Genomic DNA, 288,358 nt, shown 5'->3' with positions numbered 1-288,358 from the left:
AAGCCTGCCAAATGAAAATGCCAAATGCCAACATTTTATTTGATGGCTGGGTCGATTTCAAAATTTAAAAGATGAATTACATGTTTAAAAAAACAGAAAACATGGACCGTTTTCCATCTCATTTAATATCAACATGGGTTTTTGAATTGTCAAGTAGTTGATTGAGTGGTTTCCTGATTCACTGTGCCACTCACCAGTTACTGTCATAATAAGACAACTCAAGAGTTTTTTTCCCAGTGTCTTCTAAAATGTCCTGTCCTTTTACATCTGCTCATTTTCACATGTAGCTGTCACTGAAATGACAATCATGCATGTTTTGTGTACTGCCACTGCACTCCAAGAGAGAATGTTTAGGAACATCAAGATTTTTCCAGCGCCGAGAGGCTTCGAGTCATGTGATCTCTATAATTTAATAGTGTAATAACTGCGGGACAGTTGGTGCAATCACAACATCATGTTTTCTATTCTGTCACCGACAGAGAGTAAAAAACAAGCCCGTCAAGATGAAACAGAGCTGAGTTTCTAATTTTGGTGATGACATCATGTCACAGAAGAGGAGGGAAAAAAGTGACATATTGTTGGTTGTAAGAGTTATGCCTTACTGCTCTGGTGGTACAAATTCATCATGTTTGCGACAACTGGGGGGGTGATGATTTTAATTGCTACAACCTTCAGTGGCACCGAAGCCTGGCCTTGAGGGAACCAGGCAGTGTATGTCTGCAATGTGTGTGTATGTGAGGATATGTGCACTGTATGTGCATCTGAATGTGTGCACGCATGTATGTGTTCTGAATTCGCAGTGGCTCTGCTGCAATCAGGATAATTACAGAAGAGGTGTCTGTGTGTAATGTGAGCCCACAACTTCTTACTGAAGCAACGTAAAAGGGATATTACAGTGTTTAATTAATAAATACAGATTATGGGTGGGTGATTTGGCCCCCCCCCAAAAACACGTTATCGCAATCCATTTTATCTCGATCATGAGCTGCGATCTAAATTGTGTTCCTTTATCTCAGTTTTTCCCTGTAGACCTGTAGACTACAGCCAGACTTGAAATAGCCGATGAATTTCATACATAAACGTTTAAAACACAACACTGCATTAAAGATAGTTCTTGGATTTTTGATACAAGCTCCCCCCGCCACCACATAAATTAGCCGGCCATAAGTCAAGTCATGTTGAATTACTTACAATATGTCACCCAAGGAAGAGTCGCTTTTAGGAATTTGTCCAGCTAACAAAGCCATCTAGATGACTTTCACTCTCTTTGCTTGTTTCATATAAGAAGTGTGTAATAATGTGTAATAATGATAGTTGCCTTTTGGTGACCATTCCAAGATTTTCAGTGGTCTCATCTGGGGGTGCCCCTGTAACAGAGTTCTTTGGAAACTGAAGTCAGGGGACATTAAATACCGCTCTCTACAATATCTACAATTAACCTCAATCTCTACAATTAACCTGGAAAGTAGATTGTGCGGTCCTTCAACTCTACGACAGGAAGGTTTAATCTCGAAAGTCTTGGATAGAAACTGCAGTTTTACTCAAACCTTGTATACCTTGGAAAGTCAAAGGATCTGTCCATAACCTGACAAAGTATATCACATTTTCAGCGAAAGGAGCAGAACGAAACGCAGAGGAATAAAATGTACATTCTACTTTTTCGACTCGATAAAGAGACTTTACCTGCCATATTATTCTCGCTTTCACTGCACAGCTTTCCTCTCCGCACACATTAGGCCCCCTCACTAATGAAATCCACCTCGAACACACACACACACACACACACACACACACACACACACACACACACACACACACACACACACACACACACACACACACACACACACACACACATGCACACACACACATGCACTGGCCCCCTTTACTAATGAACCCAACCTCAAACACATTTGCATCTTTCTAAATTAGCTTGATTATTTCAATGTAATTAGCATAAGCGTATGGAAATTAAATTGGCTTTAGTGGCGTGGTGGCTTCAAGGTGTTTTTCTATGTGATGTGTGGGTAATGGGCTACATTTGATGATTGTGTACAAGATTTTTTGTTCGGCTTGTGTAAGGCTAAAGTGTTTTTAGATCCCAAAAGAGATATAGAAACGTCACCGTATAATATCAATTAAAATGCAAGCTAAAGTCATAGTACATTGATTAAAAGGAATTCCGGCCTTCACCCATTGAGAAGAGCTGGGAATTCTGTTTTTATCTTTGACAAGACATAAAGGCACTTTGGGGTGAAAAAGAATAAAAAGACCCAAACTGCATTTAAAGTTCCACAGTCTACTTCAAAGTCTGTGAGTTTATCAGAAAAAAAGTTTGACCATAGACTCGCTTGCATGAAACAAAGGTAGTCTTTTTGTTTTAATGTGTTTAGACTTAAGAAGCCATGTGTCCGTCCTTCATCCCTACCCATGATGCCCTCTGGTTCTCCTCATCTACAGTAATAGGGGCCTGAAATCCCTCATACACTAATAACCCAAGCCATGGATTATTAATTAATATGTTCAAAGTACTCTCTCTGATTCTAACCCCCCGACCACCGCCACGGCTAATGTGAACCGCCTGAACTTCTATTCTCTAATGTTCACAAAAGGCAGGGGGTGATGAAAGGGAAATAATGATATTTATAAGTTTCTTTTTTTAAAAAAAGAATTTAGAGTGCTCAGTGGCTGTGTTAAGTGGCCATGTAATTAGAGGTATGTTCCTGAGATGTGCACACATGTACATGTTTTAACAGGGTGATGGAAATTTAATTAAGTTAATGGTGCCATCTCGGAGGTAGGGCGTCCGGTGGCTTGCTCAAGGACACATCAACACGAATCACCAGGGTTTAAGATTTTTTTGTTGCCTGCTAGAGAGTTTGCGATGATCTTGGGTGCAAATTTGTGGGGGAAAAAAAAAATAGGAAGACTGTGTGATTATCTACTATAAAGGCCACTTAAACTATTACGTACCAGGAATAATTGCCTTAATGACAGTAAGTCCTCCAAACCAAATTATAAAATAAAGCCCCTTTTGGCAGGGTAATATGGCATTGCCTTGTTGAAGGACCACTGAAAAGGTCATAAAAATACTTGTTAACAAAGGCGAAACACCTCAAAGCAAACAAGGTTGATGGTTTGTAGGAAACAAGAAACTAAAAATAGTTTCCCAAGACCCATCCATCAACTTACATTCCCTACAGGGTTTCTTGGGCTCTACAGCAATGTTAGGCTATTTCCTTAACATTCATAGTTGTCATGGTCTAGTTAGAGTATTAAGGACTAGAGGTTCTATTAGGCACTTGAATTAATGACAAGTGCTCTCATTTTTCTTGTGTCCCCCTTCCCCTTCATGGGTGAAAGAACAACATTGACTAGTAGAATGCACATAGAATTCAACCATGTCAAAGCTACACACTCTACGCCCAGCCATCAACCCCAATGTCCTTTCTTTGTATGTGATGACATAACAATACCACTCTACTTCAGCCTTTGCAACTGTGAAAGTGGCTATAATTCGTATTTTCATCATAAAAATCTTTCAGAGCATTAAACAGCTAAGGAGCCATTTTTTTCAGGAGTTGGCGGAGACCAAAAACTGAGATAAAAGTGATTGCTATCAGAGCTACACTTTCCAGGTGGTGAGAGACATGACTGAATATTAGTCCTTCTCTGAAACTGCTCAGATGTATTTAGCTGTCAAGTGGTGAAAAAACAGTTATTGCATGTTTTTTAGTTTTTTTGAATAAACAAACAAAACCAATGCCGTCAGTTTGAACTTCTTTTAACATAGCTAAATACAATAAGAAGTTAAAGCACTGTGTTGAGTGTGGACTGTGATCACACCATCAAAACTGTCGCAGAGAAATATAATATAGAGCCTATTTGTGATGATAAAACACAAGCGTTATGTTTTTTAGTTCATATCCTAATTGGATTGAATAATCAAAAGACGCTCAGGAGAAAATGGTCACATTGACACAGTGTTATAGGAACTATATGGTCAAGAAGGTTTTAAAAGCCCTGTTCCACTGTAGGTACAATTTTCCAGTCACACTAACAAAGAAATGTACAGATTTACTCTTGGGAATGTGCACGTTTACAGGCATATGCACATGAGAATAACTTCAGTCATGGCTCAATGACTCTCTCTCTCTCTCTCTCTCTCTCTCTCTCTCTCTCTCTCACACACACACACACACACACACAAACACGCGTGCCTGCACACAGATATCACTGATATATGGTACCGTCTAGTGCTATACATTGGGGGTAATGATAACATTTATGCGCATGATGCTTTTTCACAGAGGAGTGCTGTAGGTTATTGATGAGTCTCACTGTGTACCATTACTTATGAATGAAAAGAAGGCGGAAGAGAAGAGAGAGATAGAGATGAGAGGAAGGTATGGATGTTATAGCTTCATCCCTTGAACTATATTTCATCAAAGCTCATGGCTGGAGACTCTGGTTGTCATAGACCCAGGCTCACAGGGCTTCCTTAACTCAATGTATACTTCCTTTTATAGCTCCAGGGCTATACTCACGAGCTTTCGGTTTGATTTGGTAGTCTGCAGTGGTGAGAAGTCAAAAGAGAAGAGCAGAGAGGAAGGAAATGGAATCCGACAAAACTTTCAGATCGGATCAACACACGAATAAACACAAAACAGTTTTTTCATGCACAGCATTGTAAAAATATCTACTCACCTATTGGGTTCCCAAGCGATGGCACTCGAGCACTTAACAAGACATGTCCATTTAAAATCTGCATTAAAAAAAACATGTATTTGCAGAAGATGTGCTCAACAGTTCTGCCGTTTCATCTTGAGGCTCCACAAATCACTGTTGGACAGATAAGTGGAGTATATATCTACACTTAAAAGTCTTGTTCTATCTAGCTTTTGAACCAAGAGAAATGTAATTAACCACAGCAAAGTCATGGCTAATTGGAAAAAAAAGTGGGGAATTATTTTTATGTATTTCATGTCAGCGCGGCTGCATATTACATGTGAAGTTAATCAGAATGTCTACTTGGTAATTCACTTTGATGAAAGGAGGAGGGGGGAGAGATACTGTACAGTATATGGACAAGATAGCCCAAAAAAGAGGGAACCAGAGGCAGAACGAGGAGAGCATATACAGCATATGTGAACAACAAGTAAAAGGAAAGATTTTACACACTTCTCTCTGCCTTTTAACCAAGGACGCTGATTATTTATCACCAAAATTGGTTTGTGGCCGAAAGGATTATTTCTTTCGTAGTTGGCCTACCAATAACATAACAACCAATTCACACACACTTCTATGATAGAAGTACCATCTTTGATTGGTGGAAACTAAGTGTGCAGTTATTGTTGTAATTCACAAATTAGTACAATACAATTGAATGATTCATAATTAAAAAAAGAAAATGTTTAACATCAAATGGACCATAGCAAGAAAATGACACATCATAACCTCTGCAAAGTCTGATTATCTACCTTCATAGCAAAGAATATGTCTGTCTGTCAGTCTGTCTGTCAGTCTGTCGGTATGACTCGTGAGAACTGTTCGTCCGATCTACTTCACACTTGGCAGGTTTGTTGTAGAGGACCCAAGGAAGAGCAGTGTTGAATTTGGCCACATGTTCAATATTAATAAAGGAATATAATAATGATAAAAAACACATTGCTCTGCAGGCTGAAGTTGGGCTTAAACATGATCACTCTCATGTGATCTCAAGGGAAGCAGACTTAAACAAAATGGAGAATAGCGTGGGGCAACAACCTGCCGTAGCAATTCGTAGCAGTGACAAAAATGAAAGAAGATGAAGGTCAGACAGGAGTTTTCTATTCTTCAGTGAGATGGGGAGGTGAGATTTTAAGGTTCTGTCAACAGTAGTGTGCTAGCTAACATCAGCCTCAGGGGCAAGAACACAAAATGGAGATTAGCATAGTGCAGTGAGAATAGAACAAAAACAGATGTTTAAAATGGGACAGAGTGAGTGGGGATACATTGTTAATACAGGTTTTCTTGCCTTTTGTGAGAACTGGAGGTGAGATATGACGTTTCTGTCACAAGTCATATGCTACGTAACTTTATCCTCAAGGGCTATGATGTTTACCATTGCTTGGCACCATCAGCTGCCATTGTGGTTTGGCTAGAAAAGTATGGATGTGAGTTTGTTAACAGTTCAGGTTGCTTTAGACTATAACCCTTCACATTAGTACCAAACAGCATGTTTTGAACGGGCACTGCACTACCTTAGATATGATGAAAACAGCCTCATGTTGTACATAATGAGAAAATAACGTGAAAATACCAATGAGCCTAGTACTGCAGCAGATAGATTTGAAGCTAGATTTCACGTTCCCACGCATCCAAAAGTTTTTGTGTTTCCTGCTGCAAGAAGTCACTGATTCCAGCAGTTTACAGTAAATAAGGTTGTCATGCAGTGGTGACAGCTGAGAGTATGCTTTTGGTAATAGAGGGCAAAGAGAAACATGGAAAGAAAATGCAAATGAGTCGTTGATTATGCACCAGCGTCCCCCTCCCAAGTCAAAACACAGAAAAATAGAAAATAAACTGTCAAACTGAAGTGTTTGTGCTGCCAATGTTATTGCTAGAATGTAATTTATAGTCAGATTTATGTGTTGTGATTTTGATTCGGTTTGAAAAGTAAGCCGTTTAGGAAATTCTTTTTTAAATGTGGAGATTGAAAATGTGGAAACCCTAATTATGGCTAATTCTAACATTTCTAAATAAATGAGTGGAAGAAGACAAAATTGGATAGGCAGCATTCAAGTATGTACATGTTAAATCTAACCTTCAGCCTTATGCTTGTGAATGGAATAACAAGGCTGTGCTGAACAGGCAAGACACCTCGAATAAGTGAGAAAAACAATTTTACACATGAATATGTAACACTCAGAGATGACAGAATGGAATCAGACAGGCATGAATCATATTCTGTTTCTGACAGCAGTTTCATTAAAGGTGAGAGAAAAAAACATTCCTGTTGAACTTGTGTGTTCACGCATAAACCCAGAGCCTCCGTTTAGATGTAACATATCTACATTTACAAAGTATAGCAATTGAGAACAAAGACGTTGTAGTTCAACAAAAGTTACAAATGTCAAATCTTAAAAAGCGCGCTTTACAAAATGAGATGAGATGAAGATGAGACGACTTCGGGCCGTGGCTTCATGTGGTGGTGATTTTGACTGGCATCCTGTCATTACATTTCCTCAAACACGAGATTCTTGTCGCTTTTTTACACTTTGTGAGGATTTCATCTTTAATTGCATAAACGTATTTAGTCTCACTGAAAGACTCATGCTCCTGCACCCCATAAAGAAAGTCATTAAATGGAAAGTGATTTAAATCTGTTATTTATTTATTTATTTATTTCAATGGCCACATCTTGCAGCTTTTCTTCAAGATGAATGCTTTTAGCTTCAGGAAAACCTCTCAGTGCGACGTGTTGCGCAGTGTGGTGGAGAAAAAAAAACAGCATTCATGTTTGCTCACTTTTGTAAGAGTTTGAAAGAAAAAAATAAACCTCTCATTTAGTAGACAAATCAAATGCACCCTGGTTTTGTTTACCATATGATTAGACGAAACATTAGCAAAACAACTCTCTAGCAGTTCTACTCCTCTTTCCATTAACACCAGTTAAAACCTCCTTTGATACTAAAAGAGTGTTTTTTTTTGGAAGAAGCCTGCTTCAAAATATCACAAAGCTTTACATCTCATCTCCCGTTCGCAACAGAGAGCAACACTGCCCATAGTTAAGGCCTCCAAACACGGACTTCAAACTATACGGCTGGTTTCAAAAGTTCAAGAGTATGAAATGAGAGAGAGAAAAAAAAAAGCCCTCTTAGCGTAATTGCTCTCAGTGGGAAGTAAATAGTTATTAACGTATGGCAAGAAGCAAGCAGGGATTTCAAACTGGGAGGGAGGTGGGAGGGGAAAAGTTGGAGGAAAAGGGACAAACGTGTCAGGAGAGAATGAGAGAGATGAAGGGGGAAAGAAAAGGAGGAAAAACAGAGTGGTGCGAGAGGAGAGACAAGCGGGCATCGCTCCTGAGTGACAAAGCCGCTTGCATTTTAGGATTCTCGGCTTTAAAACAATTCTTTCATGTTCTCCCTCTTCTCCTTGCATTCTTATTTATCTGCCTCTCCTATCCAGTGCACCTCCTCCCCATCAGAGGAGAGGCTCTCGCAGCCCCCCACCCATCCCCATCTCAGTTTCTCTCTCTTTTTCTTTCCTTTAATTTTTTTCTCTTCTTTGAATAATTTACTGCAGCAGGGGAGAGTGGAAGTGCGTTTATTTTGAGTGTGTTTGCGCTTTAAACAGAATGCTTAATGATTGCCGATGGGAGAGAGACTGCATTAATCCCATTTATGTTGAGACCTTTTAGATGTACTGACACCCGTGGCAGACAGGCAGTGTGTTTGTGTGTGTGTGTGTGTGTGTGTGTGTGTGTGTGTGTGTGTGCGTGCGCATGTGTGTGTGTGTGTGTGTGTGTGCGCGCGCGCTATATGTGTGTGTGTCTGTGTATGGGGCATGGGGGCTCTTTCACCCCATGCACACAAATGTGATCCCCCATCACATCTGTGGGAAGAGCCCCCATATCGCTCTGTCTGAGTGTGTGTGTGTGTGTGTGTGTGTGTGTGTGTGTGAGAGAGAGAGAGAGAGAGGACCAGAATGCCAGCTCTGTGCATATACCTCCACCCTCGATCAAGGCGAGGCCTTTGGGGCATCCCCCCTACTCACTACAGTTGATTTGAAAACCTCCACACATTTTTTTCAAAGTGTATGCATTTCATATTATTTCTGCGTTTCCACAAATGTGGAAACAGCTTTGAAAACTCTCGCATTTATATTTGTTTGAAGGGGGCACATATCATTGAATATAAGAGGGTCTATTTAAAATGTTTTTCTCAGTGCAGCGTTTTGCTTAAGGCTCAGGCAAGAGAGGGGAAGTCAAAGACGGCTGAAAAGCATCAGTAATAGTGAAAAAACTAAAACTCTTTCAGTGGCCATTTGATTTCTGTAAGTTCCTGAATAGACAATTGTTTTCTCTTTGATTAGTACACAAATCTGTTCTCCTTTTAGTGGCTGAAATAAGCTCAAATCAAACTACATGGTTTTGTATTTTGATGATAGAGCAATAAAGTGAATGGCTTAAGTACTATGTTTCAGACACATGTTGGACTGTTTTAAAAGGGCAGTGAGCAGGATCTGGGGAGACCTTTACAAAAAATGTAACATAATATCCATTAAGATATTTTCATTACTGTACAAAAACCAGAATCATTAAGCAAGAGACTGCCACCTTGCTCTGCCTTGTTTCCACAGTAGTGCTGAATGGACAAACCAAACACCAGCTCAAGCAGGGCCTTTCGCTTCTTTGCCACCACTGAAGGACAAGGTCAACGAGGGGTATTCAGTTGGCCGTCAATCTGTAACCGCACCGCCAGATGCAGCTAAATCCTACACACTGGACCTTTCACTTAAATATATGTTTGATTTCTTCTGAAAACAGAACTAGGTTGGAAATTGCATGAAGTTTTCGAGCAACAACTTGTGCATTCAAGTACTTTTGCAAGCTTGATACCACGGTTCAAAATCACACCCCCCCACCAATAACCCAAGAAGAAACCCAGGGCATCTTGTATTGAGAATGAAGGCAGACAGTTCGGTTGTTCATAAACATCATCTATTAGAGCCACTGGAAGCATCACTTAGTTAATTAATTGGGGCATCTTAAAGACCTTGCTCTTTCTTATATTTCACATATTCACCTTGACAGTTATGTACAAGGCCACATTCAAAGTTTAATCTCACCCATTAATCCTCCCCAGCCAGCTGCAGCACTTTACAGAAACTATTTCACAGCTCCGCAGCCGCGTTCACCAGCAGCGCTGTGGCACGAAGGTCTCTGGCATGAAGGTCTCTGGCAGCGCTCTTTGAATTTACTTAATATTTAGTCTCATTCAGTGTTTGCCTCCGGTATTGCTTGATACATTTCTGAGCATATGGTGCATTCCTCTGCAGGTCAGCATATGGCAGCACAGAATTTAGATTTAGTTTAGATTCATACAAAAAAGAAAAAAAAGAGAAAGAAGAAAACAATCCCCCCCCCCATCTCTCCCATCCTCCCTCCCTCCTCGCTCTCCTGCCCTCCCCTCCTCCTCTCCATCCATCTGTCGTTTCCCGTAGATGCTGGGAAAGTGAAAACAGAGGGAGAAAAAAAAAATAAGTGAAACATCTGATGAAACCCACGATGGTGTGCTGGAGCTGATGGCCCCACAGTGTGGCCACTTTGTGTGTGTGTGTGTGTGTGTACGACCATTTGCATTTGTGCACACTTCTGTTGAAGCGAGTCTGTGTGTTTGTGTACGTGCACACGTGTATGAGAAAGAAAGAAGATTTTGGGTAAGCTGTAATGTAGCTGTTCTTCCAGCTTTTAACATAATGTGGGATGCATCATTCTTCACTGCAAAATGTTGTGTTTTGGCTTTGATGAGATTTCAAGTGTATCACTTTATAAAGATTTGAAATCAGTACAAAATTCTTCGTTTTTGACTGCAGTGTGTTTGGAAGAGAGAGATCAGAATTCGCCTCCCCGTCTGCTATCAGTGTTACTATTTTGTAGGGGCACTGAGCTGCATCCAGGGCTTAGTGCTGTCCAACACATTTGTGATTGGTTTGAAGAAGTGCAAACAAGCCAGATTGTTTTTTTTTCTCCCTATACAAAGAAAATGAGAGAACAATTTTCCAGTGTTGTTTCAAGGACCCAAAAGTCATGCTTTAGTAAGCGTAAAGATATTGTGTCAAAACATTACTTACATAAAATCAAAAGTCACCCATCTGCGTATAAGTCTTGAACTAGTTGATGTGAAATGTACTTAAGTGTCAGAATGTACAAGTAAAGTAAATTAACATATATTTAGTATGTATGCATTCTATACTATGGGTTTACTGAATCCAATCCAAATTTTGCATTTTTGTGATAATTGGAATCAGTATTTCTCTTTTGTTTATTCTTTTCTTTTGCTTATGAAATAAATTAATTGAAGTGCTACTTTGGTTCTGCTGAGCATTTCATTTGCAAAGTAACTAAGCATACAGTAAAAGATGGAGATACTAAGGTAAGTACAGGTGCTTCAAGAATGTACTTTAGGTACAGTGTCATCAGTTCATCTCCTGCATTGACACAATGCTAACACAAAGTGTGGAAATAGGTCTATATATATATATATATATATATATATATATATATATATATATATATATATATATATATATATATATATATATTAAGCATTTCACCTCTATTTCAGGAAAATTGTAAATTACTTTAAGGCTGTTGTTATGCAGATAAAGTTAGGCTCATAATGTCATGATTACAGACAGTGCTTTTACATACACATCATATATGTTCTTTTTCTTTTTAACGCCTGACACCCTACACTGATTACTCATACTCAGTCTGAGGAGTGATTATTTTAAATAGCCTCGATGCCTGGGCATGTGTGTGTATGGGGCTGTGAATGTGCTTTGAAATCAACTTTATGCTAATCCTGTTCCACGCCTTGACAGTCTTAGTGAGGAGAGACATTAGCATAACTAGCAAGTGCCGAGAACAACAGGGGGTCTGTGTGGTTCACGTACAGTATGTAGGTGTGTGGTTGTGTTTGTGTGTGTTGTTCTGTTTGGTGTGTGTATGTCAGAGAAAAAAAAAGCACTTTGAGGAGACAAAATGTCAGTCTTCTCCCTCGTTTGCTCTTTCCTACTGTCTTCGTTAGAAGAAGGCCCCTGCCTGCTGCCTGAGTCTCATTTACACCTGCAGAGGTGTGGGATCTGGGAGACGGCCACACACACACACACACACACACACACACACACACACACACACACACACACACACACACACACACACACACGCACACACAAGAGACCTTTTCTCAACCATAAGCATATGGCTGAGAGAAGGTGCTTGACTTGTGACTTAAACTGACGTGAAGTCACACAAGAAGGTTCAGCCTTTATTATATTTAATCTACCCCTTTGTGTTCTGCGCAAGAGAAGCTGTGGAAGGCGGAAAGAGAGGTGGATGGATGGATCGATAGACAGAAACTAGGAGTGGATATTTGTTTCTTACTTTCTTCTGTGTATTTCTGTTCATCCCATCTCCTATTTGCTCTAGCCTGTTTGTTTATAACACGGAGCCTAACTCCCAGCAGGACACTTGAGGCGGGCAGAGCTGACACGCACACACACACAAACACATGCACACGCGCGCACACACAGAGACCTCATAGCCGCTGCTGGCACCATGCCATCCTGTCTGGCCCTGTCTATGTGTAAGGGGCGAGCTGTCTACCCTCATCAGTGCCAACATGTCGCCTATATGTACGCTGCTCCAGGGGGACCTGTGTGTGTGTGTGTGTGTGTGTGTGTGTGTGTGTGTGTGTGTGTGTGTGTGTGTGTGTGTGTCCGTCTGTTCCGCCCTTTACCAATAGGATACCCAGTGACCATGTGGGGACAACAACAAAGCTCATTACACTGCTGACCCCAATCCAATTTGATATGTGTATCTACATTTTATGGGCATGCAGACGCACTTGAACACACACACACACACACACACACACACACAGATGGGTAGATGAAGAGACAGATTTTACATACATGCAGGTGGGTGCAAATGTGTGTGGACGCAGACACACCAACATGAGCTCACTTCTGTACATTGAGCTAAAAACTTGTGTGTTGTGCAGAAAAAGCCTTGAAGAGAAATGTTACAGCGGGTATTGGATTCTTCCAGAAGCTAAGCATATGTTCTTTTGTTGTTCTGTGGAGAAGAGAACATTAATAAACTAAATATCACATACATAACATGGCTAAAAGCAGATCATATGTTCGTGTGCATCATCTGACCCGAGATGCTTCAAACAGAATGATATATGTCGTTGTTACAAGCCTTGGAGCCATGCACATGTTCATGCATAAACTACACAAACAACGCTATTAAAGGTGAACGTTGAGTTTCAAATCTGTAAATCAGCTGCATTTATAGCTGTGATAGATGCCTTTCCTGTATGTACGGGTCCTTTGTTAGATTTTCTTTCAGTTGTAGTGCAGAGCAAAGCACTTTGTGCGCCACTTATGTGCACAATAGGACAGTTTTGTGTGTTTCATGATAGGTATTCCACGAGCGTAAACATCTTTCATTACCAGGCGCGGTGACCTTCGACTGGCTGTTTGGCTATTTAAAACAGATCAGACTAAACTTCAGCTAGATTTGCATTGGATGTCCCTGTGGTGAAATGAACATAAAAGGTCCAGTCACATTTGTCACGGGGGAAATTTGATCTTAAATTTTTGCAAATGAAGGCAAATCTCCTTCAAAGCTGGACTCAAATTGGAAGCAAATTGGAGTCAATGAAATGTTTTTGAACCTTTAAGCCTAAATAGAGAAAGATATGTTTTACTTAGATTCACAATCGGAGCTCCAACAAATCCCATTCTCCCTCAGTGAGGCAGCTGCAAATTGTTGCTGCAATGTCAATAATGTCGAAAACCCCTCTTCCCAGGACTTTCATACATCAAGCTTATCTACAGACCCTGAAAGCAGAAATCATCCACTGTTCTGTTCAAGGGTGCTCCATACAGTGAAAGGTCACAGTCACTGGGGCCTGAATGCTGCCTCTCCACCAACCAGCTGGTGCACATTTCACGTGTTCTTAATTACAACATGTTTAACTTTTTATTTAAGTCATTTTTGTTCTTGCCCGAAGAGAATCTGCGATTCAAGGAGAGCTACTATGCTTTTGTGTTTGTTTTTTTCCTTTCTTTCAGTGTGTTATAAGCTTTGCATGTCAAAGGTGTTGAAAGTTAAAAAGCCCAAAGTCTGCGCCGACTGGAGCGCTTCTCTCCTACAGAAAACACTGCTTGTCAGTAGTCCCGCCTTTATTTACGTGACATCTTGGCACCACACTACATCATTCTGCCTATAGAGAGACGATGAAGGTGCTGAGTCAGGCATGTGTGAGCTGACAAATCAGAGCAGATTGGAAGGGTGGGGTGGGCTGGGGGGGCCTCAGAGAGACAGGAGCTAGACAGAAAACAAAGTGTTTGAGCATTAAAACTTGCCGTGGTGTGGAAGTAGTATTATGAACCCTTTATGAGCATATTGTCTCCTTCAATTAAAACCTAAATGTTTCTTTTAATGTGTCCAAGTCATTTCTTTGTCTCAAAAGTCAAAAGCTGTCTTAATCCAGAGCCCTGTAGTGGTAATTGCCCTTCTCCCTTATCATGACTGGCATTTGCTCATAATACTGTCACATTGGTCCTTACTGGCATTTACCGATGAGGTAAAAGGGCAGTGACACACACACACACACACACACACACAGACACACACAGACACACACACACACACACCGAAGCCGATCACAAACGCACACACAAACTTAAGTTTGAGTTTGCAGACGTGCACACTCACACACAGGTGCACACGCAAAGGCAGATTGTGCGCATACATGCACATATCTTTGTGGTTTTCCGTGTGTGTGTGTGTGTGTGTGTGCGCGTGTGTGTGTGTGTGTGAGTGCGAGAGATGGGGTCTTCATTTCCCTGAGGCAGCAGTGTCGGGAAGCGTCGGAGTCGACAGTGAGCAGGCCCCTCTGGGCCAAGGAACACTGATCTTTATGTCAGCTCAAGGAAATGGAATCACCCTTTTCTCTGTCAGCTATTGTGCGTGTGTGAGGGTGTGTGTGCACGCATGGTAAAAGCAATGAGGAGACAAGAGGAGATGGGCCTTGCTTTGAACTCTGTCACTTTGTTATAAGTCACTGCGTTATGCTGTCTGTATTCTCTTTCCGTTTGAGCTCTTGCCATCTTTGCTTCTCCCAGAAGTTCTCCCTTTATCTGCTCCTCTGGTTTCCTCACTCCAACCGTCTTCCTTTTTTATCAGTACATTTCAGTGTTCTCCTCACGCAGGATGACTACGTGCTGGATAAAACAATGCACCAAAAGAGGTGTTTCATATTCTTTAATTACAGCATAAAGGCAACAGGTGTTCACACAGACGTATGTACATATCTCCCTTAAGGTCTCTGCATGAGGTCTTGTTACAACCTGAAGCTGTAATCACCATTAAAAGATGTTTGATCTCAAAACACATGGGGGAAGATCCAAGCATTGCAGTTCCTTCCACTTCTCAGGAATCGTCTCCTTGTGATCCCGACTCTGGGTGGGGTTTTTATAGCACGCGCACTGCCTTCGGTGCTGTCAATCCATCGACAGCAACATCAAAAGAACGTGGAAAAAGATTACATCCGTGTATTCTATTAAGAAAAAAGCTGCCTGTCTGCCTGTCTGTCTATCTATCATCCCATCCAGCCATTCATCCGCCCACCCATCCATCCATCTGATCTACTTACTCACCATATAATGGGACAGTTTTCCTTGCTACAGCCCATTACCCTTTGGTCATTTAGTGGGAACTGTTTAGTTCTCCTCCAGTGAATACTGTGACAGTTCTCTTTCATTATTCAGCAAGGCGTGCTCTCATGCCACGAAGGTGTGAACTCTGACTGCATGGACGTGACCTTAAACCCACCATGTCACTGATGTAGGGTACCTTAATATTCAGCTGTCACTAAGACAGGCAATAATCAACATCCATCCTTCAACAGAGCAATTTAAACCCAGATTGGGCAAAGTGGGAATGGAATTTAACGGTGAACGGTTTAAAACAGATCGATGCTTTTATTCTTGCATCAAGTCGAAGGTCACTGCTCCCGGTATAGAAAGATGTTTGACGCTCACTGAATGTCTATTATGAAACACACAAAACTGTGCTATTGTGCGCATAAGTGGCGCAGAAAGTGCTTCACTCTGAACCACAAATGAAAGAATCGTTCAGAAAATCTTACAAAGCACCCGTACAAATAGGAAGGGCTTCTATAAATGCTAAGAATGACTGCATTTATAATTAATAGTAAATGTACATGTAAACCAGCGTGTTTTTATTTCAGTTTTCATCATTTCAGTTCAGGTTTTCAACTGTTAAACTAAATATACGAGCACTCACAGATTCCCATGTTTTTAAGCCATATGCTCACTTTGTTTTTAGTAGTTAGGTACACAAAATTAGTTTTCTGTGTCTGTTTTACCAACCCAATCGCACAATAAATATTAGCTAAATATGTTTCTGCTAAGTTAAAGCTTAACATTTATTCTTTCTCTCTTTATGTGGCAACTTTATGCTTGTGTGGGTTGAATTTCTCCTCCATCAGTACCAGTGACAGGCCAACCGGATCGGACCTTCATCGTCTAGCTGTCAGCATCATGAAACTATTGCAGTCTGGTCAGGTTTAGGCACAAAAACTACTTGGTCAGGTTTAGGAAAAGATCATAGTTTGGGTTGAAATAAGGAGGCTATGTTAGTAATGTTAGAGTCCTGTGCATGTTTACCCCGACCAACCCTGTTCTTCTCCTTGCGCAGACTTTGTTGCTATTACACCATCTGACTTCCTCCTTTGCTCCACTTGCCACCTAACAATAAACTTATATATGGGTCATACTAAGATGCTTAAACATAGGACTTATAAAGCCATGCTTCTGGTTGTGACGGGGAGCAATTTTCCCTCTCTCATGTTCATTCTCAGTTTCTGCAGCAATGATCTAATTTTCTCACGCTGATCAATAATGTTTGATCTCATCTCATGCTGCATTTTGAAGTGTTTCAGATATCTTAATAGGAATGCATATCTGCTCAGTATGATGTATGCTGCATTCTGCATGTCTGGTGTCGAATGTGTCTGGATCATCTGTCTAAACTGTGTATAAAAGCCTTTTCATTTTGCCAAATAACAATGTTTAGAATTTGATGATACAGTGATAAAAGCTGTGACTATGAAAGATTCCATCTTGATTAAGAGAAATCAGATTTTTCCATCTGATTCTGCTCTGTAACAAACCTCTTACAGAGCCAACATCATTGTCAACCGACGTGAAAAAACAAAACAAAAAAAAAACCCCACATCTCTCCCTCCTCACCAGCACATCCAGAAATGTCAATTAACAGCGCTGTCCTTCATTTGAATATTTCTGATTATTATGCAGCTCCTGCTCTTACATATTCAAAATGGGGTTCTCAATCCAATTAAATGGGCAATGTGCTGTAAAGGCGTGGGCAAACATGATTGAAGGCAGAGCTTAGGATGACAAACAAGAGCAATCTGAGGGAGATGGAAAACCGCTTGCTGCGAAGTTAATGGAAGACTGTGTGATGATCACTGATGGAGCAATGGGTGGAGATGTGCGTGTGTGTGTATGTGTGTACGTGTGAGACAGAGGGAGATAAAGAGACTAAAGGGGAAGTGTGAGTATAGGGGAATGGGAAAGCGATATGGAATTCTGGACGTGAGAATATAAGTCTTAGATCATGTTTATGCAGATGCGTATGCTTGCAGAGTCACGTCCGTGTGCTTTTGTGCGTGTGTGTCAGTCTGCATATTGCTTGTACAACATTAAATGCAGTCGCTCTGTGTGTGCGGGAAAAGACTCACACAGACAATAATTTGTTTGAAATGTAGATACACAAGGTGCGCAGAGAGCCTGGCGTTAATTAAAGCAAAGTGAAATAACATTTTATTTAACGATCAATTTTAAATCAGGGACAAAAACGCAATTAAGACAAGGTTATTTGTGGAGAATGTTAAATTGCTTGTTTAAAAAAGTCACGGGTACCCTTTTACCCCTGCAGCCAAAGCATTGTGTATGTAAAGAACGGGTACGAAAAAGATATGTATCCTTTGGAAATGTATTTCAAATAAGGGGATGTGGCTGTAATCGTGTATATATGTGTGTGTGTGTGTGTGTGTGTGTGTGTGTGTGTGTGTGTGTGTGTGTGTGTGTGCCTTCATCTTTCCCCGGTTTAAAACCCAATCAGTGTCTTTAAAATCCGTGCTCAGGAGCGGCCTGACGCTGCTCTGTCAGACTATCCTTCTGATGAATGCCTCGGCATCCCACCGGCTCGCTAAATATGCGCAGTGAAATGAGCTGAAACACGGGCCTTAATTAAAAAGTGGAGACCCACGAAGATGTGATTAAAGCAACGCTCAGCGGATTATAGTGACTAAAGCATCTCTGAAGGCATACAGAAAGAGAAGGAGAGGGGGGGCGAGAGAGTGGAGTGAGTGAGTGATTAAGGCGCCACATTACTGTCTTCTATCCTTTCATATTTTCTTTTCCTTTTCACCATACAGATGTTTTCTTTCTCCACCATTCACAGATAGCGGCTTCAGGCCTTGTGTAAATGGAACTTTCAAGAATGTTACTATAAATGAGACGCTGAACCTCCATCTGCATCTCACCTGACTGCATTTTAGTCTCATACAGTCAAAGATTTTTTTTTTTTTTTACAGTGTGGACACACAGCTACACACAAGCTGCCTGAGGCTGTGATTGTGTGAGTCCTACTGTACAGTGATTAACAATGCACTATGTAATTTCCACAGGAGTCAGACAATAATGACTCAGGCCCTTCTATGGACGCTGCATTGTTAAGCAGCCATAATGATACTCTTATTAATAATGAATCCTCTTCTCTTCTCTTCTCTTCTCTTCTCTTCTCTTCTCTTCTCTTCTCTTCTCTTCTATTCCCTTCACTTTTTGCTCCGACTAAGCGCAGTGTGAGATTTTTCATCAGAATGTTTATTATTTAGACAGAAGGACACATTTTATGCTTTAATCTCTTTCATCCGATTTGCCTACTTCTAAAATCCCTCATACACCTGAACGTCTTTAAGACTTGAGGGCTATAACCCTTCAGTAATTGTAGAAAAACCTTCACAAAACAAAAGTGAATAGAGCTGCATTATAAGTAGAGTGCTGTATGAAACCATGAAAATATGAATTCTCCATTTTCACCCCCCCGCACACAAAAAAAGCTTTTCTGTGGTAAAGAGGTTGGTTTACAACCATCTCAAAATGACACTCAAGACTAACTTATCTAATCTTCTGTCTCTCACTCTGTCTCTTCTCCTTCACCTCGTTTTCTTCTTCTTCTTCTTCTTCTTCTTCTTCTTCTTCTTCTTCTTCTTCTTCTTCTTCTTCTTCTTCTTCTTCTGCCCCAGTCCTCCATGATGACCTGCAGTATGTATGCAAATACCCTCTGTTTGTTCCAACATCAGGTCTCTTAACTTATGGATGTCAGCTCCCATATTAATCAAATCCTTCTGCGCGGCATCAGCATGCTAAGTGGGATAGCGTTAGATAACACAGAGATACATAGACGCTGCATTCTGTAGATAATCTCTTTAACATCAGGGTGATTAAAGGCTGCATCTCATATCCATAAGATCTGTGATCCAGTAGCTCTTTTATCGAATCTCTCCAGAATCAAATGAGTGTAGGATGAAAAGTAGGTGGAAAGGATGCTATGGACTGAAAGGCAGGAAATGAATACATTAATTAATTCAGATTTATTAATAACTTGCATAACATATTTCATCTTATTCCCCCACTTTTTTGAAAGGGAAGACAAAGAATTCAATGAAGGAGAGTGTTACCCTAGAGGTCATAAATGTGTCTTTGTCTGTTTTAACAACTCTCTTTTTACCTGAGTGAGTGTGTGTGTGTGATTGGCTGCAGGTGTGTCTGAGTGACTGTAGGTTGCTCCTGTGAGTTGATTGGTTCCTGCCTGGAAGCCAAGAGGTTAAGGCCCGGCTCCTCTCCTGTTCCTGGAGGCTGTCCACTGCTGTCCCAGGCTACCAGTGTTTGTGGACAAGCTATGTTTGTCAATAGAACTATGTAAAAACTCTATGCTACTGGTGGTGCTTGGGAGACGAGAAGAGGGGAGTCTCATTTCTATGCTGCGCCAGGGTTTCCCCCAGGCCCTGGTCGTAACTGAGAGGATAAACATGGAGGAAGTAACCCTAACCCTCTGCACATCAGTAAAGGCAATTTGAGATCCTAGTACCATAATTTTCACTTTTTGCCCTCCAAGGGGAAAGATTTGAGCACCCCTGGCATAGAGGGAAAGAAACTGGGAAAAAATGAGAAGGGTGGACAAATTAGTGCTGCTAGCCAGGTGGCTAAAAGATGGATAGATCTAGAAAAACAATGTAGAAACAGATTAAGGGAGGAAGAAGAGGTTCAGAGCGAAAGCAAATGAGAAAAAAAAAATGAGGACGAGAAATAAGGAGCCAGAAAAAAAAAAGCCCTCTTGCATCTGTCGTTTCTCATTCATCCACTCTCCCATACAGTGCCATCACTCACATTACCTGCTTCCCAACCCCCATGTCTTCCACTGGCTGATTAACAATCTCTGCAGGCCCTCCTCACCCCCTTCTTAACACGTCCCTGCCCCTTCACCCTCAGTCATTCCACAACCCTGTCATTCTCCTTTTAATATTTACACATTTATTCCGCTGCTCATCTGTAGAGATATTCCACTCAAACAGACAGCAAGTGCTCGGTGCTCACTGGGCCAACGTCAGACGACACAAGATCACATGAGACAAACTCATGGCGTGCGTGCATGTATTGTTTGCACGCGAGATGCCTTAATGCTGGGGATAAACGTCATCTTGACATTTCAGTCCCAAGGTGCAGTTGAGTCAAATGGCCATTGAAAAGAAGCTATGATGAGATCGTCAACTGTCAAACTGAGCTCGGCGAGAGAGAAGAAAATAGTGAGACAGGGCAAGAGTTTCACCCGCAGGTGTTTTTCTGGCTTGTTTCCCCCTCATTCTCACTCAGCGAACTGAATGAAAACATTAGCCTTGCCACACTGTGAATGACAATTCTGTTTGCTGTAATTATTAATATCAAACGTGTCTTTGAACAAAATATTTGTTAAATCTCATCACTTATCCACTTGACTCTGTGTGCTGTTGTTGTGTTTTCACTCCAGTTTGCTTGTTAATTAGCACTCTTAGAAAGAAAAATACTGATCCATGAGTTGATGAAACATGAGACCATTAGAGAAATAAGTATCCACTTCTTAACATAAAATGATTGTTCTCATACTGAAAAACAGACCTATGTCCGATAAAAAAACAAACATTTGTATTAAAGACATACATCATTAAGATGCAGACTAAATGACTAATATCAATTAATATCGGTCTTGTAACACTTTTAAATGAAATTAGAGCTGACTTAGAACTGTTGACCTTGCTTGTGTAACCATGCAGCCCTAAGTCATTTCCCTTGTGCCTTTGTGCCTCATTCTTCATTCTTATGTATTATTTCCAAATCATATCATGGCAGCCACTTTTCCAATACAGTACAACAAAAGCATAAACCTAGAAACTTATTACATTGGTGAGTTAATTTGAGTGATATAGAAACAGTACTGTTACTATCTCTCAAAAGTATTTTGGTATTAAAACCCTCCTTTTTGAATTAAACCAAGTATATTGTGTCATACATACATGTAGTCTAGAATTTGCAACAAACCAAACTGCTTAAAATAAGTTGTCAAATCATATATCATTCTCAAATGAACAACAGTGGCTGTATCTACATGTATATATCTACGAGAAATGACATTCCCTTTTCTCAGCATGTGCTCATTGTGTCTCATTTTCTCTCGCTGTCAGAACCTCAGTACAGTAGCTCACCTTAATAAAGCATTCATTAATTCTGTCATTAGACCTATATAGTGTGCTGCTTGCCTGACTTATCTCCCGACTCTCGCTGTCACCTGCACTGTCGTGAGAACATCCAACGCTGAAAAGGTCAAGGTGCCAGCGCTGCTGACGAATTGAGAGTATGCAGCTGTAATGCGCAGGCATAACTGTCACTTCCTGTCCCGGGAGCTGTCACTGCGACACACTCTCTGCCCGTTCTCTCTCTGTGACTCTGCCACAGCAAGTGTTGCCTTGACTGTAGATGTGATAGAGAGAGTGGTTCATTACACAAGTTGATAGACTATCAGGCAGTGCACTTTGGTAGATCTCAGACAAATTATTCATTGTACAATTTATGCTCCATATGACGGACGTGGCCAACGCAGATCAGAAAGTCAGCGGCCTCACCCTCATTCTCCAGGATCGCCGGAATGATTGTAGAAACTGATTGTTAACAGGAATTAATTCCTTTTGGTTCCCTCAGATGTTATTTTTCTGGGCTTGACTCCATTGTCTGACCCCTTACCTTTATTGGAACATGTTTTTTGGCAATCTCCTAAAAGGAATTGCAGGAATACATTTAATGTTTTCATTAACGCTGTCGTTGTCTAATCTTGCTTCCATTACAAACTGGATCACTATGGTCAGACAAAAGCCGCACATCTTAAAGACAGACCTGCCTGGTATTCAAGAATCTCGGAAAACATCTGCATTTCACATACTCAGTCCCAAAGTCCCAGTTTAATAAACCTTTCTCTGCACATAAAGGACCACTATAAAGTTTAAAGCAACACAAGGCCTCAACAGGCTGGATTTTAACTCAGGATGAAGGCATGTTATGTTATCTCTCTCTTCTCACTTACAGTACATACACTCACACACAATCTCCAGCGCAACTACTGTCCCCTTGCTGATTACGTCTGAAGTCAGCCTGGAGGTGGAGGAATAATGATCATAAAAATGTCATCACGCGTTCGATGCTGAGGGACTGAAAGAGAGAGGGTTTTCCATTAAGGGCGAAATGGTTTTTCATTGGTCATACCAAGGATATGAAAGACAGAGTCAATGAAGCCATGTATGTAATGTCAGTCTATGTAACTGAGTGGCCTGAGAGGCTTGGAGATGTGGAAGGGAGGTGTTGTTTTGTCTCAGTGTGAAATATTCTGTTCTTGTGTGTGTATGCGACTGAGATAGCGCAACTAAAAATACTAATAGGCAGGAAGTCAGCTGGGGCGTCAATGCAGAGCACTGTGACAACGCCACAGCTAGGTGAAACCATCTGATGAGCAATGTCGCTCCTACACACACACACACACACGTGCAGCTGTGCGAGATGCTGTCAATTATGTTTTGTTTTTCTCCTCATAATGGAAGCCTGTTTCCTCTCTTGCTGATTCTTTGACCTTGTTAAAACATGGCAGTAGCAGAGGAGATGAGATCATTTGTCTTCTCAGACATTGTTAAAGCTGGACAAATCATTGTTTAGATATATGAAATAAAAAAAGCCTTGTTCATCCTATGTAGCTGCCTGCATGATAATACCCCATGTAAAGCACTAATAGAAAGCCATGTTTAGTACACGTCCTTATTGATCAGTTGGAAGGATGGCATTCTAATAAAGCAGACTTTTTATGTTTGATGCAATGTGAGAGGCAGTTTGAGTTTGTCCTATGACTTGCACTCAGCATAGTTGCTGCCTGGCATCAAGTGTATGTTCAAAGCAATTACAGTGATATGGTGATATAGAATCTAGATGCCATAAATTTGAAAACTTGTGTGGCTGTGAACTCCATTCATAGTCGCTCCTTTTATACCAACAAAGTAGTACAACCCTGATCTGAACATCGGCAAATTGTATGTTTGCCTTGAGTTACGTTCTCCCTCTGGTAGAAGAAAGAGTAATATAATCTTCTCTTTTAACAGCACTCTAGGAGGAGCTGCAAGGAGGCCAGATGTGCTGAGCAGTGGGATCAACCTGCTAGACTCATCTGGCTGATGAAGCTCAAATAACAGAGAGCAGGAAAAAAAAAATCTGCTTTAGTGAATGGTATTGCTCTATTTCACAAGATTGGGATTTGGTCTCAAGACCACTTTCTAAAGGTCTTGATCTCAGAACAGATGGTAGTTTTACTCAGTCTTATCTCGGTCTTAGACAAGGAAGTATTTGGATTTGATCTCAAGATCAGGCTGTCGTGATTTCACTGAACTGTTTGATACGTATTGTACTGAATAATGCCTTCTACAGGGAGACAGGAGTCACCCAGAAAATTTGACCCTTGCACGAACAAAAACACAAACAAAGGATTAAGGTTAAGGTTAAGTAGATTTCAGCTCCTTCAAGTTTAGAAAACAAAGTCAAATTCCTGCACTTACAATTTACCTCCTTATTTTATAAAGACTTTTCACCATGTCTTGACTTGGTCTTGCCCTGCCTTGGTCTTTAGGCTTGACCCCTCAAGTCTTGTTCTGGTCTCTTTCTTAATGCTATAGATATACTTAACAACTGTGGTAAGAATTGGACTTTACACCTCAGATTTAAACTCAGCAACAACAACAACAAAACAACAACAACAACAACAACAACAACAACAACAACAACAACAACAACAACAACAACAACAACAACAACAAAACACTGAAAATCCCACTATTTTGCATGTTGCTGTAGCCATAGTTCTGCACATGGTGCTCTGCTATGACTTGAGATAATGAAGGAGAGAATGTGGAATGACCAGGAGGAAAACTGGGATTGGAAGGCAAGGAGGAGAGGTGGAGAGCTTTCATGTGTAAAACTACTCCTCTTTCCTTCATACATCTCACTTTCCATCTCTCTATCGCTCTTATTTCACTCCAGCTGTCCCTCCTACCCTCCTTCATCCTCGCTTCCTGCCCGGCTGGCTGGCGATGCTATAAATAAATTGAGCTAGATGTATGATCAGAAATGAATTTATCTGCCCGACGCGTTCACCGCGACAATTTCCAGGGCAATATGTAACTGTTTGAAGTCCGAGGCGGTGCAAGGTGGTGGCTAACACAATCTTATCAAACCAGAGAGGGCTGGCTGGAGAATCTAAGCAGGCCTCCCCGGTCTGTTGGATATTATTCACTCTGATGGCTTCAAGAGCTTTATCAGCGTGCCAGAAATACTGAGTAACTGAGAAAAGGCTGTTTCTGTATCTGTGTCTGCCTTTGCACACAGACGTTCTTACACTTAAACACATAAATACACATGTTTGCACGTGTTGCCCTGTTGAAATACATACATATTTAAATGGGAATACGACACCCCCCATACATATACTTTCTATTTACTTGCTTGCCTAGTAAACCTCCTACTACAGGCAGGCATAGACAGAATTGGACTGGACATACAATCACAGACACACTGCCTGTCAACCTCCTACAGCCACAGTCACACACATACACACACACACACTCTCTCTCACACACACATATTGGATTGGTCCCAGCGCCTGCCATCTGCGTGTGTTTGTATGTTGGCCTATTGTACCAGGGAATGTGTTATATTAATGTGTGAAAGTGAATGAATGGGTGTTGAAATGAGTCTTTTGATATTTGGAAAGTACAGAAGGTCAGGCTGTTACATGCTGTCAGGGCCAACGTTGTTTCTTTGAAGAAAGTTTAGACTGAAGTTTGTACTCAGAGTGCAATTTGGACTGAAATCACTGAGAGCTTTGAAAGCCAGGAAGGTTTTTTTTTGGTTTGATTTTGACATGAATTGTACACGGTTTGATTCAAAGAGGAAAGGCAGAAAATGACCCTTACCTGTGTAATACAGTCAGTCTTGTTGGCTTGATTTTGTTGTCGCTTTTTGAAAACACTTGGGTTGGAAGTATTGGCAAAGGGAGGCTGACATATTCCTGACATATACACTTATATTGTTATTACACTAGTGAATTTTCAAGCCTTTATCAAGAGAAAAAAAAACATGAAGATGTACAGGCGTTTAAAGTATTCACAGTTAAATGCTATTTAATTTAACTTAAAACCTGTAGCTTTAATGGTGGTAGCACTTGAAATAAGTCCTAGTATGCAGTGACCTTGTTACGATTACATTGTTGTCTTACTGAACTACCAGATTGACTATCTGACATCTTGTAATGGGAGTTGTGGTATAGGAAACATGTTTTCCAGGAGGTGTCATGAGAATAAAAAGTATATTTGCTATAATTCAAAGGTGAGAAATGCAGTATGTATGGAGGAAATGGCTCAGTAATTATAACAGTGTTCAATGCTTAATATTGTTATGGTTCAAAAGATCAAATGTTTGATTTGTTTGACTAAATGTTTGACTACATGCTTTTTCATGTAGTTGTCATGTCAGTTGTCATGTAAAGTCATTACCGGGTTATTGCTGGTGAAACATCACGATAAAATAATAATATGTTACAATGATGGTTCATGCAGTTTAACTAAAAATGTGAAGTTGGAATGTTTATTTTAATTTCACCTTTATCAGAATAGTGGCCCATGTCAGATGAAAATAATCAGACACACTGCTGCCAAACTGGTAATGTTTTATTCCAGGTAAAATACATTTTGGTCCAGTAAGACACATGATGAGACTTGAAGTAAAACCAGGAAATGAGAAAGTAAATAAATAAATCACACTTCACTTAAGATAAATAAAAAAGAGTACAGTGCAAACTCCTGTAGAGCGCATAGAATTTAACAAGAGAGAGAGCTTTTGATTTGCTCTTGAGGGCACCTGTCATTTAAACCATAGAAATGATAGGTTAAGGTCAGACCCTTAAATGATCATTTTAATACATTTACCTTCTCAGCTGTACCTTCTATATCTTTTCTTTATGTGAGAATGAACTCTGCCCTTGAAAGTAGTGCCATCAATGCAGTCTTTTGAATGCATTTCTCCCAGTATAAAGATGTTTTACATGTTTTAATCGTACTGTAGATAAAGCGGAACATCAAAAGGCATCCTTTCTATTTGCAATATTTTTAGGGTCACACATTTTTCTTACAAAGGAGCTATACCAGAAGCACTGAAGCACACTCTTTTTTTTTTTTTTTTTTTTATCTCTGGAGAAGAAATAACAGATTGGAATATGCAGTGGACAAAAACAGAATCATCCCACACTACACATACTCTTTGGGGTCATTTGTTTCGGCTGGGTAGATGGAACGGGTTTACATGCCTATCTATCATGGCCATGTGTTTTGAGTGTTTTCACTCATAAAAATCCATTTGATCGAGGCAGAACACAGCAAGAAAAATGCACAATATGGTGCATGACGCATTTCACGCAAGGAAAATTGATTTGATCACTTAATGCTTTTCAGAATACATACAAGTTTTTGAATGTTGGGCTTTCACATACATTCTTGACCAAAGTGATTGACTGCAAGTAAATATAGGGCACAGGTATTGTTTTCATTTAAAGAGCGGCTCAATGCTAGAAAGGCCTTACAATATAGTGCAAAATAACACAGCAACGTTACAAATTACACACATTTAAACAACAGCTCTCAAAAGTGCTGGACATAATAATCTCTTGTATTGCAGGGCACTTGGACTGGATCATGTCAGGCTGATAAACTGTCAACTTTGTATTTTATGTTAGTAATCATTTTCAATTAATGCATTTACTTGTCTCTTAAGTTATACACATTCCCAAACCTGTGGGAGCCGGCCTGTTCAGCCACATTCATTATGTTGCTAGCAACACTTTAACAATGACAATCAAATGGCTTGTTCAAGGGCACTGTAGTTACGGCGGGGAAAGGTGAAGTTGTCTTTCATTTCCCTTGTTAAGTTTTGTAATATCTCAAGGGAATTTTAAAATGACTCTCATTTCTATGTTCATTTCACCGCACCATTTTGTGGAGTGCATGGCGACGGCAGCAACTTGTCACGGCCCTCAACACTTTGTGGTAAATCTCGGTGAGGCTGCAGGGCTGCAGCTTCTAATGGCCCACCCACGCTGGTGTCAGGATGTCTTCGCTGACACAAAAGTCAAACTGTTGTTAATTAGTGAAGTTACTTCTGTATGTTCTGCATTACGTATTTCCTCACAGCACAACATCACGCTGTAAATTAACATATAAGTTGGACATATGTGAGGTTGCGATTCCATTATCTTCTACCAATAAACAACATCAATGATTACTGTTTTTTCATCTCACATCCCGGGCAACCCTTTTCCCACTAATGACATCTTTAAAAGTATGTATTAAAACATTCATATTTGTTTGTGAAAATCATCATGTCAAGTATACTTTCATAATGATAAAGCCACAAACAAACTTAAAATGTGTATAATTGCAGTGTATAATTCCCAAAACATCAGTTCCTTCCTTTTGACTTCCTATTAGATTGACTGACTCAATGTAATCCACAAGACATAGAGACAGACAAGCAACATGATGCACACCCCAAGGCAGTAACAACTACACACAAGTACAATTTTCGATAGACAGACGGACACTGTCTTTCATTTTCTTTCTCTCTCTTTCTCACACACACACACACGCATACGCACACACACACACACACACACACACACACACACACACGCATGCACGCACACACGCACACACGCACACACGCACACACGCACGCACGCACACACGCACACAGAGGTCTTATTTGAGGTTATTATGGGATATTAGTTTGGCTTGGGAAATGACAGGGCTTTGCACGGATGCTGCCGTTGCATAGCAACCGGGGTAATTTTCAGCTAGCTAGCACAGCTTCATTTTGGGTGAGAGAAATGTTTTTTTTTTCTTTTTTTTTTTTAATAAAAACTGGAGGAGTGGAGATATTTTTGTCTGCCAGTCGCAGGAAGAAAGAAATGGGGAGCAAAGAAGAAGGAACATGGAGGATAATTTAACAACAGTATTTTCACTTGTTAAGATATACAGTGGTGTTGCTTGAACTTAAATTATCTTGAATAATAAACTGAGCTAGAGATATTAAAAGATATTCAAATGGCATTGTTGGGATAGAATACAGTACAATATTTGTAAAACCTATTCCTTGTCATGGGTCCATTGTGTACAACTACACTTGCACACTTACATTTTTATCTTTCTTAGTTATTTTAATTAGTAAATAACCAAATCACTCCACACTAAAACAAATGTATTGTTAGTTCATCCATTACTTTCCTCAGTTCAAAAGAGTGACACAATTTTCCAAATCCTAAAATTCTAGTATCAAAAACAGTCCTCCTGCATTTCCTTTGCTGAAACAAAATAACCCTGAAATACTGGTGTGTCAAAAATCCACATTTTAGAGAAAACGGTGGTGTTACAACCTAAATCTTGCGAGGCAAGTCTTGCAGCAAGTTAAACATTTTGGTGATTAAAAACAAGGAGAAGACAAAAGGAATTAGCATCCCAAATGTCATACATGATCTCCACCATACTTGGAGGGAGCAAGAGAGATAAGGAATGAGGAAAGTGAAGTAAGACAGGGAAAAACAGCGAGAGATACAGAGGGAGAATGAGTCGGAGGAGGAGAGAGAGAGCTACTGTAAAACATGGTGCTGTAGTGGCAGATAAGTGTTTTTCTGGTGGGGAAGATTAAAAGACTACAATTTCCCGATGAATATATTAACATTTTATGAGGTGAATCGGGGACTGGCAATCTCTCCCCTTGCATAAATAATGAGCTGGTTTAATATGACTGCCTGGTTGGGAGTCTCCCCTGACATGTGTGAAATTGAATGGGATGTGTGTGTGTGTGTGTGTGTGTGTGTGTGTGTGTGTGTGTGTGTGTGCTTTTGCAGGATGTGTGTAAATTGGAGTAACAATGTGTGTGTTCAGTAGAGGGGGAATACGGGGTGTGCGTTGGCTGCTGGTGCATGTGTGTCCGTGTGTCTGGGTCTGCATTTGGATGTGTGTTTGGTATTGGCTGTTGATGTGTGTTGGCGTAGGCAGGATGCTAATGACTGAGTCACTGGCAGTGCACCAGGACATTACACGCATGTACGTACACACGTACACAGGGACACACAAGCACCTTGTTGATACGCGCAATTAAAAGCTTTTCAGCTGCAAATTAGACTGTACAAAGCTTTCCAGATTGTATTTGCATGAATGTTTAAAGGAGTACGCCAGCGCTGCACTAACATTTAGACTTTCTCGTGTCCAGCGGGGCAGTCCATAATGTTACGTCCAACCTTTGAAAAACACATGCAAACCAATGATTTATGACCCTTGGAGTCATATCTAAGGTCTGTACTTCTTTGTACATATTTATCATCATGCCTTTTTTTTTTTTTTCTTTTTGATCACGGTAAGCCTTTTCTTCTTCAAGCCTCCATTTGATAAATAATCTTGCAAAGATAGAAACTATTTTTATGCAGCTGCGTTGCTATTTTCCAGAGTAGCACCCCAGTTTTGTAAATGGGGCATTAAAAGGGGCATTATGTAGTGTTGGTAAAGAAATTTAAACTCAGAATAGTAATTTTGCAACATTAATGAGGTAACAATACAAACTCAGAAATATTTATCTTGTCCATAGCTGAATAAACAAGCGGTTTCAAAAGAAAAATATGGCCCGTAGAACACGTTTTGAAGCTAGAAAGGTGGCAGGGTCCGCCACATATAAACAAAGTAAAACAATATGAACTTGTGTTGTTCCTTAAGGTAACTTTGTTTTTTTGTCTGAGTCTGACTATTTGGTTTGTTTAGGCATGAACAAAATCAGAGAATGAAGACCTTTCTCTTCTGATGAAAACGTCTCTTCTATAACTCCACAGAGTTACTGAGAAAGTTGCTGAGAAAACCCGTTTTTACTGCATTTCATGATGTGAAGATGGCACTGACCTGTTGATGTTTGTGTCTCTAACATGCCTTAATACATGCAGTTCAACAGCACGTGGACAAATGAAACACGGTAAACCATTAACAGAGTTAACAACCATAGATATGAATATATTCATACTAACAGCACATAATGAATGATGTTTTTTCTTGTTGGTGTTTCGAGTTGACTCCATGTCACTGCTCTCTCCTTGACATGTGGTTCTCTGGTATAGTTGTCGTTGCTACTGTACAGCACAAGCATTGCAGTTAATGACAGGGATGCAGGGATGAGCGAAAAAAAAAAGAAAAAACACAGTAAAGGCAAAAAGACGGCAACCAAAAGCTGACTTTGAAAAGCAACAACATGTTCCAAATGGATGTTTTCAACTTGACCCATTGAAGGGAGACTTTGAGTTCAAGGATAGCAACAAGTGGTGCAAAACAAACACAACAATACGTAAAAGAGGATGGCAGCACCGCATGGAAAACGGAAGAAAAACTGAAAAGCCTAGTATCTGTCTTAAAGAGCTGAGAAGGAAAAAAAGAGAAAAAAAAAATGTTTTTTAAAAAAAAAAAAAAAAAAACCTCTCAAAGAGACATGCATCAATTTCTCTCTGTGGAAATATTCTGTGGGTCAGAAGGTGAAGCTATGCTGAATAAGATACAAAATTTAATTCATGTGACGGAAAAAGTATTTTTTTTGTCAACAGTATGTGAAGAGGAGACAGCTTTAATTTGTTTCACTCTTTGTCTCCTGACTGACTTCTGCTAATATTCTGAAATGAGAATTCAACTCAATGGAAGGCAACTTTGCAGACCTTGTGGAACCTGTAAGTGCCATTACAGTATTTGTTACTGATTCATATATATTTGTGATGAATAAAATGACTGAGAAGTCCAAGGTAGCGTGCTAATATATGTGGGAGAAAAAGCTCTGGAGATGACATGATATGTGCCAAATATAAGATCACGAAGTTATCGTATAACATGCTTTTCACTACAAAATTTTTTTCAGAAGCCTGTGAGTGAAGTGAGTTTTCACATCTTTACAAAGTAGTTCAATTGAAGTAACAGAGAATTGGATCTGTTTTCTCCGGGAACTTCTTGTCCTGTCCAAGTCTTTATTCCCATCTCTTCTCTTTGTCCCTTTCCTCTTTTTTCTTTCTGCCGCTCACTCTCTCAGTGGGGAGAGAAAGAAAAGGAGCAGAGGGAACAAGAGATGGAAAAGAAGGGGGCACGAAGTGTGCAAGGATAAAGAGAGATCATAGAGTTTTGGCATGCGTAAACTCCGGCATGTGTTTCCCCCTCTGAGGCGGAAAGACTTCTGCTGCAAAGTTGCTGAAGTTTGAGTGGAACCCTGCTGTTTATTTAAAACAGCCACTGCAAAAACCTGGAAAATGTGCCAGATTGCCGAGTGTGAAAGTACTAGGTTTAAATTGATTTTGATGCGCGAAACGTGGTGTGAACTGCGTTGCTTCCAGTCCGCTGGCTCGGTGTGGAATGGACTTTATTGGCTCAGGTGCAACCCAAAAGCCCATGAGTATGGACAAAAAGCCAACCATGGTAAACGTGTTGGATTTTTCACTTTACGAATGCCCTGTTTTAACAACTTCTACCTGGCTCTGCATTAGGGAAAGAGAGACACAAAGAGAGGAAAAGACATGAGAAGAATGGAGTCAAGTACATGGAACAAACAGGAGCAGAGTAATGAGCGGCACTGACAGAGACTGCAAAAAGTGAATGAGAACAGCTGTAGGTGAGATCAATTCAATCGTGCGCTTGTGGTGAAAATGACGAGTCCTCTTTCACCTAGAGAGGAGACGATGAAAGATGGCAGAGTCCTTTTACAGAGCATTTCACGCAGCTTGGCATTAGCTGTGCTACGAGCAGCCATCTCTTATTCCCTTTACTCTCTGTGTTATTTTAGCCCCTCAGACTCCCAGACTCTATTAAAGCCCTGAATTTTGACGCCAGCTTCCCTAGAGCATGGCAGATTAGCGGGAGAGGGTCAAGCAAAGTTCACAGATAAAGGCCAGTTCGGGGGGGCGGGGGGACACACGGAGAGAGCTGAAGCAAAAAAAGAGGGAGAAAAGTTTGAAATGAGAGAACGAGATCTTTCACCTTGCCTCAACATGATGAAATATCCCGAGACATCAGTAACTGATCCAGCATAAAGGTTAGGCTATTATTAGCGTGTGTGTGTGTGTGTGTGTGTGTGTGTGTGTGAACACACATCCGTTTGCATACGTGAATGGCTAAAGTTTTTACCTTGACAGGGATAGGAAGGTGTAACCCCGTGCAATACAGATGGGAGCAGTGTGGCTGTGACCTCCTGTGATAAAGTATGAATGCTACGGCCCCCTGAGAAGGGTGGAAATATGGAGAAACAGCTCAAAGTGGAGCATGACCTTGACAGGTCATTAACAATGTGTAACTCCTGTGCTCATGCTGTGAGCAACTTGGTTGAAGGGTCACTCTATTCTGATTGCTGCAGCTCCACAGAGTCTGCGTATTGTGCTGGAGGTCCAACAGATCTGGTATATTTCACTGCTGTGGTGTTTTAATAAGCTAGATGACAAGCAGCAAGCACAAAATTTAAAGGTCTCATTTTTTTTTTTATTCCTGAGCTTACCGTTAATTAATGGATGTAACCATTTGTCTGTGTAGTCCTTTAATCTTTCAAATGGGAAGCTAAGAATAGTTATAATTAGGGTCTTGTCCATGTTTCTTTTTTCAAGAGACATAAAAGTCAAATTAAAAAGAGGAATGTTTAAAATCCGACCACATGCCAAGAGCATTTGACGGTGACCAGTTCATCAGTGGCAGATCAGAGGCTATTTGTGGAACTTCTCATGTACTTGAGCACTAATTTTCAACTGATTATGAACATTTAGCATTGCAGTGTAAACAACTAAATGCTTTGTGTCAAAATATATATTTTTTTTTTGGGGGGGGGGGGGGTATGCTTTTTTCAGTTACATTTCTGTTCCACCACGTCAAGCAGTCTTATGTTGGAGGGAGATCATATCCCCTGTCTCAGTCCAGGATGGTCTCTGGTGTCCCTCTTTAACCGTTTTTTTTTTTTTTTTTTTTTTCTCTGTTCCTTACTGTGCCAGTTAAAATGTGTAGCAGTTTAGATTTTAGCAGGAAGTAGTCTCTCCTTTGACTGTACTGAACAGTCCCCAACACACGCGTACCACTTAAGGGAAGCAGAAAATGCACAAAAGAGGCAAAGTGGTATTATAAGTGAAAATGATAACCATCATGTTCTACAGACTATCTCCTTATTTTCGTCGAACAAAGATTGTTGATTGAGTTTGATCATTTTGTGGACTTTAGAAATGTGTCACACTGAAAGAACAAAACAGTTTTGTGTCAGTGTTCAAGTACCTGCTTCATCTTTAATACCTTTTGGTATTACTCTAAATTAAATTCCAGTTGTACTGATAGTAAATAACTTTTGTGGATACAAGAAGGTGTCTAGAGCTACGAGTTACTCGTGGTGAAATTTAATTTAAAAGATGGCTGTGGATATGTTTCTCTGGACTGTGAATGACAGACTAACTTTGAATGGAAACTTTTATTTCAGATGAAGAAGAAGTGATTGAAAGCCCAAAGCAGTATTAAGACTGGCCCCTATATTTTTTCAAATGTCTGCACTCATATTACACAGTGCAGATGTACTGAGATTAAGTGTAAATGTTCACGGCCAGACCCATTCTCATGCTGAATGCAAAAAGCTTTCTTTTTATTCAGTTGCAAATGTACTGCAATGAACTTTTAGCTGGTTTTAAGACAGTCTTGATTTAATATTAAATTCCTTTATATGACCTACATGAGTGAGACGATTGGTCATTGCTGTGTAGTTGATTTTAATGCCTACCACTGGATTGCATTCCCTGCAATAGCATAAAAAATAGCATAAGTCATACATTAAGACTATTTTTTATGGGGCAATGCTGAAGATAAATTGACGGGTGTGTCACAAAATTGTTTCAAAGTCCTCATATTACATTTACTAATCTTAGAGAGTGAAAGATGGATACTTCACCAGATTGCTAGGCAACTGGCAAATAGCTGTGTTTTAAAAAAGAAAAACAGTTTAAAAAAAACACACAGTTCCTTTCTTTTATTTGCTTTTGAAAACAGATGCATGAGCTAGCCAGATCCAGATCTTCATAAAAGGAGGCAATGGTGCTCATGCCACTTTTGTCCACAGGGACCGCCAGAATCGACACAAAACTAAGTTCCTTGTAGCAACTTTAAATGTGCTGTGTTGGCACGCCAATAATCACATTTCATTAGCAGTGAGCGTTTTTTTTTTTTTTTTTTGGTTTGATGGAAAATATATCTGATTGCACACGCTTTACGTAAAGAAAAAATCTAAATAGACCTTTGCAGCAGCAGCCATTTAAACATGAAATAGTACGTAAACATAGCTTTCACCAACTGCTAACTGTCAAGGCTTTGAAACTAAAGAGAAGAGAACGTTCATTATATCATAAGCAGCACCTGCATTTACCTGCTAGATCATATTTGTCTACATTTGTCTAGCATAAAAGGGCTATTGGTTTGGAAATAAATCTCCATTTAGCAGAGGTGGAGATGGAGTAGGAAACTGGCATGAGTTTGAAGTGCAAGGTTATAACAGCTGTGCCTCACCTGCATGGATAAAAAAAAAATGATGTTACTTGTCAATTATAGTTTATAGTGCTCTGCCTGAGCTAACGCTAGCAGTTAGTTAGAAGTTTCACATCAGGGTTGGAAAGAAACAAAAGGCCCCTTAAAACTGGGACAAAGTTGATGTGTGTACAATAAACGTGCCAGCTACTGCTTCAATACTAAACACTCTACAACACCACAGTACTGTGCTTAAAATTTACAAACTAGGACTCGTCTCCTGAACCTCAGCTATAAATCAGCGATCAGGGTGATAAGCGGCACACTATGGCAACAAGACCATCTGTTTCAGGAGAGCGGCCTGTCTTTTCTGATATGCAATACACACAAACACACACATTTACCTTACACACCTCAATTCTGTCTCCCACACTCACACACCCCTTAATGCAGGTGGATCAAGAGGAACCCTGGGAATTCCTTTTGATTCCTTTTAGATAGCGTGCCGATGGGACTATAGACACACACCAGCCTTCTACCAATTCTTCAAGAGGTGTGATTGTGTAGCACTTGTGGAGTGGGTGAGCACTTGCACACACACACACACACACACACACACACACACGCACACACAGCTACCCTCTGTGCAGGTCAATCACATCCCCTTGAAGAAAGTCTAAGGCTGTGACTGTCAAGGCTTACACACACACACACACACACACACACACACACACACACACACGTGTGGACGCAGTCAGCCACTTGTTTCACATGTATGATCATCAGGATTACGGTTTTCCCAGAGCTAGGAATCCTGGGGGATCACTGACACAACTGATTGCCTGGTACCCCTCCTGTAATGACAGGAACAGCAGTGAACCAAAGATGAAGGACTGAAACCGAATGTTCTCCTTTACATTTGCTCCCTGTTCCTTTGTTAAATTCTGTTTGTGTCCGCCATACTGTTCTTTATTCTTTTATCATCTTACGTTGCTTTTGTTCTATTCACTTTCCTTCCTGTCCTCTACCCTCTTATTAATGTCTTGCCCAAACTTTCGTCCTCTAATGTCTTTAGTTACGTGTTTTGATACAGTCCTATACAGACATGAGCAGGATTTTAAGGCTTTCTTCTGTTTATTAAGTTTTTATACACCTATCACATGTAACCACTTTAAGAATAGATGTCGAATGAAAGAGCTAAAAAGTTCAGCCACTAACTAAAGGCATGATCACCACTGGGTAAAACTTTGCTTAGGGAAAATTAATTAGACATCACTGATATTGCAACCCAATCACCAAATGTTAGCAAAGATAACTTCAAACTTAACATTTCTTTATGTTACTTCTTAACATTTCTTTCAGTTCATTTTTCAATTTTCTATCTCATCACAACTTTCGCTTATGGTTTGCTCATGTTTAGGCACAACAAGCCTTTGTTTAGGTTTTGCATAACGTCATGGTTAGGCTTAAAATAGCTTATTTTGGCCACCGCAAAGGCAGATGGAAATATCCCTAGGTCTCTAAAAAAAGAAATGTTGAACTGCCGTCAGTTGTATGGCCTGTAGTGACACCACCACCTTCCCCTGTACTTCCGATGTCAAAGTCATCTATGTGCATATAAATGTGTGTGTGTGTGTGTGTGTGTGTGTGTGTGTGTGTGTGTGTGTGTGTGTGTGTGTGTGAGTGTTTGACTTTAGAAGTCCTGGAAATGAAAGTACCTTCATCTCTGTCTGCTGGTTGCGGAACAATTTGAAGGTCCCTTCATCTAAATGTAAATGAATGGCACAACAAAAGTTATTTTTCTTGTCATGATATTAGGAATAGCTAAAATATTAATCAGCTTCTTCACTCTATTTTCTTCTTTTAATTAATTGTGGTAATAGGTTACTATATGCACAAACCTCTGTGTCTATAAGAGGGCGTGTCTGCATAAAAATCAAAGTACAAAGTCAGCATGGTCTAGCTACTCTCGCTATTGTTAGTCTCAAGCTACAGCACACAGTGTCCCTTAGCTGTCCCCGCCTGCCTCCAAGAATAGTTGTGTATCTGTCTTGTGTGTGCACATATGCTTAAGTGTCCCTGATAGCCTACACCTGCGTGTGTGAGTGTGTGTGTGTGTGTACGTGTATTCCCTGCACAGCTCCTGTCCGTTGTCAGTGTCAAAGCCAGTCCGTTGAGCCTTTCAGTGCACAGGTGGCGATAGACTGGCCCCTAATGAGTCCATATGGGACTGTCTGGGAGAGGTGTGTGCTTGTGCGCGTCTGTCTGCGTGTGTTTGAGTGTCTGTTTTCCCATGAAAGTCAGTGTGTGCTGTATATATTGATGTTCTCGTTGTGCGTGTGCGCGTTTAAGAGGCAAAACCCCGCTGTATGTGAGAAAGAACAACCCACCTTGCGAGTGCAGTAAAGACGAAATTTGCTGCAGAGGGTGAACCCGGTGAACCTGCGCCCCCCCCCGCTCGTGTGCTTGATCATGTTGTTTTCAAGGCTGTTTGTGTTGTTTTTTAATCTGTGTTTGTACTCTGCTGCAGTGTACTCTTAAGCATACAGATTTGTATCCCGTCTCACCTGTCAACACACATACTACACAGCCTCCTCGTAGGAATACGCCATTGGCATGCTCTTCCTAACCGTGCGCCCTCGCTGCGTTCACATCCGTCTTCAAGTCAGATTCCATATCATTAAGGCATGTTATACTGAATTTGTGCACGCTGTTTGCTCGCTGATTCACTGCCAGTGGCCCCTGAACACAACTTGTCAGCGTGCAGCCATATTCACACCCTATATTCTGCTAATAAGACGCGTTAAAAGAACACAGAGTCAGAGTTGGCATGTTTACAGGCAAACACACTCACACATCCCCTCAAGAGGAAAAGGAAAAGGATTCATCAACCTTTTAGCTACCAGCACACACACACACACGCACACACACACGCACACACACACACACACACACACACACACACACACACACACACACACACACACACACACACACACAAAATCACTTGCAATTGCCTTAGGATCAAAACACTGATTGTGTAACCAGGCCTATCCAAAAACAACATCATCGTGGTGGGCATAAACTTTAAATTGTCTGTGTCGCCAGAATTACAGAGGTACACATAATTTAATAGATTAGATGTCCGCAAATATGAATTTTTAATCTGGAATTGTCTGTATTTGGCCAAAATGCTTAAATAAGACAATGAATGGTTACATTATTTAGTCATTGTCCCACAAGTGTTGTTTGAATATTTACATTCTTGCCTGAGTTTCCATACCTTTCAAAGCAGATTGTGATCTAAATGTTCCTGCACACATGAACCCAGCTGTTGGATCAGTTAAACTGAAGTTCAGCAAGCAAACAGATCTGTAACGTCGCTCACACAAAAACATGATGTGTGTGTGTGTGTGTGTATGCATGCCTTCTTTTCCATTCGAATTCAAATGCGCTATCTCTTCATCTGTTGACACAACATAGCCTGCGTGAGTCAGTGTGTTGAGTCAGTGGTTTGAAGCAGGTTTGGCCTGTCTGTTGCATGAAACCGGCGTCTCACCTTCTGGAATAGATAGACGGCCGCAGGAGCAACAACAAAGACGACTTTATTATGTCTGTAGAATATGAAATCTTTCAAGTGATATTTCTTTATTTACATAAGGTGGAGAGGAGCTCCACTAAAGGTTTTGATGTGTTTGTGTAGTGTCAAAACAGTCTCACGCATTACACTTCTGCATTAAGTGTGTCAGATGTTCCATTAGAAATAGCAACATTGACAGACAAGAGAGGTGAAAAACGTGTGACGCTTTCTGCCAAATCTTGATTACAGTTGGTTCATGATACATGATGGTAAAGAGATGTTTAATCTTGTCAGATGCCGTTAAATGCTTTAAATATCGTACTGCTTTTATTCTCGTCTTGGAGTGAGGCAGAGGAGGTACACAAACATCACTGACAAGTATCAGCATGTTGTCAAATCATGTTTAATTGATAACATTTTTCACAGATCTGGAAGCAGATACTTGGTACAGTTCCTCTCATTCATCCATCAAAACATGTTACAAATTGATTAGAATTAAATGACAAAGAGAAGATTACATCTGGCTACGCTTGGTTGTCTGCAAAATAGAGCAAACAACCACTTACCTGGTTGCACTGTGCGCGTGTCTCATTGGAGGCATTGGTTGTTAATTGAAGACAGATTGGATTAAAAATCTAAATTGCTGAATGTGACAACCTGAGAGAGTTCCTCCTTGTGCTCTTGTCACTGAGCAAAGAAGGAAATGACGGGACCTTTTGAAATGATTATTATTTCCGTTCCAGATCAGATGTCACTTCATAGCTGAGGACCAAAGTGACTACAGTGGAGAAATAATCTATCACATCATCCCCCTCCCTCTCACACAACAGATGCATGTCTTTCACAAATATAATTGGGAAGAATCAGAAGACAGCAGAAGGAGATCTGTGAATAATGAAAAACACTTCCTTTTCACTGCAAATTGTTTAAGAATAACTTCTCTTATTTAGTGTGAGGAGCCTCATCACTGTCCCACATAATAAAACAATCTCCTCTCGCACATCTGAGTAGGAAGAATGAATTAAGAGGGAAATTTGCTGTATTACAAGCAGATGAGTGAGACGGGAAAGAATATTAGGATTTAATACAGCACTTGACCACCTACTGAGAACAGAGCCCTATTAGACACAGCGAGGAAACACAGACTAATGTGAGGGACGTGACTTACGAGAGAAAAGCAAATTGTTGCCTCATTGGTGTAATGTTCCACAGCCAATTCACCAGATTTGATACATAAACATTGCCGTGCCAAAGTTAACTCCCCAGGGTTGCCAATTATTACTTTAAACTCAGACAAAATGTGACCTTATGACTAACAAAAGAAGAAGACAAGACTGCTTATAAGAGTCACTTATGTCGCAGATGACAGAGCTGAGACTAATTAACGACTGTCTGTACTTAGGATGCTTGCTCAACAAGAATGAAAAACTGTTTCATGAAATGTAAACTTGTCTGACTGCAGTGATGACAGGGTTCCCTTCACACCACATGGACAGCATACCTTCGACATTGTTTAAAACTGGTACATGGCAAGTGTCAAGTCACCTTAAATGTCCCATATTATGCTAATTATCAGATGCATACTTTTTTTTCAGGTTTCCACTTGAAAAGGTTCAAAAAACATTATGATTCTCATACTGTCCGCTGCTGCAGCACCTCTATTCGCACTCGCCCTGAATGCTCTGTTTTATTGCCTGTCTCTTCAAGGCTGCCTCCAGAAAAGCCCAGCCTGCTGTAATTGGTCAGCGCTCACAGACCTGCAGGCATCTCCCTCTGTCTCTCTACTAGGGTTGGGCGGATCGATCCAAATATTGATAGTACTGACACCAAGGGCCTCTAATTACTTGGTATCAGATTGATACCAAAATTTGCAGTATTGCCCACCCCTCCTCTCTACATTCAAAGAACACATGTTTATCTCACTTTCTACCATATGGGACCTTAAAATCTTGGGAGCGTGGCTATGTCTTCCCATGTGTTTACCTTCGAATGTGATTGTTGGATCCACGAATTAGCCACACACACACACACACACACACACACACACACACACACACACACACACACACACACACACACACACACACACACACACACACACACACACTCAAACACAGGCAGGCAGCAGACAGTTTGATTACTAAGATACTACACAACAGCTACAAGAGATTCCACTTGAAATGCCTCAACCATCACTTTTTATTTGTAATGGAAGATGGTTTTCTCTCTTCTTGGGCTTGACATATACCAGTGACATCCTGCACGGAGCATGTTTAAAGCAAAGCACTGCTTCCGCATAACAGCCTTTTCAGGGGGGTGGATAGAATAGAGCCTTAAGAATTGAAGCCTTAAGATCAGCAATCATGTGTTTTGTGAAATTATGAGGTACATTTTGAAAGGGCTCCAAAGGGTAGGCAAAACCTGCATCCACTGAGAAAATGCCACATGGAAAGTGACTTGGCAAAGAACGGCGCAGCACTTTAAGGTGAGGATAATAAAAAAAAAAAAAAACAGCTCTAGAGCACCTCACTCACTCCATTCCACAAAGAGATGCCATTTCCTTTAAGAGGCACAAAGCAGAGTGCATTCTCCATCTTCTACAGAGTCCTGCAGAGAATCTCCAATTTGGCAGTTTGAGACTGTAATTGACAGCTGGCATTGTCCAACCATGCACTCTTTACAATGTGAACAAGCCCAACCACAGATAATGCACTATATAATGTAGCAGTAACGCCAGTCCTGAAGGTTTTCTTCAATTTCCTCATGATTTTAGAGACATTTACAAACCAGGCCTCAACAGGACATAAGATAAAAGTGAGAAAAACTGCTGAGGAAATGTAAGTAAATACAATAGCGGGGAATTTTGACAGACAGAAAGACAGCCAACACCATACACAAATAGATGAGATTCACAGTAAGTGGAAAGGGATGTGCTGTGTAGTTGCCATTTACAAATAATGGACCTGTCATATGATGTGGGAAGACAGTAGTACGGAAAGTGGGGGGATGCTACTTGTTCATTGGATGCATGTTTATGTAAAGGTCAACCTTATTATGTTGATATAGAAAGAGCACAGTGGCCTAAACAAGCTTGTCAACCGAGGTAAAGCAAGTATCTGTCAGGGTTACAGTGAGCGGAGGCAGAGTTAGCGATGATTTAGGCGGCCGCAGTGCTACAAAGAGCACTCCATTAAAAAACGGCACATCATTTCTCTTACAGAGATACGGGTGAAGTGTGCACTGTGCTGACCACAGAGAGCAGTAGGGAATAATTTGCTGTACTGACAAATATATATCTATCACAGATAGACATTTAATAGTTTTTCTTTTCTAATAAACCACTTCTTTTGCATCCTAGTTGCCAGAATAAATGTCTGCAAACCACGTGTAATTTTTATTTTGTCATATCAAGTTCACATAACACTATCATGTCGGGAAGTGGATGACACTGGCATGATAGGTGACATGATATTTTTAATGAGATACCGAGATAACATTTCTACAGCCAGGTGAGTGGCAGCTAAATCAGATATTTCGATGCATTCAGACTTTTTTCAGCCGTATGTGAAGCACAGCCTAGTCGCTGGGATGTAAATGTCGTCTATCAACTTTTCAGTAAACCACAGATGCATCCGAGTTTTGTGTCTACCATACTGACATCTGTACAAAAGCCTGCTATATCACGTTGACATTACATGAATGAACTGACTCCCACATCAGGAGGTCGAAACAGAGGGAGGTGGGGTTACAGATGGCGAGGCTTGCCAAATGGGGGACCGCATTTCGAGTTTGTATTGCACATTTGCAAGCCTGACAACACTTTAACGCTTTTTTAATGCTGAGGACATTTCCAGACAAGTTTATTGCGACAGAACCGGGTGTCTTTAGGGAGACTTTGGGACGTTTTCTAGCGTTGTTTATAATGACCAGCATCTGGTATTTTTTAACGAGACCCCGGGACATTTCCGACAGTGTTTGTGGCGACTAAAAAGGAATATTTTTCACAGGAAGTCGGGCCATCTCAAGCTTTTTTTTTTTTTGCGAGCATGAGAAATATTTTAAGCCAAACTGTGATGTTTTCCTAACAAATAACCAAGTAGATTTTATGCCTTAACCAAACCACAGCAAAAGCGCAGCATTGAGACGAGAGAGGAATGGAATTCTAAACAAACATTAAGTTGACACGTAGAGAAACCAAGTAAGCCAAAACAGGATCTTTTACTTAACTTTACTAGTGTTTTTCATGCCTTAACATAACCAGTACATAGGTACGGTATATTAATAGAATTATTGAATAAAATGTAAAGTTCAGCCAACTGTGGCAACATAAACATGTCTACAGTTTGCAGAAACGTAAATCCATTCTGGCGATTGGGCGATTCTAATCATTAACAGCTTTATGTGACCCTCTGTAGAAAAAAAGATATCTTTGGGAAAGCCAGAGATGTAAACAATTTGAAAATTAAACCAATAACTGTAATAATATCTCATTTGTCCTGTAACACATCTTCCTATGTTAAAAGTCAGAAATAAGGGATGCTGCAAAGACAGAAGATTCACTTTCAAAGGGAAAAACTGTGATTCTGATCAAGCTTCCAGAAGGTGAAAAGCACTGTAATTCTGCCTCATGAATAATTAATTTCCTCCCCCTCTGCACCCTTGATTTTCCCTGACAGGTGCCTGTGTGTCCTCTTCCATTACCCATGTCATTTCCTCTCCTTCAACTGCAATCCCCTCTCATGTCCTTAACGCTGATCCCTGAGGACTGACGTGCAAGCGGAGGGAATGGATGGGATGAGAGGGAGGGAGAGAGGGAGGGAGAGAGGGAGGGAGGAGGGAATTGTGAGAAAGAGTGGTGAAAAGGAAAAAAAACAAAAAACAAAAACGAGCTGTTGGAGAAAGAGCAGTTATATATTTGGACTTGTACACAAAGGTACATGCACAAGGCAGCCAGTAGTCCAAAAAAGCCAGTCTGTAACCTCGCAGCGGTCAGCAGCCGGCCATGCAAGTGACGGTACATTCGGCTACAAGCAGCTGCAAGAACCAGCTTGTAAGCCATCGGGTTTTCTACAGACAGCTCTCCATCCAGACAGCAATCATATAGATATGAAGCTAGCTCATGAGTCAGGCTCACAGACAGATAGACAGATAGAGTTGCTGATGCTGCTGCTGCTGCTGCTGCTGCTGCTTCGGTGCTGTTCTTCCCCTCCAGTGACGCTAGATAACAGCACGCAGCTAGACAAAGTAATCCACCATAAAAATACTGTTAGAGCTCGCCAGAGACAGATAAACGCTGACAGAGGAGGAGGAGGAGGGGGAGGAGAAGGAGGAGAGAGATAAGTGTGGATGGGGTCGTCGGACATGGAGGAAAGCGGGTTACAAAAAGGGGATGCAGGGAGAGAAGGGGTGGGGGGGGGGGCAATAGGAGATGAAGAGACAAAGGGAAAAGTGCTTGTAGAAGAGGATGAGCAGCATGAGCAAAAAACAACAAAAGTGTGAAAAGTGACCAGACTCAATGATTGTTTCTCCGCCTTGCCTGTTTGTGTGCCACAGACTGAGGTTGCACTACGGGCTGCTGCATTCCCCCAGACACCCCAGACAATGGGTGATTAATGATGGGAGATGGAGGGAAAAGCAGCAGAACAGCAGGGAGAAGGAGAAAGGGGATCTGGGAAGAGGAAGGGGTGTGAGTGAATGTGCAAGAGGGGAATGGCCGGATGGATGGAGTCGGAAATAGATCTCGGCCGAGGATCAGCTCCATCTTTACGCCTCTTCTCTTTGTTTCTGCGCCTCTTCTTTCTTGCCACCTCATCCTCTGGTTTTTCTGTTCCTGCTGGCTCTCTGCATCCCCTTCTCTCTTTCTCTCCATCCCTCCCTCCCTCCCTCTCACACTGACTCCAGACAGTGTTGAATGTAGGTCACCCTGTCTGGAAGCTCCCCTCTCTCTGTCTCTCCCCCTCTCCCTCAGCATTTATTCAATCCACCATTTTTCTGCCTCTCCTTCTCCTCCACTGGGGCTGCGATTTCTCTGGGCTGGGTGCCGGTTTGCTGGACAGCTCGCCTGGCTGGATACCGCTGTACTGGATATGATTTATATTGCACATGGAGAGCACAGAACGGACACAATCACAAGGCCCGGCTGCATCTATATCCTGGATCAAGAGCGGGAGCTCTCAATCGCTTCATCAGCGGTAGCACGCAGGTGGAGGCTAAGCATAGCCAGAGCCCAAGGGGTCAGCTGCTGCAAGAGTGTTTTTTTTTTCTTTTTTAAAGAAGAGCAGGCTCAAAACCTCTGGCATCGCTCCTGCCTCCTCACTCCCATCCAAAAAAAGACCACTGGAACATTGCATGTTCGCCCCGCTTCCAAAATCCACCACATAGGTCCAAATTCTCTTCTCTGTCTTCCCACTTTTTGTCTGTCTCTTTATTGGCTGGCAGGCTGAGCTGTGCATATTCCTTCTGTAATGACGATACTCCGAATCGCTTTGAAGCAACTTTGAGAACAAGGCAAGAAATCCTTGAAGTGTCAGCCGGATTTTGCAGCAGCTCTCCGCTAAAAAACACGAATACAACGACGTGCTGTCTTGCATTTGCTCGCTCCTCGTCTCTTCCCTTCCAAAAAATATGGGAGTGGAGCAGAGAAGAGTGTGTGTGTGTGTGAGAGTGTGTCTGCTTCCCCTGCCTGCCGCAGTGCAGAGCGACTGGCTTGGAGAAGTGAGGGAGGCAAAACGCAGACTGTTGCTAACTCTGTGGTGGCAGACTGGCAGAAAGTGTTTGTGTGTGTATGTGTGTGTAGCTGACTGGCTGCAGTGGTATGAACAGCAATCGGCTGAGGCCATCAATCAACTATCACTCAATGTCACCCGCAGTCTTTTGTCATAAGAAATAGATGTGCGTATTTGTGGGAGGGTGTGTGGGTGTGGACACGACAGCCATCAACACAAGACCACACACACACACACACACACGCACGCACACACACACACACACACACACACACACACACACACACACACACACACACACACACACACACGCGCATGTGCGCGGCCATACAGAAATGAGTCTTTCTACCTAAGTTTCCCCTCAAAATTTTAAATCTCTGAATTGTACAAGTGTATAAGTCAATGTTACCTCAGTGTGTCTTAATTGTTCAAAGCCATGAATGAGGAGGTTACAGTGGAGCAACCTGAAGTGTTAATTCTCAAGATGACACCAGGTGTTCATAGTGCTCCCTATTCTATAGACCCATGTTTACCTGCTTTATTAGTGTCTCTGAGGCAGATGTTGCTTTATTCCAGCAGATGCTTCTTTGTTCCTGTTCACTCATAAGCACTTAATTATTCTATAGGTGAACACATAGACACGCAGCTCGAGAGATGGAAGTGTTTGGACCTGACCAACTCGGAGCAAACGTACACACATGTAACTCCACGCGGCAGAGAGCATGTTCTTTTTTTCTTTTTTTTTTTTTATAAAGGCGATAAAGGCAACATTTGCGTTTTCTCTTTTGCTTTACAGGTATGGCATTTTTGTAGAGCTTGATCTTGCTGGCTTTCATTGGTTATTTAAAAGTAGTGATGATGAATAATGAATGCATACATCACACACAGACATAGACACAAGGACTCGGTTACAAAAAAAGAGATAAGATGGAAGATCCTTCCAGGACCATAGTGCCATGAAGGAAATCCTCACAAGCACAGGGGGAACATACAAACACAGAGGGGCCCTATCATGACCCAGGACCTTCTTACTGTGAGGCAACTGCATTTAATACTGCGCCACCGTGTTCCTCTCAGAGAAACAGTGCCCAGTCTGCCTACCTGTCTGTGTTTGGAACAACAGCAGGTTTTTTTTATTTTTTATTTCTATGTTGTCGAGGCCTGCTATTTTAAATAACACTGATGCTAATAAAGCACGTCTTAATAAGAACTAATCTGGGCTGTAACAGAACAAAACTTGATCACAGCCCCAGTCATCACTTTTCAAATACTTTTCGAGTTTATGCACACAAAGGGTTGAGTTTAACGCCGGACTGTTCCCGATCTAATGTGCACAATCTGAATTATACGTGAAGAAACAGAAAAAAGGGCTTTGCTAAATTGACGGATGCCCAGTCACTGGCAGCAACATGGGTTCATCCGCACGACAACCTCACCCATTTTAACTTATTCTATAACAATACTTATAATTCGTCACAGTTATTTTGGCTGTACAGGTGTACCATTCGTACTTATAATTAGGTGTATATAGCTCTATGCAGTATGGGGTATGCAGGATACATTTACTCCAAATGACAAAAGTTCAACTGCACAACATTTAATATTCTGTTATCAAGAACAACATCGCACTGAAACATCAGCAGATGATGAACTCGATCTATGAGATTAAAGTCCTATGGCTAAAAGACTGGGAGCTACTGGTTGGGGATTTGCATCCCTGTTGTACTCAGGAAGTCATGTAGCAAAGTCCTTGTCCAACGTGTTCACATCCTTGTTTCCCCTGTAAACCTGTTTTCATCAACCGTTTTGCTGAGATCTTTTCTGGTGAGGGATGTTATGTGCCTTTAGGCTGCGTCTTCAGTGAAAGGGAAGCCTTGTCTGAGTGTGTGCACACCTGAGTAAGGAAGAACCTCTGCAACTGTTCAGACGTTTAGGTTTGTTTGTAGGATAACTTCAACCCTACTGAACTATATGCACATATGAAGTGTGTAGTGTTTAGCCTCGAAAATACAATCCTAACTGAACAGAGAACAGAGAAGCATACAGGTAATATGGGAGAAAAAAGTATGTAGGACATGTGTGATAAAGTGCTTTCTCAGGGTAAAAGGTAAGCAGACAGATGGATGGTGCTTCACCGGTCTAAACAGCTGGTGGTTATTGAGCTTGTGCAGCCGACAGACTTCTGATAACACACAGCCTTCAGCTTTCAGACTCATTCAGCGAAAACACACAGTGGACGTGATTCTCAAGGATTTTAGCTTCCAAGCACTTCAGGCTTTTAGACGTGCTGCTCCTGCGGCATACCTGCCAACATCAGGCCAGGAAAAAGAGAGAGATTATAACACTGCAGTGCAGGTTAGTAAGAGTGAGTTAGCCTTAAAATTTGAACTCCAGGAAAATAAATAAAATAAAAATACTGTAAAGGATTTAGATGGAAGATGTTCAAAAAGGAGAAGAGGATGGAAATAAATAGAGCGATGTAGGAATAAAGTGTGCAGAGTGGAGGCAGAAGGACGGGCAAGTGAGGCTGCTTGCAAATGCCAATAAAGGATAAAGTCTCATGGCAAAGAGTTGAGTGAAATTTGGAAGCATATTTCTTCTGCTTTAGCATCTGTTCCATCCATGTTCAGCAGCAAATGGAGCAAAGCCGAAGGGCTACGGCGAGGGCAAAGACAAAAGTGATGCATGTCGGACAGGACAGGATTGCGCGTGCTCATTTCTGCCGCTGGGTTGCCAGGTACCACGACATTGGCCCCTCAGGAATCTGAAACACTCCCGTTTGATTTATTGATTACTGATCCATCCCCGCTCTAGTTGACATCCTTGCTCCACCTGTGTTTAATTTGTTTAACAGCCTTGCACTGAGGAGCAGAGTCAAGCCCTGCTGATTCTATCATATAGTACGTCGGTCCCTGTAAATGGTTCGAACAGGCGAGCAGCATGGAAAGACAACCGAGCGTTAACTACAGCGGTGTGATATCACAGAGACGCCGATATGTCATTCACCTAATGAAGACTGAGGAAACGTAAACACATGTGACAACCTCTTTAAAACCTCTCTCTGTGACTTAATCTGTCTGTGCGACTCGCTCTCGTCCTCTCCCTCTCTCTCTCTCCGTCACACACACACACACACACACACACACACACACACACACACACACACACACACACACACACATTGTCAGCTACATCCTCTGCCTGCCAGGTGTGAAGAGGGAGATGGCAGATAGTAATTGGTGAGAAAGCACTTTGTCACTTTGCTGGATGGAGGATAGATGACATCCAATATGTTTCGAATATGTCGGAGGACAGAGAAATAGAAATCGTATCCATCCTTGTTACAGAAACCCAAAGGCGAACTCCACAGTGAAATACAAAATGCAGTATCCTTTCCGATACAGACATCTGTTTCATATATTATGTAATCTTTAGAGATACATAGGTCCAGGTGGAGAGTTTATTAGTAGAAACACAGCTGCAGGAAACACTTTCACAGCTTGCATACATCCAGCCACTAGAGCATATTCATAAAGTGCCTTGAAGGTCTAGTTTGCAACAGTTGGGCCGAACCCGACCTACAGCACCAAAGCATCAGTATTTGACGAGTTGGGAATGGGGACTCGAAAATCTACTTTCTTAGACATCGGACCATCAACTCACCATCAGGAGTCTCGTAGACGGTGTTTAAAGTTCCAAGCAAGAGTTTCCTCTTAGCAGCTATCCATTAAGATGCTACATTTTTCTGAGGGATTGAGATAACTCATGCTACGCTAAGAGAAAGAACAGGGTTGATACCTCTGAATTCATTTACTCACTTTGTCTATAGTAAGTGTCGGGGACCAGTTTGTCAGTGAATGCGCAATAATATTTTCACCAATACATACAAGCGTGAAAAGGAACTAGAATGGATTTGATTGAATTAGATTTGATTATTCCTAGAACATTTTCATGTTTCTTTTTGTTTTCTGTTTGTTTTTCTGTGATAAAATGTACTCAATTTTGTTCAATGTTAAAGTATACATTTTTAATTTGGTTTTAACTAAATGAAATGTACATTTACATTTCAGGTATTTAGCTTTTGTCCAAAGCGACTTACAATAAGTACGTTTGTCACAAAAAACCACAACATATTACCATCGATGGAGGAAAAACTAAATATATATATAGTTTATTACGTGCTAAATAATTTAAATTGAATTAAATATTAAACTGATTTAAATTAATTACAAAAGTAAATACAAATTTAATTGAAGAGTTTAACTCAATTAACAGTTCAATTAACTCTGAACTGCAAAGAAATATAAAAAAACCCATAACATTTTAGTTTATGGTTTATGATTAGTTAAAATCAAAATAGATAAAACATACATTAATGTATTTTATGTGTTTATGTGAGTGTTGAACAGTCTGACATGGAGATTCGATTTTGGGTGGCTGGTGAGATGATTTCATTCTAATCAATTCTCCTGTCATCAAAATATGATTTCAAAGTTCAGCACTGTTGTGTTTAACACTGACACAATGAGGCACAATATCTGCAACATTTCATTAACTGTAAACAGGCCTTAGTGATAAGGATCCTCTGGACTGCCTCCAACGTTTTCAGTTTTTTAAAATGCTTCTTGAAATTCTCTTGAACCACAAACTTAGGAGTTGACAATACCCTCATTTTTAGAAGCGTCTCCTAACTCAGCCTACAGGGGCTACTGAGTTTTGTGAATATGGACCCTCACCATGTTACCAGAATGTCAACTACACTACATTGATGGTAGAACTTGAACACACTCATTTACAGCAATGCTATTCAGAGCTTACCTGCCTCACCAAAATATATGGTTCTGCTGTTCTACCTGTCTCGATGATCTTCCTTCTTTCTTTCTGTCTTTCTTCCTTCCTTCCTTCCTTCCTTCCCAAACCCCAACCCTTTCCTCCTCTTCCAGCTACAACTCCTCCTTTGACCCTGACCCTGATATTGACTGACTGCACCATCAAGCGCCTGAATAAGCGGAGCTCAACTTTTGTTACTTCAAAAGCATCTGTGTGTGTGTGTGCGCAAGAGGTAGTGAATCTCAAGAGATGTGAACCACACACAGATGCTGCCGCTTCATCACCCATGGTTCACTCCTGGGACCCTTCCATGTGTGTCATCCACGCAGTCTGCCTGGGGTGGGTTAGAAGGTGTCTCAAGAGATATATGACACACATACACACACACACACACACGCACCCAGGAGTAAAGGTTGGAGGCGACAAGGTGACACCACGTCTCTCTTATACCTGGTTTCTGTCAGAGCTTGGTGACAACTGGTCACCTCTGACTGGACACACATATAAACACACAGACACACATCAATAAATAAATATGTTAATACACACAGATGAGCATGCACAAACACGCAGACTTGACACATCTGTCCACCCACACACATAGAAACACACAAATGTGCTCAGATAAATGCATGCAAATACATAAATGCAGCAGTATGCACAGAGTCCCACACCTCCAGGCACACAAACCCCGCTGTTCACACATCCATCTCTGATTGGAGCCACTCCACCACCTCGGATACTGAAGCCGTCTCTGAGGTGACCGGTCACCTGTTGCAATGACAGAGGACACGGTGTCTCACACTGTGTCACTTTCCACATGAAGGTCGGATGTCAAATGTTATAAGTGCTTTAATATGCATGTGCCACATGAAGTGTGTAGTGCTGTTAACACAGTGAGTGACAGTGAGAGTAGAGACTCTTACACCCTGCCACAGCCTGTTTAATATGTCCCACTGTCACTCTTTAAGGATCAAACCTTAAATAAGAGTCTCCTCAGTTACAGTCCCTGATCTAAAGCAGTAAAATAAGGCAAACCTGCAATAAACCACATGTATAATTTCTATGCACAATTTCATCTATGGTGACTATTTTTGTATTTTAAGCTTTAATAGGTGTGCCGTAGGTTTCGCCATACTGTGTTGAATACATCGCTATGCCACCCAGGTTCCATCTCTTATTAAAGAGATAGAAATATAGATTACATGTTCAAAGTTACATCTGTCTCTAAAGCTAACAGTGTTGCTAAGCAACATAAATGTACATAAAATTATGCTGCAAGAAATGAAAACTAATTAACCGAGCACTTCAGTAATGTACAGCCACATTGGTGCTAAAACTTTCCGTCTTGGAAGAATAAAGTCATCAAATATTCCTGAGTGCCTGAACACATACTCTATCAAAGTAAAGAATCAGTTCAGCTGATATTGTGCAGCCTCATAACACTGTGCAAATACAAGAAATATTTGTGAATGCAGTGATCTAATGTATTGGTTTTTCACACACTTTGCTGCTGAATGTGTGATTGCGTGCGTGCGTGCGTGTGTGTGTGCGTATTAATCACTAACTTGGTAGCTTGCCCCTGCCTGTATTTGCTCTCCCCGACAGAAACAACCTTGAAATGCGACAGATGTTCAAATTCACCCTGCTGAACTTCACAAATCAAAGCTGGACCACTAATAATGAGCTCTTGTCAGTTGAGAAAGAGGTGAGATTGTGGGGGTAAAATAATACACACACACACACACACACACACACACACACACACACACACACACACACACACACACACACTTCCAAACACACACCACCAATCATTAACAGCTAAGCTAGGGTCATACTTTGCAGCTGCTCTTTCGGGATAAGATAAGACTTTGACTACTGAGTGTGTGTCTGTGTGTCTGTGTTCTTGTGTGCGTATTTATGTCTGCATCATTGTCTGTATCTGTGCCTGAAAACACCTGTTCAAACAAAGCTTTAGAAATACGACTGAATAAATACATTTCATATATACAGTAACCAGCCATCTGTCTGTTATGGGGTTATAAAAGACTGCGTTGTGAGCACTGACTTTGATGACGGTAAAACACAATAAATCAAAGAGCCTCAATGTGTGTCCTCACGTTTACTGATACATGCTGCAGGCTCCACCGTTGTGTGTGAGCGTGAAGTTTGAATTTGAATTTGAGTACTAAGTGAGTCACTGCTCACCACAGTGTTAGAGGCGTAGCAGAGGGGTTAGCCATTGATAATTTGGTATCAGTGTTTTCTGTCCAGCCATTCACACTGTACGTCACACACTGTACCTGTGGCTTTTCTTTTCATTGGTAGTGGCGTATCCACACACACCTCTCTGAAGTCACACGAGCCCCTTTCATTCTCGCCGTAAAATTCCAATCATGGCAGTTCATTCCATGAGGGAAGGACTTCTGATTCTAATCCGCCACAGCCCTCATCTATGAAATCTCTAGCTTCCTGCCAATGAAACCCCTTTACAGTCACTGAAGGAGGCAGGTGTGTGGTCCATCTGCAGTGGCTAATTTGAGCGAATAGCATTGTCAAAGTGTTACTATATGCATCAGATCCACTTGTTTTCTGGATAAACTATTATGCAACCGACATCAAGCTGTTGTAACAGTATACTACACAGGCTGCCAGTTCATGCAGTGTTAGAGATGGAGACATCCATGGAATGCCAACCTGGTCTCATTACGTGTACTGGTTACTGCGTACCAATAAGAAAGCTTTATTACTTCAAATTGTGCACAGCACATATGCCAAAATCCAATTTTGTGCGCAGGTGATACGCCAATCCATCCCATTTGTTGTGGTTAAAAGGGACTCAAAATGTGAGACACACAGAGTCCAACAGGTAGCCAATCAAAAAAGTGAGCTTTAATGATAAGAAGCTGTGGTCATAAAATTAAAGGCAAGCAACAAAACCGATGAATACAGGCTGCGTCCAAATCTAAAGAGAAGTACAAAACTACATGGAGTAGAACCAGGATGAAGCTCAGGGAGCACAGGCAGGACTGCTGAGCACATCAGCAGCAAACACCGTCACAGAAAAAGTGCGGGAAAGAGACTAAGACAGGAAGTGGAACGTCAAAATAAGACAAATGAGGATGAAACGTACAAAATTAAGCAAGAATCATCTAAACTGAAAACTACAAAAGCCTACGATCTGAAAGAGTCTGTATTTAATGAGTTGGGAATGAGATTTGACAAATAATCCTCTGAACCTTACTTCTTATAATCTTACCAACAGGAGCTTTAAAAACCACTTGGTTACTTTTGGGAAACGATGACATCGTGCCTGTTAACCTACGGACGTAAGTTCCAACAAGTCAATGTTGACTTTTGGTTTCACAAAAGACATGAACTCTGTTTACTGGGTGAAAATGCTGTGTTTGACCCATCAATCAACCGCAACCTCCACCCTGCTTGAACTTTGTACTCCTTCAGCTAAAAAAAAACTAAATGTGTAGTGTTTAGAACCAAGTGATTCTGTAGAAGACAGACTGAGACAAACTCAAAGTTCAAAAGTCCAACTTTTCTAACTTCTTTATTTCACTCATAACCCCTGAGGACAGTCCATTCCCACCGGTTGCTTCTCAGTATTCTCAGTACCATTTCACCGGGTCAGCCGGGGCAGCCGCTGCGTGTGTCTCTTTCTTTACAACGGCTGTGAGCAAGGTAGCGCCTGAAGCCTCACATTTTTAACTGCAAAAGAGGTCGACCTGTGGCTGTGATGAACAGCATGATATGTAGTGTTACAACTGTTAATGTATCTGTTGTTTTTTTATGATCGCTATGGATTGCATTGCTATACATATCCCATTTAATTATATTTTAAAAGCAGGTTATTTTTCATTGAGCTGGGTTTCTTTCTTTCGTTCTTTCGTTCTTTCTTTCTTTCGTTCTTTCTTTCTTTCCTTCTTAGATCTGAATATAATGCTTTGTTTTTTAACAGCGTCTTTTAATCAGTTGACTTCTTCAGGTCAACATCTTTTGTAATGCATGAGCGAGTTATTATTCAAAGTTCTAGCAGGTTAAACTCCAAGCAGGGCTTGTGACAGCCGCTCAATATAAAGCTCCATCAATATTTAATATGGGAAGATTTTAAGTTTTCATGAAACCGACTAGATGTACTCCGAGTGGGTGGCTGACCATATGGTGTCAGTGTTCTGAATAACAGATGACCTCAGATCAGATTTATCTTGAGAGGGAGACGAGTGGAGAAAAGAAACAGAGATGGAGGAGCTCTGGCAACGCTGATCATCTAACATTCATGCCAATAAAACAAACTGAGCTAAACTGAAGAGAGTGAGAGGGACGGGAAGAAGAGGGAGAAAGAAGACACAAAAAGAGAGATGGGTGAGAGCAGAGAGCACGGACTGAAAGAGGAGGGAAGATAGGCCAGGCAGCCAGGCGTCATGCTACACTGCAGCATATGAAAAGACAAAGAGGCCGAGTTCTTTACTGAAATAAAACAAAGACAAAACCAAAACCAAAATTCAACATTTACTTGACCGACATAGCCAAGGAAGCAGGAAAAGATGTCAGAGCATATCACAGCCTGAGGGAAAACCACGAGAAAACTACTGAATGGATTTCTACCAAACTTGGATGGAGGGTGGATGCAGAGAATAGACCCCATTAAGTTTTCTGTGGATCTGGATAAAGGAAGTTTTTCTCACTTTTTCTTGACATTTTGCTTTTCAGCATCTTTGTGAATGTGAGTGAGTGCAGTTTGATATGGAGAAAGGAGAGCTACTAGGATTTTCATTTATTTTCCCTTTCCTTCAGTGTGGTAAAAGGTTCTAATACATGTAAAAGATCTTGGGAGTTAAAAATCCCAAAGTCTGCACCAATGGGAGTTGCTCTCTCCTACAGAAAACACTGCTTCTGATATGCCTGAAATGCCTCGTCAGCTGTCCCACTCTTAATTTCAGGACTTGGTGACATCAAACCACGTCACCATGTCACACGTATGCTTCAATGATCCATATATTCACGGGAGAGGTTAAGCTAACTGGAACTTGAAAACAGGACAGAGCTGACATGGTGTCTGCTCAGGTGTGTGTGAGCTGACCAATCTGAGCAGACTGGGTATTTGGGGGGGGGGCTTAAAGAGACAGGAGCTCAAATGAAAATGACAAGGGAATACAGAGAAAACTGATGCATATTGTTTTTTTTTGCATTAAAAGAAAAGAACACAACTTTAGTAGTCACCCACAATAAATGTATGAACCTGAAAATGAAAATCCGCATCAAAAGTGACTGGGGTCTATTCTGGGACGATATCAGTCCCCGATCTAAGTTCCATGGAGAGTGGTTTCATGGTAGTTTTTGTGTAACACTACTGACAAACCAACCAACAAACAGACTTTTAAGATATGTTGGAGGTAAAAAAAAAACAAAAAAAAACAACTCGATGTAAATCAAGTCAAGTGACCAGTCTCAACAAACCCACTCTTTAGTCCTAAAGATTTAGTTAGTTAGTTGTGTATTATACTGTGTATATTGCTGCTATGTTCAAACCACTTGTCCACTTATTTTCTTACTCTTCTTACTTTTGATACTTGCATTGTAGGCCTTAACACAAAATGCTTTGGCATGAATGAACCTAATTATGGTCATTCTGATAAATAAAATGAAATAAATAAAGCAGCAGAGCACAGGAGAAGTACTTAGTGAAGTGAAGTACATGGGGGGGAGGGTAAAGAGCAGAGAGAGTGAGAAAGAGAGAGTGAGGACAGACAAAGAGAGGGAGGGAGGAGGGGGGGGCAGAGTGAGAGACACCCAAAAGAACACCTGTTGAGATTAGGGTTGGCACGCGACCCACTCCAACTCGCGTGGCAGCTGCACCTCACTGGAACAATGGCAGTAAAAGAGAGAGACAGAGAAAGCGAGAGCAAAGTTTGAATGCACTACTTATCCTTTCAGGTCATGTGTGTGTGCGCCCGCGTGTGTGTGTGTGTGTGTGTGTGTGTGAGTGTGTGTGTGTTTGGCATACTAATGTGTACGCTGAGAGAGAGAGAGAGAGAGAGAGGGGTGGAGGGAGAGGGAGGGTGAGACGGAGAGAAAAAGAGGGAGCGACAGAGAGTGTGGGCAGCCAGGAAAAAGACGTGCATTCAAGTTAACTATGAAGCCAAAACTGGGGGAAAGGTCTTGTTTATCTTTGGGTTGTAGAATAGAGCAGAGCGAGTGGAACAGAGAAGAATAGAGGAGAGGACACCTGCTCAAGGTACTGAATAAAGGTGTTAACCTAAAGTGGCCGCCAGCTGTCACTCCAGGTGCACTGAGTTCCCAAGACTTTGTTGGAGGAGAGAAAAGAAGAATGAAGATGTTTGAAAATATCAGAGCGATTTAAACAACCCGGATTTTCATTGTAACTCCCATTCCCATTTTAACGTTTCTGCGTCAAAACTGTAGAGCATCTTAGATTTAAAGTACTCTGCCCTCACGGCCAAGTCCTGTTCCACCTACAGCACCGACTTATACGCCATAAGGGTTTCCCCCCCGCAGTTCCTTATTAAAATGGCACCAAGGAGCGCTGCGAGTTTATGAGTTAACATTCTTATTTCCATTTCAGTTCTGCTCCATGAACACACAAATTGGAGCCCAATTACCCATTGCTTTACTTGGATGCACTGCAGATATGAGGCCATATTGAATATAATTGTACCCAGTGAAATGCATCCAGTAACGTTGGTGACGATACCTTCATACTAATTTCCCCAGCGGTGATCCGGCTCACCTCTGACTCTCCTTTCATTCAGACACAGAGCATCTGACCAGCTATTTTTCTCTTTCCATCACACACACACACAGACACACAGACACACACACACAGACACACACACACACACACACACACACACACACACACACACACACACACACACACACAGACTTTCATTTTCATCCCCAACTCATTTCCTATTTTGATGCCCTTTCTTATTCATATGCATGAATGTGCTCTCCTGCAAGCTGGAATTTTTCAATTTTTCAATTCTTTTTTTTTTTTTTTTTTTTACAAACTCCAAAGCACTTTAATTTCACTTATTTCACCGCCTGCTCTACCGCAGTAATGGCATTCACTTTACGCACACACACACACACACACACACACACACACACACACACACACACACACACACACACACACACTGCACAGCGGCATCGCTTGGATGCCTCCCTATCGCACAGAGACATTATGTAATTCACCCCTGGTAACTGCTCTGAATGCTTGGTCTGATCTGTGTTACCCTCCCTAAATTCTGCAACACAGCCGAGATGAGTCCTCTCTGGCGCTGCGACGCCATCTAGCGACCATCCGACACCGCACTGTCGACTGTACCCACTGTAGTTCTGCTTCCATCCCTCCTTATTCCTACTCATGTGTTTTGTTTTGGGTTTTTTTGACTCCGCGCTGATGTAAAAGTGTAAATAAACTGCTCGTTGTTTTGCGGGGGAAAGCGGAGGAAAGTAAAGATGGTAACGATTGATGTCTGCTGGATAATGTTTTACTATTGGCAAAAGCAAAAAACAAAACAGAAAAGCATGTAAGATTTCGAAATTATTAGAATAGTGTAAAGACCCCCTTACGATTTTACTGTGCCTTTATAAGAGCGAAAAATCACTCATTTTTTATATAGCAGGCGATACTGTGGTTAATTATGGTCATCGGTTATTTCATACACAACTATTATCTTGTTTTGTTGTGATCTAGATATAGTTTCCTCCGCGCGTAAAAGGGATACCGTCTGCGTAAAAAGCGCGGTGCCATGCGTTTTTATTTATTCAGTTTTTTCTGTCGCTCGCTCCTGTTTGTGTCCTTACACCGGAAAAGAAACTGCACCTCGGTGTCAGTTTAGGGCAAGGTGTGCGGGTATGTGTGCTCGCACAGGCAGTTTGCACACATCGCCCGCCTGCTTCTTTGCCTTCCACGCTCTTTCCCCGTCTGGTGTGTGCAGGAGAGGGGCTGGTTCGATGTGTGTTATGTGACAAAAGACCGCCCAACCCCGCCTCGGAGAGAGAGGGAGAGAGAGAGAGGAAGAGAGAGAGAGGAAGAGAGAGAGACAAGGAGAGAGAGGTGAAAGCGTGGAGCATATACAGCTTGGCTTGGAGTCTTTTCTCACACCAGCTTAACGATCATGATGTGTCCAAGAGACATTTCCCTGTTTGTGAAGCGCGCAACTGTTGAGCGTGGTCTTGTTTAACGACGTGCCGGATGATTTAAGACCTCGGTCAGCGACCACCTGTGGGCAAACAAGCCGCCAATTAAGGACAGTTAACACTTATATCAATTAGTAAAAGGTCTCCCCCTTTTTTCTATAAGCGGTCACTTTTTTAAATAAAACACTACACTGTAAACATTAGGTAACGCGTAACTACGTGAGCTGCACTGCGCTGCCAAGTGTCCTGGCTCTGTGTTCAGTAATAAAGGTGCTCACCATTCACTAACACAGTCTGCATGGGGGGGGCTACTCACTATTACCCGGGCAACTGGTACAAACTGTACTCACTGTTTAAAGTTTCCATATGGTAAAGTGCGCTGCGCTTCCTATATGGTTATATGTTAATGGCACACACATGGGCCGGTGGTGAGCGAGGAGAAAAAAGGGGGTCCCATAACATAAGCCAGTGTCTCTTTAAAAAAAATTGAAGTTTCTTGTTGTATTCTGGAATGAGGTCAGACACGAGGCTCCTCATTGCACGCGCTGATTATTATTAGATTCGATTTTCGGCCAATCAGCAGCGAGGGGGCGTGAGTCTGGCACAGAGGCAGGGTAGCGACAGCGCGCCATTGGTGGATTTTTATCGCCGTTGTATCTCCGAGAAGGAATAAATGCAAGCAAGGGGGGCCGGGTCTGGAGGGCTGCTTGAAACTCGACTGCAGGTCTGCCGATGGAAGGGCGCACAGTGTAACTCGCTCTAGGTTTTTTTTTTTTTCTATTTTTTCCCCCTCTCCTTCCCCAGCATGCATGGCTTTTGTTTCTAGGAGAGAGGACAGGGCTGATGCAGAGAAAAGCACTTACCTGACACACTGTACTTGGGAGCCCTTTGTGAGTGGCCGGGTGCTCAGTGTGGCACTCAGTCTGCGCTCTGCAGCTGCATAGACTGTGTTCAGTCACCACACGGCTGAATTGATTTCCTAACACAGAAGGAAGAGACACACAGAGAGAGATAGCAGGGTACTGAGTGGAGAGTGGGCTGTGCTGTCTGAGCTGTTTCAACACCTACAGAAACTGGAAATTAAACTTTTTTTTTTTTTTTTAAACTACTAGCCTTCTTAAGGCTACACTGGACTGAACTGTTACGAGACTTTGCCGCACATCTCAGGAGTGACTATTTCTTGCGCTTTTTCTCTGTTTATTTTTTTTTTTTCTTTTACTCGGCTCCCAACTGCGAAGAGGGAGAGAGGAGGAAAAAAGAGCTGAGTTTGCTTTAAAGTGAATCGGAGGACCAAGGAGAGAGAGAGGGAGAGAGACAGAGCAAGTACACCGCTCTCCCCCCCTCTGTAAGCGGGCAGCATGGTGCAGAAAATGAGCCACACGGAGAGCACCGCCGAGGCGCTGTCCTTTTTCGCCGGGGACTCGAGCTCCGACTCCGGGGCGTGCATGGACCTGGACCCGGCCGCCTCGCCTCTCTCACCTGGCTCCACGGCTTCCTCCACCGCCGGGGACAAGCTCGGGGAGAACCCGGCATGGTGTAAGACTCCCAGCGGCCACATCAAGAGACCCATGAACGCGTTCATGGTGTGGTCGCAGATCGAGAGGAGGAAGATCATGGAGCAGTCCCCGGACATGCACAACGCGGAGATCTCCAAGAGGCTGGGGAAGCGGTGGAAGCTGCTCAGAGACAGCGACAAGATCCCCTTCATCAGAGAGGCGGAGCGGCTCAGGCTCAAGCACATGGCGGACTACCCCGACTACAAGTACCGGCCGAGGAAGAAGGTAAAATCGAGCGCCTCTAAGCCCGGCAGCGGGGACAAGGCGGAGAAACTCAGCGGTAGCTCCAACAACACCAGCACTAAGACGTCCTCGTCTTCGAGGAAGAGTGGATCCAAATCACCCAGCAGCAGCAGACCCCACAAATCACTTTTCGGGAGCAGCAGCAGTAGCACCAAAGCATCACCGTTTGCCTCTGAGCACCCGTCAGAGCACCACCACACCTCCCTCTACAAGTCGAAGTCCGTCTCTTCAGCGGCCAAGCAGATACCGGATGGCAAGAAGCCCAAGCGGGTGTACGTCTTCGGGAGCAGCGGGGCCAACTTGAGCGTCAGCCCCGCGTCCTCCGTCGTGGTCCCGGCCAGCCCGACGCTCAGCAGCTCGGCGGACTCCAGCGACCCGCTCAGCCTGTACGATGACGCGGCCAGCGGCAGGGAGGACGGCGCAGACTCCCCCGGCAGCAGCAGCAGCCCGGCCGGGTCCTCGGCGCGCCACGGCGGGCACACATACAGCAGTCGGCGGGCTTCCTCCCCGACCCCCTCCGGCTCCCACTCCTCCGCCTCGTCCCACTCGTCCTCCTCCTCTTCCTCGGAGGACGAAGAGTTCGAGGACGACTTGCTCGACATCAACCCGAGCCCCAGCTTCGACAGCATGTCACTGGGGAGCTTCGGCTCCTCGGTGCTAGACAGGGACTTGGATTTGAACTTTGAGTCCGGCTCCGGGGGCTCCCACTTCGAGTTCCCCGACTACTGCACGCCCGAAGTCAGCGAGATGATCTCCGGGGACTGGCTGGAGTCCACCATCTCCAACCTGGTGTTCACGTACTGAGAGGGGCAAAGCGAGAAAGACGACAGGTGTCTCTGCGAGCAAAAAGAAAGAGGAAAACACACAACAACGACGACAAAAACAACAACAACACGACCACAAACACAATCAGGAGTTCCTGGTCACAGCGTGCGTAATCGTTCGTGTTTTAACTGCGCCAGACTAGCAGCCTAAAAACTCCCCCACTGAAACTACCCCCTCGCCCAGATAGGCAAGAGCTGCAAAAAATCCATGGAAAGCTAAACTTTAAAAAAGGCGAGTAAGTTTGCTTTTTGTACTTTTCTGCGGATGCGTGGACCGGCGACTCGGTTTGAGCCACAGAAGCGGAGGGAGCGCAGGGAGGAGAGGAGGAGAGGGGGTGAGGAAGGAAGGAGGAAGAAGAAGAAGGAGAAGGAGAGAGTGGCTGAGTGTCTCTCGCTCAGTCCTGAACTGTTTTCTGAACTGAACAACCTAACTGTGATTGATTTGCACGTTACGCGGTCCGCCGTTCACTTAATCAATGTTGTCGCTGATTTAAAAAAAAAAAACAAAAAAAACAAAAGGGACATTTCATAACTTTTTACCAACCGCCAAGTGAACTTCACCACTCACAAAAGGTACAGAAATCGGACTGTCGTGCGACATTTTTTATTGTGGTGTGTCACCGAGAGGGGTTTTTTAAATGGGGGGGGGGGGGGAACTGAGGTGGGTTGGTGTTTGTTGTTTTTTTTTTTTTTTTTTTAAGTCGAATATTTTTCTCGAAAAGCAAAAAAACAAAAAACAAAAACATGTTAAGCATGATAGCCTACCTTGTTCCTATCTTGTGCTGAGATTGTTTTTTTTTTTTTCTTTTTTCTTTTTTTTTCGTTTTTTTTCTGTGAGACTGTCGAGCAGTTTAAAAACTAGTATTAGGGTTATTTAAATGGATAGGTGGCGCTCGCTTTCGGTTCTTCTCTTTGGAGAAAAAAAAAAAAAACCTAAACAAAAAAAAAGGACATTGAAATAATCACCAGCTGTTGTAATTTTTTCAAACTTCAGGATTCAAACGCAACTTCAAATATGTGCTGAACTTTATACACGTGTTCTTCTATTCAGGACCAAAATGTCTTTTTTTATCATTTCAGATGATAGCTATAGAGAAATCCTCACCAGTTCTGTTCTTTTTCATCCTCTGAGCTTTGTTTTGTACATGTATCCAGATGCCATTTTATATGGGATGTTGTATTTATATACTGGGCCAAGCGTTTTTGACTTGATCATTATGTTTATGTTTTTGTTTATATCTCCTATACATGATCTAGTCCTGTTTTTTTTTTTTTTTTGTTTGTTTTTTCTTCGTCAGTATGTCTGTGTCTGTCACATTTCCTTCTCAGGCGAAGGGCTAGAGTTTTAAAAACAAACACAACTTTTTTGATTTCATTTTATATTTAAATGTACACACTTTTTGGACACTTAAAAAGAGAGGAAACAGTTTGATTATTTTCTCAGTGTATTTTTGTACAAATCTATATAGAAAATGGGGGAGTCAACAATCGGTGTGTGTAGCCTACTAATACAGCTGTGTTGGATTTCCTAATTTTTAGTACCCGGCAGGCTGGTTCTTATGCTGCCTTCAAGTGCTCATGGAAAAGCTCGTACTTATGTTTTTTTTTTTTTTTTCCTTTTTATCGCCTATTCAAATGTTTTTGGGAGGGACAGCCAGCAAAACAGACCTTATATCACTGTGGTGCCTATTGTGTAATTTTCAGAAACTAAAAGGCACCAAGCTACTTCTTAAGTGACTGTGCAGAGGAGGTAATACGACTAAAGTGTGTTATCTGTGTTTTTAAGTCACTAATTTGGCAAGCTTGTCTTTTGACTTTTTTTTACCAGCAAACACTTGACAAGACTTCTTTGATGTCCAGTCCCCAAATGCCACATTGTCAGCACAGGCATGAGGTACCCAAGCACCCAAGTTAGAAGGATGCAATTGCGATTTTCCCGACAGCACTTGAACGCAGCACCAGTCTTTGTATCAGCCTACCTTCTACGTTTACAGTGCCAGTCTGCAGGCTCCTTAAAGACACAGGAATGCATTATTTCTGGAGGCTATATATCCTGTGGACCACGTGGGTTTAACAGCTTCACTATCATGAGCAGCCACTTGCTTTTTTGTACCTTTTTCCCCGTTCAGAAATCTTTGCCTACGACAACACATGAGGAGATTGTAGCTTTAAATTTGACTTGTTTTTTTTTCCTTGATGTTTTTCATGAAATCGATGTCAAATTTTTTGCCAATCGACCACTGGATTGAACGGGCGATCGATGACAGCAAGCAGCAAACAAACAAGGACGATAACATCAAGCATATTCAAATTTCTGACTTGAGTTCCGCAAACACCTACTTGTACTGCGTTACTCATTGTATTTGAATATATAATCTTTTCTACTTGTCGGCTAACTATTAGCTAATAATTGTTTTAGTATCTTTATGGCATGGTGAATAGCATTTGTATTTCAGATTCAGGTTATTAGCTGTTGTGTTTTTCAGAAAAAAAATGAAAAAAATGAGGAAAAACGATGAAACGTGAACTCGATCTTTGTATATTTGACTGTATCATAAAGCAAAAAGATTGTGTGTTTATGTACGTTGTTGCTATCGAGGACAGGCACTGTCTAGAACTGCTATCTTTTACACATCCTTACTTACATTTAAGGTGGTCAGTTCAGGACTCTTTTTTTTATATATATATGAAAGCATTTTTAAATATATTGACTTTATTTTTCATCCATCCTGTGCAATATGCTGTGTAGAATTATCATTTTATTGTCTCTAATCATGCCATAAACAAAGGAACCACCCTTTTTTTGAGACTCAGAGAGAGGGGGGGTTGGGGGGGAGAAACTCATGCCAGCTAAATTGTGTCCATTCACTGCCTGTCAGATTGTTGATATAAAACTTGTGTACAGAACTTTTTCAAGGAAGGAAATAAATATCAGCTGGAACTGAAACTCCGCCACTCTTTTTCTTGATTCCTGAACCTCTGACCTCTCTTTCACCGTCAGCGACAAAGTTTATGAGTACTGCATTGCACACCAGAAATCAGAAAGAAGCGGCGCAATAGCAACTCCTTATCATCACGTGTGCATTGACTAGCATGTTTGCTGAGCTTTTGGCATTGCTTTGCAGGAGACATAAAAGGAGTATGAGTATTCAAAACAAGAACACACAGGCCCATCAGAGGCTGTTTACTCTTCTCACTGCTGCACCTGCTTCTTTAGTAGCCGTTTCATATTTTATGACAACACAGCTGGGTACAAACAAAACGACAAGTGATAGCGAGCATCATATGGATTGGTTCCCAAAAGTGGTGGATGTGGAACAAACATGGGCTGAGAAATCCTCTCCACTCCTGCTGACGACGAGGACATGTTTTCTATAGCTAACGTATGTAGTTACCACTTCCACCAGTCTACAGTAAGGAAAGGGCTTGGTTTAAGTTCCACATCCTGTAAGTGAGCGCTGCCCAAGTCTGCACATCCCTCTTGAGCATTTTTTAGTGCGTGCCCTCTAGATGTGGAAAGCTCATCATTGAGCTATGAAAAAGCACACTTTTCTTCCCAGTCACAGTACAATAGGCAGGACTGACTTTGAAAGAGTCTTAGCAGCCCCCCCCCAACCACCACCACCACCACCACACACACACACTTGGGATGCTCTCGATTCTGCAAAGCCATTTGGAAGCTTAAAGTGCCACCGTGCAGCCAAGAAATAAATGCATTCATATAGACTCAGACGGAGAAAATCAATAAGATTATCTTAACTCTGTGGTGACACATATTTGATATGTTTTCATGTTAAGCCCTAGTAAGGCTTAAGTCTACATCATGCATTCAAAATGTGTCTCGGCGAGGGAGAGTCTGAGACCCTGGGTGTCCCACACTGATGGTTATATGACGATATGACATAATATATAGCTTAAAAGGACTGATCCTTTAAAGGTGCAACATGTAGCTTGGGGAGGAAATTTTATCTTCACTGACTGATCTTTAATGCCTAAACAAACTAAATAAACAACTGTCTTTTTCTGACTGAATAAACAAGCTGACCTTAAAGGACAACACAGGTTCCTACTGTTTTCTTTTAGATGTATGTGGTGGACCCTGCCACCTTTCTGGCTTCAAACAGTGTTCTGGGGACCTTATTTTGCTCTGAAAAACAAAAAACAAAAAACAAAAAACAAAAAACAAAAAACAAAAAACAAAAAACAAAAAACGTGAAAGGATGACTATATCTCAGTTTGTATTATTACATCATTGATATTGTTATTATGAAAATTCTGGGTTTGCATTTCTTCTCTAAAACCACACAGTGCTCCTTTAAACTATGTTGCACAGTTTGACACATCAGGGAGTAACCAGCTGAAAAGCCAAATTTATCTATCTAAACAGCCATGCAACATTGATATGTTGCTTCAAGGGTTAAGAATCAAATGCATTATTCATGAGGTAAACCCTAATCCCCCTCACCGCAACCGTAACCTCTTTATAACCATATGAAACCCGCAAGTTTAGTTTGTCTTCCAATAAACAGTTACACAAACTGTAAGCCCATGAATCAAGCAGTGCCTCAGATTATCTTTTAGTATCTCTTTAAAAAAAGCAACAACACAAAAATCACTTGAATCCACTTGAATCTTCACAAGGATACAACATCCAATTGAATAACAAGTTGTTTTCTGCTTTGATATTTTACAAAACAATCACTGCTAAAGGGACGATGCTGGAGAGAACCTCTGCTGAGGACATAAATATGCGCTGCCCGCATCTTTTGTAACATCAGCCCCTGGATAATACCCACAGACTCATCTAAAGCCAGAAACATGAAAAGCTAACCTACTGACCAGATGAAGCCTCGCAGCGGGGGGGGCATTATTAACACATCCATGCATGTATGCACATGTAGTTTATCCATCCACCAAGAAGCCTTATTACACTGCCCATATGAGGTGATGGAGGTGCACCGTCTCACCACCATCTCCATCCCACGACAGCACTGTTTGATTGCTAATGTGCTTTCTTGAGTAGCCAATTATGTTGCCTGCTTAGGTCTGTCTAATTGCCTAAAATGTATTCCCGCTGAAGAATAAAATGCAGCCCATTTACATCATTAATAAAAGCTGCACACATACCGGGGTCACCTTAATTGGCTCAATGATAAGTGATAGGCGTAATAAAGGCTCGCAGAATACACAATTATCAGTTCAAAAAGCTAAATCTTCACGAGCTCCGTCCCAAGGAGCTGATGCTGTATTTTATTTTATTTTATTCCATTCCATCCCAGCCTGTTGTGTGTGTGTGTGTGCTGTGCTCTGCTGTGTATGCTGGCTGTCTGGTGTTCAGACAGTCATGATTTCCCTTCCCCCTCTCCCAGACAGACCCTTATTGTGGGGGAAGGGCTGGTTTAGCAGCAGTCAGCCAAGGGCCCTCCAGCGTGGCTGACAAGCATGTCTGTCTGTCTACGGGATGTGCACGTCTGCGTGTGGATGTGGGCGTGTGGCTGAAGCCCCATGCATAAAATTAAACCACATGACATGGGCATCCCCGCAGTTGGACCAGACACTGTGTGTCCACCTCACACATCGACACGTGTCTCTTTAAAAAAAAAAATGTTGCTCCTTTAATGGTGCACTGTGTAGTTTTAGGGAAAAATTTGTAATCAGAGGAGAAAGATCTTCCCTGTCTGTTTTTTTTTATACCACCCCTCTAGCTTCAAAGACTGTTCTGGGAACACTGAGTTTTTTATCATTACCCCATTCATATTGTAATTATTGAAATTCTGAGCATTTCTTCTCCAAAACCACATAGTGCACCTTTAACAATGCAACATCACCGACATCTCCTCTCCTCTCCATCAGCATGCAATATAAACCGACAAAGTACTTGTTGTGTCTGACTTCCTTGAAGCAATGCTACACTATGGCACTGTTCTATTCTGTTGCATAATAGCTTAATTAGTTGTATGAAATTACAATGACTATCTGGAGCCTTGGTGTATGGTGCTAACACGAGTGGGTGTTTGACTCCACAGTGCTGTGCATTTTTTTTAATGCTGTAATGGGATGCACAATTAGTGTATGATAGCTTCAGAATTTAAGCGTGCACACTTATAAAATAAAATAATAAACAAAAAAACACAATTATTTCTATGATACCGTGTAAGCAGCTCATTATTTTGTGTATGGTATGCATCCAAATGCCTCCTCCGTATCATTCAAATGAGCGCCGGTGTGCGTGTCACATTAGTTTAATTGTCTGTACGTAATGAGCAGGTGAGCAGCAAGATGTTTATGTGTTTCATTAAACTGTAAACTTCACTTCTTCCACCATCCACCATCCACGTTTTGTACAGGAATTAGCTCTGGCGCCACGAGCTTTGATTCACAGTGATACGACGACCTGACGGGACATGAAGAAAAGTGCAAGACACAAAGCTGGTTGTTTGTGTTTGTGTTCAACGTCCAGCAGTACCTCAGCCACATTCGCAGCTGCAGAGGGAACACAGTGGCTGTGCACTAGTGCAGTAATCCATATCTGATTTCTGCTATAAGCCCCCTGAATCGTTACACCAGCATGCAGATATGTGCATTTTGTCAGAGCTTAATTGGCCGTGTGTAACTACCGAATGTAAACACACTTACTTTTTGCAGTCTTTGCAACACCAACAGGGCATATATGCTTTACATCTTCACACCCCGCCGATAAATATGCATCATGCGAGGAGATCATATCTTCAATGTGTGCGGATGATTTTCTCAATTTTCCCCACAGCTCCGCCGGTTCTGTGTGTGTGTGTGTGCCTTAAGCCCCTGTAAGCTGTATGTAGCGTGTTCAGTGTGCAGTCTCATGCCTGCCTCAGCTGACTCCTCAGTGGGAGACATGCAGGCAGCAGCCAGGTCAGAGCAGAGCGGAGCAGAACGGGCTGACTGCTGGAGTCAGTGGCCCAGTAAAACCACAGCAGGGTGGATAAGAGCTCTGCCGGAGGGGGGTGAGAGAGGTATGACTGTATCTCCATGTCTGCCTGTCTGTGTGCGTAGCTGCTCCGCACTCAGAATAGAGGGGGTGGATGGTGCAGCCGCGTTGGATATGACTCTTTCTCCCCTCTCGCTGTTGTCTGCATTTTTTAAAAACTTCCCCTCCGTGTCCTTCCTTGTACCGACGCCATGTGCTTCTGTTGTTTTTCCTCGCACACAGGTTTCCCTGTGAGCGGTGGCGTTCTATTTCATTATTTATTTCTACCTGCATGGCATGTGAACGGAGGGACGAGGTGGCTGTAGCGTTGTCTGTTATCTTTAGTTTTTTTTTTCTTGCCTCAGCCTGACTGGCTCCATCTGTATAGCTGAGATGTTCCCGTAGGCTCGCACAGACACAAACAGAAACATCACACCCGCTGGAGCACACAGACTTGTTCTTGGTTGTTTTCGTCAGGATTGTTTTCAGGACACAGGTAGTCGTGGGTGAGAGTGGTACTTCCTGGTTTTTCCTGTCTGCTTAAAAGATGGAACACCTACCCGTCTCTCTGTTGGAAGACAGAGTGGTATAACAGGCAGGGCCACACAAACGGCATTTTTATCCACTTACGACGGAGCTTATTTTCAATAACCTCCATCGCATGCCTTTGTATGCGCATGTGTGCCATTTGTCTGGTTAATCTATTTCCTGGGGAATGGAAATATTACAATCTTGGCAACGAGGGGAGCTGCTGTTATGACTTCTTCTCTGACTCTGTTTGTCTCACTTATGTACTCTATTTTAAAGAGCACTGTAACTCCTCCAATTCCACATGTTAAATGTGGTTACATGTCTTGGGGAGTACAACTGCATAATGTGAAAAAAAGTAGTTTAGTAGTAGGAAGTAGAAGATAATCTGACAGTTGCCTCCAGTGATGTCACTCAGTGGTTAAGTTTCGCTGTAGGCAGCATGTTTTGAAAAGCTGGCCACAGGTTCAGCATTGCACTCCTTCAACACTGTTAAATAAACCATTTAACCATTTAATGTCTTTGCACCTCCTCCATTGCTTCTTGGCACCACTTGCACTCTCCCGTCATACAGAACAGTTGACTTGTACAGACTCTTTGTTAAGTCTTTGTAGTGTTGACCACTGGTGCTTTTAAATATAATGTATACACCTCCTTTCTCCGCAGACGTTAGTGTGCAGTCCTGTTCCGTACCATTCACCATTCTTCATTCCTTACTTTAGCTTATTTCTTTAGTTCTTGTTGTCCTTGTTATTAGCTGCATGTCTGTAAATCAGTGTAATCTTAAACCTGGAGTAAAATGTCTTGAATGTTTGCACGTACATATTGCAAAAAAAAAAAAAAGAAGCCAGATTTGATTCGGATTCAGATTCAGAACCAGAACCAGAGATATCCCCCCTTTTATTCCAAGCATTCTTCCTCCTTTTCAAAACAAGGTGCCTTTGGGCAATTTATCAGCTTCCTCTGTAGCCAAAAAAGGCTTTATACTCATTCCCCCCACGTATACCCGTATATACACACTTTAATGTGGGAAATTGGTGGAGTTACCTTTTAATCCCTCGCTCTCACACTCCCCTCCCCACACACACATAAGATACCCCTACTGCTGCCTCTAGCACCAGTAGCATCCTGTGTCGGCGTGTAGCTCAAAGTGATCTGGCTTAAAGGTAACGCACGGCGCTTAAAACCCACTGATGCGTGTGACAGCAGTGTGACCACCTCTGCACAGAACTGACAGATTCATCGTGCACAGAAACCTAAAGATTGTTACCTGTTGTCGTCAATTTAACCAGATTTAGGGACGTGATCAGTGTTTGTGCTTGTTATTAGCAGCAGGTGTATGCAATTAGGAGTAAGTGTAATTAATAAAGCAGGGATGATAATTAAAAGAGAGTGATAATGCAAGTGGGGTTTATGAAAGTGCCAAATTTGCACCATATGGATTTGAACAGCTGTATATAATGTAATTAAAGGGGAACAAGTCATTAAATAGTGAAAAACATTCCTGTTGCATATAAAAATATTTGATGAATCCCTCTGAATCTCACAGGCCTGCACTGACTCCAAATGATGCTTTTCAGCTGAGGTGGGTTCCCCCCTTGTTGCAGCAGCTCATTATTTATATTTACTGCTACTCTGTGCATTACAAAACAATGAGACCTTTTTCCCCCCTCCCTTCTTTTGTCTCTTCCTTTGTTCCCCCTGCTGCCGCTGTCCAGACACAATGGTATAGTCTCCAGGAAAGTTGTTGTCAGGCGGTCCATTCTGCAAATATGTGCACAAAACACAAGAGAAAGAAAGAAAGGATGAAGTGAGGGGTGTTCAGTGGGACGTGTCTGAGAGTTACTTTTGGTACAGAGAGAGAAAGAGAGAGAGAGAGGGAGGAGAGAGAGAGAGAGAGAGAGGGAGGAGAGAGAGAGAGAGAGAGAGAGAGAGAGAGGAACAGTTGTCAAAAGGGGGGAAACCTGCAAGATGCTGGCTGGTGGCAAACAAAGAGGCGCAAGTGAGTGAAATGTTAAAATAATCAATTAACTAAAATAATTTAATCAAATTTACTGATTTTTCACAAGAGATTCATTCACCGATTCCTTAAATGAGTTAAGAAAACCAAAAAGCTGATCAAGTGCAGTTGCTGAGCTTAAATAAATCAATAAATCCATAAATCCAATCTTAAAGCAAACAATTAAGCACCGAACCGTGCGCCCTGTTGGCAGCCGCGCACACGCACAGTCCGTCCATACACTGTTGTGTTGCATAGTTGTTTGACTTTGAGAGGGCGGGACTCTTTGGAGAGCGAAATGAACTAGGCGCGGCCAAAAGGAGCCCCATCCATCTATCACACGTGTAGACAAAGGGGGACTCCACAACACAAAGCTAGATGTGCCCTCTCAAACTTTTCTCCACGACGCACGGCGACGCGCACACAGCAAAAAAAACAAACAAACCCATCAGCAGGTGAGTTGTCCACCGCCGTCGCTCGCAACCCCGAGGGGGTGGGGAAGATTTTTCGAATTTATTGCCAGTGAAAAGTTGCTGCTGTAGTTTTGGTGCGTCAGCGCTCAAACTTGAGCACAAAGCAGGAGAGAGAGGCAGAGAGACATAGAGGCAGAGCGGAGAGAGGGAGAGAGAGAGGGAGGGCGAGAGAGAGAGCGAGAGGAGCGGTCCCCTTTTCCTTTGTCTGATGCGGGGCGCTTTGAGGAGAGAACTTGAGGGGATGCTCAGACACGCATCCTCAGAACGCTCAATAATACGCAAACATGTGTTACTTAGAATGGAATTGCCAGTGAGCTGCAGTGGAGGTGAGATGGAGTTTGCGCTGCAGCCGAATCTTTGTCTCTTGGGGATGTTGCGACGCACAAGACAAAGCGACTGCCTGTCAGAAGTTTGCGGAGGAAAGGAGCATTTTTACGCACGCAGGAAAACAGACAAAGTGACAAGTATTAGTTCATAACTAGTTTCTGAATAGTTTTTTTTTTTCCTCCCCGTGCAGCAGTTTTATGAAAGTGGCGTTCGCGGTCTGGTGAAGTTATCAGTGCACTGTGGGAATTCAGAACAATGCAATCAGGTGTAAAGTCTCTGAGAAACAAAAACAGTGACACAGAATTAAACTTGTTGCGCGAGTGAGGAGTAATGTTTGGAGGCGCAGGGGTGCACGTAAAGTGGGTTCGTCTCGAAAAGCTGCCCAGAAACTTGTTGTAGCTCCTTGGAAAACAGAGCAACAGGTATAAGTCGCTGCAGCTTCTTTGTTACAGTAAAGGCTCCTTTGTTCTCAGTCCATACAAAGAAAGCCAGCAGAAAGGAGCGCAAATCCACAAGGAAGCAACTTTTTTGAGCGCTTAAAATGATTTTCACCTGATGGAAAAAATATTTTGAACTCAACTGATTAATCTTCAAAGTGCTAAATAAGCTTTTATTTCGCCTTTTCTTTCCAAATACAGAAAGCCCGCCGGATCATTTCTGCATAAATAGTAACTAGTATGAGTTTTATGAGAGAGTCTCACCTTGATTTTTATAAAGTGTAAAATATATGTGTATAACAATGTAGTTTACACGATTTTTAAAAACTTTATTCATCATGTGAAGGTGTGGCCAAACAACTTGTTTGAATTTGCTGCATTCCATTGTACAGTGGCCCTTCCCTTACTGTTTTATTATGGGCAAACAGCACAGAAGAGAATTTTGAGATTGAAGATTATTGGATTTTATAAAAACAAAGTGAGTTTTGTCTTCTGTGAAATATTTTCGTTTTGTTTCCTTTTTTGTTTGAACTTTTTCAATGAATTCAACTCACAACAACTTTTGCACAGCCTAACATATTGACAAACTGAAGTTTAGATCTGATTTATCATGTTGAATATTTCTTTTTCCTCTTTTAATTATTTTCATCTTACCGAAGCAAAACTCACATTTATTGTACTGACGTAACATTTTAACTGCTCTGCCTTTAATCTACTTTTTTTCTTTTATTTCCAGTGGCCTCCGTCCTTAGGTGGATTTTAACACCAGATTAACCAGCAAAGCATTTTTTCTCCTGTGGGAGGTTAAGGAAGTAACAAAAAATGTGGATATCATGGCGAAGATGTACAGAGTCACCTATCAAGCGGCTTTTGGGACGCGGAGGAGGATTAAGAGACTCTGCAGTTTTACTTTTGGAGAAGGTGAAGACTCATCTGAGGAGGATTTAAACTACAGCAGCAGCAGCAGCAGCAGCAGCAGCAGCAGCGGTGGTGACAGGCTGGTTGCGTTTTAGGCACTCTGGAAATCTAACACTCATGGAGACACTTGGAGGATTATAGAAAATGTGCAGTGTGCCTCTTCACAAGACAACGTCAAGGCCCAAAGTCACTGGGATTGCAGGATATTGCCTTTGTGATCCTCCTCGGCCCTCTGCATGGGTAGGTGATATTACTTTGTACGGGGATGTGGAACTTGTCCAGCCTCTTGTTTGTTGGGCTGGGAGGCAAAAACCCTCAGAAACACACATTAACCACAGTTTTTCCCCCCAATATCAGTTGAACTTTGGTACAGGCAGTGTTTCCTCTATACAGGAGCCTGGCTCTTTATTGTCCACTCATCTTATCTGGGGCAAAAAAAGTACAAAGAAAAGTCAGGATGAATTGGCGCAAATCTATTTCAAGTCGCATCTTTTTAAAGGAATCATCACCCTGAGGCATTCTCAAATGATTTTTCCTCTAAGTTGCGGTAGTTTGGAGATGACCGTAATTTGGTTGTGTCACTCACCAGCTTGTTATGTCACGTCTCCACAGAAAATGTGCAGTTTGGAGGACAACTGGGGACTTTTAAAATGCTTTTAGATACAGAAACTGGGCTCTATAGGCTCTACTGGTCTCTTTGTTTTTCTAACAGTGACGCTGTGACATTCAGGGTTGACTTTTTGTACTTGCATACACTTGAAAACACAATTAGAGACCAGCCCGGTTCAGAAAAAAATTGGCAGTTAAGGTTAACATGTAAAACCACAGATACGTCCATGTCTGGCATTTGTACCAAACGCGGCACATCGCGTTCACATTTTATGCTTATTAGCCGAGTTTCACCTCAGGAGGTGGAGGGGACGGTGGTGTCGTTATTACAAGCCCCGAGAGTGCCAAACGACCGACCTCAGTTCGGCTCTGTGGCGAGATTCCTGGAGGTTTCTGTGGCAACAAAAGTGGATATTTTCTCAAGCAGACCTGGGGACATTTCCAGTTGTTCTTGTGGTGACCAAAATAAATATTTTAAGCCGAACCCTGATGTTTTCCTAACCCTAACAAGTGTTTTTTTTTGTGTGTGTGTGTGTGTCTTACACTAAGCAGACTGAAGCACAGCGTTGTCATGAGAAAGAAATGTAAAATCAAAGCCAGACGAATGTAAACTAGCAACATACAGAAACATTAATCTTGATCAGGCATGTATTTGGTTTTGCAGAAAAGCACTTGGCTAATATTTTTTTCTGGGTTGTTGTTAGGGACACATTTGGCTGAGAAAGTGCCTCAAGTGCCTGGTAGACATGGACAATTGTCAGCGTTTCTGGCGCTGCATGACCAACGGCCAGTTCACCGCGCATTTCTTAATAAGCTCGGTACAACTCTACCTCATAATCTTTTAATTAACGACAAGATCGCAGTCATTTCCCTGACTGTTTATGCAACTTCACTGTGTCATCTGCAAAGTTTCTTTTATCGTGGACCGCAGCCTACTTTGTTCTTAATCGGTTATTTCGCGCAGCATTGCTTCTTTAGGTGATGATGTCAGCGTCGGATGAGCTGCAGTTTTGGCAAATTGCCATATGATCAGCGGTGGTGCAATGCTTGTTTAGTGGACCTCAGCCTGAGAAATGTTTTCCCCGAAGTAATTCATTGAGGAGCCAGAAGAGGAGAGAGGGAGCTTTGAAATAAAGAGGCTACGTGTGTATTATGTCCGTTTTTAATGCAGCAGTTAATTGAGACGAGCCAATTAAACCTCGGAGGGGGGAAAAAAAAGTCACGAGGGATGCAAGCAGCACGCCTAACCTGCTCTTTTACTACTACATGAGAGAGAGAGGGAGGGAGAAAGAGAGAGAGAATGAGACTCACTCCTTATCAGTGATGTCATTGAGAGCCAATGGGAGCGAGCGGTGGTACTTCACAGCATCCAGAGCTCCGCCTCCGGCCTCTGTGCATGGCAGCCCACATGGTCCTGCAGCATCACATTTTCACCACGCGCCCCGCTCTGCTGCGGAGAGAGGCAGACACACAGAGATGTTGCTCTTGGCCGCGTGCGCCGATGTTAATCCGGCATGTCCGCGCGGAAATGGCTCATAAGCATATGCAAGGGACAAGTCGGGTGAGGAGCGAGGGCGGTTTTGTCATCGTGTGCGTCAACGATTTGCCACAAAATGCATCAGCCCGAGAGGAGAAATGGATTCGAAGGACAAATTGCAAGCTCGGCCTACCGATAAAGATGCTCTCTTTGCTAAACGTGGCAGGAAATTGTCACTTTAATCGGCCGAGTTGGAGAAAATAAATGACAAAAGACGACCACAATAATTTACCCTTAATCAGCTCAAAACACAGGGAAAATAATCCAAGGCAGCTTCAAAACAAGTTTACCTGCACTTGTTAGAGGCCGAGCTTTGAGACTCAGCGGGAGAAAAAAAATGGCATTTACCCACCTCCTGCTGCTTTTGTGGGGCAGGCTCCGGTCACACAGCCTTTAAATGACTGCATCAGCGGGAATGTGGGTCAGTCCACACTGTGACACACAGGTGGGACAGATATAGGTCAGTGGGAGAGTAGGGGTGTTGATGAGTCATGCATCTACAGTAAGCAGGGATAGAGGATGCAAGAGAGAGTGAGAGAGAGATGGGCTGTTCATGTGTATGCAGTGTATGTCATGTTGACCGTCCGCTGGGCACTCGAGGATCCTTACCGTTTTAATTTCCGGCTTGAGCAGCACTTGAATTTCACCCCCCTTTTGCTCCAGCGCTGTGCACATAATCGTGCGTGCCCTTTCTGTTTACCTGTGATACCTCGGATTACTCGTGCACAGATTGAGTCCAGTACCCAGTTAATGAACTTATGAGTAAAACAGAAACATCAGGTTTAGCATAACTAATCGTTGTGACAGGCCCAGCACTGAGCTCTTAATAGGCATTGCGCGGGCATGGTTTCCCGCTACAATGCAGCATGCTCCGCTGTGTGTAGCTTAATTACATTGCTTATCTGTAACGCTATTATCAAGTACAGTGCAGTTTTCATAACATCGGCCAGTTGGTGGACGCCTCGGGAGTGAATGCATTTTTTTGCGTAGACGTCCCAGTGGGAGCCGAGCTTCTAAACCTAATCCACTGAGTTACATGGGACAACATTAGCACTGCAGCAATCTGAGGCATCTTCCAGCTCTGAAGTCTCAATATCCCTCTAAGCTGGAATGCTCATTAAAAATGGGCAATGGCTTCACACCATCTCTTTTCTCCGCAAGCATATGCAACCAAATCTGTGTCACCATAATCTCTCATCCATCTGTATTTGCTGTTTCGCTCATATGAAGTGCTTCATTCTGTTACTGGTAAGGAGCATTTCAAAGCACTCAGCGCTGCGTCGTAGCAAAGAAGTACATTGGCACCGATCCTACAGGCGTATTTTAGTGTACTGCTCTCGTTCTTTTCAACTTATCCTTGGCATGTCCATGAGCCGGTCTGATGATATTGCATAGTGTAATGAGGGCAGAATGCAACATTAGGCCTAGAATAACTAATCGCTACCATAAGCCTAATTCTCTCAGACATCCTGTGGTCAGCCTCAGGAAAGCCATCAGGTTTTGTTTTGCCAGTCATCGCATGCAGCCTGGGGGCAATACAGCATGTGGTCCCTCATAGAAATCACGACCATACATTTAACCATACACAAGATATATTATCTGGTTCATTAAACAACAAGATTACTATAAATACCAGTTCCTGTAAAGGTCATATAGATAACATTTTATGTGGTCAAATCACGTTTTGAAAAATAATACATCTACAGAGCTCGTGGAAAGGTGCAGAATCACTATAACGTTAATGTTATTGTTATTGTGAGTTAATCACATTAAATATGTTGTTTGGTCAAGAATTATTGTTTTGTTTATCTCTGTGCAAGACTTCTGAAAGTTGATTCCATCATCCAACAACAGTCAATAGTACAACAGCGTTTTGCATCACGTAATGTCTGTGTTTCGTTAGTATCGAGATTCTTGGCTGTCGCCAGTTTGTGGGAAAACTGTAAAAATGGTCAGCTAAAGCTTAGGTTAGCTAGTCGATCTAGTGTATTTGTACATATCAGTTCTATTGTACTGTATATATTTATTTTATTTTATTATATTTTTTGTATTGTTTGCACACTGTTTGTTCTTGTGCCAAATTTAACTTCTCCTATGGGAAATTGAAAAAGCTACATCTTATCTTACCTTAAACATCGATGTTAGAAAGCTAGAATATTTAGCCAGTGCGACAAACTGGCAACCACATGAGCAGGGCAGACGAATCCAACAACAGCGGCGCTGTAATGCAGCGGAAGGTGGGGGAGACGGAATGGAACATTTAGCAGCTGAATGTTATCAGTAACACCTTTTTAAGGTCCAATCTGTTTTTTTGCAGCAGCTGATCCTTACAGATGAAACACTGTCGACCCACTCCTGTGTATGTTTACACGGCGGCGCTGTATTGAATTTATACTACTTTTGCACGGTGAGATGTAATGTTTGATGCTCTGATACAAGCACTGACAGATGGACAGAAACATTTCGAGCTGGATCTTCAAAGCAGAGCAGCCGTTCAAACAGATTTTGTATGCGTTGTGTGCGATGTGCCTCGACAAAAAAAAAAAAGGAAAAAAAAAAAAAGAAAGATAAATATGAGTATGTACTCTAAAGTGGCTGCATTAAAAAAAAATGTTGTTTCACTACCAGCTAAATTTGGGTTGATGTTCCCTCTTCGCATATCATTGAGTCATGCAGGAAACCTCACTATACAGTATAGTAAATTACAGCGCAGTAAAATATTAGGCCCACCATTACTAATCGTGACGACAGCCCTAATTCTCCCAGCTACAGGCATTCTGTGGTCATCCTGTTGCAAACTATCAGAGCTTAGTTTTTCCCACTCGCTGCCTGTAGCCGCGAGATAAGTTAACGTGCTCTGCTGGCATGCTAATGCATACCCGCACTGGGGGACAGGAATAAATTATTGCTTTATGACTGCGCACAAGGCAGAGCATTTGAAGGAGGGCAGGGGAGAGATAGAGAGGGAACACAGGGAGATGAAGCAAGGGAACGATGCATGGGGGTGAATGATGGAAGAAGGGAAAGAGGAAGAGGGAAGAGGGGAAAGCAAGGTAGATAGATGAAACGAGTAAGACAGCTAGTCAGCTTTATAGCGTGTTTCTATCCGTCTCTCTTCAGTTTATAGTAATTCTCTCACCACGATGGAGTGTGGAAGTTGTTTTTATTTTCTGACTGTGACTAAAAAAACCCAGTCCCGCAGAGTGTCCTTATCCGTTACGGCCAATAAGACCGGTAACTGAAAGGTGACATTTAAATGAGCTGCGGCTCTTGACACAGCACAAGGTTTTCTTTGGCAAATAAAAAAAACAAAAAACTGCACAGATTTATTCTGCTGCTTTGACCTGGAAACCATTGAGCTCGCATCTGCTACCATCTGACCTTTTGAGGGATTTTGCCCTACTTTGAATTACCTAAATCATGCAAAGAGATGTAGCTGGCGGACACTGAAATCCTACTGGAAAAAAAAAGCGGTGTTTTAGATGTCCAAGAGAAGGTGGGGACTTGCCTTTTGTGATGTAGATTTAGTTATTTATCTCCTGGTTTGAATGTTAATGCCTTTTTCTTTGTGCCACGTTGGGTGCTTATACTCCTCTGCCTACTGCACATTTGCCCTGTGGGATCTTTGAGGAGTCAAAACTGAACCACAGACAATAGCATGACAAATCAGTCGGAAAACACATAAAGGTAAGGCGCCAAATCAAAATTTCACTGGATGAGAGCTTGCGTGGTGTGTTTGCGCAGCAGGTCTAACCGCCCCTGAAGATATTGTTTTCTGCTCGTCCTTCGTCCTCGCCCGGGTATAGATACAGGGACACAATTTCCAGTCAGAGCTTTAGCCGGTTGTCTGTCTTGTCTATTACAGGTCGACTAGTTACCTCCATAAATGCACAGCATGTAGCTGTCTGGGGATGGACTGATAATCCCCCTAAAGACCGGGGTTTTATCAAAGCTAAATCTATCACAACACACACTCATGCACACATACACACTCAACGCACGCATCAGGAATACCCACACGGGAGCCCACAATCACACATATGAAGACGGACTCGTCTGGCAGACAGACAGACACGTGTAAAGACCAGGATTTTATCAGAGACAAATCTGTTATTGTCTGGTAGTTAGGAGATTAAGAGTAGTGATTTTATAGACACAAACACACACACACACCCATGTGTCATCAGGGGATGAACACTGGCTTGCATACTAAAGGCACAGTGCGGTTCATCCACGGTGATGTCAGCGTTGATGAGCTGTACTGTGGTTTAGTGCTATGATAAGGATTCAGTAAACCATTTTGGTCACAGCTTTTATTGTATGTACTTATTTCGACACCTTCTGGGGGCCATGATTGCGCTGGCTTTTATTCCCTGCCTTTTATTATTTTGATTATGAAACCAGTATCAGAAATGATTCCAGTGCTGCCCAAAATGCTGGATAGGGTCCATAGAGTCCATGCGCCGACCTGATACCACATCATTTAATTTATCAGAAGCCAACTTCCGAGTAGCATCCTGTACGCTTGTATGCAGCTAAATGATTTGTTACTGCGCTCAACCTGCAGGTATCAGATGGTACATGGCATTGGTCAATACTCAGAATTCAGGCTGGGAAGGAGCGAATGGTATTGGAACATATTTTTCTGGTGAAGAATTTATGGATGCTATATGTGGTGGCGAGTCGCTCCCACTGCTTTATGTGCCAACACTTGCACATTTCTTATTTCCTGATTAACAGTCTTTGTAAAAGTCCTACTGCCAAATATCAATTTGGCCAACCTGCGGCAAAAGTTCCAAACATCAATTTTGTGAACGTCTACATCTATATCACAATCTGAGCTTTCATGAGATTTACCGTAGGTCGAAAAGTAAGTAAGACCCAGTTCTCCAGTTAGCTGGAGAAAAGAAAATGTTGTGTCAGAGCAAAGGAAAGACTTCTCAGTCCCGCACAGTATTGTATAGCCTAATAGAAATGATGTCTGTCTCAAACAAATTGATCTTTAGCCTGTTAGAGCACAATGAGTGAAGAGAAGCTAGCCCTCGAGACTACCTTACAGAGAGCAAAATCGCCAATGATGGAGAACGGGTTTGATCATCAGCTTGGAGAGAAAGGCTGCTTTCAACTGACCTCCAACACTGAAATGGAATGGTCACCCAGGTTGGAAACTTGGGCAAGATCCACGACCCCCCTCCTGCCCCTGCCTCCTTTATAGCCCTGATCTGATAAAAAGCCGCTTGTTCATTTCACAGACTTGCAATGCAAACAACTGCTTTTTGCTGATGCTCATGTTTTCCCGAGAAAACTCACTGGGACTTAGATTTGATGGTGGGAATACCGACTGGGAAATATTGACTTCGGATTTGGAGTGGATTGTAGCACAAGGCCAAATAATTGTAAATGGCCGGACTTTCCTCTGTGCTGTGCTCAGTCTTATGTGGGAGTACTTGACCTGGCTGTGTCACTGCTTTTTTTTTCTCCGTACACAGTTGACCCTCTGACCTTTTTGTACCAAGAACAGCATCTTTGAGCAAACATTGCGATATGTTCAGCCTCCCAGAGTGGGAGGATTAGGATAACTGCTCATGGCTCAGGGTTTGTTGTGTCTGGTTGACCCTCCCCTGCCTCACACTAAAACTTTTGGCCCCACTCCTTTCTCTCCCACTGGAGCAGGACAGGATGCAGGCGTGTGGGAGGTGGTGCAGCTGATGATCGCAGCTCGACTCGCAGCTATAGTATCACTTCTGGTTATTGTTAAGATGAAATCCATGCTGTGGTCTCTGCACGATCAACCCAGTCACCTTCTACCAAGTACATTTCTTCATGTTCTAAATGTATGCTGTGGTTAGGATAAGGGCTAGGGAAAGATCATATTTGATTCACCTGGTTGGGATGCTGCAAACATGGCTGGAAACTCTCTCCCAACGGATCATGAAAGAGTATCCGGTCTTGTTTCCCACTGCCCACTCACATGCAAAGGTACTCATGTTTTTGCCGTGTCGTCGCTTTTCTTTGGGACCACTGTAGCTAGTGGGGGCTGCTGACATCATTCCGTGACCAGTACTGACATGGATGACCTTGGCCAACTGTGCGACAGTTTCATAACAGGACCTGCATTTGACCTTTGTCAGCAGGCAGCTAAAGCTCACCTTTGTAACCGGACATTTATGCCTTATGCTTGAGCGATGTTTCCCCTGTTCATCTTTCCTGGTTATGTATATTCTTTTTGGAAAGCAAGAGCTGTGATGAGACAAGACAGGAGGGGGCCGCTCTCCTCCTCCATCTCTACTTGTAAACAAATCTACGTTGTGTCACCTTTCCCCATTTCCTTCTACAAAATCATCCTGTCAGCCAGAAAGTAACGTTCCTCCGCATACCTCCCTCAACTGTCAGTCACAACCCAGTTGAGCACAAACCGGAGCCTCTGCCAGCCATAAACCGAAAAGGAAAATGAAAGCCTCCAGTTCTGTTTGTAACTGGCATCCTCTGATTTCCTGAGAACGTGTAATATTTTGACAGTAATTATTAAAAAATATTTGCCTTGCAAAACAAAACAAAAAACAGGATCACGACAAAGCAGCAAATATTTCATAAAAGGGATGAAAGCGCTGGAGAACGGCTGAGAATATACAGTGATGTAAAACCATTAGGGAATGCAGTAAATGAGCTCAGACTCCAATCCGGCTGCCCTGGAAGTGTCACTTCAGAAATCTGTTTCTGCCTTCTCCTCCTTTATTTAGATGATACAATACAATTTCATATTTTTTTTGTCCTTAATTATTTATTGGTGTCAAGCATAGTGAATTCCCTTTTCCCTCGAACAGCTCGTTCTTTTCTTGGAAACTTCATATTCAAAACTCATTATGAAACAGGTGTTTAAAGCTGATATTGTGCAGTAATGCTAATCCACAGTAATGTGGCCATTTGAGGGCTTAGAGCTATTTTCATGGAGGTAAAGCAATGAGCTCAGATATAGCTGACAGATTATCGCAAGGTGACATACCAGTATTAAACAGGAAGTGACTTGAATACCTAAAATAATATCTTTGTGTGTACTTACCTGACACTACATGATGCTATATGCTTGCCAGGGTTGGGGCAGTGATCGTTGAGCAGGATAATCCAAAATATTATCTTGTTTCATATCGTTTTTCTTTTTTTTTTTTTATTTGGTTTGCAGCACCTTGTCAAGACTGCATATTATGTCTGTCTGCTACTGAATCAGATCTGTTCTGATGGAGATATCTTTGAGCTTAGCTGGATATGGTGTCAGATTCTGTCCTGTAACATTAGCTGAGATATCAGACTTTAAACTGTCCCAGTCTCTACCTTTGTGGGTATAACACACAGCCTTTCTTCCATTGTGACTGCACACAGACAAAACTGCATTCAGAGATTTTTCGCACCGAGGATACAAGGTGGGATGAAGGTCTCTGAATCCTCCTGCTCATTTCTGTAAATGGAGAGATAATATATCATACGCAGACAGCTTGAGTAAAAGATCCCAGTCCGAAACTCTAGTTCTGACAGTTTTCCATTACATTTCTGGGATATTGATATAGACACCAGCATCCAGCAGCTGCTGTTTAGACAAGTTTCATGTTCTATGTGGTACGTACTTCAGTATACATGCTTTGTGCTGCAATGTTTGTTGTGTAGTTTGGAAAGGTTAAGTTCCTTCAAAACATACCCTTAAATATGTGCAATATGTAAGAATGTCATTAGGAACATTAAAAACACAAATTATCATTGCAGATACGTATACTGTAGTTGGCATGCTAGCCCTCACTAGCGGTCTTAATGTCAACACTACCCCGGTGCTTCAAGCAGATCACTAAATGCTCGGCTAACTGAGCTAACCACTTAAAAGCAGCTACTGTTAGCAGCAATTAGCGGTAACACTGGCAATATGCAGCCCCCCCCATTTGTTTTGATTATGAATTCTACATCTACCAACTCTTAAATACTGCATCTTTAAAGAGGTTTATTAGATATTAGAAAATCAACCGAAGCCCAGCTATGTTACAGAAAAACTGATTTATAAAGTAATTTGTCCACAAGCATCTTTATTCCTCTCTCTACCCGCTCATTTATCCATCTATCCACCCATCCATCTATGTTGCCGCATGATGGTGTCAAAACCTACTGTAAAATGACTCCAAATGCATCAGAGATTACCTAACACTTTTTTTTTTGTAAAATAATCTGTCAGAGATCAGTCATGTCTGGGAATCTCCATGCATGAGTGTTCCATTTCCCGCCATGTGATGGTAAATGTAAAAAGTTTGGCTTCCCGGCGGCAGATTATGCCTCAGACTATGAAAGCCTTCCCGCAAGGCTATCCACGCTGACACAATTTTCCAGTCCAGTGCGAGGCATAATCTGAGTGCCTGGAAATGGGCTGAATAAGCCAGAGTAAATGCCCCTCTCTCAATTATGTAGTAGTTCCATGCTGGATGCAGCCTGTGTGCTGAACACTGATGGATGCAGGCCCAGTTTCTTATAAAACATGGCACAGGACACAACAGTTAAGTAGGAGTGTGGATTTAATTTGAAAGCACTTAAAAATAACGAGAACACTTATTTGAATATATCTGTTTTAGCATGTTACGAGTAACTAAATCATTATTCTCACCTGCAGTAAACCCCCAAAGCTTGTCTCAGGTTAGAAAAGAAAAAAAAAATCCAGTTTGCAGTTTAAAGCTGAGGCTTTCACAGACAATATAAAAGATGCAGTGAAGAATAAAGGCTGACATATTTCCTTTCAGGTCTTTTCATATGAGGTCAATGCGTAATCTCTGGTGGGAATGTGGCTGAATAAGGCCAAGTCATGCCCTACTCTTATTATTATGCATCTAATTACCATGCGTCAGCCGTTAGCTACTCTGTACTATGCTGTGTTGCCAGCGCCGGTTCACAAGGTCAAATTCGTGGTACTTGTAAATGTCCTTGCTGAATAAAATTAGATCCTGACTCAAATGTGTGTGTGTATGTGTGTGTGTGTGACAGTCTGAGGCACTCAAATGATGACACACACGGACACACACGCCAAGCCCGCTCACAGTGTTTGGTACAGCCCGCGGCCATGTTCACAACACCTCATCATTAAGCCACTGCTCTGATTAAGCCTAACCATTCCAGTGCTGAATCACAGTGGACACAAATTTCGTTACAGACAAGGTCAAGGCTTCATCCTCAGCCGCGATATCAGCTGAGTAAGCATGAGTCATGCGTTCAATTATGCATTAACCTGTTAGCCTGCACACTCTGATAGACAGGCAGGGTTAGCTTTCAGATAGCTGTCAGGGGATAGACTTACAAGTCACTCTGTGATCTGTCAGCGTGTCAGCCTTGACTGGAAACCAGAAAATCATCAGTTAACTGACCAAAAAATGAAATTTACTATTCTGTAAATATTAATTGGAGCTACTCAGTCTAATTTACTCGGACACTCCTCTTGTAACTAGTCTAACTGGTTGACTAGCACTATGTTACATTCTGCCTAATGACTAGTTCACGGAACTAATTTGCTCTCTTTCCAAATTAAAGTCGCTCCACACAAACACTTTAATTGGCCTAGAGGGAATTAAGAATGTTCACATGCAACCTAATTGTCCATTAATATGACTCATTTACTTTTATTCCAAATTACCTGCCGTCACGTCACCACCTCGGGCAGGCTGCAGGAAACATGACTGGCCCCCTTTCTGGCTAAAATTAAATTCAGATTAATTTGAACATTCTTGCACACGCAAAGTTAATCCCCGCGCACCAGTCGGGCTACCTTTCCGTCGGGTTGGGTAGATAATCCACTTCCAGCCCTCGACAGTAGGCATATATGTGAGTGTTTAATGTGCATCAGTGGGCCTGTGTTCATTTGTGAGCCTCTCTTTTCCCTTCTGTTTGTGTTTGTGTGTGTGTGTGTGTGTGTGTGTGTGTGTTTGTGGGTCCCTGCGCTGCTGTTTGTATGCAGATAGAGAGAGTCTGGTTTACCAGCTACTTAGTAAGCCCTCTGATGTCCTCAGCTGTGTGTGGTAATGCTGACACAGTGAACTGCGGCCACTCAGACACACAGATGCTCGCTATGAAAGCGTGCAGACACAAGGACGCTCGCAAATGGGTGTTTACACTCTCTCTCCCTCCGTTTCACTCCCTCTCTTACTATCTGTTCACCCCCCCCACCCCCCAAATGTATTCCATCTCGCTTTCCCCCCTCCACTCTGCCTCTTTATCTCTTCCTTTGACTTAATTTTTCTGTCTGATTTTCCCTCTATCACGCGCGCTCACAGTGAGATGCCGCCGCGCCACAATAGACCGCGAGAGCGCCGAGCCAGCCTCCTCTTCAGTTCACCGCCAGTTCACCCGGCTCCACGCTGACAGAAATGATGCTAGACAGAAAAATGCAAATTTGACGATGACAGCAACTGTGCCAGCCGCAATTGTTAACAACACTCCTTACAAAAAAAAACCTTCAGGTACTAATTTGCATTCACTTGAAAGGGTAACTCCAGACTTTCAGACAAGGGTCCGTGTTATTCTTGTCTCAGAGGAGCTCAGAGTGACTGAGTCTGGTGCACTGATAATACGCTGTCATTTTGTGCTGACTCGTCTGTCCCAGGAGCTTCTGAAAGGGTCTAAAAATATTGTCAAACCATGTGAAAGCACAGAAAAAAACCCAAACATATTTGATGTAACTAAGCGGCCTCGTTATTTTTTTTTTTCAAAAAAGGAGAGCATTCTGGGACGTAGCGTCTCAGCGGAAGTTGCAGCGGTCCCTTTGTAATGTCCTTGTAAAAACTCCATTAATCCAACAAAGTTGATGGTTTGCTGCAGTCATCTTTTATAGTGTGGGTGTCTGCTAATCTGCTCGGCTGACAGACTGGTTTTACAGCCTCTTTGACAGTCCTAGAATGCGAGCTAAAGAGAGTGTGGGGAGGAAAGACAAGTTGTCCTTGTCATGTGGAGTATTTCTTTCTGTTGGACTCGGTGCCCTCAGACAGGCGTATAAGAGTCCCTGCTGAGATCTGCTCTCTCTGTGTGTTACGTCTCTCTCATCATCTCAGCCTCTCACTCATACACTCCTCTTCTGTCACTTTTTTCTCTCCTTCTCTCCCCTCTAGTTACACTTTGACTCTCTTTTCCCACTGCCTCTCTGTGTTCTCTCTCTCCTCTCCGTTTCATGCTGGTATGCATCACTGTCTTCCAGTATTTGCACTTTAAGTTTCCTTGCGCCAATGCGGTCCGCCTGTCACAGTCAGGATGCCTATCTGTCTTTCTCTCTCTTCCTCACTATTCCTCTTGATCTCTGGCTGCCTCTCTGGCTGTCTGTTTCTATTTCTCTCCCTCTGTACGTTTCTGGCTCCACCGCTCTGTCTGCCTCTTCCTCCCACTCTCCACCTCCCTCTGTCTACATTACCGCATTTGAGCATAAATATGCCCAAGTGCCTCCTCAACTCTTTGCCGTTGGTCTTCCTTGTTTACAATGGCTTCTTGATCAAACCCTCCTCCTCTCGCAGGTGTGCACCGCTTCCATCACTCCCTGACTGAGTCACTGTCTTGCCGAGCCACATGTGTTCATCTGATCCCTGTGAGAGTTTGCCACTTCAGAAGGTTTCACTCCTCAGATTACCTCTGACTTGCCTTGGGAGGATGATGATTTATTACATTTCGAGTGAGTTTTGGATTACGTCGCTCATTCCTCGGGTTACCACACTGCACCGGCATTGCCAGGGGAAGATTAAACCAGGATTCTGGAGTTGAGAAGGGTTTAGACATAATTGTTGTGTAGTCTCTGTCAGAATTTTGCAAAATTGCAGTTTGCTGACTTTTACCTGGCTCCGTGGACTAGAAAATGTCCAGCTGTTATATGGACAGTGTTTGGAGTTAAATACAGGCCTACTTTTCTGTTAAACACACAGCTAACTTTTTTTTTTTGCTTTTTTTTTTTTGCCGTAAACTTCTTTTTCATTATCTGCCTCTCAGACAGACTGTACAAGAATGCTGATGTGATGGAAACAGCAGGTCGACCTAATATTTTGCACTCGGTGGACGAGTTGCGGAGGCGGCAAAAGTACACTATTTCACTCAAGTAGAAGTACAGATGTGTGTGTGAAAAAGACTCTGGTAAAAAAGTAGAAGCACTGATTCAACTTTCTTTACTCAAGTAAAAGTAAGAAAGTAGAGACTCTGAAATGTGCTCAAGGTATAAAAGTCTAAAGTATCCCTCTGAGGACCATAGTGATTGTTGAGGGTTGGTAAAGCACCCCGAGCAGCAACAAAATGAGAAAATTAGACAATCCAGGCAGAAGGCTGCAGAATCTCTGCAGATATGAGACACTAACACACCTCTTCTTCCCATTTGATTCTCCGTCTGTTTCCGTCTTGTCCCTGTTTTTGCCCTGTTTGCATAGTTTAATCTTGAAATCAGTATTGTGATGATGGGAGGGTGGTGTGCAACTGCAATGACGCAAAAAAATGAAATCGATGCTTCTGCTCAAATGCATAAAAAATGACACCAGTCATGAACCATATTTGAAAATCAGACTGAAGTATTTCTTTACGGCATCACTTCCCACCTCTGATGAATGGTTATGGATTGTCCTGTCCTTGTGTGTGTGTGTGTGTGTGTGTGTGTGTGTGTGTGTGCGTGCGCCGGCTTGTTTGTGTCCCCTAGCGTCCATGTGTTCATGTCCATGTGTGCGATATATCTGCCTGCGCATCTGTGTCAGTGCGCGTCTGTTTGTTTATGTCTGCGCTTGCAGCATGTGTGCACACATACAGTATGTGCATGCGCCGACTGTGTACGCGTCCAAACTGTACTGCTGAGCCACTGAGTGTGTCTGCTTTTATGTTTGAGTGCAGGACATCTCCGATTGTTGACGCAGAACTTCCTCTCAGCGATCCAAACCATCGGGGCTATTGTGTCAAACTGGAGAGCCATAAAACTCAATTTCCCATGGAGGAGGAGGGGTAGGTGGTGGTGGTGGGGGCATTTTGAAGTCCAAATGTTCTTATCTCATGCACTATTAAGCGAGGCAGTGGGGTGTGTGGGTAACGTGGTTTAGAGTCCGTCTGTCACAGCCTCGGGGTGTGTTGCCGAGAAGTGCGCACACACACACACACACACACGCAGTATACATATGCATAAGCACACACAAAAACAGACTCTGCAACACACATGCACAAACACACCTCTCTTTCTCCCATTCACCCATTAACACACACATACATGCGCAGCACCCTGGGGCTCCACAGCTCGAGTCCTATACGGCCTTGGTGCAGGTCAGAGAGGTCGACTGAGACTCTCACTTCATTAATCACATCTTTTTTGATGTATATGTTTCCATATGTGTTTACCCTTTATTCAACTTTGACTTGAGGGTAACGTATGGTCCTGAAGCTGTCCGTTAAAGATTTCATTCGACTGAGAGACTGGTGTAATTGAGAGAATGGTACACGTGTTCCAACATTTGTAACCTGTAACAGGAGGAATTTCTATGGAATAGTCGCGACTAAACACAACTAAGCTGTTTATCACTTTAGTCTCTATTTTCACAAGGCGGCAGAGCTTGAAAAAACAGCAGCAGAAGTTTTGGAGCTGCACACCACTCAGAATCAATCAATGCATCGACATAACTGAGACCCTAATGTAGGGGAATGAAAACAAGCACTATAAGTTTAAGCAGACATAAACACAAACACGGCATGTGGAAAAGCAATAGCTGTCACAGACGGTGTAATTAAAAGTGATGGACTCCAAGCACTGGAGCTGGTTGCTGGTCTGGTAATCAAGATGAAGATCATTGCCTCTTTTTTGTCTCACTCTGCTCCGTGTGTGTGTGTGTGTGTGTGTGTGTGTGTGTGTGTGTGTGTAATGCTGACTGACACAGTGCTGGGGGCAGAAAGTGACGGGACTCAGTCAGCCAGTTGCTCTGTGTGTCTGTTTGAGTTGACATCACGCTCGTTGGTCATTCGGAGGGAAAAAAAAAGCAGGACAGCAGACAGAGCGATGCCCCGTGCTTAGAGCGGCCACTGTTTTGGTGAAAAAATGTTGTGACTTTTCAGCACGCAAATTTCCATGAAAGCTCGTAAGCACTTAATCTCCAGTCTAAGCTGCCTTCGGGGGGATTTGTGTTTTCTGTCACTTTGCATTGTGTTTATTGAGAATTAGTTTGTGTAACATAAACAACAACTGAGAGCTTTGATTAGAATTTTCTTCCTTCCTTTCTTTAAAAACTATGACACAAGACCCTTTTTCGGCTTTTATCAGCATTGCAATCACCATATTTTAAATGACCTCACTATCTATTAAAGGGTAACGCCACCGATTTTACAATGAAAGTGTGTTTTCAGGTCTTAGGGAGGACTACAGCATATGTGAAAAAAGTTGTATAAAGCTTTTTGTCTTTCTGGAGGAAGCCGCATACGATCTGATAAATTGTCTCCAGTGATGTCACTAAGTAGCCAAGTTGAATTGTGGGTGATGTAGGCACCAGGTTTTGAAAAGAAAGAAGACTTCTGTTGTATAATTTTTGATCATTTGTTTTTAAACCTTCCATAATGAGTTCAGCTGTGTCGCAGGAGGGTTAGTTGCTGTATCAGTGGACAGATTTTCAAAACCTGGAGCCGTACATAATCCACAGTGCTAAATCACTGAGTGACACCACTGGAGATAATTTATCAGATTACATGCAGCTTCCTCTGGAGCCATGGAAGACATTTTAATACTTTTTTCCCCCATATGCAGTAATACTCATGACATGTAAACACATGTAGATGTGTAAAGTTGGTGGAGTTACCCTTTAAAGGTGCAATAAATGTGTTTAAAGATCAGCCTCCTGTCAAATGTTTTGTCAAAGTAAACAGAGGCTATAATATCACCAAAGAAACCACTTACTGCTGGTAACTGTAGTTGCTGTAACTAGTTAGCTGAGTTAGCTGTACAGTTAGAAGTCAAGAATGGGGGCCCGGGGACGAGGGGGAATTTTTGAACTCTGAAACTGCTATTTCTTAACATTCTGCGGATAATATTAGCTGTTGTAGTTTGTCTTTTACAGCGTTTATCTGGGCTCCACAACTGTAACTTGTACAGAACGGCCACGTACAGTATACTTAAATCAGCTCTGTGTTCATTCATGTTCAGGATGCTGGTTGTGAGTTATGCTCCGATTAAAGGAGTGAATGGCGTAGAAGTGTTAACAGCATGTTAATAGTGATGGCACACACACACACACACACACACACACGCGCACACAAACACATGCTCTCATCACCCACCTCAAGCCTGAGAGAGATACCTGAGAGAGGCTTTGGCAGAGAAGCGCTTAACAGTGTGAGGTGCTATCACAATGCCTGCAGTGAAACCCGTGTCACACTGTGTGCATTGTGTTCGTGTGTGCATGTGTGCGTTTTGCCCTTGAATGTGTCGGCACTCCCACACGCTCAGAAATGGGGAAGGGCTTTGCTCTGTGTGTGAAACAGAGAGAAAAAGGGCTGGATAATTGGACTAAAGTTAAATATTAGCTATTGGAAGTGCAACCCATTTTACACCAAATGCCCAGGCACATAAATTCTCTTGCACACACACACACGTGCGCACACGATGCATGATGTCATTTTTCCTGCAGGCACCCAACTAACACCTCTCAGTAGTTGGCTCCGGTTAGCAAACATCAGGTGTTTCTTTCATACAGGAAGATGGGGAGAGAGGGAGAGAGGGGGGAAAGAGGGAGTATTTGCGTCTCTTTGTGCACATGCCAGGAGAAGTGATGTTTGATGTGTGTGTGTGTGTGTGTGTGTGTGTGTGCGCATATGTGAGGGCGACAGTGGGTGAGGGGTGTGTTTGTGTCAGCACAATCAACATGGAAGCAGAGGAGAAAGGAAGTGAAGGATGTCAGAGCATATGCGAGTTGTGCCTGTGCGCTTGCTGTGTGTGTCTTTTCCATCTATCTGTGTTACCTTTGCACTGCAGAGAAGTCAGGTGTGGGTGTCCACGCTGTATCAGCGGCCCCCTTGTGGTTAACGCCGTACAACATTTTATCCACTTTGGCAAGCAAGAATGAAATGTGCGCCTCGGCTTAAATGTCGCGCTACCTGCGGGGGTCATTCATCAGTTATCAAGCTTCCTCTCGGGGTGATTCTCCGTCCTGCTGGCTTTGGCTCCGAGGCTCACACGAAAAGCCAGCCAAGCGTTCGAAACTTCGAATCGTTTCCGCCGCTTTTTTTCTTTTACTTTCCTTCCAGGTTATCCAGGAATGTGTTTCTTGGACCGTCACTCAAAACACTTGCGCACACTTCATGCTTTTGCTGAGTGAGTAACACGGAGTATGACAGACTGTGTGTGAAGTGCTAAGTGAGCAGAAGACTCAACGACAGCCTCTCGCAGCGTTCGCCAACAGCATGTTGCCTTGGCAGAAGAACTGTCCTTTTTGCACAGCGAGTGGTAGCACTGATCAAATGTGTTTGTGTGAGTCTGCGTCTGTCTGTCTGCGTGTGTGTGTGTGTTCTCGCGCAAGAGTGTGTTTCTCAGTTTGTTCCGAGCACCAAGTCGAGTCCGAGGAGGCTGCCTGCCCCGATAATGACAGAGTAGGTGTGGTATTCTTGCATTTTTTGCAGTTATCGCCACTGTCTGTCTGCGTATTCATGCATTTTAGCTGGGAGTGATTTGCACCCTGCTGATCACAGCGACTCCGCGTCCATTAGAAAAGGCCTCCGGGAAAGAGTCAGCGTTAGAGATCTGATATCAGTTTGCCATTTAAGCTCATCTGCAGGTTCATACACACCACAACACTTATCCCCATTACTCAAATAGAGTGAGGAGGTGAGCAAAATCTTCTGACGGACCAGTGAACTCTGAAGTGGGTTTATCAACAAAGCACTTTGCAGCAGTGAGGAGGAGGAGGAGGAGATGGAACAGGAGGAGAGCAGGGAGATGAATTTGAAAGTAGCAATAGGGGTCTTTTCTAGTTGAAAGTTTACCTGCGAGTGAACTTAGGATCAAGGCCCAGCTGGCCGACTCTCAACTGACCCATGTCCAGTGGAAAAAAAAACAAAAATGAAAAAACACATCAGTTTCAAACTTAGGGGAAGTTACAATCAAAGACTCAGGGAGGGAACGAGGAGGGAGAGGGATGTTGGGAACGATGATGGTGGAAGGGAGTTTCAGTTAGGCGATGAGTCGGACTGACTTTTATCTCTGCCTTAATGTTTACACCCATCCCTTATCTCGTGTTTTTTTCCTGTCAGTCCTTGACACGCGGTACGTTTCCGAGAAAAGCAGACGAGACAAAAGGGTAGTCACCAAGGAAAACAGACATAAATTTGAGTAATCACTAGAGAAAACATTATGTTTTTGTAAAGATTGAGCACACATGTGCTGTATTCAAGATGGTAGATGACCTAACCAGCCTTGTTTCCTTCACATCATCAAGTAGATTTGAAGTAAAGTTTTGAAATGCAATAGAAAAATAAATAAATGTAGGAAATGAGTAATTTCAGTCCATTCACCAATAAGCAGAGAGAGGAATGTAGGGATTGCAAACCGGGAACAAGACGTAGAGAGAAAACAAGAGGAAACAAAGCCAGTTACCTTGACCTCGATCCTACGAGGATAGAGGAGGAAGGCTTTTTTTAAGATTGGGCACGTTTTTAATTATTTTTAAAATACTGATGCTTTAGGTTTCCCAGTTAGTCCTGACCTACCTCATCATTGTGTCGGTATTTGAAGTGCTAGGAATCAGACTGAAAAATTTGCTTTATTAAAAAATGGACCTTTTAAATCACATTACTGATCAGCAGTCAGTGAAAATAGAAAATACTGATTAACTATTACAATCTGGAGCGCAGTATCTTGCCCAAGGACACTTCAATGTATAGACTGCAGGGGCCAGCGATCGAACCAACAACCCTCCAATTGGTGGATGAGTGCGCTTCCTACTAATTGCCAGCCGCCCGAGCCATGTATGACACATCCTATACCAACAACTGATGAAGTTACACTTAGTTGCAGCTTAGTTAGTATGATGGAAATCAGCTCTCTCACTAATTGGACCTTTCAGTGTTCCCTACGTGAGTACACACATTCAAAAATTTTATTTTGAGTTTCCACCAACCTTGCCTGATGTGATACATCCAAACACGGCTACCGCCAAAGAGGTGAGACTAGGAGCCGAGCCGGCCGCCTGATACTAGATACACTGTGACTTTAATTAACCACCTTTCAGCCCCATCACAATTTTGTAACACTATCCCAAGCTATTTTCAATACGACCCCAAAAAGAACCTGACCGTTCAATTAATTAAACCCCAAAGTTGCCACCGTAGCCAAATGTTCAAGGATGTCCCGAGGCTGCTTATATCATGGAAATTTTTTTCACCACAGCCCTCTAAATTTGGATGAGCGGGGCCTAATTAGAGGTTCAATTTGGTTGCATAGCTTTGGCTGCGCCACTGACTTTTTCCTCCAACCTTAAAGCACACAAGAGGGCCGTCTGGGTGTCTCAGCAGAATTAAGCACATACCATCACAAGTGTTGATGCAGCTCGCAGCCGGGGATCGTTTTTTCCTGCCGCTCTTCATTTCATGCTATGGGAATTTTCTGATGCATTTGGGGGGACAGCAACCTTGCTTGCTTGGGTTCGAGCCAACACAATAAAAATGAAATCAAAATATGTTAAAGAGAGGCCGCCTTTACATCCATGCTTCCAAATACACATATTTAAATGACCATAAGAACAATGTCTACATCTCTTACAAGCTTTATGTCAAGTATAGGTCCTCTGGGATGTTGCTTTCCACTTACATTGCATCTGCATTGCCAAAAGCAAAAGAGCCCTGAAGTTCAGCCTATTAAATGGGTCCAAGTTTTCCCCAGGCCTCTTTTCAGTCCAGCAGGGTTTTATGAGGGTATATTTCACTGACTCACTGGCACAGCTGAGCAGGGAAATCCTTCTCTTCACGGTCTAGTTGGGATGACTGATGCAAATATGCTGCTGCTGAGTCCAGACACTGACACCATCATCGCACTGACCCAGTTAGCGACGGGGGGAGAGAGAGAGGGGGGGACAGAGAGAGATGACTTACATTTATTTTTGTGACTCCACATGTTTTTAAGCAGTTCCAGGACTATTAAAAGCTTTGATGCACTGGGAGCTCTGGAAAAAGGAAGAGGAGATATATTTCAGGTCATTCGGGATATACGCACTGAGTGACTGGACATTTTTCTGGACGCGCAAGAAAGAAGGAGGGCAGCTTCAGATCATTTGCAATATTTTTTTTTTTTTTGCGTGCAACCGCACATGATTTTTCCCTGCTGTGTTTTCCTCGATGACACATACTGTAGCTGTTAGCTTGGCATGCAAGGTCTGGTGCTGGTCATCTCTTAGGCATTAATGCAGCTGTTGGGTTTCGAAGATTGTTATTTCTAAGATGAATGTGAATTTTATCATTTTATTATGTGTGCTGAGGAGCGTGATGGAACACACGGTCAGACTCAGACTTTGCTTTAGCCCAACATGCCCTCAAAGCTAAATGTCAAAGTAGTTCATTTTCAAAACAACCCACGTGACCTCTCATACATACACAAAGAATTAATGGAACTTTAAACATAACACCCCCTAAAATCTTGTTTTTGCTGACCTCCAGTTAACTCCGGGCCCCCATGACATCACAGCACATGTACGACCACACCCAACCACAGTCATTGGTGATGCCGGGCGTGGTCAGAGAGGAGAGAGGCTTGAAACTTTCAACCAGAGGGAGCAGTGAAACACTTTAATGTTCAGCCTGGTGTCAAGTTACTTTTTACCAACATTGCGTCACACATGTTTTTTTTTGAATTTTCCCTGCTTCTGTAGCCTTGTGTTCAGAGAGTGAACGGTCTTCATAGAACAGATCCCTATGCTTGTTTACAAACTTCAAGGTAGAAAACCCCTGCATCACGCATTTGCTTACGTATAGCCTAACTGTCTTTGCTATTTTAGAGTGTATTCATCTGATTAAAATGCATGTTTGATGCTGTCATATCTATCTCATAATACCAAAACTTTCAAAAGTGTTACGTCGGAACCCTTATTTGGACGATAGACTTAAGAAAATGACAGCGTGATAAAAACGTAAACATAGATCTGCACGTGGAAAGTTTAACGAAATGAACCAAGGTCAACGGTCAGATCACTGGCTTTCAGGCTTTTTCAAGTGTAATTCACACCAAATCCATCTCTGGGCAGAGAATATTTGTGGTGTTGTGGTCATGTGATGACTTCCAAGGTCACATAATGATTTCTAAGGTCGGCTCTGTTAGCTGAAGGAAGGTCATGCGATGTGGTTGAAAGGTCTAAGGACTAATAGGATCATGTGAATTTGAATGTTTGAAGTGTTTGAGCGAAGGCTTTGACCTTAAAATAATATTGAAATATTTTTAGGCTGTATCAAAATTTATATATGTTCAAATGTTATGGGTTTTTTTGGGTTTTTTTTTTTTGCCAAATACTTTGATATCAACATTGCAAACAATATTGTAGGGATGACTAAAGGTGCTTCACAAAACATGAAAACAATGAGATTTTTGATAAAAGATGATCAGAGGTAGAGTTCAGAGAACTCGATCAGGAAAAGACAACACTTATGCCATGTCATGCTATAACTATTTCAAAATCTAAGACAGTACATAGTCTCACTTACCCGTGGTGATATGCTGTAATTCTGATATACTGCCCATCCCTAGTTTGAACCATGTGTGTATGGACATATTTATAGGGGCATCCACTGGATATGTGCATGTGTTTAGGATAACGTGCGTGTCATATCCGTGAAACAACGGTGTGTAAATGACACTACATCACATAAACAGTATGATCTGTATGATGCGGCCCCCTCCTGTCCGTCCCACGATAATGGTTTGAACCCACAACAAACGCTTGTCTTGTCTTCTCTACACCATTAACCCCGCCTGTGGCCGCTTATTAATTCCATCAAGTACATTCTTTAAAGCGCACGTGCGCTGCAATTATTACAATAATGCAAACATAAAGATCTTAAAATGTCCACTTCTATCTCTAAATGTACTAGGGGTCACGTGACCCTCTATACCAACCCACGTAGGGTTAGGCTCCTACCTCTCTTGTTTGTATTCCGTGTGAGCGGTGCCGGCCTTACTGCTTGTTAACCTTTCCTAATACGACCTGCATGTATTAATAACACTCAGTGGGAAAGGTCAATCGATGTAAGTGTGCGTGTTTGTGTGTGTGTGTGTTTGTATAATTGTTTGTCACAGGGAATGCTTATGCAGCCTATACGTGGCTGGCTATAGAAGGTATATGAGCTTGTCAGTGAGCCGCTGAGGGTAAATTGAATTTGGTCTCTCAATAATTAAGCAGGACTGATGGTATGATGTTGTGGTGTGCCTGTGCATCCTGGGCTGCAGGGGAAAACCTCGCTAATGATGACATGCAATCAAATGTATCGTGTCTCATTGTGTTTATTCTGCTCTCCCTGTAATGTCACCGCAACATTAAAATAACCCCGCTCTGCCGTTTGACTTTAAACAGTGTTTTGAGCCGGTGGCCATTCATTCCATGGATTTGTACCAGTGACTGTATGATATTAAACAGATTACAACGCCTTCATTTGCACAGAATCACCTTGACCATGGATTTAATCGCTATGTAGTGATAAATTATGTAATTGAATTCAGTTTGACCTTAGGGGTTATTATAATGAATGTAAATGCATATATCTGACCCGAGTGACCAGGTTAGGGGCTTTGAATCGATTGTCTCAGTGAGATGTTGCATGCTGAGTCCGGGTTGACCTTTTTAGTGTGACAGTGCTTGGAAACGAAGGATGAACAGCACTTTTCATGCTTAAGATGTAACTGCTTTATACTGTAAGTGTTGATCTTGAAGAAAGCATGAGGATCAAAATGTCATCAGATTAAAAGGAAAAAATGTATAATCACCCAGAGTGCCCAGGGCATTGTTATAGTAATGTTGCCAGTCTCAAGAAGGTAAAAAGCTGTACAAAAAAAAGAAACACAGTTGTTGCTGCACATATTCGCTGTTTAAACACAAATGTATACATTTTTTAAATTTTTTTTTTTACAATTCTGTTTGTGTACAGAATAAACAAAAGACATTTGTGCAGTGTAAAAGTAGGTGTATTTTTGAACCTGACACAAAGACAGGCTTCACCCCTAATGCTAAGTTAAGCTAATTGCCTTCTGGCCCTACAATAAATGCATCAACATGATAGTGGTATTTTCTCCACATCTATTTCTGGCCAAAAAAAGTGAATAGCCATGGTCCCCAAAATGTTATTTTTTAGATATAGAACAAAGGATAAGTTCACCAAAAATGAAAACTGATTGTCTACTGTCCCTCATGCTGATGTAAAGCCGGATAAATTCCAGGTGAAAAAAATCTGCTTGAGTAGCTTAGCAGAATTCCAAGATGCTGTGCAGCATGAAATGTTTTGTGGATGCGAAATTTCACCTGACTTTCCATCGCTGTGCTGGTGAGTAGATAACGACAGAATTTTTGGGCGAACTTATCCTTTAAGGTGGCCTTTAAGGTGAAAATTTGTGAAACATCTCTCCAAATAAACGTGTGTGACTTCAGTTTTTGTACCCCATCATCCCTGGTGAGCACTTCTCAGTGCACCGTGTCTCGTCAAAACACAACTGATGCCAGTCACTATATATCCAGCGAAGCATGGCTGCTGTAAAACTCGCAGGAGGTACAACGAAGAGCACTTTTGGTTACATGAAAACAAATTGTGTCATGCATATAAGCATCAGTCAAAACTGCAGCTGGCAGGTTTAAATATTCACACATGTACAGCTGTACCAAAGTGACTGAATAATTTAAAGGTATGGGAATTTCTTAAATGTGGCATGAGTGTGTTTTGGGTTTGCTGCTCTAAATTTGGTCACTTGAGTGAGTGTCTAGGTGCTCAACTTTTTTTGTTTTAACACGGTGAGAATGCGCATGATGAAATGGCTTATGAAATGTGTTGTAAGCCCTCTCTTTAATATTAAAAATGCATACCTGGGTCCTGTATTCTCCTCCAACATGTGCCATACAGCAGATATCTACATAATATGAGGACTGAGCTACCATCTCTCTCCAGTGTTATTCATTATCACCCAGAAAGAGATGAAAATAATAAACGGAGGGTTAAAGGTAGTTCACAGGCAGTGTATTTGATTGTCAGCCTGCCAGTTAAATGTGAATGACTCACTCAACCACAGCCTCACCCTCAAGGCAGCAGTACCACCCAGAAACTCCCAGCCTCTTCCAGGTTAAACTATACCCATTAACCAGCCAGTTTGTTGTGCACATCAGTGACTTTGGCGTGTCAGAACTTAGCAATGTGCATATAAAGTTCTCATTTAATTGCAGCCCACCAAAGGCCCAAATTTTGGTCCCAACCCATGTTTTAGGGAAACAGCCGACACAACCCACTGCAGATGAACATTTCATGTTTTCTCGGTGTGTGATTTCCAATCTGACTGAGGCCCGATAACGGCGACATCGCTGTTACTCATTCCCTCAGATCCCTTGCCTCCGTCTCCCCTAATCAGATTTCTCTGGTTGGGTTATTTATCATCGCCAGCTCTGACTGTGAGTGATGCTCGGCTAATGGGTTTAGCATTCAAATCTGCTGGCTTGACGAGACAGAATCCCAACAAGGGCTGTCATTCCTGTGGCGGTGGCAGCGGCTTCAGAGTAGCGTGAATAAGAGGGGAATGACACTGCTGAAACATGCATTCATGGCACATCTGTATTTACATTTGGTTGGGTTTGTATTGATTTTAAAGGTATGAAAGTGAAAAGGAGAGGAGGAAAGAAAGAAAGACAGACAGGAAGAAAGGAAGAAAGAAAGTAAGAAAGAAAGAAAGAAAGATGTCCATCCTTGCATTCATCTGTCAGTGTATCAATCTGTCATTTCTTTTTCAGGGGTGACAGGATGAAGAAGAATCATGACTCACCAGACGAGAGCCAGGAAATGAAAAAAACAAAACACCAAACGGAAAAACCTCTCCGACGGCGTGGTGAGCACATGCACACCAATGAGGCTATGTGGTGTTGAATGACAGTTATGGTTATGACGATAATTATACGCCATAAACCAACAGCTGCGAGAAACTCTGTCTTCCGTCTTCTTCTTTTTTTTTTTTTTTCACAACTGCACCTGCGCCTTGAGGTTTTTCTGGTCATTGGGCGGGTCCTCGCGCCTTATTGTTTTTGTACGATCTGCAGTGATGACAGGACCGTAAATTACAAGACAGCTGTTAGTCAGTCTTCATCCATTTTCGTTCCCTGCTTCTGTGATATGTGGTTGTCTGTCAGGTGTATCATTTTCTAATGTTTGATCTGAGGCCGTAAATTAACCGAGGGCTAAGATAACGAGACAGAGTGCACGTGCGTGCTTGCGTGCTTGCGTGTCAGACTCCTCGGTCTTCACTGCCCCGCCACCTGTTCCATGTAAATAACTCCGTATGCGTGGATGAAAGGCTTCATGTGGCCCATGGGAACCATTCTGGACACCCTCATTGGTCATCAGCATGCCAGTTACCAATACTGACATTACATCCAACAGGGTCAGAGGGAGGAAGGAGGGCTTTTCTTGCATAGATTTAAAATGTTGAAAGTAAAGGGATCTTTTTACATATTTTGTTGCTTAATCATGTAGATTTTGTCAATAGGTTGCTGAGCAACCCTGCTTCGTTCCAGACACGTCTGGACATGTTGGGAGTTTTTCTTGTCACGAGATCTTGTTTCATGATTCTGTTCAGTCCACACACAGAAACACACAAACACATCACATTTGGCACCGGTCGACCAGGATTTTGAGCGAAACAGTTAAAATTGAAAAAACAAAAAAACTGGTGTTACAGGTACGTCACAGTAAATCTGTTTGAGGTGACATGACTGTGAGGTTGAACAACCTGATGATCAGGAACAATCTGACAAACTTGTAAAGCCCTTTCGAAACAGCGCGTATATGTGGGCATGTGGGTGCACATGTGTTTGTTGCTTGTTTGTCGCCTAGGCATGTCTCAGCTGATTACATGATGAGGATCTTTATTGACAAACCGACAGGATGTGCGTGTCTAGTCCTGGTTAGAAAGTGAGTTTCACAACCTGTGTGTCTCAATACCTTCACTGATATGTACTGATTAAAACAGATTAGTGGTCACAGTTTCACTAATTTGCTGGTTTCTGATTCTTGAACCTTTTCTTTCCTCTTTTCTGACCTTAAAGGGACAGTTCACCCCAAAATCACCTGTTACCATGTCCATCTAGATTTTTTGGAGTAGATGGCCAAGATGACTTGATGTAAACATTAATGGCCACCTCCACCTCCTGAGCTGTAATACAGGCCAGCTGAGTTAGCTAGACAGTCTTTCAAATTCCATTATATTTGAGATTTGATTACTTAAAATATATGAAATAGTTTTTGCTGTTTTAGTATTTAGGCTGTTAAAAATGCTCTTAAAATGGGAGGGATCCCTAATTATTAACACTTTTTAAATGTCATGTCAGTCAATTAAAGTTAATAAAGCAATAGATATTTCTATGAAATCCCAATTCAGTCGGTTAAAGATAAAAGAAAGACAAAAAACTAATCTTGATGAAAATTAATGCTCCTTTAGTGTAAAATGATCGCATGATAAGTCATAATTAGATAGACATCAGATAAAAAATGAAGAAATGGGTTTCCGGATGTTTGCTATTGGCCTGTAGCCCACCATTAACTTTCAGTTGTGGCCCTCCAAAGGAAAAAAGGTGGGCACTACAGCTCTAGATGGATAAATAGCATAACAGGTAAGAGGTAAATATATGGTTTTTCTGACTTTGAGGTGTGATGTCCCTTTTAAATTCATCAAACTTACTCAGTTGCCAGCACTGTCTTATCTCCCTGTAATGAAATTTCATTAAAGACGTCATTCTTCTGAGTGTCTCTTTTCTCTTTTTATTAATCATGCCAACCCGTGATGATTATTGTATCACTCTATTAACAGACCACCCTACGGTATTTTTCCATACAGAATCTATTTGCATAATTCAAGAAAATGCCAGTTAATTGTCCCAGCGTGTCTATATTTTCATCCTCCTTCATATGGGTTGATGGGTTGACAGGCCCTTGTGTTCATGCATCATTTTGACTTAGAGGCGGTGTGTGTGTGTGTGTGTGTGTGTGTGTGTGTGTGTGTGTGTGTTTGTTTGTACAAATGTGTGTGTCTAAGTTATGTGTCTCAGCATGACTTCAAGTCTCCCACTTAGCTTTGTAATTACCTTTTTCCAGCTATGATGGTTAATTGGAGTACAGGAAAATCACTGCTGCACACACACACTCAGTTGAACAGTCTTGCAAAGAGAGATCGGGACTCTTAAGTGTTCTTAATTAAGTTAAAGCTCTACAGTGACATTTATTTGTATTTATCTGTTATGATTTTTCATTTAATATCCGCTAATCCTAATCCATTGTGCATGTTAAGCCACTGGGAGAGTGAGGGGACACTTTGACAACCTGTTTGTTCTGTTGTCGCTGCCGTGTGCAAATACATTAAAGAGCAATAGAGAACTCTCATTTTTCATGCAGACGCACAGGAGGTAACGCCAGCTGAGTGTGAGGAAGTCTTTAATTGATTGTAGAAAATGGTAATTCGTTGTCACTTTTACATCCTTGATTATTTGGTAAGTTGAACGGAGCTGTCAAATTTGTCACCGGGTCAAAAAGACTCAGATGTGATTTGACATAATAACCGTACAGCTTGGAAAAGTGACTGACTTTCAAACTTTAATTAAGAACTTGACATTAATGCTTTTAAAAGCCCAGCGTGCACAATTTAGGGAGATTTTAGAGGCAGAATTGTGTTCGTCATCGTGTTTTATGAGTATAATCTTCTAGAACCAAGAACTGCTGTTTTCATCACCTTGGAATGAGCCTTTTATTTCTACGGTGGGACCACAGAGTTCATCATGCTACACCGCTGCCATGTCGCTATAGACAGCAGTCCAGCACAGCCAGTTAAACACTGACTCTGGAGAGGGTCAGAGAGAGGGCTGAAACCTCACTGTTAAATCCTTCACAGTGCGCCTTTAAAGGGTATCTCCACCAATTCTGCACATCAAAGTGTGTTTACATGTCTTGGGGAGCCTTTTGTGGCTCCAGAGAAAGCTGCATGAAAATCTGTTAATTGCCTCTTGTGATGTCACTCAGTGGCTAAGTCGCATCATGGGTATGGTAAGCACCAGGTTCTAAAAAGCAAGCCCCTGGTCTGCACTGTACTCCTATAAAACTGTTGCAATCATTATGATCAGTCTGAAAACAAATCATCAAAAGATATGTATATAGCAGAACCATATATATCACCTTTCAAATTCCACGCATTCTTCACCTTTAAAAAAAAAAATAGCAGGTGCCTACATTACCCACAGTGCAACTTAGCCACACTAGAGGCTGTTTATTGCATTACATGCAGCTTCCTCTGGAACCACAAAAGGTTTTGAACCACTTTCTTCCACACACTCAGAAGTGCTCCCTAAGACCTGTGGACACACAATAATGAGTGAAATTGGTGGAGTTACCTTTTTAAGCATGAGAGTTGCAGTGAGACGCTTTGGTTTGGCCGTTTATTCAGGTCATCTCTGGAAAAGAAATGCAAACTTTCTCTCCTCTCTGCATGCCGAGCTTTCTCATTCCATTTCATCCTCTTAGCTTTATTTCCTTTCCATCTCTCGGTCCCTCGGAGGCTGTTTCCCCCTCTCATCATATGCCTGTCTCAGTTTAAAGACGCTCTTAAACTTCCAGTGAGTGAACGTACGTACACGTGGAGTGATCATCACCTGTAATCTTTAAACAACACAAAGTTGCTAAACTGAGATTTATTTATATCAAAATGTCACATGTTTCTCACTTTCATACAGATTTTGACAGGCTCGAGGATGAGCGTTCAACTGCTCATTTCACGGCGCAGACAGAATGACAGACACAGAGGGACAGAAGAGCGCGGTGAATAGGAGGAATATCAACTGACAAAAGTTATAAAACTCACATTCGATTCAGCTCGAACATCAGAGACTGTCACTTTAATACAACTCCTGACAGAAGAAAACACTCATGTGTGTCAAAGCAGAGGAAGAAAGCAATAAATGCAAAGATGGAGTTGCAAAACAGACGTTTATTTATAGGAATTGCCTCACTTTATTACTTTATGCATGTGTTCTGGTTTGGTCAACTGGTTCCTATGGTGAACCCGCGTGTTCTTTCATTTGTGTCTGTCTCTCTTGCTAGTCTCTAACTAACTTAAGTTGGTGTGTGCTTCTTTGTGTGTGTGTGTGTGTGTGTGTGTGTGTGAGCGAGAGAGAGAGAGAGAGAGAGAGAGAGAGAGAGAGAGAGAGAGAGACAAAATCAGAATGTGTGATTGTGGCCATGGTTGAGGCTATTCCTCATCTTTGTGCACACGCACATGTGTGTGTGTGTGTGTGTGTGTGTGTGTGTAATTTTGTGACAACAGAGACACAGATTATTGCACATGAAATGTTATTCATACAAAGCAGCTGTAGCGTGACTATCCCCCTGCTACAGCACTCAACAGCCTATTGGAGAAACACAACAGAACAAATCTTGGTGAAAATAACAGTCTGCAAATCTCACAAGGGAGACGCTCTCTCACCTCTCTTCATTTCGGATTTTTACTTTTTTTTCTTTTTTTTCTGAGGGTGGTGCTTGTTGTAGGTGACAAAGGAAGTGGCTTTTTTTAATTAACAGAAAGGATCAACCTGTTACGGGGGATGTGGTACAGTGCTAAACTCAATTGTGTTTCTATAAACACACTGAAAACAAAAGAACAGTGGAGCCGAGCTGTAATGTAACCTTAGAAAAAACGCTCACAAACAACGTTAGCTTTAATCATTGCTACTGTTGACATAATCGGCAAAAATTGCATTCTTGATTATAGTTATTTTTTGGATCATAATGACTTTTTTAATTGAATGATCTACGCATGTGAGTAGAGATTAAGAAAAACAAAACATGTCTGGTGCACAAAAAGCAATGCACTATAGTGAGAGCGGCAGCTATGTCCTAAAACAAGTACCAGGGTAGTTAGTAGTGATGATCTGTGTCCTATGTGGCAAATGCCTACCTTTAGTTAACTCGGAGCCTAACTTCATATTATGCATGAAGAGACAAAATATTGTCTGTGCAAATCAACAAATGTTTCAGAGCCTACTGCAAATGTCAGATGTGGGGCTAATGAACAATGAAAGCAACCGATATATATACATCAGACTATACCATAACATACCACCAGACCACAGAGCACCTTCTTTACTCAGGCTGGTAGACCCTCAATTCATCCTCAGCACTCTAACTTAGACTTTAGAATCTCACCCAATGAAGGCATCAAGAACTACTATTCTCTATGATGGTCTTGTGTAGGTCAACTACAGGCATGAGCATTAACTTGAGACTGAACTGTTTTGTATCCAGCTATAAATTCCTTGTAGTACAATTACGTAACAATGTAGAAGTCAAAGTCCCGCAATCAAAGTTTTGCCTCATTAGACAAAAGTATTGGTACTGAATTAAACTCGAAAGTACAACAAGGAGATTTTAACCGGTTATGGCGCTGTCTCAGTTTAACACTGATGCCTGCGTGGACGGACGAAGAGTGAACAGGAAATCAACTGTCAGAGAATTCAAACTGAAACACATTAAAGCGCTTTGCAGAAACGTGATTTTTTTTTTACTGGAAGATACAGAACAAAATCATGACTTCTTTACACCCAGCCAACCAACTGTAACCTAAAATTAGTGCACGGTGTCTCCTCTGTCAAGAAGAATGTGCAACTGTGAACTCACGCGGGCAGTGATTTGTGTACCTCTGGGGTCCGAATGTTTTCTCTGTAGTTCTCCTCCCCTCAGAATGACCTCCACTCACAGACTCATCTCCCACCGGATCACATATCCTTTCCCATCCTCCTCCTCCTGCCCACTCATCATCTCTCATATTTCTTTAACCACTCTCACAAGGCCCCACTGTGGCCATTCCTCTTCAATATGCAAGTCACTCTAATCATCAGTATGTCAGGATAATCTGGTCCAGAAGTGATCGAGCAGTCACAGACCGGTGCACATGCTTCTGTGGTTTTGAAAATATTCTTAATTTCATACAAGGCTGCTTTGCTGAAAAAAAGAATCCCGCCTTAACTGTTTGAATTTCCTCAACTGTGTGAGACAAAAAGGGTAGACTTGAATATTCTCTCTGACTGGGAAAGTTATGATTCATAAACGATTGAGATAGTTTAATAAACAGGCCCAGACAGGACTTATATGTTGGCAGATATTCCAGAAGTGCAGGAATGATTGGAGAGATACACAGTTGTAATTTCATCCCAGTGAGGAAACACACACAAAACAAGCTGTCCTCATTCTCAAAAATCATTTCTGTTTCTTCTCCGCTCTCTGCGAGTCTCCTTTTCTTCTCTCTGTCGACGCTTCCCTCTCGTCCTGGCTCGTATTCTCATTCCGCTTCTCTCCACTCGTCTGTTTCCTGAGCTGGGTCTTGTTGTTTCTCTCTCCTTCCCCAGTCTTTTTGTGCTCTGTGATCCCCCCCCCCCCTCCCTGTGCCATTCTGATTTTTCTCCGTGTAATCCCTGTGATCTCTACGTGTGAGTTGTTTATAACTCTTAAATGTGCTACTTCCCTACCCTGACTCATTTTCCCAGAGTAACAGTGCAGAGAGGAGAGAGATGTATTCATTTTCATGGTGCTCCGGCACACTTATCTTTTATTTCCCTCTAGATTATTTTTTTATGGCAGTTCAGCTTTGTCAGACGTTATATGGTGAGGAGTGATAGGTAGAATGGGAAACGGTTCCCTCTGTTTTTTTCCCCCCTGTGGTAATGTTTAAAGCTGTGCTTACACATCTTTTACTGTTTCTCTCCTGCTTTGAGGTGAACATGGAAAGTGTTCTCAGACTTTATATTCAAAGAGAGGCCATCGCTGTTCTTTCTATAGTATATTGAATAATTACTATTTTATTGGTTAGTGGCCTGTAACAATAGTTCTCAGCAGCCTTACAAAAAATCAGAATGGTTACACTGGTGCATTAACAAGGGCCAACAATGTGCAAGACGTATTCTTTTTAATACTCAAAGATGTACATGTTATTTTTCCTCTCAGCAAAGTCCTTGGATGGTGGCTAAACAGGTGGTGGTTGCCAGGCAACATGTGAGCGGTAACTTTTGGGCTGGCGTGTTCAGTTTAGAACCATAACCAATGTGTGTTATATCTCTGTGTTTGTGCGTTCCCAACACCTGCATCTGTAAGTCAAGAGAGTGTGCACGACAAGCTGTTTTATAACAGTAATTATTTCAACGGTGGCATGTTCGGTTCACGGGGTGGTTACAGCGCATCGGAACAATCCATTTAAAGCCCCCGTGATTGCACGCATGAATATTAAAAGGATTTTTCAAATTCAGATTTAGAAAGTGCTCGAGCTCCACAGCGGCCCCTCATTTCTCAACGCACAGAGGGGGGAGACGGTGTTATTGTACAGGAACGAGCCATATTTCAGTCCAACACTGTAGCCTTGTGTTTGAAAAGAGAAGCCAGAATAGACAGCTGAAAGAATGGCCTCCATCGTCTGCCTTTGATGCTTATGATGCCTTCGACTTTTTAACCCCAACTCTCATTGGACGGCGGTGTCCCCCTCTCGGTCTGTCTCCTCCTGCTATTCGCTCTCCTCTGTGTCTGTAACGCGTGGCAAACCCCGCCCCCTCCCCACCTTTCTCTCTCTCTCTCTCTCTCTCTCTCTCTCTCTCTCTCTCTCTCTCTCTCTCTCTCTGTCTCATTACCTCTGTAACCCCCCACCCCTGCCTCACACACTCACACACTCGCACAATGCCTTTTTTCTCTTCTCCCTCAGTGCCTGCGGTCATTTTGAGTTGGTGATTGAACCGACTCCGGAGCTCGTGTGTGTGCGCATGAAACAGGAGTAGTGGGGAAAGAGAGCAAGATCGAGTGAAGAGGACAAGGCAATAGAGAGTAACAGGATGAGGGAGGGGGAACGACAGAGAGCCGCGGAGAGTGAGAAAGATGTGACGGGGAAGGAGAAGGAGAAGTGTACAGCTAGATATTGCCTTGATGTTGATGCTGCCCCCGCTGACCTTCCATCTCTCTCTCTCTTTCTCTCTGCCTCTTTTTTTTAGCCTCCCAGTCTCCATGAACTCCCTTTTTTCTATGAATTAAAACCAATTAGTCTTTCACAGTGCCATGCTCCACGTAGCACTGTTGCCTTATTAACCTTAAGATTTTGCAAAAGTCAACACATCTTGCAGCAAACAGAACACACGGACCGTCATAAAAATGTAACTTTTTTCAAGCCGAGCTCTCTTTGTCTCTACCTGTGCCTCTCTCTAAATATATCCATCTTACCCTCTGTGCCTCATCTGTCTGGTATCACCCCCTTTCCCCTCCTTATATTCCTATCGTCTACCATGTAATTTGAGAGGGAACACAGTGAAAAAAATCCCCCCGTAGTCTGACCCAGCGTTGAACCTTTGCTAGCTTTGACAGATCGCTGCAATGCCAGCCTTTCATCTCCCCCCCCCGCCACACACACACACTCACCTTTTTTTTTTCTCTTTTTTTTAATGCGCTGTGTCTTTCACCACAAATGGAAAAAGATCAAGTCCAGTGCTATTAACGTGTGTGATATGTGTGCATTTTGTGTGTTTGTCCACCCCCAGTGCCATTGATGTATATGATGATTGTTTATCTGTATGGGGCCCATTTGTGAGATAAGGGTGGCTATAGCAGAGATAAGGGGCACGCAGAAAGAGGCTTTGTTTTGGCCAGACGTGGTGAGAGGTGTCGCAGACAGTTATAATGATTCATTTGGTCACACTTTAAACACCTCTTACTGAGAAAGTACACCCTGAAACACACTTCAAATGGTATCAGAATGGGCTTGTGTGTTTGGAGTCAGCATTTTGGACTGAGAGCAATTGTCCGAAATAGAAAAAAAAAAGAAAAAAAAAAAGAGAGAGGAGCGAGACTCTAATTTGATCACAAAAAACCTGGAGCAATGCCATTTTCACTGAATTGCTGGCATCTTTTGTATGATTTTCTTTTTGGATTTCGTTTTAACAAATTATAGTTACAGTTTAGTGACTTAGATGATGAATGCAGCTGCACAATTAGACTGAATATCATCAAAAACACAATATGGACAAGTTTTGATAAGGGCAAAATATGCGATACAACAATGTATGATGTTTTGTTCGGTACAGATGTCACATCATCATGATTTAGATTTCTTTTTGAAGTGAAAATGAAATTTGTGATGCAAAGCTGACCATACTCACTAACTGTGAACTGCAATGCAATCATATCATCTGTCAACATAGTCACGGCGTGATTATACAGGGTACTGAACCTTTATTCTTTTGGCTATAGGACTAGTTTACATTCATTGTGACAACAGCATCCTGCATCCCCGCAGATGCAAAGCTACCCAGAATCATCACATGCAAATTCTTTTACTGGGTGATTTTCTTTTTTTAAAACTTTATCTCGGCGAAGAGACACGATATGCCTGAGATCAAACGGGTCATTGTGCTTTGAATAGGTGTCAGTACAATCTTATGAAAACAAAAAAAGGATTTTATCATTTAAAGCTCTGGTAACACTTCCTTTGAAGCCCATGTCTATAATACACTGTCCGTCAGTATGAACACACTTGTAATTTATTATAACGCACATATAACGCTGTATAATTGAGTAATACACACGCATGAATATTCATATTGCTTCATAGCATAAACTCTTTATGGTGTCATTGTCTATTATGCATTAAAAAGGATACTTATAAAGCTTTATTATATGCCTGTACTTGCAAGTGATCATAAACCATTATAACAGTAATCAAACATTAGGAAGCTGTGTACGATGATGCATAGGGTCAAGTGTCAAGACTTCATAACTGCTGGTTACTGCATAACAATCGTCATAATGCAACACATTATAATCACTATTATGATGCATTACAATTAGTTGTACGTTACTTCAAGTGGACAGTGCTTTAAGTAAATTATGTGTTACCGAACTTATTTTATTTAGAAATACCCTGATATCGCAGCAGTTGTGAATATTATGCACAGAAAGCTGTTATTTCAGTGTGGACTGATGGGAAGTTGACCCTGACCCCACACTGCCCCAGACCAAACTTAAATCTACCAGCTGTCTACCTCAACTACTTCCTTTTAACATTACCCAGAATTACCTTGTTATCAAAGGTGTTTTTAATCATAATTATTATCATGCAGTAAAAGGGCAAAATGAAGCATTTCCATTATTTGTGATGATAAGCCCTATTATAAATCCTTGTCAGGCCAGCACGAACATAACAGTCCTTTTGTTGTGGGCAAAATGAAAGGTTATGGCGATTGAGAGTGAAATTAAAGGTTATAAATGAAATTGAGTATTTCCTGCATGAGGACATTTAGAAGATTGAGATTGTAATCATTACTGTTGTGGCTGACAGAGAGTCAAATAGGCTCAGGGTCTATTGTGTGAGCTTAATGAAAAAGTAAGGACTTGACATTGCAAAAGGTTAGACTTATGGCAAGAGTGAAGGAAGGGAAGGAAGGGGAGGCGGTGTGGATGCAGATAGATGGACAGGATGACTGAAGGTGGAGGGTGAGGAGATGACAGAGAGATGGAAAAGGAAAATAGAGGGAAGGGGGGGTTGAGAGAGAGAGCTGAAGGTTGAGAGAGAATGAGTGAGCCGGTTGGCAGCAAGACAAACCTGGCCAGGTTGATTTGAGAGGTCTCGGGAAGGTTGTTCATTTGACACTGTCGACTGCCCCGTGCCAGCCTTAACCACCGGGTCATGCTCTCTCTCTCTCTCTCTCTCTCTCTCTCTCTCTCTCTCTCTCTCTCTCTCTCTCTCTCTCTCTCAAGATGAAGCGCTGGCAAGATGCCTCCCTCTCTATTCCTCTGTCATCTTTCCCTCCTCTACTCTGAAATGTATCTTTCCATCTCATCTCTAGTAACAACCAGTTGACTACAGCGCTACCTTCTTGAAAAAGTTGACTTGTAAGTTTTATAGTCTATAGATAAATGCAGTAGTCTCTGCTACATGATCGCAAATCGCCACCTTAAAAGTACATTTTCTGTTGGATGAAGGTGGCTCTTTATGTTGTGCTAACATCAAGAGGGACAGGTGCTTCTTTTTACTTTCGTAATGTAGGAAGCAATTCAGCTGTGGGAAGGCAGCGTATCTATCCTCTGGGCTAGAAGAGGTCTCTCTGTCTGGGTCGTCCCATTTTCTGTTGACATCCTGCACCAAGTGTTTCTTCGATTACAACCAGCCACATTGTCCAGGTATTCTGACATTTTGGGCCGACTCTTTAAGGGGAAGTTGTGGCTTGATTCTAGGAACTTTGATGCATTTACGTCTGTTGCCTGCATTTCATTACAACAAGCCCGAAAGAACTGACCGAGGAGATGCTTATCATGCCTCCTTTACTGGGGTTGAAAAGTGTCTATGAAGAGAGTTGTGTTACCTCTAACAAATCACAGATCTACGGCTAAAGCTGTGCATTGGTGGCATTTGTTTCACATGCATTTTTTGAGGTGGTTCTTTAGTGAAATATGCAAAATGTCTGTGTTTTAAGTTTTGCTGTCGGCTCTTGCTGTGTAATGGAAAATCTAGCGGGGTCTGAGCTTGTGCATGTTTTGAAGCTCCTTTAGTTTGGGCTGTTTCTTTCTCTGGTCTCAGTGTCATTGTTTAGTTGTTGTTTAGTCTTGCAGTTTGTCCGCCAAGGAGGTTATGTTTTCACCTGCGTCGGCTTCTTTGTTTGTCGGTCGGTCGGTTGGTTTGTCACAAAAACTACTGAACTGACTCCCATGAAACTTGGATGTGGGATGGATCTAGGTCCAGGTTAGACCCCATTAAAGTAGAGAATCCATGGGTCTTGGCAGAGGTATGTGCTCAGTGAGTGCCGTTCCAGTTTTGTCCTTCTTTAAGAGAAACCTTTTCTTAAACAGCCGGTCACAGCAGACATTTTAACTTGTCAAACACAGGTGTAGCCAACTTTAATAACTGCTGCTGTAAGTGCAGGCGTGCTCCAATGGAACAGACTTGGTACTGGTGTTATTAGCTACACCTGTGCCTTTTCCTCCAGTGATGTGTCATCTGTCAAACACTGGTCTGTCTTTGCGTCTTTGGTGTTCAGTGTTGCTGGAATGTCTTTGAGTGTGAGCGTATCTGACATTACACCTCTGGACTTAAAATACTAAGGAGGAGGAAAAGAGTATAAAAATACAGTGGACAGGAAATGAGTAACAGGCAAAAGCTCGCTGGTGTATCAGATGTAACAGATGAATGTAAAGTAGTACTTCTGAGTCCACAATGCTCACGCCTTAAAAGTTTTGAGAGGTCATGACACGTTGACCCTTTTTGGGGGTCAAAAGGACATCCATTGTGAGATTGTGCATATATGTGTGTGTGTGTGTGTGTGTGTATTTTAATGTGTTGAGTCGTCTGCACATCTGACATGCACTGAACCCTTAACCCCTAGCAGTGCAAATCCTTGGCTCAGGAGGCGCATTGCTTGGCAGGCTACTCAGGAAGCAGCCATGGCGTGTGTGTGTGTGTGTGTGTGTGTGTGTGTGTGTGTGTGTGTGTGTGTGTGTGTGTGTGTGTGTGTGTGTGTGTGTGTGTGTGTGTGCGCGCGCATGTAATTGCAAGGTGTGTGTGAGAGGTGTGTGTAGTTTGTTGGTCTGGTTTTAGTGCCTTAGTAGATACATCTTCCAAAACAAGCAACCGAGCAAGACCACGTTTGAAATACTACAGCATGCATAAAGATGCACATTGTTCTGTACATTAGTAACCCAGTCCCAGCCCCTTTGGGAATCAGTAAAATTTCTGATTCTGATTTCTCAATTTGTGCAGTGTGCAGAGGAGATACTCTTCTGAAACTCCTACCTTTTGTGCAACTAAAGGAACACATCTCTGCAGCGTGCACCATAAAGAACTGTTATAAACGATCTGATAATTGCAGCACAGATAAGTGCAACATTCTTTATCGTTTCTCTTCAAGTGCAATCACCGCTCTACATCTGCATCACGTCTGGTCCCCTTATCCGGCCCTCGGGCTCAACCTGTCAGCATCCATCATGTCGAGTGGGCTCATTTCCGGGGTCCGACACCATAGCTTGGAAAACCGGTCACCGTTTATCTTCCCAGACTCTAAGTAGGGTAAACTTTTCTATTTTTAAAAGGTAATCTGTTATGTAATAGATTACATTCCAAAAGTAATCCCCCCCAGCCTAGACTTGTTCACACTATAAATGCTTTTATGAGCCTCAGGCCTTGTACAGCACAAGTCTTTCATCTATAAGGCTTTCAGCTGTGTGTCAGCTCTGCCAATAAGACATGCTGTTTAAGACTTGGCAGCTAGTCTGCAGCCTCCACAGTAAATGGTTTGCAGCTGACTTTTCCGCACAGTGGCTTTCAGACTTTTTCAGAATGATTTTCGTTGCAGCCAAAACTGATCTTTGTGGGGTATGGTTACTGACCTCCGAACCGGGCGTCGGTGTCAGTCACCCTTCTCCATGTCTGCGACTCTGGAGCTTGGGCAAGCTTTACTAGTATTAAATTGCACGTAAAGTCTCTCCAAAGCAATTAAAGGAAACATTTTTAGCTTCCCAAGTGAGAGAGTCTTTCAAACTTTATGCAGGATATCTTGGACCGGGAACAGACAGGGACTGTACAACAGCAAAAGAATGGTTTTTATTTGAGATATCAAAAAGCTATTGAAATAATAAAATGATCATATGGATTTCCTTTACTTTGAAAAAGGCTGAGCCGTAAATTACCACATGTCAAGGCGCGCTTTCAGTCGCTGAGTCTGTTGAGTCGACTGTAAAATCAAAGTATTTGTAAACAGTATGACTTACCGTCAGACGGCGAGATGTGTGTGTGTGTGTGTGTGTGTGTGTGTGTGAGAGCACTTGTGTGCGTTTTTCAGCAGTGGAGGAACCTTCCACTGGAGACCACCTCTCTACCTGACACAGCCTGGTAGCCACTCATACACACACATATGCACGCACACACACACACACACACACACACACACACACACACACACACACACACACACACACACACACACACACACACACACACACACACTCTGTTTTAACAAGACAGACCTGCTGTGCTTCTTCTCTGTAAAATCGACAACTAATATATCAGGAAGGGAAGTTATAGTAAAGATAATAGAGGTTGTTGTTGTTGTGTGTGTGTGTGTGTGTGTGTGTGTGTGTGTGTGTGTGTGTGTGTGTGTGTGTGTGGGAGAGAGAAGGGGGGAGTTTCAGTTGCTCAGCTGTAAATAATTAAATGCAGCCCTCCCTACTTGCTCCCTTCCTCTCTTCCTCTCTCTCCCTCTCTCTCTCTCTCTCTCTCTCCCCTTCTCGCTCTCTCTCTCTCTTTCTCTCTCTTGCTCACTCTCTCTCTCCCTTTCAGTCTACCCTGTAATCCAGAGTTAGGTTATAAACACAGTTAAAGTTTCCATCGCTCATCCTGGGTGGCCAAGCCGTGTGTTTGTGCGTTTGCATGTGTGTGTGTGTGTCTGTGTGTGTGTTTGCCTGTATGTCGGTTTTTGTTTGTCCATCTGCATCTCTGTGGCTGGATGTCTGCAAGCTGTATCTGTATCTGTCTTGATGGCCCATACTGTGTTCATGTCACCTTATAGGATCATAGAATTTGATCAGATTTGTCTAAAAAATGATGACATTTTCCCTAATCAGAGCTAGTAAATTAGTCAAAGGCATAAAGATCATTAGTCCAAGGTTCCTCAAGTGAATCTCACATTTGAATGTGTTGCAACAATTATAATGTCTTATTGATCTCTGTAGTCATATTCTGTTTTTATGGAGGTCAGAGGTCACACTTAGCCACAGAGCAGCACCACCACAGGCAGAGGATGGCACCGTATAACCCTTGATTGCCTTTTGCTGTTCAACAACATTATCTTTGCATGGATAATAAATGATTCGGATTGAGTTTTGATTTTGCTCTTGTGCTCTGACCGCAAGTAGCCTATGGTGTTATTATTCAAGTTTAACAATTAGGTAGTAACTTATAATTGTGCAATGCAATGGACCGTGGCAAAGATGCTGAGTTGAAACTCAGCTCAACGTGTGCGTCTGTCTGTTGGGTTGACAATGCAGTCACCGTCGGATGACAGTCACTATGTTTCAGCTGAGCTACTGTACGCAGAGCTGTCAGCTGTTTGGGTAAGAAGCTTTGCTATTCGTGCAAACCGGAGCTCAGCAGAAAGCAGTGGGGCTGCACAGTTTTATGGTGTCTCCGCATTGTCAGTTCTGCTCTGTTTGAGACGAAGCAGTCTTTGCTTGACCTCATGTTACTAACGAGCCTGTTTTTTTTCCAAGTGCTGTCGTACTAAACTTCACCGCCATAACCAAGTGGGCACAAAGGGAAGCCACACCTTCAGGTTCTGCTAGCATCTGGTAAAAGATAAATTGTGGCACCGGGGGTCAGGGGACATGGGTGAGGTAGCGGAGTGGAGTTGGTTGTCAGAACTTAAAGTCTCCCTGTTGGAAAGACAGGCAGTCTGGTGGAGCGTCTGAGGTAGCTCGGCTTGCGTCGCCACCACCAGAGGCTCTCTGGCGTGTATTGCCCATGGGGGAGTTTGTGCAAACAGTCGGGGGACCATCACCATTTTCTCTGTGTGTTTTACCCTTTTTGTTCAGAGAATATTCAGCTGGAATTATTTGCGGGTGGGCAGCTCTTACAAAACTGCCAAAAAGGTGGAGAGTGAAAAAAGATATAAACATTTTAATAGGTGCGTTGCAGACAGCGAGAGTTGATATGTGCATAGGTGGTTTTGTTATATAATCCTAACATCAGTAAAAGTAGCGAAAGGTCAGTTTAACCAGACGGAGCCAAAGTGGGAAGACGAGAGAGATGCAGCGGGACGGTATGAGAAGTTGCTGACACCGCTCTTTAGCTGCTGAGTATATAGAGAGCCTCTATATGATCTGTGGGTGGCCTGAAACCCTTTTGCAAGAGACGGGAGGGTAGTTTGAGCTTGTTCTGTGGAAAGCGAAACCAGCCAATCCTCTCAAGTCTTACATCAACATCAGAGTGTTATTGATGTGCTCTATTTTAAGGTGAGAGCTTTGAGAGCCCCCCCCTCCCTCCCTCTCTCACTCTTTCTGTGTATCTCTCTCTCTCTCTCTCTCTCTCTCTCTCTGTGTTTGTGTGTGTATGTGTGTGCGTGTGTGTATGCTTTTAGCATTCCTCTCGCTGCACAACTATGCGAAAAAATAAGCTGGCTTGGCTAACTTTCCCTAAAGTTAATGATTTAGAAGAGGTGTTGGCAGACTAAATTATCACCTTCTGAAAGGACCCATTGAGATCCCATATGCGAAGCGCCCATATCTGCAGCGAAGCTCAACTCAGCCGAGAAAGATTGAGCCCAGCCCCACCCAGATCCCCCCCCCCCACCCTCCCAAAAAAAAGACTGTAATAAACTGTGCCCGTTTAGCTCCGTGTCAGTCCAAACCTGGAAAAAAAAGTGCCAAGAATATGTGAATAAAATATGGGTCATGGCCTATTTTAAGCCCTGGAACACAGTTAAATAAGCGCCGTCTGCAGAGGTGTTTAAAGCTGTTGTGCCAAGAGTATCAGATTATGTTAGATCAAGTATTCCTGAATGATAAAAAGCTTAAGTAATGCAAAGACAACTTTCTTTAAGTGATGAATTACTGAAAGACTCCCCTTTCAAGGTGTTATTTCCTTAAGCACTTTTTTTTTTTCCCCTGCTCCGGTGGATTCAGGTGTGCACAGGTTAACCATGCAGACCTTAAATCACTTAACTGATGTATTAGATCGCTCGACTTCTGAGGCTTTTCCCGCACATGCACCTCTTTTGCCAATCCTCCCGTATGAAAATCATGAGATGAAAAATCCCCCCAGATGAAAGAGCAGAAAGCGAGCCAGTGTAATATGACAGCTAAATTGACGGCATTGGACGGACTAAGCTGACTGTTCTGAGGGTCTAATGAAAGGTTTCTTTGAGAGGCCATGTCAGCAGGTGAATAGAGGTGAAATATGCCAGCTCCCTCCCACTCCCTCCTTCTCCCCACCTGTCTTTTGCTCCCCTTATCTCTTTCTCCCTTTTTTTCTTCTCTGTAACTCTTTCTCCAGGCTGAAAAGAAAGCCTGTTTCTGGAAGCCAGAGTCGTTAGCAGCTCCAGCGGTGGTCCGAGACCCGTGTGCGTATGTGAATGTGCCACCAACACAAGTCAGAGCTCTTATCTGTTGAATGTGTAGTGTTGCTTTTGAGGATCTGTGAATTGTGATAGCTAAGGCATCATACTAAAAACTGTATGTGCATAAATGTATCCACTAGTAACTGACTATGTGTTATGTTTGTGGAGGCCAGGGAACACTCCGTCAAGGATCACAGGGCCCTTTAAGCCCCTCAACTTGTCTGACCATGTACATACTCTATGTTTCATATGATGTGATACTACATGTTTTATTTTCCCCATAGAGAAACAGGCACACATTGTATGCATACGCATGTTCCAATAAAAAAAAAGAAAGAAAGAAAGAAACTGACCTATAGAACAACTTTCACACCACTACACGTGGCAACATACTGCACTGTACAGTAACACTGGAGGAGTGGAAATGTCTCCTGACATTTCGCTGCTCTGTTTACTGATGTTGAGTACCATTCGGATTTAAACAGACACCTGGCCGATCTATCTATCTATCTATCTATCTATCTATCTATCTATCTATCTATCTATCTATCTATCTATGTGAATGTGTGTGTGTGTCTGCACTAACACAGGGAGTTATTCCACTACAGCTACCAGCTACCTTTGATGGTCCTACTTGATTTATAGCAACATTAAAAGGCTGTTGCAGGCGTTTGCATTTTTATTTTATGTTTCCTCTTCCTTGCATGAAGAGACGCTGTGACTTATTAGTGCGACAGATTCTGCAGAGGACAGTGTTTCGGTGTGTGTGTGTGTGTGTGTGTGTGTGTGTGTGTGTGTGTGTGTGTGTGTGTGTGGAGGGGTGGAGGGGTGGGTGGGTGTGTCGGGGGCGGATCAGTGTGCTGCATACATTTCAATGATTAGATTTCAAATCTGCCATTATACTTTTCCTGGAAAGTTCTCTGCTGCTGGTCCTGCTGATTTGGAAAAAAAAAAATACTTGGTCGGGCTAACTTGATAAAATTTTAATTCAGTCAAAATGTATTTTTCATAATCATTGAGCACTTTCAATAGAACACAGGGATTAAATTAACTTGCCTGGATACAGAGTAATGACAGCTGCTGTGTTTATCCTGAATATGCTCGCATAACATAACACCTCTGCAGTGCATCAGTGGTTTGATTGACTTTGACAATTCTGTTAGAATCAAATTACATCCTCGTCCAAGGACATGCTTTTTCATGACTTTTTGTCCATGTGTCAAAATGAACACCGCTGTTCAGACTGCAGCTCGAGACAAAAATGTAATTTGACACCACCTTGCAACGGGCCCCTGGGCTAGTGAGAGACAATATGTTGTTCTAATATGCTAATTTTGCATTAAGAATTCAGTGAAAATGAGCATGTGAGATGATCACACCATTAAAAGTTAGCATTAGCATCGAAGTATGTTAATCAGGCCAGATGGGACCATTCTGTTTGTGTAAATTAAGTCTCTCCACATCTTTGTCATAAGACTTGGAAGGATAATCCGTGACAGGCCTTTGAGGATGTTTTCAAGAAATAGAACTCTATTTTGCTTTTGTGTAATGTATTGTCTGAAACATTTGTGTTGAAGAGTGCATTTTATAAACAACACACCCTTCACACTGTGCAGCATCAAATGCATTATGTGAAGTTCAAATGTGATTTACTTTACATTACTGGAATTATATTTCATAACAAAGATGTTTGCTTGCTCAATCCTACCATCTCTTGTTAAAAAACAAAAAACAAAAACAAACTCCAGTATTAAAGGCACACTATATAATTTAAGAGAAAGATCTTCATTGTCTGATTATTTCATTATGCCTAAGCAAACTAAATAAACAAACTGTCTTTGTTTTTTTTATAACTGAATAAACAAACTTACCTAAAAGGACACATTATTTACTACTGTTTTACTTTGTTCATATGTGGCGGACCCTGCCACCTTTCTAGCTTCAAACAGTGTTCTGGGGACCTTATTTTCCCCTGAGAACTGCTGTAGTCAACAATGCTCACCACATACAGTATTCATCCCCTGCAAATCCTCCACAGAAACATGCCCCGTGTTACCACATCACCGTACTGTATTCTGACTTTTAATCACAATACCAGTGACCGTGACACGCATTTGAAATTCAGATTTGTAAAACACCAGGCCTATTCTAGCAGAAAATGGACTTTAATATACTTTTTTTTTTTTTTTTTTTTTTTTTTAGCAGTGGGGATCATTTCTCATTATGTGAGCGTACCACTCATGGATAAATGCAGGGAAAACAGCTGTCTGCACTATAAACTGACTGTTGGCTTACAGCAAACTCCCCCTGTTAAAATCCATTATTTTTATCCCCTGAATACTGTTGTTATCCTAACAACACTGAACAAACTGTCTCTCACACAACCCAGCATCCCTCTTTAGCCAAAATCAGTATTAGTTTTCCACCACTGTCCCCGGGCATGTACTGGCTCTCTGGCTCCATAATCCAGGGCATATTCTAAGATCCTTAACCCAGCAGCAAGCTTTGTTTTTGGGCTTTAGTCCAGCTCTGCTCTTGGGAGGTCCAACAGCTCCTCCAAACCCCCTCCAGTAATTTTTTTGGCGTGAAGGTTTTTTTTTTTTTTTAATTTTATTTTCAATCATGCTGTCCCAATCCCCAGGACAATTAGAGGTCGTCACAGAGCAGTTTATAGAAAGTGCAGAGCAACAGAATGTTGTTTTGGAAAAGTTGCTGGTCCCTCGTGTGAGTCAATAGGCTTGGAACAGCCACGCTGAAAGAGAAAAAAAAAGAAAAAAGCCTTGTACAATGGAGGAACAGAAATAGGTTGCTTATCTTTTAATAATTTTTTAGTCACCGGAAAATCTTGTTTATCCAAATCCCTCAGGGGTCAGGGTTGTTCAAGAAAATTAAATGTTCTGCATAAAGATTCATTGAAATTCCTCAACTCCCGAATTTAAATAGAATACACTTTCACCCTCCCATTTCTCAGTGCTCATTATCTTGACTCAGCTCCCAAGTGAAAAATCAGAAGATCTGAGGCTTTGACACACATAGGTTGAACGGTAGTTCAACAGTGCTGATAAATCATGGCCACCTGTCGCGGTGATGCTCATACCGAAGAATGTTTGTTGAGAAAACAGCTCGTTTTTTCTGTCCTTGTACAACCGATTCGACCTCACATTCCTCCTGGTTGAGCAAATCCGGCCTACGTTTTGAGTATTTAAGACCGGCAAATTACAGACCATCAATCTGACATTATAGTATTAAATTGCTTAGCAGCCGTTTACCAAATCTATTAGGCACTTGACTTTGAGGTTTTAAATAACCACAGTGCCCTCGTTCACCTTTCATCCCTGCATGTGACTCCTGCAACTGAACTAATCAGCCCTCTCTCTCTCTCTCTCTCTCTCTCTCTCTCTCTCTCTCTCTCTCAGTCTGTCTCTCTCTCTGTCTCTCAGCTATTATCTTGTCAGCATGAGGTCATTGTCTGATCCGAGCCCAGTGATGTCATTTCCTTTATAAACAAGTCCAGCTTCCTCTCGAGGGCCCGTATCAGCTGAGCTTATCCTGTGAGTGCCCCAGTGGGACTCGAGTGTCCTTCCCTCCTCCAGCATCCAGCTAAACTCTGCATTAGTTTTTACTCTCTTTCATACCGCTGCACGAGACTGCACTTAGTTTATTCTGCACCGGACTTTGTTTAGTTCCACAGTGTCTGACACAGAATAAGAATAGGCTACCAGTGTGCTGCAGAACCACAAAAGACCAGCTTGGTGAGTCAGATGTTATCCCACAATCATCCCCTGTGTGAATGCAGCGTCTACTCTAGTTACCCTGACTCACAGCGCGGATTAACTCAGTGAAAGCGTCTGATTTTCACCGGGTTTGCTGGCAGAGTGGGGTTTGGTTTGTACAGCAGTTGCCGACCAAGTGTGCAACCACAACCTACACTGATGTCAAACAACTCTCAGGCACCGGAGTATGTGGAACTCAACAGCTCCGCCTGTTTAAAAGGGCCCTGCACTCCTGCTGATTTATTCAAGTGGAAGCTCGCAGTTCTGCATATCAGCAAGGTAAAGGGAACGACTATGAAACGATTTTTTTTTGGAGGTTTTATGGAGTGAGGCACAGCTGTAGCCTGCCTGCAACAACATGGGCTGGGTTACTGTACTCAGCCAAGGTAATCACAGCCTAGATGATCTTTAAAGCTGATGGTTGCCGGTGGGGGAAAAGGGGACGTGTTTTCTTTGCCAAACCCCCCCCCTCCTCACTCTGCTTCTCAGGGATCGGTTGATATGGGTTAGGAGTTTAAAACCGCTACACACCCATGTGTTTTAGCAGTTCTCCACCACATGTGTTATCAGCTGAGCCCTGAATGTGGGAAAGCCCCGCAGGCAGAATGACATCATGCCCTGTGTAAAACTAGATATAGTTTAACACACAAGGGTGTAACTGGGAAAAACATAGGAAATGGGAGAGATTGTTGAAAACAACCGAAACCAAGGGGAACAAACTGAGATAAAGATGCCCACTAACTGTTAAAGTGTGACTCTCGGTTTTGGCTTTTTGTGGGCACCATTTGGAAAGGTGCAAAGCCACTCTACATTTGGCGGTTTGACCTGTTACAGAGCAAAGCATGGGTGATAACTCCAATCTCTGGATCAGACTAAGTGTTATGTTTGAATTCCTGTAGGAGTTTTGAACCTCTCAGGCTTGCAACAGTATCATCCTCTACTGTATGAAAATCCATCCTGGCCTGTATCGATGTGTTGTACCACGACGTGGTTAAAGAAATTGATTTTTCTTTTTAGCTTCAAATTGATTTCTGCATGCGCTAGCCCGGCATAGTCAGCTGTTTAGTGCTGGAATGTTTTAACAATCTCTGCATGTGTTATCAGTTTAACCATAATGAGCAAGAAGCCCAGTGGCAGAGTGACATAATTTATAGTTTAGAACTAACACACTGGGGGTGTAACTGGAAAATAGCAGGCAATCATTGGAAATAAGTAGAAATTAAGAAAGATTGAAAGCAGTGGAAACAATGATGGCAGCAGTGTGTCTGAAGCGGGGCATTCATGATGAAACACGGTTATTCAGTCGCATTTGAAACTTGAGCATGTTGAAGTAATTGCTTTCGACGAGAGTACAAACAGTGAGCACAGTGTCTCATCAGCGCTGAGTAGGGCTAAGAGGATGGACCGCCTCTTCAACACTGGAGCGTACAGTTAAGACTCTTTAGAAAGACGTGTGCTCTTTACAGATGAAACACCAGTAATGACACAGTAGTTCGGTCTAATGATTTTCGTTGTCCAAGTTTCTTTCAACATATCAACTTGCATTTGAGAGCCAGGGGCCACGTCGTATCATATTTGTGATTGGCCCTGGTGCACACGCTTTGAAAAATAAAGGCACCAAACACACTTGGATAGGCTGAGTAACAGATAATTAGAATTACAACTTCCTAAAAGTAGCAACACATATTGGCCTCACATGGGACACGCACACTTGATCGCTTGTGTGAAAGTTCTTCCGCCCAACCAACCTTGACCTCCTCACAGTGTGGACTCTCTGGGTGTTTTTCCTATGTTTGTCCTTTGCCACCGTCGTTATTGCACAGTGCCGTCGTTGCACCTTCATCAGACAGATTGTTTAATAGAACCAAACCAGAGCTAAAGATGGCGCCTTTACGGTCCAATGAGAATTGCTCACCTGATGCCAAAAAAATGATTCTTGCTCTTGGGCTTACTCCTTGTTATGCGAGCCACTGCATATTGACTGTGTTTTCGTCCCACCGGAGAGTTCCTTCTTCGCTCATAGACCTAAAATTCGGAGGATGACACAGATTTTAAAATTGCTTTTTTAAATGTGAATCCTCCACTGATCATAAATTCATTATAAAAATGGTTTGCTCATTTAAGACTTAGTAGCAATTTACCAATTTACCACTTGAAAAAGTGAGCCCAACTTATGCGTGGAGTTTAGTTAACAGAGCCTTGATAAAATGCTCTAGAATGTAATTAAAAACAAACTTGGTCTTTACTCAGTGTGCTGTTGGCTGTCTGTCACTCAAACATGAAAACGGGGTCTCCTCTCCTTTTCCTCTCATCCAAAAGTAGGAAATAGCGCCATCAAAATCCTGCTTGTGGCCAAAGATATATTACATCTGCTGTCAAAAGAATTACATCAAGTAGTGTTTTTTTAAATCCTGCTCCAATGCACGTGGTTCGAATGAATGGGTTGTTATCAGGCTTCAGCAGAGGTTCGTGATGAGCTGATCATTTGAATGAGGTGTAACGTCTAAAACATGCAGGGCAGGAAGCCACCAGGACCAGGACTGTCAAACACTGACAGAGTACGAACAGAAGTTAGCTTTAGTCTGCGTTCATGTGATGTCGGAGTTGGCAACTGGGAAGATTCACGTAAATGCCCTCTGATGTCACGACAACCAAATTCTGGCACCGCAGTTTGCAGAGTGGATCTCTTATGACGCTGAAACACAGCACCCGACAGAAACATATACATAAACGTACAGTCATCTCTTCATTTCCTTTGCTCCTTCAATGTGTTGTATGAACGCTCTGTGCAATAACATTTAAAACTGTTTTTACACCAAAAGCGGCTCAGCATTTAGAAGAAGGAACTCCATCTACTCCAAACAAACAAGAAATATTCTAAAGAAGAGATGACATAATGCAGGAAACATACTGATGCCACATCATAAATGGTGCAAGAAGAGGGACGCACTGTCACGAGTGGGTGGTATTTCAACTGATGATGTATAAAAATATCCTTAAAAGTGGTCTCCTCTGAATCCACAAGTCATGTTGCAGGAAGAGTTAATACACTCTTATTCCTATTACAGTATTAGCCTTTATTATATGCAGTAGAGCAGAAAGAAATATGCTATAAATAAAAAAAAAAGAGCTCAGTATTGTAATAATGTCTTAGTAGATCATGTGGGACCTAATTGCATTATCAGCCTGCTATTTTTTACCCACTCACATTAGCATCATTTTACTACAATTGGCGCGCATTTAAAAAAACATTAGAAACTTGATAATGGGATGGATATGATTTTCTGGTGAACACAAGACTAACACATCGCGTTATAATTCAAAGTAAACTTAATTTCCCCTCCAATTTAGGGTACATTAATGATATTAATATTAATAGAGACATTACTGGGCACATTAGGAGTAGTAGCCCCCCGCCCCCCACTCAACGAGGCCTTTTTTTGATTAAAAGAGGTAAATCAGCTCAAGTGTTATGAATGCCGCTTCTTCTTCCTCCGCTGCGCTACCGAGACAGAAGCAGCTTCATGCTCGTGCTTTTAAACACAAAGGAGAAAAAGACTTTAGGAAAAGATCACATCATCATTGTCATCACCACCGTGACCACTTCAGTGACCAGTACCGTCATCATCACCACAGCCATCATCATCTTCCAGAGCTCAGCGCTCTAGCACATTAACTCTGAGATTTAAAGCCCTGTTGGAAAGATGACATCATTCTTTCTTTTTTTTTTCCCCTCCCTCTATAACTCTCCAGGGTACGACTTGACAGAGCTGAAGAGCAGGGAAGTAGTTTTGTAAATGATGTGATGTGCTGGCATCTTTGCAGGAATTGTCAGCTGCTTTGCCGTCTACATCTCACAGAAAAGGGCCCTGTAGGAAAGTTGACATCATTCTCATGCTGCAGAACAATAGCTGGCATCCCTAATCCTCTGACATAAAATTGACATATGTCTGCACGACGGGGGGAATATATACGACAACAATGGAGACGGCTGGCCCCCGCTGCAGGAATCGTCAGCTGTTTGGCGTTCTGGAAATAAGTGGAGGGGATTGAAGTGTTTCAGCAGAGCGGCGGACTTGCCAGAGACATGGTCCGTGAACTGTGACTGTAAGGGTTCAAACCTTCCTCAAGAAATGCTGTCACACATCTCTGTGTGATGTTCCAAGCCTCTCTACACTATAATGTCTAAAAATCGGCTAATAACCCTCTGGAGTGTGACTTCAGTCTGCCCTCGGGCTAAATGACACAATTCTCAGACACTGGAAGTCATGTAAATCTTGAAACTGGGGGAAGCAAGAAGGTTGAAGGTGTTTGGAAAATCATAACCACATCGGAGTTCTCAGGATTGAAAACCAAAAACCCATCACGTTTGGATCCAGACAGTACCGAGCCTCCTCCACCCTCCGCATGGTTTTGATTCTAGGAAGTAAATTAGCGAAACTTGGAAGCAGGGATGCCATTAAGTGCTTGAGGGAATCATTCAGCTATGCTAAACTAAAACCAAAAGTGCTAAAGGCGAAATGTATAAAATTCCACAGGCTGCGGTGATGCTAACTGACTCAAATAGCTGGGTGAAGAAGACTCCTGGTGGAACAGCACCCGAGAAGTGACAGCATGGTGGGGAATGGTGACCACAGTGTGAGAAAGGTGTGTGTTTGTTAGCTGTCAGCGGTTTCCTTAGGAGCGAGGGAGCACGTGTGAGGGTATTAGTGGTAGATGATGTGCCGCAGAAAAAATGCTAAAGACACACACACACAGCTATAACAAAGTGGTGTGTTTTCACAGAGAGCTTCCAGCTAGATGATGTCATCTTGCTTAAATTGAGCTCTTGCAGTATGCAGCAGTTTACGTGTTTGTTTGTGTGTGTGTGTGTGTGTGTGTGTGTGTGTGTGTGTGTGTGTGTGTGTGTGTGTGTGTGTGTGTGTGTGTGTGTGTATACACATGCATATTGCTGCCACAGTGACTGTCTATGTGTCATTTTTATTGGTTTAACACAAGGAATTTTAATGAGAAAATGACAAAACTTGCCTCCCATCTGAGTCATACACACAGTGCACTGAACATATGTGAATTTTCTTCATCATGTATGTGTGTCACCCACTTACAAGCACACACTGTAAACGGCTCACCGCTCATTTCATGCTCCCCAAGCTGCAGTGACTAAGTCTGTTTACTGCTTCTGACTTGGAAAAACTAAATCAAATCAAGTTTTTACATAAGACATTACAGTTTCACTTGCTAATTTGACCTCTGATGGTTTGTCTTGGTGGGAAAATAGTCCCAATTAAAAAGATATTAGGGGTTAAAAGGAGGAATTATTGCAAGTCGAGTGATCAGTTAGTTTTCTTTTACATTTTTTTCTCTTACTCGTGTTTTATATATATTTGTAATTGCAGCAGCTCCTCACACAGAAAACCCTGATCCTGAAACGCCTTGTCAGTAGTCCCACCTTTAATTCTGTGACTTTGTGACATCACACTGCATCACCAAGTCACACGTTTATATAAAATATGCCTAGCAGTGATTTTGGCGTGTAAGAATTTAATAGGACAGCTCCCCTCTTGTTGTTAGCAGTACTGGGTTAGGTGTGTGTGACCAGACTGGGTACTCGGGAGGGGAGGGGCTAAAAAAACAGGAACTATGAGAATATGTCTGTATTTATGAGCACTAAAACGTGTAAATCTTTTCTGGTACCCACACTTTTGACAACTTTGGTGACAACTATTCAACAAATCTAGAAAATAAAAAGACTGAATCATGACTGTTAGTTTTAAAAAATACCCACTGTTGATCTACACGAGGGTCTACTGATAAAAATAACTCCACGCAGGTCACAAGTCATTTGTTATTGGGATAATTTTGTCCTGTCCTGCTTTCCAATTTAGCATCCCGGAGCAAAGTGTTAAGAGAAACAAGACAGTCATTGAGATCCTCCACCTGTACGTGCCGCCTCCCTCTTAGGCACATACACTGCAGTGTGGCCACATGATCTGATTTTCATTTTAATCAACATTTTATAAACATATATATAGGCATATATGGCTCTGTACTTCATTTGGTATGTGGTGGGTTCTCACATGATCAGGAAGAATGGTGAGTACCACTTCATTCTGGGGACAACTGGATATCGCTAACCCCATACAAGCACCTGAGGTCATAAACAGTCTGAATCAGTAATACACAACGAATCCCTCCGAGAGACAGAGCAGAGAGCTGTAGTAACAAGAGCAGTTTGGCATTCATTAACAGGTAGGATACAACATGCTGTGAGCTTGACTCAGTCCTCCGGGGGGTGATGGCATCACCATCTGAATAATGAAAATCTGAGGCCTCCAGTGCACTGTGTACTCTCTTTAGATGTGTCCTTAGGCACAATGAAGCGATCTCTGACTCACGCGAGTCACGCTGATGTCTATAGAGGAAACATTGTGTATTGTGTTTGAATCAATGAGGAAAGGAGTCTGCCAGCTGAATCACTGGGGTTATACAAACCACGTGACTCATCAAGTCCATAAAGCAACTTCAGATTGAACAAACATGATGTCACAGTAGGATTCCTGCAGTCAGAGGGTTAAATAATTCACTCAGTTAATTAGTGACTTTATAAAATAAGGATGGAGCATTAGAGAAACGATAGATAAAACAAGTAATAAGTTTGACGAAATCAATTTATATGTACGTTTATGAGATTTCTTACTTGCTTTCTCTTAAATCCAGAGAGATTTTCATTGTTCATTATGAGTTATGGCCACGATTAGAGAAAATTAGACTATAAAGCAGGGAATGCTTTAGGGCGTAACTTCCGTATGATATATCCTCGGGTTCTCAATCAGATCCAAGCAGGATATCCTCCACAGCTTCACCCTCTCCTCCAAATATGGTCACTTCTGGCTCCGAAAAACAAATGTGCCCAAACTGTTGTCCAAAAACAAATGGGTTTTGGGCCCAAGCTCAGTGAACCTGCCCTTCAGTTTTGGGGGATCACGTCAAGAGCTAGGGTGTCCTGATTCTTGCTGTGACAGAGGGGTAAGGCGAAATGTTAGGGCTACAAGGCCCTCCCAATGGTGACCCTCGAGGTGAGGGTCACGACAAATGTATGCCGCGTGACTGTACAATGTTCTGTTTATAACAAGCATGAAACAACTGTTACCAGTTTGCTGATGTCTCAGTAGCTAACTAGCTAGCTCGTTGACATTGTATTACCCTTTTGGATGACACGTAACAAAATTCAAAGCAGTAAAGTTGCCGACTTGGTGCCGCTCCTCTAATGTCAGTGCAGACCGGCAAGGTCAGAGCCCATATTGCTAATATTGGCCCATAAAGCACTGCTAATGTTAGCTGCCGTTAAGGGAGCAGGGTTCCTTTTTATTTGATGGCTTGGATGATAGTGTGAAGTTGTGAATTGTGATATCACCACTAGAACAATTGCCACAGCGAGAAACAGAATGTTGGAATCGTCGGGTTGTAACGTAACTGATGGTGTTTGAGGGTCTTGACGGCTTTTCCCATTTCATTTTGGCAGATTTAGCCACGACTACCCCTTCTAACTGGAAAAAAGGGGGGTTAGGGTAAAACTTTGGAATGAAATTTGTCCTTGGTCCATGCTTAATAAGTGGACGAGTCCATTTGACTGCATGTCTGGTGCTTTGAGCCCCAGGAATCACAGAAGGATGGGAGGGTATGACAAAGTGGAACACCTCTAACCCCTTTAGAAGCTGAAATACTGACCACTGACAAAAGGCACTACTTTGACAACCATGGAGTGACATGGTTATTATTATCCATATTTTTTAAGGTCTGCGTTTGGTTTAGCCGTTTTAGTGTTCAGGAGGGGATGGGAGAGTGTTCGAGTCGCATGGTGAATGTAAATCAAACTCCAACATGGGAACCAATTGATGACTTCAGGGCCTCCATGTGATTGGAAGGTCACCGGCGGCTCCCACTTAATCAGTTTTGGAATCCCTCTTATGGCACCACGCAAACACATGTACGCACACAGATGAACATGTCTTCCTTCCTGTGGAATGACAATGCTTCCTTGTTTATCCAGTTGCCATAAAAAACACAATCAGCCACAAGTCAACACTGAATGACTCCAAACAAGCTGGATTATTGCTCTAATTAAGCTTTAATAAGCCCTTATTAAACGGCCGCAGGCCTCGTTAGGCGGTTCATTAAGTCATCTCTTCCCTTTATTCCTTCATTAAGTCTCTTTTCTTCTCTCTTTTCTTCTCAGGGAGTGTGGGAGTGGTGAGGTCTGGGAGATCACGACCTTAATTCTCTCTAAGACAGGCGGTTTAATTAACACTGGAGGAATCCTCACCGGCTCCAGACCTCTGCAATGGGAATGTACAGGGGAATTGGATTGCCAAGGTAATGCTCTAAGCTAATGTGTTTTTTACTGGCAATATACACTAATAACCTTTTAAATTACAGCTACCCTGTTCCCTGTATTTATGATGCAATTAGATGGTAATATTGAGCGCATAAAAACATACAAAAATTATGCACATACATGTAATTTAGCAGTGTTTGAAAGAAATGCCTGATAATGAACAACACGGTTTAATTAAATGAGAGCACATTTTTATTTATTTTTTTCCACCAAACTACAAGGTTGAGAAACTTAGGCGTAAAGTAAGTGTATAAATAGACTGCGAGGCAGAGAGCTACAGGATGGGAGATATGAAACTGTTCAAACTGACAGAAGAAAGATTGCGACAGAAATAACCATCTGCTGCAATTTTACTTCTATCTCCCTCCCCTTCATTATGCACACCACTATGTGCAGCTTTCCCACAGTCAAATGCTGACATTTTGCTGTAACCTACTCAAAAAGTTCAAACTGATACTGTCACTCCTCTCGTGTGTAGGTTGTTTACAGTTACCGAAACAGGAAATGTTGGCCTATTAATTTATTGAACCCACAAAACCAAATCGGACTGCGAAAGTGAGGAGGAGGAGGAAACATTTACCACAGTTAGAGGGCTGCCTGAAGTGGCAATTTTACTTGTAAAAACTAAATGTTGACAGTATTTTATATCTTTAGAGATTTATGCTCTATAATAGTGTATGTCTAACTTTGGTCGCAGTTTGGTGTCTGCTTGTCTGCTTCATTGGTTTACAGTTTGTTATGAACTCTCAGCTGATTATGTCCTCTTTAAACAGAAAGTATCAGAATGGCAACATGTTTTAGATATGCTTCACGAGGATGTGGCGTATGTGGTTGTGATGCACCTTTGGTAAAAAAAAAAAAAAAAAATACTTACTTCAGACCTGGATATGTCCCTGGTGAATAAAAAGAACATCAGACCAGACCAGATGTCACACACAATTTCCAGACTAATTTCAAAGATCAGGACTAAAAACAGCGCCTTTAATGCTAAAAAGTTAAAGATTACAGTGCTAACAGCTGCATGTTTTAGTGTCTGCTGTGTGTGTGTGTGTGTTTTGGGGGGGGATTTCCAGTTCTGGAATATTCACAATTGAACTTTGCACATGTAGACCTTCTTTTCCTTTGCACATGCCAACAGAAAGCACCCGAGAGACTGTTTACTGTTAGCAGTGAAGGGAGTAGCACCCCTGGGAATCTTAAAGGAAACAGGTGTCTAAGTTCTAACAACAAAATGCAGATTATTGTTGCATAAGGGTCGGTATGAATTCATAAACAAAGATAGTTCTCTTTCCCGAAGGTAGAAAAAAAGAGAGAAAAAACAACAACAGGTAAATAGACCAGAGATGAGGACACATTAGCTCTGCAGTGCTGGCTCCGGGTGCAGGTGTGCCTGAAGACTGACAGGGATGAAATACTGAACCAGGAACACATGGAAACTGGGCCAAATTTAACTATCTATTTTGACTGAGGGAGGGTGTGCATGTATGATGGAGCGAGGGAGAGGAATGGAGAGTGTGTCTCGATTGTGTGTGTGTGTGTGTGTGTGTTTGCGTGTGAGCATGCGTTTGCATGCATATTAGAAGTTTGGATCCTGCTGAGGTGACAGATGTTCATTGTAGAGGTAGGCAGAGATGAGGAGCAGTGTCCAAATTAATCCATATGTGTGTGTGTGTATGTGTGTGTGTGTGTGTGTGCGCGCGCGTGTGTGTGTGTGTGTGTGAGGGGGAGTATTATTCCCCGTGGAAGTCAGGAGTCCTTCACCTGTCTGCGTTGCCTTCACAACACCGCACGTGTGTGTGTATGTGTGCGCGTACCGTATGCTGGCATGATTTACTGCATACAGGTAAGACTTCCACCTTCAGCCATAAAGTGATTGAGTTTCCTGAAGCTTTAGCAGCTGTCCAAACCCCAGGATTCACCCTGTGCCTCCCTCTGTCGTTTGCTCTCCTTCCTGTCTTTTGTTGTTTTTGGATTTTTATAAGCTCCTATTATATATTTATATAAATACACCTACTCGACGTACACATACAATGCATTCATATACAGACACACACGCACACAGCACCACATACTGTTTGATGGTGGCTGAGGATGCAGATAAGCGTGCACCCACACACAGTAGAAACACAAGAAAGTGCTGCTTTGGATGTTCTGCAAAAAATCATAGCTCCTGCATAAGACGACACATCAATAAACAGACAGCGGAGTCAAGTGATTAGTTACACAATTAGACCCGTGAGTTCCAATAAAAAGCAGAAGCTCTAACTGTTTGTACCTTTGCGTAGGGAGAAATGAAACTTGTGAAACTCAAAATAAGTCAGATATGGGTTGAGATGTTTTACATCTTGTTGTGTTGTACAAAAAACACATCCATGATCCAACACATCAACGATCAGACATACCTACCTTGTTTTTTTTTAAAATTTTTATTCTTAAATGAATCAGGCATGCTGTTTAAGTAACTAAGTTGTCCAGCCTAGACATATTTTCCAGATTATAAACAAAAAGGTGTTTACCACAATAATAGCAGGTACTCTCCACCTTTCTACAGTTCAGTCAAGTTACAATTTGGGACATTAGGGGGAGAGGCTTTGGACAAGTGCTGATACCACAGGATCAATTTAGTCTGCTGAGCAGGCCGACCCATAGCTGTTAGAGCTGTTTTAATTGGCTGTAATTGTAGCTGTAGTCTACTCAATGAAAGCAATCAAAGGCAAACAATTACAAGACATTGGTCACCAACCCTCTGGGCAGAACTTCAGACCGGCACACACACACAGACACACACAGACACACAGACACACACACACACACACACACACACACACACACACACACACACACACACACACACACACACGCTTAAAGGCAGTCACCCACACATTTCCTGTGCGTTTCATGTAAGACGGTCTTTTCTTCTTTCTCTTCTGTTGGAGAGGAAGTACGGGTCTAATGACTTTTCCTATGCGTCACAAACACTGCATGTGGGAGGCAGACAGCCACACTGCACGTGTGTGCATGTGAGAACCTTTATGCATATATGTATGAGTTTGTGAAGAGCGTGATACACGCAGGCTTTATTATGTATCTGTTAGAGGATTCATGTGTATTTACGAGCAGTTTTTGAAATGCTTCATGTTTGTGTTTGTTTGCGTCTGTGAAAGAGTGTTTTGCATGTGTTACGATATAAACAGGACAGATGCAAGCCTGGCTACTGTTGTGTATTTTTGGTCCGTCTCTGAAAAATAAGTTTGTCTCTGAGGAATTTTAGACATTATGCTTGTTTGATGTGACCATGTGCACTTGTCCGTATATGTTTCTGATGAAGCGTGACCCCACAGTACTCTACATGCGTGCAGTTTGTTTTTTGCATGTTCTTCTTGCTTCTTACTTCTTGTAAACACTCTTCTTGACACACCAGTGAGACCTCACACAGTTCGTAGTGCTCAGTGTTTTTTCTGTTTTTTGTACTGCTCACACTCTCGATATCGATCCTTCAATCAATATTTTATTTCTTATGAGAATTCTTGTGGACTGAGCTGGGAGTTCAGATATTATTTGCTCTAGTATTGTATCCTATATTTATGATGGTTGCAACTGATACTTCTCCTGGCTTTTTCCATCATCATCACATAGCATTATTTTATTCTTCCCAAAAATGATAAGCAGTCAAAGTTAGCTTCATGAAGTACTTTTTTAAAGAAAAAAAATGTTATTAAATGTTATTTTTTTGGGTGTTTCAGTATATATCTCAAGTATATAAATGCTGTGAGATATTGTACCCCGTTCTTATTCCTTTACTCAAGATCTACAGAGTTGGTGATGAATATCGGTATCAGTTATTTCTAAGGTTGTTGTACAAACATTCTGTGTACATTTGCCACTACAAGTCATTAAAATCTGTTATGTTAGATGCATTCAATTCAATTGTCTATTTCTAAAGTCCTAAACATAACATATATATCAGTCAGCTCAAAAGGATGTAGAACAAAATGAAAGGTGTAGTCCCTTTATGCTACCTAAGTTCTGCATTCACAGTTCTTTATGCTACATAAGATTCTTATAAGTGTTGATTCCCAGGACCTTAAAAACTGTTCACTTGCTTCATGGTTTTGTTGACATTTAGCAGTAGATTGTTGTCTGTTCACCACTCTGCAAGATTGATTTCCTCACGATATGAACTCTTATCGTAGTTTGTAAAGCGGCCTGTTATGATCGTGTCATCTGCATATTTCACAATGTTGTTCATTTTGATGACCAGAATTTCTAGTCATGGTTGTACAGTGAAAATAGGAAAGGACTGAGCACATAGCCCAGGGGGCCTCGGTGGTCAGAGTTTAAGCAAAGGAAGTGTGACTGTCAATCTGAACTGTCAGGGGTCTGGTTGTAGTCCATCATCCAGTTGCAGAGGGTTGGACTCAAGCCACAAGTGTTGAGTTTACCAATCAGTTTCCCAGTTGAGATTGTATTGAGTGTTGAGCTGAAATCAACAAACAGCATTCTGATGTGATGTAGGTGCTCTTATTCTGAAGACATGTGAAGGCAATGGAGGGCAGTGGATATGGCATCCTCTGTGGAAATCTTGGGTTTGAATGCATACCGTTGGGGGTAAAGGCCTGCAGGGATGTTGTCTTTGATGTGCTGGAGGACCAGTTTCTCAAATCACTAAATCAGAATGAGTTGGAGTGCCACAGGCAGTAGTCGTTTAGACTAGACATTGATGCTTTTTAGGTACAGGGACAATCACGGGTATGGGCTATTCTTGCTCAGGCAACAGCCCGTTTGCCCTTAGTAGCTGAGCTGTTGTGTCTACATCAATACAACAAGCCCATAATTGGTAAAGTAGAAGTGTTGAAACAAATTAAATTGCCATCATTCTAACTTTTTTTTCAATAATCAACAATTTATTTTAATTTGACAACATCAGCAATGCCCTCTGCCCCTCGTCACATGACTTTAATCTGACACACTGAACACTGTGGGTGTGCAATACAGTTTGTGGGTGTACGAGAGGGAAAGTTTGTCAGTCAGGTGAGTTTTAGAAGTTATGGAGATCACAAATGCTCTGAGAATAATACAAAAGAGTATCCACCTGGCCTCAAATAATGTGCAGTTCTTAACATTTGCCTTTTATTAACATTTATTAAGCCTACATGCTAGTAACATGAACCAAAGGAAGCTAGCTGCCTTCCATGCAGCGCTGCCTTTAAGAGGCTGTCCACACGGAAACGCCATTTTATGTAAACACACATTTTTTGCATCATTTTGGACGATTGTCCACATGGATCCTGTAAACACAGCGCCTGAAAACACACTTTTTTGAAACCGGGTCTCAGGGTGGAAAAATTCAAAGATGCTGCCCTCACGTTTTAGTGTGGACAGCGAATCCACATACTTTCCGAAACATTGACGCCATCACCCTCGACATCTTGCCTCCGACCTCTGAACCCCATGATGTCTCATAACAACAACAACAACGGCAGACTACATGCTTATGGTCATGCTGCAGAAGAGATTGAGCCTTTCTTCTAGTTGAGTGTGAGTCGCAGCAGCAGTTCAACCTCATTTTTGGAGCCCTAAGTCTGCATTTGGGGCACAGAACACCACTGAGCTACCGGGAGACACGTCCCGTCCCAATCCCATGACAGAATAAAACAATGTATCTGCTCCATTGGATGTGATGTGATATAGTATATCCAGTGTTGGGGAGTCGTAAACTACATGTAGGCTAGTTAAGCTACTAGCTTAAATACATTTTGCAGTTGTTTCAAAACTGACAAGACAACAGGCCCCTTTTTCATTTCCTTATTTAGATTTTCATTGTTTTAATTTGTTATTTACAAATGAACAAATGTTTTTTAACTTTTAGATATTTTTATTTTATTTATGTATGAACTGTGAGGAAGGAAATTGCACTCATAGTTTAATTGAACTGGCAATTTCTTTTGCTATAATTTTATATCATATGTTCATTGTCAATTTGTCAGCAGTTTGAACATTTTTTTTTCTAAGTTGCTTTAGTTAACCCAACTAGGCGTGGTGCCCTTTTTCAGGTTAGAGTAATAGCCCCTCCAAATGTCTGTGCACATCCCTGGGGACAATGGTGGAAGCTGAAGCAGGTGGGAACAGTCTCCTGTGAGAGTGATATATTCATCAGTCAGTAATAATAATAATAATAATAATAATAATAATAATGAAAATAATATGCATGGGTCTGTTTCCAAAATATTTCACAATCAAAACTCTGTTCTGTTCTCTCACCACTGAGGTCAAACATCTCTAGCAATGTTAAACAATCACACGTCGGGCTGTAAACCACATCTCCAGTAGTCTGAATATACTTTATGAGCTGCCAGAGTGAAACAAGGTTAGCTAATCCCACAATGCTCGGTTGCCCCAGCTCCCACTGCATTGAGCTTGCACAGTTCATCTCGGGCCACAGAGAAGTGTTTTGCTCAAAACGAGCACCCATTCACAGACCAAGGTTAGTGCTTAGCTATAAGCAAGTGACTATTGAAACATTATTTTAGGTGAAATGAAAAACAGAATCAAAAACACTCTTTTGATTGGATCCAAGGCCTTTCCTGAACTCTTCCTCCAAACTCATCACTCCCCTTCTCTACCTTTGCTCCCCGGTGCCAACTCCATCATTCCCCTTACTATGTCTTCCTCTTATGAACACCCACTCTCCTTTTCCTTTCTCTGCCTTTTCTCTCTCTCGCATGGCTTTTCTCCCCTACTTCTATCTCCCTCCCGGCTCTCCAATCACTCCACCCTTTCTCTTTTCATTCTCTAACTGTCGATCTCAACTCTTTCTGTTCCCTTCCCTGTCCTGTTTCCTCACACGTTTTTCTCTCACTGCCTTTCCGCCCTTGTATCTGCCTGTCTTTTTGCCATGATTGAAATATTCATGACAATACCTTACTCAGTATATATTAAACGATTTCCAGACTTTATGCTAAGCTTAGCATCCAGCCACAAGAGTGATGAAGAGTGATGCATTTCCTTGATGTGATCATGTTTCAATGACCATGCACTGACACGCATCCATGCTGAGTTACAATCTCTCTGTTTCACATCATTTTAATGATGTTTTCAGCTACGATTCATTCTCAAGCAAGCGTTTGAATGATTTTCATTTCACCCGGTGCCTAATTCCAGCAATTTCAGCTGATGGGAGCTACAGCTGGATCAGTGATACCACATTTCTTTACAGCGATTTAATGACTTGGGTTTGCCTCCTCGTCTTGAACATTTAAAAGGGAGTTCGTGTCTCCTGCTCCCCCTCTTGTTTCCCCTCGCGCTCTGTCTCTGCTGCTCTTTTTTAGCTCTCTTCAAACCCCCATCTCTTTCAGCTCCACATCATCAGCAGGGGGACCACTGTTGCAGTTGAGTTGAGTTCAGCTGAGGTCAGACAGACAGTGTGTGCTGCCCCGGGGAGATACGTACATACTGGCTACCAACCAGATAAGTTGGAGGGAGATGTCCTGGTATTTCCTCTCTCTCCCTCTCATTTGTGAGAGCTCGTTGCTCCCACTGAGCGTTGGAGGCTGAGAAGAGCTCCTGGGAAACCAAATCCGACCATTAGAGCAAGTAATAATAATAACAGGTGAAATACTGTCTCTCTCTCATTTCACTATCACTCCTTCTCAGCCTTTCCCCTCTTCCATCCCACATCTCATCTCCCATGTGTGTGTGCATGCACGCACGCGCGCATGCACACACACACACACACACACACACACACACACACACGGATTGAATGATTTATTTATGTCAGCATAAATTACAGCAATAATCTCTGGTGTGCTGTATGTGAATCAGATACTGGTGGAGTTGGTGCTTCAGCAGCGATGTTTTGTGGTGCTTCGATGCCAACTAATTTTGATCTGTGTGTGTGAGTGTGTGTGTGTGTGTGTGTGTGTGTGTGTGTGTGTGTGTGTGCAAGCGTGTGTTTGTTTAAACTCACTTGGCTTTCCCTGACAAGTTTGATCTGAGTAAACAAGGAGCCAGCCAAATGACTGTGGAGAGAGAGAGAGAGAGAGAGAGAGAGAGAGAGAGAGAGAGAGAGAGAGAGAGAGAGAGAGAGAGAGACCAGGGTCAGAAAGTGTGTGAAGCAGGGAGAGAGAGGCACACACTTACTCCGGCTAAACCCTGCAGTCTTGGGCAGGAAGCTGATATTTTCCCAGACTTACTTTACTCTTTTTTTTTGGAGTCTGATCCGACAATTGTAGCTTCCTCTGAGGGGCTAATAATACAACAGAGCCATTGTGCAACGCGTCGTTTCCCCCCTCGCCTGATTTAGCAAGAGAGAAGGCGTTTGCATGAAATCTTTCCACTCCCAGTGTGGTTGGGTGGAGTTTCTTTTTTCTCTTTTTTTTCTACTGCCATCAGATTGGATTGTCACACCGCATTGTAATAATGCACTGTTATAGTCTGGCTCAGATGAACATGAATACATAGATAACAGTGCTGTAGCTAGTAGCCGCCACGCAGTTCTCTATTTCCTGCGTCTATCTCGCCTTGGTGGTGTAGTTTATTTCAAATGTTTTGGGTTTTTTCTTTCTAGGTGGAGCAGCAATGTGGATTGAATTAGACGTAAGTGGAACTGCAGAGTGAGAAATACACTGGTAACCATTGTGGACATCGTGACACAAAAATGACAGAAAACAGTGCTTGATGATGGCTGCATTTGTAGACACGGAGCCTTTAAAACTCAGCGGATGAATGAGCTCATATACATCGTTAAGGCCAATTTAAGTGGAGGGGTTTTAATAGAACACATTTGGCACATCACAAAATGGGCTTACAGTAAATATAGATTAAAGTTACGAAATGATTTTAGAGTTTAAAGGTGTGCTCAGACAGAAAGCAAACCATTTTTTTCCCCCCGTGGCACTTGCAAGCAGGGCAGTTTGTCTTTATTTCCCCCCAAACAGCCGATGTATAACCAAATCGCTCTAATAAATGTGAGGTAAGTACATTTGTGCAGAGCCACAGATTCTAGCTGTACCCTTCTTTAAGTTTCAAGTTTATGTTTGTTTGGGTTTTCTATTCCTCTCTTGTCACAATGCTGTGCTTATGCTCTTGTTAGGTTTAGGCACTAAAACCACTTGTTCATGGTCAGGAAATTCTGTGGTTTTAGTTGTCACACTGCTGGCAATGGTCCCTAAAAGCACCCGGCTTTGGTTTCCACAAACATGGTTGATAATGCCCCCAGATTTCTTTAAAAATATCCAGTGATGTGACTCTTACAAATGTCAAAAGACAAGGAAACCGAATCCCAGAAGTGAAAGTCAGTAAATAAACGTGGAATGTGAATGTGACATGGCACATTTTCTACAAATGTCAATATGGTACATAGCCCATTCCGAGTGCAAACATTATTTCCTGACAACTGGATTGCAATTTACCAGCTGTACACGGCTGTAATGTGCATGCTAGCTAAAAACATATGCACCTAACATGAATATCATTTGACTTTTTATTCAAATATGATTTAAAGTTCCAGGAAAAGGCAAAACTGCATTGGGAAACAGTGTTCTTATTTTCCTATTTAGATACATCTAACTGCATCCACAACATTTGTATTCACTTTTGGAAATGTGCGGCCATCTTCTTTGAGTTTTGTATGGAATTATATATAAGTGCCATTATATTGCCATTGGCAATGGGCCTTCTGTAAACTGTATGCATCCAAATTTGATGAGCTCACTACTTGACGAACTGTGTTTAGATAGTTTCACTCTGATAAAAGTAACACTAACAATGGTGCTCTGAGATCTGATTGTCTAACATCTGGTTTATATTCATTGCTATTGCAAACAATATGAACTATCGGAGAAATGAGGACACGGTGCAGAATGATTTTATCTAATGCCTGAAGCTGGTGCTTTGTGGCTTTCGTTTACTTTTGAAGCTATCTAATAAGTCATCTAAAGGTTGGTTATAAACAGCTGCAATATTGTATTTGCATTTCTTTAGATTAAAAAAGATTAAAAACATCCATAAGGGTAGTACATGTCTTATTTTGTCCTGTGGGATGGGGCCGAGCTTTATTAGAAACTGTGTTGCGGACAGGCGCGTCATTAAAAGCAGTCCCACACAGACTAGAAGGCTGAATATAAGATGAAATTACCTGCTAGATGGATGGTTTCTGTAGCGCCGCTGCCTTACAAAAGATAAAAGTGATTTTGCAAATGAAATATTAACCCTATGTTCACTGCATATCTGCGCTCTAGCTACATTCCATCAAACATGTGGACTTTAATACGGTATAATGTTTTGTTGAATTTTTAAACACACAAACCTTCACTTATTATTCACCTTTCCTACACACAAATGATCAATGGCCAGTCGGGAGATGAGATAATAATATAAATGCACAAGGAGGGCATTACTCTTACATGAGTTGTGAGAAATAAGTAGATAGTAGATCTAGTAGACCTCGACAGCGCAGCATTAATAAGACAAATCACTTGGTATCCCAGCTTACCCTTGATCATCCCCGCAGGCAAAGCAAACTCAGCCTGTCCGGCCAGGTTGACCAGTTTTCGTGTGTGTGTGTGTGTGTGTGTGTGTGTGTGTGTGTGTGTGTGTGTGTGTGTGTGTGTGTGTGTGTGTGTGTGTGTGTGTGTGTGTGAGACTGTAGCCTTGCACGCATCCCTATCTGTTCATCTGGCTTTTGGCCTGCCTCGCTGTTTGTCTCCATGTTTGGCTAACCATGCATCTTTCATTTTATCAGTAAGTCCATCAATTGGTGTGTGTATGTGTGTGTCCATGGGTGAAATGACCACTGGGTTTCCCGCTGCGTTGACCACATGCTCCACTCCATTCTCCTCTCCTCCAGTCCTCCCTTTTCACCCCACCTGGCCGCTCTACCTTGACCACCCATGTTGTCCTGTCAGGCCTGGCTCCTTGCGTTGTGCTGAATGGCAGCATTATTCAGACATATTTTTTATCCTAGGGGTTTCGGTGGCCCTGTATGGGGGGTCCTGGCAGGTGAAAGTGGTTCTCCATGAAAAAAGATCAAAACAAATGTGAAGTGGCACTCGGGGCATTTTCATACAAATACATTTTGCTGCACTCACTTGAAAGTTTATATTCCACAGCAGATATTCAACCAAATCACATGGAGTGAAGTGGGTCTCTTCTGGCATCACCTACAGAGACTCAAATGTAGTGATGGAATGGAACTAAGTACATTTACTCAGGTATTGTTCTTTAACTTTGAGGAACTTGTACTTTACTTAAGTATTTCCATTTTCTGCTACTTTGTATTAATGTACTTTTTACTTTTTTTGTTAACTTTAGCTGCTTGTTACTTTTTAGATTGCATCTCCATCAAAGCCAAAGTGGCACATTGTTAAAGCAATTGATTTGATCCACAAAAAAAAACAAAAAAAACAATGTCTACGTGTTGTGTTGCAGAGATCTCTGCTTAAGCTAGTATGCTATCCAACTAGCCTTGACTGGTCCCGGTCCAAAGCTCATGTGCTAGCAGCGTCAACACCAACACTCCTCTGCAATACTGCGAGATGAACTGCTAACTAAGCTAACTAGCTAACAGCAGTTACAATATGCAGCAGTTAGCTGTCACTCTGGTGATATGCTGGCCATACTTGTTTTGAGTATGAAAACAAGAGATGGCCAAATCGCACTTTTGAGACTTTTACACATTTCCTATTTCCATGGGTGACTTTCACTTTTATCAAAGTAATATTTTGACCGACTATCTTTACTCTTTACTATAACTGTTTGGTATTTTATACAGCAGTTCCCACACAGAACGTTATAACCATCACAAACTATGACAAAAACCTTCATTCTCTCCCTCCACCCGATCCCAGCTCTTTCATATCTGCCCTCACGTCCTCAATCTCCAGTAGTCGCAGACAATAAAGGTCTAATTTGTCTTGGCTGCCACTTGTGAGCACACATACCTGACCGGTAGGGCATATGGTTAGTAAGATGCACTGGGAAGCTGATGTCTGTGTGTATAACCTCACCTGTCTGACTGCATGACATATGTTTGTGAACATTTGCAGGTTGAGTGATGAAGTGCTCAGATCATTTGTCTGTGGGTGAGTGTGTTTGTGTATGTGTGTTTTCTGCGCAGGTCTCTTTGCCCATGTCTTCTCATTATGGCACTAATTACCCGGGTGTGGACTTGAAAAAAAGGGACACAAGATTTTGAGTCCAGAGACAGGAGTTGACCTGGCGTGTACAGGTCTAGACTGATTCTGGATGATTAGAAGGTGTGCCAGAGTAACACTGAGTGAAAAAAACAAAAAAACAAGAGGATTTGGCACAGGGAGTGTTTTTGTTTTACCTGCTTCCTTCCTCTGTTTTAACAGTTTACAAAGGATGGCTGAAAAAGAGGGCAAAGCTGTGCAGGGCCTGTGGCGAAATCTCAAAACACTTTTTAAAATCTGATCCAATTACATTATGGCGTCCCGCTTGCCACTGGTCAAATGATCCCCTCTCAGAGTGCTCGTGAAGGCATGTTACTGATATTAAGTCCATTCAGAACAATTGAAATAAGTGCTTGCACCTCTTTGGCCTGCTGTAAACATTCACTTGTGCCCTCTTTAAACTTTCTTCCAGTCTCTATTTAAAGGGCAGACGCTAGTAAAACTACCCAGCTGTCTGCTCTCTCTCCTTTCCCCGGTAAACCTAGCCAGCTGTCTGCCCTCCACTTCTGACCTTGTTTTGATGAACACAGTTGTATGTGTGTGCGAGTGCACACGTGCATGCGTGCGTGCGTGCATACATGTCAGTGGGCTTTCAGTGCGACCCTTGACCTTTTGTGACTGACGGGCCAAATCTCGCCACCCTGCCTCTCTCTCCTGCTCTGGTCTCCTTTTCTCCCCGCTGTTTCCTGACTGATAGCCTGTCAGTGGGACAAGCTCTCGGGCTAGGAGGACATTATGTGTGTATGTGTGTGTGTGTGTGTGTGTGTGTGTGTGTGTGTGTGTGTGTGTGTGTGTGGTAAAAGGTAGAAGGGTGTGTGAGTGCTACCGAGACCAGGAGCACGTTCAAGTGTGTGTTTGTGTATAGGTGGAGGTGTGTGCACAAGCTAAGGGGGTCACAGAGGAAGACACAGTCCAGACATTTTAAAAATAACAACCCATATAGTCGGGAAGCTGTGTCTTTGATTGTGTGTGTGTGTGTGTGTGTGTGTGTCGTAGCAAAGAGTATCTGGTAATTATTTAGTCAGGCTTTGACCTTTGACCCTCCCCTTTGACCTCCCACATCCTGTTCGACTGGAAAGAAGATGGACACACGTTCATACATATGCACACCCCCACACACACACACACACTCACACACACTTCCTGGGGTTTAAGGGGTTTGTGCTTGTGTGGGCTGGGAGTAAATTCAGAGGTTTAGCGATTTCACTAACGTGAGTATTTCAGGGTCAAAAAAACATGACTGGACTATCAAGGAATGTTTGCAAAATTGATCAAACATGTCTCCACACACACACACACACACACACACACACACACACACACACACACACACACACACACACGCGTTGGATGGAGGCAGCCGAAATCCCGCTTTAATACAGCCCACATTTTAACAGTTATCCCCTGTAAACCTATCTATATCTCTTTTATACCATTTCATCATTTTGAGTTTGCACTGCTGCAAAAGAAAAAAAAAATGACTCGACGGAGTTATCTGTGGACAGTTTTGGAAATCTAGAATGCTATCCTGTTATTGAAAGGTTTTTGACAATTACTGCCAATAACATTACTATTTATCGATCACCGCAGCCCACTCTGGCTTTTGCTCATTCAATAACATGACCCTTAATCACACAAAGTATCACCTCGGCAACAAGGGTTCCTTTCCTGGCCACGCAATAAAGGAGAGGAAAAAAGCGGCGGGAGTAGCTCTGGACTCGTTCCCTGCTGGAGAACATTACTTTGGTCTTTTGTGATAACATCTAGCCAGACCCTTCTATTACACCTCATTATGCCTTGCCAGGCTTTGTGTATTTGTGTTTGAGACCTTGCATGCTGGGCAGCGACATTCGTACTCAAGGTGTATCCAATTTGTGATGTCGAATATCCATATGCACTGTGTCTATTTGTGGTAGCTAACATATATTTATGTGCAAGAAAAGGAGACATAATTGTCCTTTTTATAGCACATTAATGACTCCACAATTACTCCTTATCTCATCTCTCAGTCGCATTCTTTCCAGTCTGATCACATGCCCCATGACCCCTGGTCGTGCAGCTGTAGCCACTGATGATGAAGCACTACTAGTTTCGGTGCAGACCGTGTGGTGCCTTTTCTGTTCTGTCATTACTGATGGATAGCGGTCGACCGGCTTTGACTCTTGTAAATCCGCCAGTTTCTACGCCTTTTTGGTTGCATCGTCGCGACCACGTCCCATCACTGCCAGCATCCCAGCAGTGATCGCAGTAAATATCGTCACAAGAGAAGAAACGTATAGGCGCAAGGTGACATTTATTTCGCCAGACTTCCCGGGGTATCAAACATTAAAACACAGTCAATAAAAAAGAATGCAGCAGTATAGAAAATAAAATAAAATAAAAAAAACAATAAAAATACAGCAGTGAAGTGGAATTCAATAAACTCACTTGAAAGCGCAGACTGAATTATGGTCAGACTTGAGTTTAGCTGCAGGGGGAAACTTTGTTTTTTAACTGCCAGGGCTGGGTGAACGGGTTGACTTGCCGCTTGGGTGAGACATTTGTTTGGGCAGCGCGTATGTGTGCGGGAGTGTGTGTTCGTGCAATGGCGAGGGTGTGTTTGTGTGTGTGTGTGTGGATGTGAACGGATGTCTGCATGTGAGCCAAACAGCCCCTATGCTTAATTCCAGGGTGAACTTGGACTTCCTCCCCTTTCATGTCGTCTTCTCCACACAGACTGACACAAGTCGTTTCTGGATGAGTCATCTCTCAGGCTGTTCTCCCTCAACTTCCTTAGTTAGATGTTTATTTTTCTCAATACGCCCTAATGTTTCTCTATGGTATGCAGCTTATGTAACAGCTACACCATATGTTAACAGTTGTTTGGCAGGTTATTAAAGCCTTGTATTAAAAAAAAAAAAGTGTACAATAGCATTTCGGAATGATTCTGATTCTGTGTGATTTAGTTTGAAAAGTTAACAGTATAAGGTTCATGTCAGTTGACTTGCATTGAATCTTTGATTGAAGAGGGTTGTGCAGGTATTGTTGTCTACAATGCGGGTGTTTTTTTTTTTTTTTTTCATAACTTCCACCAGGAGATACAAGGTCAGAAACATTAAAGGAGACCCATTATGCTTTTTTCCTTTCCTTCAGAGTTTTATACAGATTCTTGTGCATGTAAAAGATCTCAAAAGTTCAAAAGGTCAAAGTCCACGCCAACAGAAGCCCCTCTCTCCCACAGAAAACACTGCTCCTGAAACTCAAACATTTGCATGATTTATGCCAAGCGGCTAGTCTGGCATGTAAGAATTGATTTAGCACAATTGCCGTGTTGTTAGTGGTGCTGGATCAGGCATGTGCAAGCTGACTAATCAGAGGAGACTGGGTATTTGGCGAGGGGGAGGGAGGTGGGATGGGGGGGCTTAAAGAGACAGGAGCTAAAACAGTGTATTTCAGGCAGAGAGGGAACAGCAACACTGGACATTATGAGGAAACTGATGTGTTTTTTTTCATGTCAGCATGTAAAACTGTTCTGAGTGTGACCCAAAATGAAACCATGAACTTGAAAATGAGGATGGATATGCTGGTAAGTATCCTTCATAATCCTACACATAAAGGGATTTAATTTCAAAACAATTGTGGAAGCCATTCATTAGTCTTTATAGCATTCTTTTTTTGTTCAGTAAGCATTTATCCACAGGGGTGAGAATCTCTTGCCTCTAATATATTCTACATTTCTTCTCACTGCATGACTACTTGTTACTTTAAAACATAGCGTTCGTGTAATGATACATAGCTGAAATAAACACATTCATTTCCTTTCACCATCTTTGCTCTCACCCGGCCCCAAACTCAAAGCCCAAACCATAAACACATATTTACGTCCATTACAGTCCAAAGATTGAGCTGTACGGAGCTTAATAATGACACAGTGACACAAATGTCAACATCTGTTCCGTTCACCACACAGCCTAGTCATACAAAATTATACAATCATAATGGAAAAATAATTGGGCTTTAAATTTACAATTATTGACTTTGCTGCATTGAGACATAATCATGATGCATCCAAGAATCAATTTCTTCCCCACCCCGTCTTGTCTCTCAAGGCGCTGAGGTGGTATGTCTTTATATTGAATATACTGTAGGCTGCCCATGTGGGATGTTCTCCAAGTTCCCAAAGGTGTTAGTTGTCAAGCCTTCAGCTGTGCGCTTGTTCAATGTCACCTCACACCAGACCTGACCCTGGTGACTTTTCACCTTTTGAAGGGTGAACTTTGACCTCCAGAGGAATGACCCTTGATCTTAACAGGTCCTAATGGTGCGGAGAGGACTGCTGGTGACAGGAGACAGATGGAAACACACATACATGTAAAGACAGACACACATGTGCTGGTGTGCAGACGCTGAGACGCACTAATAGAGTGGGGAGCGTTGCTGTGCAGGCCCGAGGAGTGACAGCACAACCGTGGGGACGCACACAGACGGAGCTCGGCTTACACAGGAAACTGCTGAGACATGCAGGTCATGTCTGTTCCCATGTTTGTGGATCTAGCAGGCATACAAAGGCAGAGAGGCACACTCACTATGTGCAATCAAGCTGCTTTGTTCCGTGTGTTGTTGGGCAAAGTTTTTTTCCAAGACAACATTGTGTGTTAAAAGTAGGCACAGGCAAAGGCAAAGTATTAGCATGTTTTGTCTACATGGAACTACAGGTCAAGCGTGACTGTGTTTTACGACTGCTTTTTGAGAACACGCATGCAAGTCTGCACCAACTACTTAAGAACATGCATGAATACTGCACATGCACACACCTCACCTGCTCTAATTGACTTTTCTGAAGGTTAAACTGGACACAAACTAATATGTTTTGGCCTCTCAGGGCTTCTCTCTCCTAAAATAATGAGCCTGGTAGTTTACCCTTTACTAAACCTCCCCGGTAGACCACAGATGGCCTTTCAATTACCAAGCTAAAACATGCAGAATGGCAATGCATGGCATTATCAATGAGCATGCAAGAGGGACCACACTCTCAGCGCCTCATGAGCACACACAAACACACACGCAAACACACACGCGCACGCACGCTCACACACACATGCAGACATAGGCAGACAAATACACAAGCACACTGTGTATGTACACACGCATATGTGTGCACTTACAGCCGGATTACTTTGCTTATTTGCTTAGCAAGCAATCTGTGGTGGGGTCACCACTCTTCACCCCTGTACTGCACCAATCTATAAAGCTGGCCCTCTGGGACCCAGACAAGCCAAGGTATTCGTGGAGTGGTCTGAAGTTAGTTGCTGTGCTGCTGCCGCTGCTGCTGACTGGTTCACATTATAGAGGAGATTTAAGATTTAAGATAAATGCAGTCTGCAGCAAAAGAAGACAGGCTGTCAGGTTTTTCATTCTGAAGCTATCAACTCATCCATGAGACATCAGAGTATTATTTTTCTCAGATTTGTAGCACTAACTCTTCAGCACTCACTACGTTTAGTGAGACAAGCTATGAGGGATATCTAAACTAAGACAACTGACCTTTTAGATGTTAGAATTTGCAAGTGAAGGATGTAGAAGGATGACTAGAAGCATTCTGTCCTCACTTGAAGATCCCATTTTAAAATATTTTGTTGGTTTGGAATGGCACTGCATATTGCGTTAGACGAGCTCCATTGGCTGTCGAGAAGATGCCAGTCAGAGGCCCAAAATCTGATGCTCTTTTAAAAAGGTTATCCAAAAGCTAAAAGCTAAATTTAATTCTGATATTTCAACATGTTCTGCAAAACAGAAGCTCCAGCTTACCTGCAGCGTTATTGCTGGAAAATTGTGATTTTTTTTTTCACCTGTGGATACACACAAACACACACCGACAGGAAGCTATCATGTCAGACCTTCACTTTAGTGTCTTCAGTGTCTTGCTCAAGGATAATTCTGCATGTTCACAGGAAGCACTAGAGACTGGACTGCTAACCCTGTGCAAGTGGATGATCAGCGCTGCCTGCCGAGCCTCAGCTGCCCCCATGTGCAACACAAACCCTGACTTACCCACTGAAAGTTTTATGTACTTTTCTGTGATCGAAATCTTGCCAGTTGTTCCCACTAATGATTCAAATCCTCATTTCTGTGTCATTTTCTCTGTGATTAATCCAAATTTCAGTTTTTTGAACTGCTGCAACCTCTATTTTCTCACACCCGAGATAGCAATCATCCGCGGCCGCAAAAGATAGCCTGTGTTGAAGTGTTGGCGTCGAGCATTAGCGCTCATTTAATGTGTGAGTTGACCAATAGTAACACATCTCATAGTTATTATCATCATCATTCTGAAAATAACATATCCACACTTATTTATACAATCTTAATTGAATATTCACTGACAGATGGATAGGTAGAGTGTGACGGGGGAATCTCTGTAATCTTTACATCAGATGACAGCTAAATGTTACTCTTGGATGCTTTTGCTGTGAAATGTTTACCAAAAAGTTGGCTGTTTTTTTTTTGTTTTTTTTTTTTAAAAATAGACTCACACTGTAACACGATGAGATGAGAAAGTTTTGAAAAGCTATATGTATGCAAGTCCTACTGTTTAGGAATATATAATTCTCTATTGATATGCTAAAAAGACATTTGGGATTGGGGTTTTAAAGGCAGATATCCAACAGGGAGTTGTGGGCTAGCGGAGGGTAGCTGCATAATCAGCCCCACCATCAGCTAACTGATGTTCTGCATAATAGAGATGGGATTTCTGGGTCAGCGTGTGCCTGTGTGTGTGGCAGCAGTGGTGGGGGTCTGTCATTTCATCTGCATGGATGTCTGCATGTCCGCATGTGTCCCGTCTATCTGCATGTGTATGCATGTGTGCCGTCTGCGTCTGTGTGTTTGTCTCGCTGTGCTTTGGTGTGTGTATGTGTGTGTGTGTCAGGGCCGCTGACCTCTTTCCCCACAGGGAGGACAGTCCCTGTCTCATTAGGGAAGAGAGATTGAGAGTCAGACAGGGCGACAGACAGACAGGGAAGGAGAGAAAGAACAAAAAAACAGTAGCATTGGAAGGCAGGCGCAGAATGCATGAGGGGGTCCATCCTGATAAATTCCTCATCCATTACCACAATGAGCAGGAGGGCTACGGCGAATGAGGTCATGAAGTTTTTTTTTTTTTTTTTTCCCTATTTAACACATACACACACACATACGTATCTCCCACTTCCCTCCATGGGGTACATGTCACAATCCAGACTTGACTGCGTTTTAATTGAATCAAGAGGCAGTGTGTGGGTGTTTGAGGTTTAGGAAAAAGGGGAAGAGGGGCTGTGGGGGTGGATCGTAAGAGTGTACGTGTTTATACAGACAGAAAATGTGATTGTCAGTTTCCATGTGTGCATAAGTACATCCAGGGCTCCGTTTGTAATTGCATGTGCGATGGCGAGCATGTGTCAAACCTGTGGGAGTATATACAGAACATGTGAGTGTAGGATTACTCGAACCTCTACAGTCTTGATCCAGCCTGCGCAGCTATAGCGACACAGAAGGCAAGTTGAACATTTCTTTCAAGTTGGAATGAGGTATGGCTTAATCTTCGCAGACAAAGCAAGGTTTATATAAGAACAGGGAGAATTAAGAGGAGGGAGGAGGGACGAATCTATAAGAGCAGCTGTAAGTCTGAGAAAATCAAAGGGCAGAATGTACCTCTGGTTATTGTACATATATTCAAGTCATTAAAGGATACTGAAATCACACTCTGTAGGAGGAAGAAAAAAAGGGAGATCGGGGGTGAAGGAGAGACAGAGGTTGAGCGATGGAGATACGCTGAGTGAATGTCATGGTAATCCCGGAAAAAAAAAGAGAAAGAATTGCACTGAAGTACAAAGCGACCACAACAGAGGCCCTAAACCTCAGCGAAGCCCACCACCTCATGATCACAGAGCAGTGCGGTTTATCTGGCAAGAGGTTCCTATACTTATTACAGTCATAATCTAAACGCCTCCTGTGTTCATGTTACAGTACTCAGGCCTACACATGCTGAAAAGATCAGGTTCTTTAACCATTTGTGGCGCAGGGCTGACTTTTTTTTCCTAAACCCTCACTTCCACAGTGTCCCAGTGGCTCGGTGTACATACTGGCCAAGGTTTTAAAAGCGCTCTGCATATCCTCGATTGCCTGTCTGGGTTTAACTTGCTGAGCTAGAGACATTTACACCCAGGGTCAGGGACAAGGGGGATTTTTGCATGTATTTATATATAACAGTTGCTTAGCAAATAACAAGCTGAAGAGAGCACTTACTACAAAACACGGTGTCTTTTAATGCAGTTAATATAATTACTATCACTGGTTGGCTACTCCGCATGAGACCGCTAAAATCTGGGGGATGCGGCAAACGGACTGTTTCTGGGCGGCGCAGCCCATTTTCTTTCCATAAAAATAAGCTATCAAATTGGCATGGAAAGAGCTTTTGAGCCTACAGCATCCAGTGGGTTAACGTAGCTAATGAAGATCATTGCAGCTAACATCTAAACGGATTGATGTTGCATTCGCGCTCCGCTCCTTGGACTGTCCCTCATACTGAGTTCGGAAGTTGTTCCTCTGACTTTGACGCGTTCATGTTTTGTCAGTTCCAAATGTGGGAGCAACATGGACAACGTTTTTCATTTCACTGTCGGGGTGTTTAAAGTGAAACTCTCGCTAAAATGCAACCTAGGCTTTATTTGTGAGTTTTTTCCCCCCTGAGTCAAACCTTCGTGTAAAAGCATTATTACAACAAAAGAGGCACTTATAAAATTGACTGTACTTTTGTTTTCGGATCAAACTCATTTTCAATGGGAGAGCATCATACGCGAGCATCAAAATCACTATTTTTAAAACACTATCTTAAAATCTTAAAAGTGCCTCTTTCATCATAATTATGCTTTTACATGAAGGTTTTACTTATATACATTCACAAATAAAGCCTAGGTTGCATTTTGGCGAGAGTTTCACTTTAAGCACCCCAGTGACAGGTTTTTCCGATTTTGGGTGACAGGGAAGAGCTAAGGAAAAGGATCACGTAAGCCACAAAATATATTTCACAAATATGCTTGTTACCATCAACCCTATGTTTACTTTCAACTGCCATGTGTCTGCTTCACATGATGTAAACTCTGCAACCCATGTAGCAAGATTTTCTTCGACTTGAAGCGGGCGTTCACACGAATGAGAGTGTCTGTTCGAAGGAAGATGAGGCGTTAAACGGTGAATTTCAGTCTGAAGGATGACACAACAGGCAGTAAATAAATACAGGTACTTCACATGAGAATGATTTGAATGTAATAGTTCTTTGAAAATTAAAACATTTAACTAACAACAATAGATTCCAACAAAGTAAAGAAGCAACATTTCAATTTTGGGAATTGCTTCTGAGGACAGTTTGGGGACAGTATTGACAAATCGTAGTCTGTAGCCCTGTTTACATTGCTCACTTTGTTACATTTAATGCCGTCAGATCGCTGCAAATGTTGTTCGTGGCCTTATATTACCTCTGAGGAAGTGGAAAGACGGATGGCTTGAGGATGAGAGAAAGATCGATGGATATAGAGAGAATAAAGTGCAGGGAAACAGCCGAAGGGCAACGGAGCGTCGGACCAAGAAACAGACAGACAGTGAGGACAGAGATAGAGTGAGAGTCAGAGACAGGGGAAAAAAAGAGTTGGAGAGAATTAAAGTAACCACAACAGAAGCTTAGAGCCCACTAAAGTCCCCCTTCTCCTCACGGTGGTGGGGTGTGGTGTTGGGGATCTGGCACAACTTCCTACAGCACGGCCCCTTTCTAAACACCCCATATATACGCCCAGTCAGAGACAAAGTCACAGCAAACCACATCACAACGCCTGTGCACATGTGTATGCGTTTGTCTCCCTGTGTGTGTGTGTGTGTGTGTGTGTGTGTGTGTGTGATTAGCTCAGCTGCTCCCAGGCTCACAGAAAGCATGCGTTGCCTGAGCGTGTCAGAGCTGTCTCTTGATCTCATCTGTCTTTTTATTGCCTAATCTCTGTCTCTCCTTTCCTTTACTCCTTCTTATGCCCCCCCCCCCAACAGACACACACACACACACACACACACACACACACACACACACACACACACACACACACACACACACACACACACTCTTTCTGGCCTTCATCTTCTCCCGTCACCCCCAACACCCCTCTCCATCTTTTTCCTCAAGCTTTGAATATAACCTTAGCTGCTCTGGCAACATATGATCCTTTCCATTCATGCCAATAAAGGTTGTCCCCTTTCCTGCCCTCCCACACATCTGTCATTCTCTCCGGGTTTGATAACTGCCCACCGCACCGAGCCTTTTCAAAGTGTTCCATTTGCTATAGATGAGTTGCAGATAGTAGCCAACCCACCATATGGGTCATTCATGCACCGTCCCAATGGGTTGAGGGTGAGACGATGGCTTGCTCATGAATGTTTCATTCTGGTTTACATAACAGTGGCTCAGCTCTTTGGTAGCACACTGAATGTATGATTACAAAACCCTGTCTGCTCCACTCGCCCTCCTTTTACTCTGGTGCTGTCTGTCAGTCTATCATACCTTCTCTGTCCATTTATATTTGCCTCCCCTTCCCTTTTCTGTGTCATTTCATGAAAATACCATCGGCAAATCCAGACACATCACCATCAACCCCCCCTCTCGAATTCCCTCAATTTTTTTCAATTTCAACTTGCCTCATTGGCCTGACAGGTAAAATTTGTGTTACCAAAGCGTTCACAGAAGGAAATAGAAGATAAAGGAAAAGAAAGACAGTGGACATAATAAATTATGATGATGGTAAGAATAGAATTAACCGCATTCATGCAGAAAAACAAAACACAGAAGCCCCACAAAGCTCTCACAGAGTTCACGGCTCCTCCAAAGCTGCGCAATATTCATATGTGTTATTATTTATCATTAAAATGTGTATATCTGCTTCAGTCCAACCTTACTGGCCAAATCAGACTGAATTTGTGGGGAAGAACAGTGAATAAACAGTTCATTTGAATAATTTGGTAGAAATTATTTTGCTAAAAGTGGGTGCCAGCATCTTGTGAGGCTGCACCTTGACACAAGCTAAATGCTATTATCAGCATGCTAACCTGCTTGTTGCAATCCATCATGTATGTCAAGACCTATCGCTAAAACAACATCATGGTGGCGCAAGAGGAAACATTGCCCAAAAGCCCCAAAACAAATCACTTTTTTCTTGAACAAGGGCCTGACTTTCATTATAAATCTGTTTTTATGTATGCATGACATATATGAAGTCCATTGCAGAGAGAAACAAAGAGGCATATTATATTCAATGTTCAAAGTTTTTTATCGGTCATGTACAATACTGGGCTGCATAATGAAATGAACATTTCCAACTCCTTCATGTCACGCAGACATATACCATATCTACATTGTAAACAGCAGCAATGAGATAGTGATAACACGGTCGGCATCTTCTCATCAAACGTTCAACATCAGGTAAACACTGTCCGTCAACTTAGACTGTGTTTGAGCACCAAGCATCACCGAGGTAAACACACAGTCCTGCCGGAGTCCTGTCCTCTCCAGGCTCAGCGCAAGGCCCAGCTGACGAGTGCAGTGTTGTGGCGGAGACAATCTTTGTAAATGTGTGGGCACATTTTGGACATTAGCCTGGAGCGGCCTTAGATCCAAGCTTGATTAGCATGACTCTTATCCCAAACTCTCTGTCTCTCTCATTGGGGCGATCCAGCTGGCCGCGGACTATACGTGTTCTAGCAACAAAGCCAAAGAATTAACAGTTAAAAAAGAACCCTGGTGCAAAATCTGTAGCAGCTCCTGGCCATGGTTATTGAATTTGCGATGTTCTCTATCGCAGCATGTAGTATAAATCTATACTGTCAGTGAGGCAGGTACAGTCAGTCCAGGTTCACAGATGATTTGTCTTCTCTCTGTCTTGCCTGGAGGCAGCAGGAGACAAAGTGTGTTTCTGCCCTGCCATGCTTCTGTGTTCCCCCAACAGGAAAAAAAAGGGAAGCTTTTCATTTACTGGCAAGGCCACGAAGTCTGGAGTAACTTTTTGCCAACTTCGGTCATATTTTATTCTTATTGTGTTTCGGATGTGCATAGAAAACACTGTATATGTTATCGTTCTCAGTTTTGTTATATTGTGGCTCAACTTTCAGACTGCTGTGCCAACTTTTTTGCTCTTGCTCCTGTGTCGTTGGTTTCTTCTGTCCTGTATAGTATGTATGACGTGAGGCCGCATGTCGCTTTGAGCAGATGAGCTTTTAGGTTTCATTGCTAAAGTAGATGAATTTTGTCCTCCTTGACTGCAGGTGGGAGCTCCCTCGTGTCAGTCTGTCTGGCCTTCATCCATTTAACAGACATCTCGATCAACTCGCCAGGCTCAAACTTTCAACTCTCCTGCTACTGAGGGGCCAGATTTACGTACATGAAAGCACAGCTCGGATTTCATTTAATTTGCGCACGCAATCTGCCTGTAATTAGAGTCTGATTTAGTAAGGCAGCAGACAATTACACAATCAGTGACTGGTGCTGCCTTCTATAAGTTAAAGGAGGATCAACTTTTGCAGTATTGCTCCAGTTCACAAAAACAGAAGTTTTGTGAAACATCTGTCTTGAGGACACTGCATGTATGACACGTCAGATAAAGGGGATAACATCTGTTCGTAAACATCAAATCACCTCTTTGCAGCAGTCATGCAATCCCCAGTTTAGCCTTAGCCGGTCTCAGTCGAGACATAGCATTGACAGACGCGATGGGTTAGGGACTGCGTCTGCTTGAGCTGTATTTTCATTGAGTGCTCCATCAGTTGTGGTGCAAAAGCTGCCATTATGTTTAGGCTGCGGTGCTAAGTAAAGACACAACTATGTGTGAGTCAGGTCCTCTTCGCCATCGAACCGGGTCCCTCTCACCAGGCATAAATGTGAAAATACTTAATGTGTTTCCATGCTGGTTCGAATGCCTATTTCTGCATCACTTGTGGTCCAGCCTCTGTTCCTTCTCCTTTATACTTAACCACCACTACTGCGTATGAGTCAGGTTCTTTCAGCCCGGTCACAAACATCACCCATAAACGTCTGTCTCTGTCTCCACCCTTTGGCAGATATCCAGCACCGGGTTCTCTACACTTCCCTTTAACTGGCCTCTGATTCTAATCATGACACAGGGTTGTTAAAAGATGTTAGTACTCATATGTTAGAAGTAATAATAATCATCTCCTTTCTCTTTTGCAATAGCACATCTGACTCTCTGTCTCTGTATCTCTCACTTGGTCGATGTCTCCAAACAGCTCTGTGTCTAGGTGTTTGCAGTGATGAGTCAGGCCTTCTGCTATGTCAAGCTCAGATTTTTTTCTCTGTTTTTCTCTCACTCCCTGTCAGGTCCTCTCGGCCATTTAGTAGGCCGCGAAGCTGACAGACGATGCCCATGAATGATGAATGATGACTGGAGGTCCGTCTGGTGCCAACAGACTGCATAATACAGCATAGATACAGCGATACCATTCCTCTGACTGCACCAGATACATGCTGCAGCTTCTGTATCATATCAGTGGCAGATCTGCCCTCAAAGCAAAGTGGAAATCTGCCCAACACAGCACTCAGGTATGTTGTCTCTACCTTGAATCTTAAATGAAGAAGCTTTAGAGAGAATTGGTTGGTGAGCCCTTGAATACACAGTAAAATTAAAGCAGATGAACTCTGGATAATGTGCCAAGTGTGATCCTGTCAGGAGTTTGATTTCTAATGGCAAGGATGACAGATCTCATTTTATGGATCTCTGAATTAATGTTCATCTTCATTTTACCCTTAAGACCTGTCTTACATAAAGCACCAAGCTATATTGTGCTTTTGACCCTGTACTTCCTCAGCTGGGAATTACGTGTGCAGTTTTTCCATCCATGGTTTTCAGTATATATTGTGGATTTCTCTCCTTTCAGTTTATATTTCATGAAGGCTTTAAGGACATTTTTGACCTTTCCGAGATGATGTGGGAGTGCATCTGTTTCTGCATAGAGTATTATGCTTTGTAGAGTGGGTGGACACGTATACGGCATATAGACATGTTTACACGGCTGCACGTCTGTGTCTCAGTGTGTGTCTGATTGTGTGGGCTTAGCTTTACCCAGGTCACCCAGGCATGTTTCTGTGCCTGTGTCTGCATGCCTGCCTATGTGTGATGATGCCTGTAAGTACTGTAGATGTCTGTGTCTCCAGTGTAGAAGCATGTGCAGTTATGCTGGTGTGCGTGTGTGTGTGTGTGTGTGTGTGTGTGTTCATACTGTAGTATGTAGGTCACCAATATATTCCTGATGAGGTCTAGTCCTCTGGAGAACTCTACAGATACGAGGGCCTAAATTAGACACTATTATCTGCATGTGTGTGTGTGTGTGAGTGTGTGCGCGCATATAATTGTGAGAGAGCAAACTAGACACCATTATCAGACAAGAGCCTTACGGGCATGCATGTTGAATTTTGTCCACATGCATGCTTTTACATGTAAAGAGCAGTAACATGAGTGTGTTTGTCTGTCTATGCGCACAGCTGTTAAATTACATGCTATTTCCAGGATAATGTAATTGTGTGTGTGTGTGTGTGTGTGTGTGTGTGTGTGTGTGTGTGCGCGCGCGGAAGTGACACACTGGTATCATCTGACAGGCTAGCTGCCTGTTACCACTGACCTGGGACTGTAAACCTCACCCCTCAGTTTTAACGACCGTTGGCTCAGAGAGCCTGTCCATATTGCTGTTACCAAGCCAAACTGCTAATGGGCTTCAAGCACCACTCCAAGAAAAACTATGTGGCTGTTGGCATGGCAGTGGCCACGTGTTAAGGTGTTACCCATTGTCAGAAAGACATATAACATCCATGAGGGTTGTGTTTGTAGCAGGGATGATGGAAAAAGCTGATTTCATATTGTGTGAAATGGCCTAAATCCAGCTCAGTCTAGTCTGCAAACCACAGATAGGATCAGATTCGTATATGCAACTTAAAACACAATACAATACAATGTGTCATATCAAGTTGACATTATTTGTATATGAATTGACTTTCATGTCAGGGGGTGGAGCAACATTGTCTTTGCCAACACATTTCTCACACCCAACTTGTCAAATTCGGCATCCTGGTCAGTGGTGCTAATCTTCAAACAACAGCCCTTTTTAGATAGAAAAAGTGCCACATTTGCAGCTAGGTAAAGGCTGCAATCTGCTGCTTTGTCTACTTGAAAGAGACTTGTACTATTCCTTCTTTTCAAAGAAGCCACCACTGGGGTAGGTGTAAACATGTGCCGTGACCATGAAGCTGGGCGTGAACAGTGATGTACGAAGGCCGGCAGGATGCAGAATAATCATGAATGGCCACTGCCTCGTCATGGGTGCTTCCCCCTGCCGTGGTATAAAATGTGACGACACTTCATAGATTTACTTAGTTACAGACCCGTGGCCCATATGCTCGCCTCCTCAGTCAAACACGCGGCAATGTTAAACCCCTACCATTAAAGGAAGCGTGTGGCAGAGTACCTCACCCCCCTCCGTTTGCCCCAGCAAACGGAGGGGGGTGAGCTTTTAATGTAAAATTAGTGACCGTTAGTAACTTGCCGCTACAACTACAAGTGGACAACGAAGACAGCTACGGAGACCAAGGAGATGCTAGCAACTCCCGGATCTCAGCAGCTTTCCAGTTGCTCATCTTGACATCTGCGGATGAAGTTACTGACTGCTGTGATCAGCTGTTTCCTGGCTTTAAAACTCCCCGGCTGTGGGTAACACAACAGTGCACAATCTGCGCCTCCGCCCATCTCACGCAATTGCCGGCACATCGACGATTTGGATTCACATAGCAATGGAGGTGGCAAAAAGTGTACCCTCCGAGGCGTCATATTGGTGGACCAAAACAGACCCCCAATATACCGCCTTATGTCTAAATCCGTGGACCTAGCCACAAAAAGGACGGCCAAATTTGTGGCTTGGTGCCCATTATAAAAACAGTTAGTGACGCACACCTACACCTCTACCATCAGTTTTGAATGTGAAGGACTCGGCAATAATACATCTGGTTAGACTTTAAAAAAAAAAAAAAAAAAAAAAAAGCCTGCTAACATAGAGTTCACATAGTGTGACATATTATGACTTATGATCATTACATGGTTAGGTCTAGGAAAAGATCATACTTTGGGTTATGTACTTATATCATATGTAACCTCACTCAAGTTACTAAAGGGAAAGAGGTTACATCATATATATACATCAACTTACTTATTTAGATAAACTAAAAACAAATCACTCTTGACTCTTGGTCACAAATGGGATGCAAACCCTGGTCCCCCAGACTGGATTAGAGGGGGCACTGTTAAAAAGGTACTCACAGCACCAGACTTACATTTGGATACTGAGCAGGCCGCTGCATTAGATTTACCGGGTGTCAGAACGGTCTCAGTCTCATTTCAATCCTAAACAAGTGTTTTTTGTGCCAAACCAGACCATAAGCACAGCATTGTCAGAACAAATGTAAAACTGGCACTTGAACAGAAAGTTGCAACATGTAAGTTGCCAATATTTATTCTGGTGGGTGTTTCTTGCTTAAATTAGAATTTAAGATGTGGATTTTGGACGAAGTCAGGGCAGTCGAGTATTCAAACATACACGTTTTTGGACTGTCAATCACACACACTCACAAATGAGTCCATGCATGCAGCTCTTTAGCTTTTATTAAGCCTGTTTATAGGGCTGCTGTTAAAGGACCAAGGCCAATGATAATGAGCTTTCTTTTAGGCAGACAGAATTACGAATCTTATGTCACTTCCTCAACAAAAAAAGTGTCTTTCTGCATAGCTACTGATCTGGGACAGGCTGTTGAAACATTGCATGTAATTCCCCTTCCTTTCCGGATGTCTACATTTCCAGCCGGCCTACTGTCCGTAAGTCTCAGGGACAATACCACATGCAGTCAATCTGTCAAACCAATTCGGAATTTTGCTGGAGCTCAGCCCCAAAAGTTATATCCAACCCGAGAGAGATGAATGGGAGTGAGAATGTCTACCTTTGAAAAGCTTCGTGCTTTGACCAAATCATATGCTGTCACTCCTAAGCTTTAGAAGGCCTGCGCTTTTCATCAAAGCCCTTGATGGCTACCTTTCACAGCACTGTCGAATACACCCTCAAAAGCTTTCCTCCCTCCTTTCCTCCCTTCCCCTCTCAAATCTCTTTCTTCTCCCCTCCAATGTCGACTACCCCTCTTCCCTGCCTCTCCTTCCCCCTCCCTCAATCCTTCCATTCCCCTTGTCCTTAATCCATCCCTCCCTCCTCAATCAAACCCTCAAATCCCCCCAGGTTTTTTTTTCTTTTTCTTCCCCCTCTGTGTATGTGTGACTTCAGCACTGTCAAGGTAGATGAAACAAGAGGAATTTAGATTCATCACAGTCGTAACCTGCCATGATAATAATCCACTACTATTCTTCCCATGTGGCGGCAGGCCGATGTTTCTGGCCTTTTTGGGGTTTATTTGCATATTTGTTTCCCCCTTTGTTTCTTTTGATGAATTATTTACCGCCGAGTGAAATGACAGCAGAGATCACTGATGATTGCTGTCGCGGGTGGATGGGTGCCTTTCTCCTCTTTGTAATTATTCCCTTTTTTCCTGATTTTCAATCAAGTTTTACACTCATGTTCCCTCGTGACAACAGACGAGAAGCAGAAAAAATAAATAAATAGATAAAACGCGTACATTTTACCATTGCTAGTGGAACCTTTCCACTGTCTAGCGGGAACGCAGCTTCCTTTGTTGTTGTAATGATTACAGAGTAGGAAACAGCAGGGGAAAAAAAGTCGAGAGAAGCGAGAGAGTAGAGATCAAATGGAAAAATACTATAAACACAAATGTGCTGTAAGGGCCACCTCGCACACCTCCCACACATAGGACAAATGGCACACACACAGGCATCTCAACCAATCAAGACACTCGATGAGCATTAGTAGAACTGACAGTAATAGCTGAATGGTACAGTTTGCAATGAGTAAAGTTTGAACACAGAGTCAAAATATGCCTCCACATGTGTATTTGCACAAAAAACAATGTCAGGAGAGTTGTAATCATGGTGAGCTGTGTCCACATAGGCACCATGATTGTAAGCCTCAGAAACTGCATTCACAGTGTCTACCTCACACTCACACACAAGCACACACACACACACACACACACACTGCCACCCTGTCCCTGTATTGCCCCTATCCAGGAATAACAATGCATAATTCATGTCCCGAAGTCTCGTCTGCAGACAAAAGTCAGCGTTTGCATTTATTATTTATTGAAAACAGCTCACATGATGAATCCTTTAACAAACAGAGCTTCCAGTAAGCACTGTACTTATTTCTTCTTCTCTTGCTGTTTGTGTTTTGGCATAGATTTAAGTGGGCTCATTAGCAGAGATGGGTATGTAAGGAGAGGAGAGGAATGGCAGGGGAAGGAGAGACACGGAGAGAGTGTGAGTGGAAATGAGGCCAAAAGGATAAAGGAAACGTTTTTGTAAAAGGTAGGAATTAATGAGAGGCTTGGGCATCGCAAGCTAATTAATTTAACAATGAAATGCTTTGGGGACTAAGTTCCAACTTTTAGGACTTCGTCATGTTTATAGTAAAAGTTCACTATTGCTACCCATTGGGTATTTGAAATCACTTAACTGTGCTGCAAAAACCTGGAGGTAATGGATTTGTGTCAGTGTATAATATTACACCATCCGCTGTCACAGTTGCACTTGTTGTGTGGACCGTTTGCTTTGAGGACGGGAGGCAATTCATCGCAGAGTGGAAGGAGCATTTGGCATCGTATGCTAATGAATTCATCATTTATTCCAGAGCACTTGCATTTTTTTCTCTTCTTCTACTCCACCCCCTCGCCATCCATCTATCATCTGAGGCATGAGGTATTATCTTTGCGGACCATTTTATATTCAGTCTCCCCCACTGATGGGTGGACGCGCACACACACACGCAGTCATTTTTGTTAAATCAAAAAAAAAAAAAAAAAAAAAAAATCAAATCTGGTCTAGCAAAGGTTGAATAATTGATGTGTTATGTTAAAAAAGGAATGAAATAATCATAGCCTGTTGGATGTTGGAGTAACATCAAACCCAGAGTTAGAGCTTGGCAGACTGGGCTGAGCAGGGTAGGGGCCTTATGTATTTGGGATGGCTGCCCTGTGAAATAATAATGAATAGCAAAGAGTTGGTGGATTAGGAGATTTTTGTTCTGCACTGTACCTGACACTTTGTGCATGCCCACCCGTGCTTTTTACAGCAAAACTGAGGGTACATCTGTCCTGCATTAATATAGCAAGATTTGACTGGAAATAGTTCGCTTTGGTGGGCCGGTGGATACGGTCCAACAGGCCTGCTGAAAAATAGATAAAAGGGCTGCAGCGGAAAATGACACAAGGTTCACATGAACTGCTGACCGAATGGAAGATATCCACAAGCAGTGCATCTCTGGTATGAAGCCACAGCTTGGAATGCACTTCAGACTTGAGTAACACCAAATTCTTCAGTTTCAACTCATCAAGGTTAGGGTTGCTGACATCAGAATCAAGTGCGATACAGAGGCTTGTCTGATAAAACGATGATAGCCCAATAAAATGAAGTCAATTTTAATCCTTCACAAGAATTAACAAGAGTTTTGTCCTTGTCCTCATCTGCGAACAAAGAGTGTGTCATCACCAGACCACTTCAGACTAATAGGTACGCATAGTGTTCAGTTGTGCACACACTTGACTTGGTGGATGCTTTATAATAAACTGGCAACATTCAGCTTTACTGTGCTATAAGCTCATGGCGGTGCTGAAATGGAGTAATATCTGCTTGTCTGCCACTGTAGACAAGTCGGCCTCATTTTAATGGCTATGAAAGTCAGCCATGAATATATACATGCTTTACACCTCTCCGATGCACGCCCACATACACACACAAACACAAACCACCATGCATCATTGCTTCAAATGAAACTGTTTTTCTGTTTAGGACCACCTTTAAAGATTGTCCCCATTTGGGATGCAACAACAGTGCATGATGAATACATTCATTCCCAACTCCGGTGAGAGCCGTGCAGCCGTGCATCTCTGACTGATATATTTTACTTGATTGTATGAAGGCTGCTCTGTATAGATTTTCCCATTCTGCTGCAGAGGGATATAAATGTTTATTATTATTACTGCTTCACTTTCCCTTTCGCCATCTGCGTTTCTGCCCACCACCTCCAATTTGTGTTTAACGAATGATCTCAGGGAATGAGATGCAGCGGGGTCAAGAGGGGCACGTTTTGCTCGCTTTTTCACTGTGTGGGTTGGAATTAGGATTTTATAGGTACTTAGTGGTACTGTACACACCGGTGAGGACAACAGTTTGAGTTGCTGACGAGACGGTGAGGGAGGGAGGTGACTGACAAAAATTGACAACTTCCTCTGAAACAAAGTCTGTTTTTGAGTCAGAACTGTTTTATAGACCAAGAAAATATCCTATTGAAGAGGGTAATGACCGCAAATAAAGCTCTAAATGAGTAAGCGACCATGAGGTGATAAGCTTGCATCAAACATTCTTAATTCAGTAAACCTCCGGATGGATGGGTTTAGGGTTAAAACACTTGCAAATGGTGGCATTTTTATCTTTGGTCCCTCCTTTACTTTATCCATTAAAATCCTCCCCTCCATCACGTTTCTGAACCCTCCGACTTGAAATAGCGTTCGACTCAGGGGGCTTATTTTATTAATTCAGCGTTTCCTCCATTACAGGCCCCCTTCTCTGAAGTCCACATTGCAGGAGGACCACCTCACAGGGATTTTCCCCTTCACCAGGTAACGACAAAGAAAGAAAAGAAGCACATTATCCACATGTACAACACACCCCCTCAACACACACACACATACACACACACACTTTCTGTGCTATACAATGTTGACCACCAGCAGCAAATCAGGAAACACACACATAGACATGCACACGCACACACACACACGGCATATTATCTTTATGAGGTGTTATACACCAGTGACCACCAACACAGGGTCTCAGTGTTCACTAATCCACACTCAGGCTGAATAGACCGCTCCATGCACTGGAGGGATTACACTGTCGGATTAATGGGACTTTTAATTTGTCATTGTGAGTGCCCTTTGTAATAAGAATAGGTGCAGGAAAGAACACTACTGCCTCTATATGATATGTTAAACGCGTCACCACTGTACATTTTATCTGCATTTACGGTGATGACACACATGCAGTTTGTGCGTGTGTCAGTCCCATCTTTACAGAAGCTTTAGATTACTTTGAAAATGTACCACTATTGAAACTACCACTGCACTTACGACTTTTGTTACACTTGCTAAAATAGTGCTTGTTAAAATCTTGCCATGTAAAGACACTGATAAACTGTACATGCCTGCAGCTAGTTAACTGTGTTGTACTGTTCCAATGGCCAGTGTTATGAGCTGTGCTGAATTACATCTTTTGAACTGACCGACTTAAAGTAAATCATCAGATACCCAGTATGTAGCATGGCTCGATGCTGGGGGGGGCTCAAAATGCTTGGGATTGCCATTTTGATACTCATACAATGTACATTTTTTAAAGTCAGGAGAATAATATGAGTGATCTATAATAATATGTAGCACATATGCGCATGCATTCAAAGGATGCCAAATCCTACATAATCTGCCGTCTGACACCTAAATATGGCCAAGATGAGAGAGTAGAGAGAAAGAGAGGTGAGAGAGGAGAGGAAGAGGTGAGGCCGGCAGACACTCCGAAAAAAAAACAAAAAAACCCCAGAGAAATTGGCCCAAAAAACGTTAACAGCAGAGTGAAGAAAGGTTGATGAATGAATGGATGACTGGATATAGGGAGGGAATGGAAAAGAGAGCTGTTTACCATTTCTGAAGGCAACAATAAAACCATGGATTTAAGTATAAACAAGGGTAAACAGAGGCAGCCTTACAGAAAAAAAACACTGTATATTTCTTTGAGTCATTCTTTTCTCCCTCTTTTTCTCTTTGTTGTCTTTTCTGCATTTTACCCGAAACACCGCAGCAGATTATGCTTTATGTTAGAAAGTATACAACAAGCTGAGCAGAGCAACAGAGTGTGGCGTTTGAAAAAGCAGAAAAGAGAGAATATATGTTAATTAAATCAAGTTGGATTAATTATATTTTGCACAAGGTCAGCGTGCTGCATTATGATTTCATCTCCCTGGGAAAGAGAATGCAGCAACCAAACCCTTAAACCTCAGCGGTTGTTGATTCATTTCACTTATTAAAACCACACTGTTGAACGTGCCCTTCAAAACTGGAATAGCTTTCTGAAAACTGCTGTCCAGAATTTTAATCAGTCCCTTTCCTTAAAATTAAAATTGAAAGCTCAACAGACATCTCAAACAACAGAGAGGAACCTGAATATTGATCATTCCACTCCTCTGTGTCTCATGCAAAGGTTGGGGAATTATTTAAAGTCTTCCACTGACGTAAAACACCTTATCCTTACTCCTACGCATTATTCCGCTTTTGGCTCTATTCCAACTTCAGTTTGTCCAAATATGGAATCACTGCTGAATTCAAGCTTGCATGAATTCTCTGGAAAGAATATATCTAAAAACTTGCACAGGGAAACTTTGGAACTGTGGAATCTTCCTTTTCCTTGTCTCTTGAGGCTCACTTTGGTGTTTTTCAACCTCGAACCAGTTTTCCCACGTGACTAATGAGGAAAAAAAAAACTGACACTGGTCCATTTATTGAATTAGAGGAATGCAGCCCGAAGCTATGAAACAGACGATGTAATCCTTTGGGGCCATTGAACACCATCAATTTACATCCACCCTACTGCTTATCTTTGCCACTGATGTTGTTATTTTAAGTGTCTGACAACATTGTGGAAAGGACCCTACAAAGAAACTGAAAAAAAATGTCTCTACGTTAGGTTTGATTTCTTCTCCTTTGTGGCTGGCAGTGGTTATTCCAGTCAAAATGGTCACTGCTGACCCAATTCAGTGTGGGTGTATGAAGTTTCTCATACAGTTGCATATCAAGCCCGTTTTCATTTTTATTTCATCAGTCGCCAGCGTTTTGTCACACCCCTCAGCCAAGGTATCAATGTGTGGCTGGTAAAGTCATTGACTTTGGTTTAATATAGGACACAAACAGCCACTTCCTGGGTTAAAGTCCTACATTTTACCCATCCATCCACTCCTGACGTCCAGCCAGCTGGATTTTGTTTGTCTCTTAATGCCAAGATATCTGACTTCCTTTCGCTGTCTGTTTGCTGATGGCATCCCATTGGAGTTAGCTGAAAGCCAGGTACCTTGTGCATCTGCATGAGATGGCAATGACAAAACACTGGTTTTCCATGTGACGGTGAGGATGGCAAGCTTCAGTCACCACCTGCTGCAAAGGAATGAAAGTTTGATCTCAAACAAGGGAACTGACGAGTCACTGTTACAATCCTGCACAGTGCCTCTTTTAAGGAAAGCTGAACAAAGATCTTTAATACCCAGTGCACACAACATACCTTTCAAACACATCACTCTGCATCTGTTGCAGACGGACTCAATGAAAGTGCAGTGTCCCAATGGACACATTAATCTTAAGGCAGGATGAAGAAAGACAATGACTTGATTTGAAGACTGAAAATTTCCCAGCTTGACATCTGCCTTGCCCCTCCCTTTGCTGAAATGCTAAACCTGGACATCGATAGCAAACTAGAATGAACTAGAAGTAAAATGGCAAGGAAATGTGAGCAGCAAAATGGACCAAAAGAGCCTTTTTTTCATGTGAAGATGCACATTTGAATGGAGCTGCTAAAATTGTAATTTTTTAAGCACTAAATTGGGACGTGCTTCAGAATCTGCAAATTGGGACATCCTCGGCAATGTGGAGATGCTTTTGGCAAGGGAAATGGCACGCCTCATATATTATGCTAAAAAAATCCACATTTGAAAGAAAAAGTCTGACGCTGTAAGCAGGAAATTGGGGGTAAATTGGCACATCCTCCAGCTTTACATTAATTGTGCTCGTGCAATTGTCAGGGCGTTGCAGGGTGACAGACAGATGGGCGAGGGCTGACACATGTTTTTGGGGGAGTTTAATATTCAAATGCTCCTCATGTGTGAATACAGACACCTGGGGTAATCAACTGGCTGGTGTGTGAGTGGCGTGCAACGCTGTATTTACCCATAAGCCTCTCTGTCCCTGCCTGTCTTGTTGTTGCCCTTGCTCTTTGGCGTCAGGTACACTGTCATGTTTGCTGACTGATTAAGAATCATCCCGGCAGGAAAAAATAAAATAAACACGCTGTTGCTACCTTTTTCATAAAAAGAGGTTTAAATTATGGAGGCAAAGATATTTATTTCTGTTTGAGCTCCTGGTACGGCTGATCTCAGTGCTATTAAAAATTCATTCGTCTGTAATACCCTCCCACTCGTCCTTCTCCATCTCCCTTCGCCTGTCTCCCTCTGTAGCGGGCTCATTTTCTCAATGGTATCTCTGTCTCTTTGTGTCAGTTCATTTTATTGGCATGGGGTGTGATTCACCGTCTCTATCTCTCTTTGTTCGGTTTGTCTCTCCTTTCATTTCGTGTCTCCTTCCCTCCCTCGCTCTCTCCCTTCAAAAAATCTGGCAAGGAATCGAGACAGGAGAGCGCCTGCTGTTTTCTCTGACACACTCTTCCTTTCTTAAATCAAAACCAACTGAGGCGAAATCAGGTTATTACCTCAGCTGTGTTTCTTCCCTCTCCCCTCTCGCCAATTCTTCCATTTTTTTTTTTTTTTTTGCTCAAGGTCTATGAAATTCAACACTTTGAAAAGAGACGGAGGGCAGCCGGTCAGTCAAAACAAGAATGGGTGCAAGCTGGACTTTTACAGGGGATTGCTGCATAAATCAAGAACAGAAAGAAAACAGTAAATTCTGGAGTGTGAGATGGACATCTGACAGGGTTTGTGGCTTTGTGTGTTTGTGCACATATGCTTGCTTCTCAGTCTGTTAAACTATATACTTCATACACTCTCATCATGTGGGGTGGTGTTAGCGGTCTGGCCCGGTTTGTTGTGGTCAGATATTTGTGATTTTTTTATTTTTATTTATTTATTTTTACAGCCTTTCCTCTGAGGAGAGAAATAAGCATAGACCACGGCGTTTTCCTCCGGTGATGTTGGAAAGAAGGGAGCCGCATACGGTCTGCGAATTGAAGCAACTTTTTGTACCATAAAGGTCGAGACATGGATGGAGGGAGAGGGAATAGACAGAGAAGTGAGAAGTGAACGGGTGAAGATGAGATGAGTAACGTTAGATAAACAAACCCAAAACAACCTCTAGGAGAGCAGAGAGTGACGGGCAAGGAAGAGAGGGATGATGAAAGATGTAGCCGCGGTGTACGACCTAACTCTCTGCAAAGGTGAGGGAGCTGGATGCAGGGATGGGAGGAGAGACAGAAAGAAAGAGAGAGTGGTGATTTTTTTTTATAGATAGCAAGCTTCAAAAAGTCTGCTCTGAAGTGATAGATGGATGGATGGAGAGGGATGATAGAAGTTATAATAAATAAGATGGGCTAAAGAGTTGAAGGAGAGTGCTCCAAAAAAAAAAAAAGGCAAGGACGGTCAGAAAACAGTGCGGCAGAGAGTCAAGCAGACATAAACAACCGCTACTAAAGATGGATGATAAAGATGGCGGAATGGCTGTATCGGTGATGGACGATCATCTGCCGTGATGGATGAATGAAAGATTGGAGGAGAAGAGAGGGAGGGGGGGGGTTGTAAACAAGTCTGAATAACCTCATAACAGAGGCAAAATCCAACAGTGGGAAGGATGGATGGGAGGTTTAATATGCAGAAGATAAAAGAAAGTCAGAATAAAGTAACCTTGAGGAGGGATAGAAAGGTGGGGGGGACGGATGAAAGATTGACGGACAAATAAGGTAACAGCCCTCAGCACCGTCAGATAATGGAAATCAAGGGAGTGAATGGAGGGATGGAGGTCAGGTAGGATATGTGATAATGATTTCAATGAACTCTTTGTACCGCTTCTTTTGGCAAGAACTGCTCTTACAAAATAAATACAGGAATAATTGGTAGATGTGGGAGGGACGTCAGCATGTTTATAAGTGTGTGTGTGTGTGTGTGTGTGTGTGTGTGTGTGTGTGTGTGTGTGTGCCATTGTGTCGCTATGAGGCCCATGTGACAAGATCAGACTGGCACTTTTGTGTGTCCTCGCCCTGCTAGCGACAGCCCCACAACATTATCACAAGACTAGCAGGCCACACAATGGGGCCTAATGAACACTCTCGACCACTTGTCCACAGGAAGGCCAAGAAAAGAAAGCGGGCCAGCGTTTAACACCAGACAGAAATAGCTCTCTTTAAAAACCACGGCCTAACTTTAAAGGAGACCTATATCCTTTTTTGTTTTTTTTCCCCCTTTCCTTCAGTGTTTAATACAGATTGTTGTGCATGTAAAAGATCTTGAAATTTAAAAAGCTCAAAGTCCATGCCAACGGAAACTCCTCTCTCCTACACAAACTCTGCTCTTGAAGGGCCTCGTCAGTAGTCCTGCCTTCGATTCCGTGACTTCATGACATCACCGTGTCACACATTTGCATAATTTGCGCTTCTCAGCTAATTTGTGCCAAACTAGCTGGTGTGTGTGAACCGACCAATCAGAGGAGACTATTCGAGAGGGGCCTTGAGGAGACAGGAGCTGAAAACAGAGCATGTCAGGCAGAGGGGGGATACAGTCCTGAAGAACTTAGAGTATGAGGAAACCAATGTGTTTTTTGAGCAGTAAAGCATGTAAACCTATTCTAGTTGTAACCTCAACAGAATTATGAACCTGAAGTGAGCATAATATGTCTCCCTTAAAAGAAGTGTGAATGTGATTTATTCAAGTTGAGACATACTTGGGGATAGTCGTGCATACATTAAGGAAGTTCCTTTTCGAGTCCAATTCCCCTGATGTGTCTACAAACTGCAGGAAACTGGAGCACCTGGTTAAAAAGCTACACAAACATAGGGGAAAAGAGCAAACTCCCCAGTTGACCCTGGTTAGGATCAAACCCATGACAGCTTTAAGGGGACAGCTCTAACCACTGAGCCCCTTCTGTTATCTCACATATAGAATAACAGGTGAGAGTTGCTTTTACTGAAAAGTCCCTGTGGGTCGCAAAATATGTTTCATTAAACTGCTGCATTCCGTATCATGTGGCAATGTTCAAAGCATTCTGTTCAGTTGGAAAAAAAAATACATATTCCACACTGTTTAAAACTGTATATATCCTTACATGTTGCATCTCCAGTTATCACCCTTTGCTACCGTCACGGTAATTCTCCCACCTTGACACAAGTCTGTTAAACTCTATTTATAACCATTTAAAAATATTTGTATTGCATGTGTGAGCTAAAGCCCTGAACAAATCTTTGTCTTCAATCGATGAATGAAACGAATTCATGTGTTCTGAGCGACGTGCATTTACCCAGCGGCGGGCCGGTGGGACTAAACAAGGCGCTGCTGTGTTCCTCCCTGCAGCCCATCCTCTCTCTCACCTGTGCAAATTGCTGTGCGCAAACAGACTAGCTTCATGTGGTTAGCCACTTCCCTAGCTGGGACAGGGTCTACTCAGGAGAAATAAACCATTTCCTGCTCACTGAGGGGAAGATATGCCCAACTGTAACCTACTGTAATTTGTTCCAGGTGGCGGGTGGGGTTTGTCTTTCCAGAGAACGTATAGGCACCGTCAGGAAACATGTTCATATGTTAGAGTCTCTTTAACGCTTGTTTTCACAGTTTTAATTTCTGTGAAACCTGCTGAATGTGTACAGTCTGAATTATAAAATATTACACCTCCTTAATAAAGACATCTGGGTGTGCTTATTCTACAGGCCACAGTGATTTCGAATATTTCCAGATGGGGCACGCAGAAGCTAATTTGGTCGTCCTGTATTAATGTGGCTCATTTAGTGTCTTATAACACACTCGGCTTGAAATAATATTCAACACTGAAGCCTTTTTACTTTCTTGGTTAGTTAATTCCATGTCTTACAAATATGTAAGCTTGAGGACTAAATGTAAGGCTGAACAGAAGTACAAGAGTGGTAATCTAGAGGACTTTAAGTTATATGTAAGTATATATATATATATATATATATATATATATATATATATATATATATGTTGAAATATTGAAATGTTTGAAGTGCACTCATCCGTCTTCTTTATATCCTCACAGTTTAAAGTAAGAATCTGGAAACGGAAGCTGCAGGTACAAGATTCAGTCAGCTATCACCCTACAATGCGGCGTTGTATAACAGAATTATAGTCGTCTCTTCACGCTTCTCACAAAACAAAACACAAATTATAAATACATGAATAAATAATAAGTCGTACAAAAACTTTTTTCATGGTGGAGTGCGTTGACATCGACATTACACAAAAAAATTCTCCTTTCAGCAGTAGATGTAAGTGAATACATGTACTTGCTCCTCTGCTTGTTTATCAGCCTGATCATCTTGGAGATGCTGTGAGAAAAGACACTAGTCTTAATTGGTTCCCATCCTATCTGTGGAAAAACGCGGAGCTCGCTACGTACTTGTCACATAATTTGATGTCTTTTTAACGAATCATAAACTCTGGAAAAAAAAAAAATTCCGAATGCTAGTGATGTCATTTAATCTCCACGACAGTTTATTCCGGGGCCTGACTCCCTCTGATCTTCCTCAGCGATGTGCACATTGCACAGTGTACAGTGCGCGTTTCTGTCAGGCGAGTCTGAGATACACAGAAATGGAGGTTTAAAAATATATGCTCAAGTGTTTTTTTTTTTGTTACAATTATGCAGTAAGTATTGCATTAATTATACACAAATAATCAAATATTTACAGCAATTGAATATTAAAAGCAATATCAACATTTAACGTGTGTGAGTTAGTACGATCATGAATTCACAATGAGCTCCAGCTACAAGATGTGATATGTGTTAGTGCTTCGGGGATGGATCATTTATACATCCTATACACTTCTTACTTGTTGTACAGGCTCGCAAGGTCATTTCAGACTCTGCTCTAATTTCCAAACCTGACCTTTTTGCATGGTGTGTGTGTGTGTGTGTGTGCGATCAAAAAGCATTCCAGCCAGTGTGGAGGCATGTCCTGGCTAATCCACAGGCCAAAACACACAGGCGGTTAAGTTTCCATGACCTCAACTCCATGCTGTTCGAACCTGCACACACACACACACACACATGCACACACTGACAATATTGTTTCTTCCTCTCACTTTCCCTTCCTTTCTGCCGCCCTTCATCTCCCCCTCTCGCTGCTGTCACCTCTCTTCTGAAATGCAACATTTTGTCAATTACCATTTAGTTCATTGTTAATCCACAGAGGAGAGAAAGCGAAGTGTGTTCTGTAATACCACAGGAGTTCTGTCATCTTCAGAACAATTACGTCAATTAGCTCACATTTAAATGGTTTCCAGAGAGGAGCACCTCAACTAATAACAGTCCAATGAAGTGACAGCCAACCAATTAATCTCACTCTAATTGCTCAGCAGGTACAGTCAATCATTCATAATCTCTCTCTCTCTCTCTCTCTCTCTCTCTCTCTCTCTCTCTTTCCTTTCCGTCTTTTTCTCTGCACATTCCTCTCTCAGTGGCCTGACTCGCCACCTGTCAGTCAAACACAAATTCGCCCTTCTACCCCTCCGGAGATGGAGGTGCATTCCGGTGTGTTGACATCACGGTCACGCTGCAAGTCAGCATATTTGACTCCTAACATAACACTGAGAAAAACTGTTAACAGAGGAGGAAAAAAAAAACAAACAAAAAAAAAACACTCCACAGAGAGGATACTGTTTGACGAGCAGAGAGAGAAATTAAAGAAATGTGAAACACAGACAAGGGGGATGGATTTAACTTCAGCGGCCCGTGATCAAAAAACTGGCTCTGTTGCCTTGCAGTCATTTAAAAACTAAATGCTTGCCTTTCAGCTTACATCAATTAACACAAAGGCAAACATTATCTCACTCTCACACTGGTGATAGATTGCTGAATCACTGGGCCACATCTTAGAGTCTTTGAACTTATAGTCTCAGAAGCTCAAATGTTATGATAAATGTTGTGCGAGATTTATAGTATGTGCAGCTTTCCCACTTCTGGCAACGATCTCTTTCACACGTGTACTGAGATACTCGTGTTTTACAGGCAAGCACAGGGCCGTACTGTCAAGACCATGTTGCGCTCGTCCAAAAAAATCATTACATTTGAGACTTGAAACGGCATTCAACCAAGTCCAACATATTTCACAGCTGACATCTGCGGCCTTTTATTGAGTTGAGTGAGCTTTAAAGCCTCTTTTGTCATAGTTCATGTTGCCCACAACTGTTTAATCCGATGTGTTAGAGAATGGCTCATGAGGAAATAAGTGGCAAAGGAACATGCAGGTCTGGGTTTGTATGGTAAACTTGCAATATGTAAGTATTTGCCACCTGTGAGATATCTAGGGGGACAGTATGTAGTAATTAATTGCTTCTTACTTTAGTTGCCATTAGCTCTGTTAGCTTTGGTAGCCAGGCAGCTAGTGATCCAAGGTGAGCCTGGTGCACTGGGGGTTTATAATTGCAGGTGCTAGCTGGTTAGCATGCTAACCTCTGATAACCTCAAAACTGTTGGATCATTTTGGTCATTGTTTTTATGCTTTCCACTAAAATTCTTACATATTGCATTTCAAAGAAGAAGAAGCTTCACAGCACTCAGCACATGGAAAGCGGCATTTTACAGATACAACACAGACCGACCTCAGCAACACGATGAATAGAAGGCCAAACTGTAAAGTGCACCCAAAAGAATCTATTGTTCATGTCCGTACACATTCTACACACTATAGGCATACAATTAAACTGACACTTACTCAACGTTATTCATTCAAGAAAACATTCTTAAGGCAACATCAGCAGCCGTGACAGGTGAGTGTACATTCTGTGTGTGTGTGTGTGTGTGTGTGTGTGTGTGTGTGTCATTTACTGTAAGAACACTGTGATTTGCTCGGGCAGAGCATGAACCGAATAACTGGAATACACATAATGCGCTGCACATCGCCATAAAAATCTTCTGTTATGTATCATGATTTCACCACACTGTATTTCAAGACTTTCTCGCAACATACATCTGTAAACTCTCATTCCGCATGTGTTACTGCGATTCAGATGAATATCTTCATTCAGTCGTTAAACAATGCCCTTTGAATGGGGGCATTTTGTTTAAAGTGGTCTCACATACACACTACATTCTGTTCTGCCTTCTGTTTGTAAGAGTGAGCAAAGCAAAACAATTCATCAAAAACATCCGGACTAAAATAAGAAATTGTTAGCATTCGTGTCTGTTGACCTTTCCAAAGATGTCCTCACAGAGAACTGACTTCACCTTGTTGCGACGCTAAGATTCAGCGGATACCTGCCATTAAAGGACTTGTATTATGTTCATTCTCAGGTTCATACGTATTAAGCGTGTCTACTAAAAGAGGTTGAAATGCTTTAATGTTCATAAAATACATTATTTTTCTCATATTGTCCATTACTGCAGCACCTCTATTCACTTTCTGTTTGAATGCTTTGATTTAACTCCTGTCATCCATGTATCCAGAACATCAACAATGAAACAAACATGTTATTTTAGCTTGCTAGTAGGATTCACCTACTTATAATTAAAACAAGTTTTAGCCACAGCTCCAGCAGCAGAGAATTGTCCAGAACACGAGTGGGAGAGGAGAGAGACTTGTGTGACACACATTCTCAGTCATTAGCTGAAATCCGCAGCGTCATGACTGCGTGTTATGTGCCTTATGTGGCACCATCACAAACCATGCTGTGAAATACTGTTTGAAAATATTGTTTTCCCTCACTGATGTTTAATTGTTCCTCAACCAATCTCCTTGTTCCCCTTCTCATTCTGGCTCCCACCACTAATTAGGAGCGGGCTTTAACTGCCGATGACTTTAGCGCGGGATCAGAACACACCCAGCCATTATAACAAACCCAGGGACCCATAATGTGGTGTGGGCTTGGCCACTGAAACTATGGGGTGGAGAGACGGGAGGGAAAGGAGGGGAGGGGAGAGCTGGTAGCTGTTCCTCTCAGCTGCTCTCGAATTGTTAGTGCCCTTTTTTTGCCTTTGGCCTGTCATGAGAAGTTCTCTTGCCCCCGCTTTAAAATAGTTTTCAGTTTGTATCGTCTGCTCTCCGGCTCTTTTTCTGGATGTCTCTCTTTTTCTCTCTTGTCCCAATCTCACCTCCTTTCTTGCCCGACATGCCCCCTCTGTCTCTCTCTCTCTCTTCCACACACACACACACACACGCACACACTCACTCACTCTCACTCCCACACTCTCCCACCACAACAAGACCTAATATGAACTTTTGACAGGAGCCGGGATCTTTGTTTAATTGCCAGTGTTACAGAGAATGCCCCCATAAATCTAATGTTGTAATGCCTTTGAAACGCCTTCTAGCCCTTGCAATCACACACACACACACACACACACACACACACAAACAATCTTTTCCTCACTTTCTCCCACTTTCTTCCACGTACGCCCGAAACACATGCACAATCGCTCGCGCAGATGTGATGTGTGAGAATGAGGGCTTTGAGGTTGTTTGCGCTCGCGTCAGACACAGCAGCTCCAGTGTTTGTTTGCAATTTCCACTGGCTCCGGTCCACTCCGCCAAACCCATGGGAATTTGTGGATCAGCATCTTCTCAAAAAGCTGCTGGGCGTCGGAGTGTATAACTGAGCAGAGAAAAAAAGAGTGCAATGAGTGCAGAGAGGTCGTTTATTTTTATGTGGTATTTTTCTGATGTATTCTGTATAGCATAGTTTACAGTGGAGGGTGGTGGGGGGTTAAGCGTGACAAGTGGTGACATAATTTAAGCGACAGTCCCACACTAAATCACCAGATCATACTGAAGTATCTGTGAACACATTACATGGCATCTTTGGCTTTTCTTCTGATTATACATTCCTGCAGCATTATGCTGTTGGTCCTGGTTCTTATAACCAAAGATGAAAAATAAATCTATAGTGAGGCAAAGATCTCATTTTTGATCTCATTAAGTGCGACTCCTCGTTTTCTTGCCATGCATTTAATCGACCTAAATTCTAAAAATTAAACTCAAACACTCAAACGGGGTGAGCCGTGGCTCTATATAACTGTTGCTACATATGTTTGCCGTTTGGTTCGGCTGATATCGCCTGCAGGGATATTTGTAATCATTCTGTGTGTATAAATACGTTATTAGAGGAGTCAGATGCTCATTTCATTTGCTCTCTCAGTTGTTCCAGTTTTTGCAATGCTTAATATTCTAGACAGTATGGAAGAACTCCAAACTGGAGGCCGGTGCACATATGTACCCCCACACATGACAAAGTATGTCTTCGTATTCTGACCGTGGTGTGATCAGTGTGATACAACAGCAATGCAGCAGTTTTATGATAACAGGCTGAGTTTTTTAAGGTCAGTGTTATCACTCAGCCTAGCTCTTGCACATTCGCCCACCTGGGCGCGGTACTGTGCAAGGGGCTGCCTGGGAAGTAAATGAATAAATAAACAAAAGTACAACCTGTTTTCACAGGCACGGCGACCTGTTTTTGATCATAGGCCAGATGCAGTCCATGGATTAGAGTAGTAGGCTTTTCGAGCAGACATACACAAACTTTAAAGGTGCAGTATGTAAGAATTAGCCATCTGTCAAATTCATACTTAAAACAAATAGGGGGCAGCATATCACGAGACTTTCGCTAACTAGCTGTTGTTAGGTATTCAGCATAGTTAGCCATGTAGCTAGCAGGGAATGGTTGGTATTGTTTATGCCACCAGCAGAAGAGCTTTGGACCAAGACAGGCTGGCAGAAGTCTTACGTATTGTATCTCTAAAGAGATAATATGAAAAGATTCTTTCTTGAGGTTTGTTTATCCTAAATGTTTATCATAATGTTCAGACCCTGATAAACCATTAATTTAATTAAACTGGTTGACTGTGATGTTAACTCTCAGGGAAACACATCAGACAGTAAGGAAGGACGTCGGCAAACATAACTTTTCATAATGTGAATAAAAACTGTAAACATTTTGTCATCCCTGCCATTTTCATTGGCTACGCTGGTCACTTGGTTGGTTTGTTGGCAGGATTACACAAAAACTCCTGAACAGATTCTCGTGAAACTTGGGTGGAGGATTGCTGTCTGCCCAGAAAAGACCTCATCAACTTTTGGTGCAGATCCTCAACATTTTTTTCCCTTATCACTGATATTGACATTGACATAGATAAGGCCTTTCTAAACACACTGAAGATAAATTCTCAGGTAATAAATTCATCAATCGTGATGAAAGAAATTCACGATTTCTAATTTGCTGGTATCTATGAGTATGGCAGAGATATGTACTCTCCTCAGTGCCATTCTGGTTTTTATTGATTTGATTGAGAGACCCTCATCGACAGAAGTGACATACTGCACCTATACAAAGACTTATACAGTCTGGTATTATGTCTAAAGCAGACAACCAGTCTTCATCCTGTCGTACTTATGTGGTTGTTCATAACCTGTTGGCAGAAATCTGAAGCTGTGCATGTAAGCAGAGAATAATCAGCACACTTATTGTTTCTTTCAGGTGTGGCAGAGTCAGAGTCAGAGGGATGGAGGACCGCCTGGTCTAGACAGGAATGTCAGGGTAAGTATTACATTCTGTCTTTGTTGTCTTTTACAGTACACAATACCTGTCTGTCTTTTGCACAGCTCTCTGTTTCCATCTCTGCAGCCCTGATGTTTTCTTTTCTCTTATTGTCTGTGGCTCCATCTCTCACTCTCTGTGGCTCCTACAGCTGATTACATGAATAATTTACAGCATGTAAATCCTCAGCAGCTGCTCTCTGTTTGCTGTTTTACCCTCCTTGTTCCTCTGTCTTTTTCTCTCTCAGGTTAACGCAGGGAGGATTTTTTTTCTCAACCTTGTCACCTCTCCTTCCCGCTCTCTCTTCCGGTTTCTGTGCCCGGGGTTAAGCTCCCTTGCTCTCTCTCTCTCTCATACTGTCTCCTCTCATTTCTGTCTAATTACACAGCTCTCAGTTGCAGGCCTGTATCTTCCCATGGGTTTGTATGTCCTTATGTAAGGGACTGTCTGAATGGCACTTCCCTTTGCAGTGGTGGGAATTTTGACTCAAGTCCACAGTTGCTTGTTAGTGTGTATGTGACGTGTGTCTGTATGTGTAAATACAAACGGATACAACATGGTTTCAGATCCTCGCAATCAAGACAAAACTCATAGTGATTACAGTTCTGCCGCAGCTGTACCTTGTGAATGTTTTTTTTCCCTGTCACTTCATTTTTTCCTCTTTGGTCCTTTCAATCAAGTCCCTAGGTAGGACTTCGAGCATATTTTTTCATGCAGACGTGAGGTAATTTTCATATTGAAAAGAAAAAGAAAAAATGAGTGGTTCCACACAAGAAAAAATCTATCAAAATATAGCATGAGGCAAGGATAAAGAGAGACAACGAAAGGGAAGCATTACCTTTGGCTCTGTTAAATAATTCCTTTTCCTCCATTCAGTTTCCATTGTTCGAAGCCGGGGCCAATCTCTCCAATATTACTGCTAATCTAACTTCAAAGGGTTGCAGTCATGTTAAAGCACTTTTTAATTGTGATAAGGAATATGCTTTCATGCTTAAACCCTTCTCCTCTGTTCATCTGGACAGAACCCATAAATATTGAGTCCTTTTTTTTTTTTTTCATTGGCAATTAAAATTAGAATTGGTCACATTTTTCACTGTCAGCCATTTCCTTTGCACATAAAGACATGTGTGGGCCACACACGCATACATAAAGACACATGTAGAGCCAGACATTTCCATATGTGCGCATGCTGAAGCACATACAGAGCGTGTGGTGGTTTTGCCAACGTTAATTACACAAAAAACCTCCCTTCCATGTGCTTGTCCAATGTTAAAAAGGCTTTGCTATCTTTGCTTCTCTGGCAGGGCTGATGATTCACCACAGGCTTCCCTGTTGTTCCAATGACACATGAGATGCGGGCTGTGCCGTTTTGTCCAGAGATAACACAATAAGATGATTCTTGAGTGAATCACTTGCACTCTTGTGCTTTTTACACGGAACATTCACAACGGTTTGATTTGTACACAGCATTCTGAGGCAGTGGAGCAGAAAGATGTTATTCTGTTGTGACAGAGTCAATATGGATAACAGTGCAGTGTATGGAACAAGAGTGGCATCAAAATGAAGATGATAATATGAAACAAATTAAAGGTGCAATATGTAAGAATTTTAGAGGACAACATTCAAAAATATCAACAGAATGCTAAGAAAAAGTAGCTTTGACGTTACACCAAAGACATATTTGCGATGTGATGAGTATTTTCTGAAGTTAACATGATAACCAGCAAACAAAGACCTGTCCTTTTTTAATATACCACTCCGAATTTGCGGTACGGACCACTAGCTGCATGGCTACTTGACTGCACCGCATAGCTAACTAGGTAATGGCAACTCTAGTAAACAGGAGTTAGCGGCTACTCTGGTGGTATGCTGCTTTCCAGATCTATTGAGGGGACATTGAGTTCAATGTGGAAAGTGACTCTGGAGAATGAGCTGATACTGCCAATGCACACATGACCAAGCAGTGTTGTTCAGTTATGTGCATATATTGCAACTTTGCTTGACTTCCTTTCAGACTGCAGACGTGATCTGACAGCCATGTTTGACCAAGCCATTAGGACCATCATTTTACTTCATCTGACATGTGCAGAAGGGCTAAGAGGTTGGGCAGAGGATCCCCCTTTTAAGGACTAATCAGTTCAAAGAGAGAAATTGAAAAACCTCTTCCAGTGACATACAGCGCCACTGACACTGCAGTCGGACTGACAGCTCCGACTAAGCTCTCACACTTCACCACAGCACATCTTTGCAGTTTAGACATACTGCAAACTGTTAGAACTGAGTCTGTCACTGACAACACTGGGAGTGGGATTTTGTCTCCAAGTTTGGAGAATAAACTATTAGTGACTCTGAAGGAAAAGAAGAAGCTTGACTTCGCTTCGTTCCCCCTCACCTCAGCCCACTACAGTGTGCCTTTAACACTGCAGTCAGTCTGGGGTATTGAGTTTTGGCTGACATGGCTGGGTTGGCTCACTGCTTGTTTAGCAGTCTGAGCCAAGCATGTGTGGCTGTCTGTGAGCCTGTGTGTGTGATGGCGTGTGTGTTTGTGTTTATGTGCATGCATGTCTGTGCTTGAGTTTCTGCAGGATCGGTGTGCATGTGTGCATAAAATGCACAAGTGTGTATGCGCCCCTATTTGCCTGCATGACCTGATTGCGAGTCTCCAGTATATACCCTGACTTGCAGCACAGTGAGCGAGGGCTGTGAACCTTGGTGGGGTTTTTTTTTTTTTTTTGGTTGTTGTGCAGCGTGGCCTCATTACCCAGGTGTTTACCCCTAACCACAGGAAGCGCTTGTCAGTGACGACTGTCTGCTGGCAAACATTGCCTGAGGGAAAGAAAGACAGAGAGGGAGGAAGAGGGAGACAGAGGGAGGTGGAACCATCGAAACACAGCATTGCAATGTTGTAGAGAGTATCTATCTCGTGAGAGTATCTATCTATCTATCTATCTATCTCTCTATCTATCTATCTATCTATCTATCTATCTATCTATCTATCTATCTATCTATCTATCTATCTATCTATCTATCTATCTATCTATCTATCTATCTATCTATCTATTCCCTAAATGTGGTGTGTTTATGTGTCTGTGTGGTTGTGCCAGTCAAACCCTTGCCGGCAGGTCAGTGAGTTCCTCCACTCCTTCACAAGTGGAGGAAGGGAGGGAGGGAGGGTGGAAGGGGGGAGGGGGGAGACATACAAGCTGTTGACAGGGATTTATGAGCTGATAGTGTCAGACTGCAAGCACAACAACAATCTCCCTGTCTCTGCCTGTCTGCTCATCGAGGGAGAGACAGAGACTGACAGAAAGAATGGGTGTGTGTGTGTGTGTGGGTGGGGGCAAGAAAAGTGAGGCAGCAAAATGAAAAGAAAGGGCAAGAAAAGTGGAACGTCGGGGAAGGGGGGCACGAGGTGGATTCAGGGTGTAATTTAATTTGTTAAGGAACTTATTTCCTTTCTCCTGACACCTTCTTCCCTTCTTCTCTTCGCCACCACCAGCGTCACCACTGTATGAGCAGACTTGCTTGTTTGTGTTGTCTGGTGGCTGCTTTTGGCTTTTTTTTTGCTTGTTTGGGACTCATCCGAGTCAGAAACCATGTGTTCATGCTTTTCAATATGAACCAGAGGCTATTGTTGGTCTCACATGAGCACGGGGAGCAGATGATGAGGACTGTGCTGAGATGACCACCCACCTTGTTTTCCTGTCACATTAGCATTTTCCCCCCAAAAAGCAGAGGATTTGATAAGACTGATTCAAGCGTTCATCATGAATGTCTGCGCAGAAATAAACAAGCGTTTGATACAGTTTAGCACGCTAGACAATCAGGCTTTGTGGCTGTGTGTGTGTGTTCAGATTTATCATGGTGAGTCACGACTGGAATGCTCACTGTTAGATGACACACGCTGATATAGTTGGACTGTCTGACTGTCTGACATATGAGAGATCCAGTCTGGTGGGTAATTTTGTCTGATTGCTGTGCTCAGCATAAATTCATAATATCTTTCTCTATTTTGGTTTGAGGGATTCCACGATACATCCTCTTTTTACAAGCCCGTGTGGTCAGGGGAGCTTCTCAGGCGAAGCTGTATTTATAGCTTCTATATAGCCATGTTCTCCTCACCACGGCAAGTGAGTTTGCAGATACAAGTCATTAGGAACAAGTAACTTCATATTAAACCACTTTGTTTACGCTGACATTAAGAAACAACCAATAAGTCTGCAATTATATGCTGTCTCCAATCTATTGAGCATTCACATTTAATTCCACAAATGCTGAATTCTGTCATTGAGTACACATATGTGCGAGCCCACTTTTGTCAGCTGTTCCTAAAAATATTCCCACGTCTACGAACAGCCACACAGCCTCTCTGACAAGACACTGACTTTCAATTTTGGATACTGCAGAATAGCTCCCAAAATCCGTATCATGTCTGAAGTTATGACTGCCATAATAACAGTGATCCAGATGTGAAGTCTGCCAAACTGACACGTTTGGAGACAGACAGCCTGACAGTGCAAAGCACGCATACCCCCTGAGGATAATATAGACTGCTAGAGATTCATATGTCAGGTCCTGTTTAATTATATAGCATTAAAGAGGAGAGATTTATGAGGCCCTTTTGAGTTTTTGCACAGACACCCTCCAACATTCTGAAAGGCAATCACATGTTCGGTTTCTCAGAAAAGCAAACGTCCTCATCCTTATTTTTAGAACTCCTGCCTACTTAATGTGGTCAAATGCAATACAAGCTAATATTCACTAATTGTCATTTTGGCAGTGAAGGCAACGTGACGGGATCCTCATAAATATCCACTAATCTGAGGATCACATAGAGGCAAAGTTTGTCATCTGCCTAAAGGGGAATCCTGGTATTCTTAAAGCTGCTCCTTGCAACCAAGGTGGTTGAACAGGCCAAACAACTGAACCTGAGCTTCACCTCCTGCACTTTTGCTTGTCTAAATGATTCATATTTACCAAAAATTTTAGAACTGGTCCAGTAGGTCACCTCAGCTGGCAGCCGAGACACAGCTACAATGACTGCAACGTAATCCTTTTGGGCAACTCCAACTGTTTAAGTTACTTCCAATAAAAGTGCTTGTTTTTGCCACTGATGGGCTGAAGTTGCTGTTCTAAGTGTCACAACAACATGACAGAAACAATTCCCACAGAGATGGACCTTTTTGTCAAAGATACTTCATGGAATATGAACCGCAAGTCTTGTTCAAGGTGAAGTCTCGCTCTGAAACTTCTCTGATTACATTACAGCCACTGTAGTCATGTCACGGCTACCAGCTGGACCGATTCCAAATCTTTTGGTAAATATGAATCATTTGCACAGCAGTATGTATGTACAAGGGCCCAAGGATTAAAAATATAGTTTAGGTTCAAATTGGAATGTTCAGTTAGGTTTATTATTTGCCATGATTTGAATTAGTAACATCTATTAAATTAAGTACGAAAGATTTCGAAAAAGACAACTTTAACTTTTAGTTTCACACAGGATGCGGTCAACAGCGGCCGCCTGAGTTTCCTGAAACCCTGGTGTTTGTTTGACCCATCAGCTCCGACCTCTGCTCATCCTATATGGTCTTTTTTGGGCTTTTTACTTGACTTCGTTACATTATAATTTTTTCAATCTGTGGCATTGCTTCTGTTTTTGAGAGGACTCAGTGGAAAACTTGTGTGTACACCTACACAAAAAATGAATGTCATTTTGGTGTATGTACAGCACTTGATTTGAAAATCTAGGATCAGGTTAAGTGTGCACAGATAATACTGACATGATTTGGTGATTTTTGTGTACCCCTGATTGGAGCTGATCATGAAATGCTCTAAATATTTAAATGAAAACATACTGTTTTCACCCATGAAGTTTCTTGTACTCTATTGAATTTTTCAAAAATTGTATTGTGTATATATTTACATGCATTCCCCTTTTGTATGTGTGCTCTCTATAGGTGCGTGTCTACAACGCAGATCTACAAAGGCGCCTGTGTGAAAATGAGGAAGAATGACGATAAGGAGGAGAAGAATTAAGAGAATATTCACCTTTTATGAGAGCAATTCACAGTTGAATTACGTATATTTGTCACATGTAAGGTGACTTAATTGTTCATTTTCTCTGTTGTCATATAAGCCCTTCCGGCGCCTTCGGAGTCTAAATTAGAAGTTTAGCACATGTTAGGATTCTCAAGTGTTACTTTTCACAGGGTATCACTGACTGTAAAGAAGTTAGAACATCATTATGCTCTGATCTTATTTTGGACAGTGTGTGTTATATAAGTGAGAAGCATGACACCATGTGCTGGGAAGTTTCGCTTTTTTTTTTTTTTTTAGGACATTATGTGAAATTCACTGATACATGACAGAGTGTTGTTTATTTGCTCCTCACGTTTTGTCCCACAATATTGTAGATACACTTTTTTTTCATGGGGGACACAGCATGTCCCTAACACATCTCATGTATGTAGAATTGAAAGAACATGTGGTCAGAACAATGTATTCATCTAAGGATTACACTGCTTTGACAACCCTAGTGTCTGCTACAGAAACATATTCATGTATGTGTGCTGTATCTGTTAAGTAGTAATGATCCCAATTTGGTCACGGGGGAACAAAGACAACATTAAGGACATGTACTCATACAATATGCAAAGCTCTGTGGAGAAATATTCCCTGACTGTAGTGCTCTCATGTGACAATATATGTGCAGCGTTTCACTTTTATCATCGCAACATAGATTATTAATGAACATTGTATTGTTCTGTGAAAAATCTAGGTAATATAATGTTGAAGAAAGAATCTTACTCAACAAGCCTTGTGGAAACGGACCACACTTGTCATATGAGACTCAAGGAGCGGCGAATGGTGCAGTATACATAGAGTACGTCTTCCTGTGCACCATCAAGAAAAGGAGAGAATTACTTTTTCCTTCCACACCTGTGCTGTAAAGCCCTTTAAGTCAATTAGAGTTGAGTGGCTTGCCACAGGGTGCTGTGGCAATGATGGTGGTGACATGAGAGGGGCCTCGCTTCTACCCACAATGTGTGACTCTGGCTCTTGAAAAGGTGCTGTGTCATAGATCCGACGGTGTCTGACATTTTGAATAAATGACATCCTAAGCCTCCTTTGTGCAATATGCTTGTGGTTCACTTACTGCCTTTATCTTCACAAGTCCAGCTTAACCAATAATGATGGGAACCACCTTTCAACAGTAATATTCGGTGTACCTTACTTACCATCCAGCAGAACATCTATAATTTGTGGTTTCTAAAACAGTCCTTATTTATTTATTTATTTACGCAATTATGTATTTGTTTAACTTTGTTATGGGTATATGTTTGTATTTTATATATTGTAATTCATCATGCTCATCATCTTTTAATATATGAAGGCTATATATTAATATTTTACCATGTGTATTTCATATATTTTATAAATGTATATATGAAATACACCTTTCTTGTTATCATGTCATATAATACCATATACAAGTTCAACATATAGATATTTTTTATATATGCATATAAAGAAATTCAAATAGAAAAGTTTTTACTAAGGGTATTTCATATACGTTATAAACATACATCAACATATATTCAAGGTTATATTCATATGTTACCTTGATGTAGGGTCATGTATGTCATATATTACATTTGCTCAAGATGGGAGTGACATCAGTTTGTTATCAACGTACAAAATTACAGTTCCGTTTACTAGCTGTCATATTTCACTGAACAAATTTCCTCATCTTCCCATATTAATAGATTCTCATTTCCCTTCATATGAGACACATTTTCAGCAAATGTAGAAAAATCCAAAATAGCAGAGCTGGGTTTGCACCATAACAACCCTGCAGGGAACAGTTTGGTGGCCTCCTTATCTGCCCTCCTCCATCTTTGTCTGTGGTTGCTAACCCCAGCTACAGTGCTCAGCCACGGACCCCCTTATGTTTTCCATACAGTTTATCACACTTCCTCTCCCTCTGCTCTGGGCCCCAAGTCAGTCCGCCAGACAGAAAAATCAAAGACTATGGGACATACCATTACAGTGCAAATTGGTATACTGCACTGAAAAGCATGCTGATGATATACAACGTTAAAGTCTCTCTAGTAAACACAAAACAGGAAGGAGTTCTGAGCTGAGTTTTCCGTCAACGGCCCTCACAAGTGAACATAAATGTTTGAATTACACATTGGATTGATTTAAAGTTAGCCAGAATGATCCTATACATATTGGATCATATGGAATTGAAAGGCAGGCAAAAAATGATTTTGACTTGACTGTCAGTGAGTGCTATGTCATCAGAAGTGTGGGGAGTTGAATTTTATTAAATGAAGTATTTCATAAATCATTCATGATTCAGTTGATTTCACTGGCTTTGTATGGTATGGATCTAAATGTCAGGTAAAAGGATTTTTATTATTTTCTGGGGCAGTTTGTCACACTCTCTGTCAGCCCGGCCAGGCTTCATAGTCATTCTATCAAACACTGACAACACAGATTTCCTAAGAGGGAACGAAGCATGAAACACAACCACCTCCACCTTCAGCTCTGTCCAACATCTGGCTTTATTCCTGCAAGCTGGTACGCGGCGCCTGAATCGTGCTTAAATAAAAAATCGGATTTAAGAAAAAATAAAAGGTTTTATGTGCATGCGCCATGCAGGCAGTATGTGAATACAGACCTTGTTAAACAGAAGCGCTCCATGTTTCCTTGTGCCTGACTTATTAATGTTATTTTGTAAAGTAGTAGATGTGTGGTAGAATAATCCACTGAAGTAGTAAACATGTGCATGACATACATGTAATTAATAATAAACTAACGTAAAGTAGGGCAAACTATATGTAATAGAATAACACAATACATTCCGTGTAAATTCTTTCCAGGAAGAAAAAGAAGGACACGTGTAAGAACACACACATTTCGAGACCCAATTCCTCGTTTTGAACTTGTAAGGTGATTTATGAAAAACATAACCACCACTAGTGCGCGCCTTCCATTCTTGTCAGAGCATCATCTTTCTGCTCCCCACCATCTCTTTATATAAATGGGTTAATTTGACACAGGCTGAAACAGTTAGGCTGGGGGCTCTCAAGCTTTTAGACAGTGGTTGCAAATAACGCTTTTTGGTTCCTACTTTTCAACTTTTTGGAGGAAGTTATTTAGTAATTACTTCTATTTTAGAGCTCTACGTGTAAGTACCACTCAAAATGCACTGTGTTCAAGTTTCAGAGTGTCTGCACTTCAGGTTCTCCTGAGCTATGTGAAAAGCTTTGTTGCGAGGGGTGAAGAAAACCCCTAATTTCAAGCACAAATAATGTTACCTGCCTTTCCTTCACCCAACTCAGAACTTCGTGCTCAGACACACTCCTGAGGTGAAACAAGATGAACGACAAGAGAAACTAAAGGAAAAAATTACAATCATGACTTGCGCTTAATTGGACATAACTCTGTGAAAATGGCACTGTACACATGTCATCTTCCACTCGTTAGCTCCCATGACAGCAGTGGTTCCTATTTTGTTTTCCCTCCAGTGCACCTCAGCCAGGATGTGTATAAGCCTGCCAGCCGTTAACCCCGCAGAGGAAGTGTGCAGGAAATGAGATCAGCCTTAAAGAGAGGTAACGCCTTAGCCACTGACACCAGACCAATAACTGTCACTCACTGCACCTGATACTGAGATACTAAAAATGCAGCGAAAAAACAGGAAGGTCAGAATAGAGCAGAATGCAGTTTTACAAATTTGGTACAGCAGGAGAACTAAAGACGGGTGTTGGAAGATAAATAACATACATCACAGAAGAGCAGAGGCGACACAAGAACATAAAAAATTCCCCACTATGTCTCAAAAACAGGTTTTGCTGGAAAAACACACACTTAAACATATGTTTGAATGGGTTGAATTCAGTCTCTCCATGTGTATTTTTAACACTATATGGTACACATTTTTAGAATAGAATAGAATAGAATAGAATAGAATCCAAAGAAAAGACCAAGGTGTCGTAGATAAGATCAGACTACACAACAACCCAGCACTGTGCAGAAGAAAGAATGTTCAGTACGGCATATAGTGTGAAAGGAGATTAAAGACAATACATAACATCACGCACCCAACATCAACAGCACCACCCAAACTATCAGACAAACTCTGCTTGAAAAAAAAAAAAAAAAAAAATGTAGCTAAAAATACCATCAGGGTTGAGCCTAATTCAATATCTGCGCATGTGAAACTGTCACTATGCCCTGCACACATTCTCTTTACCATGATGAAAGACACAGTCTGTAACTCTGCTGAAGAAACCAGGTCTGACAGCAGCGTGTGCACATGTGTGGATGCTGTGCATACATATATCTCAGCATGCACACCAGCAGCAGATTTTTTTTTTTTTTTTGCCTTTTTCTAAGATTGAAAAAGAAAAACGTATTTCATTTTTATTTCTTATGTATTGAGATAGGAGGCGGGGAATGAATGATGAAACATTTACAGTGTCAGCTATCACCTACACACAAGAACAGAGGCTTTTTGATAAAATACATAGATACAAACACAGCACTTGTTTTTGAGGCACGATACACGACCACTGTGGGCAGAAAAAACTTGCTTGTTATTTTGGGTTTGTGTTTTATTTGGTATGACTGACTTGTGTCGGAGTAAACTCCTGAATAGATTTCGCCAGATGTTTTGAAGACCTCGGAACAGATGGATTCAGACTGCTGAGGTCCACCGACACCGCTCCACAAATAAATACAACTTGAATATTGCAGTTGCCAATCACATTTCATCTATTTGTCTGGCTCGGCTGTCCTTTTCGGTGACTCGCTCACTCGTGATCTGGCTGCTTGACGTGTTGGTGACACACATATACACCTTTGTGATGCTGTTGCAGCATTAATGGTGCCTTTTACTCACTTGGGTATAAACATGAATGAGAGACGACAGGTGTGAAATGTGTGCATGGTCCTCCCGTGTGTTTACTAGGGCAAAACATAATGAGGCTTGTTTTTATGCTTCAGCACCATTCAAAGCAGTTAAATGTTCAAATGTGCATCTCTGTCAGTAAATCTGACTGTCAAAAGAAAGGGAATATGGACTACGTCTCCTGAGTAATTGACATATGACTGAAATTATGGCAAAACAACCAAAGTTTTTCGCAGATATAAAGAATAATATAACAAAACAAAACAAAAAAAAATCAGCCATAACTGTGAACTGTTGACTTATCAAACCCCAAAACTATAATTAATGTATGATGTTGTTAGTCTTTGTATCACATTATGTGAATCAATGAATGACTGATGAAATGAGTAAATATATGAACAAATAGATGAATAAGTAATGGAATGATTAATCATTTAATTAGTTAAACAAACCAAGCGTGTGTTAGCGAATGACAATGCTCGAAAGCCTCATCACCATATTTGCATAATCAGACTTGTAGAAAGTGTCTCTGACTCATTTAGCCACATAACTACACATATAACATATATTTGACAGCAAAGCAGAATTCTGTTTTGCACAGATTATGAGCAAAAATGTTTTTAAAAGATAATTTTTGGTAGGGAATCTGTAAAAATCTATCGTATGTATAGCTCCTCGATGTCGTCACTTTATGGCTCAGTCGGTGCCTCAGAACAGCTCTTCAATATCCAGCAACCACCACCTGATTGTCACGGTGGTTGTAGGTTGCCCCTGGACAAGGGGCACCTGGGATTGTGCCAGAGACTAAAGAAAAAATATTGCAGTGCATCACGTTTTCTCTACTGGAAGAGCACCCCAGGGGGCCCTACATCACACTAAAATGCCCTGTGATGTTATTAAAAAATGTCAGAGAACTGATCAAGACAAGAGATGAGGCCGTTAAAAACATATATTTTGCATAGCTATGTCTCACCTAAAATGCAGCATCTAAGTGTCATTTACACTGAACACTCTGCTGTTTCATTTGTTCTAGGAAACAAGGGCAAACTAATTTAGCAAAAACACAGTAGGCTGGCTGATGCAACACAGTGAAATTTGAGGAGCATTCATGCACAATAAACCACTTCTGTCAGACCACCTATTGAGTTGTGTGTGTGTGTGTGTGTGTTTGTGTCTGAGTGCGTGTGTGTGTGTGTCTGCGTGTGCCTGTGTGTGTGTGTGTGTGTGTGTGCCTGAGTGTTTGGGGTATGTGCGCAAATCAATGTCAGTATTATTGTGTACTGTACATGTATGGGTGTCTGTGTGTATACCTGCCACTGATATGCACACCAAATAGGTGCTTCCTGTGTTATTCACTCCTACAGCGCAGCCTGAAGGCAATTTTCATCACTACCTCTGTGTTGTTGCAGGTATCTATTGTTAGTCATTCCTGCCATAATGCTGATTTTTTTTTTTTTTTTGCCTTGGATAGTCGAAATCCTGTAAATCACCCCACTTAGCTGAAGTCATGTAATTCGAAGTCAAGCCTATAATAAGCCTGTGTAGTTTTGAGCCACTGCTGTGGCTCGGTTTTCACTGGTTCTAAGTGAAAAGCTCCAGTGCTATTAGATGATTGCACTGCCTTTGGGGGGATTTTGGCCCATTGGTCACCCAGTGTGTGACTAGAAGATTGGCACCAAAATCGCCTCTCTGTTTACAGGAGATTGATCTGTCCTCTGTGCACACTAACCAGAATAGTGAATAAAATGGCATTTTTATCAGCACTGTTGAAACGCCCCTCTGGGTGTCTTGCTGTATTCATCTGCTCTACTTCCTGTTGGAACAAAACTGAAAACATGAGAGTCTGTCATAGCTGTTGGGTACAGAAAAGGCTCAACTCTGCAGCGCATAATTAGCACCTGCTAAATACTGCAAAAAGTTGGTGAAACCATTTTTCTGAATACAATTACTGGACAAAAATATTTGCCAAAGAAATGTCATGTGATGTAAACTTTAAAATAATAATGGTCTCTATTGTTTTGTGCTTCATTAATATGGACTCTGAAATGACATGGAAATATGACAAATTGTAACAGATATTTATTGTCCTTTTTTCTTCTTATGGACTATTCAGAACCTGGACTTATAAGTGTTTGCTTGTTCCTCATGGAAGATTAAAAACAGCCAAAGCACTTGACCAGCAGTTGTGTTCACTGTACAGTGTGAGAGTATTCCATTAAAATCCCTTGAGCTGAAATAAAAAGTTCATTCCAATACCTAAAAGGCTGACTAGGTTGTTTGCCAATGACTCCCAATACAAAATATAAGACAATTCCCTATGACACTCTCTTTATCAGTGACAAGCAAACCAAACTTTCTGAACGTTGTGAATTGATCACATTTTGTTTGGGTTCAGGCACAAAAGATATTTTGTTAGGTTTATTCACAAAAACTAATTGGTTAGGGTTAGCAAAAAAGCAGACAAACAAGTTAATCCCCATACCTAAATAGAAAGGTTGATTGCCAATGACTCCCAAAATGATATGTATGTCAATTGCCATGGTGACAAGAAAACTACAACATATCACTACTTGAGAGTACTGGCAAACCAAGGCACACCTTCATAGTTACAGGCTTAATGTTGTAAAATGATCATGGTTTGGTTAGGATTAGGTACAAAAACTATTTGGCGAGGTTCAGCAAAACATTATGGTTCAGGTACAAATAAGTAAGTCATGTTAACAAAGTAAAAGATATGTTATATACGTGTCATAGTTTAAATACACCAACCCTGTCCTCCTCATTCTGCAGAATTTCTATGAACATAGTCAGCTGATTATTTTCTTACTAATAAAATGATTTTCTTTATTTGGGTCCATAAAGTCAGCTAGCCTTAACAAAAAACAAATCATCTGAATTGAATACAAAAAAGAAAAGAAATGAAAAGAGAAAAAGAGAAGAAAAAACACTAATCATGTATCTTAACTGGAGAGACCATCATACCTCGACCAGCTGCAGCCTTTTGGCTACAGCTGTGTTGAATCAATGGTCTATAACCTACTTTGAGCAGTTCATGGACATATCTGAGTAGTTTCTGGGACTCAAATGCCTGGTGATCAGCTTTGCTCAGCTGAATCTTCATCTCTTTCCTGTCACCCTTTATCTTCTTCTTGATCCTCCACGCATCATCCTTGCTGTTCACAGCAGAGTGCAGGATGCTCTGCATGGAGTCGATCAACCTCTACTTATTCCTCTTGATTTGTTCCATCTCCTCATCTTTCTCTGCCAACTTCCTGTCAGCCTCGCTTTTGACCTCCATGTTCAGCTGGAGCTACCTTGTTTTGTCAAGGGACTTTGAATATTGTAGACTAATTCAATAAATCAATCTGATGAAATACATTTGGGGAGTGACACCATACACGCAGTTCAAATGTTAGTTTTTACTGCGATTTACTTCACTTTATAAATAAGGATGCTGGAGGTTATTTTGGGATTGTTTGCACTGCAACTTCGCAAGGGTTTCAAATGTGCACATCAGTCTTCCTGTTTTCAACAATCAAGGCAGAGATTTTCACTTCATTAAAAAAACAGACAGAACACATAGGGCTCCGATTTGGTGCAATGCAAGCTTAACATCCCTTTTCCATGTCTTCACTCAGACATAGTAGAATCTTTGGTTTGCACTGGTAATTACCAATGCTTCATGTCTGGCAATTTTTGTGTGACTGTATTATTAATATTCCACTGTAACCAATAGTTTGACTTGTGAATAGCCATCTGTGACAGCAAGAGACCACTCAACTTTTTTTATGGTATTTATAAGAGGTGTTTTTCATGTCACAATACTCATTAGTAGTGTTTCCCCAACATGCTGTGTGCCTCAAACACACAAAGTGGACTGGCAGACTAAAGTTTATTTATCTAGTAGTCTTGTTATTTTGTTTCTTTCATGGATGGATGTTATCCAAATAATAGAAATTAAGTTATTTATTCTACAGGTTACTTATAGTGTAGAATAATTTCTTTTGTGCTTCCCCCGCTTAATGTTTAATATAAGAACATAAAACCAAAACCAAAATATTGCAAATAAAACAATGTTATAGTTCAGAAAATACTTTTTAATGTTTACATAACCAGACCCAATGTTTCTTCTTAGACTTTGTCCTAATACACACCTTTGCTCTACCACTTAGCCCGACCATTTCACACATTCACGTCTTGGGGTGGGGTTTCTCGATTTGTGTTGGTATAGGAGGCTTGGTGAGGTAGATGGCTAGGTAGCTACTGACGCTACCCACATTTTCACATATTTCAATGTTGTAACCCCCCTTGAATTGGTACTTCTTCTCAAATATCAGTGCAGACCAGCAGGGTAGGAGCAATGGTTACTGATGTTAGCCTATAAGCACTGCAAGTGGCTAAGTAGTAAAGGAGTGTTCCTTTTTATTTTATGACTTGATTGATTGATCCACTTCACAAATTGTTGGCTCAACTACTTTAAAATACAAAATGTTTAGCCCCCCCAAAAATTGTGAATTCTGATAGTCACAGGAAACTTCACTGGTCAAAATATCATTAATCACCAAAACAGGATGTAACTCTTGGAACCAATATTTGAAGCATAGTCTTTCAAGGTCATTCAAGTTTCTTTGCCCACCTACACTTAATCTGTTCATTCGGAGAGGGTGATGCAAGAATTGAATTCAAGTGTGTTATTTTTGCTCAGCCACAAGACTCCTGCCTGAAATGAACAGACCGTTAAGTGTTAACCACAGGATGAACACGCTTGATGTACTCTGTACACTGCAGGTTCCTGTTCTCCCTCTTCAGTTCCCCTAGTTGACCTACAGCCTCCTTATAGGTGTTCTTCATTTTAAAGAGCTCTGTGCTCACAGATCTGTCCTCCTTCTGGTGCTGCCTTGAGCTCAGCTTGGCCCTCTTCCTACGTGTATCTCCAAACCAATCAGCTAGAACGGGTGTTATAAATACATCAGTGAGAAGTGAGTAATGACAGGATAGCTCTTAGAAGGAGTGGATAAGTTGGAAGTCAAGATTAGAGCCTGTTACAGCTTATGAAAGCCTGCTGAGTAACCATCCACTTCAAGGTATTGTATTAATGTCACCATAGAGGGCTGCAATAGTTGTTAATAATAGCTCTGCTTGCATTTCTGCAGGGGGGGTGATCTTCAATTAACCCATTATCTTCTTTGACTGATAAGTTCCATCTAGATTTTTCTTCATTTGTTCCATAAATGTTTTCAATAAAACATACCAAGTTTTATCAATATCCCTCATTCAACCAATGCCCTACTACACTACATATTATTGTGAAATAACTGCATAAAATATGGACAGAGGTCAGAAAAGTGAAGGCAGCATGACAATGCCTTAAACCTGCATTATTTATTATGTCCAGCAGGGGGTGACTCATCAGGTTCCAACAAGAAGTAAGATTATATGTAAGTTTTTGAGACAATAATCCTACTTCTCACTAGATTTATTGTCTCAGTAAGAAACAAAACACAAACACACAAAACAGCGTTCAGTCAGTAAATTATGCTCCTATTCAGAGTAAAATATATGTATGTAATATAAGTTTGGTATGCTTAATGCCATGCCTACCTTGTGATTGATAAGTTGGTACCATGGTGTGTCCCTTGGCTACTCAGTCACATCCAACCAGGATGTCCTACAAAGCTGCACCCTCTTAACCAAATATTCTTCTGGCCCGAAAAAAAACGGTGACAGACTTATTGCTGAACTTTAGAGCAGTAGTCCTCAAACCAGTGGTTGACATCATGGTGAGTTTACACTTGAGTGAAACAACGTTTTTTAACAATGGCTCAATTCCATGAAGTGTCCCAATAAGCTGCGATAGTGTGCCAGCTTCCGCAATACGAGGACCCTGGAATCAGCTTAAGTAAATGGAATGCAATTGTTTTGAAGATTATTCATTAAAAATGTACTTTTTCTTTCTATGACAAGCCAAAATGTTTGCTGTGGTAAAGATCCATCACCTTGTTCGTCTGACTCTTGTCAAGGTAAATGGCCACATCATTGCCTTTTACCATACACTCATTAGTAGGGATATATACCGAGGACCGGTACTTTTTGGTACCGGTTCCTAATTGAGTCAGTACCAAGGTACTGTTAAGATTCTGGACAAACTGTACTGTTATCGGTACTTTTTTTAAAAAACTTTTTTCGATGATATTTTAATCAGTTTTTGAACGTCTACCCAACTGTCATGACTACAAACTTAACAACAAACTCCGTGACCTGACGTCGCAGAAACGAAACTGGGTGCCGCTGCCACAGTGCTGCAGTCTTTAGCGTTAGCCGGGCTGCTACTCGCTTTGATTTAGCAATTAAACACAGCGCACTCCTTTGGCTTCATACTATGCAAGCTCTCCAAGTGTTTGGTGATGTTGCTTACCCCGAATTTCCAGTGGATACTGTTCACTGCGTTACGGCTCCAATCCGGTTTTGCTCCGCTGTCCGCCACCAGATGCATTTTGAGTCCGCCGATAAGAGTATCCTAACGATATACATCCCTACTCATTAGAGCTCATAATGATACAGATGAGATATGAGAGATGTGTTATGTAATGCAATGTCAAATCCCATTATGTCTGATCATATAGTGTGTGACTGTAGTGACTTAATTGAGATTTTCAAAGCGATGATGAGTGGAACAATACAGTACCTACACTGCTTCCTACGGATTGTGTTGCCATGATACATCACAGAACCAGTCAACATGTCGCTAACTTCTCTTCACCAGTGATGCTCAGAATATCAGTAGTAGTCTGAATTTCACTGGGAAAAAAATGACATTTACTGTCAGAACACAGACAATCACAGAGAATATGCCAAAGACTGAGCTCTAAGTTTTTGGACAGTGACACATTGTTTGACGATTTAATTACCTTGGATGTGAAATGACAGTAGTTATTTAATTGTTCACTCCATATGGCTGAATATAACCTCTAATTAAAGCTGCCAGTCTTTTACCTCATAATTACTGTGTCATTTCATATTCAGTAAAGTAATAACAGTAGGGAGCCATAACATCAAACAATGTGTCACAGCTTAAAACCGTATGGGGCTCGGCAAATTACTTTCCATTGACTTGCATCTGTGGCAATGAACCCTTCTGTGAGATTCATGCACTTGACAATTATTTTACCCTGGATGATAATTGGATAGTCATAAGAGTTGGTAAAGAGATTCTGCAAGAATTCGGAGGAAATCACTCCTATTTTACTTAAATGGAGGTAAGTTAACATTTATAAGCAAGGCACCGACACAATCAGCCAAAAATAATTCAGTGTTTCTTGACTGTTTGCAGTCCACCAGCTCCACAAGTCCAGTAAATGTGTTCTGGGACTAATTATTTATTTCACTATTGAACTTAAACTTTATTGCTATGAAGAGGGGTCTTGTTAAGCAGGAAAAGGTCAATTATATTAGCAGCCTGTGGGTCATGTGCAGGCAAATGGAGCAGCTCATTCTCTTTTATTAGCCCCCCAGCATTTCAAGTCCCTTTCCACTGGCTTTTTCCAGTCATCGCTCCATGTCAGCAACTGTGCTGCTGATAACATTTAACACTGCCTTCAGAGTAGAGGTGGCTCCGTTAATACCTTGTCAACATTAGTGATATATTGAAAGAGCATTCCCAAATTAGGGAAGCAAATGTTGTTTACAACTGCATAACATGTGTAGCCATTAACATGTTTTTTTTAAGGCTGCGGGGCAGAACTGCATGCGGGTTGTTTTATGGCATGGTCACATACTAAATTCTACTGACACAAGGATCTGTATGTTAAACCCATTGTTGTTGTTGTTAATACTATTCCAAGATTTTAGTTTATTTATGCAAGTGCCTTGTAGCCACTGCAATGTTTGCAGAGTAACTTGGTGTTGACAGTAGATGTCCCACAGATCAGCAGTTGTTCTGAGAGTTGTGGCCTTTTCCAAGAAGCAGGTTTACCGGCATATATCGATCCCTTTTTAAAATGATCCTTTGAATCTAGGACATTCTCAAAACATTAACAGCTGTAAAAAGCACCAGCCAGCTCAGTAAAACCTGCTTCTTGGAACACATCACTGATGGCAGCCAATAAAAATATCCACTGACAACACTAACTGAACCTGAAAGAACCAGGTTGGTCCATAGCCCACAGAAACTCTGGCAAGAATTTCCTCCTTAATTTAAGTTAAAGGAGTTGAAAAATAGGCTTGAATGCAGCTTCTGCTGCTGCTATTATACAAATTCTGGGCTGCAGTTCAGTATTTGATCATTATAATCAAGAACAAATGAAAGCCAAGGTCGTGTTTCCTGTAACTCCATAAAGTTATTCTTGGGGGGACTGATGATCACATTTCTGTTCAAAGAATAGGCCCAGCAAACAACAGGTGATTGCACACAAACTGAGGACTGCCAACAAATAAACAAACCCAATGAACCCTGAGATGTGCCTTCATGATGCCACATTACCACATGCATCATTGTATTCAGAGATCTTTGTTTTGTGGCAGAGCAAGTAGAAGTAAGCCGTTTAAAACAAAGGTGACCTAATTATTAACGGGGTGACTGGTGACATTCATGATCATCAGCTTACTTTTTACATGAATAAACAGCATACAAAGCATATTTGAATTCATTTACCTCTATCAAAGAGAACGGTAACATGCAAAGATTTGAAGCTGACTTCAAGGGAAAGAAGAATGGAGATAAATACAACCACACTGACTGTATTACCCTCAGGTGAAGTTAAGAACAAAATGGAAAAGTACTATCAATGTTGTCCATCTAATATTCCAGATGTTGCCTGTGTATCATGGCCGTAGGAAGTGCACATGTTTCCTGTTTGTTATCTAAGTGAACCAAGAAGAATATGTGGCAAAAGACACAGGACAAACCCCACCATGGACACTCGCTTGCGCGATATTCCTATAAACACACACGGGGTGCCAGGAAATAACCAAACCCCAAATAATACTGTAATTGCTCCTGCTGTCTCAGATGCGCTCTCCCTCTCTGTCTCTCATAATAAAAGCCTGTTTGACAGGCCAGTGCAGTGTATGTGCAGCACAGGAGGGAGCCTTCTATTGCTGCTGAACACAAAATTGTATTATTGAAGGCTGCACCCAGCACAGTGCCTCCTTATTCCTCCCCCCGTGTCTGTCCTTATATTAGAAATGTTTTCAGTCGCCAATAAAAGCATAATGCCGTCTTATACATGCAGCATTTGCAAGTGAATTGCGCTGGCCCATATTGCCTCTGATGGTAATCAGAAAAACATTGTGCTGTGAGAGAAAGAAATAGCCAGTCCAATATTGAGTGTGATTGTGCTGAATGTTATCTGATGGAGATGTTGGAAATGGAGGCACACTGTATGTAAACTGAATGCCACGCTGCTTGGCCATATGGGTTGCAATAAGACACAGGCATATGAAACAGCAGGAACAAATTATTCTTAAATTATAGGCACAGCACTACTTGCATTTGAAACCATAAGTAAATGGGACAAGCATATGGCGTGGAATAACTTAGGAGTGTGTTATGTTGGAAATATGATTAAATTGTTTATGAAGGAATGTGTGTGTGGCGTCCTTTGTGTTGTCAGCGAACGGCACATCAATTCTCTTCGTCTCCGTCTCATTTGTGTCATCTCATTTTCATCCCAATCAAGCCTCCATTTCACATTTCATTCTTATCTCTCAGCTGCCTCGGCCTATTATTATTTCCCCTGTTTGTGTTTCTCACTGTCTCCTGCTCTCTTTGTGTTTTTGTCTTGATCTCGTTCCCTGTGATTTCTTTTCTTCCCCATACAGTATCTCTCTGCTTCATCTAGTGTTGTTCTCCTTGCCTCTTGCCTTTTTTTCTCTACTCCACGCTGAAAGAGAACGTTAGCGGGATCTCAGCTAATGCACGCCTTCAAATTACTTGCGTGCAAACGCAATCCTCCAAAATCATAAAAAAAAAATCTGACACAAAACAACTCACCCTGCGCCCGTTAGTGGGATCTTTTTTAGCTCCTCCCCAACGTCTCGGAGTCTGACAGCCCAGTGACAGGTGTGTATATGCTGCTGGCTGACTAAAATAACAACAAACGTAGAACAGTGGAAGAAGGATGGGGCAGGGCTCGAGAAAAAAGAGACAGAAGTGAAAAACAAAGATGTGAGAATGGAGAGGGAAAATGACTTTGCATCCGAATGAGGTTCAAAAGGGAAATACAATAGAAAGCAGTGGGAAACACGTAAAAAATGTGGACGAAATAACTGCAAATTAAAAACACTTTTCGCTGTCAATGAACACTATGTTTAGATTATTAACAATCCAAACTCACACTGTCACACTGCCAGAGATTCACAAAGTGTTTTTACTTTGAACCACCTGGGACCTGAATGCACAAAGAGCAAAGAGTTTCAGCTGGAGGGAGCATGTTTATGTTGTAACAAAAGTTCACTGCTAGGAAAACTGATTTGGCAAATATTTTCTCTTTATTTGACCAAATAGTTCTTGTGCGTTTTTAGGTACTAAAAAGAGCCCAAGGGAGAGCAAATATTTTTAGAACATGATGACTGAGGAGGTTATGGATTTTATTGCAATACAATTAAATATTTACTGCAAAAAGGGGGGAAAGGGACAATGTGAAATGTGGATGTGAAAGCAACACAGAATGTGAAAGCAACACAGACAGATCGTGACACAGAGCAGAGGGAGGGAACTGTCGGAGACTGACAGAAACACTGTGCAAAAAGAAATAGAGAGAGAGAGAGAGAGCCTGCGAGAAAGCTGAGGAGAGGGAAAATTTGTGACTGGTACTCGATGCACGCTCCCTTTTTATCCCTCCCCTCCTCTATCTCATGTGCACCCTCTTTTCTCTCACATCTGTTTTGACCCAGTAAACTTAGCAGTGAACCTGAATCACTGCATCCGATTGGCTGCGTCAATCATGTGACCGCGCACACTCCCTCTTTCAGCCCCGCCTTCTACGCTGAAGATGCAGTTTTCTGCGAAAAATCCTAGGTAATTTTTGCTTTCAATGATGAGAGCAATCCTCTCCTCTCCTCTCCTCTGAGCATGAGCCTCTCCTGTTTTCACTCCCTCTTTTCTCTAATAACCATCAAAAGTTATTACTGCGACTGGTGGAAGCTGGCTCACTGTCTCCCTCTCTTGCCTCCTCACAACTCTCCACTTTTCACCTTTTCCAGTTCAAGTCAAAGATGAATTAGAACCTCCTCCAGTCACTGTTTTAGCCGATGTTCAAATTAAGCTATTAAAGCTTACATCATTACTGTAGCTAAATATAGCTCTCTGTTCTGGATTAGTTGTGTTAATCATGTGCTTACAGAAAAAGTAATTTTCCAGATTTACGCATTTACTAATCCTAATCCTGACAGAATATTTATATACTGAGACAGACATTTCCATTTCTATATATAAATAATGCTATAGTGGGGTAATAATTCATCCTAACATTGTTGTTGGATTCAGCATCTGTGATCCAGCCTACTTTTTTGGCTATTTTTTTTTTTTCTAAAAAAACAAGAGGCTTTAAAGTGACCAGTTTCATAGAATAGTTGAACAATGTAGGAAATAAATTTATTTTTTGCTCTATTGCTGTGATCATTTATACTGTTCCCATGTTTGTAAGGTAAATGTGAAGCTCAAGCTAGCAGCTAGTTAGCTGAGCTTAAAAACTACATATACCATGAGATTCTAGTGGCTGGTAGCTGTTTGCTGATGTTTCCATTCTTTATGCTAAGCTAAGATAACTACCTGTTGGTGGCTTCATATTTGCCATGCAGACATGAAAAGGATATGAAGACGGCTAATCTTCTCATCTAACTTTTCTCGACTCATTCTTTATTATTGGCTGCTGAACAAAACTTCTTAAATAATTCAAGAATAAGAAGCCTTGAATGTTTGTATTTTCTTCTGGTTTTAGTTCTTAGTCAGATGTTAATTCCTTTGTTGTGGCGATGTATGAAACCATATAAAAAAAATAATAATAAAAAAAACCTGAAGAATATGTAAATGTTATTCCACAAAATCAGCATTTTGCATTGTATTCCAGGGTGTTGGTTCTACAAGCCAGTGATCAGCCTGACGCTGCAGTGAAGCAGAGCCAACCTGCCCTGTCTCAGGAACCAGATCTTTATTTACCCAACACATGTCAGTTCAACGGCTGAACACACAGCCAGCTCAACAACACTTTCCCACAATGCAGATGATGCTTTTCCTCCCTTTTCTTTCTTTCTTTCTTTCTTTCTTTCTTTCTTTCTTTCTTTCTTTCTTTCTTTCTTTCATTTCTTTCTTTCCTGGTGTTTTCCCATGCTGTCATGCTCACAGCTGCAGCAGATCTGTGAACTCCATCCTCTCCCTCTCTCTGCCCTGACCTCAAATGGGAGGACCTTGGTTCATTTTCTGCTGTGTAAGGCGCTGTAACACAGCTCCACTAAACACAAACCACTGCAGTTCAGTACCAATTGTCTGTTTTCATTCACCATTTTCAGCCATTTTCTCTTTCACAATTGCAGCTGTAAACATTATGATCCATGTGTTCCTCTTCAAACGTTGCCGATGTATCTTTGACATAACAGTCTCCCCCAGGCCTGTCCTTATCTTCATCCATACTGTACATCACCTCCTTGTTATCTATTCTTACTTTACGTGAGACCTAAATGAAAAGGCAGCTCTTATCTCAACCAAAAGTACTTTGCAAGCAACTTTTGACCTGGCAATAATACCTAATTCTCATTACCGCTGGCTTTGTTTCAAAGCCTTATACAACACAGTAATGGCCACGGCCGGTGGACATTTTTATGGGTTTGTTTTTAGTTCAGATGCTATCTGCCTTTATTTTCCTGTACTTTTCAGCAGTTAAACTGTGGCACAACATACCTGATCTGAATCTTGTAAATGAGGCTTGCAGCTCCAGCTGCTGACGAGGCCAGACACGAACAGAGAGGTCTGCTGTTGGAGCCCTAAGAAAACACGTCATAATTTGAATGGACATAGAGGACAATGATACGTGCACTGTAGCAAAATGTAATAAATTCTAAGTAATAAATCATTCTACCAGATTGCTGGATATCAGGGTATCTGGGTAGGCAGTTGGACTGTTGCATGCAGTCAGAAAAAAACTTAAGCAGTTAATGCCATGGAAGACTCTGTGCACTCTGTGCATGTCAGTTTTACCATTTTTTTTCTTGAGCTTGATACCTCGTCATCTCCACATGACAGTAGTTATTTTTCTTCTCCAAATGGCCCATCGCAATCTCTCGCAGCTGCTGTACAATGTTGATTTCTTTACTTGCCGCCAAACTCCATGGAGCACATGTGGCAAAGATGCCCCTATCTCTGACATTGTTATCAAACTCTCAGACGTCATGAGCGGATTGGCCCAGTGACTCCCGGAATGCTCACGTTGTTCAACAGGAATTCACCCTCCATCCAATCCAACCATGTACGTCCTTGACAAAACCACTGTCTCCTCCTGCTCCATTCCTTTCAGGGCCCGGCTATAACAGACATGTCTGATGTAATCAAAAGGCCCACAGAGGAACTATGTGAACCAGACTCTAGACGATGAATGATAGCATTCATAAAATGAACATCTGACGTTAGCACTTTTCCCTCAATAAAAACAGACCCTGACTGAACACCCCAACACATATACCTGGAAGTAGGACCTGCCTCAAAAAGGTTGAGACTTCTTACATCTTAAAGGGATAGGGATTCTGAAGAGTACTCATAAGGGAGCTGAACAATGAACTACAGACGGGAGCAGCAACAAAATGCATTTCAGCTACCTGAAAAAATCAATGTGCGTTTACGCGCATGACATATTTAGTTTATTTTGACTGCTCTACCTTGCTGTCAGATGGCCCATTCCAACAGGAAACTGAAGCTATTAGAGTCACTGGACAAATATAGTGATTTTACTTACAGTATCTGAGGATGGTAGTTGTTGATATAAAGCAGCCTCAATTGTTTAGTTTGTGTTATTGTGTGACTTCCAACTAATCCCAACTAACTGTTCGAAAAGATCACACATTAACACAAGGGCAAACCAGCAGCCCAAAGGAACTCAAAGGGGTCTGGTGATTATGAAGAGAGCATAGATAGATATAACAGCCCCACTTTAATTACATAAAGGGCTGTCCGACTGCAACATGAAGATGTGGATGTTGGCTAAGATACATTTTTGATGCTGATCAGTGGTCTCCCTGTAGAGGATGGCAACAGAAGAGATGAGTCTGTCTTTTCACATAAAGACGGGGATAGAGGGATGCAGAGGATGGAAGGGAAGAGGGGGGAAAAAGCAAAAAGATGCAGATTGATAGATGGGGTTTTGAATGAGAGGACAGATGCTCAGATGCAAATCGGTTTCTCTCTAAATATGATTACAGAGAATATTCAGTTGATATGATGAAGCACGCGTCCGCCCTGCTCACGCCTCTGTGTGATTTTCTGATATGAGAGACGACTGGTGGTGTTAATTGCATTTTAACACGGCAGGGTTTATCATGCTGTTAATTGTGCATATGCTGTCTGGGAAGTCACGCACACTGGCATCTGAAAAAGAGATATAATGATACCCGACCTGAACCGAGTTTGTTAAGGTAAAGAAAGGACGGGGAAATGCAAGAAATGTGTGAAATGAATTTAAATGGCAGTTTTATGAAGATGGAATAAGCGACTGTAAATTTCAGTTCAACTCGACTGAACTAAGTGAATACACACACACACACACACACACACACACACACACACACACACACACACACACACACACACAGCGTCTTTTCCAAACTCGAACCACATGAAGGCACAGCTGGGTGTGTGAGTCTGTTTTGTATCATGCAGCTTAATTTTGCCATATGGTGTCTGTCTTGCCCAAAGTCTTAAATTTAGACGTCCTGCCTTTTATTACATTGGCATTAATTATCAAAATGATAGGGATTTGATGCGCATGGATGTGTGCGTGCATACATACTTGCATATGCTTCTTCGCAATTTTGCTTAGTAATACAGTTGAAATGCTAATTATCCAGTGACTCTGCAGTCATCTGGGGATCAACTTCATATATCAGGCTGCTCGCTGCCTGAGATTCTCGGGCAGGGCACTTCTGGCTGCCAAGACTTTAGGATCTATACATCAACCGTTACGGATCTTACCTAATCGCTGCACTTTATATATCGCTGTACCGCAGCGGTTTGCACACACACACACACTGTGTGTCCATGTGTTTGGGTTGAGCAACAACTGCGATTTCCCACACGCTTAGTCATGAGTTCTTTATTTTAGATGCACAAAATAAGACACACCACATGTTTCACATTGGATGGTTAGAACTGAGGAAAAATGGGGGAAGAAAAAAAAACAACCTTTCCTTTTTATGTTACCACTGTTTTATTTCTCCTCTTAGAGGTCCAGTGCAAAGTGAGTTGTGTGATGTGATCAGGGCCGGATCAAATAGACAGAATACTCCCCTTATAGACATATTTTGATATTTGGTAAATGAAACAAAGTAATACAAATACCAAACATTATCAGTATTATCATACTCATTCATTTAGTTATAACTAAACATATATTGTGGCTTATCGAGTTAAATTTTGGCAGTCATCCACAATTCATAAGTCAAATACAAATACTATATCTATGGATGTATCTGCTTTAAAAATGAATACATAAAAACTATAGTATGACTATGAAATTCAGTTTAAGACCAGAAAATATATGTAATGTATATAGTATTGGGCAAATGCTTAGAATACCTATGACAAGATCCAGGGGTGGAAGTTACTAATTTCAAGTACTCAAATGACTGTAATAGAGTCATTTCTGAGGCTCCTTGTCCCTGTAATCTTATATCGAGTTACATTTTAAATCTTATTAAGTACTGATTACTGTTCATATTCATATCTAAACATTTCAGCTGCATTTTTTAGGTAGCAAAACTCTGCAGCAGGCCCAGGTTTAGGATGGTGACCATGACCACTCAACAAAACAGAGCATGAGTTAGGAGTCATTTAGACTGAAGATTTGGAGAAACAGAACGCCTGCTATTGATAATGTACTAACCATCAAGAGTTAGAAAGCTACTGATACTCTGAGCGATGAAGAATACTTTGTACTTTTTCTGAAGAATTATTTTAGTACAAGTGGTTTAACATGTAATTGAGTGGTATTTCAGTCATGTAACTGTTGCTCACACTCGAGTATAGATTTTTTTTTACTACTCTTTCCACCACTGCCTAGATCCTGCTCGAGATGTGTCGTGTTGACTGAGATCAAAACATGAATGTATTTTCCATTGAAAACACAAAACAGATCACATTAATTAATTTGAAATTATATGTTTTTTCTATCATCTGAGTCTGGGATATTTATCCTTTGATGTGGTTATCATGTCAGATCAGATGTGTGATTTTGTTTTGTTTTATTATTACTATAATCACAGGATCTGGATAAAGATCTGGCACGTTTGATTTTAAGAGCCTGTGATACTCTTCGTCACTGTCTTATTAAAAGTAAACCGCATCTTACAATGTATGTGGAATGCGGCGTGTTAAGTTTCTGTGGCGTGTCTGAGTTGTCTCTTCAAAATCACGCTCACACATGCTCACTTGATATGTTTCACTTCTCGCTGCTGATGAAGTGATCGCCGCTCTCTGCTTTTTCTCCAAAGTTGTCTCTTGTTCAGTGTCCTCGCTCTCTTTCCTCTCTACATCTCCCACCTCTCTTTATCCCTGCTGCTTTTACAATAAATAGTTCAGAGGCAGAACTCCAAGGCAAAGGCCAGAGTCCTGCACACATGCACGCGCGCGCGCGCACACACACACACACACACACAGAGGCTTACACACACTCACAGGGAGCTCTGCTGTGTGTTGCCGTTTCTGGAGACTGGAGGGGGTTCTGGGAGCAAAAATAATGAGCTCATCAGTTCAGCCTGGAGGTGGTGTTGGCAACACACACACACATAATTTTTCTTTTTTCTTTCTCTCTATCCCATACACAGACACAGAGGCAATTACCACGATCCATCCTCGGTAGGATATTCCATCTCTCTCCAGCCGACTTCACCGTGACTCACTGTAAAGACTCTGGGCTGCTGAAGAGATTGTTCCCCTGCTCCCCCCTCCTCACCCTTTTTTGCCTTTCCCCCTTTCTTCTTGCAAGGAAACGTATGTAGTTTCAAAAGAGGAGTGCCTCATGCCTGTGCGCATGTGTCAGAGTGTGTGCTCATGTTTGGCACTGTGGCTATTTGTTGAGATGCACAAATGTGTGTGTGTGTGTGTGTGTGTGTGTGTGTGTGTGTGTGTGTGTGTGTGTGTGTGTGTGTGTGTGTGTGTGTGTCAGATCTGCTGTTGTGCAGCACTCATATGGAGACCTGCAGTCACGTCTCAAATTAAGTTTGTGGGTGGCAGGGATGTTGCACGTGCGACCGTCTGAATGCACGCATGTAGCTGATGAGAGTGAGGATGACGACGAGGAGGAGCAAGAGGCTGGTGATGGAATGTTTTCCAAAACTGCCGTCTGCAGTAAGCCTTGGCTTGTTTGTTTGAAGTGAGGATTATCATTTGAATGAACTGCGTGAACCCGGAGTTAAAGCGTGGCAGTTTTCCTTTTTTTAAACGGAGGTCATGAACTAGTAGATTGAATAATTGCCTGGTTTTCTGTGGCTCACTGCAAAGTAAAACATCAAGTGGGTGGTCTAAATCCATACAAACTGCGCTGAAAAATTATCCATAGAAGATTTACTCATTAAATATTGCTGTGAAATTAGTTGTAATGGGATGTTAAAATGCCGAGGAAAAATTGGTTGGTTCAACAAGCTGGTGGAAGAAAGCACTTGTCACATCACTGTGGAGCTCTAACATTTGTTAATAATGCAGTTTAAAGATGTGATAAAGACACCGCTTCTCAGTTACTTTCTCCATAAGTGTCATTTGCAATTGGGGATACTGAGGAAATGCTGTAAACGTCAATTTTTTTGCCTCATCCCTAACCCTGACTCTGACCCTAAGACATTACTATCCTTAACCCATGTCGCTTTTTTAAAATCTACTCTAATGTGGTATACATCCCGAAGACAGTGCTCATTCAGTGTCTTTGTTCACATACAGAATATGACTCAACAGTGTTTTGATGTCAGAATGATTTTGTATTGACTATTTGTGGTTATCTTTATTTTTCTGATGTTGTTTATAACCACATAACACATAATAACAAGATTAGTTCATGCTATTATCCTATGAACTAACTGATCTTGTTGTATTCTCAGCTTTGTGCTTTTTTCTTGCTTTATTTTTAATCTGTTTTTTTAAAATGTAATGTAAAAGCTGAAGTGGACCAGAACTGTTATCGGATGAGACTGGGCATATACTTTAAAAATCAAACTGTAACATGTTAGATGGACTGATTAGCCTTGCCAGAAAAAAACAAACAACAAAACGAGATTCATTGTGTCTTATGGTGCATAACCTATTAAGACAGTCATTTACAAAAGGCTAACAGTGGTTCTTTCTGAAGTAGCTCCTAATGATTCTTCCTTCTTCCTCACTGTGCAGTTTAGGTAGCTGTAAATAAGACTACTGCTCTATTTTAAATGCAAAGCTAGCTGCTGTAGCTTATCTTTTTATGACTGTGGCTGCCTGTAATGGAGGAGATTGACAGGGTGTTGTATTTAATTTGTGTGTTTCATGCTATTTTCATATTGTTGACTCTACTGTTTGCCTTTTGATGCACTGTTATTCTTTTTTTTGCCACTTCTCATACCGATCCCTTATTACATTGCCTAATAGTGCATATGTTGAAGATTAGCCTAATTTAAAAAAAAAATAAAAAATTCTATACAAGCCCCTATGTCCCCACCATTTGCCAACATAAACTGATGCCCTTGACTTCCTCATGCATTTCTCTGCATTACAGTCATTAATGCCTCCTCACAATCTGCTCTGGACAGTAGAGCAATGCCACTAAGCTGCCGTGTCTCTCCAGCACCACTTAACTTTCAGAGGACAATACATCTGACCCAAACAATCAATTTCAGGTTGATCAACACACAGTGGTTTGTTACAGCTCATTAAGCACTCTCAGCCTGGGCTCGTCGGCTTGGTGCAATTTGCTCTCATTGGTTAATTGAAATTTCTCAGCTGGAGTGAAACACAAAGACAGAGGATGTCTCGTGGATTATTGATCCCGTTTTTCTGTGTGTTCTTTGTACTGTCTCTTCTAATCTGTAATTTCTGTTTCCTCTTCTCTTCTCTTCTCTTCTCTTCTCTTCTCTTCTCGCCATCACTCTCCACCCCTCCCACCGCCACCCGTCTCCCTCTATCCTTCAGTTGCCAGGTGTTTTTTTCGGCGTAATGATAGTCTGCCATGTGGTCTCACAGCTCTGGGTTATTAGATCCAATATCATTTCTAAAGCAATAAATGGGAGACAGTACTTGAGTGTGTGTGTGTGTGTGTGTGTGTGTGTGTGTGTGTGTGTGTGTGTTTTATTCTTTGTCTTTATTTTTTCATTTCTCCCGGAACATATTAACACGCTTACTTTTTATCCTTACAGGCTCAAGCTTAATTACATTCAGGGAGACTGTCACTGTCAGCCATGGAGCAGAATAGGTAACGAAGGCTTTTTTGATTAAGACCGAAGTTTCTGTTTTGGGTTCCATTTTTTTTTATTAGCTAATATGTGGATTCTCTGTGATATCAGCCACGACTGGGAGCTGGGATGCATTTTCCAATAACTTCATATTCATATGTAAGGTTAAGCTCTCCAAATCCGGGACGGTGAATATTTAGCAAGCAAAATGTCACATAGGAATATGGCGTTAACCTTTTTTTTTTCGATATTGAAGCTCTCATTATGCAAGTTATCAACATCAACCTTTTCTGTGGAGCCTCCGTATGTATGTACAGTTTGTGCATGTGTCTGCATGTGCATTCTGGCGAGGAGGGTCAGCGCGCTTCATCATCAATTGCATCTTTTTTTTCCCCCCAACACATGCAAACAGACACAGAAAAACAATTCTAACACGGTTCCACTTCACTTAGCTCGGTAATATTTACTTAATAAATTGAGGCTCCAGTCCCAAACAAAATGCCATTTCATAAATACTGTATGAAGGCTGACATAAAGTATGCACCACTCTTCTTGATTGTATGTCATGTAGCTGTCATGCAACTGTTACAGCGCGGCATGTGCGTAGGTCTGTTTAATTCACCAAGATACAAGTGGAGAGATGCTCCCGCTTTTAGACATTGGAGCAATCCAGTGTAATCTCACTTTAAGACGGGCGTTTGTGTTGCCCTGAGACTGGAAACCAGCCATCAATTGTGGTTGGCAGGTAATGAGTTCTGCACAACCTCCTATATCCACAATTAAAAGAAGCTTCTGGGGGGGGTTAAAGGCGAACATCTGTCATTTTTGTGACACTTTACATGTTGGCGGCCTCAAGAAAAAGATGGCAGGCAGTAACTGTTTAGTGGGTAATAACTTATAACGCTATATCATCATAAGCATACTGTTTTTTGTAGAACTTAATTCTTCAGAGCCGGCTCAGCTCAGGTAGCAGTTCTTCGATTGAGTTTCCTCATAAACTCTCAATTTGTCACTCCCTCCGCTCCGATGCGATTTCCTACAAGTGACCACAGCTGAAACCGAGGCAACAATTTCGTTTTGTAATGTGTAGGTAGTCTATCGTAATTGAGTTGCACAAAGAAAATTCTGTGCTCCTTTGCTGAACCGCAAAGAGATTCAGCCGAGTGAGTTTTTCCAACAAACTTCTACCTGTTGTGCGTTTAAATTGAATTACTGTCTTTGGAGCACAGCAGTCACATAAAACACTTCTTTTGTACAAGTGAAACACATGTTGAGTCACAGACTCAAACACACTTACCATTCACTGATAATCATATCATTAATTACCTTTGCACGAGTGGCATTTAATGCCAATTAAAAATGCATTAGAATACAGATATGGCAGGTACAATGTGTATTACAGAGTTTCATAACTAGACATGTCTGGTACCTATTAACACTGTATTAGGCACAATGTCGACAGCTGGCTTAGGCCTAGTCCACATTTACTTGGACTATTTTCAGAAACAGGGTTTTGAATTTTGGTAATTTGGAAGCCAAACGATTTATGCAGCTGTTAAATACACTGATAAACGAGCGTATGGAGGAATTTCCCCTCAAAAATGTTGCTTTCAGCGCCATTAACATGAGTACAAAAGGCTAAAATGGATAAAGTTTTTATTTTTTTATCAAAATGCCTGTAAAAAAATTCATGGTGCAGCGGAGAGAGAAAATGAGTGAATGGCAGAAAAAGAACAATTTAAAAAAGTGAAGAAGTGAGTGATGATAAGCGAAAGCCTCAGAGAAAGAGACAGAGAGGAACGTTTTTTGTTGTCATTACGTAAACTCCACCAGTTCTTAAAATTCAAGCTGTGATTATGGATAATTAATGGAGTGTTATGATTAATAAATAATTGTTCCACAGCCACATTTAAATAGATTAACATACTTGTAATTGTTGAGTGGTATGATTGTTCTGGCAGTCATGTATATCGATGTACATACATACACAAGCACAATGCCAAAGAGAGGAAATGTAGGTAGTGTGTATTCTGCTGATCTGCGTTTGATTGTGTTAACTCAAAGACACAAGTATATAAAAATGAAAACCATCCTACTGAATTGCCTCCATGTTTTTGTCCTGGTGTTCTTCACTATGACTGTAAGCTCGGAGTCTGTATGAATGAACATTATGCCTAATACTTTAACTATTGGTATAATATACCATATACATTACTGAATTCACTGAGAGCTGAGTAACTGGTGATTGTGCAATGAGAAGAATGTCATTGTCGCAGCTGATCATAGCCTTAATGCACGCTGTAAGCACTCAGCTTATATGCACTTAATGCACATTTGTATGGATATGGGTGATGCAGATCTGTGCATGCATGTGTCCTCATGGTAATATATAACCACCCGCGCAATATGGATTCAAGAATGAATGAATATGTCAGTTATTTGTGAAACCTTGTATCTTCGACGGATCGACTCAGTTAAAAAATAAAAAAAAATGTAGGAAAAATGATTAATTTACCCGCTAACGTCCACACACTCAATGTTTTACAATGCTGCGTAAAGATTTTACTCGGTCCTTGAGTCGTAAAAGTTAATTAAACTAAACGCTGAAGGAACTGTCAGTGGTCATTTAGAGAGCACGGAAAAAAATATTGAGATACAAGGTTTTAACATAAAACTGACAATGAGGGAAAAAAAATGCCACAACCCATTCTGAAGCTTACTTTTCTCTTTTCATGAATACTGATGTGAACTACAATCCATTTGCAGCCGCACGTTCGCTCAGTCTGCAATTTATGATTCAAGCTGTAACTACCTCATTTGATCCCATCCTTGTTATGCTAATTTCCTCTCACAATGGTAGCAAATCAGTTTGATTTAACTGTGCAAACTGTGTGAGTACAAAACTGTGTGTGTGTGTGTGTGCGTGTGTGTGTGTGGCATTCGGGTGGAGTGGTTGCTACCACAGTTGTGTGTCATACAGCATACAGTTGTCAGAGAAGTGAGAGGTGTTTTTGTGCCAAAGCCAAAGCTCCCAATCTGCATTTTGATGTCATTAGCTTGCCACATCAAGCTGCTTCAGTGGTACTTTAAACCCAGATTGTGTTTTCAAGAGCACTAGACAGAATGTGGAATGAAAGGCTTAAAAAGCATAGAAAAGACCCCTCTAATGAAATCCTAAATTATTTTAGATATTGGATGTTTAGTATTCTAAATGTTGGAGGGAAATGTTTTTTCCAAAATCAGTATAGTGAGGAATCAAAAAAACAAATATTGTTTTATCTGCTGTTAGAGTAATCACGCGTTACTCCTTAGTGCGCGCACACACATACACACACACACACACACACACACACACACACACACACACACACACACACACACACACACACACACACACACACACACACGCATACATTAGTTAGTATCCTAATCATGGCCACAGGGCCACACCAAACCTGTGTCAAATTACCAGGGCTGATAAAGGCTGACCGGTGTCACATCACTGGTGTCTTGGCCAACAAGTTGCACTTGAACACACCACATAACCAACAAGTGTGTACTTCCTGTGCCTGGGTGAAAGGGAATAACCCTCCTTTTCACATGGTGGCGGTTGTCTCCTTTTGTCATTCAGAAATGACAGGAGGCTCAGGAATGCAGATATACGGTACAAACCAATAACGATAAAGCAGCGTCATTTTCACATCACTTTGACTAACATAGCCACTCTTTCAAACAAAAATATATCTGCTAAAAAGTTGCCAGTGGCACTGGTGGTGGAGGTGAAAAGTCTGCAGAAAATTGACTAAATGGGTGATATCCTGGATACCACAGCAACAGATTCCAGTGGCTCTCTCCTTCTTGGTCCATTTCTCCAACTAGGGCCGTGAACACTTATTGATGCCCTGACATGTGTGGGTCTTTAAAACACTGCTTGTGAAATTTAAAAAGTATACACAATATAGAGTATACTATAAGGATAAACCTAAGTGTTTAAACTCAAGTAATCTCCTCATATCAGGATGAGGTTCAGCTCGACTTTTCTCTGGTTAGTCACGTTCTTTCACACTTCTGCCTCCTTTGAACCTCTTTTAACTTTTTATTACTAAATTACACAGCTCGGTCATTGTTGTCCCAAAAAATCATCCATTACCATTTTGAGGAACATTAGGCCTTTCATTAAAAGTGAGACAACGGTCTATTTTATTCAGGTCAATGAAAACAGACAAAACACAGCACACACACAGACACACACACACACACACACACACACACACACACACACACACACACACACACACACACACACACACACACACACACAAATACCTAAAAAAAACTATAGTAAAGACAATGACATGATAAAAGAGGGGCTCACACAAATCCACTTGGATGACTTCTTATACACTGTGTGGTCTCAGTCCACAGATGATGAAGTTTTATCATGACCTCGAACTCCAAAAAAACAACAGAATCAGCAAATTAGAAAAGATGACAAGTTATGGAAAATTCAACAAATGGTAATTTGTTTGGAAAGAAAGAAAGAAAGAAAGAAGCATTATGATGATGCATTTTTCACTGCAGTCAATGGAGACCTTCTCAACAACGGCCCAGCCAACAATTCAACACAGATGCCATAGTTACGCACATAAACACACACATCTATTAGCATCTGAGTAGCTGGAGGCTACTAGCTCGTGGTGACCTCTGGCCTCCAGGCCTTGTTTTTCAAAGTTGACCCTTGGTGCTGTGAAAGACTTCTCCCCAATTGTGTTCTGACAATTGTGTGTGTCTCAGCGAGAGAGAGAGAGAGAGAGAGAGAGAGAGAGAGAGAGAGAGAGAGAGAGAGAGAGAGAAAGAAAGAAAGAATATGAGTGAATCTAACTTATAATACAATAATGACTATATACTGATTCCTTGTATTTCCTCCCCTCTTTCTCTCCGTCTCCAGTGCTCCCAACTATCAGGGTTTTAATTTGGTTGTGTTCATTTAAAGTTGTCTAGAGTTGGTCTATTTTAGTTCAATTTGATAATACATTATTTAAAATATTTGTTCTGTGTGGTCTCCATTTTTATTGCAACCCTCTTGGTGGGTTGTTACAACAAGACGGCAGTATGGATTGATTTTTTTTTTTTTTTTAAGGGGGGGCTTGGTGTTCCATTTCACACTTGCTTTGTCCTCCAGCACGCATTTCAACTTAAGCCATTCAGCTTTACATCACAACGAGACTCTGCTGTCGGCTACTATCCCATCCTGCACCGGTCAGATTTGACCAGATCTACTTTTTGTTACTCTATCCTCACTGCATCTACTACCTGCTTTTGTCTTCAGCAAGACAAAAGCAATGTTGCAACCTGTTGGATCATACTTCATGGATAGAGTGATGAAAGTGAGGCAGCACAGGGCAATGCCCCTGCTGGTTTTACTAATGCTCACTGCCTCAGATATTAAACAAAGAAAAAACAACAAAAAAAAGACACTACATTGTCCTCCTCTGCTGAATACGTGTCCGCTGTGCCACCATGTAAGGCAAAATCTGGCGGTAGATGAGGAGGTGCTGTGGCCTCTTTACATCAAGACTTAACACACTTGACAATACACTTCTTTTAACCCTTTTTGTATAGCTACACACCAAGGGGACACAACACAACTTAAGCTCTTTTTGTCAGACAGCGTCCCACTTTGTAGGGTAGAAGAAGCTCAACAGGAGAGTTGCCCTCACCTCACTGGTACTGCTACCAACCTCTAGAGGTGTAATGGTACACGTAATTGTCTCATACTGTCACATTGTGGACGGTGGGGTTCAGTGCACGCGACAATAAGAAGAAGTCATTTAACTCAGTAACACTAAGGCAAGAGTGTAACCGTTTTGCTCCACTCACCAGTCCCGGAGATGCCAGGAAAGCACCTGAAAGCTGTTTGCAAAGTGCAATTTGAGAGAAAAGTTGATTTTTGAGTCTCTTTCAACTCGTCTAATAATGACGCTCTGGGTTGGGATTGTTCCCGGGTCAGTAGCCATTCCAAAGTGTCCATTTCTTTTTTTTTCTTACAAACAGAACCTTTTAAACAAACAAACAAAATAAGCAGAGGAAGACAACGTAATAGGTCGAGATGAGGGGGGACGAGACCACGACTGACCTCGCACAATGGCGAGCTTGAATGAGACTCTAGAGCTAGAGGGCCCGCCCGCTTCTTTCATATCAGCTGTGTGGGAACATTCAGGCTCCCAGTGAGCTACGTCAGCAACGATGAGCGATCGGTGGATCGGAGGAGTGTCAGCGCGTCTGACTGAGTGGAAACACGTGGCATCATCCAGAGTCGAGATGTGACTGAGTGTGCTGACGGAGTGCTGGCTGTATATTAAAGACACACGGCAATAAAGCAGACCAAACATATCAAGAAATGGCAACAATCAAGTGTACTCTGAAATCCCTGCAGAGCCCTGTATCTGACTGTGTTCACACGTCAAAGACTTACATATTAAGCGCTTATGTAAGTTCTGTCGGGCCCAGGAACTCTGCCGCCTGGTCACTTCGCTCTGAGCACACTGCTGTACACCGACTCAAGCAAGAGATGTGCTCTCTCATCCCGAAACACAGGTTTAAGGTATTTGTCTCACATGGGGGCTCGAGGGGCCACACAGCCACATCACTGCTGTTCCCCCTGCAAAGGTCCAGATCTGCAGTCCACATACACAAAAAGGAAAACTAGTGACTTCTGCATTAAGTGATAATTTGGATCTCCACGCTGTTTTTTTTTTTTTCCTTAATCGACTTACCATAAATCAATAAAGATATGGGTTGATAACATCGTAATGAGCAAAGCTTAGCTGTGAAATTAAGTTTTGCAATTCAAGGTTGGAGTAAACACAACTGAAGCATCAAGGGGGATAGAGCAGCAGGACTTGTTAATCCTTAAATCCTTAAAAGCCTCAAGAAGGAAAAATATGATTAAACAAGGGGCCATATTATTTTAACAAGCTTTCAGTTTAGCCGGGCACATTTATCCCAAAATCTATCGCCTTCCCTCAGTATATCTCCGTCTCTGTGCTTCCAACACCCTAAATCTAACTTGTTTCCTTTTTGTTTTGTTTTTTTCCTCTCTTCTACTTCTCTTTCTCTCTCACTCCATAAATCAATTTTGGGCTTGAGGCTGCTGTGCCTCGCAGGCATCGCTCTCTTTGATAACGTTCCCACCACCACTCTGAGTGTATGTGTGTGTGATAGCACCCACCACAGCTGAACAGAGGAGCCAAGCCAGATTGCAAACTTCTTTGTAGGATTTCTGGTTCAAACTCAGCCCCTGTTGTAGCCAAAATTGCAACTTAAAGACTTGGATAGATGCACAAACACACACACACACGTACAGAGACACACAGACAGCCCTGCGTCTTACGCGCTCAGGGCTTTGAACAATGGGAATGTGAAATTAGGAGTTTTGTTCTCCCGCTACACATGTGTAGGCTTAGCATTAAAGAGATCGACAGAGACAGACAGAAGGAGAGAGAGAGAGAGAGGCAGCGCTTTGAAGGCAGATGTACCTAAAGGCAGTGTCCTTCAAAGAATTTGTTGCACAAAGAATTTTGATGAAAAAGTGTTTACAGACGGAGAAGAGAGGGAGAATTATGCATAAACATGAGAGATGATGAGCTGATTCCCACATGTTGTAGTTCTCAAAGGTACACACGCACATACACACGCACGCACGCACGTACGCCTGAACGCACACACACACACACACACACACACACACACACACACACACACACACACACACACACACACACACACACACAAGGAGACAAACGTGCATGACCTTTCCCATGTGGCTTTGTCAGCGGAGACAAGTTGGGATTTCGAGCTCAAACAGTATCTGTGAAAATAATTAAAGTGTGATTATAACGAAAAAACCCATTTGACAGTGCAAACTCATCTTTTTTTTTTTTTTTAAAGGTCAGGATAAAACTTTTCTTTTTTTAATGTCATCCTCCATTTCTCTTTTAATGGGAAGTTAGGATTTAATTGAAACGTGCGAGTTCAACAGCTGGCACTGCATCGCCCATTCATCTCCGCACAACAAAAACTTTGAGCACTTACTTCAAAGCTCGAAAAATTAGAGTGATGAATTGGGATTCGGTCGCACTTATCCCTCATTCTTCTCGTGCCAGGCTTCTCTGCGCTCTCCGGCTGGTGTCATAACAGTAGGAGAATGCAGCACATGAACAAACATCTGTCTTTTCTGTTTTGACTTGAGCATAATTCATAAGCAGTTGTTGTCACTCAAGTCCTGGTCCCTTAATAAACAACTGACTCCTCCACGTCAGGTGTGTGTGTGAGTGTGTGTGTGTGTGTGTGTGTGTGTGTGTGTGTGTGTGTGTGTGTGTGTGTGTGTGTGTGTGTGTCTGCATGCACTGGAAAACTGCTGCTAGTGAACCCCCCCAAAGCCTCGCACTAACCCCCAAAGCTATTCTAAACTGCAACTGTAAACAAACGTATGGAAAACTCTGCAATGGCCGAGCGTGGAATGTAACACATAAGCCGACACTGTGGCCACCTGTCCTGGAAGTGGTCCCAGACTCACAGTTAGCAGACTGCAGTCAAGACCTCAGCAGTGGGTCATGCTTGGTTAAGCGTCTGAGGGCCATCTCATGAGGAAGAGCTCCACCTGTTGTCCGAAGGCTGCATAGCTGGTGAAGGGCTCACTGTTAGACATACTGCATGTAACACACATGGTCGTGGACAGCAATACCAATTTAGAGTGTTGTAAAGCCAACCACGCTACATTTTGCAGAGCTGAGCGCTCACAGGTGAACACAGTGTTACACGGTTAGAGTTGGCCCATTTTAACTAGTTGGAAATGCATTTTAAAGGATTGAAACTTGCAAATTAAATGTATCTCACTATGAAAAATAACCACAGAGGCATTAACCCGAGACAAAAAGCAAGTTCTTTTTTAGATTTGTAGTATGTAGTATTGATGAGGGTTTACCAGGCTCTCTGGATTATGCACACATTCCACTGCAATAACCGACCAGACCCTTATTTATTTCATTTCAGTGTAACATGATTATAAGGAGAATCAAACCTCTATTTTTAAAACCCTACCCTGGATTGGCTGACAAAATACAAGTGCTCCAATTCTTTCAACCTTTATTCCTGTTTGCCACTGGTTTCCCCCCGCAGAGACGTGTCTGGCAGTGAGACAATAAGATGAATTAAAGCTGCCATAAAAAAACACAACGGCCCCATGTGCTTCTGATGATTTTCTACCAAGATTATGAAATATGAACTTTGAAGTTGTAGCGTTAAGTCAAAGCATGACATCATGACACGCTCTGGCAGGCGGCGATGTCAGATTTCCTGCCACAGTGTTTAAAGTCATGTGCGACCCAGAGGGTGGAAGTGATTTCACAAGATTGCCTGACTGTAATGAGCTGTTACATCTTCGAGTCGATTTGATCTTTTCCTTAAAATATTGTTCTAATGACAGCTTTTCATTTTTTCGTACAGTATACAGAGGGGGATAACTGGGAAGTTTAAGAAGACAGAATAGATTAGTGGCACAGATTTTGATTTATGTCACAGAGCTGCGCCATGAAATATAAATACAACGCATGCATTTTGGCCAGGAAAAACTACGGTAAGAGAGGATGTTCTTCAAATATGCTTCTGCTGTAATGTGACCTGGCAAGTCTCTGTAATATTACCAACACACCTAATGATCCTTAAGGAGGCACTTTAACAAAGACCTCCAGGACAAGAGGTAGGCACTGAAATCCACCATGTGTTTGGGGACTCCATCTGTTTTACCGTCTCATTAGACCTGCTGCTTTGTTAATGCTAAATACTCACAGATGAGAATAAAATCTCTTCAGCTACTTGGACTGTGGAAATCAGTGGAATAGTTCATATGTTAAACGTTTTAATAACGTTGCAGCGATGAGTCAGGGCTTCTCTGTTTCTATTCTCTCTTCCTGATCATAATGTACGTCAATTACACCGTGACTATTTTTGTAATGAAAGGCTTGTTTCCATGGGAAACATGCGCTTAATTGAACGTTTTCCCAAAGACGTCGAGGGCACTTTTTTCCTCATATTTCCCATCTTCCCTTACTGACTCATTAGGCGCCTGCTGATTTACTGAAGCTACATGTAAATGCTCACAGCTGAGAGTTTTAAACTGAACCAGCTTCGCGAAGAGTCCTCTTGAAAAGTTTTCAGTGTGCATGTGTTTGTGTGTGCAGGGAGGAGGTTCAGAACAGTATCTATAAAGACAGTTCCAAAATCCAGTGAGTTAAAACAGACAGTGTTAATCAGCAAACACGTAACTGGATACAGAAGGTGGTTTTGCAGAGCAGCTTAAAGCACAGGGGGTAGAACCGGAATAATAGGAGGCTGACAGAGAGGCAGTTTGGGAACGTGGCAAATGTATGCGTGGGCTGTACTAATGCTACGTTCCAGTTAGCACACAACTCGAGCATTTCTTTTCGTTCTATTGGAGAAAAATACAATGAAACAGCACTTGAAGTCAGATCTCCTACTTGTAAACTCGGGATAAACACATCCACCCCGACTGAATGAGGGAGCAGCTGTCTGACATCAGACAACCATGGCAGCACCCAAGGGACTATGATGCATGTGTAGACCACAGAATTGTATATAGCAAGCGAACAGAATATAGAGAGATTTTTCCGGGAAAGAAAAGTGCCACAAAATAATAATGTATAATTGCATCTGTTATCTCATGTGTCTTTTTCCCTCTTTCTGTGCAAGGAAAGCTGCACTGCTGAGGGATTCTTAATGTGTACGCTTGCCCAAAGAGATATCATTTTGTTACGGTCGGCCAAGTGTTTTGTTCATTTTTGGCGCTGTGCACCTGGAATGCTTTGAGGTCGTAAGTTAGAAGTTTCCCCATGGAAGTTTAGACCTTCGCTGTTGATGGGAACGCAGCATCAGGTCATGATCCTGAAATGTGACCACAGTGTTCAAATACACTTTTCTGTGCAGCTAGCTTGGCATCAATAGATCAGTTTGCAAATGAGTCTACAGCATGCATTGATGAGCAGTGGTGGTGTGACATCAACACGTCGGTGAACTTAGGTATACTCTACACTTACATATTTTTTTTTTCCCAAATAGAAAGAAGTTTTTAAACCGGTCCAGCTGATTCACCTCAGTCTGCAGACGTAATAGGTTGCAAATGGCTGGAAAATAATTCTCGTGGTCTTTTTGCAAAAGAGTAAGATCCCTTTTGTTAAACCAGAAACAGCTGTTACATCGCTCTCCTCAAAGCAACCAGACTCCATTGAAAAAAAAACCCTCATTTTACCTCGGGAACATCGTAATGCACTTCGTTCAAACTCGACGGAAACAAATTAAAACTCGCCAACGCAGTCTTGGTAAGTCGATACGCCGCCCCAAACGATCGCCAACTCTTCTCTTGGTTGTTTCGTATCAAACGTACCTTAAATTAGATGAGCCGTTGTGATTGGCCCGAACAGATGGAAACCTAACAGGAGGGGTACTGGCTGAATATGCCTAAGCAAATAAAACATGAGATTCCCAGGCTCGTCTGTAGCTGAAGCCTGAATTAACCTCTGACTGAAATGCACTTGTGTTGTCTTAGAGCATACATACCAACTAGTTCCAACACACAGAAAGTCAGTCCGCTGGAGTGTTTCATCCCTTCATGTCCAAAGTCTTAAGCGCTGCAGGAGAACTCCTGACTGACTCTTTATGACTCAGCTGTGAGCTTACACTTCTCAGCGAGACATAGCGACTCTCAGCAGCCTGTTGGAACACATTCAGCTGTACAGATCTTTCTGCAAGTCTGCGTCCCGGGCTCACTCACTCATTCCTCTTTCTTGTTTGTTAGCTTTTTATCTTCATCCGACATGACAAAGAAGCAAAGGGCCTCATTATTATATGGTATTCGTTTTAGCTATATCGTATTACAAACCGAATCCTTCATCAAATATAGAAGATATTTCGCTTTTTAAAGTGTCAGACACGGATTTCAAAACCACACATAACGGAGCCTAAGTGGTATTAATGCAGATTTTTGAGTAAGCGTAGTTGGATCTTTTTTTTTTCTCATGAGCATGTTTTATGAATGATGATTTTTCAAAACCGACTTTAAACAGCGGAATCTTTTGAAGCCACAGAGAAGTACGGTAGAAAGAGCTGCGAGGGAATGACTCTAACGCAAGATACAGCTGGAACCTTAAATAACTCAGAGTACATCAAATTGTTTGCATGCAACGCCGGGAACCTAAAATGCAAGGGTGGGTGAAGAAGAGAGAAAATGAAATGACGTTACTAAGAAAGGATAAGCAACCAAAAAAATGCATAAGTGGGACCAAGTTTCCACTGCAGGCTTCTGGAATTTCAATGAAAACTTCAGCTTACAAAACTAACTGTAAACCACTTGTGATGTGCATGACTTGAAGTCTCAGTCCTCGCACACACTTTCTAACACACACAGGTACATTTGGGAGGAGGAAGGGGTTCAGTTATCCAGATGTGGTGCTGTGTGTTGTAGAAGGTCCAATGGGACAGAAAGGAATGTACAGTTGGCTTTGGATGTACAGTGGGGCCTCTGTGAAGCTCAGCACTCCCTTAACCCTGCAGTGCGTTAGATGGAAATACCTATGTCTAAGTGTGTGTGTGTGTCTGTGTGTGTGTGTGTGTGTGTGTGTGTGTGTGTGAACTATACGTGCATGTGTCAGATTGCTTGCATGCATACGCGCCGGGACAATCCCTCTCTTTCAGGCGCGCACACATGTGCCCTCGTGTATGACCCTTGGTGACTTGTGGAGGGATTAAACCGCAGCAGGGTTCTGTGGCTGTCAACCTGTCCTCAGTGCCTTTAATATGTGGGGGTTCACACACACACACGCACACGCATTCACATAAACACACACACACACACACACACACACACACACACACACACACACACACACACACACACACACACACACACACACACACACACACACACACAGTGGTTGTCATCCTGTCCTCCACCTCTGTAACCTCTTCCACAGGCTTGCAGATGTTTCCTGAGACTAAAGTCTATCTATGGGAACCAAAGCAAGAGTCACACCTTCTTTTCACAAATCTACTATCTTGCTCACTGGTAAAATTTACCCCAAAACATACAAACAAACATCTGTAACATCAGTGAATCTGGCAAGGTTTTACTGAGGGCTATCCCAAAACCTAATCCTAACCCTAACCCTCTCACGGGCAGAGCTATTCATTTTGATGTCTTTTCAGTGGCACCAATCTGTTGTGTTGGGCTCTCTCTCTGTAAAGTCTATATTTTGTGACAGGATGCTATGAGAAAACAAATGTGAAACATCCCTCAATGCAAGTTAAACACACCCTCTGTCTGCACAAAGTATTCCTACATGGCGACGGGATGAGTTTTTGCTGTAACTCTGCATCACAGCCAGTCAGCCCGCTCAGCTTCACACATGATGACGGTGCCACCTAGAGGTGCATTTGCATGCTCTTGATGAATGAGACCGCATGGATTACAGCACGTTTACTACCAGGCAGTGTTATAACATGCAATAAAGAGACTTTTGATCACTCTTTTCATCATGGGATATGTGCGCACACAGAGGCATCGCTGCGCTCATAAAATGCTGCCACTTGATGGTAAATCTTTTCTGGGGGAAAACTGCAAAACAGACAGTAATGGGTTTTTATTTTAGTGTTACATTCAAAATGCAAGATTGATGTTTCAAAATTCCAATCTGTGTGAAAAGTGAAAATACTCACAGAATCCATAATTACTTTGTAATTGTTAATAATGATATGACTTCTGTATAATTTCCCAGTGGATCAAATACATACCACATACTGAGTTAACGAATTAGAGAGCAATTGTCAGTCTTAATTTACCTTTTAATTCTTGTAAGTGATTCAACACACTCGTTGTCTCTCTCAAATGTACACACACACACACACACACACACACACACACACACACACACACACACACACACACACACCCCTTGTCTTCCTTGTTCACTGTCTCTCTGGGCTCCAGAGATAGGATGACCCTCCTAGTGTGTAACAATGTGTGTTTGCACTAACAACACCTCCGGGGGTTGCTGTTGTGTGTCAGTGTATGTGTGTGTGTGTGTGTGTGTGCGTGTGTGTGTGTGATGTATGACAGAATTTGCCTGCGTGTGTGTATGTATGTTTTCATGCATCTCTTGGGGTACCCCAGCTGAAGCCAGCTGTATATCACAGAAGTCTCCCATGTGTAACTTCAAAGTCGCAGCATGCTCGGTTCAGGCTATTTATGACACAGTCACAGGAAGGACACATGTGTTTATGCTGGGCTTTGTGTAACAAAAACCTGGACACATAAAAATACTGCTCACCTTCCTTCTGTCTCCACGTTCTTCTTTCAAGGATATCATGTCAGTGAGCTTTTCTCAGCGAGTTCTTGGATCTGAGAGGACTGCAGAGAAATCTCTCTGGCCCTGGACGGCAGAGGTACACATGCATGCCATGTGTCCTTCACACGACTTAAAACTGAAATCACCATGCTTTTGAAAACTGTCCTGCCATGGAGAATTTGACTCTCCTCATTGTGTTCTGACTTTGTTTTGCAGTTCTGCCTGAAAACTTTTGGACCGTCATGACTTGGGAGAGGATGAAATGAACAAAGCGAGGACAAAGAAAAACTAGATAAAAAACATATGGGGCAAAAGGGACAGAAGGCATCTGTAAATAAGCATAAAGAAAAGTGCTTTTGCATCTCTACAGACTACATTTCCCTGAGAACACAAGGACAGTTCCCTATAGGCAGTCACAGGAGTTGCAGACCACTATTTCATCTTGAGTTTTCACTTTTTTCTTCTTGTTTTTAAAGATGTCCAGACCTGTCCATCATGAGAATTGAGGTATGGCATGCCAATTTGGATAAAGTCACAGCAGTATTATCTGCTCAGCTCAGACCCAGTCCTTTCATTCACCAAAAAGCGATAACCTTGTGGAGTTTTTCAAAAGAACGCACATATCAAAATCAGTCAGGCCCAGTGATGGGCCACACCACCAAAATGCTACATAAATTACAGGCCGAGATCTGGTTTCCCATAATATAGGCCTGACTTCTGGGCCACAGTAGGACCAGCTCTATTCACTCGGTTGACTGAGATATTTCTGTATATGGGCCAAGTTTAGGTGGGTTGTGTGGCCCCTCAGTGGGCCCAACCCATTTTGCTATGTGCGTATTAGTGCTATGGGGCAGTTGGTGCACAGTTGGTGTCGGTAACGTGGTAGCAGTGTGCGGAGTTAGATTAGATTTCCACTACACCATTATTGTGGCCAAAAAGATTCACAATAACGATATCATCACATAGGGGAGGTAGAGAGAGAGTCTGTAACCGTAAAAACAAAAAAAGTTTTCACAGAGAATAATACTCAATGCTAAAAAGGGAGCCAAATGAGCTCATAAACACGATGCATAAAATTTTACCACATTGTATGGTTAAAACAATATAAATATTTCATTTGTCTAACATCATGCTTATTGTGAATACTGCTATATTGTAACACCCCTAGAGTCAAGTAAGTGTGAAAAAAAGTGACTGTCAGTGGCAAAAGGGCGATGAAGAGTTTGTCAACAGCTAAATGAGTGTACAAGAAATGCAGACGCACTCAAGTTCCATTGAGAGAAACAGGATGCCACTCAAATTGTGTTTGTTAATCAGCATAAAAGTTGTAAGGTTAAGGGCACAGATTTTCAAAATGTTAACTGTCAGTGTACTTAATGTGTTTTACTACACTGTCTACAATATATTTATAGCAAAACATAATCAACTTCTACATCTTAAGCACAATAACTGTTGTTATGTATAGCAACTCTAATTGCTTGGTTAACCAAAGTGCTGTTGTATCCTAAACCTGATCATATAGAGCTGGACTTGGGAGCTAAAATGCAAAGAATAGGACACCGACTGTCCTTTCAAACCACTTCCCTATACGACTTCTGTGTGTTACAAGAATGTAGCACTTTATTAACTAGGGGAGGGGGGGAGCGCAGCCAGTGAACATAATCCAGGCAGCAATTATATTTTCTTCAAGATGTATCCGGCAAAACAAATTAGCAGCATAAAAATGTAATTTCAAGGAAACAAGTGTGAATTGGATACAAGTTCCCAAAATCCTTCAGTGGGGAGATTGTTCCATTACATTGGAGGATTTTAGGATGCTGAAAACAAATGTATGAGTCCCTTGCACTAAGGGGAGGTTTTAATGTTCAGACATTGAAAACTTCCATTTCTGAAAGCGACTTGCAGTGGTTTCATTTTAAACGTGTTCTTTGACATCACCTCTCGTGGAAAAGGGCTCTTGCTTCTTGAAAAAAAAAGGCGCTTTTTACATAAGCTGCAGCGCATTTGCTGTTGCAGCATTTGCAAACTCTAAAGTCTTACACACTACTCTCAAGCTCTCACATTCTCTCCCCCTCCCACCCTCTGTCTCTCCTTCTGTCTGTTCCTGTGTGACAGAGTCAGTAACACCACAGCAGGAGGTGAAAGAGGGAGAGCTGGAGGCAGGAAGAGAGGGGCGGAGGGAGGGAGAGGGTGCAAAAGTGCAGCGCAGAATCACGCCTGACAGTAGAAGAGAGCAATGCACAAATGTGTGACACCGCAAAAAAGGAAAAGAAGAAGAAGGGGACTTTTTTTTTTCTTTCTGTCTGCAAGCGCGACAGGGTGTGAGTCTACTACCCCGACGAGGGCGTGCATGTGTGCGAGCCATTGTGCGAATATGTGTATCCGTGTTTGTTTGTGTGTGTGTGTGTGTGTGTGTGTGTGTGTGTTTGGGCACACCGAGCGGGGTGCCAGGCAGCAGCAGCTGGGAAGGCCTTCCTCTGTTCTCCTGTCATCAATAAATGATCAGAGTGGGCCATCTGGAGAGAGGGAACCACCAACCACCAGGACCTGGCACCGAACGAAAGACAGATACAGAGAAAGAGAGAGAGAGAGAGGGAGATAGATAGATAGAGAGAGAGAGAGAGAGAGAGAGAGAGAGAGAGAGAGAGGAGGGAGGAGAGATGGAGGGAGCGAGAGGGAGATGGGGCAGAAAGAGAGAGAAGGGGGAAGAAAGAGTCAAATTAAAACAACACAGGAAGGCAATAAAAAAAAAAAAAAAACAGAATTTCAGTTTGGGATGCTTTGTGTGGTTTTTCTCTAAAATGTACACCTCCCTGATCCATCAGCAGTGTCAGAAAGGTTACTTTTGAAATGGAATGTGAATGTGAATATTACAGATTACTAGTAACCATGTTTAACATGGTTAGTGCAACCGTTATGGAGACTTTATCAAGGTTAAAAAAAAAAAAAAAGAAGAAGAAGAAAACGTATTCCTGCACACTGTCAAGATGCAGAGCAACAGAATGAATGTTATATTCTGTAGCTTGTTATAGGAAAGGATGTATTCTGATATAATCATCAACATTTTGATTAGTAAGTCAAGTCAGGTTTATCTAAAGAGCATATTTCATACGACAGGAATTGACTCATTGTAGAGTAAGTAAACACAACACATGGCAAAATCATACACAACACAATAAAACAAAATACAGTAAAATCATCCAAGACTGAAAGATACGGTATAAAAGAGATGAAAAAAATCAATAAATAAATAAGATAGAAACACTGATGTTATTTAATGCCATATTTTTTCTCAGTAACTGTAACTGATTACAATTACATTGATTTTGCAATTCAGTAACACAGTTGCAGTTACTCCACAGCACTATCCATCAGTGAGACTTAGTTTGTCTTCAACTGGCTTGGTCCCCCAGACTAGTTAACCAACAACATAAAACCTAGAACTATACTATATTCATACTTTGAACGTGCTGGATTCAGATTTTTTCTTTGGATACCAATGAAATTGTACTCTCTCACAGGTACCAGGCACCCAGGATCCATGCATTATTTCCTGTGAGATCATCAAAAGGGTCCAAAAAATGCCCTAAATGTGAGAAGAAAAAAAACAAAACTGGATCCATCTTTTTTATCAGGATCCACACCAACAGTTAAAACGGGTCTAATCTAAGCAGAGACCTGTCCTCCTAACCTGCTTGTTCTGAAAACAACGGCTTTCAGTAAAACCCTTCTTTTAAAAGTTGGATGCATCCGTACAATACGTTTCTTCAATGTCTACGTGTTTATGTCAATATGAGGTAAAAAACGACTCCATCCCTTTGAGAGACAGTAACAACAAGAAAAACAGTATGGCTCTTACAGTGAAAACCCTGTGAGGAGACAGATGAGGACTGGGGCAAACAAGTGCAGAAAGAAGAGAGGAAGACAGGAAATGCATAGAAGACGACAGGCAAGAGAGGATGCCTTGAGATGTCAGGAAATGCTTTAGGCAACATCCTGATGTTGAACCTAAAGGCAGGCAGGCACACACACACACACACACACACACACACACACACACACACACACACACACACACACACACACACACACACACACACACACACACACACACACACACACACAAAGGACAATAGACTTATTTTGATTCATCCTATTTCCTGAGCTAAAAACATGTTTATTGAAGACGGCATGAAGTGTAATCCTTTACATTACACTTTTTCCAAAAGAGATCCTCTGCCTTAATTTATTTAATTAATTCACTTAGCAAGTTATACTATTCATTAAAACAGCAGCTAACACAACATCCACAACTGATCAAATCTCCTCAAAGCACAGCTTACCACTTACTAAAAGCTAAATGGAGGATCTGGATCAATCTGGTTATTCCTCTGGTCTCAGAGAAACAATAAGTGTAAACATGTAATTCTCACCAAAACTACAGGGTGGAATCAGTTTTATAGAGCTCCAGAACACACAACTGATTTTTAATATCCACATATGTTTTATCCAGCGATTATATTATTCATTCACTCATAAATTTTCTATATTCACTTATTCCTATTCAGGGTCACTGGGAGGCTGTCGACCATCACACTGAGCAGGGCAGGGAGACACATTCATGCAAATTCACACCTGTAGGCAGTTTGCAGCCTTCAGTCCACCTGACCTGCATTTTTGCAGACGATGGGCAGACGCAGGAGCCCATGAAGGAAACTCGTGCAAGCACAAAAAAACGTTGCTGCGTGCCTCGGCGCCGTCTCCTGTGTAGCCTCTGATGCCTCGCAGATAATCTGTTTCACCTCCAGGTATCAGCAACTGACTTCAGGAAGCCTTAAAGGCCAGACTTTCTCCGTCTCATGGCACCCACGCTCTACCTGAAGGCTTTTCAACCACCATCCTATTTTGCCTTAGGTTTCAGCTGTCGTAAATCATGTTTTTTGGAGGTCAAATATCTCTTGTGACTCCTTTAATTTAAACAGGGACGACTTTAAAACTGTAACAAGACAATGAGCTTCTTCTTGCTGGAAGGTGATAATATTCCCCATATAGTCATTGTCTTGAGAGTAATAAATATTGGTTACTCCAGCCAAAAAAACCTTCTATTATTTTCATCTTATGTGCGGGGAAGCACTGGATAGTAATTCTTGTGAAATCACTCGCAGCTCCTCAAACACAGCAGCCTGGTCAGTGCCAGTCAGACCCCTTTTCACAGCAGACATTTTGGCTTGTCAAGGCAGGGAAAGCGGTGGTGTCATTCCCTACGTTAATGGTGGCTTAGTTCCATTTAGTTAAACTTGTTCAAGGGCAGCTCTGGCATTGTGCATGCTCACTCACTGACATGGCTTACAGGGACACTTAATAGGATGGACCCATCGTTAACATTATTGGTCACAACTGTGCTTCTTCCTGCTTCGACAAGTCGAGATGGGTGCAGTGAAAAGGCTCTACTTGTCGAGAAGGTAGTGAGAACGTGTTGAGAAATCACAAATAAGCCAAGGGTATATATGCACATTAAGAAATTTAATAAAACCATTCTTTTGTGGCAGAGGCAACTCTGTTTCACAATGGGGCCTTTATGTTAATGCTGAAGTGTTTTTTTGTGTGTGTCCAGCCATTGCAGTACTGTCTTAAGAACAGTCTAACAGCTCTTAAGCTACAGTCTGGTCTTGCTTTGGTGCATGTGTAAATATGTTTAGCACATTAAAAATGTACACCAGTATTTATGTATGTTTACAATGGAATCGTGTGTGCATTTGTCCTTAACGTTAATGTCACTTTGTATTTACATTTTTTATTTTTCCCCTGGAAAGCAGTTAGGTGAAGACTCACATGCTCTTACTGGAGTTGGGAGGTTCCTCTTGCATCCAATATTCACAGTGAAGGCACGTAGAGTCTTTCACCTTGCCATTAACACAGTTCAATTCAACTCTACGGCAATGTCCACACACACACCACACACATCTCCATTTTCTCAGTCATCTGAAAACAACAACAAAAAATAAAACAACTACAACAGAAAAAGTGCTCTGCTCCACAAAAGGTATAAAGATGGTAAAGGCGTGTGTACCCAGGAGTAAATGATGAGAATTTTTTATCGAGGCCAGGTGGGGGAAATGTGCTTTTGTTATGTTTCAGCTCTGCCACAAATAGTGTATGCATGCATACATGTATTGAATGCAAGGACATCAGGTGGGCTGCTATTGCTATGCAATGAAATGAAATGTTTTGACAGTAGCGCCTTCACTCTCTGTTAACAAAAAGGCTTCATCTAGTCTCCATAGCAACTGAGCCAGATTTATCAGTGGCCTCACATATTTGGGATTCTGCAGTTCAATGTATGCTGTTAAAACATGGCAAGTACTCAACACACTGTGTGTTTTACAGTAGATTTATTTCAGGGTCAGTTATTTTTCACACCATTTATCTTTTATCTAAAAAAGGGGGGGGGGGGGAGCAGCAGCAATGATTTTTGTATAAAAGCAGTGTAGAAGGCCTAATGTGCTGCCCTATAAAGCATTGATGTGATCCCTAATCAGTGCAACATTTGACCTGTGAGTCTTGCTAGATAAAGCTGTGAAGATGAGCAAAACTTTTGTGTTGTCCACCAATAGGAGTTCTCCATGTGTTTCCTGTTACTTTAGGTAGCTGCTAAACTATTAGTGTTGTAACTGATGTGCTTATGGTCCGTAATTATTCTTCTTCCTGGTGATTTTTAGCCATTACAGCTTGAGGAGCATTACCGCTACCCTTAGGACTGGCGTCCAATCCGTACTGATTTGCATGTCGTCCAGGAAAAGGAAGACAGATTGTAATTAGATTAATATTGTGGCCAACAGACACGCATATGTGTGACTAAGCGTAAGAGCAAATGCACTGAATCTTCCCTGGAATTTAAGTGGCTATGAGACCCCTTGAAGTGACAATTGTAAATGGGGCCTGTGACTCAGTCAGGGTTCGTGGTTAGTAATTACGACTTTAAAGGTCAAACCCATCACACGGCTTTTTGATTTTAAGTCTTGAAGCCATATTGCCACATAATGATCTACCTCAATGTGACTCCCAATAGGAAAAGATACCTTTGAAAGAAATAATGCAGCTTCTCCCGACCAATAGCTAAATCGACTCATGATCTGTTTCGAGTGAACAGATATGGCTATTTCATTACTCTGAAGATTATTCCAAGCTTACCCTGACATGTGTATGTGTTTAGCTTCATTTCACAAATAATTAAAGTCATAAATCCATATTTATTTTACATGAATACGATATTGTATATTCTATTGCCCATTACTTATTTTATCTCTTTAATATGCACATTATACTATTTAATGTCGCACAAATGCACATCGCCGGGCAAATTATTATACTTTATTATAGAAATGTGGATATTTTTTCCCTACATTGTCATTGAACATAATAATTTTACAGTAGGCTACCTCTTACCCTGCAGTTAAAACACTAAATTAGGAATTCATATTAAACATCCCCCAGCTATACTTACCAATGAACCACTCTCTGAATGTGTCTCTGCGTGCTTGTATGTGTACATGTATGCCTAAATGCAGCCCTAATTTGAATATGCATGGTCATTTCAGATTTAATTTGCTTCACCGTGTCGCTAATTTGTGCTCCAATAACTAACATATGCCCCAAGCTATATAACCTAGGCTCTAAATAAGCTTTCATGATTCTTAGATGCTAAAAATGTGTGCAATGATTAGCCAGTTTTATTCAATTAACCTATTAAAAGGTCATTATGGAAAAGCTAAGTATAGGTGAGCGACACAGCACGCAACAAGCAGTCACTGCAGGATTGTATCCTGTAAATAGAAGGTAGCAGCATCATGTGCTGCCAAGTCTGAAAGTCATATTTTAAAAGAGCAATAAAGTGAAGGGTGCTGGGCATAGGTTAAGCATCCACTTTATCACTACACCTGCTAGCAGTGGGTAGCATTATTTCCTTAAGAACAGCCAGGTGTTTTTGAAAACAGACTTAGGAAAGGCTGGAAATACTAAGTAGAAGTTTTGGTCCATGGAGGGTCAGCAGAATTTACAAAAATTCTCCTGTCCACTCACTGAACTTTAAACCACCAATCTGGAATATTTTCAAGCAATTGGTGCAAACTGAGTTTGTCTGTGAATATGTCTCGGCGTGACTGTGTGTGATGTAGATGGTATTTGGCTGTATCCCTCTTTCATCATTTCATCAGGTTTCTTTAACTGCAGTTAAAATGCAGACAATGCACTGCACCACCACCATGGTAATCACTGCCAAATATGAACATGGTGAATATGTCAAATTTCAATTACTTTTACCTCATCTTATATTTCATATAGAGTTAAGCTCTTCCAACGGTCGAATGGTTTCTGTATAGATACAACCTCTCTCTCTCTCTCTCTCTCTCTCTCTCACACACACACACACACACACACACACACACACACACACACACACACACACACACACACACACACACACACACACACACACACACACAGTAGCCTGTCACTTATCCAGGTATACCAGCAATGACATGATGAATTGTCTTCATCCCTAAGTCTCCAGATTGGGTAATACAAAGACAGACGTCTATCCACTGGGGATGAGCTTCATATAATTTAATCCTCTGTGGCTACTTAACCTGTCATTGCTGCTCTGTACCGTGTGGGTGGAACATTGTGAAGCCCTCTAACCTTGTACTCGGGTTTGAGAGCCACACAAAGACTGTAGGAAATGCTCAGCACTGAGAAGCTCTCTTTGAATTACGTTGATAATCCAACAGACATAACATTGCCAGTTCAAGGTAACCTGTCTCACAGATCTGGTTATCGGAGGCAACGTTTGTTACAAATAAGTAATGACAAGTAGACATCAACATCCTTGAATTAAGTGATCCATCTGAGGCCATGGCCACACGTATATTAATATTTTAAAGTTTTTTCCCCTATATTTTGTCCTCTCATTCAGATGCAAGCAGCATTTTGGATCACAAAATTGGAGAATTTTCTGAACACCTTCAAAAGTGCAGATTTGTAAAATGTCTGGTTTCTCTGTATCTGTGGGGACTGTTTGGACCATCACCAACAGACCGTCATCCCAATTTGTGCAAGCCCTGTGTTGTTCTGTGCAATGAGCTTGCACCTGAAACAACAGCAATGGCAGGGCATTGGTTTGTCTACTTTCTGTCAGCACTTCTAAGTCTAGTAACATAACTACAACTCAACACCTTACCATTTTTGTTGGCGTAGACTTTATTCCTACCTACTGTACTGGTGAGCATTGGTGTCAACATATTTTGATAGTGTTTATAACCAAGGTGAAAATAATTAATTTCAAATGGAGAGAAAATTATGCGTTTGTTTAAATGTGCAAAAATAATAATATGTAAGATAGACAATTGGCAAAAGCATAATTTTAAGATGGAGATTGCTTTTAAAATGTGACACTGTCAGGCTTGTTTAAGGATTTACTAAAACTATTATATAATAGAAAATAATACTAAATAATATAGACCCAAAAAAAAGTGCAGGATCACAAAAAGGCAACGCAGTGTACAGATGATGTTTTATGTGATGATTACACTGTTGTTTATATCATGTGCCATTGTGTGATATGTAAAGAGAAGCAATGATGTTCGTGTTCTCGCTGTGCGTCTCCTTCATCATCCGGCTCTCTCATCATGCATCTTTCATTGCCTTCATCTCCCCATCCTCCTCTTCCATCTTTCTCTCATAAACACAGTTCAGAAACACGCCATATGCACCGGCAGAAGATCCTGCCATAGTGTATACAGTCATACATCTCCTCACAGCAGGAGGGCCAACTGCACTGTATGTTTGTGAGTGAGTGCATATCACCTCCATAATAAATTCATTATTTACTTAAACCCGGTGCCTCCTGAACTGTTTGCTAACTCCTGCAGCAGTGCCACTTGTAAGGTTTTGAAGAAAGTCTTTGAACAATGTTGTGGTGAAGGTATAATGTTTTTTTTCTCTCTCTCTCTCTCTTTTTCCCTTCTCTCACCTTACTGGTTGTGATCAGTGACAGAAAGCTTCGTCTTTTTGGGCATTCACATGTGCTGGAGACCACCTGCAGTGAGAGCTGCTGCCGACAGCTTCATACACACACACACATCTTAGAGTGCCTGTGATGTAACCTCTACCCCTCCTTGTCAGGGAAAAGTATTTTATATAAATGTTTATGCAGGACAGGGAGGGTTACCGCCACCTCCTGTTTTTCCTTCTCTTTCAACAGGAACAAAATCCAGGACATTTGGAGTAAATCAAACCACTTCTTTTTGCTTTAGATGTTTATTTCAGTCCTCCCTGTTCTCAGGGGTATTTGGCAGACATTCAAAATAGCCTTTGATGAAGTACATTTAAAACATCATCTGAATGTGACAATGTGTAACAGTGCCTCTGCAGAAAAAAGGCTAAATTTGTCACAATCGTCAGATTAACTTCTTATTCAAAAGTTAATATAAAAATGTAACTCTCAGCCTCAGTCAGGTGAGTTTTTTACTTAAAATTCAACTTCTGAAGTCATGAAAAGTCCATGGGAGTCCATTCAGGATGGATCATCAACTCACTTCACGGTGAATTTTGCTGTGTTTTATCCCTAATGAGTTAAGCTAGTGGTTTAACACACAAGCTTGTGCCACATTTATCCATCAGGTCCAAGTTAAACTGATTTTGTGGCAAGCTGACTCCACCCAACAACTAGAAAGGAAATTCTTTTAATGCCTCTAGATGTGCAAAAGACAACTCAGCGGACACATCCAACGGCCCTCTGTGGTTTGATTATGCTAAGCAACTGGAGGTCATCCTTGGGGCCTCTGACCTCAAGGGCTCTGAGGGTGATGAAGATCACTTTCTAAGCTTTCTGCTCCTGTTTCTTCAGAATCATCTCACAGTGTTGAGAATCTTGGCAGTACAATAGTTACTATTGCATATATCAACCCTCAGGGAGCATACAGAGCTATACGAGCTACTAACACTGGTGCACAGCGTGTGACTTTGGAGTAGTGATCATCTCCTTTTTGCTGCACACAATGCACATATTGAGAACATTGTGCATGGGGGGCAATCTTGTCTCCAGAGGGAATCCTCTATACAGGCAATGAAAAGTGAACATGCAGGCCATCAGCTAAATTTTGAAGCAATGCTATACATCAAAGCTGACATTATCTCTGAATTGTATGTAAATTCAAAGTCCACTTGTCTGTGTCTTGTCAACAGCAGAGATTAGTCAGCAGTGGATAATCTCACAACCCTGTGAACAGACTTGTGGCTTTATAGACCTTCCATCCCTTTATAGATCCATTTCACCCTGACCAAAAAAATGGCTGTAGTTCATCTGTGCAAGCATCTAATTATGACAGGGGCAAATGAGGAAATGCACATGTGATAGAGGTTGGGGGGATAGACATGTCAAACACACCAATTCTTTCACAGAAGACTTGTAAAAATGAAATTGACTGAAAGGTAGGCAGGAGGAAGATCCTCAATCCTGGGTCCTCAAATACCAGCGCTTTGGGTCAGCATTCGGCCTGAAATTCTAACTCAAAGCGTCTGTATTTGACTTCTGGGAATCATGAACGTAACCTAATGTACTTTATGTACAACACTGTTAGGCAATAAAGCTACTCACCCAAATAGCTTCCTCAACCTAACCAAACTGCAACAGCTTCTTAACATTATACCTGTGAAAACAAGAGTCCGGTACGCCGTATGTCAGATTCATCTGTCAGTGGAACTGTCCATGGGTCATCAGGGTAGACCTGTCATTTTGGGAGCAGTCATATATGGCATTTTGGGACTCACTGGCTATCCAGTCGATTAGGTAAAAGGAAGAGCTTCCCGACCGTGGCCAGGTTGAGAAAATGCAAATTTTATTACTAGAAACATACTGCCTTCTCACCCTGAGAATTTACTCCTTAACACTGTCCGTGACTACTCACTCTAGTGGTGCTCCCCTGAGTGCAAGGTCAATCTATCACACACAATTACAGAGGGTAGCTTTGTGTCCATAGCCTGTGATAAGATGAACGCACATACCACAGGTCTGCCACCGAGACTCATCCATTGCAACGGCACTCCCTAAGGAGGCTCACTCTTCTTGGCTAAATTATGATGTTCTTGAGAAAAGGACTGTGAGAGTTATCTTCTACATGCCTCAGATGTCATTAGAGTCCTTGAGTAACCTAAGGTCCTGCAAGATGTAGCAGTGCATTCTAGATTATTTCATTGGACGTGAAACATTTTTTCTTTCAACCCTCTTCAACACCTTCGAAGCTGTGTTCATGTCCGCAGCCGACAGCAACACATTACAGTCAATTAAAACAAACTCAATCTCATCTTCCTCCAGGAGAGAATTTGCTTGAAATCTGACTGTCGAAGTAACCATGTGTCTCTAAGAGCTTACCTTTTGTTTTTCAACCCCTTCAGAATGAACACCATGACCTCGCAGTTGTGCACAATTACTTCCAATTTGTTTGTTCCAGTTATTTTACTTAACAGGCAAGGTTTTGTATTTGTATCACAGCCAACATGTCAGGATTCAGCATGCAGTTTCTTTCAAGCAACAGTACTGCCCGGTTATTTTCAGCACACAATTACTGTTGAAGAAATGTGGCCCATGATGTAAATGAGGCAAAAAATAAATAAATAGATAAGAATGAAACATCCGTCTTTGCTATGGGCATATTTTTAATAACTAAATCCTTAATTGTGTACTGTACATGTCTTTCATTTTCTTGACATTTAGCCGACCGTCTCAGGCTTGATGGGGCATGAAGACAAAGTAACAAGCACAATAATTTCCCTATTTTTTTGCTCCCCCTCCTCCCTCTCTCCTCGCTTTCCCCTGTCTCTCTCATTCTGTATTTGCAGCGTACTATTTCACTGTTAAATGGAATTATGATCAAAGAGTTTGTGGCTGCGTATTGTGTGTCCTAACGTTAGTCACACATCAGTGAGTTGAATTTTGATCTGCCTGGAGCGCCGCAGACTAAAAAGCAAGGCAGACAGAGGGAGAAGCGAGGAAGCGGGTGGGGGGGGGTAAAGAAAGCGAAAATAGGAAACATGGCAAAGAGCGAAAACAATGTACTCTGGTGCCAGGATCTTTCCTTTTTTTTCACATATATCACTACCTCTCTCTACCTTTCCTCTCTCTCTCTCTTGCCATCTCTTTTTCCCTCTGTCTCCCTTGAAGCTTGTCAGTTAGAGCCTTGGCTGCCACCAAGGGAATTGGAGGATAGAGAATGTGTGTGGAGCAGCGGAGGGAGGGTGAAAGACAGAGAGAAAATGAGATGAAGAGAAAGAGAAAGAGAGAGAGGAAGAGTCACGGGTGGGTTGAATAATGAGGTAATGTAATAATGCTTGTCTTCTCTTTGTGATGACACTACTGAAACATCTCCCCACAAATGCTAAAATGTGCAAATTCTCCACTGTCACATACAAAAATATCTCTGGAAAAATGCCATTTTGTCAACCTTGAGGAAGTTCATATATAAATACTGTATAATATGCCTTACATGTATTCATTTTTATTTGGATTTCTATTTTTTTTCCTCATACAGTAGTCCTAAACATGTGTTTGTCTTGGCCGAATAATATCGCTTCCTACCCTTTTTATGCCACACACACAATACTGTATACGGTGTATACAGAATGTTCTCACTCTGGAGTTGATAACAACACATCCTCCTCTAAATGCAAAGTTTTTTTCCCGAGCTTCCATCACGCACGCAGTTTTGCTGATATTACACTTTTGCACTGATGATATTCAAATCAACAGTTTCTATGTGTGTTCCATGACAAAACACCCAGTGGCACCATTGTCTGTAGGGCCAGGCTACACTCTTAGTTGAGTCACAAATGATCCTGTCACTCGCCCCTTTGGCCCTCTAGTCTAATTATTATTAGCCTTGCCTCTGGTTGTGAAGCCACAGTGCGTTTATGGAATGAGCAAGTGGCTTGCATCTGCTAAATTGTCCTACACTTACATTGGATACGAGGTTTGTTTCAGCACAGTATTTCTGATCCGTTGCTTCGTCTTGTGATTTGTTCCTGTTGTCTTTATTCTTGACAAGTTGTCTTACTCACTGGCACAGCAGATACTTCGAGTGCTCTGTTCCTCTCAAGCACTCGTCTTTTGAGGGATTCAGGGACTCAGAGTTAAAAAAGACTGCTGTAGCCAGTGCCCAAACCATGCACAAATGTACGCAAGCGTACACTCACGCAATCAAACCCACCTCTGCTTAACTCCCCTGACATTCTCTAGCCCTGCGGGGTTTGACTTTCAACCCCTTTTGAACTCATTAGCAAATGCCTGTACAGTGTGCCTGTTTTCAGCACGCATGTATTTGCATGTGTGTCTAAACGTATGTCAACTGTAGTGGAAACATACTCAGGTCTTTTACTTAAGAAAAAGTGCTCATACAACGCTGTAGGAATTCAAAACATTGCTTTAAGAGGACACAAGAATTGGCATTAAAAAAGATATATAAAAAGTAAAATAATGCATTATGCAGTATGGCTAATTTCTAGTATAATAACTACAATATGAATGGGCTATAATTATTGCCACATTATTATGGCATCGCTAATGGTATTGCTGCTGGTAAAAGTGGTGCTAATTTTACATTTTATATGCTGTGGGGTAGCTTAATGGATTGCTCACGTATGTTTAACAATCCTCGGTGTTATTTCTTGTTAATCATCTCGTGTGGCGTGTGCTCTTCCTGGCCATCATGGTGGAGAGAAGATCATGTGGCTTGGCAATGCCTCGGCCAGCTCAGTCATCCCCCTGGACCCGCGCTCTTCACATATATTTCATAAACGTCTTGTGTTAGACATTTTGTCATTGTTAATCAGTGTGCTCTGTGATTTTGTTGTCTGTTCTGTACATCCTGGGACTTCATCTGTAGCTCCTCTCAGGGTTTCCTCCAATGTTTTCCCTTTTTTGCGGGGAGATTTTTATCAGGTCTTCAAGACCAGGGTGATTTGTGATTTTACGACCATATAAGTAAAACTGACTTGATTTGACTTAATCTGTTCTATAAGCATAAGTTAGTAGTTGATTGTTGTTGAATGTTGGTTGGTTGTAGGTCTGCCAGGCTCTCGGAACTCAGATCAAACTGTTAAACTAAGCAATGCTACATGTGATTTGTTTTTAGGTCTATCAAGTAAAAGTACTGAAAAAGTGAAGCCTTTTTCCCCTTGAAATTTATTCAGGTAAAGTGCAAGTGTTTCAAAAAGTACAGTATTTGAGTAATGCATATAATCTTATGTGAATGGTGATGTTCTGCGGGTGTGTGGTTAGTATGGTTGTTTTGCTATTGCTAGTACATCTTGCAAAGGCCGTGACCCTCCACAAGACCAAACCCTCCACCTCTCTTCTCAAGAGGGTCTTGGGCCGGGACGATAATTGGAAGCCATAACACAGGCAGACAAAAACTGAAGACAGTTTACCATGGCTCAAAAGGACTGTGTCACATTACACTGATAAAGGAAATCTGTGACTGAAAACAATCAAAAATACACAAAGAAATACTAAATATTTTGGCAGCAGTGACTTTTTTCTTCTCTTCCACTAGAGGTAAAATAGCTCCCTCATATTCAACCATGAGCCCAACTTCACACGATGTTTCTCTCTCAGATGACAGTTCATACATATCTTTTGAACAGATCAACCCAGACCCAGGCAGACAGATACTGCCTGCCTCATTGAAGCAGTTCTGACCAGGCCAACCTTCAGTGACACAACACACAGCACACATGGGATCTACACGTCTGTCCTAGAGGAGGAGAGTTCAGGGGTCCTGGCATTGGGAAAATAATTGGCTAGCAGACGGACAGGCCATAGTCAAGCCAGGCCAAATTTATCCAAGTAGGAGACAGACAGACATAAACTAGGCAGTTAGTGAGTCCAGTGAGGCCAGAGCAGCGCTGACCGGGCCAACCAGTGTGTTGACATGTTTTCACACTCAGAACACACCAGGGGATATGCAGGGTCTGCTGTGAGAGAGAGAGATGTGAAACTGCTCTGAGGAGGGCTGGCCTTTCTATCACTGACCTTTCACTTATTAGTGTTTTACAGAGATTTCTAAGAATCAAGCCTTTAATGTAATAAATTGAATGGAAAATAACACAGTTTTGCTTGGCTTAAACACCAAACTAAGTTCACCATAATGTTGGTCAGTTTCAACAAACACTGTATGGGTTTCATACAAATAAAAGCAAAGAGATTTATGAATTACTTTAGGTGACCTGGAATGTTTAATAAAGTCTTAAACTTCATTATCTGGCAGGTAATGTTTTACCAACACGTCAAGCCATAAAGTCTATGTCACGCACACAAAACCAATTTTTACTGCTCTTTAAGCATAAGTGGGGAAACACTGTATGCAAAACTGCAACGTTGCTTATTGCCCTTTTAAAAAGACTAAGCTTTATTTATATACAGTGCAGAGGATTAATGAAAGTCATCACAAGTCTCTTAATTTAGATTCTGTGGCCCAAAGCCAGTGGGCAAGTGTCCTGGCCAAAGCAGCAGTAACTGACCAAGCCAGGCTGCCAGATGACATGGCCTCACCATGCCTTCACATCCACAAAACACAGGGGATCTATGGGGACAGCTGGGGCAGACAAGGTGATGGCATCAGTTCTCTGTGCTGAGAGAGATACAGTAATTGGCCAACAGACAGCAAAACCTGCCCAACACAGTTTTGACTGGGGTACTGTTACAGGTGAGGGAGTCTCTCATCGTGCATCAGTAGCACTGGTCTGGATGCAGTACTGTAGCTGCACGACGAGAGACTCCCTCACCTCCTTCACAGAAACAGAGAGAAATATCAACAAAACTTTAAAGTAATCATTGTAATTGAAAAAGTCATAAGGTGTTTTTAGACCTATGTGATTTCTATGTGGGTCTGTCTGTGGGTCGATCAGTCCATTACTGCAAGCCAGACTGAAATATCTCTAAATAAATATCTATCTGATGGTTTACACAGATGATGAATGCTAAAGCCTTTGACGGTGCCCTAGTGCCAAAATTTAGCGATTCTTCACAATAAAATATTCGAAAAACTTGTGACATTTCAATCAGCTTACACACTTTGTGTTTAAAGTTTAACAATTTTAAGCAAGCCAACATGCTCAAATAAGAAGGTGAACATTCAAAACATTACACCAGCTAAACATCAGTATACAAAACACCTTTGTTGGGAAGTTTGCTGACAACACCACCATCATCAGCAGAGATCATATCATGGGGGGAAATCAGCTATCTTGCAGAGTGGTAACAGGCTGCTGCTCAACATCAAGACAGTCAAGGAGCTGATTGTTGAATTTAGAAAGAAAAGAGGCAACATCATAACTCCCTGTCTACATTCATGGAACAGTTTTAGCTTCCTGGGAATCACCATCATAGTGAACCTTGCATGGTCTTCACACATCACCACCCCAGTGAATGAAATGTAAAAATAACCCAGAAACAGCTTTATTCAGAAAACTTATGATGAGTAAATCCCCAAGGTGCATGGCCAAGGATGGGAGGGCTCTGTAGCAGGTGACCGGAACCTCCGAGAACATTACTGGTACCCATTTAATGAGCATCAGTGATATTGGTGAGGTGAGGTCCCTGCAAAGACCCCAAAGTATTACGGGGAAAACTAAGTGGAAAACTTATAGGTGAATTAAGGTGGACCCAAATGCAGATCAGAACCGGAGGCAGGATAAGGGAGAACAAAAAGCGAGCTTTATGTAATTTAAAGCTGAATGCAAACAAAAACCAAGAACCACAAATAAAAATAAGTCCAAGGACCAAAAACCAGAGCAGCAACAAAACAGCTAAACAAAGTGCAAACAAAAATCAAAGTTCAAATCAAACATAGGAAAAACCAGAAATCAAAATCCAAAAAACACATGCGACTGGGAGACTAGAGACACAAGGATCTCAGTAGGAACATCGCACCAACAGAAGCAACAAACTCTAACTAACCCTGACCCAACTCAAACAAAAGACAAGCGGGAAGGCAGAGACTAAATACACAGACATTAATGGCAAGACGAGAAACAGGTGAGGTGGAACAGCAGGTGGGATAACAAAGGGCAAACACAGAGGAAACAATACTGGCAGACAGGGGGAGACAAACATGCACAAGAGGGGAAAGCATAGAGGGAAGAACACAGGAGACACTGAAAGGACACAAGAGGGCAAGGAATCAAAACATAAGACAAGACACACTGAACTATGACACAAAGGATACCTGACAGACAACACCCATCCCAGCCAAAGCCTGTTCACCCTGCTGATGTCTGGTAAATGATACAGAAGTATCAGCTGCTGTATCGTCACACTACGGAACAGCATATTACCTCAGGCTGTCAGTAATCACTAGTCACAAGTGATTGTAAAGTAATCCTCTGCACCCCACATGAAATAATTGGGTTTTGATGAAGTATTTATAGTTTTTATAAGTATCATGAGGTGACTGCACCTATGTGTGGCTAAGTGCAGCTCTGACATGCCCCTCTATGGTCCTGTTATTCACCTCTGCCTATGATTTATTAGCTAAACTTACTAGTTTTATTATAGTTCTTTCAGATTTGACACTGACACTTGACACTTGCATGTGTTTCTTCTCAATGTCCTTTTGAAGAGCAAGTCCAAATATAGAGTAGCTATGGGGATTTGGGCCAGGTTCGAGACAGTGCATGCGCACGAGTGCTTAAAAGAGTGTGAGTGTGTGTTGTTGGCCCCAGGGAGCCCGACTCAGACCAAATTACCTGTCAGGGGTTGACATCACCTACCCCCCAGCCAACCATACACAGAGGACAACTGGGCCCTGCTCCAAGGCTCCTGTGATCTGTCAGCTCAGCTAGCCTCTCCTTATTTCTCTCTCTCCATGGATCTAAATAAGTGTTCTTTCTTTCTTTCTTTCTTTCTTTCTTTCTTTCTTTCTTTCTTTCTTTCTTTCTTTGTCTGTACAATAGTACAGGTCAAACAAGTCAGGACAGTGTCTGTCAAATAAGGTGCCCAATGTCTCCCTCTGGTGCTGGTTATTATTGCAGCCTGTTGATGCCACACCGTATACACACACAAATACACACACACACACACACACACACACACACACACACACACACACACACACACACACACACACACCACATAGAAACGCAAGACACATATAAATGCTGATGTTTTGGTCTGACACACACACCTGGAGGCAGATGTGTCAGGGTTCTTTGTTTCCTCGGGTCCTGAAGCCCCAGGCTGTCGCTCATCACGCCACTATCACCAGTTGTGAATGGATGCCCCCAACTCAGGGATACTCAGTCAGACACTGAGACATGCCACAAATTGCCCCCAAACAAGCTCTCTCTCTCACACACACACATACACACACACACACACACACACACACACATAATTGAAAATGAATGTCACCCATAAGCATAATACCAACACAGGATGATACACAGTTTTCCCCGCACAGTTCTCCCTCTCGCGCTCTGTTTCAGTCTCGGTATCTCGCTTTCACACACACACCCTATGACCCCCACAGTCACCAGAGAGTGAGGAAATGGAGCCTGAACCTACATGTCTGATTGGGCTGCACTTGTCAAAACAGCAGTAGGAGGCATGGAATGAAGCTGAATGTTCTCAAGACTGTTTCTCTCAAGGTCACAGATTTTTCAACTAGACTTCCTACAGGGAAAAGACTTGACTGTCTACACATACAATATGTGATGCATTTAATGTATTTTTAACGCTATGGGCCAAAGCTGGATGCAAACACTTTGGCTTCTGGTGAACACTTTGGCTTCTGGTGTCTATATATATATATATATATATATATATATATATATATATTTACGCACTGGTGTTAGTCTTGAATTGGTCTTATCCTGCCTTGGTCTGAACCCCTTAAAGTCTAAGGTCTTGTCTTGGTCTTGTAAAACTTCTGGTTATGACTCGGCAGTGTTGTTGTCAAGACCACCACCATAGACCATCAGCCCACTAATACAGTGGCTTACATGGATTTGTCCAGGTATGTCAGATAGCCAGTACCCCACTGAAAAAAAAAAAAGGTGAAACGAACTAGTTGGCCATGCTAACAAGAGGGAGATGGGTCTCTTTCACATAGGGGAGGTGGAAGATGCCTTCCTATTTGAAAAAAAACGGTGACACTTCTTTGCCAAGAAAACCAGCTACTCCCCGGCTTTCCCGTGAGCTGAGGAAGCCCTGCATCAGCACCATGGCCTCAGCACTGCAATGTATCCCATCCTCAACCTACTTGTCTAGGGCTGCAACCTCTGGGTGAAACTGCTCCCACAGCAGACATTGTTGGTAAGCCCATAGACCACCTCTCTTCACCTCAACTACTTATCTATGATGGTGGCATTTGGAGTTTTTAATGGTTGGAGGTTCCATTATGTCATAAGTACATCCTAAGGTCAACCCCTCTGTCCACACAGACATTGTTGACGTTGATGTGAGCAACATCTATTAAATTAAATCTTTGAATCATTATGTTCGACCATGTTCGAGTCTGAACACATTCTGTCTTGTGTCTGGGCCCATTCCAACAATCTGGAGAGGTTATTCATTCTGTCCAGTCAGTTCTGTTTGGACCAGAACTGACCCGCACAAAAGAGATGGAATTTATCAGAACAGAAAGGCATGAGGCTACTGATTTCAAACTTTAGCCACTGCAAATTTCATAGCACAAGCTGGACCCTACTGAAAACAGACCCCTTGTTCAAACAGAGATTTCTGATTTGATATTTTAAATATGCCTCTTTCTTGCAATAGCAGGGGCTAATGGCAAAGATGTACTTAACTTTTAAACTGGTTGCAACATGAATTCTGAGGTATATGAATCAACGCTATCAGAAATTAGTAACCATGAAAAGTGCTCCTGTAAAATCTTTCTGATGCATAAGGTGGGGGCCGTAAGTCAGATTTTGCTTTTCTAATATGAGGTTCCACTAAAAAGAAATATGTTATCGGTCTTGAAATAATCAGTTTAAACACCATGGACTTCTTTCTGTTAACTGAAGGTGATTTCATTCAGATTGATTGAATTCACACCACCTAATTTTATTTTTGTCATTAACCTAGATCTTCAGGTGGAGACTGGGGCTTGAAGTCGTCTGTATACATTCTTTGATCTGCTCCACTATCTCTTTTGGTGATTACATATCCTTTGAGCTGCTGAGTTTTGTTATCAGAGAGAATATTTTTTCGCTCCGCATTGTGATCTATAGACCTCCAAAATCATATGCAAATTGAATTTGGTTTTCCAAGCTGTTGTCTCTAGTCAAGCCTTAATATGATAGTGTTCTGATGCTTGGTGATTTTAATATTCTTGCGTGTTGTTCTTTCAGATCCTCTCTCCATTGATTTCTGACTCAGTTAGTTAAGGAGCCTCCACAGTCAAGGAAACACATCCTGGACCTTGTTCGTTCATTTAGTATTCGTTTGTATTCCTTATAGGCAATAGATAACCATGTTTCTGCTCACCAAACAATAACTTCATTATGTCAATTATACAATGGCCTCAGGTAGCATTATGTCTACTCTTCATCCGCAGCTCGGTTTTCAGAGACTTTTGCTGTGTCTGGCCCTCAGGTTTAAACAGCAGCTACTAACACTGATGCTGCAGACACAGATTAATTATTTAGACTCCACAACTGTGTTTCACTTTGGAATTCTACTGTATTGCACTCCAGCCTAAATGTCTATGGTGTAGACATACCCTGACAGACGGCGCAGCAAGGCAGAGCAAAAATGGAAATCTGACAGAAAGATGCTGTCTTATGCTTAAAAAAATCTAATGCATGCCTATCAAGCAGCTGTTGAAGATGAAAGAATGGCTTTCATGGCCAACTAGTGAAAGACCACCACCATAACCCCGGGGTCATAGAACATCTGAGCACAAAAGGATGTGATTCTAGTGACTGAATGTAACTCTACATCTATCAGCATGCACGTGTGTGGTAAAACAACGTTTGGTCCAGATGTAGTCCCAGAAAACTTTCTTAAAGACTTTTCTGACTTTTCTGGATCCCTCCGCTGTCAACATTATCAACATCTCATTAGTCATTTGAATATTTCCTTTCAGTTTTAAGCATGTGTTACACTCGCTTTTAGAAAAATAATGAGCCAGTTAATTTACACAAAGAACAGAGACGGCTCTCCTTAAAGTGACCAATGACCTTCTTTTTAAACGTAGATGCAGCGCTCGGCTACATTTAAGTTCATCTTGATAAGAGTGTGACTTTTTATACAATAGACCATTAAATACTTTTAACTTGCCTGACTGATTGGGACTAGTTTAAATCTTTCCTGTCCAATACAACCTTCTCACTAATGCTTGTGGAGAGCAACAAGGTTAAGTCCAGCCCACTGGCAAAGGGGGCAAAGAGGAGCTAAACTACAGCTAAAAAATATATGTATTGAATTGGCATTGTCTCTTGGTATTTGTCTCACAAACAACTATACATACACAAACCTAGGCTACACATAATACAGCCTCGATGCTTGACGAATTATTGTTTCTCAAAAGATTATTCCACTCGATGACAGGTACAGTTCATTCTAAAATAATAATCTTTTTAATTTCTGAAAACAAAAAAAAAAAACAAACGTTTTGGATGTAGATTAAAAATAAAATATATAGACTAAAAAAACTGTTTGACAAAAAGAGACGACATAAAAAAAGTTGCAACACATAAAACTTGTACTGTGAAACGGTCTAAAAAGAAGGAGATACTTTCTCAAGGCAGTAGACCAAAGGATAACAAATACCTATAAGCCTAACGAGGGATTTTTTGCAACACCACTGATATTGCCTGATAAATCAACCCCTGCATGCACACAGAAATGCATCATCTGATTTACCCAACCACCGTGAAAGACTGAAATTGCTTTTTTCCTGTGCGACAACACCGCTGCTCCATGCTGAGGGGCTTCTTTTAAGACCTAGGAGCTTCAACCAGTTTTCCGATGTGTCAGGATTTCTATTCATTTGGAGTCCAGGCATGTAAAACCACCACAGGCTCACCCACATGTAAATGCTCTCAGTACAAGTCGTCGTAAACCCATTTCGAGTCAGGGACAGCTGGACTTAAAGTTATTTAGTGATGCTGTCAGCCGATTTATTCCTGCTTGGTCCAATTTACATGGGGCTTTCTCCATCCTGAGCTACGCGGCTTCCTTGTTGAGATTGAATGTGTGTGGGGAAGATCCATCCTTTTAAGCGGACTGGAGTTTCGGCATTGAGTCCAAGATTGACTAGCTGTCACCAGATATTGATTTCCTCTCGCCTACTTAGTTCACAGCAATAAGCCCAGTGTAAATCCCAGGGTACCACACAGTTCCTGCATGGACTGGAGCCTGCAATTCACTAATGCAGTGTTTTGGTTTTATTTTTATCGTGTGTAAAATTCATGTTACACTAAGTAACCTTTGAAACATTGCCCCAGCACTCACAACAATCCTGACACCACCATTCAGCTTTAAATCCACGTGAATCCTGCTGAACTTTTTAAGAAGTTATCAGGACAGAACTCAATAAGAAAACGGCGCGCATGTGATTTTTCTCTCCGGAATGAGCAAACATGAGCCAGAGACATAAACAACTTTCATGGCCTGGAGCAGGTAATACATGAACAATTAAAGGTTTGCTATTAAAACGCCACCGAGACCAACAAGGCTTACAAGTTCATGAATTATGATGTGGTGGTATTCATCAGCTGATTAGTGATCATGATTGTTGCGATCTCTGTAGTTAATCTGCTCTCTAAAAGAATAATGAGACGATGCTTGTTAGCGAGCCAAACACCTGCAAGGGCAGACGCTCTGTGTGTGTGTGTATGTGTGTGTGTGTGTGTGTGTGTGTGTGTGTGTGTGTGTGTGTGTGTGTGTGTGTGTGTGTGTGTGGCTGGACGTGGTCCAAGTTGGGTACTAATACCTGCCCTTGTTGCCACTCTAATAAGAGAATCTGGCACAGACACCACTCCACTCATCACCCACAGCATACAGTAAATATCTCTGCCGCATTCATTGCTACACTACCACCAACACTACTGTGCATTTTCTGAATTTTTCTTCTTCACTGATTTGTTTTGTCCCATACCACTCACTCTGCTCACTTTTTCTAAAAAGGAAAAAAAAAAAACAAACAAACAAAAAAAACCCAGCCATACAGAGCAGACAGGGTGAGGCAATGGGGAAGGAGGGAGTGTGAATACTGAAAACACAGTGTATCTAACGAAGACCATTTTCTTCAGGGGGTCTTGAAGAGTTGCCCCCATTTCATGAGAGAGGATTTGAACCACTAGCTCTTGTAACTCTATTCTGAGGGGCAAGGGGTTTCACACATAAATGAGGGGGAAGGGGTAAAACACTGAAAAGGGTTTGGACCATAGTTGTTAGGTGAACAGATACACTTACTCTAAATCCAGTGGACAACAAAGTAAAAAAAATTTTTTCACATTCTAATTTCACCAACATAGAGATATATTGGGTTGGAAAAAAAAGTAAATACCTTTCAGTCTACAGTGTCACAAATACAGCCTCTAAAAGAGGGTAGAATCTCACAGAAAGAGGGAGGTTGATAGCTACAGTAGATGGAGAGAAATATTGCAAGCAGCGTTTTCACTGTTGTGACAGCTCAGCAGGGGGGCAATATTTTCTCCTGCTAGTGTGAGCCCAGATAACTAATAAATGTTACATACAGTAGTTGCTGTGTGTGCGTGTGTGTGTGTGTGTGTGTGTGTGTGTGTGGTGGAGAGGTAGTTATGTATGCAGGACCACTGAGTCAGATTAAATAGATGTCCAGAATCCTCGAGATCTTCTCGGCCTTAGCAGAGGAGCCCCTATCTATGGAGACCAGCAGTAGCCTATACGCATTGCCCAAGGAGAGACACACAAGTCCCTGTTCACTTACAATTACATCTCGGCAAGCGGGAAAGACTAAGATTTGCCAGTACACACAGTCCATCCCAGTTAACCTTTCTTTTTCCCCATCCCCAAACCTTCACACAGACAGGACAGAGGACACAGCCGGCTCACAGGGAGGAAGTCCTGCAAAAAACTGCAAAGAATACATATCGTTTTGTCAAATGTGTTGAGCCTCTATCACAATAACAACCTATATCTATTTTCAGATTAGAATGGGTTGTAACGAGGAATTGCATAAGATGATCTAAAACTGTCAACGTCAAAGAAATTGTCATGTTTACAATTGTTTTCTTTCCCTGAATCATGATGGGAAGATGTGCTTGAAGCTGATTACTTGAAAAAAAGAACCTAAAAAAGAATTCAGTCGCAATGTAAAAACTTCTACCCTAATGTTTTTCAGTGTTGGTCACTGGATTAGAGCATTGTTGGCACATAGTTTCCTAAGGAAAACCCATTTTCTGCATTGTTTCCCAGCGAATGTCAGACCAGATTAGGGGCAATGCGGAGGGACAGTGGAGGGTGAAGGGGTGTGTTTGACGTGCATCGTGGGGTCGAGGCAGGCGGACCCCCTGCCGGGTGGCCTCGGCTGTCGTACCCTTTAATTATAGCTACATTGACAGGGTTGCAGATGGTCCAGCCGAAGAGAGATTAAAGACACAGGATAGTGCATATCCTCCGTGAACCTGTATCTATATTTCTCTATTTCTGTGTGTCTGCCTATTTTTCTCTCCCTCTCTCTCCAAATATCCAAAAGCCTCTATTTTTTTTTTTTTTCTCAGAAAGTCTCATTCTGTGTTAGCCCTTCACTAACCCTCTCCTGGAGAGCTTGATTATATGGCATTCACATACTGTATCTTACTGCATCTAACTCCTGGAAGGTTTTATTGAATATAAAGGAGCATGTCCTTACGTAACCTGCCCTCTGCATCAGAAATTTGCTGAAAGTGACTTGCCAAAAATTAATAGGTTAGGTTTCTTATGTTACATCAGACAAACTCATTCTTACATTTCACCATAGGTATACACTACATCTACATACAACTGTGTTTGGCCTTGAATTTGTAGAGCTAAGCTTTTACATGGCATTTTCTTTATATTGTTATGCATGGAACACTATAATTGCTAGAGCCCATTTGTGAGCATGCACCATTTTTGTTACTTTTGCTTTAGTTGCCTGGTGTTGGAATTGTTTTTTTTTTTAGGTAAAAACGTTTATGACGTGCTTTTAGCTTCTTTCCGTTAAGTTGGTATTGCGCTGGACTACGGTGCTACATGATTAGCACAGGAGGCGCTACAGTTCTAGAGGTTAAAGGATGAATGTCTTTAAAGTAATTTAAAAAAAAAGTGGCTTTGGTTCGGAATCCAATCCATTATTAGCGTATTTATTTATTTATCTATTTATTTATCATAGTTTGCCAAAATGCTACCATGAATGCAGCTTCATCTGGTAAAATGAGGCTTTAAAAATCACGTCCTAGATGAAGCAACCTAAAGCTGAAATTTTGCTTGAGGCACACAATGGAAGAATGTGTCTTTTTAATTCACCAGCATGATGTTTTATACAAAACCTCGCATTTGCGCTCTGAAAGCCCCTCTTCCCTCATTCATACAAACATTAGATGTGCTTTTACTTCAGTGGGATGTTCTAAGAGACAAAGCTCTCACTAACTGATGTCATTTCCATGCATCACCTGTCATTGCCTCGCTAAATGCACGGGGACAGAGATTCACCTAAATGGCAGCGAGGAACAGCCAGGCTCGGGAAAGGTGGAATTAGACAATGGAGTGCACTTGGATGATGGTATGCTTTTGTGCCTTTGAGCCACATCCAGACGTGAATAAGAACAGGGAAAGAACGTTGTAAAGAAGGGGGAAAAAAACGAGAAAGAGAAAGAGACACGGGGCGGAAATAGAGAGGAAATGCTAATGAGAGAGTAGAGAGCAATCATTTCTTCAAGTGATTGCATAGATGAGGGATAATGTATTATGAATGTGTGCCTAGCTTCCTTTGACTTAGATGCATTAGCAACTGTTTCTCAATAGATTGCTGGAATCGCAATTTAGTCTCCCAGTATCATGCAAATGGCACTGTAGGCCGGCTCCTAATTCATAGATTGCACTCAGTGGCCCTTCGCCGAACCATTGTCCTATAATTAATGACTCATTCCCAGTTCTTTCCTCCAGTAAGGTTATTGCTATTTACAGCCTAAACCTCAGAGGGTGGAAACCTAGTGGAGACAAACACTAACTGGACCCACACAATCAATAAAACATTCAAAAGGGAATTCCAAACTTTTTAAATGCCTCTAACAAAAGTATTTACAGATTATTGGAAGCATTGTTCGAATATCATGCGTCGTCTGCACACGTCGGGCGACCTCATGTAATGGGCACAGCATTAATTTAACACAAATGAATTAGCGATTTATGAAATGATGCATCCAAGCAAATTGAATTGTACCATCTGTGGTTTATGTGGTTTTAGGGCTCAGGGGACAGCTTAGATTGCTATTGACATGCAGCCATTAGGTGGCTACAGTATGTCTGTATTGCTCCATAGTCACGCATCTAAAGACATTAACACGAGCACAAAACTGGATTTAAATGATGAAAGCATCAAACACTGTGAATTTGCTGCAATTTCACAATGTCTGAACTCTACGTCTAGGCATGGTATAATTACATTACTCGCAGTGCAGATTGGTGAAACCAGTATTTGCGTATGCCACTACAAGTACAACATGCTGATTACAGATTCTCACTTTCGCCATCTAAAACACAAGCTTTTACATTTTCCTTATTCCCCCCATAATATGTCTGCTGTGCTTGAAGTATGTGTATCAGGTCTCACATATTTGCGGACTCTCATGGGATTAAACAACACAGAGCCTACAGTCGGAAATGGTCCAAGCAGAAATCAAATCTGCCCCTCTGAATAAATATCATCTCACCGTCTGAGGCACATCCCTCCAAGATAACCTGTCTGCTGAACACAGCTGCTTGACACACATACGCACGTGCACGCACACATAAAAAAAACAGAAGTTGCTTCTGATGTCCGCACGCACACATGCACACAGGCACACACACGCACAGACACACACAGGCGCACACACACGCTTGTCTGAGCCGGGTGAAAAATCAGCCTTGGACATGACAGGAATGCAGACAGACAGCCATGTGTAAAAATGCCTATCCATCCATCCATTCACCCTTACACTTATCCAACCATCCATTTGTTCATCCGTCCATCTGTCTGCCAATTCGTTTATCGGTCCATCGATCCCCCCCCATCCATCTGTCTGCTCATCCATCCATCAAACTTGGTTGAGAATTAGGGTCTGAGACAGCAGCTCTGACCAAGAGGCCTGGGTGATATGGAGGGGTTCTTCAAGTGATTCAGTGGATGTGAATGAGGTAAAGGTATTGACACTGAGTCAGGTCTTAATTGTTGCAATAAATATCTTTGGCTTTGTGAAAAAAAAGAATGATCACAACAGCCTCCTGTGTTCGTTTAGCATTAGACGGCGCTGGTGTTAAAGGGTGCGCCTTAGTCGTGAGGTGAATTGCCATCACTGAAGTCAAGAAAAGAGGAAGGAAAGGAAACCGCAACATACAAAATTATCTTAATTGTGCTGTTAAAGAATAGATAAACCTTATAAATTGCATACACAATGTTATGCATGAGTAGAGCAGAGCGTAAGTTAACTGTTGTGGAGTGGCTTTTTTTCCTTAGCAAGCAAGCTGTGTTCCGATACAGTGTGAAGTCAGTTTTTGGCTTGTTTCAACTGCTGAAGTCATTTTGCAATCTGTAATATTTGGCCACAAACAGTCAACGGACAAGTTTCGCTAAATCAGTGTAATAACAAGCTCCAACTGTGTGCAACAGATGAGACGGACTGACTGGTTTAGAAACTTCTGCATCACCCATCACCCTTGAATCCATGCTGCTGCTGTTTGTCTCCCGACGTTCAATTTAAAACATTTCCATCACCTGAGGAAGTTGTGTCATCCAATTCCATGCTACCTGCTGACTGGCCTCCAGCTAGCCAACTCACTTGAGAACTCAAGGCAAGTCAAAGTGACTGAGACACTCAAACACATTCACGCTGTTTAAGCCACCATCTGGGGAAATATTTGGATATAATTTACTGGATAGTTTACTGGACATTTTGATATATTTTTAACAGAGATCGGTTTTATTTTTCATTTGAGAATATAAAACTGTAAATTGAGCTTTGATTTCTTTCCTGGAGCCTTAATGAAGACTTTGTCTGTGTAACAGCCCCAAAACAACGAGACCGCAAACAAACGGAAATGTTATAGCAGATGTTCTGGGATCAGGACATTATCAGCTTGTGTTAAGACAGGAAGCACCTCCGAGTGGGTGATGACTGAGCTTCAGCACCTAAAGCTGTGCACCCAAGCATCATTAAGGGGGGAGGTGAGACCTGTGTATCTACTCTCAGCTCTGAAATGTTTTCTATACTGTCAGAGTTAATTTAACTGCCAATTCCACAAGTTTTTATTCACTGAAATTCTTACAGGCTAGCGAGTGAAGTGGCCCACGGAGGGTTATAGGAAATAATGTATTATACTGACAAGTATGAGGTGCAAAAAGCAGATTGGTTAATAGCAACAAGTACTGTTGCAGTCAGTCCTTATGGCAACCAAGAGTAACTCTGACACTTATGTGTGTTACATGTTATTGATTACAGTTTTTTGAATCTAATAACTTGCTTGTAACCAATTATGCTTTGAATGTGACCTCCACAATTCAGTCTGCAGCATAAAAGACTGCATTTGCACTGAGATTAACTTGCTGCCACCACCGCTCGCAGAGAGAGACGAGCATTAGCGCTGATGACGAGAGCTATTAGGAATCAGACAAGTTCAGCCACGGCCCACCTACACACAATCGTGCACGCTCACACAAACACACACACAAGTGCAAAAGTATGCAGCTCACGTGGAATATGTACACAATCAGTGTGCATGTGTGCCTGCTATAAAACATGTTGTATACTCACACACACACACACACACACACACACACACACACACACACACACACACTCAAGAGGTAACATGCACACAGCCAAGGTCAGAGGACTGCAATATAGATGAGCATATTTGATCAAACTAGGAGAGGTTATGCAAATAGGATCCACACAATTAAACCAAATTCATGCATAATACATACAGCCTCTGCACTGTGCACGTGTATATATATGTGTGTGTGTGTGTGTGTGTGTGTGTGTGTGCATGTCTGGCTTCCTGTAGTTTTATATCCTTGGGACAAATAGGGCTGTGGCCCTTCCTGAAGTGTGTTATTGACATCTCAGATAAATCATTTGCAAACCTGCCCTGAACAGCACGCAGTGTACAGTAGAGTCTATTTATTTCTGTCTACTGTACTTCAAGACCCAGGACTCCATTACTACGACTTTTACATGCGAAAAGTATGCCAAAAGGTTGAGAGAGGCAGTTTGTTTAGTTTCTTAATTTTGCAAACCATCCCAGTTTATGGATCAGCTGATGAGATGGGGTAATTCCAAAATGAAAATATTTATCGGAGAAATCAGTTACATCACTTCATCCATTTCTTCTCCTACCCTTTTCTAAATTCCAAATGATCAAGTTTAAAATGGAGCCATTCTTTGTCGTTCATTTACCCGTGTGTGTCAGTCCTGGCATTGTTACAACTCTGCTTGTATCAGGAGCTTTTAACCTCAAGCTCAGCACCACCTTTGCAAGCTCTGAGCAGAGAGACACAAAAAAGAAGTTGTTTTGTCACCACAGCAGGATTACAGCAGAGGATTTCATTTTTGTTTTGTACTTTTCATCAAATGGCACACACAAATGGCCAGTCCTAACCTGTTTTAAACACAGTATCACTTCTCTGATACCAAAGCAGATTTAGGAGGCAGAACAGAACATTTTGAGAAATGTGGCAAAAGAAAATACAACTGGATGTATGTTTACATTCCCCACTGTCACACAGTTATTCAGAACTCCTGCGTCAAGATAAACAGCTGGTGGCGCTATTTTTCTCCTCTTAAGTGGAGCAGAGACTTCAAGTCACGTGCTTCATGTATATCATGATTTATTGACTAAGTCTTGTTCCATTGTACTTAAGACATCAATATTCCACGTCAGGCAGGTTTGTTTATTTATTTATTTATTTATTCTTTTTTTCACAGTTGCCTATTTATTTGTAAATTAAACAGGAGATAAGTTAGGAGATATGATTCAGCAGTGACAGCTGGTGGACAGGTGCAGAAAGGCAGGTCTGCCTCCAGGTCATCAGGTACAGATCCAACAGAGATTAGTTAAAGCAACAAAATGTAATTTTCTTATTGTGTAGGTTTGGGTAGATTAATAAACACAGAATAATATTGTGACCGTGACAGTAAGTAAACAGAGGCTTTTTTTTCACCTTTGTTGACATAGATTTAGTGATGGGAATCGAGGTCTTACCTTGCTTATACAGAGTATGTGTACTTCCTGTGTGACACTGTGTCGGCAAACATTCCACATGTAACAGATGGGACGGATACGAGATGCGTGTTTCAGCATTAATGTGTCCACAAATCAATTACCATTTTTTAATATGGAGACAGTTTTAAACTTTACACTTTATACTTGGATGTATATTCCACTCTTGGGTGAGCGCTCGTAGCGGGCCATGTGCTGTGCTTAATCAGCTGAAAATCCATTTCATCGCACTGCCTGCATGACGAGTCAAGACGGGGGAAAAAAAAAATATTTCCCGGCTCTTTCTTCAACTCTTCTGTAGGGTTCTCTTCACTGTAGACCACACGGATAAGAGAACAGATCATGTTCATTCATGTAGCAAAAAGTGACTCTGTGCCATGGTGTTGCTGGAGTAAACAAACAGCTTGATAACCAAGCCCGCATGTACAAAAACAGCAATTTTCTTACTGATATTCATGTGAGGTGAGGAGAGAGCCATGCCTTCCAAAAGATTTGGTAAAAAAAGGCGTTCAAATGATATGAACCAGTGAGGACTTTTGATGCCGTGTTGAAAAACCAATGATAACAGTTATTGTTAATATTTGACTGAAAAAAGGAAAATACTTGAAAATGTCCATCAGAACATACTATCCAATAAACAGACTTGGGTATGAAAGGTGTCTCGGCTATTAAATCCGAGACAGGCTGTTTACAGTATCTGTCTGGCTGGGACACTTGCTTACAGACCTCACCGTTCCCTGACTGGCTGTCTATCTCACTGTAATTATGCTTATCCTCTTTTGGGGTGACCCCCGCTCTCCCAGCCCCATTTGCCCCTGAAATCTTTATGGATCCTGCGCTGGTTGTCATGGAAACAAGGAGTACGCCAGGCACATGGTCCCCCCTTTGAATACAATTAATATGCAGCCTGATTTATCCCTCTTTCTTAGGAGGGGGTGTGGGAGGGAGGGGTAGATGGGAGGGAAAGGGGGGCCTGGTAATTGGGGTACGGGTAAAAAAAAAAAAAAGAAAAAAGGGAGGGGCAGGGGAAATGAAATTAGCAGTTTTTTAAATGCATCTGAATTTTGAGGGTGTGAGGTTGTGAGGATGGTTCAGTGGGATGGATGGACTGATGGGGAGGGATAAAAGAGGATCAGGAAGGGGAATGGAGTGATTTTAAATCAATCTTTAGCTCCCTGCAAAACAGTTTTCTCCCCTTTTCATTTAGGAATTGTGACAGTTGTGACTATGTAAGGATGGGTGGGTGGGCGGAAGGCGAGAGGACAGAGCGCAAGAGGAGTGATGCGTTGTCATCCATCTGTATGGCTTTGCACAAGATGTGATTTTTTATCCATAGCTTTAAATTTTTGAAATGTGTAGCCACAGAAATAACCGGACAGATGCAAATTAGGGGAGGGACAAAAAGATTTAGTTTAAGTCGGGGAGAGAAAATGAAAAGAGAATTCACATCCTCGCTGTAAGGGTGAATATGATTGAGGGCATATTTGCTGTTACATGAAAAATTAAACCTTCAAAAAAAGTGCATATATCTATAAGTAATGTATGTCTACATTCGTCTCCTTTCACGCTCTTATTTCGCTTTCTGTCTGCCGATTTCTCTCCTCCATCTCCTCTTATATATCCATCAGCTAGAACAGCACACATTATCCTCTCTCATTAGACACAACGAGAGAGTCCTTCAGCTGCAGCAGAGGGCTTGATCTTACAAGGGGGCCACGACACAGAGAGGGCAGAGAGGGGGGAAAGAGAAAGAGCGGAATAGAAGGGAAGAATAAGGGAACATAAGGAGGAGTGAGAATGAGCGACAAAAAGGAGAGACGTGGAGAGAGAGAGAGAGAGAGAGAGAGAGTGGGTGAAAGAAAAAAACAAGAGAAAGAGAGAAGCCGAAGCGAGAGCCAGGTGACAGCCACACAGAAGCAGTCGGGTGGAAAGAGCCAAACGCTGGAGCCAATTAATTCCCTCCACATGTTCTGAGACAAAAGCCTGCGCACTTGACCCTCCTGTGAGCTGAGGGAAGAGAGGGATGGGTGTAGGCATTAGGGTTGGTGTGTGTGTGTGTGTTTGTGTGTGTGTGTGTGTGTGTGTGTGTGTGTGGGGGGGGTGACAAACTGTAAAGAGGATCAAGGATGTGGGGAAGAGACCGATGGAAGGGGGAGACAAACAAAATGAGGGAGAGAGTCAAAGAGCATGGAGGAAGATAGAGACGCATACAGCAGACAGAAAAAAATGGAATGGAGAGAGAGAGAGAGAGAGAGAGAGAAAAGGAGAGCAGTAGATAAAGTGAGGAAACTGGGTGCGACCTGTGCGTGGTTGTATATCAGTGGGACATCCTATCGAGACAGTGTGGCTGCAGAACAGCAGAACATGGCAACGCGCCTCTGAGAAGATGAGTGTCCTCATTGCGCACCAACGTGGACCACATGGTGTTGTTTTCTTGCTGACAGACACCACAGCCTTCATCAACAGGCACCTCGGCTTCCAGTAAACTACTCAGCTACGGAGTGTAGAGTCCCAGAGGGTGGATGGCATGCAAGAAGAGCAAATACTACTCCTTCACTGGACCATGCAAAATGCAATCAACCCTAACTGCAAACTTCACTTTAGTTTATTTAACAGTGTTTGTAAAAGGGGATGGAGGCAATGTAGATCGAATAACAGTCACTGCAAAATCGTCTTATGATCACCTTTCTCAAAATGTCATGATGGAACGAGCCAGCTAAAGGGGTGTGATATGTTTGTCATACACTGAATATTTGGTTGAGTTTTGACAATTAAAAAAACTTGTTTAAATTTATGAAAACATCATGACTCGGGATAAAGCTGCTGTAAGCGTTATCATTTTAAGAACTGAAGAAGGCTCTTGGATGACAGGTGAAACATCTTCAAGAAATTGATCCGAAACAAGTCCAGCTGCCTTCGATATAGCACTTAGTGTTATCCTTTTAGGTAACGTCCTCTCTGTTTTGTAGTTAGCAATCCCCGCATTCCTCTCTAACGTCACCACACTCGAACAACTCCTTTCTTTGTTTCGAGGCAGCTCTCTTCACCTCTCTCTCTTTTATGTGTTTTTTTTCTTCTCTTGGCCTGTTTGGTACAATCAGCCATCAATGGGAGTTCTGGAATTGGTGGTTTTCCCTGCTCTGACACTGCCACTGTAGGCATCAGAACAGGAGGATCCTGGTCTCTGTCTGTTTATCAGTCAGACAGGACCGCCTCTTTATGGAGTTCTCTGTCCTGATTGGATGAACTGGGCAGGGATACCAGCAGTCTCCTGGGTGAAAGTCTTGTTCTTGTTTGATCCAAACGTCTGTCCCATGACCTCCTCCCTCAACAGACTTTATCGCATATTGTACAACATCGCCTGACTCCTCCTGTACTCCCTTTATAATTACTGAAATCTGAATATATTACTAAGGCCACTAGATGTTGCCACCTATAAAGAAATGTCTTAATTGATAGCTGCTTCACAGTTGACCTATCAGGTCGTTTTTCTGATAAGTCTGCCTTTGACCACGTTCGCAGCGGGATTAGCATTGCATGAAAATGATTAAGACCTTATGGTGACATTTGAAAGACCTGCCTCTCTTTTGGCACTACACTTTCTCAACCGTAGAACCTCCATATCCCTACGCATTCGCACAACTGGGCTTTCGCAAGCAGCGACATACAGTGCGAGGCCCACATGCTGAACGAGAGGTTCACTTTCGATAAAAACAAAACTTAACAATTTCAGACACAGACACAGACCGTAGAACCTCCGTATCCCTACGCATTAGCGCAACTACGTAGGGATACGGAGGTTCTACGGTTGAGAAAATGTAGTGCCAAAAGAAAGGCAGGTCTCACGGCGATGTAAAGTGGTGTAAATTTTCTCTATACAACGTACACTTGAGCTGGAGCTGCTCTCTACTCCTCCAAACTGAGGCTGCGCTGATCGGTGATTACGGTAGGGAACAGATCAACTGTACTTTAGATGACCCCACTTCAAAAAAACACAAACTATGCCTTTAAGGAGCACAGCTTTGGTCTTCCATCTTATCATTGATGATCTTGGTCATGGTTTGGGCAAAAAAAATTAGTCAACATTTTTTCCCGGAATTCCTTGCCCAGTCTTCACTGGAACAGTGTATCTGGAATTGTGTTTATGGTCAAGTAACAGCAGAAAGCTTAGAGATTGTTGGGTAAGATCATCAGAGGATCTCAAGCCACATTGGCAACCTGTGCTCTGGGACCAATAGGATCTCCCAGGGATCTCACACTGAAGCAGTGCATTGATGGCTCTCACCTGGCAGTCTGACCAGGTGTAGAGACATGTGATTGTAAGGGTAAGATCTGTATATGTAAAATGGCTTGCTGTCAGCCCCTCCAAAAAATGTTGTGCATGTAAAACAAACACAAACTCAGCCAATAAAGACAACATTTTGCAGGACATTATTAAGCTGGACATTATCAATTTGTACATTTAAAAGTGTTAACAATACAAGGAAGTGTATATTTCAGAGTAACATACTATTCAGTATAACGTGAAGACTCTGGGTGAGTGATTTGAATGACTGATTGCTGGCACTGGGTTTGTGTGTAAATCCATGTCCACAATACCGTGCAGAGGAGTAAGAGTAGAGTTCTGTCTGCTTCAGTAAATGAATGCCAAGATGTATCCCGAGTTTTCAGAATCTGTTCTACTTGAGCTCATGCTGTAGAAACTAATTGAACGAATACTCAAGCGCCACAGCTCAGTTGACCTCCATTGGTATTATATTATCAGGCGTTTTGCCACATTTTTGAGGCAGCATAACTTTCAGTGCACCCTGAGAGAGGAGGGAGGAGCAACTACCTTATCTTTCTGCTTATGCTTTACATCTGGAGACATTTCTGCTGACCTGGAGTCTTTTTCATTCTAGGCTTCCTTTTTAGCAGCTTTAGGAGAGCACCCTAATTCTTAGTGCTTTCTTAGTACTTTAGTTAGCTGAGCCACCAGGCTCTTTAAATGTTGTGGAAAACAAGAGGCAAAGTATTGGTATTCAGATCGGTGGAGAGGAGAAATGAAAGACAAGCAGCTTGAAAATGACTTACCTAAAAAGCGGACAAATAATCTTTGTGGACATGATGGGATGAAGGACAGAAGGACAAATTCAGCGCTTTGTTTTTTTTTTTTCTTTCTTTCTTTCACTTCTCTGTGGCGCACCAGAAGCCAGAGGAGAGGGAAGAGACACGCTATCAAAAATGATTGGAAGAGAAAATCCTATCATTTGATTGTCTGAGAGACTGCCTCCCCCCACCTACACATGCTCAACACCCCGTTTTAGGAACATCTCTCTGGAAAAATAGACTGAAACAAGTACTCTAGCGGGGGGAGGCAATCTGGTGCTAGAGATGTCATTAGAGGGGACCTAAGAGCAAGCGATTGAGCAGAGAGTGCTTCCCTGGAGAGCCGGTGTAGAGTCTGCTCTTTCACTGAGATTCCCTCTTAACACCCCTCTTTATCCATCTTTCTGTCTTCCCTTCTTCCTTTCTTCTGTCAAACATGTGATGTCTTCACAAATTTAGCAAGTACACATGCGCAGCAGTAAGGCACACTGTAAGACCCCATCGCCTTGGAAGGGGTCCTCTTGCTTGAGAGGAAATGAAGTTTTCTGTAACAATAAAAGTTCTCTTCATGACACTTAAAGTGAAACTCTCGCCAGAAAGCAACCGAGGCTTTATTTGTGATTGAATGTGAGTCAAACCGTCATGTAATTGCATAATTGCGGTGAAAGAGGCACTTTTAAAATTTACCGTAGTTTCGTTTTCAGGCAAGCTAATTTTCAGTGGAGTGCATGGGCTTTGCTCATAGTATCTCCAGGGTCTCCACACATGAACACGAGCATTGAGAACATTGTTTGTGTACGTAGAGTTTACTAAAAAGAAGCTTTTTGAAACACTCACCATAAGAGCTGGATCTCCGGCATGCTGCCATCATGGCAGACAAAAAGTGTCGATCCCCGAGTGCGACCTAACAGGCAGGAGAGTAATGGTGGACCGTTCTTCAAGCCTGCTTGTTAGGTCACACTCAGGGATCGAAATAGCGATTTTGATGCTAGCATAAGAGTGCCCCTGCACTCCATCGAAAATTAGCTTGCCCGAAAACGAAACTACTGTAAATCTTAAAAGTGCCTCTTTCTTCATAATTATGCATTTACACGAAGGTTTGACTCATATTCAATCACAAATAAAGCCTTGGTTGCTTTTTGGCGACATCTTCACTTTAAGGGGAAAAGAAAAATCAGCACTTACACTATGATGCCAGAGTATGGTTAATCTTGTATGAATGACATCAACAGAGGAACACATCACAACAAACAAACAAACATATGTTAATTTGAATTATGTAGTAATTGACAGAAATGTTAGCTGTACTCCAAAGTGTTAGCATGGCTTATGGCCAAGCTAACTTTTACAATGTGCTATTGCAAGCAATGACCAATATAAGATTTTTTTTCGTATCACTCGTTTTTTCCTATTTTTCGCTGTCACAGCAAATAAAAGTCAAGCATTAACTTACCAATCTTATTTATCCTTAAATTTGAAACACATGTCAAAATATATACATCATCATCAATTTCAAATGCCATAAGATAATTCCTGTATAATACGTTTCCGAAAGATTGCTAAGCCTTTGACCAGGAACCAGATGGTGCATACATTAACTATATCACACACCATTTTATTACCATCCCCTCCTCTAACAAGAGGTTAAGTACTTAGAGAGAGCAGGGACTCTGGATTGTGTCCCTCATAGGAGACTGTCAGGCACTCTGTGGCAAGAAGAATGTCTGGCTGATCTGACTGCTCTCAAACAAGGTACTATGTCAATGTGTCACAAAGAAAATTAAGCTGTTATTATTATTTTGTGGCTGGGCAAACACTCACAGTATTAACAACAATCACATGTGATCAACTGTATGCAATGTACCAAATATAGAAAGATATTAGTTGGCAGACAAACACAGTTCCAGAGAGAATACACAAAAAAGGGCCAGTTTACAGCCTGTGGGATTCAAGCATTACAGTTTTTCTCGATTGTTTACACACATTTTCTGAAAGCATGCCTCATACTCTCAGAACTCTACACACAAATCAAAAATCACACACACAATGGGCAAAACCCCTCAATTCTCCTGCAAAATGAAACTTTACATTCAAAACAATGTTATTTCTTCTCAAAATGGTATTTTGTTTTCAAATGGCACACACAAAGCATCAAATGAATAGACATTTAGAAGAACCAGTTGAACACTGATGTGCTCAATGTAAAACACTATGATGAATGGACAACACTTCTTCTTCATTGATCATAATGACTTAGGCCTTTCTTTCAGTGTTACACTTACTACAGACAGCTCATACATGACTGTGTTGTAAAATATTTGAGAATATTGTTTTTATACTCAGGACACACAAATACGCGGTAACAAATATATTTTACCCACCTTGTGTTGGTAATCTTTCAGTTCTGCAATACAAATAGTAAAATACTGTAAATACTGTGTAGGAATACAAAGTAGGAATACATTTCCCAAATACTTGAAACATACTGTATGTTTACAGTCAACAGAACAGTCCACAGGCAATACTGTACTACTGTACTCATTGAGTACTGTATTGATATGCAGTACTGCAATTTTCTAGTGAGAGTAGATTTCTTACCTATTCTCATTACTCTCACTCCTCTGGATCTGCCTCTGCCTCTGTTTCCAATGTTGGCATCCATTGCTCCAAAGCAGAAGAGCCTTTTATGTTGGCCTTTTATGCTAAAGCTCTGATTGCTAATTGTAAAACTGTGTGACAGGTGTTTGCCCATGTGGTGAGTCAGTGTGCATAGTAGGGCAATTGACTTTAGAATTTTGAATGACAGTGTCTTCCTTGTGAAAACAAGAGATTTTCTCCATGAAAGTTGTGCCAAATGCAGAGAATTGTGTGTAGTGTTTTGAAAAAAGTGTGTTTTAGAACTGCAATTTGAGTGTAAAGCAGGAATTGTGCTTGTAGTTTAGCAGAATTGGTTCAGGGGGTCGGTGCATGAGTGACATGTTGTGGTCATTGTGTCTCAAGTACCAGTTTTTGTGTGTAAACAATCGAGAAAAACTGTAACACACACATGCACACCTACACACCTGCAGTGAACATGTGGCTCGTCACATGAAAACACATCTGTAAACACACATGCAGAAACACACCTCTCATAGAGTATGCAATTCAAGAAAGAGACATGCAGAAACAAACCTCTCAGAGAGTATGCAATTCAAGAAAAAGAGGGAAAAAGTTAGAGTACACAAGAGGGAACGAATGGGGGAATGGAGAGATGAAGTGAGAGAAGGGAGATGGAGGTGTGGAGAGACACAGATGGGACAGAGAAGAAGGTCACACAGGATGCCGAGGTGACAGGATAGGCAGCAGTTGGCAAGAGAAGAAGGGAGTTGAGAATGAGTAAGCAGAAGAGTTGCTAAATAGACAGATGAGAGGAAAAAATGAATGGAATATAGACAGAGATGAAAAAAAACAGAGAGGAACTTGGACACAGTGGACCTGGACAGAGTAGAGAGTGAAGGCAAGTGGGACGTAGAGCCAACAGGGAGAAAAAGGGTGAAATGTTAAAAAAAAAAAAAAAAAAAACGATGGGGGAGAACGAGAGGAGAGATGTTAGGAGAGTCAGACAGGGTGAGGAGAGGATGCTGGGAGGGTGTGGAACAGTGCCAAAAAAGAGCAAAGCTGTTGATAGGCTCATACCGTTGCTATGGCAATGTTTCTTTAACCACTTTACATTTTTCATCAGAGAATACTCTCTACAGCCATAGAAATAAATGATCTTCACTATTTTAGGAATACAGTGATACAAGTGATATAAATCAGGTTATGATTTACTCTTTGCTTGAACTAAAGTTACTGCAAGAATAAGTAGTTCTTATCAAATTCAGTGACTACATTTTTTAAAGTTCACTTCAAATGTGATGCACTGATGTGATATTCAGTGTTTTACAGTAACATCTCTACCAACCATCCCTTTCAAATGGGATTTCTGATTCTACTGATTTGTTAACATTAACTACAGTGTCTCACCAGCTACTAACCAGTTTGGAGTGGTTTAAGTGAATCCAACAGCATTGCACATCAACAGTTGTAGAGGGATGGATGTTCTTTGAATTTCATGTCAGTTTGGCTAGGTTTAAGCGACAAAACTGCATGGTTAGGTTTAGGGAAAGATCATTGGACAGAATGAAATAACAGTTAACTTTTGGTTACAAACAAGATGGGAAAAGCAATGATTGCCAAAAAAGAAAAAAAAGAAAAAAATCAGCTCAAAGTTACACTTAACGAGACACCTAATATGAGTCAACATAGATCTGCATCAGACACACAAAAGCACCTCCAATCAGCAGCTCTATCAACACACATGCAACAAAATGCAGATTGAGTACGGTAACACTAATCAAATAAGGGTGTGCTCAGTGGAAAACGAGAGGACATAAACATGAACATTGTGATATCATGTGTGATCAGACAGTAACGTTGACATTGAATAGGGTGGGTAAGGCGCAAAAACCACATCGGCTATTTGTTCAGGATGTTCCTTAATCCAACAGTTGTCAGTCATGCTGAGCACAAAAGTATAAAAGAAATGCCCTCTATGCACACATGCACATCACAGCTGCTTCCAAGGTGCTCAAGAGCTCCTAGGTAGGTCTTTGAAATACATTGCTTATTTTCTACTCATAATTTTATTGTCTATAAAGAACAAACAGAATTAGGTGTCACTTTACATTGCAGCTTGAGAATGCCGTTAATTTTTAATGAGACACTATATGGTTTTTAAATGTGAGTCTGAAAAGCAATTGGAAAAGGACAATAATAGAACTACTCATTCATCAAAGGTTAAAAAACAATTCTGACTAAGAACAGGGTAAGCAATAGCGCTTCAATAGATTTAATTATGTTACCATAATGCACATACTAATTCAAGCTAAGTTTATGATAATGATTTGCTGTAACTGGGTTGGCAAAAAAGGCTGCAGAAAATTATCTAATGCAGGAATCATAGCCAGACAGACACTTTCTTACAACTTCCAATAAAAGCCAGAACCACATTCAGTAAACAGAACAGAGATACAAACATGATACTTACATAAAGTCATGCTTAAAAAGACAGAACATGTTAATTTCATCCATTAGCCAGAAATTAACCAGGCACTTGAGGTGTGGATGCCTCGATTGTTCCTGGTGAGGAGGAATGTGTGCAAAACCTTTGCAGGTGCATATAAATTCAAATGATAGAATGAGATATTATAGCTATTTCTAAAATGTATTCATTATGTAATGTTTTATAACTTTATGTGTGTGTGTGTGTTAATATATTCATAGGTTTTTAGTAAAGGGTTAATAACATTAAATCACTTTTCAATAAAGATGTGGTAAACTTTGTCAACAGGATGATGGCTGCAGCTGTGGTTTTTATCTTGTTGGGTACTCTAGGTCAGACGAGTGGCCTTTCTGGTGAGATCATTTGATTAATTGTTTCAATCAAATTGCTGATCTTTCTTTCAATGAATTCCAACTCTGGTATTTACTAGACTACAACACTGAATAAAAAGTCAAATTGTTAGAGAGCCAGTTCTTTTGAATCAAACATACAACGTACAACAGAGTACACACACACAGACACATAGAGAGAAAGTGGAACCTCTTGTAACATGTTGATATGCAGAATAGTTTTGTTATTATTGTAGAGTGAAGTTGTGAAAACAGTTGTTTTCAAAGAAGTCACAGTGAGGAAATAGCTTTAGTGGCATTAGTCAAATCAATATGTGACTGCCTATCTATCGCAAATTCACATTTCACAACTTTCACTGGATGCTGACATTGCTGAAGGTGGAAGAGTGTCTTAATGCCCACTGTATGGCATGGCCCTCCTTGAATGGGCCATTGATGGAAACTGTGCTGACAAATCTACAGCAAAATATGTGGAGAGAAAAATCCATTGTGGTTTCAGTGGTTTTGGTGAGAACAAGATATGTGATACTTCTCCTATGCCTTAAACTATTGAATAACATAATGTATTGCTTTGTCCAGTTATTAATATTGCTAAAGGTGGAAAAGTTGCTCAGTCCTCCCTGTACGGGAAGGCCGTCCCTGAAAGGGCCATCGATGGAAGCCGTGCTAGTAACTGGCCTCAGGGATCCTGTACCCACACACAAAGAGATAAAAATCCTTGGTGGAGACTGGACCTCCTGAGGCCCTATAAGGTCAACACTGTCACCATCACCAACAGAAAAGATTGTTGCCATGAAAGGATCAATGGTGCTGAGATCCGCATTGGAAATTCACTCAAGAATAATGGCAACGCTAATCCAAGGTAACACTACCAACTGTTTTCTAATAGGTTTGAACATTTAACAGTTGTGTAAGTTACATGAAATTAGTGCACTGGATAGCTCCATTATTTACAAACAAAAATCCATAGTTTTCAGCATAACTGTGTCAACGATATCCAAATATGACTACTGGTGAGTTCTATGCACAGTGTATGCTAATATAATTGTTGTACTCATGTAACTCTTTTCTTTCCTCTTCAGATGTGCTGTGATCGCTTCTATCCTCGCTGGGGAGTCCAAAACCTTTGAGTGTCGTGGAATGGAAGGCCGTTATGTAAACATTGTGATTCCTGGAAGACACGAATACCTAACACTGTGTGAGGTCGAAGTTACCGGGCAGCTTTCTGGAAAGAAAACTCCAAATGGTGATTTGCAACAAATATATACTCTTCAAAAGATGATTTTGAGCAAATAGTCACAGTAAAAGTTCAATCTAATTATGCTGACTGTTCTTTAGTCGTGTTGGTCAAATCAAGACATGTGGTACTTCTCCATTGCCTTAAAGTATTGAATAACAGTATGTATTGCTTTGTCCAGTTATTAATATTGCTAAAGGTGGAAAAGTTGCTCAGTCCTCCCTGTACGGGAAGGCCGTCCCTGAAAGGGCCATCGATGGAAGCCGTGCTAGTAACTGGCCTCAGGGATCCTGCACCCACACACAAAGAGATAAAAATCCTTGGTGGAGACTGGACCTCCTGAGGTCCTACAAGGTCAACACTGTCACCATCACCAACAGAAGAGACTGTTGCCATAAAAGGATCAATGGTGCTGAGATCCGCATTGGAAATTCACTCAAGAATAATGGCAACGCTAATCCAAGGTAACAGTACCAACTGTTTTCTAATAGGTTTGAACATTTAACAGTTGTGTAAGTTACATGAAATTAGTGCACTGGATAGCTCCATTATTTACAAACAAAAATCCATAGTTTTCAGCATAACTGTGTCAACGATATCCAGATATGGCTACTGGTGAGTTCTATGCACAGTGTATGCTAATGTAATTGTTGTACTCATGAAACTGTTTTCTTTCATCTTCAGATGTGCTGTGATCACTTCTATCCTCGCTGGGGAGTCCAAAACCTTTGAGTGTCGTGGAATGGAAGGCCGTTATGTAAACATTGTGATTCCTGGAAGACAAGAATACCTGACACTGTGTGAGGTCGAAGTTACCGGGCAGCCTTTTGGAAAGAAAGCCCCAAATGGTGATTTGCAATACATATTGTTCAAAAGATGACTTTGAGCAAACAGCCACATTAAAAGTTCAATCAAATTATGCTGACTGTTCTTTAGTTATGTTGGTCAGATCAAGACATGTGGTACTTCTCCATTGCCTTAAACTATTTTATAACAAATGACATTGCTTTGTCCAGTTAAAAATATTGCTAAAGGTGGAAAAGTTACTCAGTCCTCCCTGTATGGGAAGGCCATCCCTGAAAGGGCCATTGATGGAAGTCGTGCTAGTAACTGGCACCAGGGATCCTGTAGCACCACACAGAGAGATAAAAATCCTTGGTGGAGACTGGACCTCCTGAGGTCCTATAAGGTCAACACTGTCACCATAACCAACAGAAGAGACTGTTGCCAACAAAGGATCCATGGTGCTGAGATCCGCATTGGAAATTCCCTTAAGAACAATGGCAATGATAATCCGAGGTAACAGCACTGACTGTTTTCTAATAGGTTTGAACGTTTAACAGTTGTGTGTGTTACATGAAATTGGTGCACCGGATATCTCCATTATTTACAAACCAAAAGCTATAGTTTTCAGCACAACTGTGTCATCGATATCCAGATATGACTGATGGTGAGTTTGATGCATAGTGTATGCTAATGTAATTGTTGTACTCATGAAACTGTTTTATTTCCTCTTCAGATGTGCTGTGATCACTTCTATCCCCGCTGGGGAGTCCAAAACCTTTGAGTGCCGTGGAATGGAAGGCCGTTATGTAAACATTGTGATTCCTGGAAGACAAGAATCCCTGACACTGTGTGAGGTCGAAGTCACCGGGCAGCCTTATGGTACGCAAGCGTCAAACGGTGATTTGCAACAAATGTAAGGTCTTCAAAAGATGACGTTGAGCAAATAGTTGCAGTAAAAGTTCAATCAAATTGTGCTGACTGTTCTTTAGTTATGTTGGTCAGATCAAGACATGTGGTACTTCTCCATTGCCTTAAACAGTTTAATAACAGAATGTATTGCTTTGTCCAGTTATTAATATTGCTAAAGATGGAAAAGTTGCTCAGTCCTCCCTGTACGGGAAGGCCGTCCCTGAAAGGGCCATCGACGGAAGCCGTGCTAGTAACTGGCTTCAGGGATCCTGTACCCACACACAAAGAGATAAAAATCCTTGGTGGAGACTGGACCTCCTGAGGCCCTATAAGGTCAACACTGTCACCATCACCAACAGAAAAGATTGTTGCCATGAAAGGATCAATGGTGCTGAGATCCGCATTGGAAATTCACTCAAGAACTATGGCAACACTAATCCTAGGTAAAAGCACCGACTGTTTTCTAATAGGTTTGAACGTTTAACAGTTGTGTGTGTTACATGAAATTGGTGCACCGGATATCTCCATTATTTACAAACCAAAAGCTATAGTTTTCAGCACAACTGTGTCATCGATATCCAGATATGACTGATGGTGAGTTTGATGCATAGTGTATGCTAATGTAATTGTTGTACTCATGAAACTGTTTTATTTCCTCTTCAGATGTGCTGTGATCACTTCTATCCCCGCTGGGGAGTCCAAAACCTTTGAGTGCCGTGGAATGGAAGGCCGTTATGTAAACATTGTGATTCCTGGAAGACAAGAATCCCTGACACTGTGTGAGGTCGAAGTCACCGGGCAGCCTTATGGTACGCAAGCGTCAAACGGTAATTTGCAACAAATGTAAGGTCTTCAAAAGATGACGTTGAGCAAATAGTTGCAGTAAAAGTTCAATCAAATTGTGCTGACTGTTCTTTAGTTATGTTGGTCAGATCAAGACATGTGGTACTTCTCCATTGCCTTAAACAGTTTAATAACAGAATGTATTGCTTTGTCCAGTTATTAATATTGCTAAAGATGGAAAAGTTGCTCAGTCCTCCCTGTACGGGAAGGCCGTCCCTGAAAGGGCCATCGACGGAAGCCGTGCTAGTAACTGGCTTCAGGGATCCTGTACCCACACACAAAGAGATAAAAATCCTTGGTGGAGACTGGACCTCCTGAGGCCCTATAAGGTCAACACTGTCACCATCACCAACAGAAAAGATTGTTGCCATGAAAGGATCAATGGTGCTGAGATCCGCATTGGAAATTCACTCAAGAACTATGGCAACGCTAATCCTAGGTAAAAGCACTGACTGTTTTCTAATAGGTTTGAACGTTTAACAGTTGTGTGTGTTACATGAAATTGGTGCACCGGATATCTCCATTATTTACAAACCAAAAGCTATAGTTTTCAGCACAACTGTGTCATCGATATCCAGATATGACTGATGGTGAGTTTGATGCATAGTGTATGCTAATGTAATTGTTGTACTCATGAAACTGTTTTATTTCCTCTTCAGATGTGCTGTGATCACTTCTATCCCCGCTGGGGAGTCCAAAACCTTTGAGTGCCGTGGAATGGAAGGCCGTTATGTAAACATTGTGATTCCTGGAAGACAAGAATCCCTGACACTGTGTGAGGTCGAAGTCACCGGGCAGCCTTATGGTACGCAAGCGTCAAACGGTGATTTGCAACAAATGTAAGGTCTTCAAAAGATGACGTTGAGCAAATAGTTGCAGTAAAAGTTCAATCAAATTGTGCTGACTGTTCTTTAGTTATGTTGGTCAGATCAAGACATGTGGTACTTCTCCATTGCCTTAAACAGTTTAATAACAGAATGTATTGCTTTGTCCAGTTATTAATATTGCTAAAGATGGAAAAGTTGCTCAGTCCTCCCTGTACGGGAAGGCCGTCCCTGAAAGGGCCATCGACGGAAGCCGTGCTAGTAACTGGCTTCAGGGATCCTGTACCCACACACAAAGAGATAAAAATCCTTGGTGGAGACTGGACCTCCTGAGGCCCTATAAGGTCAACACTGTCACCATCACCAACAGAAAAGATTGTTGCCATGAAAGGATCAATGGTGCTGAGATCCGCATTGGAAATTCACTCAAGAACTATGGCAACGCTAATCCTAGGTAAAAGCACCGACTGTTTTCTAATAGGTTTGAACGTTTAACAGTTGTGTGTGTTACATGAAATTGGTGCACCGGATATCTCCATTATTTACAAACCAAAAGCTATAGTTTTCAGCACAACTGTGTCATCGATATCCAGATATGACTGATGGTGAGTTTGATGCATAGTGTATGCTAATGTAATTGTTGTACTCATGAAACTGTTTTATTTCCTCTTCAGATGTGCTGTGATCACTTCTATCCCCGCTGGGGAGTCCAAAACCTTTGAGTGCCGTGGAATGGAAGGCCGTTATGTAAACATTGTGATTCCTGGAAGACAAGAATCCCTGACACTGTGTGAGGTCGAAGTCACCGGGCAGCCTTATGGTACGCAAGCGTCAAACGGTAATTTGCAACAAATGTAAGGTCTTCAAAAGATGACGTTGAGCAAATAGTTGCAGTAAAAGTTCAATCAAATTGTGCTGACTGTTCTTTAGTTATGTTGGTCAGATCAAGACATGTGGTACTTCTCCATTGCCTTAAACAGTTTAATAACAGAATGTATTGCTTTGTCCAGTTATTAATATTGCTAAAGATGGAAAAGTTGCTCAGTCCTCCCTGTACGGGAAGGCCGTCCCTGAAAGGGCCATCGACGGAAGCCGTGCTAGTAACTGGCTTCAGGGATCCTGTACCCACACACAAAGAGATAAAAATCCTTGGTGGAGACTGGACCTCCTGAGGCCCTATAAGGTCAACACTGTCACCATCACCAACAGAAAAGATTGTTGCCATGAAAGGATCAATGGTGCTGAGATCCGCATTGGAAATTCACTCAAGAACTATGGCAACGCTAATCCTAGGTAAAAGCACTGACTGTTTTCTAATAGGTTTGAACGTTTAACAGTTGTGTGTGTTACATGAAATTGGTGCACCGGATATCTCCATTATTTACAAACCAAAAGCTATAGTTTTCAGCACAACTGTGTCATCGATATCCAGATATGACTGATGGTGAGTTTGATGCATAGTGTATGCTAATGTAATTGTTGTACTCATGAAACTGTTTTATTTCCTCTTCAGATGTGCTGTGATCACTTCTATCCCCGCTGGGGAGTCCAAAACCTTTGAGTGCCGTGGAATGGAAGGCCGTTATGTAAACATTGTGATTCCTGGAAGACAAGAATCCCTGACACTGTGTGAGGTCGAAGTCACCGGGCAGCCTTATGGTACGCAAGCGTCAAACGGTGATTTGCAACAAATGTAAGGTCTTCAAAAGATGACGTTGAGCAAATAGTTGCAGTAAAAGTTCAATCAAATTGTGCTGACTGTTCTTTAGTTATGTTGGTCAGATCAAGACATGTGGTACTTCTCCATTGCCTTAAACAGTTTAATAACAGAATGTATTGCTTTGTCCAGTTATTAATATTGCTAAAGATGGAAAAGTTGCTCAGTCCTCCCTGTACGGGAAGGCCGTCCCTGAAAGGGCCATCGACGGAAGCCGTGCTAGTAACTGGCTTCAGGGATCCTGTACCCACACACAAAGAGATAAAAATCCTTGGTGGAGACTGGACCTCCTGAGGCCCTATAAGGTCAACACTGTCACCATCACCAACAGAAAAGATTGTTGCCATGAAAGGATCAATGGTGCTGAGATCCGCATTGGAAATTCACTCAAGAACTATGGCAACGCTAATCCTAGGTAAAAGCACCGACTGTTTTCTAATAGGTTTGAACGTTTAACAGTTGTGTGTGTTACATGAAATTGGTGCACCGGATATCTCCATTATTTACAAACCAAAAGCTATAGTTTTCAGCACAACTGTGTCATCGATATCCAGATATGACTGATGGTGAGTTTGATGCATAGTGTATGCTAATGTAATTGTTGTACTCATGAAACTGTTTTATTTCCTCTTCAGATGTGCTGTGATCACTTCTATCCCCGCTGGGGAGTCCAAAACCTTTGAGTGCCGTGGAATGGAAGGCCGTTATGTAAACATTGTGATTCCTGGAAGACAAGAATCCCTGACACTGTGTGAGGTCGAAGTCACCGGGCAGCCTTATGGTACGCAAGCGTCAAACGGTAATTTGCAACAAATGTAAGGTCTTCAAAAGATGACGTTGAGCAAATAGTTGCAGTAAAAGTTCAATCAAATTGTGCTGACTGTTCTTTAGTTATGTTGGTCAGATCAAGACATGTGGTACTTCTCCATTGCCTTAAACAGTTTAATAACAGAATGTATTGCTTTGTCCAGTTATTAATATTGCTAAAGATGGAAAAGTTGCTCAGTCCTCCCTGTACGGGAAGGCCGTCCCTGAAAGGGCCATCGACGGAAGCCGTGCTAGTAACTGGCTTCAGGGATCCTGTACCCACACACAAAGAGATAAAAATCCTTGGTGGAGACTGGACCTCCTGAGGCCCTATAAGGTCAACACTGTCACCATCACCAACAGAAAAGATTGTTGCCATGAAAGGATCAATGGTGCTGAGATCCGCATTGGAAATTCACTCAAGAACTATGGCAACGCTAATCCTAGGTAAAAGCACCGACTGTTTTCTAATAGGTTTGAACATTTAACAGTTGTGTGTGTTACATGAAATTGGTGCACCGGATATCTCCATTATTTACAAACCAAAACCTATAGTTTTCAGCACAACTGTGTCAGCGATATCCAAATATGACTGATGGTGAGTTTGATGCATAGTGTATGCTAATGTAATTGTTGTACTCATGAAACTGTTTTACTTCCTCTTCAGATGTGCTGTGATCACTTCTATCCCCGCTGGGGAGTCCAAAACCTTTGAGTGCCGTGGAATGGAAGGCCGTTATGTAAACATTGTGATTCCTGGAAGACAAGAATCCCTGACACTGTGTGAGGTCGAAGTCACCGGGCAGCCTTATGGTACGCAAGCGTCAAACGGTGATTTGCAACAAATGTAAGGTCTTCAAAAGATGACGTTGAGCAAATAGTTGCAGTAAAAGTTCAATCAAATTGTGCTGACTGTTCTTTAGTTATGTTGGTCAGATCAAGACATGTGGTACTTCTCCATTGCCTTAAACAGTTTAATAACAGAATGTATTGCTTTGTCCAGTTATTAATATTGCTAAAGATGGAAAAGTTGCTCAGTCCTCCCTGTACGGGAAGGCCGTCCCTGAAAGGGCCATCGACGGAAGCCGTGCTAGTAACTGGCTTCAGGGATCCTGTACCCACACACAAAGAGATAAAAATCCTTGGTGGAGACTGGACCTCCTGAGGCCCTATAAGGTCAACACTGTCACCATCACCAACAGAAAAGATTGTTGCCATGAAAGGATCAATGGTGCTGAGATCCGCATTGGAAATTCACTCAAGAACTATGGCAACGCTAATCCTAGGTAAAAGCACCGACTGTTTTCTAATAGGTTTGAACGTTTAACAGTTGTGTGTGTTACATGAAATTGGTGCACCGGATATCTCCATTATTTACAAACCAAAAGCTATAGTTTTCAGCACAACTGTGTCATCGATATCCAGATATGACTGATGGTGAGTTTGATGCATAGTGTATGCTAATGTAATTGTTGTACTCATGAAACTGTTTTATTTCCTCTTCAGATGTGCTGTGATCACTTCTATCCCCGCTGGGGAGTCCAAAACCTTTGAGTGCCGTGGAATGGAAGGCCGTTATGTAAACATTGTGATTCCTGGAAGACAAGAATCCCTGACACTGTGTGAGGTCGAAGTCACCGGGCAGCCTTATGGTACGCAAGCGTCAAACGGTGATTTGCAACAAATGTAAGGTCTTCAAAAGATGACGTTGAGCAAATAGTTGCAGTAAAAGTTCAATCAAATTGTGCTGACTGTTCTTTAGTTATGTTGGTCAGATCAAGACATGTGGTACTTCTCCATTGCCTTAAACAGTTTAATAACAGAATGTATTGCTTTGTCCAGTTATTAATATTGCTAAGGATGGAAAAGTTGCTCAGTCCTCCCTTTACGGGAAGGCCGTCCCTGAAAGGGCCATCGACGGAAGCCGTGCTAGTAACTGGCTTCAGGGATCCTGTACCCACACACAAAGAGATAAAAATCCTTGGTGGAGACTGGACCTCCTGAGGCCCTATAAGGTCAACACTGTCACCATCACCAACAGAAAAGATTGTTGCCATGAAAGGATCAATGGTGCTGAGATCCGCATTGGAAATTCACTCAAGAACTATGGCAACGCTAATCCTAGGTAAAAGCACCGACTGTTTTCTAATAGGTTTGAACGTTTAACAGTTGTGTGTGTTACATGAAATTGGTGCACCGGATATCTCCATTATTTACAAACCAAAAGCTATAGTTTTCAGCACAACTGTGTCATCGATATCCAGATATGACTGATGGTGAGTTTGATGCATAGTGTATGCTAATGTAATTGTTGTACTCATGAAACTGTTTTATTTCCTCTTCAGATGTGCTGTGATCACTTCTATCCCCGCTGGGGAGTCCAAAACCTTTGAGTGCCGTGGAATGGAAGGCCGTTATGTAAACATTGTGATTCCTGGAAGACAAGAATCCCTGACACTGTGTGAGGTCGAAGTCACCGGGCAGCCTTATGGTACGCAAGCGTCAAACGGTGATTTGCAACAAATGTAAGGTCTTCAAAAGATGACGTTGAGCAAATAGTTGCAGTAAAAGTTCAATCAAATTGTGCTGACTGTTCTTTAGTTATGTTGGTCAGATCAAGACATGTGGTACTTCTCCATTGCCTTAAACAGTTTAATAACAGAATGTATTGCTTTGTCCAGTTATTAATATTGCTAAAGATGGAAAAGTTGCTCAGTCCTCCCTGTACGGGAAGGCCGTCCCTGAAAGGGCCATCGACGGAAGCCGTGCTAGTAACTGGCTTCAGGGATCCTGTACCCACACACAAAGAGATAAAAATCCTTGGTGGAGACTGGACCTCCTGAGGCCCTATAAGGTCAACACTGTCACCATCACCAACAGAAAAGATTGTTGCCATGAAAGGATCAATGGTGCTGAGATCCGCATTGGAAATTCACTCAAGAACTATGGCAACGCTAATCCTAGGTAAAAGCACCGACTGTTTTCTAATAGGTTTGAACGTTTAACAGTTGTGTGTGTTACATGAAATTGGTGCACCGGATATCTCCATTATTTACAAACCAAAAGCTATAGTTTTCAGCACAACTGTGTCATCGATATCCAGATATGACTGATGGTGAGTTTGATGCATAGTGTATGCTAATGTAATTGTTGTACTCATGAAACTGTTTTATTTCCTCTTCAGATGTGCTGTGATCACTTCTATCCCCGCTGGGGAGTCCAAAACCTTTGAGTGCCGTGGAATGGAAGGCCGTTATGTAAACATTGTGATTCCTGGAAGACAAGAATCCCTGACACTGTGTGAGGTCGAAGTCACCGGGCAGCCTTATGGTACGCAAGCGTCAAACGGTGATTTGCAACAAATGTAAGGTCTTCAAAAGATGACGTTGAGCAAATAGTTGCAGTAAAAGTTCAATCAAATTGTGCTGACTGTTCTTTAGTTATGTTGGTCAGATCAAGACATGTGGTACTTCTCCATTGCCTTAAACAGTTTAATAACAGAATGTATTGCTTTGTCCAGTTATTAATATTGCTAAAGATGGAAAAGTTGCTCAGTCCTCCCTGTACGGGAAGGCCGTCCCTGAAAGGGCCATCGACGGAAGCCGTGCTAGTAACTGGCTTCAGGGATCCTGTACCCACACACAAAGAGATAAAAATCCTTGGTGGAGACTGGACCTCCTGAGGCCCTATAAGGTCAACACTGTCACCATCACCAACAGAAAAGATTGTTGCCATGAAAGGATCAATGGTGCTGAGATCCGCATTGGAAATTCACTCAAGAACTATGGCAACGCTAATCCTAGGTAAAAGCACCGACTGTTTTCTAATAGGTTTGAACGTTTAACAGTTGTGTGTGTTACATGAAATTGGTGCACTGGATATCGCCATTATTTACAAACCAAAACCCATAGTTTTCAGCACAACTGTGTCAGCGATATCCAAATATGACTGATGGTGAGTTTGATGCATAGTGTATGCTAATGTAATTGTTGTACTCATGAAACTGTTTTATTTCCTCTTCAGATGTGCTGTGATCACTTCTATCCCCGCTGGGGAGTCCAACACCTTTGAGTGCCGTGGAATGGAAGGCCGTTATGTAAACATTGTGATTCCTGGAAGACGAGAATACCTGACACTGTGTGAGGTCGAAGTCACCGGGATAGTGGCAGATTCCATTGACCATATGTGCTTTGTTGGGTAGTAATGGAATACATTTGATCCAGGTTACTTCCTTGCAGTACAAAGTAGACTACAAATAAATAGGTCATCAGCCTACATTCCATTTCTACAACAATGTGAACACATTACAATGTATTTAGTCTTAAAATAAGTTGATAAATACAATTAATTATGTGATTACACTGTTGATTCTATCTTTTATCTCTAAGGTAATTCTAAAATGATCATATATTTTTTTCTGTGATATGAATATGGAGGATATGTCCTACTGTATATCAAAGTAAGTACAGTGACAATGCCAGATGAACATCTGAAGCCCTAGTTTTGAATTATGAGAGCAAAGTCCTCCATGTGGACTTTGATTTTAAAAAATAGCTGCAACAAAACTTACATGGCAGAAACAGCATCAGAAACAAACAGCACACACACCTGTAGTTTGTGCCAGTGCTGATTTTGTAAGGGTAAGTTTATATGACCAATTGGTAGATGATTAGCATACAAAATCCAATGTTTTATCATAGTCATCCAAAAGTAATTAGATTATATTTCATTTTTGAAAACACTGGATTCCTCAAATAACTGTAATCAGTAACTGACAATGAAATTAATCTGACGCAACCCTTTATGTCGGCAACAAATTACAGCAATTCCTCAAATTCATGTAGCTGTGTCTACTGTACTTTAAAGCTTATACATGCATGTTTTTCTGCTTCTTTTCCTGAAATAAAACAAATCAATTCATGGTCAATCACCTTGGCATCAAAGTTTAATTGACCTCAGTTTACCAGATTGTTAAGCCTGTTTGTAATTGATTTTGTTGTTTATAATTAGGGCTGGTTATCGATCAAAAATTTTCGATACCTGTACCGATACGATACCATCACTTCAATACCAGGTCATGAACGATGCTTTTTTCAATACCAATTTCATGATGTCAACAAAAAGAAAATTACATAACACATTACAGTACAAATCTTGAGTATTACTTTTCAGCTTTGGCATTTTTCCACTCCAAGCAGTTTTCTTACAGAAAAAATAAACAACGAATAATTTCCAGTGATAAAGAGCACTTGCAAACAAGTGACAAGTCAGTGTCTAATGGTCACTGCTACATACTGAGGACCTTTACACTTAGCAGTTTTTCTTAAAAAAAAAATCAACATGTCTGCTTTGTCAGGACACAGACAAACCCGCTCCTGGTTGATGATGTCTACTGTGAGGAGAAGATAACAGTGAACATTAGGTGAGCTGTTTAACCAGCTGACCCAAGTGATGAGCACATCTTTACAAGCTAAGCTTCATCTGTTACTGCCAATCTCTAGTTAGCTTTTGATTTAGCTAGCTACATAGCCATAAAATAAAGCTACACACTAATATCTTAAGTTAGCGTTACACACCAGAGTCCAATGGTGGAGATTTTGAATCAGGCTGTTCGGGCTCTGTAACGTCCACAGTCAGACATAAATGCAGAGAGGATGCTGAGGGGAGGATGGCTGCGGTCCGTTCTTCTTACAGTCAAACACGGAGCAAGTTTCAGCTCTTAAATTGATTCCGTGCACGGTCAGGTGCTTCATCAACTTAGTCGTGTTGCCAGCTTTAGCACGACAACTTTTTTGCATATATTGCATCGAGCACGATTGCCATCAACCTTGCTTAAATAGAGCCACACCTTTGACCTCAGTGACATGTTTTAACCGGTTCGACGACACATACAACTGCAGTTCATACAACACAGATACACGTGAACCCCGTCTGTGCGCGTAACCACAAAACGTCTCTGGTAACCACGTATGTATTTTTCCTGCATGCCGCAATCATGTGTAATGTTACAGCCAATCACTGGCAGCATTATCAGATCTTGATGATGTGATTAACCTCTGGGGACCGAAACTTGGCACCGGGAGACGAGGCATATTTTGATACTTTACTACCAAAGCGTTTCGGTCGGTGCCATAGAAGAACCGAAGTTTGGTAATCAGCCCTATTTCTAATACAAGGAATTTAATGTTACTTGCAACTGTGTTTAAAGACGCAGAATATATGCAGAATAATATAATAGTTGGACTGAGATTTTGATGTAATTATTGATACTTAGAGATGCAGTTGTTTATGACATTATTTTAAATGCTAAGCATATGTAGAGCTTAAAAAACATTAGCTTAAAATAAGTTATTTCAGAAATGTTAGATATTGGTAACAGCTGGTCTAATAATAGACCACATACAGTACAGTGTCCTTCATGTCAAGACCCTCCGAACCTTCAATGCACCAGGGACACAGAAATTTCTTGGTGATACTTGTGTCCCCATTTTTGGCATGCACAGGTAATCTCTTGTCTCTCACTCCTTCTCAGTTCATAGTTTTACCACTGTATTATTGTAGCACATCCATATGTCAGAGCAATTCTCAGGGCATTTGTACCATGAGATATGGCACATCGTCCATCAGTATCACAGGCAGCAATACTTCCAACATGCACCCTCCATCACTGGGCCACTGTCAGAGGGGGGTCGGTAGTTGTCCACCCCCAACCTCACTCCCATCTGACCCCCCCATCTCACACACACACATACACTTTTATGTCAGCGGAGGAGTTTTACTTGGATATAACAACTTGTTATGGAAACCGTTCTTCGGGATGGATCATGGTTTCATTGGGGCCAAATAAATCATCCACTCAATGGGGGGTAGAGGAGATGGTCTGACATCCATGCAGCTTCCCCTCTTCAAAAGTTAGAAGATGGGTCAGTCGTTCAAGAACAAAAGGAAGTGTGTCAGTGTGTCATAGCCTGTTTTTAAAAGATGGTGAATCATACATTTACCAAGAGATGTTTCTGCCATTTTGGTCCTGGGGCAAATATTCCCTGTCACCACAGTCCATCCGAATAACAACTACAGCAGCAAGCAAACACAATTGCCATCATGCTTCAATTACACTTGTATTTCTGTAAATCCACAACTGATATCTTATAATGGCTTCCTTATGATTTCACTCAAAATAATTTTGTCTAATCAAATAAAAAGAGGAAACAAATTTGCACTTTTTTCCTTACATTTTCGGAAAAAAAGTTTAAAAAAAAGTCCTTACACAACTTTAATATGGCATTAGTATGTCGGTAGGTCTATATGGAAATTCAGGGGTAGACAATAAGGGAAATTTGCCACTGGCCCTCTGGCTTTTGAAGATCACTGGCCCCACCGTTCTAACCACTGGCCGAGGACCATGTCAGGAATCGATCCCCATAAAAACGAAAAAGAACATATCCCAGCCAATTCCTGCGGTCTAGCCATAAAGGCAGGAACTTTCTATGATATCAATACTAGTAAATTTACATGATTCTCAATACTTATTCGATACCATGATTTAAGAAAAATAACAAATTCATTAGGCTACTTTATTTAATAAATAAATAACTGTTTCACATCAAACTTGTATTTAAGCTCCACTGTGCTTTAACAATGAAGTAAAAACAGAGTTAAAATGGTAAATATGCCTCAACACAAACGGAAAGTCATGTAATCATTGCTTTTATCTTCCAGTAGTTCAATGATAGAGTTGTTGTTCTCATTCATTCACTTTTAGGCTGCTTCCACAGACTGATGCAAAACTAATCACTGTTTAATTTTTCAACTATATTTTGTGTTTACACACATTATTTTTTTTCTCTAAACCATGGATGTATTATGGTCTAAACGCGCACCACCGCTGTGGCGCACACCGAGCAGCTGGAGCAGCTCGAGGATCAACCATGATCACATAAACAGACCGCGAGCTCGACTGTAGCCGCACCAAGACCCAGCGCGCGCTCTGGCCCACATGTAACGTCCGCATTGGTCCCAACAGGACTCGACAGGACGCGCTCTGAGGGCAAAGTTTCACTGTACCAAAAAAAGGTTTTTATCGGCTCTAGTGACAACCTTCAATCAGCAGCAGTGAGCGAGCGGCACGCGTTGTGCAGGAGCGAGCGAGCTGTGCACACTGCAGTTGCTTGCAGGTGGTGTGCTGACGTCCAGGGTACAGCGCTCGCTGTGCACAGAAAGTAGACTTCTCTGTCTTTGATCGGGTCTGGATCTCGTAACACTATTAGCGGTAATTAGCTACCGAGACAATTCACAGAAATCATTTCAAACCACGGAATTGACGTGAAATTATATTTATTACAGTTTTTACTTATCTTTTTTCAAGGCGGCTTGGAGCGTTCTGGTGGCCCTGACAGTTTTAAAAGTACATCCGGGCCACCAGGCCATTTATATTGTCGACCCCTGAAATTACTGAATTACATTACAATTCTGAAATTACAGGCTTTAAGATTGAAAACTAAATGGTAATCATGCATTAAGATAATACTGTATACCTGCTTTGTGCTGTAGATCAGCCCGGTGCTGCTTTGTTTGATATCCTTGGAGGAAGGAGTCTCATTTACTACCTGTTGGCAAAGTGAACTGGATCGGATTTACAAAGACAGTTTTCAACTCACTGCAACACTTCAGAGCCATCTTACAAATGTAAACTGTTCCTGTAACAGATGCTTTTAACCTAGACGTTCTATACTTGTGTTATGTATTAGAAATTCTTATGTTTTTAGTGAAGAGCAGTGGATTATTTTCGATAGTTGTTGTTCAGGGAAGTTACGATTTACAAAAATATAAGGATCAGATAAGATATTGGCCTAATATAGCCAATAATGATCAATAAAACATGTATTGATATGCACATGAGACAACCCTTCTATGATTTGCCGATCTTTGACATTGTATTATTTCAGCAATGTGTAAACAGGCAAACTATGTAATTTTGTAAATCATTTTTTTCTTCTCTTTTTATTACATTTTCTATATTTCCCTGAGGCCACTCATGTTCTTATAATCACATTACTGAAATATACACTTCAGTATTGTGGTTAATTTAACTCGCTGTCAGATCCTCATCAACAAAGGTAATCTGTCATTATTGAATACAGGGGGGACCTTTTTATGCTTTAGGGTTAGGATTTTGTCTGCCACATACATGATTTTACAGTATCAGATGTTGTGGCCAGAGTTTCAAACAATGTACGCTCAGGTTTCAAATTCTAATGATTTATTCTACTTTTATGTGAAGTTGACGTAAACCTGTCACTGTTTTCTCAATTGGTCATCTGCTTTAGGCACAGTATGCCCACAAAGAACAGGGACGCTCCAGTCCATCTGCTAAGTCTGTCCATTCTCATACCTTTCCTCCAACCAGGACTGAGCTGGGGCATAACTTACTGAGAAATTTCCCCAGATGTCCTCTGGCTGCTCTGCCTGAACTCTTATTATCCTATTAGCTGACTCTCCATGAGGTCCCCACCCTACACCGAGAAAGTCCTCCTTTTGCCTGGTGGTCCAAAGCCTAAAGTTACAAACAGAAGAAAGTTAGATTTGAGGTAGAGGAACCTTAAAGAAACAGGAGCTAAAACAAGACATTTCAGACAGAGGATGAACAGAGGGGTTGCGTGTGGGGTTAGCATTATATATATAAGGAACTTTTTGAAGTGTGAATAATGCAGAGCTACTGTTGTGAAGTCACAGAATACAAATACAGAGCTGTTGGTCCTCTCTACCTTTTAAGCACAACTTTCACAATTTCTTGTCCTGCATGTATTTCTCTGGGCATTTCTCAGTACGTCTTGATGATATATACACACATAAAAACTTGCATAGACATGTGGTTCACAGCAAGTCCTAGCATGACCATTAACATCTACAACCTCTCAGAATCCATCACCATTACAGCTAGCCTGCACAATGTCCACCAAGGACATTAAGTCATTTGATATCCATTAAGTAATTACAGCCATCCTTGGTTACCAGTTAGACCAGCTCTTGTGCCCTCTGCTGCCAATGCTTGTTTTCTTGATGCCCCTGCTCCTTTCCACAGCCAGTCCATTCTTACAGTACAATGCCTTTGTCGCAGACCAAGAGGGAGAACAGATCGCTAACCTTGACCTTCACCATGTCACAGTTGCAAAATGGTGAGGACCCAAATGCAGACAGGTAGTATAACAAAATTGAATGCGCTGAATGTCCAAAAAAAATCAAAACAATCCAAAGTGTGATCAATGAATGGCGACGGTTGGGCTAAAACAAGACTGACACTAGTACGAGAACAGAAAAAAACAAAACAAAAGAGTGAGCAAACAACACAGATCAAACACTACAAACTCAACTAAAGAGGGGATGGGGTGCAGCTGGAGAGACACTGGGAGGACGGCACAAACAAGGTTGAAGTAAGACAGGTATGCAGGGATAATCATGCTGGGGAGGAAACTGCACACAAGGAGCACACTAGGAGCACAGGTGAGCAGGAAGTGTAAAGTGACGACAAGACACAAGAGGATATAGCTGCAAAATAAAACAGAACATAACTAACCAAAAAAACAAAACCATGACACGCCAAACATGAATCAGATACATGTGCAGAGATGCCACAATGCGTGTGCTATAATCACAGAGGCCGCTGTGTTGGAGTAGAGCTCACAATATAGACAATAAGGAAGTATAATCAGTCGATGCATTTATCCCCCATAATGACACAAAGATATTACAGCTATTGCCATTAATAGAGATGGTTCAGTTCATGATAGAGTAGGTCTACTTGAATAAATTAATTGTTTTCAAGCCAACTATTATGCATTTTCATTAAACTGCTATGGTCATTTTGAAGCATTGATGGGTGTAACAGGAAAACAATTTTCTGAATCATAAAAATAAACAAAAAAACTCAAAAAGTAATTTGCTGGTGTAACTGTCTTTTATGCTAAGTCCCTTGTGAAGCGAGTGACTGAGTTACGTGTCGTGTGCTTCTACACAGAACAAGTGCTGTGATGACGAGCTCCGTGCCTCCTCACAGCCATGAAAAGTACAAGGTGATGTGTAGGTGGTGGACTGAGTTGTAGTGAATTCAGTCCGTGTTATATAGCATTTGGTTGATGTAACCTTCCATCACTTGTCTCTTTTTTGATCGACTGTGTGAGGGGATGAGGCACCAGGGGAAATCTCCCCTCTAACCATTAAGGTTTCGTGCTCCACCTAGCATTTAATCACTCTGTGGAAGACTGGACATCGACAAAATACATCTTCGTCCTGTACATGTGTCATTGGTGCACGGTCGGAAGCTTGAGTTCCTACCCTTTTATCTGTTTTGTTGTTGTGTGCATTCTTAAAGCGGCTTTGTGTCCGACTGTATGCGCTATGTGCCTCTTAGTATATGTGGCTGCCCGTTGTTTTGTGCTTGCCGGCACGATATAACTGCGGGGTATTATTGTGTGCGGTGATCACTGATCAATTAAAACAAGTGTGCCGCACACTTGACAGCAAGAGTCATGTTGCACAGCACTATTGTTGTCCATTGTCTATTAAGTACAGAAGAAAAGTGTGACCGACCCACAGCCAAACACATGTTGGGTACGAGAATGCAAGACAGTAGGTCACAGAGACAAAGAGAAAGAGAGGGGATACAAGAAGGGAGAAAGTGAGGAGGATGCTTTATTAAGGGTTAAAGCATACTACTTGATTAGCCAGGCACTATAAAATACACATGTTCAGAAGCATTAGCACTGTCTGTGCTCACGTACGTTTGCGTTCAAGTCAGCACACAGACCACAATACATTTTCACTACACTACAAAATACAGTGAGGAAAAATGTACATACACACACACACACACACACACGCACACACGCATGCACAAAGTCATCACAGCAAGGTCAAGCCTGACAGCAGGCAGATGAAGAGCCACTTAGGAGACCTGTCTCTTGTCTTTATCCTGTGTCTCCCCTTTGAGAGCTCTGTGCTCAAAGAACATATTGATAGGGAGTAAACGATGAAGTCATAGTTGCTCGCAATGTCAGGGCGAAGAGGAATGAATGGAATAAGTGTTGAGGTAGAGTAGGAAAGTAGAACATAATTGTGTGAAATTGCAATTAATCAAAGAATTAGTGGATAATTAATCACGTTGGACGTCTTTGGGGGATGCTGCCTCATCAAAGTGCCATAAACCAGTTTGAAGACTTAAGTAATGCAAGTATGAAGATATGTAATCACATCTAATGTCATGCAGAGAGAATAGAATATATAGAGTGGAACAGGCAATGACATAAGCCTACCCTATAAATTGGATGCTAATGCACAAAATACAGCACAATGGAGTGCAGAAATCCATGTTGAGTTTGATTTAGAGAATTCACCCGCCAAGAGAAAACAGAATAAATAACGTTTGACCGCAATACGAAACCCCTAAAACAACCGTACACCACACCCGAGGAACACAATGCCCGGACAAACTAGCGTTCTGAAATGAGTGTTTTATATCATCAGAGCTTAGCAGAGGGATTGGAGATTCTGTGTGTTCGATATTGTTGATTCTGCTCCATGGATCAGGCCTATCACCTCTGAAAACACTGGAGACCCCCTGGTTCAGTGCAGATTATAAATATGCATGGAAATCAATACATATTTGGCAGTGGAGGAGAGAAAAATTGAGAAAAACACAGGAAGAGAGCAGAGGCCCTGGAATGTTCATCTTCATTTATTACAGTCATTTATTCTCCTTCTCTCTTTTCCCTCTGCTACACATACTCACTTCCCTACCTATGCACGTACACACACACACACACACACGCACACAAACTCAGACACACATATGCACGCACAGCAAGAGAGAGGGAGAGAAAGAATATGTCCAGATCAGCAAATTATCCATTCTTTTCTCTCCGACTGTCCCTGTGGGGCTGTGCAGTGTGTAATAGCGAGTGCACTCCTCTGACGATTAGCCAGACTATATATTTGTCATTCCGGGTCCATAAGGGAGGCCAGGGAGCAGTCTGAGATACAGGTTCATTCATCCATTGAGGTCTATCCTCGATGCTATGGGCAAAATCAACAATCCAATCCAATTCAGATTACATACTAAACTGGGAAAAAATGCAAACTAACTGTGATTACTAAAGTATGCAAGAACATTAAGTAGGAATGTTAGACTTGCAAACCGCAGAGCTAACAGTGGCTTTACTTAAGGTCAGCATCATTAGATCATTCATTGTGATAACAATAGAGGGATCAGAGTGTTTCTTCAAAATGTAAGTTTATGATCTCTAATTACACATATTGAAATTGTGATACTAACAGGAACATGTAAGTCACAGCACAGCAGAACAATGTTGCCTGATACATCAGATTACTTTCTTTTTTTCTAATTCATGTTTTATTATTCAAAGGATTACTAATAAGAAATTTGCCTGCCACTGCAAAAAAAAAAAAAAAAAAATAAAGGCAGATATTTTGGGAAAAAGAGCAGGATGTTCACGATACAATGTTAAGTTAGTGAACTATGGCATGCATTGTTAATTGAAGCCAAGCACGTATTGACAGTCTGCAGCAAAACTAAATAAATATTTTTTAGTTAATGCCTTGTACTGTAACAGATATGACTATGACAGTTTTGTTTCCCCTCACGTTTAAATCTTGTTATTATTTCTCTGAAGTCAGTCGACTTGACTGCTAATAAATGCAAGCAGAAATAATCTTTGGAGGAAATTGTTGAGTTTCAAATCCATGCATGCAAGTCATCATGCACTAGTATACTTGGATGTTTGAAAAATTCAGTGGTAGTAAAATAGTCACAGACAATTGTCACACTAGAGCACATGCTTAATAAGACCACCTTAATATGCTCTTGGTAGCAACCACTAACAACACGCTTCCATATAGGAATACTGAATTCAACCAACCAACCAGTTACATTTTTAGTTGGTAAAGTGATACTGTAAATCCTTTGATGAACAGAACATCAAGAGCAACTTGAGATGGTTTGCGTCTACGCGAGTAGAGAGTACAGAACATCATACAGACACTAAACCACTGCATGTTGCAACTGGGCAGTGGCTTCAACTTGACATACTGCAGCAGGAGTCTTGGCCCAGAGGGATACATCTTACCTTCTTATTCCTGTTTTATGACTAATAATAATGGTCCTACTTGTCTTGCTTCAGCCCCTCAGCACCATTCATTCAGTGTGCAATTTGCTGTGTTTCCGTCCATCAAACGCCTCAATACAGACTCAGAGTGTGCCAAATGACCTCCGTGCAACATTAACATTTGACAACAGACAGAATAAATGCACGTTTGCGATATTACAACTTATCTTTGTTTAGTAATTGGTGACACTGGCTGGTTGTAATATAACCCATGGGATCATTTGATACTGTAATGATAGCAGGTTGTCATAAAGGCTGGATCATTGTCACTCTTTGCCATCAGTCATTTTCTAGTAGTCTGGAAAGCAGCCACTTCTTTCATGGTGGAGTAAATGGAACTTCAGTCGGTCTGTGCTTCTGTAGATTGGATATTGAATATATGTTTTTCATATTAGAATGAATTGTAATCTGGTTAAGCATGAATTGTGGCCGAAATTGATTTAAGAAAAAAACAAACTGTTATTAATGTGACATACAAATATTTACGATCTAAAGTTGCCTTTGGTATTCTTTGGATGTATTTTTTAACTGTTGCATTTCAGCCCAGTCACTGGGATAGAATGTTAGCAGTTATCATTTCTGCAAATCACAGATAGGTCCAAGGTTGACATCTGTACCAGATGTCGCATATTGCCTTCATATTATAACACACTTTCACATCAGGAGGTGGAGGAGAAGGTGGGGTGGAGGCCTTATTACAAGCCACAAGGCTGGCAAACAGGAGACAGCACTTCGAGTCTGATGGGACATTTACAGCCCTTTTATTGGCGACCAAATCTGGCTCTTTCTGATGGTAGGTCGGACCATCTCCACTTGCAGAGCATAAGCACAGTGTTGTGAAAAGGGACAAAGATAATTCAAATTGAAACTAAACAAATATAAAGTTGCAAAATAAAGTGGAATTAGTTTGAACCTTTCGGTGGTTTTGCTGACGTACACAACTAACTTACTTTGGCGATCAGGTTGTGCATTTCCAGTGAAAGCTGTAGGCTTTCCTTTTGACAAAGTACTGGTGTGATACATACAGTATGTCTATGATAAACCACAACGAGGAGCAGTGATCACAACATCAATTCACTTTATATCCTGTTTTAAATAAATACCACCACTGGTTAACAAGGAAAACTGAACTGTCTCTGTTAATGGCAATGGCGGTAATGTGTTTGTGTCATTATCGGGGATGAATGCATCCCCTGATTATACTTCCTTATTGTCTATATTGTGAGCCCTGCTTCAACACAATGGCCTCTGTGATAATAATATACACATTGTGGTATCTCTGTACATGTATCTGATTAATTTAGTGTGCTTTCTGGGAGCACTTGGCTGTATTCCACTGTCTAATGAAGTATTCACTTTCTCTCTCCTTTCCCATTTTATGTCTTTCATCTTTCTCTTCCTCCTGGTACCTTCTTCCCTTCCTTTCTTCTTTCCTTCTCTTCCTCTCTCTCATCTCCTTTTATCCTCTCTTTTAATTTACATCACCCACTCACCACCAACCATTCTCTCCATTTCTGGCCATTTAATAAGCTCTAATACATGCAAGCCATTGGCTTTTAATGTGAACTCCACATAGACCAAACAGGTGCATCATTAATCTAAGCAATGCTAGCTGTGTGTACGCTAATGGTAACTGGATAACACATTGTTTCCTGTGTGAGCCAGGGCATCCATATTATCTACCATCACTCCTTAATAAATTACACCTGGAGTTGTGGCGTTTTGTCTCTGTGTGCCAAAGCATTGTGTTGCAGGACTTCCCTGGTGGGTGAATGAATACAATACAAGTGTGTTCTCTAATTACCTCTGCTTCTCTCTTGCTCACACACACAAATACTTTCCGTCTCTTCCCCTCTATATCTCGCTCTTAGGCTCTCGTCTGGTTACACATGCGTAGCAGTCTTGATAAAGTGACCTTAATACCACAAGATATCGTGCACTGTTTTAAGAAAATTACATTGCAGAGCAAACTGGTGAACCTGAACATGTTAAACTACACAGGCTACTTATTTTGTGTTAATCAGGCAGAATGCCAAAGCTAGGGTTGGGATCTGCTCATTGTTTACATTATGGCTGGTTTAATAACCGTATCTGACAAACTTTTTACCTCTTTGCTTTTGCCTATAAGCAAAAACAGTGATAAACACCACTAGCAGCAGATTATATCATCTGTGCATTACAGCTAATTCTATAATGGCTAAAATGAATCATTGGCTGCTTGGTGCATCCAAAGAAACAGAGTTTTATACTGCTTTATATCAACTTAAGGAGCATCTCCCTGTAGAACCTTTATGCCCATAATGAAATTAAAGTGTCTTTGCCTTCTCAACCAATAAAAAGTTCTTAGAGATCTTTAAATTTTAACTGCTGATGGGCACTGAATACTGTACCGATTCAGTTTTCTATTTCTCTCTTGTGATAACAATGTGTTTAAGGAAAACATGATGGTTTGGCTTAAAATATCTTTTTTTTGGTTGCCATAAGCATAGACAGAAATGTCCCGAGAGCTCATTAAAAACATTTGCTTCTTTTTTTTTTTTTTTTTTTTTTTTTTTACACGTTTAGCACAGCAGCTTTGGTTTATAAATGCTAGCTGTTCAACTGTTCTTCCAATATTACACTACACAAGGCTGAACATGTATTTGACTAGTCTCTCAACTGAGCACACAGGGATGAAATTGACACTGATCTCATCTAACTCTCAGTAACACAGCGAGTCTATTTCCCAAAAATGAGAATCCCTTTAAAAGACATTGAGAAGGGCATTATGTTGAAACCTGCGGTGCTAACTGGGATCTAACCAGATTGTGTAACAGGCTCTTTAACCTTGTACTCTTTACAGCGTTTCATTTGTCCCAGGGCGCATCACAGAAATATGCTCATCAGCCATGTCATCTAACTCCATCACTCCCCTGAAGTAAATAAAAAAAATATGTATAAAACACCATCTGGAAAAATTCGGTTCTCAAAGTGACCCCAGTGAAACGGGAAAAGCAACTTTATTTTCACCTCCATGTGCCTGTCTATTTGTTTCCTCCTTTATTTTACAATATTTCCGTTTTTTTTTCTCTGTTCTCTGTCCGATCTACTCTGTCCCTGTCACCTCTCCACTAGTGCTTAATTTCCATTATGCCATCGATGTGTAAAGAACCTTTTGTCTTTATAAGCAAACGGCACCCTGTGGCTTTATTTATGTGGGGTTTAGTAAAATATAGGGTCTGCACCCCCACTGTAGTCCCAAGATGGGGTTGGTGCTTATTAATCTCTGTCAAATGCGCAGTTAGACGTCTGGAGCACATGCACGAACATGCATGCCTGAATGATCACTCACTCATACACACACACACACACATACACACACACACACACACACACACACACACACACACACACACACACACACACACACACACACCTGGAAAGGGAAAATCATTGAGCTTCAGTTTATGACAGAGAGGGGGGAAAGAGAGTGCATGAAATGTAAATCATTTTGCACCATGAAGACCTAGTTTTGATTTAGTTTTTTGATTTCTAACTATCCTTTCTGGAAAAATATCCTTTTTTTGTGCCTTGGTATTGTACGCAATATACACACAGTATATATAAACAGCGTTGGGGGTAAGAAATATATTACTATAACATGTTACTTCTGTAAAGCAATGAATTATTATTACTTTTTGGTGGTAATGGAGTAATAGAACAAGTCACTCAGTATTTCAGTAATTATTACTACAGTTACACTTTGTCACTTAACATCTTACAATCCATTACCAACTGAAATGAATTACATTACATTACTTTAGCCTCTTGATTCCACCAGTGGCGGCAACAGTTCTGTATGGAAATGTATCAAATATGTGAAAATGCTTTCATGATTTTCAGAGCCCTGGATGACGTCCGTAAATTACATCATGTCATACCAACAGCATCAACCCCACATTCAGAAATGTAAGAGAAAAACATCAAAACCTGAATAAATTACTATCAGCCAATCGTAAATGATTAATGAACTCAGTGTTTCAACACTTACAGTGAGGACTGACATTGATTCACTGACCACCATGTTTAAACACATGCAGCATATAGGTGCCTTGTCATCTCTCTGTACGCACAGACACATCTGCAAGTCAGCTGCATTACTCTGTATCATTCTATACAGGTATTTTATCTCCAAAGCCCACTGTGGTCTGAGCGTCTCTGTGGTCCCTCTGCAGTGTACACACAGAAACACACACGCACAGCACAATGACACGATTTGTTGTACCCAGGCCAAGTCCAGGGATAGCCTGAGGATGGGGAACAGTTGGCTGCCACATTTGGCTGGTTCCACACTGTTAGTCAGATATGGGCTCATGTGTACAGGGGGGACAGTCTCTTAAATGATACCTACCCCACTGTCTGTGCCTGAGCGCTCACATGTTTGTGCGCTGTATGCAAATGTGCAAGAAACACGCACACGCTGCACACGCAGATGTATATGCATATGTGTGTGAGTGTATGTGTACTTGCGTTTGCTTCTGTCATTATTTGACAAGTTTTTCCCGAACATAAGCAAGATGTCCTGTCCAACTGGTCCATTACACACACACACACACACACACACACACACACACACACACACACACACACACACACACATTTTAACTGCTTGGGAAAATGTGTGTGTGTGTGTGTGTGTGTGTGTGTGTGTGTGTGTGTGTGCTCATGCAGGCTTAATTTCTTTATTCACACATCCTCTCATTCAGGGCATCTTTTTTTGTAATAGATCTGTAAGGCATTTCAAAGAAAATGAAAATGTGTGTTAATGGTTACTGCTTTGCAACTACCACTATCATTAGTGAAATCTCTAATGTGTTGTTAAAACATTCTTTGGCTCTCAGCATGTGCACATCTCCACATTATTACCTTGCTTCATTTGAATATTTTG

The 288,358-nt window shown here is 41.8% G+C and overlaps 3 protein-coding genes and 1 long non-coding RNA gene across 6 annotated transcripts; all 4 read left to right on the top strand.

Moving 5' to 3' along the window:
• The first annotated feature begins 59,343 nt into the window (after positions 1 to 59,343).
• Positions 59,344 to 61,618, top strand: sox4b (SRY-box transcription factor 4b). Its single transcript, XM_037075629.1, has one exon. It carries the CDS (start codon positions 59,729 to 59,731, stop codon positions 60,971 to 60,973), a length of 1,245 nt encoding a protein of 414 aa, XP_036931524.1. The 5' UTR covers positions 59,344 to 59,728; the 3' UTR covers positions 60,974 to 61,618.
• A 9,185-nt stretch (positions 61,619 to 70,803) lies between these two features.
• On the top strand, positions 70,804 to 182,307 carry LOC119005369. Of its 2 annotated transcripts, none has more exons than XR_005070479.1 (8): positions 70,804 to 70,921; positions 72,440 to 72,861; positions 98,722 to 98,816; positions 128,098 to 128,234; positions 153,829 to 154,050; positions 161,221 to 161,283; positions 175,119 to 175,178; positions 181,139 to 182,307. It is a non-coding gene; the product is annotated as an uncharacterized LOC119005369 (long non-coding RNA). The 2 variants fall into 2 exon arrangements; XR_005070480.1 differs by lacking the exon at positions 70,804 to 70,921 and adding an exon at positions 71,017 to 71,265.
• A 78,990-nt stretch (positions 182,308 to 261,297) lies between these two features.
• Positions 261,298 to 264,671, top strand: LOC119005697. Its single transcript, XM_037073558.1, has 7 exons — positions 261,298 to 261,321; positions 262,070 to 262,134; positions 262,711 to 262,993; positions 263,214 to 263,377; positions 263,550 to 263,832; positions 264,053 to 264,216; positions 264,385 to 264,671. Exons 2-7 carry the CDS (start codon positions 262,071 to 262,073, stop codon positions 264,669 to 264,671), a joined length of 1,245 nt encoding a protein of 414 aa, XP_036929453.1. The 5' UTR covers positions 261,298 to 261,321; position 262,070.
• A 197-nt stretch (positions 264,672 to 264,868) lies between these two features.
• On the top strand, positions 264,869 to 274,184 carry LOC119006591. Of its 2 annotated transcripts, none has more exons than XM_037075465.1 (21): positions 264,869 to 265,033; positions 265,224 to 265,506; positions 265,727 to 265,872; positions 266,063 to 266,345; positions 266,566 to 266,711; positions 266,902 to 267,184; positions 267,405 to 267,550; positions 267,741 to 268,023; positions 268,244 to 268,389; positions 268,580 to 268,862; positions 269,083 to 269,228; positions 269,419 to 269,701; positions 269,922 to 270,067; positions 270,258 to 270,540; positions 270,761 to 270,906; positions 271,097 to 271,379; positions 271,600 to 271,763; positions 271,936 to 272,218; positions 272,439 to 272,584; positions 272,775 to 273,057; positions 273,278 to 274,184. In XM_037075465.1, the coding sequence occupies exons 1-21, from the start codon at positions 264,946 to 264,948 to the stop codon at positions 273,453 to 273,455; spliced, it is 4,428 nt and encodes a 1,475-aa protein (XP_036931360.1). In that variant the 5' UTR covers positions 264,869 to 264,945; the 3' UTR covers positions 273,456 to 274,184. The 2 variants fall into 2 exon arrangements, with proteins under 2 accessions (XP_036931360.1, XP_036931361.1); XM_037075466.1 differs by having other exon boundaries at positions 264,870 to 265,033; positions 271,600 to 271,745.
• The last annotated feature ends 14,174 nt before the right edge of the window (positions 274,185 to 288,358 follow it).

Source organism: Acanthopagrus latus, chromosome 17, assembly GCF_904848185.1.
Source record: "Acanthopagrus latus isolate v.2019 chromosome 17, fAcaLat1.1, whole genome shotgun sequence".
NCBI classification, from domain to species: Eukaryota; Metazoa; Chordata; class Actinopteri; order Spariformes; family Sparidae; genus Acanthopagrus; species Acanthopagrus latus.
This window is presented reverse-complemented; position numbering and strand designations above follow the sequence as displayed.

Excerpts from the sequence above, each read along its gene's own strand:
- LOC119005697 (XM_037073558.1), top strand. The coding sequence starts at position 262,071 with ATGATGGCTGCAGCTGTGGTTTTTATCTTGTTGGGTACTCTAGGTCAG. Across the intron at positions 262,994-263,213 it reads AATGGCAACGCTAATCCAAG|ATGTGCTGTGATCGCTTCTA; the intron begins GTAACACTACCA and ends TTTCCTCTTCAG. Across the intron at positions 264,217-264,384 it reads TGGAAAGAAAGCCCCAAATG|TTAAAAATATTGCTAAAGGT; the intron begins GTGATTTGCAAT and ends TGCTTTGTCCAG.
- LOC119006591 (XM_037075465.1), top strand. The coding sequence starts at position 264,946 with ATGGAAGGCCGTTATGTAAACATTGTGATTCCTGGAAGACAAGAATCC. Across the intron at positions 269,702-269,921 it reads TATGGCAACGCTAATCCTAG|ATGTGCTGTGATCACTTCTA; the intron begins GTAAAAGCACCG and ends CTTCCTCTTCAG. Across the intron at positions 270,907-271,096 it reads AGTCACCGGGCAGCCTTATG|TTATTAATATTGCTAAGGAT; the intron begins GTACGCAAGCGT and ends TGCTTTGTCCAG.
- sox4b (XM_037075629.1), top strand. The coding sequence starts at position 59,729 with ATGGTGCAGAAAATGAGCCACACGGAGAGCACCGCCGAGGCGCTGTCC.